General features: G+C 51.9%; 16 protein-coding genes, 2 long non-coding RNA genes and 1 other non-coding gene across 32 annotated transcripts; 9 read left to right on the forward strand and 10 right to left on the reverse strand.

The window, feature by feature from the left end:
* The first annotated feature begins 1677 nt into the window (after positions 1 to 1677).
* Positions 1678 to 3024, forward strand: LOC126953231 (steroid 21-hydroxylase-like). Of its 3 annotated transcripts, XM_050788629.1 has the most exons (6): positions 1678 to 1879; positions 1977 to 2066; positions 2346 to 2500; positions 2608 to 2709; positions 2797 to 2844; positions 2927 to 3024. In XM_050788629.1, exons 1-6 carry the CDS (start codon positions 1678 to 1680, stop codon positions 2939 to 2941), a joined length of 612 nt encoding a protein of 203 aa, XP_050644586.1. In that variant the 3' UTR covers positions 2942 to 3024. The 3 variants fall into 3 exon arrangements, with proteins under 3 accessions (XP_050644586.1, XP_050644585.1, XP_050644587.1); XM_050788628.1 differs by having other exon boundaries at positions 2797 to 2981; XM_050788630.1 differs by having other exon boundaries at positions 2836 to 2981.
* Positions 3025 to 3422: 398 nt separating this feature from the next.
* LOC126953234 (tenascin-X-like) lies at positions 3423 to 7633 on the reverse strand. Its single transcript, XM_050788634.1, is given in 13 exon segments — positions 3423 to 3706; positions 4027 to 4190; positions 4268 to 4429; positions 4521 to 4617; positions 4710 to 4861; positions 4954 to 5086; positions 5205 to 5335; positions 5430 to 5601; positions 5691 to 5809; positions 6002 to 6145; positions 6260 to 6382; positions 6624 to 6959; positions 7249 to 7633. Coding segments are annotated over 13 exon segments (2049 nt in total). The 5' UTR covers positions 7463 to 7633; the 3' UTR covers positions 3423 to 3604.
* A 2550-nt stretch (positions 7634 to 10183) lies between these two features.
* C4B (complement C4B (Chido blood group)) lies at positions 10184 to 24391 on the forward strand. Its single transcript, XM_050788584.1, has 41 exons — positions 10184 to 10317; positions 10449 to 10647; positions 10854 to 11055; positions 11265 to 11335; positions 11414 to 11502; positions 11721 to 11803; positions 11974 to 12070; positions 12209 to 12314; positions 12406 to 12538; positions 12953 to 13068; positions 13168 to 13347; positions 13493 to 13675; positions 13807 to 13992; positions 14149 to 14307; positions 14561 to 14687; positions 14855 to 14929; positions 15191 to 15388; positions 15480 to 15591; positions 15683 to 15753; positions 15986 to 16125; positions 16239 to 16448; positions 16693 to 16744; positions 16846 to 16935; positions 17070 to 17279; positions 17459 to 17534; positions 17692 to 17848; positions 17946 to 18062; positions 18168 to 18339; positions 18568 to 18800; positions 18876 to 19043; positions 19437 to 19496; positions 20526 to 20619; positions 20717 to 20903; positions 21018 to 21108; positions 21204 to 21278; positions 22779 to 22881; positions 23048 to 23137; positions 23222 to 23320; positions 23503 to 23586; positions 23848 to 23980; positions 24124 to 24391. The coding sequence occupies exons 1-41, from the start codon at positions 10253 to 10255 to the stop codon at positions 24263 to 24265; spliced, it is 5235 nt and encodes a 1744-aa protein (XP_050644541.1). The 5' UTR covers positions 10184 to 10252; the 3' UTR covers positions 24266 to 24391.
* Positions 24392 to 26161: 1770 nt separating this feature from the next.
* On the forward strand, positions 26162 to 30588 carry LOC126953219 (steroid 21-hydroxylase-like). Its single transcript, XM_050788604.1, is given in 11 exon segments — positions 26162 to 27559; positions 27657 to 27746; positions 28030 to 28184; positions 28292 to 28393; positions 28481 to 28582; positions 28683 to 28769; positions 28939 to 29068; positions 29071 to 29138; positions 29354 to 29532; positions 29615 to 29718; positions 29816 to 30588. Coding segments are annotated over 11 exon segments (1485 nt in total). The 5' UTR covers positions 26162 to 27357; the 3' UTR covers positions 30082 to 30588.
* LOC126953208 (tenascin-X-like) lies at positions 30109 to 99120 on the reverse strand. The gene is given in 48 exon segments (XM_050788581.1): positions 30109 to 30394; positions 30714 to 30877; positions 30955 to 31116; positions 31208 to 31304; positions 31397 to 31548; positions 31641 to 31773; positions 31892 to 31971; positions 31974 to 32021; positions 32116 to 32259; positions 32377 to 32496; positions 32689 to 32832; positions 32947 to 33069; positions 33314 to 33649; positions 33939 to 34259; positions 35103 to 35384; positions 36629 to 36907; positions 37260 to 37547; positions 38158 to 38481; positions 38885 to 39107; positions 39110 to 39210; positions 41559 to 41882; positions 42276 to 42324; positions 42326 to 42600; positions 44749 to 45072; positions 45490 to 45813; positions 46954 to 47286; positions 50559 to 50882; positions 51299 to 51625; positions 53961 to 54257; positions 56797 to 57120; positions 57534 to 57851; positions 57965 to 58279; positions 58695 to 59003; positions 59269 to 59556; positions 61150 to 61458; positions 62821 to 63126; positions 68428 to 68760; positions 70753 to 71058; positions 71423 to 71713; positions 73807 to 74103; positions 75134 to 75502; positions 76636 to 77376; positions 78170 to 78433; positions 78611 to 78767; positions 84499 to 84614; positions 85023 to 86861; positions 87210 to 87620; positions 98919 to 99120. Coding segments are annotated over 47 exon segments (13485 nt in total). The 5' UTR covers positions 87613 to 87620; positions 98919 to 99120; the 3' UTR covers positions 30109 to 30292.
* On the forward strand, positions 78170 to 79573 carry LOC126953236 (uncharacterized). Its single transcript, XR_007725156.1, has 2 exons — positions 78170 to 78257; positions 78850 to 79573. It is a non-coding gene; the product is annotated as an uncharacterized LOC126953236 (long non-coding RNA).
* Positions 99121 to 104999: 5879 nt separating the features above from the next.
* ATF6B (activating transcription factor 6 beta) lies at positions 105000 to 117652 on the reverse strand. Of its 3 annotated transcripts, none has more exons than XM_050788600.1 (18): positions 117514 to 117652; positions 117068 to 117147; positions 116839 to 116917; positions 116501 to 116592; positions 115193 to 115328; positions 110666 to 110751; positions 110408 to 110543; positions 110190 to 110321; positions 109557 to 109681; positions 108690 to 108875; positions 108509 to 108600; positions 107589 to 107768; positions 107316 to 107423; positions 107054 to 107135; positions 106768 to 106838; positions 106435 to 106546; positions 106211 to 106295; positions 105000 to 105694 (listed from the first exon to the last, which is right to left on the reverse strand). In XM_050788600.1, the coding sequence occupies exons 1-18, from the start codon at positions 117626 to 117628 to the stop codon at positions 105465 to 105467; spliced, it is 2127 nt and encodes a 708-aa protein (XP_050644557.1). In that variant the 5' UTR covers positions 117629 to 117652; the 3' UTR covers positions 105000 to 105464. The 3 variants fall into 3 exon arrangements, with proteins under 3 accessions (XP_050644557.1, XP_050644556.1, XP_050644554.1); XM_050788599.1 differs by having other exon boundaries at positions 109557 to 109690; positions 117523 to 117651; XM_050788597.1 differs by having other exon boundaries at positions 109557 to 109690; positions 117514 to 117651.
* A 448-nt stretch (positions 117653 to 118100) lies between these two features.
* FKBPL (FKBP prolyl isomerase like) lies at positions 118101 to 119747 on the reverse strand. 2 transcript variants are annotated; one of them, XM_050788614.1, is made up of 2 exons: positions 119663 to 119747; positions 118101 to 119248 (listed from the first exon to the last, which is right to left on the reverse strand). In XM_050788614.1, exon 2 carries the CDS (start codon positions 119172 to 119174, stop codon positions 118125 to 118127), a length of 1050 nt encoding a protein of 349 aa, XP_050644571.1. In that variant the 5' UTR covers positions 119175 to 119248; positions 119663 to 119747; the 3' UTR covers positions 118101 to 118124. The 2 variants fall into 2 exon arrangements, with proteins under 2 accessions (XP_050644571.1, XP_050644570.1); XM_050788613.1 differs by having other exon boundaries at positions 119489 to 119711.
* Positions 119748 to 119758: 11 nt separating this feature from the next.
* On the forward strand, positions 119759 to 126993 carry LOC126953237 (uncharacterized). Its single transcript, XR_007725157.1, has 3 exons — positions 119759 to 119893; positions 125325 to 125442; positions 126797 to 126993. It is a non-coding gene; the product is annotated as an uncharacterized LOC126953237 (long non-coding RNA).
* An 8287-nt stretch (positions 126994 to 135280) lies between these two features.
* PRRT1 (proline rich transmembrane protein 1) lies at positions 135281 to 179729 on the reverse strand. The gene is made up of 5 exons (XM_050788618.1): positions 179726 to 179729; positions 138713 to 138827; positions 137272 to 137810; positions 136455 to 136640; positions 135281 to 136317 (listed from the first exon to the last, which is right to left on the reverse strand). The coding sequence occupies exons 2-5, from the start codon at positions 138729 to 138731 to the stop codon at positions 136141 to 136143; spliced, it is 921 nt and encodes a 306-aa protein (XP_050644575.1). The 5' UTR covers positions 138732 to 138827; positions 179726 to 179729; the 3' UTR covers positions 135281 to 136140.
* PPT2 (palmitoyl-protein thioesterase 2) lies at positions 138877 to 151328 on the forward strand. Of its 3 annotated transcripts, XM_050788617.1 has the most exons (10): positions 138877 to 140549; positions 140879 to 141159; positions 141506 to 141696; positions 141948 to 142101; positions 142603 to 142698; positions 142784 to 142891; positions 144869 to 144952; positions 145072 to 145156; positions 149029 to 149083; positions 151006 to 151327. In XM_050788617.1, the coding sequence occupies exons 3-10, from the start codon at positions 141514 to 141516 to the stop codon at positions 151162 to 151164; spliced, it is 924 nt and encodes a 307-aa protein (XP_050644574.1). In that variant the 5' UTR covers positions 138877 to 140549; positions 140879 to 141159; positions 141506 to 141513; the 3' UTR covers positions 151165 to 151327. The 3 variants fall into 3 exon arrangements, with proteins under 3 accessions (XP_050644574.1, XP_050644572.1, XP_050644573.1); XM_050788615.1 differs by lacking the exon at positions 140879 to 141159 and having other exon boundaries at positions 151006 to 151328; XM_050788616.1 differs by lacking the exons at positions 140879 to 141159; positions 151006 to 151327 and adding an exon at positions 149267 to 150105.
* Positions 151006 to 154771, forward strand: EGFL8 (EGF like domain multiple 8). Of its 4 annotated transcripts, none has more exons than XM_050788619.1 (9): positions 151006 to 151087; positions 152633 to 152761; positions 152990 to 153112; positions 153193 to 153302; positions 153402 to 153497; positions 153579 to 153749; positions 153842 to 153921; positions 153995 to 154148; positions 154403 to 154771. In XM_050788619.1, the coding sequence occupies exons 2-9, from the start codon at positions 152661 to 152663 to the stop codon at positions 154447 to 154449; spliced, it is 882 nt and encodes a 293-aa protein (XP_050644576.1). In that variant the 5' UTR covers positions 151006 to 151087; positions 152633 to 152660; the 3' UTR covers positions 154450 to 154771. The 4 variants fall into 4 exon arrangements, with proteins under 4 accessions (XP_050644576.1, XP_050644579.1, XP_050644580.1 ...); XM_050788622.1 differs by having other exon boundaries at positions 151060 to 151115; XM_050788623.1 differs by lacking the exon at positions 151006 to 151087 and having other exon boundaries at positions 152138 to 152761; positions 153639 to 153749.
* On the reverse strand, positions 154701 to 163824 carry AGPAT1 (1-acylglycerol-3-phosphate O-acyltransferase 1). 3 transcript variants are annotated; one of them, XM_050788625.1, is made up of 7 exons: positions 163010 to 163824; positions 157782 to 157990; positions 157421 to 157554; positions 156912 to 157087; positions 156652 to 156747; positions 156453 to 156525; positions 154701 to 155941 (listed from the first exon to the last, which is right to left on the reverse strand). In XM_050788625.1, the coding sequence occupies exons 1-7, from the start codon at positions 163010 to 163012 to the stop codon at positions 155769 to 155771; spliced, it is 864 nt and encodes a 287-aa protein (XP_050644582.1). In that variant the 5' UTR covers positions 163013 to 163824; the 3' UTR covers positions 154701 to 155768. The 3 variants fall into 3 exon arrangements, with proteins under 3 accessions (XP_050644582.1, XP_050644584.1, XP_050644583.1); XM_050788627.1 differs by having other exon boundaries at positions 163006 to 163024; XM_050788626.1 differs by lacking the exon at positions 163010 to 163824 and adding an exon at positions 162300 to 162605.
* On the forward strand, positions 164558 to 167286 carry RNF5 (ring finger protein 5). The gene is made up of 6 exons (XM_050788632.1): positions 164558 to 165140; positions 166040 to 166058; positions 166150 to 166262; positions 166376 to 166430; positions 166508 to 166625; positions 166728 to 167286. The coding sequence occupies exons 1-6, from the start codon at positions 165001 to 165003 to the stop codon at positions 166823 to 166825; spliced, it is 543 nt and encodes a 180-aa protein (XP_050644589.1). The 5' UTR covers positions 164558 to 165000; the 3' UTR covers positions 166826 to 167286.
* AGER (advanced glycosylation end-product specific receptor) lies at positions 167484 to 171475 on the reverse strand. 2 transcript variants are annotated; one of them, XM_050788606.1, is made up of 11 exons: positions 170961 to 171475; positions 170671 to 170777; positions 170348 to 170540; positions 170116 to 170180; positions 169915 to 170002; positions 169642 to 169824; positions 169369 to 169499; positions 169048 to 169189; positions 168420 to 168446; positions 167849 to 167975; positions 167484 to 167738 (listed from the first exon to the last, which is right to left on the reverse strand). In XM_050788606.1, exons 1-11 carry the CDS (start codon positions 171103 to 171105, stop codon positions 167642 to 167644), a joined length of 1305 nt encoding a protein of 434 aa, XP_050644563.1. In that variant the 5' UTR covers positions 171106 to 171475; the 3' UTR covers positions 167484 to 167641. The 2 variants fall into 2 exon arrangements, with proteins under 2 accessions (XP_050644563.1, XP_050644564.1); XM_050788607.1 differs by lacking the exon at positions 167484 to 167738 and having other exon boundaries at positions 167943 to 167975; positions 169048 to 169137.
* PBX2 (PBX homeobox 2) lies at positions 171525 to 176986 on the reverse strand. The gene is made up of 9 exons (XM_050788608.1): positions 176456 to 176986; positions 175493 to 175566; positions 175028 to 175275; positions 174746 to 174936; positions 174428 to 174563; positions 174030 to 174183; positions 173586 to 173674; positions 173379 to 173465; positions 171525 to 173245 (listed from the first exon to the last, which is right to left on the reverse strand). Exons 1-9 carry the CDS (start codon positions 176674 to 176676, stop codon positions 173153 to 173155), a joined length of 1293 nt encoding a protein of 430 aa, XP_050644565.1. The 5' UTR covers positions 176677 to 176986; the 3' UTR covers positions 171525 to 173152.
* Positions 177528 to 179686, reverse strand: GPSM3 (G protein signaling modulator 3). The gene is made up of 4 exons (XM_050788633.1): positions 179234 to 179686; positions 178911 to 179013; positions 178472 to 178671; positions 177528 to 178267 (listed from the first exon to the last, which is right to left on the reverse strand). Exons 1-4 carry the CDS (start codon positions 179273 to 179275, stop codon positions 178130 to 178132), a joined length of 483 nt encoding a protein of 160 aa, XP_050644590.1. The 5' UTR covers positions 179276 to 179686; the 3' UTR covers positions 177528 to 178129.
* A 1892-nt stretch (positions 179730 to 181621) lies between the features above and the next one.
* Positions 181622 to 211234, reverse strand: NOTCH4 (notch receptor 4). The gene is made up of 30 exons (XM_050788582.1): positions 211042 to 211234; positions 210194 to 210275; positions 209699 to 209994; positions 208188 to 208535; positions 207965 to 208087; positions 207614 to 207850; positions 207338 to 207493; positions 206496 to 206690; positions 204907 to 205020; positions 204081 to 204194; positions 203874 to 203996; positions 202159 to 202318; positions 200842 to 200987; positions 200420 to 200572; positions 199552 to 199669; positions 199239 to 199326; positions 198889 to 199042; positions 196942 to 197126; positions 190620 to 190872; positions 190253 to 190365; positions 188569 to 189092; positions 187610 to 187993; positions 187324 to 187499; positions 185396 to 185615; positions 185133 to 185205; positions 184896 to 185034; positions 184088 to 184383; positions 183714 to 183861; positions 183108 to 183205; positions 181622 to 182929 (listed from the first exon to the last, which is right to left on the reverse strand). The coding sequence occupies exons 1-30, from the start codon at positions 211103 to 211105 to the stop codon at positions 182216 to 182218; spliced, it is 5994 nt and encodes a 1997-aa protein (XP_050644539.1). The 5' UTR covers positions 211106 to 211234; the 3' UTR covers positions 181622 to 182215.
* A 27483-nt stretch (positions 211235 to 238717) lies between these two features.
* Positions 238718 to 238857, forward strand: LOC126953948 (U4 spliceosomal RNA). The gene has a single exon (XR_007725419.1). It is a non-coding gene; the product is annotated as a U4 spliceosomal RNA (small nuclear RNA).
* The last annotated feature ends 34666 nt before the right edge of the window (positions 238858 to 273523 follow it).

A 273523-nucleotide genomic window follows, 5' to 3' on the forward strand; every position in this document is an offset into this window, starting at 1 on the left:
CAAATAGGGCTGGACCCCTGATCCTGATCCAGCTGTGGCTATCCAGCCCCTTCCTGGGGACTTTGGACTTTGAGGGGGGCATGCCCAGGTGTGCTGGGAATCCACACTCTCCCTGGCTGGACCTAGAACCTGTGGACTCTAGTCCCGAGGGCAGTCGTGTTCTGCCTGTGCCTGGAAAAACACAAGAAACTTGACTGCAGAGAGAAGATCAAGAGATCGAGACGGTGAAACACCGTCACTACTAAAAAATACAAAAAAACTAGCCGGGCGAGGTGGAAGGCTGAGGCAGGAGAATGGCGTGAACCCGGGAGGCGGAGCTTGCAGTGCTGAGATCCGGCCACTGCACTTCAGCCTGGGTGACAGAGCAAGACTCCGTCTCAAAAAAAAAAAAAAAAAAAAAAAAAAAAAAAAAAAAAAAAAAAGAGGAGAGAGAAACATTGTGAGGAAACTGCCCGTCTCCAGGGCTTTTTCTGTTCCTTGGCTTTCTAAGGCCAGTGGGGTCCCCTCCCCTGCTTTCTTATTCCCGAGTTCTGTGAAATTCCCCAATCCAGCCGGGCGTGGTGGCTCACGCCTGTAATCCCAGCACTTTGGGAGGCCGAGGCAGGCGGATCACGAGGTCAGGAGATCGAGACCATCCTGGCTAACACGGTGAAACCCCGTCTCTACTAAAAAATGCAAAAAATTAGCCGGGTGTGGCGGCGGGCTCCTGTAGTCCCAGCTACTCGGGAGGCTGAGGCAGGAGAATGGCGTGAACCCGGGAGGTGGAGCTTGCAGTGAGCCGAGATCGCGCCACTGCACTCCAGCCTGGGCGACAGAGCGAGACTCCGTCTCAAAAAAAAAAAAAAAAGAAAAAGAAATTCCCCAATCCTTACTTTTTATCTCAAACCAGCTCAAGGTGGTCTGTTTTCCTTTCAACCAAAGAAAGGTGCTCCTGGTGGCTAAAGGTACATATTCTACAGCTAGATTTCCAGGCCGGAATCCTGCCCTCCACAACATGCGAACGACACCCGTGTTGCATATAGAGCATGTCTGTGAAGAATTGAGTTAGTGCCCGCAAAGTGCTTAGAGCAGTGTCTGGTACATGCGAGTACCCCGCAGCGGGAAACCACCTCCTTCTTGGTCTTCTGGGCACTTTTGAGAGTGAAAGGAGGCACTAATAGCGAACATACTGTGTACACTGGAATGCCGCAGGCAAACCAGGCTTTAGCAGTATTCCTCTATCTGTAGGTTAAACTAACAAAAAACCCACACAAATCACATTTCGTTCTTCAGGAAGGCATATTAGGCAGGGATTGCCATTTTCTTGCTGAGATAAACATCATGCCAGTAAACTGGCCCACGGTGGGGCGGCAGAGGGAGAGGGCCCAGGTGGGGGCGGACACCGTTGCCTGCACAGTTGATGTGGAGCCTGAAAGCTGACTCTGGCTGCAGGAGAAAGCTCAGGGTTGCATTTCCCTTCCTTGCTTCTTGATAGATGATCCATTTTTTGAAATACGGATGTCCCAAGGCCAATGAGACTGGTGCCATTCCAGTAAAGGGCCACTCTGTGGGAGGGACGGTGGGAAGGGACCCGAAGGTGGGGTCAAGGGAGGCCCCAAAACAGCCTACACAGCAGGAGGGATGGCCGGGGCTCTAGAGCTATAAGTGGCCCCTCGGGGCCCTGACGGGCGTCTCGCCATGCTCTTCCTGGGGCTGCTGCTGCTGCTGCCCCTGCTGGCTGGCGCCCGCCTGCTGTGGAACTGCTGGAAGCTCAGGAGCCTCCACCTCCCGCCTCTTGTCCCGGGCTTCCTGCACCTGCTGCAGCCCGACCTCCCCATCTATCTGCTTGGCCTGACTCAGAAATTCGGGCCCATCTATAGGCTCCACCTTGGGCTGCAAGGTGAGAGCCTGTTCTCGCTCTGGCCCTCACCATAGGAGGGCGGAGGGGGCGGGGAGGGTCCTCTCCCTCCGCTGACGCTGCTTTGGCTGTCCCCCAGATGTGGTGGTGCTGAACTCCAAGAGGACCATTGAGGAAGCCATGGTCAAAAAGTGGGCAGACTTTGCTGGCAGACCTGAGCCACTTACCTGTAAGGGCTGGGGGAATTTTTCTTTCTTAATTTTTTTTTTTTTAGAAATGGGGTCTTGCTATGTTGCCCAGGCTGGTCTTGAATTCCTGGTCTCAAGTGATCCTCCTACCTCAGCCTCAAGTGGGAGCCACCTTTGGGGGCTCCTGCAGTCCAGGTCCCTGGAGGCTGTTGGGGGGCATATCTTGGGGGGAGGAAGCAGGGGTTGGGGAGGCAGAAGAAGGTCAGGCCCTTGGCCTCCTTGGCCGGTTCCCACCCTCCAGCCCCCAACTCCTCCTGCAGACAAGCTGGTGTCTAAGAACTACCCGGGTCTGTCCTTGGGAGACTACTCTCTGCTCTGGAAAGCCCACAAGAAGCTCACCCGCTCAGCCCTGTTGCTGGGCATGCGTGACTCCATGGAGCCCGTGGTGGAGGAGCTGACCCAGGAGTTCTGCGAGGTAAGGCTGGGCTCCCGAGGCCACCTCGGGTCAGCCTCACCTCTCGAAGTAGCTCCCGCCCTGCCCGCTGCACACCGGCCTGCTGAACTCCCGTTCCTTCTCCACAGCGCATGAGAGCCCAGGCCGGCACCCCTGTGGCCATTGAGGAGGAATTCTCTCTCCTCACCTGCAGCATCATCTGTCACCTCACCTTCGGAGACAAGATCAAGGTGCCTCACAGCCCCTCCGGCCACCCCCAGCCCCTCCCTGAGCCTCTCCTTGTCCTGAACTGAAAGCACGCCCTCCTTTTCTGGCAGGAGGACAACTTAGTGCCTGCCTATTACAAATGTATCCAGGCCCAGCAGGTGACTCCCGAGGGTTGGGATGAGTGAGGAAAGCCCGATCCCAGTGAGGTCCTGGCCAGCCGCTAACTCCAGCCCCCTTCAGCATCTCCGGCTATGACATCCCTGAGGGCACAGTCATCATCCCGAACCTCCAGGGCGCCCACCTGAATGAGATGGTCTGGGAGAGGCCACATGAGTTCTGGCCTGGTATGTGGGGGGCCAGGGGCCTGCTGTGAAAAGGTGGTGGAGGCTGGTCCCCGCAGCCGCTGAGCGCCTCCCCACCCACCTGTCCACCCGCCCGCAGATCGCTTCCTGGAGCCAGGCAAGAACTCCAGAGCGCTGGCCTTCGGCTGCGGGGCGCGTGTGTGCCTGGGAGAGCCCTTGGCACGACTGGAGCTCTTTGTGGTGCTGACCCGACTGCTGCAGGCCTTCATGCTGCTGCCCCCGGGGGACGCCCTGCCCTCCCTGCAGCCCCTGCCCCACTGCAGTGTCATCCTCAAGATGCAGCCTTTCCAAGTGTGGCTGCAGCCCCGGGGGTTGGGGGTCCACAGCCTGGGCCAGAGCCAGTGACGGAGCAGGACGGACGCCAGCCGCATGCCTCAGTTTCTCCTTTATTGCTCCTGTACGAACCCCTCCCCCCACTGTAAACATAGTGCTGCGAGATCGCTGGCGGAGAAGGCTTCCTCCAGTGGCTGGGTGGTGAGGGGCCCTGGCTCTTCTCTCGGGGCGACCCCTCAGTGCTCGGCAGTCATACTGGGGTGCAAGAGAGGTGGGCAGCAGCTCAGCCTCCCCCGGCTGGGGAGCGAAAGTTTCTTGGTCTCAGCTTCATTTCCGTGAAGGGCACCGAGAACTCGAAGCCCTTCCAGTAGTACCAGCTCACTCCCTGGGAAAGGGGTTGTCAAGATAGAGTCAAAGCCGGATGTCCCATCTGCTCCTCCCATTTCCCTTAAGGAGGCGGCTCCGAGCACTCAACCAGCCTCCCCACATAGCTCCCCTCCTGACCCTCCGCCACAGAGGACTGAGGCTTAATCCTGAGCTGGCCCTTTCCACCCAATAAATCACCTCCAGCTCCCTCTGTGAGGCTGGCACGATTGTTCCGTTTCACCCAGCCGCTCAGTCCCTTGCCTGTTACACTGTGGGGCTGAAACCTAGGCAGGCCGAGCCCCAGCCACCCCGGCTCTGTGCCCCCTCCACACCCCTCACCTGATGGTCCACTGTGCTCCCGTAGAGCCCGTTGAGGTTGGCGTAGTGGCAGTTCCTGTACCACCAGGCCCCTCGGTAGGAGACGGCGCAGGAGATGAGCAAGTTGTTGGGGTCCCGATCACGGGCAGAGAAGACACTGCCGCTGTGGTAGCTCATGGAGTCCCCTGGGCAGGGTGGAGGAAGGAGCCATGAGGGCCTCCCCTCCCAGCCTCACCCTCCCAGCCTCGCAGCCTGTGCTTACCTGCGGTGCCGTGGTAGCCCTCCAGGTGGTGGCGGTAGTACTCCGCAGCCGAGTCTACGCGGAAGGAGTCGTACTGGGCGAACACAGCCTCGTCCCCAGCCCGCAGGTCCACGCGCATGGAGTAGTCACCTGCCTGCGTCAGGCTGTGCAGGGCCTCGTTGCCTGGGGGTGGGAGACATGACCTCATCAGGGTCCTGGTGTCCACAGGGCCCCCATCCCATCCGTAGTTCCCCAACCCCTGTGAGGTACTGACCCAGCCAGAACTCCCCAGAGATGTTCCCAAAACCATGGGCATAGTCCTCCCAGTCCCTCCAGAAGTCTGTCTGTCCATCCATGCGGCGCTGGAACACCTGGGAAGCAAGTGGGGGCACCATCAGCCTCTGGCTCCCGGGGCAACAGCCCCTGCCCTGCACGGACCCCTGGGTTTCCCAATGCCACCCACCAGCCAGCCGCCCCCGTCAGTCTCCATGTCACAAAACACGTTCAGGGGCCGCTCGCGGTTGCCGTTGAGGAAGATGGTGGTGGTCCTGGAGGCACCGGCTCCGTTCTGCATCTCCTCCCCGCAGTCCCTGGGGAAGGGGATCCGCAGCCCACCTGGGGAGAGGAGAGCAGGGGCCAGTCCTTTTCCAAGCCTTGGACCGTGGCTGCCCACCCAGTCCCCGGCCCCGGCCGGTGCGTCCAGGTACCGGTGGTGAAAGAGGTGGACACGGGTGGCAGGAGGCTCTCGCCCCACATGGCCTGGAGCCGTGCATTGTAGAGGGTGGAGGGAAAGAGGCCGAGGAGCTGGTGAGATGTGACCCCTCCCGGAAGCAGGATCTCCTGTGGGACAGACAAGGCGGGGTCAGGGGAGAGGGAGGTGGAGTCCCTCAGGGAGGGCCAGAGGCAGCACCTCCTGGAGTCACCCAAGGAGGGGAGTTGGTCAGTGGGGCCGGGGCACCTGGGTCCGGCCACCAGGGGTGTCGAAGCTGAGCAGGTAGCCTGTGGGCCGGACTTGGGGCTCAGTCCAAGTGAGCAGGGCGGTGCGGGGGGTCACTTCCTTGGCCTCCAAGTCCCGAGGGGCCTCTAGCCCTAGGAGGGAAAGCAGGAAGAGGAGATGGGGATGAGGCCCATCCTGGCTCCCTCTACCTCCTCTCCTCCATCCCACACACCCCACAGACCCTACCTGTGGTGAAGGTGATGCTGGCTGGGGAAGTGAGGTTGGGGCCCCGCAGGCCGCGCACGGTGGCGGTGTAGTTGGTGTGCAGGACGAGGTCATGCAGGGGGTAGTCCACCGCGCTGCCCGGGGCCTCGGCCTGCAGAGGCGGGGCTGGGAGTGCGAAGAGGGGCGTCAACGCCTCCCCCTCCATCCCCGGCCAGAGTCCAGTCTCCCCCCTGCAATCCCCACCCGGAACAAGTTCTCTCCAGAGGCCTCAGCCCTGCTCACCCCAGGGGCTGTGACCTGGACGTCATAGGTGTCCACGGGATTCTGGGGGGGCTTCCAGTGCAGCACGGCGAACCCCTCGGTCAAGTTCAGTGCACGCAACTGGGTGGGGCCGTCAGGAACTGGGGGAAGGGGAGGGGCTCAGAGGGGTCACCGCTGGTCTGTCTAGTCCCTGCCTCCCCAGACTCCACCGGCCTCCTGTCCGCAATTGGAGCCTCCACCACCTCCCTTTCACCCTCCTCCTTCTCTCTCAACTCCCACCCACGCCATTTTCTTGGCTCCCGCCTCTTGCCCCAGGTCCCAGTCCATCTCACCCGTGTTGAGGAAGCCTGTGAGAGGCTCACTCTCCTCAAAGCCTCGGACGGAGACCACGGTCACCTCGTAGCGAGCGCCTGGGATCAGCCCCTGGAGTTTCTGGGTCCGGGCCCGGCCGTCCACCTGCACGTTCTGTGGCTCCCCTGAAAACATTGGGGATCAAGGGTTACCCAGCGAACCCCAGGACGGCTGGAGGGTGGGCAGAGTGCAGGGGGGAGGGGAAACGCGAGGCAATGAGCCCATGGCAAAGGCACCACCTCCGTCCGCCAGCTGGTAGGAGACTTTGAAGCTGTCCGCCCGGGACGGCGGGGGCATCCAGTTGACCTTGGCTGAGGTCTCCCTGATTTCACTGAATTGGAGGTCACGGGGGCTCTCCAGAACTGCAGAGGGGGCAAGGAACAATGATGCAGGGGCAGGGAGGCTCCTCCCTACGAGTCCCACCCCTCGCCTCTGCTCCAGCACAGGCTCAGCACCCCTTTTCCTCTAGTCTCCAGGAATGGAAGTCGCTCTGCAGATTCCTCCAGGCCCACCACCAACTCGCCCACTCCACTGCTGGCTGAGGCACCAGGTCCCCCCCGTTAGTACAAAGACCCCCACTTTGGGGCAGATGTGGATCCTTACCTGAGCTGAGGGTGCGAGCAGTGCCCTGGATGCTATCGGCCTTGTGGGGTCCTCACAGCCCATACAGTGTCAGGCTGTACAGCGTCCCCGGTCGCAGGTCCCGAAGCACGGCTGAGTGCCGCGTCCCCGGCACCATCAGCTCGCGCTGCAGCAGAGGACGGGGATGCGGCTCCAGAGTGCTTGGTGATGGAACCCCAAAGCGGAGCAGGAAGGAGTCGAAGGCCCCAGGTGGGGCCTCCCAGTTGAGCCTCAGTGAACTGGTGGTCACATCAGTCACAGACAGCTGGGACAGGTGGGGTCCTGGCTCCCCTGAGGTCTGACCAGCAGGGGCCGGCCCTGCATGGAGTGGGTGGGAGAGAAGGGATTGGAGACAGAAGCACACCAGCTTGGTGACCCAGAGCACATCCCTTCCACCCCCCTCCCTGCTCCTGTTTCTCTATCTGTAACCAGGGACTTGCAGCCACAGGGGGGCCCTATGGGGCAGAGCTAAAGGCCACTCGCGTCCAGCCCACCCGTCCTCTCTCCCTGGTACCCGCTTCACGCTCTTTCCCTGCGACCACCACTTCTGAGCCCCCCTTTCCCCCTTCCGAGTCCCAGACTAGAGGTCAGAGATGCCTGGTGGTACCTGTGGTGCCCTCAGCTGAGAGGGGCCCCAGGCGCTTCCCTTCATGGAGGCCATAGAGGAGGAACCTGTAGGGGGTGCTGGGCTCCAGGCCTGAGATGAGGATCTTGCTCTGGTCACCGTCCACGAGCAAGGCCTGGGGCTGCCCGTTCGTGTCCTCATACTGGACCACGAAGGAATCAAAGGGGCCCTGGGCCACGCTCCACGAGAGGCGCATGGAGTCTGGGGCTGTGTCGGTCACGGCCAGCACCCCTAGGCGGGGCTCTTCAGGAGGCTCAGGGGCCTCTGGGGCTAACTCTGGGGCTGGCGTGTCCTCTTCTGGGGTTGCGTGGGAAAAGCCCAGGGCAGAATCTGAGTGAGGGGTGCCGTGGGGCCCTCCGTTTTTATCTTTCAGGCTTGGCCCAAGGCTGTGGTGGGAAGTTTAGAGGTCCAGGCCCAGTCAGACCATGAAGTCGCTGTGGCCTCGTGACTCCCGCGAGCTCCCCGGCTGTCGGAGTCAGGTGCTCGCTTCCCCCTTCCACACCCCAGTGTCCTCCCGAGCCCACCCTGAGCTATCACAGGCTCCGCCCCCACCCACGCCGGGACACATTCACTGAGCTTGAGGAGTGTGGTGCTCCCTTCTGAGAGAAGCTGAGGGTGGAACTGGCTGGTAAAGGTGACTGGCAAATCCCGCCAGCCGTGCCTTGGTCAGGCCTGTCTGAGGTGGGCATCAGTGAGCACTGGAAGCGGAGCCTGTAGCACAAATGCAGCCACTTCTGTTGGTTTCTGTGTCCCCGCTCATTTTGTTTTCCAGTGATTTTCCTCTTGAGAAAATGCTCCTGACTCATCCATGGCAGGGAGGTTTGCCGCTCTCTGGACAAGGCCACCTTCGGGGAGGCGACAGCTGCCCCAGTGAGTAATGAGGAGCAGCGGCAGTGATGGGGCAGAGTTGGGGCTGGGAGATGAGGGAGCCCCTGCCAGGGCCTTTCCCTCCCACCTGGCCTGGCTCCTGCTCTGGACTCCTTGATGGATGTTGAAGCCCACAAGGCTGCAGACTCCTCCTCCTTCCTGGGGACAGGCCAGGGTGCCCCACTCCCACCTGCCCACTCCTGCAGTCATCTTTGTCTTCGGACCAAATGCACAAGTACTTTGTTAAAAGTATCCCATCTGCAGCTCAGGCCTGCAGCCCCTCACCTTTTGGTGGCTCCTCAGGCGTCTACACCTTATTCACCTTTCCCCTCTCCTATGCCACTTCTCCTCCAGGGCGCGAGGCTGTCCTTGGTATGGTCCGGAAGGCCAAATACCAGGAGCTGCTCCTATCAGAGCTCCTGGGCCGGCGGGCTCCTGCCGTTGTACGGCTTGGTCTCACCTACCATGTGCACGACCTCATTGGGGCCCAGCTAGTGGACTGGTGAGTCTTGCCCGGGCCTCTGGCAGATGACGGAGCAATGACCCAAGGTCGGATTTCCTCCCAGCTCATGCTTAGTTCCCTAGTGAAGGCCAGTGGATCTCATTCTTCTCTGGAACCCGGGAACACCCCTTCCCAAGTTCTAAGTTCTCCTCACAACTTGAGTCTAGGCGTCTGGCTCCAGCCTTGTCTTTCTCCTCCTGCACAGCATCTCTACCACTTCTGGAACCCTCCTCCGCCTGCCAGAGACATGAAGATTCTGCTCATCATTGCTCAGCTCCCCAGAGTGGGCCTGGAGGGGACTGGAATTGCTGCATGATGGTGGCTGAAACAGGGTCACCTTGGGAAGGCTTGGGAGCCAGGAAGAGTGTTGGGCTCTCGTGTATGCAAAGGGTCAGATGTGGCTGCTGCTGTTTGCCTGGGCTCTGACCCGGTGGTGGGGTTTGAGCAGTGCTTCTCTGCCCTTCCACGGAAAGTGGAACCAGAAATGGTGCCAAGGCTGTGGCTGTTCCCTTTCGTGTAAAATGGTGCTGTTATTACTCTGTCTTGAAATAGGAAGGTGGGGCCGGGCCCGGTGGCTCAAGCCTGTAATTCCAGCACTTTGGGAGGCCGAGACGGGTGGATCATGAGGTCAGGAGATCGAGACCATCCTGGCTAAAACGGTGAAACCCCGTCTCTACTAAAAAATACAAAAAACTAGCCGGGGCGGTGGCGGGCGCCTGTAGTCCCAGCTACTCGGGAGGCTGAGGCAGGAGAATGGCGTGAACCGGGAGGCGGAGCTTGCAGTGAGCTGAGATCCGGCCACTGCACTCCAGCCTGGGCGACAGAGCGAGACTCCGTCTCAAAAAAAAAAAAAAAAAAAAAAAAAGAAATAGGAAGGTGGGATTTCTGGGGAGGCTGGTGAAGGAGGGCAGGGTTCTTTTCCCTACGTGTCATGTTAAAATTGCCAAATAAAGTACTTCTGCCTGTGGTATTTTCTGGATGTCCTTTATTTACTGAGACGTGTGTTTGGGTGCCTTGTTTAGGGGTAGAGGTGAAGTCTGAGCTTTGCCTCGTTCAGAGAGGAAAGGGGTTAGGGGTTCACCAGACCACTCTCCCTGTGGAGTGTTACGGGTGTACCTCATCTCCTAAACCATGGAATTTCTGTTAGGGCTTAAAAAAGTAAAAGCCTAGTATTGTTCAATTTGTGTTGGAATGAAAGTAAGAGACAAGTGTCTTAGAAACCTGTCGCTGTTTTGTGAGGGCCTTTAAATATCCTGCACTCGTGGGCCATGTTGGGCCTTTGGACGCCCATGTACACAGGAGCTTGTGTGCACCTGTACCCTGATACAGATATACCCGGTAGGGGAGGTGCTCAGGCACTGGAATGAGGGGTTAACAGGGAAGGACAAGGTTATTTCTGGGCCAAGATTCAGAGATTCCCCTGGAGACCCAGGTGTCCGGGGCGCCCCCACAACACTGGGCCTGAGGCCAGTTGCAGTTCTTGGCTGTCACGTGGTTTCCCAGCTTAGCTGGGCTGGGGGAGGAGCAAGGTCCAGAGTCAACTCTGCCCCAAGCCCTAGCTTGGCCAGAAGGTAGCAGACAGACAGACGGATCTAACCCCTCTTGCATCCTCCAGCCATGAGGCTCCTCTGGGGGCTGATCTGGGCATCCAGCTTCTTCACCTTGTCTCTGCAGAAGCCCAGGTCCTGGAGGCGGGATGCTGGGTGCTTGGATTGGGGCAGGGCTGGCAACAGGACCCGATTCAGGAGTGAGGGAGAGCAGGGTTGGAGGGTCAGAGCCAAGTCTGACTGCTGATCCTGTCTGTTCTCCCCAGGTTGCTCTTGTTCTCTCCTTCTGTGGTTCATCTGGGGGTCCCCCTATCGGTGGGGGTGCAGCTCCAGGATGTGCCCCGAGGACAGGTAGTGAAAGGATCAGTGTTCCTGCGAAACCCATCTCATAATAATGTCCCCTGCTCCCCAAAGGTGGACTTCACCCTTAGCTCAGACAGAAACTTCGCACTCCTCAGTCTCCAGGTAACTAGACCCCACGCCCTCCTGCTGCTTGTGGGGCTCCCGCCCTGTTCCCCTCTGTCCTGTAAGTGTCTTCATCTTCCCACCGGCCTCCTCTCCTCCTGTCTTCCCAGCCTCGCGTTCTCCTTCTGTGTTTCTCCCTTGGTCTCTGTCCTTTTTGGCCAGCTCTCTCTTGCTCTGTGACCCGCTCCGTCTCCCTCTCCTGACAGGTGCCCTTAAAAGATGTGAAGAGCTGTGGCCTCCATCAACTTCTCAGAGGCCCTGAGGTCCAGCTGGTGGCCCAGTCGCCATGGCTAAAGGACTCTCTGTCCAGAAAGACGAACATCCAGGGCGTCAACCTGCTCTTCTCCTCTCGCCGGGGGCACCTCTTTTTGCAGACGGACCAGCCCATTTACAACCCTGGCCAGCGGGGTGAGTCTCAGCCCCAGGGCCTCAACATTGAACCCCCTCCAAGCCCTGTCAGGATGAGTTTGGTGCCCCCTAAGTGAGATAACCGGAAAGAAAGTGCCACATGGGAGGGCTGCTTAGGAAATATTTGTCCCCCACTCCCTCTGTGGAGTTGGACCCACTCTCCCCTTGCACATGGATCCCTGCTCACCTCTCTCCCCCTCCTCTCCCAGTTCGGTACCGGGTCTTTGCTCTGGATCAAAAGATGCGCCCGAGCACTGACACCATCACAGTCACGGTGGAGGTGAGTCCCCGACCTCTGGCCTTCCTGATCCTGGCCACTGATGCGACCTCCTGCCTGTGACCACTTCTCCCCTTGCAGAACTCTCACGGCCTCCGCGTGCGGAAGAAGGACGTGTACCTGCCCTCGTCCATCTTCCAGGATGGCTTTGTGATCCCAGACATCTCAGAGTGAGCTCTCCCAATGTGGGGGCTGTCCCCAAGCTACACCATCCCAATTCCTGTTAGGCTCTCCACCTCCCACACAGAGGGACGTCCCGGGATGCCCTGGCCCTCAGCCTCCTGAGCCTCTGGTTAACCCCCACAGTCCTCTGCCCAGGGAAGCAGGCCTCTGGCTCTCCGTGCCCCACTGCACAGATGGGCTGAGTCCCTTCCTTGTCCATTCTCAGGCCAGGGACCTGGAAGATCTCAGCCCGATTCTCAGATGGCCTGGAATCCAATAGCAGCACCCAGTTTGAGGTGAAGAAATATGGTGAGAGCTGGAAACTGGAGGGACAGGCAACTGCTTTCCTGAAGGAAATAAGGGTGGGAGGAAACATAGTGGGTGCAGCTCAGGGCAGGGAGAGATGGGTGCCACAGCCCTGGGTGGAGGGGATTCTTTGAACTAGAGTCTGACCTGCCTATCCCTTCACCCTGGGTCAGTCCTTCCCAACTTTGAGGTGAAGATCACCCCTGGAAAGCCCTACATCCTGACGGTGCCAGGCCATCTTGATGAAATCCAGTTAGACATCCAGGCCAGGTAATACCTCCCTCCCCACCTCTGCCCGCCAGCACTGTGTCCTGCTCCCTACTCAGTATGAATGGGCTCCTGCTTCCCTGCCCTCAGGCCATTATTCCCCCCAGCCCTTGGCCCACCCTCTTCTCTCTGTCACGACAGGTACATCTATGGGAAGCCAGTGCAGGGGGTGGCGTATGTGCGCTTTGGGCTTCTAGATGAGGATGGTAAGAAGACTTTCCTTCGGGGGCTGGAGAGTCAGACCAAGGTAGGAAGGAGGATAGGGGCTGGGGAGGGGAAGGGGCAAGGGAGGTGAGATTCAGTCACCATCATATGTCCTGTTTCTTTCTATGCCCCAGCTGGTGAATGGACAGAGCCACATTTCCCTCTCAAAGGCAGAGTTCCAGGATGCCCTGGGGAAGCTGAATATGGGCATGACTGACCTCCTGGGGCTGCGCCTCTACGTTGCTGCAGCCATCATTGAGTCTCCAGGTGGGTGACTTTCCCTTATTGTAACCCCAGACCTTGCCTCTGACCTCTGAGCTAACCCTCTGTCCTCCAGCACCAACAGCACGCCACTTCTCCCACCTCGTCTCAGACTCAAAACCAGGAAACACCCAGGAGACCTCGTCTCTCTCCAACCCTGTCTCTGTGACTCGGCCCTTTTCTCTGGCTCAGTTTATTTATTTATTTGCTTGTTCTGCTCATTCATTCACTCCTCCAGTGGACATGTGTTGTTCAATGTCCTGTGCTGGGCCTCAGCATGCACAGACAGGAATACGGCGGCCTGTGCCCTGGGAGCTCACTGTTTTGTGGGAGGGAACCACTCAAGCCACTCACCATTTATCCTCCTGTCCCTCTCTTCTTGGCTCTGTCCCCCACCTCTCTCTGTCCTTTGTTTTGCAGGTGGGGAGATGGAGGAGGCAGAGCTCACATCCTGGTCTTTTGTGTCATCTCCCTTCTCCTTGGATCTTAGCAAGACCAAGCGACACCTTGTGCCTGGGGCCCCCTTCCTGCTGCAGGTTTCTTCCAGAGGGGAAGGATGAGTAGGGAGGGGGTGGTACTTAGGAGGGCTCAGGGTCTGACAACTCTCTTTTGCCTGCCCTCTTTTACCTGCCTAGGCCTTGGTCCGTGAGATGTCAGGCTCCCCAGCTTCTGGCATTCCTGTCAAAGTTTCTGCCACAGTGTCTTCTCCAGGGTCTGTTCCTGAAGTCCGTGACATTCAACAGAACACAGATGGCAGCGGCCAAGTCAGCATTCCAATCATTATCCCTCAGACCATCTCAGAGCTGCAGCTCTCGGTAGGACTCCTCGGACCCCTGGGAGATGGTGGGGGAAGGGGAGGAGGGTGAGCTGGGGTCCCGAGGATCCATGGCTTGATTTGGGGGGAAAGTGGGGTGCCTGGCTCTGAGCTACTACCCTATTTGTACCTGCCCCTCTCTCCAGGTATCTGCAGGCTCCCCCTATCCAGCCATAGCCAGGCTCACTGTGGCAGCCCCACCTTCAGGAGGCCCCGGGTTTCTGTCTATTGAGCGGCCGGATTCTCGACCTCCTCGTGTTGGGGACACTCTGAACCTGAACTTGCGAGCCGTGGGCAGTGGGGCCACCTTTTCTCATTACTACTACATGGTGTGCATGAGCTGGGGAGTGGAGGAGGACTGGGGTGCAGGGAAGAGCCCTCTGTGTGGGGCTGGGGGGTTCAAGGCTGGGGCTGTCCCATGAAGAGGCAACCACTCTTGTCCCTCCCCTTCCTGCCCCAGATCCTATCCCGAGGGCAGATCGTGTTCATGAATCGAGAGCCCAAGAGGACCGTGACCTCGGTCTCCGTGTTTGTGGACCATCACCTGGCACCCTCCTTCTACTTTGTGGCCTTCTACTACCATGGAGACCGCCCAGTGGCCAACTCCCTGCGAGTGGATGTCCAGGCTGGGGCCTGCGAGGGCAAGGTGACTGGGATCAGGCGAGATGGCACTTGTGCTGAGGGGGTTGAGGACAGGGTGATTGCCAACAGGGCATGGATTTAGCTTGGGGGGCAGTGACGATACTGGGACTGAAGGAAGCTCTCTCTCTCTCTGACCACGCCCACCTTCGGCCCCTGCCAGCTGGAGCTCAGCGTGGACGGTGCCAAGGAATACCGGAACGGGGAGTCCGTGAAGCTCCACTTAGAAACTGACTCCCCAGCCCTGGTGGCGCTGGGAGCCTTGGACACAGCTCTGTATGCTGCAGGCAGCAAGTCCCACAAGCCCCTCAACATGGGCAAGGTTTGTCCAGACCCTCTCCCCAGCCCTCCCACCCCTCCGTGGCTCATCCCCCTGCTGCCCTGAGCCCTGGGCGCAGCCCCTGGATCCCACTGGGGCTCCCCACAGACTCTTCTCCACTTGGCCCTGTGGTCTCCATCTCCTCGCTCTGTATCCTTTCCTATCCCTCCATGCGCTGCCCTCTCACCTGTGCCAAGTGCTCGGTCCTGCCCCATCAGCCATGCTTGGCTCCTAGCATTCCTGCCTCTTCTTGCAGGTCTTTGAAGTTATGAACAGCTATGATCTCGGCTGTGGTCCTGGGGGTGGGGACAGTGCCCTTCAGGTGTTCCAGGCAGCGGGCCTGGCCTTTTCTGATGGAGAACAATGGACCTTCTCCAGAAAGAGTGAGAACAGAGAAGGAAGGGGAGTGGGTGGCAGGAAGATAAGGAAGGAGGAAGGGCCTGAGGGAGCCAGGTAGGAAGAGTCGGGCGGGAAGGGCTGGGCAGGGGAAGGCGGGGAGGGGAGGAGGCCGAGTGCCTGACGGCTGGACTGCAGCCTTGCTCTCTACCAGGACTGGGCTGTCCCAAGGAGAAGACAACCCGGAGAAAGAGAAACGTAAACTTCCAAAAGGCGATTAATGAGAAATGTGAGTTGTGGGTGCCTAGGCAGCAGCTTGGGTTCTCCACGTGGGATCAAGGTTGGGGGTCTGCCTCTCTGCCCCTCGCCTCCTTGCTGAACCAATGTGTGGTATTTGGGGCCAGAGATCCGAATTCCGGGATTACAAGTGGAAAGGTGGGCAGCTCTCTCCACCAGCCTCTCTTATGTTGCTGGTCTCAAGGGGTCTGGGCGGGGGCTGAGGTGTATGTCCTTTTTGTCCTCTCATGCTCACCCCTACCTGGCCCTGCAGTGGGTCAGTATGCTTCCCCAACAGCCAAGCGCTGCTGCCAGGATGGGGTGACACGTCTGCCCATGAGGCGTTCCTGCGAGCAGCGGGCAGCCCGAGTGCAGCAGCCGGACTGCCGGGAGCCCTTCCTGTCCTGCTGCCAATTTGCTGAGAGTCTGCGCAAGAAGAACAGGACCAGGGGCCAGGTGGGCCTCCAACGAGGTGAGGGGCTGGGTGGGGCTAGGGCACAGGTGGCGCTGCTTGGAAAGGCAGAACGGCCCCCTCCTCACTCCCATCCACCGTGGTCCCCCAGCCCTGGAGATCCTGCAGGAGGAGGACCTGATTGATGAGGATGACATTCCCGTGCGCAGCTTCTTCCCAGAGAACTGGCTCTGGAGAGTGGAAACAGTGGACCGCTTTCAAATGTGAGAGTGTTTGCCGCCCCAGCCTTGTCTCTGGCTGTGTCTGGGGACCAGCCCAGGGTGTGACGGAGCTTCTCTGCCTTTCCCTACACAGATTGACACTGTGGCTCCCCGACTCTCTGACCACGTGGGAGATCCACGGCCTGAGCCTGTCCAAAACCAAAGGTGAGGTGACCCTGTCTGGGCCTCAGGTGACCCCCTTTCCATTTCCCTCTACCCCAGCTCCCTGTTCCCTTTGCTCTTAGTGTAGGAAGAGGGTCCGGTGCAGCTGGCGTGGGCCAGAGGGCAGAGGCAGACTGAGACAGAGCTGGGTCACCCCGCCCCGCCCTCCTGCGGCCCTGAAGCTTTGATGGCCCCTCTGATCTCTGCCCTTCCACCCACACTTCCCTTCCCTCAGGCCTATGTGTGGCCGCCCCAGTCCAGCTGCGGGTGTTCCGCGAGTTCCACCTGCACCTCCGCCTGCCCATGTCTGTCCGCCGCTTTGAGCAGCTGGAGCTGCGGCCTGTCCTCTATAACTACCTGGCTAGAAACCTGACTGTGAGGTCCCGAGGGAGCCTGAGCATACAGGGGTTGGGGGAGCCAGGGTCCAGTGAGGGGTGGGGAGCCTAACCAGGCCGGGACTCTGGCCGTCCTCATTTTCCTGCCCTCAGGTGAGCGTCCACGTGTCCCCAGTGGAGGGGCTGTGCCTGGCTGGGGGCGGAGGGCTGGCCCAGCAGGTGTTGGTGCCTGCGGGCTCTGCCCGGCCTGTCGCCTTCTCTGTGGTGCCCACAGCAGCCGCCGCTGTGTCCCTGAAGGTGGTGGCTCGAGGGTCCTTCGACTTCCCTGTGGGAGATGCCGTGTCTAAGGTTCTGCAGATTGAGGTGAATGGAGCACCCCTGAATACAAGTCCCCGGCCCCCCAGCTTTGTCCTCCACCCTCAGCACTGTCTCTGCTGGCCAGGCCAGGGGCCCAACACCCAAATCAATGCCTTGGTCTACTCACGTCTTCTACAATTCTGATCCAACTCTGTCCCTGGAGTTGAAACTCAAAGTCCTGGGGGAGTCTGCACTGGCAGGGCAGGCTGTAGTCCTGTGTGACCCCACAACCATGTTTTCCCTGAGACAGAAGGAAGGGGCCATCCATACAGAGGAGCTGGTCTATGAACTCAATCCCCTGGGTGAGTGGCCCTCTACCTCCAGCCATCGGTTTCCTAAGTGGGTACAGGTGGTGGGGGATATGGACAGCAGGACAGGCTGCCAACTTCCCCCATTTCCCCAGACCACCGAGGCCGGACCTTGGAAATTCCTGGCAACTCTGATCCCAATATGATCCCTGATGGGGACTTTAACAGCTACGTGAGGGTTACAGGTGGGAGTGCCCTTTAGACCCTTCCCAGTGGCCACCTTCAGATTCATGTGAGACCTGTGGATCCCTGCTTGGTCCCACTCCCCGTGAGCCTCTGACGCAGAGCCTCAGACGTCCACCCTCTCCCTCCCATGTAGCCTCAGATCCATTGGACACTTTGGGCTCTGAGGGGGCCTTGTCCCCAGGAGGCGTGGCCTCCCTCTTGAGGCTTCCTCAAGGCTGTGGGGAGCAAACCATGATCTACTTGGCTCCGACACTGGCTGCTTCCCGCTACCTGGACAAGACAGAGCAGTGGAGCGCACTGCCCCCCGAGACCAAGGACCACGCTGTGGATCTGATCCAGAAAGGTTCTGGGTGTGGGGGCAAGCAGGAGGGGGGCCAGGAAAGGACAGTTACTGGAAGATGGACAGCCCAGGAGGCTACAGGGGGAAAGAAAAGGGGCCCCTGATGGGGATGGGGAGCATGGCCTTGGGTTCAAACAGCAGAAGGGTGAGTGTCACCTGAGCGGCCACCTCTCCTCTCCAAGGCTACATGCGGATCCAGCAGTTTCGGAAGGCGGATGGTTCCTATGCGGCTTGGTTGTCACGGGGCAGCAGCACCTGGTGAGGTTGGGAGAGGGGTTCCAGGGCTATGAGGGGTCAGGTCCTGGGCAGGGGCGGGACAGAGCTGGTACAATGGGAGGGTGAATGACCAGGCACCTGGGGCGTGGGCGTAGCCATAAGCAAGTCCTTACCCCCAACCCTCCTTCCTCCCCTCCAGGCTCACAGCCTTTGTGCTGAAGGTCCTGAGTTTGGCCCAGGAGCAGGTAGGAGGCTCTCCTGAGAAACTGCAGGAGACGTCTAAGTGGCTTCTGTCCCAGCAGCAGGCTGATGGCTCGTTCCAAGACCCCTGTCCAGTGATACACAGGAACATGCAGGTGCGGGCATGCTGGGGTGGCCTGAGGGGCACCTGTAGGAGGAGTCTCTTTGCTTCTTCCCCCTCCTGTTTGACATCTTCTTTTCTCCCCTCACTAGGGGGGTTTGGTGGGCAGTGATGAGACTGTGGCACTCACAGCCTTTGTGACCATCGCCCTTCATCATGGGCTGGCCGTCTTCCAGGACGAGGGTGCAGAGGAATTGAAGCAGAGAGTGGTAAGGACAGTGGTGTTTCTGCTGTCCGCTGGCCCCCAGCTCTCCCCCTTTTTCTGCAGGAACCCAGGGGTCCAGGCCCCAGACCTTCATCCTGTTTTCTTCCAGGAAGCCTCCATCTCAAAGGCAAACTCATTTTTGGGGGAGAAAGCGAGTGCCGGGCTCCTGGGTGCCCACGCAGCTGCCATCACGGCCTATGCCCTGACACTGACCAAGGCTTCCGGGGACCTGCGGGGTGTTGCCCACAACAACCTCATGGCAATGGCCCAGGAGACTGGAGGTGAGGGACGAGGGGCTCCTGGCAGTGAATCTGAGGCCCAGGGGACCTTAGGATCCCTGAGTGTGCCCAGAGGGAGAGGCTGGATGAAGACTCAGAGGACGAATGAAGGTGTAAGCAGGGGTGTGTTGGGGGAGAAACAGGAGAACCCAGCAGGGAGTGACTAAGGGCCAAGGGACCAGGCTCTTCTCCCTACCCTCCTGTTTACTTGTGGTTTCCCTTCACTTCCAGATAACCTGTACTGGGGCTCAGTCACTAGTTCTCAGAGCAATGCCGTGTCGCCCACGCCAGCCCCTCGCAACCCAGCCGACCCCATGCCCCAGGCCCCAGCCCTGTGGATTGAAACCACAGCCTACGCCCTGCTGCACCTCCTGCTTCACGAGGGCAAAGCGGAGATGGCAGACCAGACTGCAGCCTGGCTCACCCGTCAGGGCAGCTTCCAAGGGGGATTCCGCAGTACCCAAGTAGGGGCCGCCCCCGGGCTCTGGGGGTGGGTAGTCCTGAGAACAAGCGCTTGAGTCCTGACCCAACCTCCCTAGGACACGGTGATTGCCCTGGATGCCCTGTCTGCCTACTGGATTGCCTCCCACACCACCGAGGAGAGGGGACTCAATGTGACTCTCAGCTCCACAGGCCGCAGTGGGTTCACGTCCCACGCGCTACAGCTGAACAACCGCCAGATTCGCGGCCTGGAGGAGGAGCTGCAGGTGAACCACTCCCCGGTGAACCTCTCCCTCGCGGGGTAGCCAGGACACCTGGGCCTCGTGGCCAGGTCAGAAGCCGTCCCCACCCTCCCATCCGGGGATTCCCCGCAGCACTTCTTCCTGGGGTCCCTGGGGGAAGACTGACTTCCTGCCTGTGTGACCTGGAGCTCTGAGCTTCAGTTTTCTCACTTGGAGAGTAACATATGCAGAGTTTACCCTACAGGGTTGTTAGAAGGCTGAAGTGAGATAATTCACGTGCTGGTGTAGACTTTGTGGAAATGTGAGGTGGGGAGAGGAGGTGGGGCTGTTTTGAGGAAGGAGACAAGTTATTGGAGCCGCAAAAATAGGTTTGCTTATGCCCTTCTAACATCGCCTTCCCTTTCCTGTTGCTGAAAGTTTTCCTTGGGCAGCAAGATCAATGTGAAGGTGGGAGGAAACAGCAAAGGAACCCTGAAGGTGAGGGCCCGGGAAGGGGCAGGGCCGGGCACTGGCGGAGGAGACGGGTGTGAAGTGAGAGGCCTGTGGGCAGAGGCGCATGGTCCGGGGAAGGAGGCAGACACCTCAGGGTTGGCGTCCCGTGCTTCCGTCCTGGGTGTTTTTCCCCCTGCTTGCTCTCCCCATCTCTGGGTACCTGTTGTTTCCTTTACCTGCCTCAGTGCTGATGGCCCCGGATCCCACTCCTCAGCCCAGGCCTCTTCCCTCGACCACGGGCCCCACTCATCCCACTCCCGCAGCACCTCAGACGAGGCGTGTCCCAAAGCCCTTCTTCACTGTGTGTCTCTTGTCTGGCTGATGGGAACCCCTGCCAGCCAGGAGCCCGGCCACTACTCCAGAGGCCGTGTTAGTGGCCCCTCTCCCAAGCCTGTCCTTATGTTCCTAGTGACTCCTCCTCTGCTCCCCTGCTGCCTGTGGCCCTTGCTGCTTGCATCCGAGATTCTGTGCTAAGACGACCTTCTCCCTACCTGGAACTTCTCTTTAACTCCCCTGTCTGATCCACTGTCCACACGGCAGTGACACTGACCTTCCACAAGCCCCAGCCAGATCAGCCTTGGGGAAAAGTCACACCCCCTGCCCATGGCTCACATGGCTGGGCCTCTGCCCACCTCTCGGGCCAGACAGATCCTGCCTACACAGATCCCCGTGCCTTTCCCGTCCTTCCCTGCTTCTTGGCCCACAGGACAAACTCTTTCTCCTCCTTCAAGCCTTGGCCAGAAGCCTTTCCTGAGCTTTTCGGTCCAGCCTCTTCCCAGCACAGTCTGGAGTGTTGGCCTCTGGGGGCAGGGCCTGCTTCTTTACCTTTCTGTCTCACCAGGCGCCTGTGGCAAATCTGGTGCCACTCGTGTGTGTGGCCTGTGCAGTGATGGGGATGAAAACGGGCTGAAGGCCTCAAATCCCGTAGCCCGGGGAGACGCCCTTAGGTATGGCACCAGAGAGGTCTGTGGCCTCAAATGTCCTGCGTCCTCTCCCTGCCCCTTGCTGAGCCAGGTCCTTCGTATCTACAATGTCCTGGACATGAAGAACACGACCTGCCAGGACCTGCAGATAGAAGTGACAGTCAAAGGCCACGTCGAGTACACGAGTGAGTGTGGGGGTTGGGAGGCCTCGGGGCCTGGCAGGGGCTGGTGCAGGGAGCCAGGTGGCCATCCCAGCCCTCCTCACAATGCTTCCCTGTGCAGTGGAAGCAAACGAGGACTATGAGGACTATGAGTACGATGAGTTTCCAGCCAGGGACGACCCAGGTGTCCCTCTGCAGCCCGTGACACCCCTGCAGCTGTTTGAGGGTCGGAGGAACCGCCGCAGGAGGGAGGCGCCCAAGGTGGTGGAGGAGCAGGAGTCCAGGGTGCACTACACCGTGTGCATCTGGTGGGCGCCGGGAGCTGTCCTGGGCCAGGGGAGGGAGGGCAGGACCCAGGCTGGGGCTGGGCTTCTGGAGCCCGCGCAGGCAGAACCTGGACGACAGGTCACATCTCTCCACAGGCGGAACGGCAAGGTGGGGCTGTCTGGCATGGCCATCGCGGACATCACCCTCCTGAGTGGATTCCACGCCCTGCGTGCTGACCTAGAGAAGGTGTGGTCAGACCCCAGGGCAACCCCCTCTGCCCCGGTGCTGAGCCCTGTCATGTGCAGGGCCTGTGACCTGTGACCACCTCCCCTTTTCCACAGCTGACCTCCCTCTCTGACCGTTACGTGAGTCACTTTGAGACCGAGGGGCCCCACGTCCTGCTGTATTTTGACTCGGTGAGTGGGGAGAGGTGACGCAGGAAGGGACTCGATGGCACTGGGTGTACTGAGTGTGCGTTAGGAGGTTTCTCAGGAGACAGCTGTGTCAGCCGCCGGTGCTCTTGGGGACTTGATGTCATCAGCGAGAAGGATGAGGATGTGAGCCTGTGAGACACAGCAGAGTAAGGGGCAGACCTGCAGGTGGCAGGGGCCGGTGCCAGTCAGCGGGGACCCTCGGGGCTTGAGAGGGATGCTTCGTAAAGCCGGTTTTATTCAGCTTGAGGGGCTGCCTTTGTTTTTTTGTTGAACTTCCTTTTTTTTTTTTTTTTTAATATTAAAGCGTTTTTTCTTTTATAAAGTGATGGTGGCCATAGATGACAGCTGTATTTGTCTTTTCACGGCCTTATTTGACTAAAATAGTTATCAACCCTCTTATGGCCTTCAAAACATTTTTATTTAGTTAGTTATTAAAGACAGGGTCTCGCTCTGTCGCCCAGGCTGGACTTGAACTCCTGGCCACAAGCAATTCTCTGGCGTAGGCCTTTCAAAGTACCGGGTTTACAGGCCAGAGCCACCAAACATTTTGAGCCCGACCTTCAAAATGTTTTTTGAACATTTACTGTAACCTCTGGGAGAAAATGTGAGAAAGGTGTGGTGGCTTTCATTAGCCAGCTGTTTGTCGGTCAGGGAGACCCCTACCCAGTGTGTGCAGAGGGGCCCGCCCCCATCAGCTGGGGAAGCCTGGCTGACACATCTGGGCTGAACACAATGGAAAACACAGCCAGCAAGATTCCCGGAGAGGGAGCTGACGGCGCGGCAGCCCAGCTCAGGAGAGACACTGGCATGGCACCGTGTGGACTGGGCGCGCGTGGGCGTGAGGAGGGGTCGGGCCTGGGACCTGAGTCGGGGGGGTCAGGCAGGATGACAGAACCTGCAGTTAGGTTATGGCCAATAAAGGAGGACCCAGTTGTATCCATGACAAAGTTGAGGCTGTCAGGAGGGTGAGTGGGTTTGGGGGCAGGCAGAGTGCCTTGGAGAACTCACAGGTCCTGCCAAAACCCTAATGCAGAGATGGAGCTGCAAGTGCAGTTTGAGAATCATCAGCCTGGAGCGGTTTAGTGGAAGGCAGGGAGTGGTTGAGGCCCCCACAGGGGAGCACTGAGGAAGCAAGTTCCGAAGGAGGGAACGTAAGAAATGACCAGCTCAGAACCAAGGGTGTTCCAGAAGCTAAGCCTTAGCTTAGGGACAGTGTCACAGAGAACATGTCCATGATGCAAGACTCTGCTGAGGGCCTGGGACAGTGAAGACTGGCGCAAGGTCACCCTCTGGGAAGTGAAGTCACCAGAGACCTTGCGGAGCAGCTTGGAGAGTTCTCTGAGTAGGAGGGTGACAGAATGTGAAGGACACTGGAGAGAAGGCCAACAGGAACCAAACAAAACCAGGCCAAGGAAATCCAGTATAGGGGGCTGCAGGGCCCAGGGAGTGGGTCCCTCATCTCTCCTCCCCACGCTGGGCCAGGTCCCCACCTCCCGGGAGTGCGTGGGCTTTGAGGCTGTGCAGGAAGTTCCCGTGGGGCTGGTGCAGCCGGCCAGCGCAGCCCTGTACGACTACTACAACCCGGGTGAGTACTGCGGGGCACCCTGGAGTTCGGGAGAGTTGTGGCATAGGTGCCCTCTTGTGGGACAGTGGACACTGGGGTAGTGTGGGGGGCAGAAAGTGCTGGGGCTCCCTGGGACTGAGGAGGCAGAACAGAGGGACCCGTGCCCTGACTCCTCTGTGTTCTCCAGAGCGCAGATGTTCTGTGTTTTACGGGGCACCAAGTAAGAGCAGACTCCTGGCCACCTTGTGTTCTGCTGAAGTCTGCCAGTGTGCTGAGGGTGAGACTGAGGGCCTGGGGCGGGGCAGTGGAGGCGAGATGGCCGGGGACCCCCCACACTGTCTGATGGGGCCCCCGACTTCAGGGAAGTGCCCTCGCCAGCGTCGCGCCCTGGAGCGGGGTCTGCAGGACGAGGATGGCTACAGGATGAAGTTTGCCTGCTACTACCCCCGTGTGGAGTACGGTCAGTCTTCCCACCGAGGCCCTGGCCTGACCCTCCCTCGGGGACTGGCTGTTTTGGTCTCTCTGGGTGTAGCCTGCCCCTCTTACAGGTCATGCATGCAGCCTCTTTGCTCTGACACCAACTTCCTGCCCTCTCAGCCTGAAAGTAACTCACCTTTCTCCCTTCTCCTAACCCCCTCTTAGGCTTCCAGGTGAAGGTTCTCCGAGAAGACAGCAGAGCGGCTTTCCGCCTCTTTGAGACCAAGATCACCCAAGTCCTGCACTTCAGTATGAAGCGAATCGAGAGGCGGGCAGGGCTGTGGGGAGACAGGGAGGCTGAGGTCTGGCTGAGGACCTGACCATCTGGAAGTGTGAAAATCCCCTCAGCGTGTCAGAAGCCCTGGGCTCGGCCATGAATAGGGAGGCAGTGGCACCTCTCCGTGGGGGTGGCGAAGGTGGAATGAGAGGAGCTACACAGAGCTGCTGGCCTGGGCTCGCCCTGCACCTTCTCTTCCCCTCTGACCACTTTTGTCCACGTCATCCCCGCAGCCAAGGATGTCAAGGCCACTGTTAATCAGACGCGCAACTTCCTGGTTCGAGTGTCTTGCCGCCTTCGCTTGGAACCTGGGAGAGAATATTTGATCATGGGTCTGGATGGGGCCACCTATGACCTCGAGGGACAGTGAGTCATCTGATCCCCTCAGTCTCTTGTGCTCCCCATGCCTCGCCACCTAGGCCTTGCCCTTCAGAAGCCAGATGCCTGTGCTCTCTGTTCCCAACTGCCATCCTCCCGAGCCCTGCTGACTGCCCCTTTGCCCCCTGCAGCCCCCAGTACCTGCTGGACTCGAATAGCTGGATCGAGGAGATGCCTTCTGAACGCCTGTGCCGGAGCACCCGCCAGCGGGCAGCCTGCACACAGCTCCACGACTTCCTCCAGGAGTATGGCACTCAGGGGTGCCAGGTGTGAGGGCTGCCCTCCCGCCTCCCCTGGGAGGAACCTGAGCCTGGGAACCATGAAACTGGAAGCACTGCTGTCTCCGCTTTCCTGAACACAGCCTGGGACCAGGGCATATTAAAGGTTTTTGGCAGCAAAGTGTCAGTGTGTCGCTAGGGCCAAGAGCAGTGCCCCTCCGCATTGCAGTTCTGGGGCAGGCCAGGTTGACATAACCTCAGACCCTCTGAGCCCTGATGACCCTTGGGCTGTCTAGCTCTGTCAGACCCTCCCTAATGACCACCCGCTAGGAGTCTAGTGCTTCACAGGACCACCCCAAGCAGAACTGGGACCCAAGAGCCTGCCCCCCAAGGACCAGAGTCCATGCCAAGGCCACCCTTCAGCTTCCAAGGCCCTCCACTGCCTGGCTGTCGCCAGTCACCACGGCCTCAGACAGGGCTTGTGCTCAGCTGACACCTCTGACACAGCTCTTCTGCCTCATGAGCTGTTGTCCAGCCACACCTCCCCGACTCTGTCCTCATGGTGCTGGTGGTTCAGAGGTCTGTGGATTTTTGCTGAGTTCTGGGCTGTTGAAAGCCTCGTGACGCTTCGTTCTATTATCAGTGGCGTGAGGTGACGTTCCCGGAGTTGTGCAATCCTCAGGTCCGGTAGTGTCTTCTTCCAGTTACTGGTTTCAAACAAGCCAAAAGTCTGACTGTGCTGTTTGTGAATCCTCTGAGGAAGCGGCTGTTCTCCTGGGGTCTCCCTTCCCATGCTGCCTGCCTAGCTTTCCCCCATTTAGTGGCACACCTGGGGTCTTCAGAGATGGCTCCGAAATGTGTCCAAAGAAGATTGCTGAGTCAGTTTCCGTAGAGGTCACAACAGTTCAGCAGCCTGCCATCCAGTCATTCAACAGAAATTTGGGAAACTTTCACTTCACGCCCTGTGCCAGGTGCCACAGAGACAGCTACTTACTCACTGCAGGGCTCGTTGCTGGGGAGACAGATAAGAGGACGGGCAGTCCCCAACCTCTGTGAAAGATGTGATGTCAGGGAGCAGTGCGGGCCTGTGCGGCATCTAACCAAGTCAGGGGCATTGCCGGGCAGGGACAGGGAAGGCTTCCTGGAGCAGGTGGCCTCCAAATGGGGCTCTGAAGACTGAGAAGGAGCCAGGCAAAAGAGCAGGGGTAGGTGAGGGCATGTGGCGCAGAAGGAGAATGTACAAAGGCCCGGAGGCCGGGGGCAGAACAGGGTACCTTTGGGGACATTGCATGTAATTGACCACATTTGGAGTTTGGATTTGAAAGTGGTGGAAGAGATGGAGATGGTGAGACAAGTAGTAAGCACGCCAGCCTTCCAGGTGAGCTCCTTTCCGATGAGCGCTCTCTTATCCCATGGAACGTTGAGAAGTTTGGACCTTTCCCACTGTGGCAGAGGTTTCCTGAGGCTCTCGCATACGTGGCCCTATGGTTGCCCATTGAATCTTTCTGCCAATAGCTGGTCAGCATGGTGGTGGCATAAGCGCATTTTCCAGAGCCAGGGATTCAGTTGCAGCACGACATGGCCCTGTCTGGGAGGCCAACATGAAGAAGGCAGTGGCTGTCATTGTCCAACCCCAGAAATCCCAATCCTGTTTCCCGTCTCCGTCTTGATCGTGGATTTAGCAGCAGTGAGCTCACCAATGTAGTGGGTGGCACAGCCAGGATCTTGACTCCGGCTCTGCAGCAGCACAGTCTGGAAAAGCTCTGAGGGGACAGAGATCCCCACTGTTCCCTGGGTCTGGCTACAGAGCCAGAAATGGGGGGGAAGGCATGGGCCTGGGTCGCCTCTGACCGCTCACGTACCATCCAGGAGGCCCTGGCCTCTCACTGAACCCTGCCACTCCTCTTTGGCATGGCCTCTTCCCAAACCCCCAAACTGCCTCCTTACCCACAAAAGTGGTCTCTGAGTGTCACAGTTCAGTGTGACCCCCACCCCTTATGGCTTCAGTTCCCCAAATAGGGCTGGACCCCTGATCCTGATCCAGCTGTGGCTATGTAGCCCCTTCCTGGGGACTTTGGACTTTGAGGGGGGCATGCCCAGGTGTGCTGGGAATCCACACTCTCCCTGGCTGGACCTAGAACCTGTGGACTCTAGTCCCGAGGGCAGTCGTGTTCTGCCTGTGCCTGGAAACACAAGAAACTTGACTGCAGAGAGAAGAAAGAGGAGAGAGAAACAGTGTGAGGAAACTGCCCGTCTCCGGGGCTTTTTCTGTTCCTTGGCTTTCTAAGGCCAGTGGGGTCCCCTCCCCTGCTTTCTTATTCCCGAGTTCTGTGAAATTCCCCAGTCCTTACTTTTGATCTCAAACCAGCTCAAGGTGGTCTGTTTTCCTTTCAACCAAAGAAAGGTGCTCCTGGTGGCTAAAGGTACATATTCTACAGCTAGATTTCCAGGCCGGAATCCTGCCCTCCACAACATGCGAACGACACCCGTGTTGCATATAGAGCATGTCTGTGAGAATTGAGTTAGTGCCCGCAAAGTGCTTAGAACAGCGTCTGGTACATGCGAGTACCCCGCAGCGGGAAACCACCTCCTTCTTGGTCTTCTGGGCACTTTTGAGAGTGAAACGAGGCACTAATAGCAATCACACTGTATACACTGGAATGCCCCAGGCAAACCAGGCTTTAGCGGTATTCCTCTATCTGTAGGTTAAACTAACAAAAAACCCACACAAATCACATTTCGTTCTTCAGGAAGGCATATTAGGCAGGGATTGCCATTTTCTCGCTGAGACAAACATCATGCCAGTAAACTGGCCCACAGTGGGGAGGCAGAGGGAGAGGGCCCAGGTGGGGGCGGACACCCACAGTTGATGTGGAGCCAGAAAGCTGACTCTGGCTGCAGGAAAAAGGTCAGGGTTGCATTTCCCTTCCTTGCTTCTTGATGGATGATCCATTTTTTGAAATACGGATGTCCCAAGGCCAATGAGACTGGTGCCATTCCAGTAAAGGGCCACTCTGTGGGCGGGACGGTGGGAAGGGACCCGAAGGTGGGGTCAAGGGAGGCCCCAAAACAGTCTACACAGCAGGAGGGATGGCCGGGGCTCTAGAGCTATAAGTGGCCCCTCGGGGCCCTGACGGGCGTCTCGCCATGCTGTTCCTGGGGCTGCTGCTGCTGCTGCCCCTGCTGGCTGGCGCCCGCCTGCTGTGGAACCGCTGGAAGCTCAGGAGCCTCCACCTCCCGCCTCTTGTCCCGGGCTTCCTGCACCTGCTGCAGCCCGACCTCCCCATCTATCTGCTTGGCCTGACTCAGAAATTCGGGCCCATCTATAGGCTCCACCTTGGGCTGCAAGGTGAGAGCCTGTTCTCGCTCTGGCCCTCACCATAGGAGGGCGGAGGGGGCGGGGAGGGTCCTCTCCCTCCGCTGACGCTGCTTTGGCTGTCCCGCAGATGTGGTGGTGCTGAACTCCAAGAGGACCATTGAGGAAGCCATGGTCAAAAAGTGGGCAGACTTTGCTGGCAGACCTGAGCCACTTACCTGTAAGGGCTGGGGGAATTTATCTTTCTTTAATTTTTTTTTTTTTTTTAGAAATGGGGTCTTGCTATGTTGCCCAGGCTGGTCTTGAATTCCTGGTCTCAAGTGATCCTCCTACCTCAGCCTCAAGTGGGAGCCACCTTTGGGGGCTCCCCCAATCCAGGTCCCTGGAGGCTGTTGGGGGGCATATCTTGGGGGGAGGAAGCAGGGGTTGGGGAGGCAGAAGAAGGTCAGGCCCTTGGCCTCCTTGGCCGGTTCCCACCCTCCAGCCCCCAACTCCTCCTGCAGACAAGCTGGTGTCTAAGAACTACCCAGATCTGTCCTTGGGAGACTACTCTCTGCTCTGGAAAGCCCACAAGAAGCTCACCCGCTCAGCCCTGCTGCTGGGCATGCGTGACTCCATGGAGCCCGTGGTGGAGCAGCTGACCCAGGAGTTCTGCGAGGTAAGGCTGGGCTCCTGAGGCCACCTCAGGTCAACCTCGCCTCTCGAAGTAGCTCCCGCCCTGCCCGCTGCACACCGGCCTGCTGAGCTCCCGTTCCTTCTCCACAGCGCATGAGAGCCCAGGCCGGCACCCCTGTGGCCATTGAGGAGGAATTCTCTCTCCTCACCTGCAGCATCATCTGTCACCTCACCTTCGGAGACAAGATCAAGGTGCCTCACAGCCCCTCCGGCCACCCCCAGCCCCTCCCTGAGCCTCTCCTTGTCCTGAACTGAAAGCACGCCCTCCTTTTCTGGCAGGAGGACAACTTAGTGCCTGCCTATTACAAATGTATCCAGGAGGTGTTAAAAACCTGGAGCCACTGGTCCATCCAAATTGTGGACGTGATTCCCTTTCTCAGGGTAAGGACCTGGAGCCTAGACACCCCTGGGTTGTTGGGAGAGGCTGGGGTGGAGGGAGAAGCTTCTTCCCATAGCTGCATTCTCATGCTTCCCGCCACAGTTCTTCCCCAATCCAGGTCTCCGGAGACTGAAGCAGGCCATTGAGAAGAGGGACCACATCGTGGAGAAGCAGCTGAGGCAGCACAAGGTGGGGACTGTGCGTGGACGGCCTCCCCTCGGCCCACAGCCAGTGATGCTACCAGACTCAGCACTGCTACTAGGAGGGTTCTTTTGCATGCCCCAGTTATGGGCCTGTCGTCACTCTGTACTCCTCTCCCCAGGCCAGCCGCTCAGCCTGCTCCTTTCACCCTCTGCAGGAGAGCTTGGTGGCAGGCCAGTGGAGGGACATGATGGACTACATGCTCCAGGTGGTGGCACAGCCGAGCATGGAAGAGGGCTCTGGACAGCTCCTGGAAGGGCACGTGCACATGGCTGCAGTGGACCTCCTCATGGTGGCACTGAGACCACCGCAAACACTCTCTCCTGGGCCGTGGTTTTTTTACTTCACCACCCTGAGGTGCGCCCTGGTGACAAGAAAAGGCTCCTTCCCAGCAGCCTGGCCAGGGTGGTGGGCACCCTCACTCAGCTCTGCTGAGAACTGTGCGGCTGGGGCTGTGCTTGCCCAGAGGGGCCGCAGTCTCCTCACTCAGGCTCACTGGGTCGCTGAGGGAATGGCTGGAGGCTGGGCAGCTGTGGGCTGCTGTGACAGGACTCCACCCGATCATTCCCCAGATTCAGCAGCGACTGCAGGAGGAGCTAGACCACGAACTGGGCCCCGGTGCCTCCAGCTCCCAGGTCCCCTACAAGGACCGTGCACGGCTGCCCTTGTTCAATGCCACCATCGCCGAGGTGCTGCGCCTGCGGCCCGTTGTGCCCCTGGCCCTGCCCCACCGCACCACACGGCCCAGCAGGTGACTCCCAAGGGTTGGGATAAGTGAGGAAAGCCCGATCCCAGCGAGGTCCTGGCCAGCCGCTAACTCCAGCCCCCTTCAGCATCTCCGGCTATGACATCCCTGAGGGCACAGTCATCATCCCGAACCTCCAAGGCGCCCACCTGGATGAGATGGTCTGGGAGAGGCCACATGAGTTCTGGCCTGGTATGTGGGGGGCCAGGGGCCTGCTGTGAAAAGGTGGCGGAGGCTGGTCCCCGCAGCCGCTGAGCGCCTCCCCACCCACCTGTCCACCCGCCCGCAGATCGCTTCCTGGAGCCAGGCAAGAACTCCAGAGCGCTGGCCTTCGGCTGCGGGGCGCGTGTGTGCCTGGGAGAGCCCTTGGCGCGCCTGGAGCTCTTCGTGGTGCTGACCCGACTGCTGCAGGCCTTCACGCTGCTGCCCCCGGGGGACGCCCTGCCCTCCCTGCAGCCCCTGCCCCACTGCAGTGTCATCCTCAAGATGCAGCCTTTCCAAGTGCGGCTGCAACCCCGGGGGTTGGGGGCCCACAGCCCGAGCCAAAGCCAGTGACGGGGCAGGACGGATGCCAGCCGGGTGCCTCAGTTTCTCCTTTATTGCTCCCGTACGATCCCCTCCCCCCACTGTAAACATAGTGCTGCGAGATCGCTGGCGGAGAAGGCTTCCTCCAGTGGCTGGGTGGTGAGGGGCCCTGGCTCTTCTCTCGGGGCGACCCCTCAGTGCTCGGCAGTCATACTGGGGTGCGAGAGAGGTGGGCAGCAGCTCAGCCTCCCCCGGCTGGGGAGCGAAAGTTTCTTGGTCTCAGCTTCATTTCCGTGAAGGGCACCGAGAACTCGAAGCCCTTCCAGTAGTACCAGCTCACTCCCTGGGAAAGGGGTTGTCAAGATAGAGTCAAAGCCGGATGTCCCATCTGCTCCTCCCATTTCCCTTAAGGAGGCGGCTCCGAGCACTCAACCAACCTCCCCACACAGCTCCCCTCCTGACCCTCCGCCACAGAGGACTGAGGCTTAATCCTGAGCTGGCCCTTTCCACCCAATAAATCACCTCCAGCTCCCTCTGTGAGGCTGGCACGATTGTTCCGTTTCACCCAGCCGCTCAGTCCCTTGCTGTTACACTGTGGGGCTGAAACCTAGGCAGGCCGAGCCCCAGCCACCCCGGCTCTGTGCCCCCTCCACACCCCTCACCTGATGGTCCACTGTGCTCCCGTAGAGCCCGTTGAGGTTGGCGTAGTGGCAGTTCCTGTACCACCAGGCCCCTCGGTAGGAGACGGCGCAGGAGATGAGCAAGTTGTTGGGGTCCCGATCACGGGCAGAGAAGACACTGCCGCTGTGGTAGCTCATGGAGTCCCCTGGGCAGGGTGGAGGAAGGAGCCATGAGGGCCTCCCCTCCCAGCCTCACCCTCCCAGCCTCGCAGCCTGTGCTTACCTGCGGTGCCGTGGTAGCCCTCCAGGTGGAGGCGGTAGTACTCCGCAGCCGAGTCTACGCGGAAGGAGTCGTACTGGGCGAACACAGCCTCGTCCCCAGCCCGCAGGTCCACGCGCATGGAGTAGTCACCTGCCTGCGTCAGGCTGTGCAGGGCCTCGTTGCCTGGGGGTGGGAGACATGACCTCATCAGGGTCCTGGTGTCCACAGGGCCCCCATCCCATCCGTAGTTCCCCAACCCCTGTGAGGTACTGACCCAGCCAGAACTCCCCAGAGATGTTCCCAAAACCATGGGCATAGTCCTCCCAGTCCCTCCAGAAGTCTGTCTGTCCATCCATGCGGCGCTGGAACACCTGGGAAGCAAGTGTGGGTACCATCAGCCTCTGGCTCCCGGGGCAACAGCCCCTGCCTTGCACGGACCCCTGGGTTTCCCAATGCCACCCACCAGCCAGCCGCCCCCGTCAGTCTCCATGTCACAAAACACGTTCAGGGGCCGCTCGCGGTTGCCGTTGAGGAAGATGGTGGTGGTCCTGGAGGCACCGGCTCCGTTCTGCATCTCCTCCCCGCAGTCCCTGGGGAAGGGGATCCGCAGCCCACCTGGGGAGAGGAGAGCAGGGGCCAGTCCTTTTCCAAGCCTTGGACCGTGGCTGCCCACCCAGTCCCCGGCCCCGGCCCGTGTGTCCAGGTACCGGTGGTGAAAGAGGTGGACACGGGCGGCAGGAGGCTCTCGCCCCACATGGCCTGGAGCCGTGCATTGTAGTGGGTGGAGGGAAAGAGGCCGAGGAGCTGGTGAGATGTGACCCCTCCCGGGAGCAGGATCTCCTGTGGAACAGACAAGGGGAGGTCAGGGGAGAGGGAGGTGGAGTCCCTCAGGGAGGGCCAGAGGCAGCACCTCCTGGAATCACCCAGGGAGGGGAGTTGGTCAGTGGGGCCGGGGCACCTGGGTCCGGCCACCAGGGGTGTCGAAGCTGAGCAGGTAGCCTGTGGGCCGGACTTGGGGCTCAGTCCAAGTGAGCAGGGCGTGCGGGGGGTCACTTCCTTGGCCTCCAAGTCCCGAGGGGCCTCTAGCCCTAGGAGGGAAAGCAGGAAGAGGAGATGGGGATGAGGCCCATCCTGGCTCCCTCTACCTCCTCTCCCCCATCCCACACACCCCACAGACCCTACCTGTGGTGAAGGTGATGCTGGCTGGGGAAGTGAGGTTGGGGCCCCGCAGGCCGCGCACGGTGGCGGTGTAGTTGGTGTGCAGGACGAGGTCATGCAGGGGGTAGTCCACCGCGCTGCCCGGGGCCTCGGCCTGCAGAGGCGGGGCTGGGAGTGCGAAGAGGGGCGTCAACGCCTCCCCCTCCATCCCCGGCCAGAGTCCAGTCTCCCCCCTGCAATCCCCACCCGGAACAAGTCCCCTCCAGAGGCCTCAGCCCTGCTCACCCCCAGGGGCTGTGACCTGGACGTCATAGGTGTCCACGGGATTCTGGGGGGGCTTCCAGTGCAGCACGGCGAACCCCTCGGTCAAGTTCAGTGCACGCAACTGGGTGGGGCCGTCAGGAACTGGGGGAAGGGGAGGGGCTCAGAGGGGTCCCCGCTGGTCTCTCTAGTCCCTGACTCCCCAGACTCCACCGGCCTCCTGTCCGCAATCGGAGCCTCCACCACCTCCCTTTCACCCTCCTCCTTCTCTCTCAACTCCCACCCACGCCATTTTCTTGGCTCCTGCCTCTTGCCCCAGGTCCCAGTCCATCTCACCTGTGGTGAGGAAGCCTGTGAGAGGCTCACTCTCCTCAAAGCCTCGGACGGAGACCACGGTCACCTCGTAGCGAGCGCCTGGGATCAGCCCCTGGAGTTTCTGGGTCCGGGCCCGGCCGTCCACCTGCACGCTCTGTGGCTCCCCTGAAAACATTGGGGATCGAGGGTTACCCAGCGAACCCCAGGAGGGCTGGAGGGTGGGCAGAGTGCAGGGGGGAGGGGAAACGCGAGGCAATGAGCCCATGGCAAAGGCACCACCTCCGTCCGCCAGCTGGTAGGAGACTTTGAAGCTGTCCGCCCGGGACGGCGGGGGCATCCAGTTGACCTTGGCTGAGGTCTCCCTGATTTCACTGAATTGGAGGTCACGGGGGCTCTCCAGAACTGCAGAGGGGGCAAGGAACAATGATGCGGGCAGGGGCAGGGACGCTCCTCCCTACGAGTCCCACCCCTCGCCTCTGCTCCAGCACAGGCTCAGCACCCCTTTTCCTCTAGTCCCCGGAATGGAAGTCGCTCTGCAGATTCCTCCAGGCCCACCATCAACTTGTCCACTCCACTGCTGGCTGAGGCACCAGGTCCCCCCCGTTAGTACAAAGACCCCCACTTTGGGGCAGATGTGGATCCTTACCTGGGCTGAGGGTGCGAGCAGTGCCCTGGATGCTATCGGCCTTGTGGGGTCCTCGCAGCCCATACAGTGTCAGGCTGTACAGCGTCCCCGGACGCAGGTCCCGAAGCACGGCTGAGTGCCGCGTCCCCGGCACCATCAGCTCGCGCTGCAGCAGAGGACGGGGATGCGGCTCCAGAGTGCTTGGTGATGGAACCCCAAAGCGGAGCAGGAAGGAGTCGAAGGCCCCAGGTGGGGCCTCCCAGTTGAGCCTCAGTGAACTGGTGGTCACATCAGTCACAGACAGCTGGGACAGGCGGGGTCCTGGCTCCCCTGAGGTCTGACCAGCAGGGGCCGGCCCTGCATGGAGTGGGTGGGAGAGAAGGGATTGGAGACAGAAGCACACCAGCTTGGTGACCCAGAGCACATCCCTTCCACCCCCCTCCCTGCCCCTGTTTCTCTATCTGTAACCAGGGACTTGCAGCCACAGGGGGGCCCTATGGGGCAGAGCTAAAGGCCACTCGCGTCCAGCCCACCCGTCCTCTCTCCCTGGTACCTGCTTCACGCTCTTTCCCTGCGACCACCACTTCTGAGCCCCCCTTTCCCCCTTCCGAGTCCCAGACTAGAGGTCAGAGATGCCTGGTGGTACCTGTGGTGCCCTCAGCTGAGAGGGGCCCCAGGCGCTTCCCTTCATGGAGGCCATAGAGGAGGAACCTGTAGGGGGTGCTGGGCTCCAGGCCTGAGATGAGGATCTTGCTCTGGTCACCGTCCACGAGCAAGGCCTGGGGCTGCCCGTTCGTGTCCTCATACTGGACCACGAAGGAATCAAAGGGGCCCTGGGCCACGCTCCACGAGAGGCGCATGGAGTCTGGGGCTGTGTCGGTCACGGCCAGCACCCCCAGGCGGGGCTCTTCAGGAGGCTCAGGGGCCTCTGGGGCTAACTCTGGGGCTGGCGTGTCCTCTTCTGGGGCTGCGTGGGAAAAGCCCAGGGCAGAATCTGAGTGAGGGGTGCCGTGGGGCCCTCCGTTTTTATCTTTCAGGCTTGGCCCAAGGCTGCGGTGGGAAGTTTAGAGGTCCAGGCCCAGTCAGACCATGAAGTCGCTGTGGCCTCGTGACTCCCGCGAGCTCCCCGGCTGTCGGAGTCAGGTGCTCGCTTCCCCCTTCCACACCCCAGTGTCCTCCCGAGCCCACCCTGAGCTATCACAGGCTCCGCCCCCACCCACGCCGGGACACATTCACTGAGCTTGGGGAGTGTGGTGCTCCCTTCTGAGAGAAGCTGAGGGTGGATCTGGCTGGTAAAGGTGACTGGCAAATCCCGCCAGCCGTGCCTTGGTCAGGCCTGAGGTGGGCATCAGTGAGCACTGGAAGCGGAGCCTGTAGCACAAATGCAGCCACTTCTGTTGGTTTCTGTGTCCCCGCTCATTTTGTTTTCCAGTGATTTTCCTCTTGAGAAAATGCTCCTGACTCATCCATGGCAGGGAGGTTTGCCGCTCTCTGGACAAGGCCACCTTCGGGGAGGTGACAGCTGCCCCAGTGAGTAACGAGGACCAGTGGCAGTGATGGGGCAGAGTTGGAGCTGGGAGATGAGGGAGCCCCTGCCAGGGCCTTTCCCTCTCACCTGGCCTGGCTCCTGCTCTGGACTCCTTGATGGATATTGAAGCCCACAAGCCTGCAGACTCCTCCTCCTTCCTGGGGACAGGCCAGGGTGCCCCACTCCCACCTGCCCACTCCTGCAGTCATCTTTGTCTTCCGCCCAAATGCACAAGGAAACCCACACAAGGTGGCTTGCTATAGCCAAGCACAGCAGCCTCACCTGTCATTCCCAGGGCGGAGACCGGGCCCAGGCGCTTTCCCCCAACGAGCCCGTAGAGCAGAAACTTGTACTTCTTGCCAGGCTCCAGGTCCTCTATGGTGACCGTGTGCTGGTCTGCGGCCACAGGCACTGCCCTGGGCTGCCCGTCCGTGTCCCTGTACTGGACCACGAAGGATTCAAAGGGGCCCTGGGCTACCGTCCAGGACAGGTGCAGGGAGCTGGAGGTCTCCTCGGTCACGGTCAGTTCCCCCAGGCGGGGAGGTGGCTCCTTCTCCAGGGAAGCTGTGCAGAGGGAGGAGGGAAAGCTCTTAGTCACATGCTGCCTGTGCCTAAGCCCTGGCAGCTTCCTGCAGGTGTGAGGTTCTGGGACAGCGTCCCTCCAGTGTAGCCCCAGGGACAGCTCCTTGAGGAGACACACAGGCTTGCTCCCGCCATGCCCCACAGCAATGAGGGAGAACAGCCCCCTCCTCCTCTGGAGGCCGCTGCCCAAACTCCATCCTGCCCTGCTCCTTCCCTACTGTGATCGAGGGTGCGGTAAATACATTAAAGATCATCTCCCGAGGGAGGGGTGGCTGGGGGTGCAGAGAGGGCCTGTGTTTACCGTGACCCCCGCCCCTGAGCAGGAATGAGGCCAGAGCTGAGAGAGACTCCCGGGAGGTCTTGGGTTGTCAGGGAAACATCCCAAACATCGAGAGCTGGTCTGGGCAGCTGGCCAACGCATGGCTCCCATCAGTGCCAGGCTGTGACCTCTCCCTTGTCCCCTTGTGGTCATCAGCCTGAACATCCGTGCCTCCTGCTTCCCCAGCCCCACACTGACCCCCCCATGGGGCCGAACAGAGGGTGGAGCAGAGGCTTGCCCGGGGCGGGGCTGGCGCCGATGGGTGGGGGTGGAGAGAGAGTCTGTACCCCGTCCCCGCAGTGAGAGTTTGGGAAGAGAATTCTGGAGTCCCAGGGACCAGGCCCCGACTGGCCGGCTGCTCTGTCCTCCTCTGGGCATAGTGACTCATGGTCCTGGGAGTAGGGCGAGGGTCCGTGACCCACCACACCCCTTCCTCGGGGGGCTGAGTCACGGGCACAGTGACACCAGGTTTTTCCATTGTCTTTCCGTAGCCAAGCTCTCCCTTTTTTCCACCGCTCGCCTCCGAGTTAGGGAGGAGGGAGGAGGATGGGAACCACTACTGAGTCCAGCGCCATTCCCGGCCATTATGCAGGTGAGGACACCGAGGTTCCGGGGATGAAGCGGATTGTCCATGGTCACCCTGGCAAGGGCTGGGACTGCAACTGGAACACAGATCTGCTGGCCCCAAAGCCCGTGTCCCTTTTATTTCCTCGGCAGTCAGCGAATGAAGGAAGTAATGCATCTTCTTCAGAACGCTGTGCCTGACACACACAGAGACTCACTTTCGGAGTTAAGATGGTTGTGTCAGGGCTGATAGAGGGAATCTCACGGGAAGGCCGTAGGGCCAGCGCTGAGGGCCTGAAGGAGAGGCAGCTCTGGAAAAGCTGGAGGCTGGACTGGGACTCACCTGTGGTGCCGTCAGCAGAGATGGGGCCCATTCGCTTCCTGCCTGCCAGACCATACAGCAGGAACTTGTATTTCCTACTGGGCTCCAGGCCTGGGACTGTGACCTCCCGCTGGTCGGCTGCCACTGGCACAACCTGGAGCCGACCATCCTTATCTTTGTACTGGACCACGAAGGAGTCGAATTCCCCCTCAGGGACCGTCCACGAGAGGCCCACGGAGTCAGGGGTCGCATCTGTCACAGTCAGCTCCCCCAGGCGGGGAGACAGTTTCGTGTCTGGGGCTGGAAAAGACAGTGAGGTGCATGGAGAGCGGGATGGACGCAAAGGGGCCACGGAGCTTCCTGGGCTGCTATGGCTCTGTGAGCCGGTCCCAGGAACGGGAGGGTGACTGGGCCAGGAGTAGCGATAAAAGAGGAGCCAGACAAGAAAGCAAGTGTCCCCTGGGGTGCAGGGAAAGTAGGGAGAAGGATGAGGGTCAGAGGGAGAGGAGAGCTCAGGGCCTGGGTTTTCCCCCGACCCAATAAATCATTGGGTGCTGAGGACTGGAGTGTGGGGCACAGAAACGTGAAATTCCAACTGGTGCCACAAGGGGGCGAACGCTCTGGCCGCGGGAGGCCTCCAGCCCTCACTCACCGGTCCTGGCCTCCACAGGGACTGGGCCGTGGCGTTTCCCATTCTGGAGTCCAAAGAGCAGGAACTTGTACTTGCGGGCCGGGTCCAGCCCTGAGACGGTGACTGCTCGGAGGTCTCCGCTCACAGGCACTGCCTGGGGCTGCCCCTGCGTGTCCCTGTACTGCACCAGGAAGGAGTCAAAGGGCCCCTGGGCTACGGTCCACGAGAGGCCCACTGAGTCCGAGGTCACGGCTGCCACCGTCAACTCCCCCAGGCGGGGCTCCACGGGCGGCGGTGTGGGCAGGGGCACTGAAAAGAGCAGAGCAGGCCCATGGGTGAGAAGGCAGCACCCTGCCCGAGGGAGGCAGTGCTCTCCCGGGACTGGAGTGAGCACAGCGGCCTTCTCTAAAGCGCGCTTGCTTTAGAATCTGTGCCCTGCATTGCTGTAAGCAGCTCACAAACAGCGGTGCACTTAACCCTTTGCAAAACATATGAAGTAGATGCCATTATTATCATCACCCCAACTCTGCAGGGATCTGAAGGTTAGGAAACGCCTGCAAAGTCGCACAATCACTACATTCGAAGGCACATGCAGATCTGGGCAACTGAATCTGAAGCACTTTCTGAGCCACTGAAATACTCCTTAAGGGAGCCTGAAGACTAACAAATGAGCACGAGCAACCTGGAGGTTCCAGATCACGATGGGAGGAAGGAAGCTACAACAAAGAGGGCATGGACTACCTGCCCATCTGACTCCACACAGTCTCCATGAATCCAAGGATGAGGCAGGATCATTAGCAACATGGGAGAAAAGACAGAAACCTAGAGGCCCAGTCATAAGAGGTGCCAAGATCCAAAGGAGAAACACAAGGGGGCTACAGAGGTAAACCTGGGGACGAGGGCCTGTCCCCCAACTCACCCGTGACGCCCACAGCGGACACCGGGCCCACGCGCCTCCCCTCATAGAGGCCGTACAGGTGCATCTTGTACTTGCGCCCAGGCTCCAGGCCCCTCACAGTGACCTCGCTTTCCTCGCCCCCGACACGCACCGCCTGGGGTTGCCCGTCCCTGTCCTTGTACTGCACGGTGAAGGAGTCGAAGCGCCCCTGGGGGACGGTCCAAGAGAGGCTCAGCGAGTCAGGGGAGGATCCTGTCACTGTCAGCTCCCCCAGGAGCGGCTCCTCGGGGGGCTCCGGGGCCTCCGTGCTGGGTTCTGTGGGGCTGGGGGTCTCTTCCTCTGCAACTGAAAAGGGGAGAGAGAGAGTGAGGGGAATGTCCTTGGGTCCTGGGGAAAATGAGGGAGACGCCAAGGCTATGACTGGGGGACCTGAGGTCAGTTCAGAGAGGCCCATTCTTGGGGCTGGGGGGTCCTGCTCAGCTGACAGCTAACACCATGACAAGTACCAGGGTCAGCTGTGGGGGACCTGGGACAGCCACCGCACAGCAAAGCTCCCGACGGCGCCTCCCTGCTCAGGAGGAGCCAGGGGTCAACCTCACAGGAAGGCCCAAGGGGAGCCCCAGCCCCAGCCACAAGCAGGTCTGTGGTGCTGACCAGACCCCTGTCACATTCCCCACCAGTCATCACCAAAGAGCAAGAGGGTGGCCCTCCCACAGCACCCACCCTGTGGCTCCCACTGTTCACTCACCCGTCACCCCGATGACAGACATGGGACCCACGCGCTGGCCACCGTGGAAGCCGTACAGGTTCATCTTGTACTTGTGGTCTGGCTCCAGGCCTGAGATGGTGACCCCGTCCTCGTGCCCCGGCACCCTCACCGCCTTGGGCTGCCCGTCCCCATTCCTGTACTGGACCAGGAAGTGGTCAAACTGGCCCTCGGGGACCGTCCAGGACAGGCTGAGGGAATCGGGGGGGTGGCGTCAGTCACGGTCAGCTCCCCCAGGCGAGGCTTGATGGGGGGCTCAGGGGTCGTGGTGGGTGCTGCTTGGGTGGTCTCGGCTTCATCCTCTGCAGCTGGACAGACAGGTATGGGGACAGTGAGGTCCCTGGGTCCTCAGTTCAGCATAGAAAGGATGTGTCACAAAACACAAAGTGCCCGAGAGCAGGACGATGCTGCCCACAGTGCCTCTAGCAAAGCTCTTCTTGCTCTCCTCTCCTGTGGCCTTTCCTATCCCTCACCCTGAACCCCTGCCCTCAGCCCCCCCACCTCACCCCCACCTCCCAACACCCAGGCCACCTCTCCCTGTCCCTCCAGCACCGCCTCTCTTCTGAGCACAGCCCCACTCGGCCTCTGCACCCTCGGCCTCCCTGCACTGGGGTCTCCTCGCCATCTTTTGTTCACTGGGCTTCTGTCTTTGCTCCTCAACAAGCTCAGCACACCCCTCCCGAGGCCAGAGCTTGGGGCGTGTTCCTTGACCTGGCCCCTCACCAGCTGCCAGCAGCCTCAGAGCATCTTTACCCTGAATTCCCCTGGATACCTTTTTCCCCCACCTCCAGTCCCCGGTCCTGGTTTGGGCCACTGTCACCTCTCACCAAGGCCACCAACTGCCTACTGGCCTCCCTGCCTCCAGGCTCCCTGTCACCTCATCCCCATCTTCAGCCCCCATGGATGAGCTTCACACAGGCACAGCTGCTGGGGCCATCTCAGCACAGACCTGAGCAACCTCATCCCTGAGAGACCCCAAGCCTGGTGAGCTGCCCTCTCCTCTGCTCCCACACTTCAGGATGATCTACTCACCGCAAAGGACACCCCACTCAATCCTCAGTGCTTCTCACACACCATGCTCTTTCTAGCCTCCCGGCCTTTGCACCAGCTGTGATGATCTGGCACGCTTCACCTCCTCTCTAAAGCTGTCACCAGGCTAAGGCCTGCCTGGCCTCAGGTCCTGGCTGTCCCCTGAGTATCCACAGGCAGGGTGGCTTAGATATTCCTGCCTGACCCTGGGTTTCCTGTCACATGCTCACCCACGTTTGCTTTCTTACTGGTCCACAGCCTGTCCCCCACGACGTCAGTCCCATTAGGACAGGAACTTATCCCATTAGGATATGAACCCTAATTCTGAGCCTAACCTCTGTGAGGATTCATGAATGCAAGAAAAATTTGCTTCAACAAATTCTAAGAGAGTTTCCAAATCTGTTATTGGGTGGAGCTTTACTACAAAGGTGTTCTGTGATTTGCACATAAATATTCATAGCAGCATTATTCATGATAGCTAAGAGGTGGAGGCAACCCAGATGTCCATCAATGGATGAAAGGATGAGTATGTATAAAATGAAACATTATTCAGCCTGAAAAGGAAGGAAGTTCTGGCCAGGTGCAGTGGCGCTTGCCTGTAATCCCAACACTTTGGGAGGTCGAGGTGGGAGAATCGCTTGAGGCCAGGAGTTTGAGACTAGCCTGGGCAACGTAACAGGACCCCATCACCACAAAAAATAAAAATGAAAATAAAATATAAAAGAAATTCTGACGGATGCTACGACATAGATGAACCTTAAAGACATTGTATTTAACAAAATGAACCATTCGAAAAAGACAAATATTTTATGATTGCACTTATATGAGGTATCTGAAGTCAAATTGATAGAGACAGGGAATAGAATGGTGTTGCCAGGGGCTGGGGCAAGGGGAGAATGGGGTTCGTGTCTAGTGGGCAGGAAGTTCTAGTGTGGGAAGAGGAGCTCTGGAAGTGGAGGGTGGTGGTCCATAGCAATGTGAGTGGACTTCATGCTGGACTGTATACTGGAAAGTGATTAGAATGGCGAATTATATCATGAGTACTTTACTACAATAAAAAAACAACAAAAAAAGTGTGTTCCTTGGACCAGTGGCATCAAGATCAAGGAGAATCTTATTAAAAATGGATGGCCGGCCGGGCACGGTGGCTCACGCCTGTAATCCCAGCACTTTGGGAGGCCGAGGTGGACAGATCACGAGGTCAGGAGATCGAGACCATCCTGGCCAACCTGCTGAAACCCATCTCTACTAAAAATACAAAAAATTAGCTGGGCGTGGTGGCGCACGCTGGTAGTCCCAGTTACTCAGGAGGCTGAGGCAGGAGAATCACTTGAGCCTGGGAGGCGGAGGTTGCAGTGAACCAAGATTGAGACACTGTACTCCAGCCTGGGTGACAAAGTGAGACTCCAAAAAAAAAAAAAAAAGGGAAAGAAAAGAAGAGAAAAGGAGAGTCTCTGACCCTACGCCAAACCTGCTGAATCCAAATCTGCCTTTTAACAAAAATCAGCAGGCATTTGGATACTCAGAGGAAGGAATACTCTTGAGAGTATGTTTTCACGAAGACTGGAGAAACAGCAGTGTCTTCCAGGGCCATCTTCCCCAGCCTGCCTCACTCACACTCACTCACCTGTCACACCCACGGCAGACACCGGGCCCACGCGCCGCCCCTCGTGGAGGCCGTACAGGTGCATCTTGTATTTGCGTCCGGGCTCCAGACCCCCCACGGTGACCTCGCTCTCCTCGCCCCCAACGCGCACCACCTGGGGCCGCCCGTCCCTGTCCTTGTACTGCACGGTGAAGGAGTCGAAGCGGCCCTGGGGGACGGTCCAGGAGAGGCTCAGCGAGTCAGGGGAGGATCCTGTCACCGTCAGCTCCCCCAGGAGCGGCTCCTCAGGGGGCTCTGGGGCCTCCGTGCTGGGTTCTGTGGGGGCGGGAGTTTCTTCCTCTGCAGCTGAGAAGAGGGGACAGAGAAAGTGAGCCAGCTTCCCGGGGGGATGTCCTTGAGGCTTGCAGGGAAGGAGAGCGAAGTTGTGGCCATGAATGGGGGTCCGGAGGTCAGCTTGGAGAGGCCCATCTTTGGAGCTGGGCGGTCTTGCTCAGCTTGCAGTCAACACACATGACAAGCTCTGAGGTCAGTGCTGGGGAACTTGGGACAGCCACCAACAGAGCTCACAGGGCCCTTCTCCACCCAGGAAGACCTGTCAGTCCTCAGGGAAGTGGGGAAAAGCACAAAGGTACCAAGGCTCAGCCAAGAGCAGAGGGGCTTCCTGGGCTAGTTCACCCATCACCAGAGAAAGGGGGACCCTCCCACAGGACCCACCCTGGGCTCCCACCGTCCACTCACCCGTCACCCCGATGACAGACATGGGACCCACGCGCTGGCCACCGTGGAAAGCCGTACAGGTTCATCTTGTACTTGTGGTCTGGCTCCAGGCCTGAGATGGTGACCCCGTCCTCGTGCCCCGGCACCCTCACCGCCTTGGGCTGCCCGTCCCCATTCCTGTACTGGACCAGGAAGTGGTCAAACTGGCCCTCGGGGACCGTCCAGGACAGGCTGAGGGAATCGGGGGTGGCGTCAGTCACGGTCAGCTCCCCCAGGCGAGGCTTGATGGGGGGCTCAGGGGTCGTGGTGGGCGCTGCTTGGGTGGTCTCGGCTTCATCCTCTGGAGCTGGACAGACAGGTATGGGGACAGTGAGGTCCCTGGGTCCTCAGTTCAGCATAGAAAGGATGTGTCACAAAACACAAAGTGCCCGAGAGCAGGACGATGCTGCCCACAGTGCCTCTAGCAAAGCTCTTCTTGCTCTCCTCTCCTGTGGCCTTTCCTATCCCTCACCCTGAACCCCTGCCCTCAGCCCCCACCTCACCCCCACCTCCCAACACCCAGGCCACCTCTCCCTGTCCCTCCAGCACCGCCTCTCTTCTGAGCACAGCCCCACTCGGCCTCTGCACCCTCGGCCTCCCTGCACTGGGGTCTCCTCGCCATCTTTTGTTCACTGGGCTTCTGTCTTTGCTCCTCAACAAGCTCAGCACACCCCTCCCGAGGCCAGAGCTCGGGGCATGTTCCTGGACCTGGCCCCTCACCAGCTGCCAGCAGCCTCAGAGCATCTTTACCCTGAATTCCCCTGGATACCTTCCTCCCCCACCTCCAGTCCCCGGTCCTGGTTTGGGCCACTGTCACCTCTCACCAAGGCCACCAACTGCCTACTGGCCTCCCTGCCTCCAGGCTCCCTGTCACCTCATCCCCATCTTCAGCCCCCATGGATGAGCTTCACACAGGCACAGCTGCTGGGGCCATCTCAGCACAGACCTGAGCAACCACCTCCTCATCCCTGAGAGACCCCAGGCGTGGTGAGCGGTCCCCTCCTCTGCTCCCACACTTCAGGACGATCCACCCACTGCAAAGGACACCCCACTCAATCCTCAGTGCCTCTCACGTGCCGTGCTTTCTAGCCTCCCGGCCTTTGCACCAGCTGTGATGATCCGACACAGTTCACCTCCTCTCTAAAGCTGTCACCAAGCTAAGGCCTGCCTGGCCTCAGGTCCTGGCTGTCCCCCGGGTACTTGTGGTCAGGGTGACCTCATTGTCCCTTCCCAATCCTGGCTTGGCCCCTGGGCTCCACATGCTCATCCTTCTTTGCTTACTTTCTGGTTTTCCGCTTGTGCCCACAACTGTGAGGCCCATGAAAACATGAACTTGTGTGTGTCACTTTCCAGCTTCTGCCTATGAAAGAAAAAAGCAGCCCTGACACCCGTGAGCTGCCCTTTCCCTCAGCCAGGCCGCGATTGCTTGGGACTGGCCTGGCACAGTCTGATCTTGGCGTGGTCCAGTTGAACACAGACAATTTCATGGAACATCAACATCAGACTAGGCCATTAGTCAGTAGGATGGATCAAGGCAAGAACAAGGCCAGTCTGTGATCATGTCTCAGTATAGACAAACTCTAACACTTTCCAAAGCACAAAAATAACCAAACATCACCCATCCAGCTAATCTGAGTGACAGTTGCTTCTTTACCAATGGCAGCTTTGGCCTTGCTCTAGGTTGACCCCCGCAAAGATAAGACTTAGTGAGACGCCTGGTAACAGGGCTATCCCTTCTTCCTGACAGCGTCTAATACAGAGCAAAACCTTGCTTCCTTAAACGCTTTCCCAAAATACCACCACAAGCCCAGTTCCTTAACAATCTCTTTCTAAAGCCTCTTCCTGAGTCACCCCACAGTCGTCCTGCACTGCACGGAGCATAACTCCATCCGTTCAATTTTTGGTGAGTTTCTGGAGGTCGTTGGCCAGAGGACATTGATACCCTAAAATTACAGTGCCTGGATCAGGGCATGGAATTCTTTGTTGAATGAACAAATTGGCCCATTGGAGGGAAAGGTCTGTTCCTATTCCTCTTCCAATGGTGGGCTTTCAGAGTGCACAGTCAACACGCTGCCCCTCACTGCCTTCTGTCTTCCTTCACGGCCCCCAGTCAACTCCACAGAGAAAGCACCCTACCAGGAATCAGGGACGCAGAAAAATTCTCTTCAACAGATTTCAAAAGAGGGTCCAATTCCTTGGTCGTGAGGAACTTTGCTACTCAAGGGGCGTGATCACGGGCCAGCAGCATCTGCATCATTTCTTGTTGGAAACGCAGAATCTCTGGCCCTAGCCTAAACCTGTTGAATCCCAATCTGCCTCTTAGCAAGATCCCCAAGCATAGAAACGTGCAAAAGAAGCCCGACTGGTGAGAATATTTTTGTTTTCATGAAGTTGCAGAGAAAGCAACATCTTCTAAGGCCATATTCCCCACCCTGCCTCACTCACAAACACTCACCTGTCACACCCACAGCAGACACCGGGCCCACGCGCCGCCCCTCGTGGAGGCCGTACAGGTGCATCTTGTACTTGCGCCCGGGCTCCAGGCCCCCCACGGTGACCTCGCTCTCCTCGCCCCCGACACGCACCACCTGGGGCCGCCCGTCCCTGTCCTTGTACTGCACGGTGAAGGAGTCGAAGTGGCCCTGGGGGACGGTCCAGGAGAGGCTCAGCGAGTCAGGGGAGGATCCTGTCACTGTCAGCTCCCCCAGGAGCGGCTCCTCAGGGGGCTCTGGGGCCTCTGTGCTGGGTTCTGTGGGGCTGGGGGTCTCTTCCTCTGCAGCTGAGAAAAGGAAATATAGAGAGGATGCCAGGTCCTTGGGTGATATGCTCAGGTCTTCAGGGGAAGGAGGGAGAAACCACGGCCACTACTGGGTACGTGAGGTCATTTCAGAACAGGCCATTCTTGGGGCTGGGGGGTCCTGCTCAGCTGACAGCTAACACACATGACAAGTTCCAGGGTCAGCTGTGGGGGACCTGGGACAGCCACCAGCACAGCAAAACTCCCGATGGCTCCTCCCTGCTCAGGAGGAGCCAGGGGTCAACCTCACAGGAAGGCCCAAGGGGAGCCCCAGCCCCAGCCACAAGCAGGTCTGTGGTGCTGACCAGACCCCTGTCACATTCCCCACCAGTCATCACCAAAGAGCAAGAGGGTGGCCCTCCCACAGCACCCACCCTGTGGCTCCCACCGTCCACTCACCCGTCACCCCGATGACAGACATGGGACCCACGCGCTGGCCACCGTGGAAGCCGTACAGGTTCATCTTGTACTTGTGGTCTGGCTCCAGGCCTGAGATGGTGACCCCGTCCTCGTGCCCCGGCACCCTCACCGCCTTGGGCTGCCCGTCCCCATTCCTGTACTGGACCAGGAAGTGGTCAAACTGGCCCTCGGGGACCGTCCAGGACAGGCTGAGGGAATCGGGGGTGGCGTCAGTCACGGTCAGCTCCCCCAGGCGAGGCTTGATGGGGGGCTCAGGGGTCGCGGTGGGCGCTGCTTGGGTGGCCTCGGCTTCATCCTCTGGAGCTGGACAGACAGGTATGGGGACAGTGAGGTCCCTGGGTCCTCAGTTCAGCATAGAAAGGATGTGTCACAAAACACAAAGTGCCCGAGAGCAGGACGATGCTGCCCACAGTGCCTCTAGCAAAGCTCTTCTTGCTCTCCTCTCCTGTGGCCTTTCCTATCCCTCACCCTGAACCCCTGCCCTCAGCCCCCACCTCACCCCCACCTCCCAACACCCAGGCCACCTCTCCCTGTCCCTCCAGCACCGCCTCTCTTCTGAGCACAGCCCCACTCGGCCTCTGCACCCTCGGCCTCCCTGCACTGGGGTCTCCTCGCCATCTTTTGTTCACTGGGCTTCTGTCTTTGCTCCCCAACAAACTCAGTACATCCCTCCCGAGGCCAGAGCTCGGGGCATGTTCCTGGACCTGGCCCCTCACCAGCTGCCAGCAGCCTCAGGGCATCTTTACCCTGAATTCCCCTGGATACCTTCTTCCCCCACCTCCAGTCCCCGGTCCTGGTTTGGGCCACTATCACCTCTCACCAAGGCCACCAACTGCCTACTGGCCTCCCTGCCTCCAGGTTCCCTGTCACCTCATCCCCATCTTCAGCCCCCATGGATGAGCTTCACACAGGCACAGCTGCTGGGGCCATCTCAGCACAGACCTGAGCAACCTCATCCCTGAGAGACCCCAAGCCTGGTGAGCTGCCCTCTCCTCTGCTCCCACATTTCAGGATGATCTACTCACCGCAAAGGACACCCCACTCAATCCTCAGTGCTTCTCACACACCATGCTCTTTCTAGCCTCCCGGCCTTTGCACCAGCTGTGATGATCTGGCACACTTCACCTCCTCTCTAAAGCTGTCACCAAGCTAAGGCCTGCCTGGCCTCAGGTCATGGCTGTCCCCTGGGTACCCATGGACAGGGTGGCTTAGGCGTCCCTCTCTGGTCCTGACCTGAGCCCTGGGCCTCCCTATCACATGCTCACCGGCCTTTGCTCATTTGCTGGATCGCAGCCTCTCTCTCCATGGCATGCCTTTCCATAATGTTGATATATTCCTTTCAATGTGAGCCCCATCAAGACAGAAATATGTATAGGAAAATAGTAGAGAAGGGCACATTTTCTAGGTCTGTCTTCCGACCCTGCCCCACCCACACTCACTCACCTGTGACGCCCACGGCAGACACCGGGCCCAGGCGCTGCCCCTCGTGGAGGCCGTACAGGTGCATCTTGTACTTGCGTCCGGGCTCCAGGCCCCCCACGGTGACCTCACTCTCCTTGCCCCCGACACGCACCACCTGGGGCCGCCCGTCCCTGTCCTTGTACTGCACGGTGAAGGAGTCGAAGTGGCCCTGGGGGACGGTCCAGGAGAGGCTCAGCGAGTCAGGGGAGGATCCTGTCACTGTCAGCTCCCCCAGGAGCGGCTCCTCGGGGGGCTCTGGGGCCTCTGTGCCTGGTTCTGTGGGGCTGGAGGTCTCATCCACATCCTCTCGTGGGGCTGAAAGATAATATAGGGGGATACAGGGTTTAAGGGTTTAAGGGTTTAAGGGCGACTTGCTTTGCCAGTGCTGTCAACAGAGGTCATACATCAAATGCACCCCTCCAGAGCAGGCTGAGGGCTGGGGCAGCTTTGTGTTGGTCATTTAGCGCCTCTTGGAACAAGAGCCGGTGAGGTATCCCCAAGCCCCGGGCCTGTACTGCTGGCAGAGCTGCACTGTTACAAACCTCCAGAAGGCAACTGAGACATAGTGTCAGGAGCCAAAGTAATTCTCATTTCCTTTGACCCAATAATCCCAGTTCTGGGCATCTATCCTAAGAAAATTATTAAAGCAGGAAAAAGTTATAGCATGGAAGAATTCATGATGGGATTATTCATGACCGCAAATGTGTCAGGAACACAAATGACCCATAGAAGAGGATTAATTCTGTTAGAGTTTTCACCACCACACATCAAACAACCATTGAAACGATGATTAATGCTGGTTGTGTCGCCGCAAGGTGAATGATTACAATGTACTTGTGTACAAAAAAGGAAGAGCCAAGAGTTTTATGAACACTGATGGCAACTTTAAAACACGCTCTGCATGCAAAATGCAGAAAGGAAATGTGCACTACACACATTGTTATTAATGCCGCCAGCTGGGGGAGAAAGCAGGACTATGAGATTCTGTTTTTCTGTTTTTCAGGCTTTCCACATAGTGTTGCTATATTATTTTCACTAGAAAAATGTGGGCCAAAAAAGAAATTCTGGGCCAGGAGCGGTGGTTCATGCTTGTAATCCTAGCATTTTGGGAGGCCGAGGCGGGTGGATCACCTGAGGTCGGGAATTCGAGCCCAGTCTGGCCAACGTCATGAAACCCTGTCTCTACTAAACATACAAAAATTAGCCAGGCGTGGTGGCATGCACCTGTAGTCCCAGCTACTCAGGAGGCTGAGGCAGGAGAATCGCTTGAACCCGGGAGGCAGAGGTTGCAGTGAGCTGAGATCACACCACTGCACTCCAGCCTGGGCAATACAGTGAGACTTGGTCTCGAAAGAAAGAAAGAAAGAAAAAGAAAGAAAGAAAGAAAGAAAGAAAGAAAGAAAGAAAGAAAGAAAGAAAGAAAGAAAGAAAGAAAGAAAGAAAGGAAGGAAGGAAGGAAGGAAGGAAGGAAGGAAGGAAGGAAGGAAGGAAGGAAGGAAGGAAGGAAGGGAGGGAAGGAAGGGAAGGAAGGAAGGAAGAAAGGAAGAAAGGAAGAAAGACAGACAGAAAGACAGAAAGACAGAAAGACAGAAAGAAAGAAAGAGAGAAAGAAAGAAATTCTGGGCTACAACAATTAATAATCGAGTGTGGGGTGGGGGTGGGGTAGCAATACAGATGGAGCAGGAGGGGCAGGGGTGGGTCCCTCAGCCTGTCCTCGGTCAGTTCTGTGGTTCCCCACGGTGGGGGTAGGAACATAAAACTGAACGTGGACCAGAACGGCTCACCCCTAGAGTGTGAATTTTTCTAACGTTCATTTTCCAATAATTTCCCTATTCCCCGTTTCCCAAAACTCAGATGGTCCTCTGAACACGCATATGGAAATGAGGCTTCTCCCCCGGGAATCGGGGATGCTGAGTGAGGCTGCTTCCTTTGTCTGGATGGTCTTTGGGAGATGAGCTCGCTCCTCACTTGGTATCACAGAGGTGGCGACCTGCCCTGCAAGAGACCGCTTCTCAGCAGGGCTGATTCTTCCCCATCAGTAGGAATTCTCGAAAAATACTCTAAACCAGGCGTAACATCCTGGCTGAGGATGACTTAGACAAGGCAGCCTGACTGCACCTTTGGAATTCAATTCACTTCATGATCCCCACCCCTCCAATTTCTTATGGACTAGACATTTTGAACTTTCTCAGAATTAGAAATGAAATAAGTCTGGCCAGGTGTGGTGGCTCACGCCTGTAATCCCAGCACTTTGGGAGACCAAGGCGGGCAGATCACCTGAGGTTAGGAGTTTGAGACCAGCCTGAACAACATGGAGAAACGCCGTCTCTACTGAAAATCCAAAATTAGACGGACGTGGGGGCACATGCCTGTAATCCCAGCTACTCGGGAGGCTGAGACAGGAGAATCGCTTGAACCCAGGAGGCAGAGGTTGCAGTGAGCCGAGATCGAGCCATTGCACTCCAGCCTGGGTGACAAGAGCGAAACTTCATCTCAAAGAAAAAAAACGAAGGAAAGAAATGAAATAAGCCGCGAGAGTGATAGGGGAGTAGGACAGATGGAGTGTAAAGAAGAAGACATTATATACTTTCTCTTTTCCCTTCCCCTGATTATACAAGAAATGTTTGCCATTTAAGAAAAGTTGGACTATGCAGAATAGAATAATACAGGAAAAAAATGTGCTGGAACATTCTATTCTATCTAACAAATCATGCAACCAGTGGGATGTATTTCTTTCCAGTCTTCTTGCCACACCTGTTACTTTCAAATGGTTGTGATCAGCATCTTACAAACATTTGGGCTCCTTTTTCTTCTTTTTTGAGACTGAGTTTGGCTCTATCAGCCAGGCTGGAGTGCAGTGGTGATCTCGGCTCACTACAACCTCTGCCTCCCAGGTTCAAGTGATTCTCGTGCCTCCAACTCCCAAGCAACTGGGATTACAGGCATGTGCCACCATGCTTGGCTGATTTTTGTAGTTTTAGTAGAGATGGGGTTTCACCATGTTGGCTAGGCTGGTCTGGAACTCCTGACCGCAGGCGATCAGCCCGCCTCGGCCTCCCAAAGTGCTGGGATAACAGGCGTGAGCCACCGTGCCCAGCCTAGGCTCTCTTTTTTCAATGTAACATTATAAAGTAAGGGTCTTATGTTAAAACATTTCAGTGGTGGCATAATAACTCTTTTTATAGATGTTGCCTAAATTATTTAGTCATCCCAACGTGGTTTGACATTGGATTGTTTCTCTTGTGTGCATTTGTGTATGTGGTTATAAGAATGCTGTGATTAAGATGGAAAGAAAGGAAAATTCTTGTAAGTCAGGCTTGGTGTGCGCCTGACATATTTCACCTTTGGAGGTTATCAGTGTTTGACCATTAGAGGGAGGCCACGCCAAAGTGAACAAGCAAACCACTAGCATGGGCCACAGCCACGGGGCACAGAGCGAGGGCAGGACACAGCCACGGGGCACAGAGCGAGGGCAGGACACAGGAGACAAATCCTGGACCCCCAGGGCTTGGTGAAAGGGCACAGCAGTAAATGAGGTACCTATCAGGGAAAGGTAGTTCTCCCCTGAGACCCCAAGCACCACTCACCAGTCACGCCGACGGCGGACACTGGGCCCACGCGCCGCCCCTCGTGGAGGCCGTACAGGTGCATCTTGTACTTGTGCCCGGGCTCCAGGCTCCCCACGGTGACCTCGCTCTCCTCGCCCCCAACACGCACCACCTGGGGCCGCCCGTCCCTGTCCTTGTACTGCACGGTGAAGGAGTCGAAGCGGCCCTGGGGGACGGTCCAGGAGAGGCTCAGCGAGTCAAGGGAGGATCCTGTCACTGTCAGCTCCCCCAGGAGTGGCTCCTCAGAGGGCTCCGGGGCCTCCGTGCCCAGTTCTGTGGGGCTGGGGGTCTCTTCCTCTGCAGCTGAGAAAAAGGGACACAGAGAGGATGGCAAGGTCTCTGGGGGATGTGCTCACATCGTGGGGAAAAGGAGGGAGAAGCCAGGGCTATGACTGGGGGGCATGAGGTCAGTTCAGGGAGGCCCATTCTTGGGGCTGGTGGTCCTGCTCAGCTGACAGCTAACACACATGACAAATTCCAGGGTCAGCTGTGAGGGACCTGGCACAGCCACCAGCACAGCAAAACTCCCGACGGCTCCTCCCTGCTCAGGAGCCAGGGGTCAACCTCACAAAAAGGTACAACGGGAGCCCCAGCCCCAGCGACAAGCAGGTCTGTGGTACTGACCAGACCCCTGCCACCATTCCCCACCAGTCGTCACCAAAGAGCAAGAGGGTGACCCTCCCACGGCTCCCACCCTGGGGCTCCCATTGTTCACTCACCCGTCACCCCGATGGCAGACACGGGGCCCACACGCTGGCCACCGTGGAACCCATACAGGTTCATTTTGTATTTATGGTCTGGCTCCAGGCCGGAGATGGTGACCCTGTCCTCATGTCCTGGCACCCGCGTTGTCTTGGGCTGCCCGTCCCCATTCTTGTACTGGACCAGGAAGTGGTCAAACTGTCCCTCAGGAACCGTCCAGGAGAGGCTGAGGGAGTCAGGGGTGGCATCTGTCATGGTCAGCTCCCCCAGGCGAGGCTTGATGGGGGGTTCGGGGGTGGGAGGTTCTGTCGGGGCTGGGGCCATTTCTTCATCCTTTCCTGGGGCTGCATCAGAAAATAGAGAGAATGGGTGGACATGCCTGGTGGGCCTCCTTTTAGCCAAGAGACTCTGGGATTCTCTTAGACACACCAGGGGCCCACAGCCTGGATGCTGGTGCCCCCAGCTTAGGATATCATTCTTCTGCTTTGAATGCTCAGTTAACACCACACCTCTGGTGAAGTCATGATGCTCAGGTGGCATCCCCGTGACACTCAGTGTGGATGCCTGGAACCCTCAGGAGCTGCCAAGCAAATTTGTTTTGCAGGACAGAATTGATGTTTTATAAGAATACCAACCAGGGCTGGGCGCGGTAGCTCAGGCCTGTAATCCCAGCATTTTGGGAGGCCAAGACGGGCGGATCACGAGGTCAGGAGATCGAGACCATTCTGGCTAACACGGTGAAACCCCGTCTCTACTAAAAATACAAAAAATTAGCCAGGCGTGGTGGCGGGCACCTGTAGTCTCAGCTACTTGAGAGGCTGAGGCGGGAGAATGGTGTGAACCTGGGAGGCGGAGCTTACAGTGAGCCGAGATCGCGCCACTGCACTCCAGCCTGGAGATAGCAAGACTCCGTCTCAAAAAATAATAATTAAAAAAAAAAAAAGAAAACATAACAGCAACCAGGGCTGGGCGAGGTGGCTCAGGCCCATAATCCCAGCACTTTGGGAGGCCGAGGCGGGCGGATCACCTGAGGTCAGGAGCTAGAGACCAGCCTGGCCAACATGGCGAAATCCTGTCTCTACTAAAAATACAAAAATTAGCCAGGTGTGCTGGCACATGCCTGTAATCCCAGCTACTCGGAAGGCTGAGGCAGGAGAATTGCTTGGATCCGGGAGGCAGAGATTGCAATGAGCTGAGATCACACCACTGCACTCCAGCCTGAGAGCCTGGGTGAGAGTGAGACTCCATCTCAAAAAAAAAGAAAAAGAAAGAAAGAAAGAAAACAAAGAACACCAACCAAGCATAACAGGCAAGTTGTATCAGGAGGTTCATCCACTTGGGCTTGGATATTCCACCTAATTCTGAGCATTTTTAGAAACCAACTTAGATTTTATAGCTGAGGGTAGAGAGATGAGACCACATGAGGGCATCTTTGCAGCTGAGTTGTCTCTGGACCTGGCAGTAGCTCTGCTAACTTATGGCAGAGAGTGCACCTCCAGTTTTGCCAGCTCTTTTGGCCCGTATGAAATCAATTGCTTTGTTTTCATTGATTTCTTTAATCTTTTCTGCTCTTCATAGGGTTTTATTCTGCCTTCATAGTGGAATTACAAAATCATCACATTTCATTGGTCTGTTCTTTTTGAGAACTGAATCTTAAGCATCTAGGGGGTAACAGCTATAAAAGAGCTTCCAAAAGCATCAAAGAGCCGAGTTACAGGGTAATGAAGGGAAAATGCCTTGTTAAGTTGTGCACACGGCCAATATTTGTAATTAAAGTAATAGTATCCATGTTAACAGGATTCAGTGTTGTTTTAAAAGTAAATGGGTATTAATCTGGGGGCTTAGAGAACACATACAATTTTTCCCACGGAAATCAGTGATAATTATGAGAATTTGCCCTAAGGGATTTTCAGGAACTTCCTACTTTCCTCAGAAGGGAAAGACTGCAGTTATCTCTCGTTGAGTGTGAGAGCCAAACCACACTCCCACCCATCCTTCAGGACAGGTATGGTTATTCCTTCTTTACAGATGAGGAAAAGGAGGTACAGAGAGGTTGTGTGTGTGTTTTTTGTTTGTTTGTTTGTTTTGTTTTTTTGAGATAGAGTCTCGCTCTGTCACCCAGGCTGGAGTGCAGTGGCTCGATCTCAGCTCACTGCAACCTCTGCCTCCTGGGTTCAAGCCATTCTCCTGCCTTAGCCTCCCAAGTAGATGGGACTACAGGCATGTGTCACCACACCCAGCTAATTTTTGTATTTTTAGTAGAGATGGGGGTTTCACGATGTTGGCCAGGCTGGTCTCAAACTCCTGACCTCAGGTGATCTGCCCCCTTCAGCCTCCCAAAGTGCTGGGATTACAGGCGTGAGTCACCGTGCCCAGACAGGTTATGTGATTCTCTTGAGGTCACACAGCTCAAATGGGCTGAGGCTATGGTCAACCCCAGGTGTACCTCAGTCTGTGTTATTTTCCTGGTCCCCCACCTCTTTGAGAACCCAAAAAGCCCATGTGTAAAGGGTAGAAGACCTGGGGCAATACCAAAGGCTTGGAGTGAAGGCACTAGCAGAACCATTCCCAGGAGCTTGGGAGGCTCAGGGAAAGTAAAATAAAGCCACCAGATACTGACAATAAAGGGGAAACTGAGTCTAGTTCAGGGCAGGGCCCAGTGCCCTACTGCACACTCACCAGTTAAACCAACAGCAGACACAGGGCCCATGCGCTGGCCACCATGGAAGCCATACAGGTTCATCTTATACTTGTGGTCTGGCTCCAGGCCCGAGATGGTGACCCCGTCCTCGTGTCCCGGCACCCGCACCGCCTTGGGCTGCCCGTCCCCATTCTTGTACTGGACCAAGAAATGGTCAAACTGGCCCTCGGGGACTGTCCAGGACAGGCTGAGGGAGTCGGGGGTGGCGTCTCTCACCGTCATCTCCCCTAGGCGCGGCTTCACAAGAGGAGCATCAGGGGACTCCTCTTTGGGGGCTGGGAAGAGATAGAAACAGAACCTTTTCTGTTGCTGGAAGGAGCTGTTGAGGCCCCAGCTGCTCGAACTCAGGTCAGAAGGTGGGCCCAGTCTGGGCCTAACTGAAGATCGATTTCTGATTATAATCGTTACAGTCTTTTGTGGCTTCCTTATGGTCCCTCAAACATGCCAGGCGGCCTCCTACCTCAGCACTTTTGCAGTGACTGTTCCCTCCACCTAAATGTTCTTTCCCCAGATATCTTCATGGCTCATCCCCACCCTTCCTTTAAGTCTTTGTTCAAAAGCCACCTTCTTCTGGGCCTTCCTTGACTGCTCTACTTAACATTTCAGTTTTCTCAACTGCAATGTATCCTCCTTCTATAGACCTAATTTCAGCAACGAATTGGAAAACAATAGTTATGAGACACTCGGGAGACTGTAGCACTACCTGGATACATGATATCAAGGCATGATTGTTCATTTATCAAGGTATGCTAATTGTATTGTGGAATTTTATTATTTATTTATTTATTGACAAAGAGTCTCGCTCTGTCACCCAGGCCGGAGTGCAGTGGCACGATCTTGGCTCACTGCAACCTCCACCTCCTGGGTTCAAGCAATTTCTTGTGCCTCAACCCCCCCAAGTAGCTGGGACTATAGGCACATGCCACCACGCTCTCCTTTTTTTTTTTTTTTCTTTTTTAGTAGAGATGGGGTTTCACCATGTTGGTCAGGCTGGTCTCAAACTCTTTACCTCAAGTGATCCACCTGCCTTGGCCACCCAAAGTGCTGGGATCAGGTGTGAACCACCTCACCTGGCTGTATTGTGGGTTTTTTAAAAATAATTTTTCAAAAAAGAGATATACCTTTAAATATTTAGTGATGAAAGGATAGGGTGTCTGTGGTTCGTTTTAAAATATTGCAGTAGTATAACCATACAATGCAATACTGTTTGGCAATAAAAAGCAATGTAGTGACTGAGAGCAGGTGGCTCATGCCTGTTATCCCAGCACTTTGTAAGGCCCAGGCAGGAGGATTCCTTGAAGCCAGGAGTTTGGTATCAGCCTGGGTAACACTGTGAGACCTCATCTCTACAAAATTTTTAAAAATTAGCTGAGTGTGGTGGCAAGCACCTGTGGTCCCAGCTACTTGGGGGGCTGAGATGGCTTGAGCCCAGGATTTTGGGGCTGCAGTGAGCTATGATCATGCCACTGCACTGTAGCCTTGGCAATAGAGTGAGAATTTGTCTAAAAAAAAATCAATCAATCAATCAATCAATAGCAATGTAGTAAATGTAGTACTTCTACATACTACATCGATGAACCTCAAAAACATCATGCTCAGTGAAAGAAGCCAGACACAAAACGATACATATTGTGTGATTCCATTTATACGAAATGTCCTGAAAAAGCAATCTACAGAGAAAAAATTAGATTGGTTATAAACTAGGGCTGAGATAGGAATGGGTCTGGACCCAAGATTTCTTTTGGGGGTGATGGAAAAGTTCTAAAATTAGATTGTGGTGATGGCTGCACAAGTAGGTAAAGATACTAAAATCAGTAAGCTGTACACTTAAAACAAGTGTATTTTATGCCACATGAATTATATCTCAATGAAGGTGTTAATAAAGAAAACATTCAGGCCGGGTGTGGCGGCTCACGCCTGGAATCCCATCACTTTGGCTGAGGTGGGAGGATCACTTGAGCCCAGGAGTTCAAGACTGGCCTGGGCAACATGGCTAAACCCTGTCTCTACAAAAAACACAAAAAATTAGCTGGGCATGATGGAGTGCGCTTGTAGTCTCAGCTATTTGGGAGGCTGAAGTGGGAGGATCCCTTAAGCCCAGGAGGTTGAGGCTGCAGTGCAGTGAATTGTCATTGTGCCAGTAGACTCCAGCCTGGGTGACAGAGTGAGACCTTGTCAAAAGAAAGGAAGAAAGAAAGAAAGAAGGAGAGGGAGAGAGGGAGAGAGAGGGAGAGGGAGAGGGGGAGAGAGAGAGAGAGAGAGAGAGAGAGAGAGAGAGAGAGAAAAAAAACATTCTAGTGATTCTAGTGGAGGACATGAGTGGGGCAGAGATGAGTCAGACTGGCCAGAAGTTGATATTTGATTGAAGGAGGGTGGCAGGGTGATGGGTACCTGAGGTCTTTGTACTATTCTTTCTATTTACACATTTGAAATTTTATTTAACAAATACTTTTAATTTAATTAATTTGTATTTCAAAAATGTGTTCCAATCCCACAAAAAGAGTTCTCTATAGAGCTCCAAGGAAAAGCAGAGCCACAAACCAGCCAGTGAATCACCTCCTGCGGGCGCCTGAGGCCTCAGCAGGAGAATGGCGTGAACCCGGGAGGCCCAGTGAGCTGGAGCCACTCTCCACATGGCTGGCACTTCTCCTGGATTTGCTCTCTTAGTCCCCAGATCACACCCATCCTGAGGCTTTAGCGAACAGGGTGCATTATAGGTTTGAGGTCTTGGGATCCTGGGTCCCTAGTGGAAGAGATGCTGGAGGCTGCACTTTCCTAAGACCCAACCCAGAGGGCTCTGCAGCGCACACTCACCCGTGACGCCCACAGCGGACACCGGGCCCACACGCCGCCCCTCGTGGAGGCCGTACAGGTGCATCTTGTACTTGTTCCCGGGCTCCAGGCCCCCTACAGTGACCTCGCTCTCCTCGCCCCCGACACGCACCACCTGGGGCCGCCCGTCCCTGTCCTTGTACTGCACGGTGAAGGAGTCGAAGCGGCCCTGGGGGACGGTCCAGGAGAGGCTCAGCGAGTCAGGGGAGGATCCTGTCACTGTCAGCTCCCCCAGGAGCGGCTCCTCGGGGGGCTCCGGGGCCTCCGTGCTGGGTTCTGTGGGGCTGGGGGTCTCTTCCTCTGCAGCTGAGAAAAAAAGGACACAGAGAGAGTGAGGCAGGGTCCCTGGGGGATGTCCTTGGGACTTGGGGAAAAGGAGGGAGAACCCAAGGTTATGACTGGGGGACCTGAGGTCATTTCAGAGAAGCCCATTCTTGGGGCTGGGTGGTCCTGATCAGCTAACACATGACAAGTTCCAGGGTCAACTGTGGGGGACCTGGGACAGCCACCAGCACAGCAAAACTCCCGATGGCCCCTCCCTGCTCAGGAGGAGCCAGGGGTCAACCTCACAGGAAGGTCCAAGGGGAGCCCCAGCCCCAGCCACAAGCAGGTCTGTGGTGCTGACCAGACCCCTGTCACATTCCCCACCAGTCATCACCAAAGAGCAAGAGGGTGGCCCTCCCACAGCACCCACCCTGTGGCTCCCACTGTTCACTCACCCGTCACCCCGATTGCAGACACAGGGCCCACGCGCTGGCCACCGTGGAAGCCGTACAGGTTCATCTTGTACTTGTGGTCTGGCTCCAGGCCCGAGATGGTGACCCCGTCCTCATGCCCTGGCACCCGCACAGCCTTGGGCCGCCCGTCTCCGTTCCTGTACTGGACCAGGAAGTGGTCAAACTGGCCCTCAGGAACTGTCCAGGACAGGCTGAGGGAGTCGGGGGTGGCGTCTGTCACGGTCAGCTCCCCCAGGTGAGGCGTGATGGGGGGCTCGGGGGTTGCGGTGGGAGGTTCCGAAGGCTCCTCCTCCTCCGGGACTGGACAGAGACATGGAAAGAGAGGACTGAGGTGGGCAGGGTATCTGCGGGGCTCTGCTCTCCTCTGGACTCTCCCACCATCTGAAAGGAGGCACAGAGGGCAGAGTTCTCACCTGTCAGGGCCTCGACATGGACAGGACCCACATGCTTCCCATCGCGGAAACCATACAGGGTCACCAGGTATCTGTGGTCGGATTCCAGGCCAGAGAGGGTGATGTCATTCCGGTCACCTCCTGTACGGACCGTTTGGAGTTGCCCTTCTCTATCTGTGTGCTGGATTTCGAAGGAGTCAAATTCTCCCTCAGTCACCATCCAGGAGAGATGCAGGGTGTGCGGCGTGGCCTCCTCCACTGTCAGCTCCCCGAGGCGGGGCTCAGGCGCTGGAGGGGTCGGGGCCGTGGTCTCAGTTTCCGTGTCTTCCCTGCGGGCTGGTTCACAGAGACAGGTGGAGACAGATGGCCGGTCTGTTGCTGCACCCAGACTCTCAGGAGAAGTGAGGGAGGAGAGGGAGCGAGGGCAAGCATCAACAATCGAAAGACCAGCTTTTGCTGCACGTGGGTGAATTTCAAAAGCATTGTGCTACGTGCAATAAACGAAACACAAGAGACTGCGTATTGTGATTCCATTACACAGAAAGCCAAAATGCTGTCTCCAGAATGACTGAAAGCAGACAGTGGTTGCTGGAGGCTGGGGCTGGGGCAGTGGACTCTAAAGCGGCACAAGGAAACTTTCTGGATCAATGGAAATGATATAAAATGGGAAGTTCAGAGATCTTATGGCTCAGTCAGACTTGGAGAGCCAGGCGGGAAGGAGGCACAGGTGTTCCAGCTGCCGCACACTCACCAGTTATGACGACGGCTGAGATGGGGCCCACACGCTTGCCGCTGTGCAGGCCGTAGAGCAGCAGCTTGTACCTGTGGGCGGGGTCCAGGCCCGGCACGCTGACCTCCCTGAGGCTGCCCTCCACGGGCACCACCTGGGGCTGCCCGTCCCTGTCCTTGTACTGGACCACAAAGGAGTCAAATTGGCCCTCAGGGACTGTCCAGGAGAGGCCCACGGAGTTCTGGGTCACGCTGGTCACCTGCAGCTCCTCCCCCAGACGGGGTTTTGGGGGACGCTTTGTTCCAGTATCGTCCATAGCACTCCGGGCCTCTGAGATGGAGACACGGAGAGGAAACGGCTGAGCTGTTTCTGGAAGCCTGGGTGACCTCGAAGGGCAGGATCGAGAGGTCTGGAGACAGGGCTTTGCGTGGTTGAGTCCTGCTGGGCTGTGCTAGGGGCTTGTGCAGGGACGTGGGGAGCTGGATCTGAGCCGAGTGGCTGGGGCCAAATAATGGTAATGGCAGCCACCACAAGTGATCATCTGCTGCTTGGCCTGAGGGGAGCAGAGCAGGGACCTGCAGGGAATGCCCCTCACCCGTGGTGCCGTCGGCAGTGAGGGGGCCATGGCGCTTCTTGCCCAGGAGGCCATAGAGGAGGAATCTGTACTTGCGGCCGGCGTCCAGAGGGGCGATGGTGACAGAGCGCTCGTGGCCCTCCACGGGCACCACCTGGGGCCCGTCTTTGTCTTTGAACTGGACCACAAAAGAGTCGAACTGGCCCTCAGGGACTGTCCAGGAGAGGTGCAGTGAGTCTGGGGTGGGGTCTGTCACCCACAGCTCCCCAAGGCGAGGTGGGGCCCCTGGGCTGGCGTCACCTCGGGCAGCTGATGGAGAGGAAAGGTTCTTGTGTTTATTTTTTCCAGAACGACTCCGTGACTGCCTCCCTCTGGGGCTGGAAAAACCCAGAACTGCCCAAATGCTCAGTGCTTCCCCAAAATATTTCCATCACCTCCCATCCTCACCACCATCTCCATCTGGTCCACGCCTCTTTCCCCTTGACCCAAATTGGGAGGGTCACCTGTCCTGAGTCACCTCCGGGAAAAGAGATTCCCTAGCTCCCTGCCTCGTCTTACTCCCCTTTCTGTCCAGCCTCTTTCCACCTCTCACAGACTGCTTCCCCAGCACCCAGCAGGGTGCAGCTGCTTGCAGACTGGGTCTCTATCTCCTCTTACCCAGGAGCACATGACTTGGCTGGCCCCTGAGGAAAGGAGTGATTTGGCCAGCCCCGAGGAGCACAGGATCCCTGATGGGGGCAGACAGCAGGTTGGGGAGGCAGGATGATATGACACAGGTAGCTCTCACTCCTTCTCCTTTCCCTTTCTTATTCTCACTGGCTGGCCCGGGAGAACTAAGGCTCCCATGGGACCTGGTGAAGAAGCGTGGGCTGCCTGTGAGAATGTTGAGGGGGATGAAGCTGGGGAGCTCAGGCAGGGAAGGGATCTAGTGTCTGCCCGAGGAGCCATCCCAGGGCTTGAGAAGGAGCTGGCCTGCTGCCTTCCTGGACGGTGAGGATGCTGACGACATTGTTATTGCAAGTTTTCTGGCAACAGGGAGCCCCCAGGGGCAGGGGAGGGCCTGGACTGAACCCTCGGAAAGGGGCACAACTGGGCTGGGCTCCTCTGGTTCCCAATTTCTGAGGCTCCAGAAGGAGGGCAGAGAAGGAAGGACAGCCTCTGTAGGAGGCACATATGGGCCCAGACAGGCCTGAACTAGGAGGTTGAGAACCTGGGTGAGAGTCGTAGGGGAGACAGCAAAGACTCTCAGGAGGTGATGGATTCGCAAGGCAGGAAGGGCTCCTGGCTCTCCTCGCCCCTTCTCCCAGCACCCCCAGGCTCCCTCATCCACCCTGCAGGAAGAGGCCTGCAGGGGCTTCCCTCATCCAACAACAGTGGAAATTACAAGAAGAGAGGCAGAGTCAGCAGCGGAGAGCAGACCCAGGAACTGGACCCAGTCTCCTGGTCCTCATCTGCTTTGTGGCTTTTCTTTCTTTTTTTTTTTTTTTTTCTTGGTCTTTTTGGAGACAGAGTCTCGCTCTATCACCTAGGCTGGAGTGCAGTGGCACGATCTTGGTTCACTGTAGCCTCCATCTCCCGGGTTCAAGTGATTCTTGTGTCTCAGACTCCCGAGTAGCTGGAATTACTAGCACCCGTCACCACACCCAGCTAATTTTTGTCTTTTTAGTAGAGACAGGGTTTTGCCATGTTGGCCAGGCTGGTCTCGAACTCCTGACCTCAAGTGATCCACCTCCCTCGACCTCCCAAAGTGCTGGGATTACAGGCGTGAGTCACCATACTAGCACCATGTGGCTTTTCAAATGAGACAGAGCAGGTGGACAAAGGCAAGACTCAGTAGAGGGAGGGAAGAGAAGGGTGGGAAGGCTGTGGCCTCAGGCTCAGCTGTGTGGGGGCCCCTCTCACCCGTCTTTGCCTCCACAGAGACTGGGCTGCGTCGTTTCCCGTCCTGGATCCCAAAGAGCAGGAACTTGTACTTGCGGGAGGGTTCCAAGCCAGGGATGGTGACCTCCCGCTGGTCTGCAGCCACAGGCACCACCTGCGGCTGCCCGTCCCTGTCCTTGTACTGAACCACAAAGGAGTCGAATTCACCCTCAGGGACTGTCCACGAGAGGCCCACAGAGTCAGGGGTTACATCCGTCACTGTCAGCTCCCCTAGGCGTGGCTCCAGGGGAGGCTCGGAGGCCTCCGTGGCTGGGGCTGGTGGGAGGGGAGCTGGGATTTGGGAAGACAAAGAACATGGTTGAGATCTCTGAGGGGAGAACCCATGGGTTTTGAGGGCCTCAAGGGGGCTGTGAACTGAGATGGGGAATAGTTACACGTTTATTTCCAGACCTCTAACTGAAATGCAGCATTTCTTTCAAAAACTAATATAGAAAACCAACCAGAGTAGAATTATTGTGACTTTGTTACCAATAGAAACCACGGATGTTTTCACGTCACCTTAGAGTTATTGCAGAAACTTTAAAATACCTTTTATATCCATCACTGCTTCTAAATTTTGTAGTTTAGTAAACACATCACCAAGTCCTGTTATTTAATGAGCTAGTCAATAAGTTCAAGTATTACTAAATCATAAATTTGGATTTTTAGGAAATATTTTGGGCCAGGTGCAGTGGCTCACGCCTGGCACTTTTGGATGCCGAGGTGGGCGGATCACCTGAGGTCAGGAATTTGAGACCAGCCTGGCCGACATGGTGAAATCCTGTCTCTACTAAAAATACAAAAAATTAGCTGGGTGTGGTGGTGCGTGCCTGTAATCCCAGTTACTCTGGAGGCTGAGGCAGGAGAATTGCTTGAACCCGGGAAGTGGAGGTTGCAATGAGTTGAGATCGCGCCATTGCACTCCAGCCTGGGTGACAAGAGCGAAACTCCGTCTCAAAAATAAAAAAGAAATATTTTGATAACTGTCTATGAATATAATTTGTTTCCTTTGTAATCCTATACATTTTATTTTACAGATTTAAAAACATTGCCTTGAGGCGGGGTAGGGGTTTCACCAGATGCCACAGCACAAAAGTTGTGGAGAACCTGTGCCCAGGAAACCATGAGGGGCAGGAAGGAGCCTGGAGCAAGAGCAAGGGCGGCCTCCTGGAGAGACGAAAACTCGCGTGGGCCAGGATGGAACGCAGTGCAGGCAGGTGGCAGAGGACTCCTGAGAAGGGACTCAGGATATGCAGCACTTCGCCTCAACAAAAAAGGCCAGAAGCGGGAGGTGGCAGCTGTGTCCAAGTCACAGCAAGGTTGTAAAGAGAAGGGGTGGAAACAGCTATGGGCAGTTGGAGAGGGGGAGAGAAAGTCTGTGGCTGGATTTAGGCCAAATGGGAAGAAGACATTCCCCTAGGCGGGGGGCAGAGTGGAGATGGGGAAGGAGCTGGAGGGCTGAGAAGGTTCCAGCCCTGGGAGGAGTAAAGGGGTCAGGGAACAGAAAGACTGGCAGGGTCACTGAGTCAGGGCCTGAGGGGATCCAGCCCCTCAGTGAGGGTGTGGTGGTACCAAGGCAGGGCTGGGAGAAGGGCCATGGAGTGGGGAGCTCTGGATAACCAGAGATGGGGACTGAGTCCCCCCATTACTCACCCGTCATGATGACCACAGACAGGGGGCCCACGCGTTGCCCATCATGTAGTCCATACATGTTCATCTTGTATTTTCTCTCAGGCTCCAGGTTGTAGATTGTGACCTCCTGCTGGTCTGCAGCCACCGGCACCGCCTGAGGCTGCCCGTCCTTGTCTTTGTACTGGACCATGAAGGAGTCAAACTGGCCCTCAGGGACTGTCCAGGAGAGGCCCACAGAGTTGGGGGTCACGTCTGTCACTGTCAGCTCTCCTAGGCGTGGCTCCAGAGGGGGCTTGGTGGCTGGAGGGGTCTCTTCTTGTTGTGGGGCTGGGACAGAGATGGTAGGGGGCTGTTAGTAAAGAACCCCCCTTTTCTTATAGTAATGATGTCTAGTTATTTTTTGCTATTTTTTTTGAGATGGAGTCTTACTGTCACCCAGAGCAGTGGGAAACCTCAGCTCACTGCAGCCTCTGCCTCCCCGGTTCAAGCGATCCTCCTGCCTCAGCCTCCCAAGTAGCTGGGGCTACAGGTGTGCGCCACCCTGCCTGGTTAATTTTGTGTGTATGTGTGTATTTTTAGTGGAGACAGGGTTTTGCCATGTTGGTCAGGCTGGTCTCAAACTCCTGACCTCAGGTGATCCACCTGCCTCAGCCCCTAAAGTGCCGGGATTACAGGTGTGAGTCACCACACCCAGCGATGTCTGTTGCATTTGTGGAAACTGCAAGATGGTTTTGATGTAAAAGTGTATTGATCTGAACACCTGTCTGGTCAACAATCCTTCACTAGGTCCCTGCCTGGTGTCTGAGGCTGCACTTGTTGGGGGAGAAGAGTGTCAGCTGTCATTGACACCCTAGGAAAGTGCTGAAATTCCATCTATATGCCAGTGACTCCAGATTTATACTCTCTGTCCAGACCTCCCCTGAATCCCAGACTAGTGTTTGTGCAGTGTCTTCCTTGGAGGCCTACTTGTGTGTCAAACTCAACAAGTGCAAAACTGAGCCTCCAAGCTTCCCGACACCTGCTCCAGCCACAGCCTCCCCACCTCAGTAAGATTACAACCTTTTTTTTTTTTTTTGAGACGGAGTTTCACTCTTGTTGCTCAGGCTGGAGTGCAATGGCGTGCTTGTAGGTCACCATAACCTCCGCCTCCCGGACTCAAGTGATTCTCCTGCCTCAGCCTCCCGAGTAGCTGGGATTACAGGCATGCGCCACCATGTCCAGCTAGTTTTATATTTTCAGTAGAGATGGGGTTTCTCCATGTTAGTCAGGTTGGTCTCGAACTCCCGACCTCAGATGATCCGCCCGCCTTGGCCTCCCAAAGTGCTGGGATTACAGGCGTGAGCCTCCACACCCAGCCAAGATTACAACTTCATTCTTCCAGCTGCTCAGATCAAAACCCCCGGAGTCATCCCCGAATCCTCTTACACTCCACATCCGCCCTGTGGGTACGTCCTGTTGTCACTACCTTCAGAGTCTGACCCCTCCTTGCCACCTCCAAGCACCACCGTCTCCTCCTGGATTATCACAACATTCTCCCAGGTCACCGCCTTCTGCCCTCACCCCCCTTTGGTCTGTTGGGTCTGCAGCCAGAAGAATCCTGTTAACACATTAGCCAGAGCTGGTTCCTGCAGTGGCTTCTATCTCACTCAGGGTGAAATCCAAGTCCTGCAGTGGCCTCTAAGGTCCCGTATTCATCTCTTAGATCATTCTTATTGCCTGCCCTCCTCCAACTCCACCCCAAAACACACTGCATTCCTCACTGTCTGCAGACGCTTGGGGCTGCTTTCCACCTGCCAGTCTCTGCATTTGCTCTTCCTTCTGTCTGGGACGCTCTTTCCCCAAATACCTAGGTGGCCGTCCTCTCACCTCCTTCAGGGCTTTCCTCACACACTGCCCTCTCTGCGAGGCCCTCGTTGTCCCCCTACTAGGCTCTGCTTTTCTCCACTACTGATCACTGTCACATCCGGTGCCACCGACATATTTGTGCAATTTGTTGCCTGTCCCCCTCCACTAGAATGTGAGCCCCTCAGGCAGGAGCTTTGCTTAATTCACTGCTGTGTCCCAGTGCCTGGCACACTGTAGGTACTCCACAAATGTCTGTAAAATAATGAGTGGTCTGCAGGTCTGGGCTCAGGACCTGCAGATCCCCACCACTCCCGCATGAGGAAGCACTCATTAGCCAGTGAACTAGAGGGTAGTCCCAAGAGGCAAAATGGCAGAGAAGGTGACTGGATGGGTGGGGCTCCTAAGAACTTGTTTCTCTGGCTTCCTTGGGAGGACAAGACAAGGCTCCAGGCAAGTGACACCCGCTTGAAACAGGCTGGTGACCAGGCCTCAGGAAGACAGAAAAGAGTCAGGCAGGGGAGGGCTGGTGTGGAGGCAGCTGAGGTGGTGGGAGGGAGCAGAGTGACCACCATGTATTGAACATCTGCTATTTACAGGTACCAGGCTGGGTATTTTCTCTCATTTCATTTGCCTTCTAACCTTACTTGTTCTCGCAGCACCCATTCCCTGCTCCTTTTTGCCCTCTTTGCACTTCTTTCCATGAGGGAATGAAAATGTCCTTCACCATCAAGTTTTATTGCTGGTGGTTTGGACTAATTGGAAAGGTGCAATTATAACGATTCATGACTCTGGCAGTCCCCATGCTGCATGTGGGACAGTCCTTTTCCAATTTAGAAGTGTGTCTAATGAGCTCCACGCACCTCTCCCCCTGACAACTGCATTGTGTGTGCTGCCAGGCACAGCCTCCAGCTTGGCGGACTCCAGCTGCTTCGTCCCTTTGCTGCTCTGATAATGTGCATTGACGCCCATTTCTTTCCTAAAGGGCCTCATCTATTTTATCCAGGATGTGTAAAATACACGTTTCAAAATATCCAGCATTAGAACATGGATATACAGGGATTCCCTCGCGGGAAGGTCTGAGCAAAAGACGAATGAGCTGAGAAGATGCCAGACATGTTACATCACCACCTCTAACCGTGACAACAAGCTGGGCGGTGCTTACTCCCTCCTGAACATGAGGAAGCTGAGGTTCCAGGAGAGGAGGTAAGTTTTTCAAGATCACACAGCTGGCCGGGCACGGTGCCTCACACCTGTAATCCCAGCACTTTGGGAGGCCGAGGTGGGTGGATCACCTGAGGTCAGAAGATCGAGACCAGCCTGGCTAACACGGTGAAACCCTGTCTCTACTAAAAATACAAAAATTAGCCGGGTGTGGTGGCGCATGCCTGTAAGCCCAGCTACTCGGGGGGCTGAGGCAGGAGGACTGCTTGAATCTGGGAACCAGAGGTTGCAGTGAGCCGAGATCACACCACTGCACTCCAGCCTGGGTGATAAAGCAAGACTCTGTCTTTAAAAAAAAAAAAAAAAAAAAATCATTCAGCTGAGAACAGAGGAAGACAGGAAGGACTCAGTTTGTCAGATTCCCAAACTCCATTTATCTCCACTGCACCGCGTCAGTAGTCAGTGCCTGGCGGAGCCCATCCTTACTCCAGGGACCAGGTACAGGGCCTCACAGAGCCCAGTGTGGGTCCCTGGGACAGAGGGGCAGAGGGAGGGTCACTCCAGGAGCAGCCGTGGCAGCATGTCTGGGTCTGGCACCAGCCTCCACCCTACAACCTCAGGCCCCAAGGAGAGTCACTCAGGGTGGTTTTGCCCTCTCCCTCTTCTCAGGGCTGACTGAGGCAAAGAAAATAAATTGAGGGTGGAAGGTTCTGGAAATGAAATCAACCAAGTCATGATGAGGCTGAGCTTGGTGGAATTACAGAAACCATGTCCTGGAAAACTATCTATTTCTCTGCTTTTAATTTTTTAATCATTCCCCTTATAGTAAAAGTTATTTTTGAGAAAGGTGTGTCTTCGTTTCTGTGAGCAAAGGGAAAAAAAAAGAGATTCCCCTCACTGTTACCAAACCGGGCAGGTCAGCCCGAGGGTCCCAGAGGCACTGCTGCCCACTCAGCCTCTTGGGCTGAGGCCCTGGAGAGGAGGTGCCCAGGCTGGTCCCGTGTGGCGGTGGCTGTGGCCCTGTAACCAGGCCTGAGAGAGAGGGTGGAAGGGATGTTCTTCTCTGCTGTAAAGTCACTCACTGGATGAGTAGTAAAGAAAGACTTGTGGCCGGGTGCGGTGGCTCACGCCTATAATCCCAACACTTCGGGAGGCCAAGGCGGGTGGATCACTTGAGGTCAGGAGTTTGAGATGAGCCCGGCTGACATGGTAAAACCCCATCTCTATTAAAAATACAAAAATTAACCAGGCATGGTGGTGCGTGCCTGTAATCCCAGCTACTCGGGAGGCTGAGGCAGGAGAATCACTTGAACCTGGGAGGCAGAGGTTGCAGTGAGCCAAGACTGCATCACTGCATTCCAACCTGGGCAACAGAGCAAGACTCAGTCTCAAAAAAAAAAAAAAAAAAAAAGAAAGAAAGAAGAAAGAGAAAGCTTTGTGGTCAGGTGTGGTGGCTCACCCCTGTAATACCAGAACTTTAGGAGGCTGAGGTGGGTGGATCACTTGAGGATCTGGAGTTTGAGACCAGTCTGGTCAACATGGTGAACCCCGTCTCTACTAAAAATACAAAAAAGTAATGGGGTGTGGTGGCACACATCTGTAGTCCCAGCTACTTGGGAGGCCAAGGCAGGAGAAACGCTTGAACCTGGGATGCAGAGGTTGCAGTGGGCTGAGATCATGCCACTGCATTCCAGGCTGGGCAACAGAGTGAGACTCTGTCTCAAAAAAAAAAAAAAAAAAAAAAAAAAAGGAAAAGACTAGAAAGAAGAGAAAGCTTGCTTCAAGCTGCACTGATGAAGAGGCCAATGTCTCATGCACATTCTCCCATCTAAGTACTAACCAGACCTGACCCTGCTTAGCTTCTGAGATCAGAGGAGATGACGGGCTACCTTCAGGGTGGTATGGCCTTACAGTCATGTGCATTCTGACCGAGTAACTGAACCAGCCAAAGGGGACAAAGCAGACCCCAGAGTAAGAATATTTATAACAATTTTCACAGCAGACACTGGCAGCATATTTACTTTTGCCAGGTCCATTCTTGATGCTTTACATCTGTTAATTCACTTAACCCTCACAATAGCTCTGTGAAGTAGATGTCTCCATTTTACGGACAAGAAAACAGGGGCGCAGAAAATTTTTTTTTTTTTTGAGACGGAGTCTCGCTCTGTCGCCCAAGCTAGAGTGCAGTGGCCGGATCTCAGCTCACTGCAAGCTCCGCCGCCCGAGTTTACGCCATTCTCCTGCCTCAGCCTCCCGAGTAGCTGGGACTACAGGCGCCTGCCACCTCGCCCGGCTAGTTTTTTGTATTTTTTAGTAGAGACGGGGTTTCACCGTGTTAGCCAGGATGGTCTTGATCTCTTGACCTCGTGATCCGCCCGTCTCGGCCTCCCAAAGTGCTGGGATTACAGGCTTGAGCCACCGCGCCCGGCCCGCAGAAAATTTAAAACTTGCTCAGGGCCATGAAAGCTGGTGGTACCCCAGTCCCCAGTGATATACTCTTTCTAGGTCTTCCCCTGGCAGGTGGCCTCAAGGTTCCACTGGAGCAAGGAGAGCAACTGGGTATAGGGAAGCTGGAAGCCAGCAGTGGGAGGGAACCAAAGCAGGCCCCTGCCCCTTACTCACCTGTCACGCCCACGGCAGACACCGGGCCCACGCGCTGTCCCTCGTGGAGGCCGTACAGGTGCATCTTGTACTTGTGCCCGGGCTCCAGGCCCCCCACGGTGACCTCACTCTCCTCACCCCCAACACGCACCGCCTGGGGCCGCCCATCCCTGTCTTTGTACTGCACGGTGAAGGAGTCGAAGCGGCCCTGGGGGACGGTCCAGGAGAGGCTCAGCGAGTCAGGGGAGGATCCTGTCACTGTCAGCTCCCCCAGGAGCGGCTCCTCAGAGGACTCTGGGGCCTCCGTGCCCAGTTCTGTGGGGCTGGGGGTCTCGTCCACATCCTCCTGAGGAGCTGAGAGAAGAGGCAGAGGCATGAAGAGCTGCTGGCTTTGCAGCTGCCCACAGAGGACAGCCATGGAAACGCCCTCACGCTGTGGGCTCAGGGGCTCTGTAGCCTTTGTATTCGCCATTGGGTCACTCACAGATGGAAAGGGCTGAGGCAGCCCTTGCCCCATCCTGCTCTGGTGGGTTCTGTGGGGGTGAGGGGTCTCCCTTCGTGTCTGAGAAAGGAGCTGAGATGGGAAGAGAGGAAGCCGCTGAGGGTTCTTCCAAACCACGTTCACTGACAGTGCTGACCTCAGACAGTGAGGAGGGCAGTGAGGCCTCTTCCTACCTGCACCCTCCCCAGGGCACTGTGGCTGCCCCACCCCTCATATGAGGATCTGACTATGGAATGTGCTCCTGCTGTGGCCTCCCCAGGCAGCCCTGCCCCTCCCTCCCCTTTAACCCCAAGGAATGAATTGCTAAGGCAGGGCTCCAGGCATGAGTGGGAGAAAAATTCTGGGTGAGTGGGATCCAGGGAGGGCCGTGCCCTTCCCTGGCTGGCTCTGGAATCACAGCCCTGTGGGCACCTACCCGCCCCCTGCAGTTAGGTCTCTGCTGAGGCTCCATGGCGTGGGGAGACTGTGGCACAAGGGAAGCCAGCCCTTCTGTGACCCGCTACATGGGGGACTACTTTGGGATAGCAGATTCAGGAAAGAATTGGCAAGAATGACAACCCAGAGGAAGGGAGGGAAGTGGGGAGGAAAAAAGATGACTGGGAAGTGAGAGAGTCAGGGAGAAATTGCAGCTCGCTCTGAAAATGCTTTGCTGCTCCAAGCACTATTCTAAGTGTGTGAGGGTGGTTTGTTTTTGTTTTTGTTTTTTGAGATGAAGTCGCTCTGTTGCCCAGGCTGGAGTGCAGTGGTGCCATCTCGGCTCACTGCAAGCTCCGCCTCCCGGGTTCACGCCATTCTCCTGCCTCATCCTCCTGAGTAGCTGGGACTACAGGTGCCCGCCACCATGCTTGGCTAATTTTTTATATTTTTAGTGGAGACAGGGTTTCACCATGTTAGCCAGGATGGTCTCGATCTCCTGATCTCGTGATCCACCTGCCTCGGCCTCCCAAAGTGCTGGGATTACAGGCATGAGCCACCGTGCCCCGTGCCTAGCCTAAGTGTTATGTGTATATTAACTCATGTAATTCCAACAGCTCTGTGCAGTGGTAACCATTATCCCCACTTGACAGAAGGGAAAGCTGAGGCACAGAGAGGTTAAGCAATTTGCACAAGGTCCTCCAGGAAGCAAGTTGCAAGGCTGGTAGTGAGACTCAGGCAGTTGGCTCTGGAGTCTTTGCTCCTAACCACTATCCACACTATCTCTCATCAAATAATTCACAGGCTAGGGGAATGGCACCAGACAGGGAAAGACTGGGGACATGGAGGAACAGGCTGGGATGCTGGGCTGAATGCAATCCCTTTGCCCTGTTCCAAGCGGGTTGGGAGTCAAGGAGTCGGGAGCTGGGAGGAGTCCTCTTCATGCTGAGAAAGGCTAGAGAAATGTGGTGCTCTTGTCACTTGGATCTGCCACCTCTGAATACAGCAGAAATGGCAGGAGGGTGTGGGCAGCAGGTGACAGAAGCCCAGAAGTGACCATGGCCCAAACCAGACCATGAAGGAGCCCAGTAAAAACTGAGGGGTGAGAACACAGTGACCGAATGGTGAGGACATCTGTGGGGAGGACAGCCCCAGGTGGAAGGATGAGTCCAGGTGCTTGGAACGGGGGAAAATAGGACCTGCCCTTGGAGATGAAGAAGTGAGGCTGAGAAAGAGATGAGGATCTGGAGGCTGGATGACAGGGACCTGGCATGCAGAGGACAGGAGAGCAGTGGGGGAGGAAGTGGGTGGAGGCTTTGGCAAAATGAGCTGAGAAGGCGAAGGTGGAGGGAGGCTGGAAGGAGCCCCAGCCAAGTCCTGCTCACAGGATGGGGCTAGCAGGGGAGGGAGGCCTGGCAGCCATGACTCACCAGTCTTGGCCACCACAGACTCGGGCCCCACACGCTGCCTGCCACGAAGCCCGTAGAGGTTCATCTTATACTTCCGGTCGGGATCCAGGCCGGGGACGGTAACCTCATTCTCATCCCCCGCAACAGGCACTGCCTGGGGCTGCCCCTGTGCATCTTTGTACTGGACCATGAACGAGTCGAAGGGGCCCTGGGCCACCGTCCATGAGAGGCGCAAAGAGTCTGGGGTCACACCGGTCACTGTCAGTTCCCCCAGGAGGGGCTGCTCCAGGGACTCGGGGCGGGGGGGCTCCTCTTTCCTCTCTGGAGCTGTAAACAAGAAGATCCAGCCAGGTGCTGAACTGGCAGCCTGGGAGACTGGGGCTTGGGGTTTGGACGGGCTGTCACACCTACGGGGGGTGGAGGGTCACTAGTCCATTAATTTGAGTGCTAAACTTCTGGGAAGCCTGACACAGCCAGGGTATGACACACCTTCTGGGCCTCGGGGAGCTGCTGCTTGGGATGGAAGGGGCCCAGCAGTGCGGGGGAGTCTGGCTGCTCCTCAGGCCAGGAGTGGGGCCAGGAAGCTGGAGTCAGCCGTCTTCCTGGGGGACCCCAGCTGGTTTCGGGCTGAAGGCAAGTGTGCAGAGGGCTAAAAAGGGGTCACGTGGGGGCTGAGGTGGCTGTTACTCACCAGTGGTGCCATCGGCCGTGAGGGGGCCATACCGCTTCTTATTCGCGATTCCAAACAGAGTGAATCTGTACTTGTGGTCAGGGTCCAGTGAGGAGACAACAAATGAACGCTCAGGCCCTTCCACAGGTACCACCTGGGGCCGTCCATCCTTGTCCCTGTACTGGACCATGAAGGTGTCGAACTGGCCCTCAGGGACAGTCCAGGAGAGGTGCAGTGAGTCTGGGGTAGGGTCTGTCACCCACAGGTTTCCCAGACGGGGTGGAGTCCCTGGACGTGGGTCACTCTGAGGCACTAGGAACAGCGGGTAGAGAGAAGGGAGGGGCTTAGGTCCAAGGAGAACGAGGAAGCCAAATCCCACATGGGAATGCTGTGTGAGGCTGTGCAGGTTGTTCACTGTACAAAAGTGCATTTGCTGAGGGAGTACAAAGGGACTGAAATCCAGCCAGCACTCTGCTTGCTGAGCTGTGTGCCCTGGTGAGGAGTGGTGTCCACTTAAAGGAACGGGTGCCTTCTTCCAAACGGCATGGAAGCACTGTGTGGACTAGTGTGGCTCTGCCTCCAACCACAAACTGGAGCAGCAGGGACCTTCAGAAAGAGGGGAGCCCGGCCAGGCCCCTTCACATCTCCATAGCCAGGGAAATCTTCCCAGTACAACCTCCACTGCTTCCAAGCCTAACTACTAGCTGGCTTCTTCTCCAAGAGAGGAGAGCACAATCCTTGAAGTATTTTAATGTGGGACAGCCTCCCTCATCTATGCTGCAGGCCTCTCCTCTTCCTCCTTTGGAACTTTGATCCATGGATGGACTCCCTCACCTGCAGCACTGACCCTTCACTCCCCAGCAGCTGTGCCATCAGCATTTCAACAAGCTACTGTCACACCCCTCCCCACCCCCATTCTGTGTGCATCTCTCTCCAGCCTCCATCTTCCCTCTTTGCTCTCATTCCCAGCCCAGATTCCAGAAAGTGATGTCTACACTGATTGTAGCCACGTCCTCACCTCCACCACCCTCACGATCCAGCTTCACCCCTCCACCAGGCAGTAGCTCTCACAGAGGCCAGTGGTGGCCTTGCCAATGCTAAATCCTGTGGACACTCCGTAGCCCTTGATTCACTGTTCTGGAATCTGACAAGTCCAACCACGCCCTCCTTCCTGGAGCCCAGGACAGCACCCTCCCTGGTTCTGCGCCTCCCTGCAAGTCACTCCTCAAGCTACCCTGTGGGCCCTTCTTCCTCCGCCTCCGCTGTGAGTATAGGCTGTCCCCGGGGTTCCAGTGGCCCTGTCTCTTCCCCAACCCCACACTGCTACTCTGGCGCCTCAATTCTCCTGACCTATAAAGTAGGTATGCCTCCCAGGTGTGCTTTATGGAGTGCGATGATCCACTTTGAACATCTTGATCACAATCGACTCTCAATAAATGCACAAAAGGTATTTATGTAAGTGTCCCTTAGATGTTGATCTAAGTTTATCTAAGGCATTATTCCCCACCTCTGCTGCTCCCTGCCTCAGGGAATGGGACTGTCTCATCCAGAACCCTGGGGGCTGCCTGGTACGCCTTGCTTTCCGCCTCCCACATCCAGCCCCAGTGCCACCATCCCAACTGACCCATCGTCTTTTTTGTTGTTGTTGTTGTTGAGACAGGGTGTTGCTCTGTGCAGAGTGTGGATAGCACCCAGGCTGGAGTACAGTAGCACAATCATGGCTCACTGCAGCCTCGGTCTACTGGGCTCAAGCGATCCTCCCACCTCAGTCTCTCAAGGAGCTGGGACTACAGGCACGCACCACCACACCTGGCTAATATATTTTGTCGTAGTAGAGATGGGGGGTCTCACTATGTTGCCAGGTTGGTCTCAAACTCCTAGCCTCAAGCTATCCTCCTGCCTTGGCCTCCCAAGGTGCTGGGATTATAGGCAGGATCAACCCTGCCAACCCTTACCAGCTCTTAACTCACTTCTCCAGCTAGTCTCAGCAGCCACCGTGCTATTTGCAAGATAAATATCTAGTCATGTCACTCTCCCACTTTACCCTCAGAGGCCCTCTAGGGGCCTTCAAATGAGGCCCAAGCCCCTCAGTACAGCATAGGAAGCCCTGAGACCAGGCCCTTTGGTACCCCCACATGCCCTGTTCTCTAGCCAGAGGAAACTGTGACAGTGATTCTCTTACTGGCCATGCTCTCCCCACCTCGATCATCATGACTCTCTCAGGCTGCACTGAGCTTCTCAAACTCTGTGCCTGCCCCACCACTACTTTCCCTTCAGAATTCAGCTCATGCATCACTGCCTCCAGGAAGCCTTCCTGGAGCTCCCTCCCAAAGCAGGTTCCCAAAGCACTGAGGAAACCTCCTTCAGGGCAGTACAGAGGGCAGGGTGTTGCTGCTATCACTCACAGATCTTGGCTTCAGTCACCAGGGGACCATGCCTCTTCTTGCCAACGAACCCATACAGGACAAATTTGTACTTGCGGCCAGGATCCAGGGAGGTGATGACGGCTGAGCGCTGGGGCCCCTCCACGGGCACCACCTGGGCCTGCCCGTCCCTGTCTTTGTACTGGATCACGAAGGAGTCAAACTCGCCCTCGGGGACTGTCCAGCGCAAGAGCAAGGAGTCGGAGGTCCTGTCTGTCACCGTCAGCTCACCCAGGCGTGGTGGGCCTGAGGACTTCCCAGGCTTCTCCTCATCCTTGTCTGGAGTTTGGGAGGCAAAAGCAAAGCATAGTGGACTCAACTGCTCTCTTTTCTGTGTCTCCTTCCCTCTCCCCTGCCCACCTCACTCCATCCTTGATAGCTCCCTCCCTGGAAGACGCTATCTCCCCACTCAGTGACCAGCTCTCCTGGAAGACAGGCATTTCCCTCTCAATCTCTGCTCCTTCCCTTGTGACAGTTTATCCATTCCTCACAGGGTCTTGATCCCTCTGCACCCCAGGATCTTTGGGGGGGTTTCAGGTCCCCTCTGGGTTCTGTAGGAGAGTTTCAAGCCTCCCCACTGCAGCTTCAGAGCATTCTGAAGGCTCCTCTGCCCACCTGTGCTGCTTTCTCTCTTACCACCCTCTCTGAGCTTGACCTGGAGCTGGGGGATGAGTCAGCCACCCTGGTCCCACAGAGAGGAACAAAGAGGGGGTGTGAAAGCCAGGTACTCCAGGACCTGTCTTTCGCTGGTCCTGCAAACCTCATCCGTGTCTGAAGTCCTGATGGCTGTGGAGCCCTCTGCCCCAAGGAGCCTTCACCCCCAGCAGAAACTGGCTGATGGGACCACGGACTGCTGTCCACTGCAAACCAGGCTCTCAGGGATGAGGTGTTGGGAGCTAAGAGTCAGTGTCCAGAGGCCTTACCATGCCCACCCTGAAAGATCTACAGGGCAGGGCAGGGCAGAGGAGCAACCGAAGAGTAGGGGCAGGGGAAAGGGCAAGGAAAGCTGCAGGTGGAGGGCCAGGGACCTTCAGCCTCTCTTCTGGAATCTCTGTCCCACTCTTGGCCTTTTTACCTCTGCCTCTTTCCCCTCTCCCCACCTATCCTCATCATTGTTCTGAGATCCTCCTCGATCCATCTTCCTGCTGAACCTGCAATTCCTTTTCTCTCCTTTTCTCCTCTATCCAGCCCCAAACACCAGCTCTGCCCTTCACTGGCCCCTCAATATCCATCCTACCTCTGAAGTCCCAATAGCCCCAGTTCCTCCCCCAATCTCAGGATATTGATCTGAGCAGAGTCAAATATGTACCCATAATGCCTTGGTAGATGACAGGGTCAGAGGGCTTGCCCCCAGGAGGGACTCCACGAAGTGACAGCTCGTACGGGGCTCCAGGAGCGGGTGGAGGCACCAGAGCCTGGCGGACGTCCCCTGGCAGCACTTCCTCATGTGCCCCCGGCCCCTCGGGCACCCGCAGGCGCAGTTGGAAGTGGGCAAAGGTGTCGGGCTGGGCGGTCCAGACCACACGGAGGCGCCCTGTCTCATCTCTGCCCAGCACCCTCAACTCTCCCAGCTCCTGGGGGCGCTGCTGCAAGAGAGGAGCCTGGGCCCCTTGGGTCGTTGAGGGGCCTGAGGGAGGAGGCTCATCGGTAGTCCCCAAGAGGCCCGAGGGTGAGGACCCTGGGAAGGGGCAGGGTGAGAAAAAGAGGAGAGTCCAGTATGAGAATTAGAAAGGAATCCCCAGTCCCCAGGTTCTGCCCTCTAGCCTTTAAGAGCCGTGGGGCCCTACCCTCTTCTACTTCTGGTTCCATCACCTGGGCCTCTCCCTCCTCCCAAAGGTCAGCCAGTCCTCCAAACACCCCCATCTACCACATTCCTGAGCAGATGGGCCTGCGCTTCAGGCAGGTGATAAATAAAATAAAGCCTGCTGTCCCTCACCCCACAAGGCTTCCATGACCTCCAGCCCCTGGAGACTTCCATGTCCCTCCCCACATACATCCCCCCCACTGGGTGGTGGTCAGGTGGCTTCCATTAGTGCTGCAGTGAGAAGCCTGGAAGAAAGACAGTGGTGTTAGAGAGGGAGGATGCAAGAGGAGAGTGGGCAGTGGGAAGAGAAAGAGGGCGTGGGGGTGGACATCCAGGTCAGGTGGCATCTGGGCCCTATGGGGGAAGAAGAGGTCCACCACCCACCCCACAGCAGCCACAGGGTGCCCTTTCCCCAAGCCCAGACATCGTTCCTGTGGGAGAGACCAGCATAAAGTGAGCCAGAGGGTCTGAAAAGCCAGATCAAGAAGCAGTGGTTTCACCTCCCCGACATACAGTTGCTGCCTGATGGCACCCAGGCCACCCCCACGCAGTTCTGATGTTTCCCTTCAAGGTCAAGGCCCAATTGTGGAAAACAGTAACCACTGACCACAGTCTTGAGCCACTCTCACCACAGTGAGTCAGAACGGGAATCACTGTTTTCAATTCCCAGCCCACTCAAACTGCTCCAGTGAACCTTTGCAGGCGCCCCAACCACATCCCCTTCTATTGCCTAAAATAGCAATCCTGGAAGTGTCCCAGGAACCCCAAAGAAGGGGCTGCCTTGACCTTAGGCATCCACAGGATGGATGCCAGGACCCTGGGGGTGGGGACGTCTTCTAGGGACACTAGACTCGTGCTTTGTCCTGGGGCCCCCTGGAGCCTCGGCCAGGTAGCGCCCGAAGGTAGAAGGGTGCCAGTGGCAGCAGGAGGAACTCATGAATGCAGGCTCCAACGGCAGGTGTGGCTGGACAAGGCATGGGGTGTCCCGTGGCCCCAGCCCACGCTACCTGTGGTGGTGATGAAGGCGTAGGACTTGGAGGTCTGCCCCGCCCGCACCCCGTGGACCTCCACGTGGTAGGTGGTGCCGGGCCTGAGGTCGGGCAGGCTGACGGTGCGCGTGGTGCCCGGCACGGTCAGCTCACCGCCGGGGCCCTCTGCAGGCGGTTGAGGCCGCCAGCGCAGCACCACGCGCTCGAACTGGCCGCGGAGCCCGTCGAGAGACACGAGAAGCGCGCCATCGGCGGAACTGCCCAGCACCTCTGGCTTGGGGTGGCGGGGCGCAGCCACCCGGTCGACACCTTCAGGCGAGAGGCCGTAGATTCCCTGGTTGGAGTCCCGTTTCCTGGTGCCGGGGTCAGGGCTGGCGGTGGGGCGGGGGTGGCGGGTCAGGGGTGCGGGGGAGCCGGCGGGGGCGGCGGCCAACAGACGCCGCTGCAAGTATTCATGGATGTGGCGCGCCACCGACGTGTAAGTCTGGTTGGCCCGCAGTGGGTAGCCGTGAACCCGCAGGTGGCGCTCCAGGTCCTGCACCGTGCCGCGGAAACGGCTCAGCTCGGCCGTCAGGTTGCCCCAAGGCCGCCGTGGGGGCTGGGACAGGCTTGGCCTGGGCGAGGACTCCTCCTCCCCTTCCTCTGCGGGCCTCGAGGGCCGAGGGGGCCGTGGGGGCCGCGGGGCTGGGGCTGGCCGGGGCCGGGGCTTGGGGGGCGGGGCTGGGGGGCGCACCTCCGGGTAACTGTAGTGGCCTGGTGCTGCCAGGGGCGAAAAAGGGGAGGAGAACAGGTCAGTGGCAGCTCCCTCCGGCACTCCTCCCCGGCAGCCCCTCCCTCGATCCCTCCCACCAGAGCCAGAGGCCTCTTCCCTGTGCCCCAGCCCCACCTGGAAAGAGAACGGAGGGAAATCGGTCAGTGTCCCGGAGCCCCCCCCCCATTCCCCTCCAAGCCCACTACTGTTGGTGCCCTAGAAAGAAGAGAGAAGCCCGTGGGTGGGGCCCTGTAGCTGAAGGAGAGAAAGGGGAGTCCGGGAAGAGAACGTGAGCTACAGCGAGGTGGGTGTCCCCCTGTCACAGGAAAAGAAAAATATCCAGGTATCTGTTAAGAAACCTCGAGGTTTAGTGGAAAATCACTGCTGTGAGACCCACCTCCCAGCAATTCCAATCCTAAAGTCAACAGGACTGATGATCTCTAATCTGCCTAATTCCAGTCCCACAAGATCTATCAGCAAAAGGCTTGTCCCTGTAACTAAATTTAAATAAGAACCTCCCTTAACTGACTGGATCAGGCAGCATCTCCTATTCACTTCTCTCCCTGGGGCGGTTCCTTTCACAGGCTAACCTGCAACCTTCTTACAGGACTCCCGGCATCTGAGGGCTCTGTCTCTCCAGTGGCCTCAGGACAGAGCAAGGCCCCCAGCAGGTGCCTCGAGACTGCCACACACCTGCCAGATGCATTCAGAGGAGCCTGTGAGCCCTGAGCCTGGGCTCCTGAGGAGGAGGATCCAAGGCTGGGAAACCAGGGCCCTTCCCTAATCTCTGGCCAGCCATACCTGTGTTGGCCCTGACGGAAGCTGGGTAGCTGACTGCCCGGCCCCGCTCCGCTGTGACAGTCACCACATATTCCACGCCTGGCATCAGGTCAGTCAGCAGCGTCCCGTCTGCTTCAGGGGGCACTTCCAGCCGCACCCTCTGGTTGCCGGCACTGACGTAGGACACCACAAATCGGTCTACCTCGGCCTGGGGACGCAGCCAGCCAAGCTCCAGTGTTGTCGGCGTCACAGCCACCACTCGGAGGTCCTGGGGCCCATCGATCACTAGCCAGGTTAAAGAGAAGGAGGGCTCAGGCGGATGTCTGGTTCTTCAGTCATCATCTTTCCTTCCAAGAGCCTAGACCCCATCCAGTCCCTTCCCTCTGCCCTCCCGGGGGGCAGATTCCCTCTCCAGTCAAGATCTCTACTCAGGATACCCCTCCCCACAGCCCCAGCGCTCACTGGTGGTGATGGTCTTGGAGGCAGGAGGGCCCCAGCTGGTCCCTCGAAGGGCTCGGACAGTGACCTGGTACTCCTGTCCAGGGGCCAGTCCTCTCTGGTCATAGGCTGAGGCAGAGCTTGGAACCCGTGCTGTGAATGGGGGGCTCGCCCCCTCTGTCTGTGAGAGACAGCACCAGGTGGCTTAGGGGCTGGCATTCTCGCCTCTGCTGCTCAATCCCCCTTATCTCTTCTTTCTCCAGTTCTCAGTGTCAACATGGGACTGTGTGGAACTTGACCCTGTACAAGCTGGGGAGCAAACATGCCGAGTGCGCTAACTCCTTGTGAGCCACTGTTCTAGGTGATGTACATACATGAACTCACTTACAACCCTACAAAACAGGTCCTATTAGTCCCATTTTACAGATAAGGAAACTGAGACACAGAAGGACAAGTATCTTGCCAAGGTCACCAACACCAAGAAAACAGCAAGGATTTAGGCCCTGGCAGTGTGATCCCAGAGACCCCTCTCGTGGGCACCCCCTGCTCATCTGCCAGAGTCCCCTCTCATGGGCACCACGTGTTCATCTGCCAGAATTCCACCCAACATGCACTAGGACTCTCCCTCCGGCTTTGCCCTGGCAACTCTGACTACCTGGGCATGAGAGGCTTCTCCTAAGCTCAGTCCTGTCAGAACAAATGCAGTCGATCAAGGATGCCCTTCAAGCTGCACTTTCTCCTTAAGGGGGCTGCCTCACCCTCTGAACCTGCCGGCAGATGCCTGCTCATGGCTATGTAATAGGAGTGGGACTCACATCACCACCTTTCCCTTGAGGGACTTTTCTTGTCTCTTCACCCGGGTTGTAGGCTCCTCAAAACAAGACCCACCCGCTCAAAGTTCCACAAATATGTTTCCTGATTGTTGATTTTGTACCTGGCATCATGCTGGGCATTGGAGACACAAAAATAAAATATATGGTCCCTGTCCTCAGGTAGCTCAGACTCTAGTAGCTAAACGTATGGCCACATCTTGACTATATGAAATACTAAAACAATCTCTATGCTTAGGAAATGCTTGTGAGAAAACAACACTCCTACAAGGGTACATTTAAGGAATTATGATTATGTGTGGTGGCCCCAAAGGAAATCTACTGGACCCTGCTCCAGGCAGGGTCTCCTGGAGTGCCCACCGCTGGGAAACAGGAGGAACTGGACATCTGTGAGCATTCTAACAGCCCCACATTTTGCCGTGCTGTCCAGCTAGGACAGCCGCTAAGGACGCTCTGTTCTGCCTAGCTATGTTGGCCGTGATGGGGACACCTCCATTCAGCCAAGTAGGATTGGAAATTTCAAAAGGTACTCTCCTAAACCAAGAGAGCTGTGGGGAAATCAACATAGTAAATACCAAAGTATAAAACCAGATGAGAAGGCCACGTAGAGATTTCTGGGTTGAGGATGAAGTAAAGCTCTGTCAGTTTTCTGGGCTGAAAAGGTTTCCTGGGCACACAGGACCTCCAGCCCTCTCCTATTCATCCTGCCCTAGAATACCCCAGCTAGGAAGCCTTGGGTTGGCCTCAACTCAAGACCCATGAAATCCTTACCGTTCCCAGAATTTATTTGTTCATTTTCTCTCTGTGTGTGTGTCTCTTTCTCTTTATCCACACCCACCCCATCCCTGCCGCTGCAACACACACACACCTTGGATGCTCCCTGATGATATCTGGTTCTTTCAGTGAGGCAAGCCTATCCCCAGAGTTCTTCTCTCACAAGAGCAACATATATATATATCTCCTTTAGATACTTCTTGGTTCCTCCTGAGATCCATCTGGGAACAGTCCCCTAAAAGCCCATCAACCTAACCCATGTCTCCCACATCTCCTAGCACCATCTTGCTGGTCTGAAGCAGGCTTTCTTTTTTCTTTTTTTTTTTTTTTTTTTTTTTTTTTTTTTTTTGACAGGGAGTTTCACTCCTGTTGCCCAGGCTGGAGTGCAATGGTGTGATCTCAGCTCATTGCGAGTTCTGCCTCCCGGGTTCAAGCGATTCTCTTGCCTCAGCCTCCCGAGTAGTGGGATTACAGGCATGCACCACCACATCTAGCTAATTTTGTATTTTTAGTAGAGATGGGGTTTCTCCATGTTGGTCAGGCTGGTCTCGAACTCCTGACCTCAGGCAATCCACCCACCTTGGCCTCCCAAAGTGCTGGGATTATAGGCATGAGTCACCACACCTGGCCCTGAAGCAGCATCAAACAGATGCTGGCAGCTGGCTCTGCCCCTTGGTGAAGCTTGGATGCCTCACTGATTTTTTTTTTTTTTTTTTTTTGAGATGGAGTTTCGCTCTTGTTGCCCAGACTGGAGTGCAATGGCGCGAGCTCAGCTCACTGCAACCTCTGCCTCCCAGATTCAAGGGATTCTCTTGCCTCAGCCTCCCAAGTAGCTGGATTACAGGCATGTACCACCATGCCCGGCTAATTTTGTATTTTTAGTAGAGATGGGGTTTCATTGTGTTGGTCAGGCTGTTCTCAAACTCTTGACCTCAGGTGATCCACCCACCTTGGCCTCCCAAAGTGCTGGGATTACAGGCATGAGCCACTGCACCTGGCCTGCTTCACTGATTTTGTTCTTGGGACGTCTTAGACCTTATCCCAATATTAACCTCGTGGCTCCAGATGAAGAACTCTACCTTGGCTGGTCCTTGGAGCTTATCTCACCCTCATCGCTGTTTTTAGACTAGACCCAAGCAAAAACTTCTCTGAGGCTGCAAGGTTTTGAGTCCCAGTGAACACTCAGCCTAGCCTTGGTTTCCAGGCTGCAGGACACACCCAGACAAGGAATATCTGAACCTTTCTCTCATTCAGGAACTCATCTCCCTCGGTTTCCCCATGCTTTCTCTCACATTCATAGTGGGGCTAGCACTTTGCGAAATAGCAACATTCCTTCACTTAGTGGGCCTCAGGCTGGAGGGGCATCAGAATCACCTGGAGGGCTTGTTGCAATACAGGTTACTGGGCTCTGTGCCCAGACTTTTTGACTCAGTAGATCTGGGGAGGGGAGTCTGACAATCTGCCTGCCTAACATACTCCCAGGTGATGCTGATGCTGCAGGTCCAGGGAACCCACTTTGAGAACCACTGAGTCACAGTAACAATGCCACATATGCAGGGAGAGGAGAAACCTCCTCCTTCTGCATTCTGAAAAATAATTTCAATAACTAGGTGTGTCCCTTGATCTGGAATAGCAGAGTTTGGGCTTTGAGAGAGAAGTACTTCTGGGAAGAGAGAAGGGAAGAGGTAGAGATAGGCTTCTAGGATGACAGCAGCAGCCAGAGGACAGACAACTACTGAATATACTCTGTGCCCACAGAAATGGACAGAGGGTAGCTGGGCGTTGTGGCAGGTGTCTGTAATCCCAGCTACTCAGGAGGCTGAGGCAGGAGAATCGTTTGAACCTGGGAAGCGGAGGCTGCAGTGAGCCGAGATTGCTCCACAGCACTCCAGCCTGAGCAATAAGAGCGAAACTCCATCTCAAAAAAAGAAAAGAAAAGAAAAGAAATAGACAGATGGCACTTGCCAAGGCAGAAGGTACGATACCAGGGGCCAGCTACAGAGAGCAGAAAGCATGGTCTGAGGGCCGGTAGCCCAGGCCCAAGAGGAGTGTCTGGGGACCAATTTTACAGGAGTGCCTTCCACACCCAGGCTCAGAGAAGACCCAGAATGTGACAGACGCCCATACCGAGAGCAGAATGGATGAACTAAGAACATGGCCGAGCCTGGCACAGGCCAACTTGGCACCGCCACCCTGGCTCTGAGTGAGGGAGAAAGCCTAGGGCTTCAACTGGAAAGCGGCACCCTTGACAACATCAAGGATGGGTTTGTGTTTATTTACTCAGAGCAGGAGACAACTGCTGCCCTAAAAGCTCCTCTTATCTCAAGTGTTTATTTTAATTCTTCTTTCCCTGAAGTTTCTTAGGAAACTTCCTTTTCAAAGTCCCACCCTTTCAAGATTAGAGCTATGTAAATAATATACACAGAGAAGAAGAGAGTGGGAGAAACACTTGAAAATGTTAGCAGTGCTTGTTTTAGTGAGGAGCAGCCAGGAATTGTTTTTCTTTTCTCTAGTTGCCAAATTCTTGTCTCGTGATTAAAGTATTTTTATAATAACAACAACAAAAAAAAGATGTTTAAACAGAAGAAAAAATTCAAGCTATCTTGGTTGCGCCACAAACTTGAGATTTCTGCTTCCGCTTTGGCTGGAGAGTGAGGACAGGCAGAACGTGGTAGGGGGCTGGCCCGAGGAGCATAATGACAAGACAAAGCAAAGTGGAGTGAGGATGACAGTTCCTCTGAGCTGTCCCCTTCTGTCCTAGTGCCTTCTGAGGCCTTAGGCCCCGGGAGTTGTTTATTTTTACAGAGTCCTGGCTAAGCTGATGAAGATGAGGGTGACATGGCCCACACCCCATGGCATTTGTGGGATGATGCAGGAAAACATGAGTTGGATGGTAGAAATGTCAGAAGATTTGGAGCTAGGGAAATGACCATATCTTAAAAGCCCAATCTGCATAAACAGAGGTCCCAAATGAGTGACTACAAGGCTTTGTCCTTAGGGTATTCCCTCTAATGTTTTAAGAGCAAGATGGATGGCTGGGTGTGGTGGCTCATGCCTGTAATCCCAGCACTTTGGGAGGCTGAGGCGGGCAGATCACTTGAGCTCAGGAGTTCAGGACCAGCCTGGGCATGCAACATGGAGAAACCCCGTCTCTACTAAAAATACAAACATTAGTAAGCTAAGGTGGTGCACACGTGTAGTCCCAGCTACTTGGGAGGCTGAGGTAAGAGGATGACCTAAGCCTGGGATGCAGAGGTTGCAGTGAGCTGAGATGGCACCACTGCACTCGAGCCTGGGCCACAAAGCGAGACTCTGTCTCAAGGAAAAAAAAAAAAAAAAAAAAAAAAAGAGCAAGTTGGAGGGAGACAGAGAAAAAACTGGTTTGCATGTGCTGATGACAAGGAGGTGGGAGATGAAGTTCACAGACTCAAAATTGTTGCAACAGCCTAGACAGCTTGGCCCAAACCAAAAAAGATAACATTGAACAGGGCCAAATGCAAAGGCCTATATTTAGGTGAAAAAAAAGAAGTGTATATAGTTGAATGTTGTCTTCTTTCCTTCCATCTTTTTTCCCTGCTTTTTCTAAGTTTTTTCTAAGTTTTCTGCACTGGGCCTGTATTACTTTTATAATTAAAAGTTACTTTAAAAACCATATATGACCAAAACAGCTACCCGCTTGTGTGACTACAAGTTAATATATGCCAACTCTGAGAAAAGTGTCCGTAAATCCAGAGTAAGCCAGTGGGCCCCTCTCTGCCCCCAAAGGGGGCACATGAAAAAAGCAAGAGTCACAGGAAGGTAAAGTATTCAGAGAACAAAGACTTAGGGAAAAGGGGTGAAGAAACTGGGGGGTTTTGCCTGAGGAATGGAGACACCAGGCTGGTGTCTGCAAATACCTGAAGGCCTGTGGTGTAGGACACAGGGAAAGCAAAAAACATTCCAGCTGCTGATGACTACCCAGCTAGGGCCAACGGACAGGTGCTAGAATGGGGGCAGACGGATTCCGCAACAACCACAACAACTAACAGTGATGACCAACAATGGACTGGGCAGCCTCAGGAAGTATTGAGCTCTCTGTTACCAAGTGTTCCAACTGTGTGGAACCAATGCTTGCTGGAGATGCTGCAGAGGCCTCAGTGCCCAGTGTCAAGCAGGCTGAGAAAGCCTTTACAGCAGCTTCAGGAACCCAGCCATCTGGACTCAACCAATGATTACCTGGAACTTCCTCCAGGAGGTGAGCCCTGCCCGCCCCCCACCCCGCCCATCCTGCTCACTCAGTCCCCTCCTGGAGCTTGGCATCTTTCTCACCGTGGGGATGAATTGAATTTCATAGGCATCCACAGGGCCAGGAGCCGGGGTCCACTCTGTCCGAACTGTTGTCTCCTCCAAGAGATGCATCCTCATGCCCTCAATGGCTGGCACCTCTGCCCAAGAGAATGGGGTAGGAAAAGCTGGTTAGCACAAGGCAACCACCCCCACCCACAGCCCCTTTTACTCAGGGACATCCAAGAGGCCCATCCCAACTCCCACTCCTCTCTGCTAGTGGAGAATAGCTGACAGAGGGCTGAACGGGGCTTGGCCGTCTTCACCTTCTCTTCATCAGGAGCACAGAATCTCCCTAAATCCAACTAAATGGGCCCCAACCTGCTCCTCAGAGATCTGAAAGCCAGTCCTGCCCACTGGTGAGCCCCGCCCCTGTGGTTCTGCTGCCCCTGGTGGACACTGGCTCCTCGGAATGACATGCCCTCCCTCCACTCTTCCTCAGGCTCAGATCTTCCCCATGGCTTCTGTTCACAGAATCACAGTCCCAGAGCACACTGGGGAAGGCTCACCTTCCCCGCAGTCTTCGCCAGCATACCCATCTTTGCAGATACAGCTGCCATCGTGACACTCTCCTCGGCCACGGCAGTCCCCTGGGCATGTCTGGATGGCACAGTCAGGGCCTCGGAAGCCCTCTACACACACACACTGGCCTGCCTGGCACAGTTCCCGGGGCCCGCAGCCTCCAGGGCAGGCGCTGGCTGGAGGCTCTTCCTGCCCACAGTCCTCACCGCCATAGCCCACGTGGCACATGCACACTCCCTGCACACAGCGCCCACGTCCCCGGCAGTCAGCTGGGCACATGCGGGTGGCACAGGTGGGGCCAGTGTAGCCTGGGTCGCACAGGCAGCGCCCCTCCTCACAGCGGCCCCGCCCATGGCAGTTGGAGGGGCAGGTGCGGATGCTGCAGTCCTCACCCACGTAGGCTTCCCAACAGATGCACACACCGTCCTGGCACACGCCGTGCTGGCTGCAGTCATTCGGGCACCGCCTCACACTGCAATCCTCACCAGAGTAGCCGTCCTCGCACACACAGCGCCCATCTATGCACTGGCCGCGGCCTCGGCAGCCCCCGGGGCAGCTGCGCGTGCTGCAGTCTTCCCCTGAGTAGCCTGCGTCACACACGCACACGCCATCCTCGCAACTGCCGTGCCCACGGCAGTCCCCGGGACAGCGACGGCTCCCACAGTCCTCACCGGTGAAGCCCGGGTTACACACGCAGCGGCCATCCACGCAGCGCCCGCGCCCGCGACAGTCGCCAGGACAGGCGCGCGTGCCACAGTCCCGGCCTGTGTAGCCTGGCCAACACACGCAGCGGCCACTCTCACAGCGGCCCCGGCCACGACAGTCTCCAGGACAGCTGCGCACACCGCAGTCCTCGCCGCTGTAGCCCGCGTTGCAAACACATACGCCGTTCTCGCAGCGCCCGCGACCTCTACAGTCGCGTGGGCAGGCGCGCGAGCCGCAGTCGAGTCCAGTGTACCCTGGCCAGCACACGCAGCGGCCGTCCTCACAGCGGCCCCTTTGGTTGCAGTCGCCAGGGCAGCTGCGCACGCCGCAATCGTCCCCGCTGTAGCCCGTGTCGCAAATGCATTCGCCGTCCTCGCAGCGCCCGCGGCCCCGGCAGTCCCTCGGACATGTCCGCGTGCTGCAGTCCTCGCCTGTGTACCCGGGCCAGCACACGCAGCGGCCGTCCACGCAGCGCCCGCCCTCACCACAGTCCCAGCGGCAGCTCCGCGTACCACAGTCCTCGCCAGTGTAGCCGGGGTCACACACGCAGCGCCCGTCCTCGCAGCGTCCCCTCTGGCTGCAGCCTCGAGGGCAGCTCCTCACCCCACAGTCCTCGCCAGTGTAGCCAGGGTTGCACACGCAGCGCCCATTCTCACAGCGCCCCCTCTGACTGCAACCGCGAGGGCAGCTCCTCATGCCACAGTCCTCACCAGTGTAGCCTGGATCACACACGCAGCGCCCATCCTCACATCGTCCCCTCTGGCTGCAACCCCGAGGGCAGGAGCGCTGGCTGCAGTCGGGGCCTGAGAAACCTGCCCGGCACACGCACACGCCCTGCACGCAGCGCCCACGGCCTTGGCAGTCCCCGGGACAGGATGGCCAGCCACAGCTGGGGCCAGTGTAGCCGGGAAAGCACACGCAACGACCGCGGACACAGCGACCCTGATCATTGCAGTCATCTGGGCAGGACCCCGAGGTTGAGGGTGGGGAGGAGGGAGGAATCTCAGCATCTGTGGGGTCTGAGCAGGTGGGCCCACCCCAGCCTGGCTCACAGGAACAGGTGCAGCGGCTCAGATCAAACACACCATGGAGACTGCAGAGGGTCCGCACATCTGTCTGACCTGGAGTATGAGGGAGAGGCAGGTCTCAGTCTCTCTCCTGGGAGAGAGGCTGAACCTATATAGTGCTCCTATGTGCAGGTCCCCTAGCCAGGCCAGCCTCATCTCATGAGGCCATGTCTGCTTCCAGTTGCTAATACGTGTAATGTATGCAGCCTCTCAGGGCCCTCGCATATGCTTTAGGTGACATGTAGTCCAGCTCTGCTCTCCAAGTTGTGTTCTGGGCTGCATCCACACCCCTAAGGGTGCGGCAGGAGTGCCTTCTTCTAATTCATACGGATCTTTATGGACTAGCAATGCCCACCCCACCCTAACACACCTCTCCACCCTCTTCTGTGATGACCTGCTCACCTGTGCCAGCCTGGGCAGCAGTAGGACAACATCCCCCAGTGCACTGTTCCTTGAGCCCCTTCACCAACTCCTCCAGGATCTCTAGCCGGACCCTTAGGGCCTGCACCTCTGAAGCAGGGACTGGGGGCTCAGTGCCTGGGGGACAACCACAGCCAGTGGAAGGGGGCAGGTTAATGCGGTGGGTGAATACCACCTGCTTCTCCCCTCCTTCCACTGTGTGCTCATAAAGCTGAGAAGAGGGCCTTCCCCCTCCTGCCCCCACCGTGCGGCCCCCTGGCTGGGGAGGGGGCCGGGGGGCTGGCAGTGTCACATTGGACCGCGAAGAGAAGGGGCCTGCTCTGACTGTGCCCAGTAGCACCAGGAGAGCCAGGCTGGAGGTTAGAGCATACTGGGCTGGCATCATTCAGGAGGCTGCAGGGAGAAAGGGCAGGTATGAGAGCAGCTTCAAAAAGAAGGAGACAAAATGAATCCTCCAGCACATACCCACAGTCCCACCACCCACAAGTAATCTACCCAACTCACATGCATGTAAAAATTCACATTCAGCCCAACCCTAAAGGATACCCTCCCTGGGCAAGTCTGTTCTCTACCTCTCTGATATCATTTAGTTACCCTGCTCCTCACCCCCTTTTCTACTGTGTTCCCCTACGCTGGTTTTTTTTTGTTGTTGTTTGTTGTTTTTTTGTTTGTTTTGTTTTGTTTTTGAGATGGAGTTTCACTCTTGTGCCCAGGCTGGAGTGCAATGGTGCAATCTCAGCTCACCGCAACCTCCGCCTCCCAGGTCTGAGTGATTCTCCTGCCTCAGCCTCCTGAGTAGCTGGGATTACAGAGATGCCCCACCATGTCCGGCTAATTTTGTACTTTTAGTAGAGAGGGGGTTTCTTCATGTTGGTCAGGTTGGTCTCGAACTCCTAACCTCAGGTGATCTGCTCACCTCAGCCTCCCAAAGTGCTGGGATTACAGGCGTGAGCCACCGTGCCTGGCCCTATACTGGTCTTTTGTTTTTCCCACAAGCACTACAAGCTCTCACCACTCCAAGGGCCTTTGCATCGTGTGTTCCCTATGTCTGGGATGCTCTTCACTCTGCTCTTAAAGTCTGGCTCCATCTTCAAATCTTAACTCCCAATTAGGACATTCTTCCATTACTCTCTATCACAATATCCTGTTCCTGCTCTTCATGGCATTTACTGCTGCCTGAGTTATCTGTTTACTTATTTATTACCTTTCTCTCAATACTAGAATGGGAGCTCCATGAGAACAAGGACCTCATCTATCCCAGAACTGCTGTATACTTGTGTCTGGCACATAAATGTTCTGACACATTAATGTTGAATGAATTAGCGGATGAGTACCTAGGGCCAATCCTTCCCCAAACACCTGGATCCCAGCTCCTACTGTCTTCTAAGAAACCTTAAAATGTAGATTATCTTCTCTCTCTCTCACTTTTTTTTTTTTTTTTTTTTTTTAGACAGAATCTTACTCTGTTGCCTAGGCTGGAATGCAGTGGTATGATCTTGGCTCACTGCAACCTCTGCCTCCTAGCTCAAGTGATTTTCCTGCCTCGGCCTCCCAAGTAGCTGGGATTATAGGTGCCTGCCACCATGCCCCACTAATTTTTGTATTTTTAGTAGAAATGAGGTTTCATTATGTGGGCAGGCTGGTCTCAAACTCCCGACCACAAGTGATCTGCCCGCCTCGACATCCCAAAGTGCTGGGATTACAGGCATAAGCCACCACGTGACCTCGTTCTCTTTTTAATATTGAGACAGGATCTTGCTCAACCCCCCTGGTTAAGGCTGGACTTGAACTCCTGGGCTCAAGCATCCTCCCACCTCAGCCTCCCAGGTAGCTGGGATTAAAAGCATGAGCCACCACGCCTGACTTCTCTCTCTTTTTTATTCAACTCCTCACTCTCAACTGGATCCTTGCTCAAATATCTCTGATTGAAAACAAAACAAACAAACCAAAAAAACCCTCTTCCTCAGGACTTACATGATCAAATATCAAGACTTATTTTAAAGGTGCAAGGATAGACAGATGAAACAGAAGAGGGCCCAGAAACAGGCCCACACATATGTGGTCACCTAATTAATGGCAAAAGTGCCCCTGCAGTTAAGAGGAGAAAGGATGGTCTTTTTAGTTACTGGTGCTGGATCAATCCAATACCCCTAAGTAAAAAAAAAAAAAAAAAAACAAAAAAAACAGTCATTCTCCACCTTATGTCTGATATACCGAAATAATTTGAGATGAACCCAGGACCTAAATATGAAAAGTAAGGCAATATCTTTCATAGCAATATCTTACAGAAGAAAGAATTTCTGACCTTGGAGTAAGCAAGATTTCTTTCTTTTTTTTTTTTTTTTAAGACTGAGTCTCGCTCTGTTGCCCAGAGTAGAGTGCACTGGTGCTATCTCAGCTCGCTGCAACCTCTGTCTCCCAGGTTTAAGTGATTCTCCTACCTCAGACTCCTTAGTAGCGGGGATTACAGGCATCTGCCCCCACACCCGGCTATTTTTTGTATTTTTAGTAGAGACGGGGTTTCACCATGTTGGCCCAGCTGGTCTCAAACTCCTGAACTCAGGCAATCTGCCTGCCTCGGCTTCCCAAGTGCTAGGATTACAGGCTTGAGTCACTGCACCCAGCCGCAAGATTTCTTAAGTAAAACACACACAAAACTAACCATAGGCCAGGTGCAGTGGCTCATATCTGTAATCCCAGCACTTTGGGAGGCTTAAGTGGGAGGATTGCATGACCCCAGGAGTTGGAAGACCAGGCTAGGCAAGACAGTGAGACTCTGTCTCTACAAAAAACAAAAAGAATTCGCTGGGTGTGGTGGTACATCTGTAGTCCCAGCTACTCAGGGGCTGAGGAGGGAGGATCACTTGAGTCTGGGAGGTCGAGGCTATGGTGAGCTGTGAGCATGCCACTGCACTCCAGTCTGGGCAACAGAGCTGACACCCTGTTTCAAAAAATAAAAAACAAAAAGAAGAAAACAAAACAAAACAAAATTTCAGGTCATCAAATTACATCATTAAGAGACTAAGAAAGCGGCTGAGTGCGGTGGTTCACACCTGTAATCCCAGCACTTTGGGAGGCCAAAGCAGGTGGATCACGAGGTCAAGAGTTCGAGACCAGCCTGGCCAACATGGTGAAACTCCATCTCCACTAAAAATCCAAAAATTAGCCAGGTGTGGTAGTGGGCGCCTATAATCCCAGCTACTCAGGAGGCTGAGGAGGAGAATCGCTTGAAACCGGAGGCAGAGGTTGCAGTGAGCCGAGATCATCACACTGCACTCCAGCCTGAGCAGAAGAGTGAAACTCCGTCTCAAAAAACAAACTCTGAAAAACAAAACAACAAGCCAAAATCAGGAAACCCAGTTTTTTGTTTTGTTTTGTTTTTTTGTTTTTTGAGACGGAGTCTCGCTCTGTCGCCCAGGCTGGAGTGCAGTAGCCGGATCTCAGCTCACTGCGAGCTCCGCCTCCCGGGTTTACGCCATTCTCCTGCCTCAGCCTCTCGAGTAGCTGGGACTACAGGCGCCCGCCACCTCGCCCGGCTAGTTTTTTGTATTTTTAGTAGAGACGGGGTTTCACCGTGTTAGCCAGATGGTCTCGATCTCCTGACCTCGTGATCCGCCCGTCTCGGCCTCCCAAAGTGCTGGGATTATAGGCTTGAGCCACCGCGCCCGGCCAAAAACCCAGTTTTTTAAATTGGCAAAAGACAATGGGTACTCCAGAAAAGAATACACCCAAAGTGTCAATAAACATTTTATTTGTTTTACCTGGGCTCAAGTGAGTCTCCTGCCTCAGCCACTGGAGTAGCTAGGATTACAGGCATGCACCACCATGCCCAGCTCATTTTTGTGGAGATGGAGTCTTGCGCTTTCACCCAGGCTGCAGTGCAGTGGCGCAATCTCGGCTCACTGTAAGCTCCACCTGCCAGGTTCAAGCCATTCTTCTGCCTCAGCCTCCTGAGTAGCTGGGACTACAGGCGCCCGCCACCACACCTGGCTCACTTTTTTGTATTTTTAGTAGAGATGAGGTTTCACCATGTTGGCCAGGATGGTCTCTATCTCCTGACCTTGTGATCCACCCGCCTGGGCCTCCCAAAGTTACTGGGATTACAGGAGTGGGCCACCACACCCAGTCTATTTCATTTTATTTTAAGATAAACTCTACCTCAGTCACCCAGGCTGGCACACAGTGGCACAATCACAGCTCACTGCAGCCTCAAACTCCTGGGCTCAAGTGATCCTCCTGCCTCAGCCTCCAGAGTAGCTGGAACTACAGATGGGCATCACCATGCGTGGCTCATTTTTAAATTTTTTGTAGAGATGGGATCTTGCTATGTTGCCAAGCCTGGCCTTGAACTCTTGGCCTCAAGCAATCCTCCTGCCTCACCCTCCAGAGTAGCTGGGCTTACAGGTGTGCACCACTGCACCCAGCTCCAAGAAGCATTTTAAAAGATGCACAAAAATCAGTAGTCATCGGGTAAATGTACATTAAAACCACAATGAGATGCCACTAAATATCCTCCAGAATGCTTGTCCCTCTTCAAAGAGGCTGTCGTTGCTCAATATTGGCAAGAATGTGAAGCAACTGGAATTCTCATCTGTTGCAAGTGGGAGCATATATTAGTGCAAACACTGGAAAGTTGTTTAGTAGTATCTGCTAAAACATATAGTCTATAACCCAGATATCTATAACTAAATATCCAATGGGAATGACTGCATAGTTCTTCCAAAAGATGTAGACAATAATGTTCATGAGTTTTATTCCTATATTAGCCAAAACTGAAAGCAACTCAAGTGTCCATTCATAAAGTGGATAAATAAATTGTGCCAGAGTCATACAATGGAATACTATACAGAAAAAACAAAAACAAACAAAAAAACACCCTATTGCTACATGCAACACGGGTGAATTTCACATACATAGTGCTGAGCAAAAAATACCACACACAGAAACGGAACACTCTTTTATATACCATTCCTGAGCTACAAAAAAAAAAAAAAAAAAAACAAAAAAACAAACAAACAAAAAAAAAAAAACAAAGAAAAGAAAAAGAAAGAAAGAAAAGAAAAGAAAAAAGAAAACATTCTGAATGACGTCATTTATATGAGGTTCAAAAACAGGCAGAGGCTGGGTGCGGTGGCTCAAGCCTGTAATCCCAGCACTTTGGGAGTCCGAGGCAGGGGGATCACAAAGTCAAGAGATGGAGACCATCCTGGCCAACATGGTGAAACCGTGTCTCTACTGAAAATACAAAAATTAGCTGGGCATGGTGGCATGCACCTGTAGTCCCAGCTACTTGGGAGGCTGAGGCAGAAGAATTGCTTGAATCCCAGAGGCGGAGGTTGCAGTGAACCAAGATCATGCCACTGCACTCCAGCCTGGCAACAAAGCGAGACTCTATCTCAAAAAACAAACAAACAAACGAACAAAAACAGGCAGAGTTAATCTTTACTTTTAGAAGATAGGATAGCATTACTTGTAGGGATTATTGACCGGAAGGAGTCATATTTCTGGAAATATTTTGTATCTTAATCTGGGTGGTTACATAGATGTATACATATTCAGAAATTCATTGAGCTGCACACTTAAGACTTTTGAATTTTGCTGTATAAAAATTGAACCATGGCTGGGTGTGGTGGCTCATGCCTGTAATCCCAGCACTTTGGGAGGCCAAGGTGGGCGGATCACTTGAGGTCAGGGGTTCAAAACCAGCCTGGCAAACATGGTGAAATCCCATCTCTACTAAAAATACAAAAAAAATTAGCTGGGCATGGTGGCAGGTGCCTGTAATCCCAGCTACTTGGGAGGCTGAGGCAGGAGAATCTCTTGAACCTGGGAGGCAAAGGTTGCAGTGGACTGAGATCGTGCCGCTGCACTCCAGCCTGGGCAACAAGAGCGAGACTCCATTTCAAAAAAAAATTAAACCTTAAAAAACCTTTCCCCAATCTCACACTCCCTCCAGCCACCACATATTTCTCTCCTCTACTTCATGGCCACAATTGTCAAGATTTATCTGTATTTGGTGTTTCCATTTCCCTATAGCCCATGCATGCCTCAATCCACTCTACTCCCTCCAACCCACCAAACAGCTCCCTCTAAGGCTTCCCAATGACTTTGGTGCTACAAAATCTAAGGGACATTTGTCTTCATCTTGCTTGACCTTTGACTTCTCTCAAAATCACTGGACACAGTTCACTGCATCTTCTTCTTCTTCTTCTTTTTTTTTTTTTTTTGAGATGGAGTCTCACTTTGTCGCCCAGGCTAGAGTGCGGTTACACGATCTCTGCTCACTGCCACCTCTGCCTCCGAGTTCAAGCGATTCTCCTGCCTCAGCCTCCCGAGTAGCTGGGACTACAGGCGCCCGCCACCATGCCTGGCTAATTTTTTATTTTTAGTAGAGATGGGGTTTCACCATGTTGGCCAGGCTGGTCTTGAACTCCTGACTTCAGATGATCTGCCCGCCTCGGTCTCCCAAAGTGCTGGGGTTACAGGCATGAGCCACTGCGCCTGGGCCTTCTCTTTTAAAACATTCTGTATCCATGCTGACCAATATGGTAGCCAGGAGGGATATGAGGCTCTGCAACACTTGAGATGTGACTAGAATGACCAAGTAACTGAATTTTATTCAGTATTTTTAAAAGCTCCCCAGATGATTGTAATGTGCAACAAATTTCTACTAAATTAATAGACCTGCTGCTCTAGTCATCCACGTGGTACCTTCATCCAGATTCATGACTTCAGTTTCCAAACTATACACCAACTTATAAAACACTCCCGTCATCTTCCTCTCACTCCACAGCAATATATCCACCTGCCTACTTGGCATCTCCACTTGGGCACCTCAAATTCACCATGCCTGTAACTGAATTCATGGTCACTTTCCTGTATCCCATTCCCTCCCAGAATTCCCCATTGAAACTCAGGGCCCCGCCATTCATCCAGCTTTACAAGCCAGAAACCTAACAGCCCATTCAGTGCCACCATATTTCCTTGTATCTACCTGTATTTTCTCATAAACATCTCTTTAATTCATTTCCTTCTCTCTCACTTACCTTCGTTCTAATCCAAACTTCCATCCGCCTCTTGCCTGACAACTGCAACTGCTTCCTGGCTGCATCTTTTTTTTTTTTTTTTTTTTTTTTGAGGCAGGGTCTCACTCTGTCACCTAGGCTGGAGTGCAGTGGCGCAATCATAGCTCACTGCAGCATTGACCTATGCTCAAGCAATCCTCCCACCTCTGCCTCCTGAGTAGTTGGGACTACAGGTGTGTGCCATCACACTCAGCTAATTTTTAAATTTTTTTTTTTTTTTTTTGGTAGAGACAGGATCTTTCTATGTTGCCCGGGCTGGCCTTGAACTCTTGGGCTCAAGCAATCCTCCCACCCCAGCCTCCCAATGTGCTGGGATTAGAGGTGTGAGCCACTGTGTCCAGCCCTGACTCTTCCCTTTGCTTCCACCCTTGTCCTCTACAGTCTCACAAACGCAATCAGGATGTCCCTCTCCTCAAAATGCTTCAGTGCCTCCCTTCCAAATTCTCTTAGAACACTGACAAACAGCCCTACCATCATGTGTCCCCTGCCCCCACTTCACCTCCCATAACATTTCCCTCCCTCCCTTCATTCCAGCCCCACTGACCTTCAAGTCCCTCACATTCTCTGTGCCCATCCCCAACCCCAGACCTTTGTATACGCTGTTCCATCCGTGTGGAACACTGTTCCCTTCTCTCTTGGCCTTCTCATCCTTCAGGTCTCAGCCCGCCATTTTTTTCACATGGAAGTTTTCCTGACTAGGTCAGGTCCTCCTACCATGTGGTATCACAGCATCACACCATTCTCACTTGTAGCATTTATAACAATTTGTAATCACATATAAATAAATATTTTTTATTTTTGAAGTCCAAAATAATATATAAATATACTGTGAGATTATTTTATTACTTTCTTGCCCACTAGACTATAAAGTCCATGAGGGCAGGCATGGCACCTATTTTTCTTTCTTGGCTGCCGTATCCTTGCATCTGGCACATAAGTGGTGCTCCATAAATGTTTACCAACTATATGAATGAATGAAAAGTTCAATATAAACGCAGGACTAGCATTAAGGCTGGAACCAAGGGCAGGACCAAGGTCAGAGCTAGGACCACGGACAGTGTCTGGGACTGGAAGTTGGTTAGACACAGTCACCAGGGCAGAGGCAGAATCAGAGGCCAGGCCAGGGGAGATCCTGGCAGGACCAGATGGTACAAGCACTTTGGAAAACTCTTTGACAGAATCTACTGAATGTACTAAAGCTGAACACATGCAAACCCTATGACCCGGCAATTCCACTCCTAGGAATATACCCAACATAGCAGGACCGCTCATAATAGTCCCAAACTGGGACTATTTCACATTAGTAGAATAGATTAAACCATTTCACATTAGTAGAATAGATTGAATAAATTGTGGTTGATTCACACCGTGGAATAAAATAAAGCAGGAATGAACTATAGTTATATGTAGTAGTGTGATGGATCTTACTGAGGTTGAACAAAAGCCAGACACAGGAAAGAGCATGCTGCATAGTGCTATTTATGTGAAGTTTGAGGAGAGGCAACATTAATCTGTAGTGCTCCAAGTCAGAAGTGTGATACTCTTGAGGGGGCAGTGACTAGTAGCGGCATGGTGGGGGGCTTCTGGGGGGCTAAAGGTGTCTTATTTCTTGATCTACATGATGGTTACCCAGTTGTGTGTGTTTGTGGAGTTTACTGAGGCAGGGATTGGGGAGCACACAGAGACAAGAGGTGGGAGGAAAGGTAGTAGGGGGGTCCCAGGATGAGACAGGAGAGAGGGCTATGGCGAACAGCAGTGTGAGGGGCCAGGCAGGATTCAGCTCAGGTGAAGAGTTGAGATGCTGAAAGGTGCCCAGTTCTTCCAGACCAGCGGCTGGGGAAAGGAGGAGGGTAGGGTGGGTGTGGAAATGCTGACCAGTGAGGAGTGGGGGATATGTCACTGGTAGGCGGAGGTGACTGTGACACACACACACCTCCGCCCAACACGCACACATCTTCTGGCTTTCAACTCTTACACTTTTCTCCTGGATCAGAGAAAAAGGAGTTTTCAGGGCTACCAGCCATCACATTCTACTACCAGCCAGCAAGAGTCGGAAAGGGAGCTGAACAGGGACAGAGTGTTTCCACACCAAGAGGTTCCCCACCCAAGAAAGCCCAGGCCAAGAGGCCTGGCATACAGAGAGCTGCCCTTTCCTGTCCCCCCAGCCCTTCTCTCAGCCTGGAGTGTACCCTTGGGTAAGAGATGGGCTCTGGCTGACCCTCAAATCCTGTCACTTTGTGTCTAAGGCCATGCAAATCACTCCCACACCATGGGAGCGCTTGCACAAATATGTGTACACATGTACACTTACAAATATGTTAATGTGTGCTCATCCACAAATACAAATACAAACATACCTGCACAGACACACAAATCCACCCACAAAACCTGCATCCTTGCAGGTACACATATGGGTGCCCAGGCACACGTGCACACACACCCAATCTCCCCTTCAGGTTTCCTCCACACCTAGTCATTGGCTGATGCCTAAGAAGGCTGATTTCTTGTTGGCTCCGAGGGCAGCTCTGTGAGTGAAAGAACCTGGATGGTGTGAGAGGAACCGAATAGGAGGCCCTTCCCCAGTGGGGAGCAGTGGACACATGGCCTCCACCATCCTTCCCTGTACCCCTGGAGGCCTCTGTGAGATGTCCAGTGCCCCTCCCCAAATAACTAGATTCCTCACCTTTCCCTGCACAGTGGGGAAAGCAGAGAGGGTCTTTGCAGCAGGAAGGAGTGAAGAGAGCTCAGCAGCTTTTCCAGAAAGCTGGTGAGATTGGTCTAGAAGAGCACAGCAGCCTCCATTGACCACACACCCAGAGGCTCCTTCCCGATCTCCCTCCCTGCCCTGTTGCCACCACCCACCCCTCCAGCTCCCCATTCCAGCTCCTGCAAGAATTCTGCTCTTCTCTCAGTACTGGGCAAGCAAAGAATTGGGTGTCTCTTGTGTCTCCCCTTCACCACTCCCCCTGCCACTATGTCTGGAGTGGTTCTCTGCAGTGCGTGTTTGAGGGGAGATATGGCCTCACCCTCTTGGCACCCTCCCCACAGTTGGAGGGCTGGCAGGGATGGGGGCATCATCCCAAACTGTGACTCAGCTTCCTGGGTATTCAGTGTTGTAGCCAACTTTGACACTTTGCTCATTAGGGACTGCACAGGTCCCAAGGGGTGGCGAGAGGGGCTGGCTTCCATAAGAGATGTTCCAGAGATGGGGGTTATGGTCCCACCCCCATGTCTCCCTCTGACCCTCCTGCTACACCCCCAGTTGAATCTGGCAATGAGAGGTGAAGACAGAAGGATTCCAGGAGTGAGACTTAAAAGGGAATGTGGGGGTCCCAGACATTGGGCTGGAACCAGGTGGGAAGGAGGTGTCAGGGAGGGGTGGGTTGGGGAACCCAGATGCCCCTTATTCTGGGGAGCTAATGGGCCTAGGAATGGAAAAATTAAGAGAGAGGATTTCCAGACTCCAGTTGAAAATGGTTAGGGGTGCAATGAGAGACAGGAAGGCAGTTTCTGGTCCTGCACCTAGTGGCCAGGTCTGGAGTGAGCAGAAGGAAGTTTGAAGAATTGAGGTGCTGGGTCCCCAGGGACTTGGAGGCAGGATCAGGGAAAAGAGGAGGGGCTGGAGATGCGGGAAGCAGGGGCGGGGCAGGCAGCAGCTGTGGTGTTTCCGAGTTCCTTCCCAGTAGTTCCTCTCAGTTCCACTTCCAGTTGTTTCTATGCCATTAAATTCTTTCCAGGCGAGATAAGGGGCCCGCCCGCCCCACCCGGGGCGTGTCACGTGTACTGGTGGGGAGGGCGGGGTGAGGGAGAGCTCGGGTTCAGACAGACAGAGGCAAGGGGAGCTTGGAAGGGGCACAGAGTGAAGACGGAGCCCCTGTGCCCCCAGAGGCATCTCTCAGTCATCCCAGCCCTGCTGAACCGTGAGTCATGAGTGCAGAGCTCTGGCCAAGAACAAGTTTTAGGATCCTCTCTGCAGGCTCTGTGCACTTCCCAGACCCGAGAGTCCTGACTGTCCCATTTCCGTATTTCCTCAAGAGATCTCCCAGACCTCCCTCCCTGCAACTCTCACGCTGCCACCTAGGGAGTCCCTATTTGGATGCCCAAAGCAGCACCCTCTGGCACCTCCTGGAGCCTGGAGCCCAGAGCCTGGGCTCAGTTGCTCCAGCCCGACACTTGGGATTCCGCAAGCACTTTCCTTCCGAGGTTCAGCTGGTCACCAGTTCAGCCTAGTCCTATCTTCCCGCTAGCCCCAGCACCTCCAGGGCTCAGGGGCTCACCTCACCAATAACCACCTCTACCCTGCTTCCACCATCTGACTCTCGGAGTCCCTCGGTTTGTTCCCAGCCCCTCTCAGTTGTCTGCATCCCATCCAAACCCTGACATACACCGCCCACCCCAACACACACATACAACCCTCTCCTCCCAGACACTCCTTCACAGGGAGCCTGGTTCCAGTGAATGCTCCTATGTCCTCTGTCCTGAACAGAAGTCCTTGCTCTGGAAGCACCGCTGAGAGCTCACCTGCCACACCTTCACCTGGGGTGTGGGGATAGGCGAGAAATCCTTTGCCTCTCCTTCTGGGTCTCCCCAGAACTCTGTTCCTTACCTGGGCAACCGGGCAGCTGCAGTGCCTCTGCACCTGCTCTGTCCCCAACCCCGGGAGGGCGGCGTCTCAGGGCAGGACAGGGAAGTCGCCCTCACTTGTCCCCTGCAACAGGGGCTGAGCCACAACCGCCTGTGGATCTCGGCAGCGACAGTGAGGAGAGAGTCTGCAGCGAGCAGGGGAGGAGAAGGGGAGGACCAGGATGAGGTCAGGGAGGGGAGCGGAGATAGGGCAGGTCCTCCCACCCCTCCCAGGCCCTCCCACATGCCACCCCTCCTCTTGTCCTGCCCCACCCCAGCCCCCACTCCCTGTCTAGCATCACTGTCTCACTATACCCTCATCTCAACCCCCAGCCCTGGTCTTACCTCCCATGTCCTTTCCCTATCCCATTTTTAACGCTCACCCTAATTTTTGCCCAACTTGACATCCCCCACCCTTCCTGCCATTTCTTTTTTCCCCACCATTTCCCCACCTGCTGACCCCCTCTCTGACCCCAGTGGTTTCCTCTCAGCCTATATCCTTCCTCGTGGCCAGCCCCCTTCCCCTCCCTTCCCCATGCTCCCCTCCCATCTCTTCCCAGCTACTGCTCTAGCTTAGATCTCTGGATCGCACCCCAAGTCTATCAGCCAGCGCTGGCGCCCTCATCCTCTCACCAGTTCTCCCTTGGCAGTCCGGAGCAGGGAGCAGGGGCAGGGGGCCGGAGGCAGGAGGCAACCTCTTTCTCCAACTGGGACCGTCTCTGGGACCCCAAGTCCCCGCCCTGACCTAGTCCCATTTCTTTCTATCTTCTCTGCTTATCCCGTCCCTGAGCCACCCCTGTCTGCCTGCTCAGTCCCTCTCCTGTCATTGCCTCCTTTGCATTCTCCTACCTCAGCAAGTCCCTAGAGAAAGAGCAGGTGAGGCTTAAGCACTGGCAGGGCAAGGGCCTGGGTGAACACTGGGACAAAGAAGCCTTGGGAGGAAGCTGGGGTTGAGGGGAGACAAGGAAGGAAAGCCTGAAGGTTAGGTAGAAGGTTTAGGGTTGAAGAAAGGGCTAGAGGCAGGAGGCAAATATTAGGTTGGGTCACCTGAATAGAGGGTGAAGTGGTGGAAAGCAGGGTGGGGGGCTGGTGCCTGGGTGTTGCAGGGGAGCAGCAGCAGAGGCGGGGAGAGGTAGGGGCTGGAGGAAACGGGCACTCTGTCTCCGGTCCCAGGCAGAAAACTGACAGCCAGAGGACATGGGGAACAGGGAGACAGACATACCCAATATAAGTCTGTTGGGTGTTTCCCTGGCTTCATCTCCCCATGTGCTGCCCTGACAAGGAGCTGAAAAAGAGACTTTTGCTACAGAGGAGAAATATCCCAGCTGAGTGGGAACCCACTACCCCCAGCTTCACGGTGAGGACTGAGTCTCTCCATCCCGCTGCAAACCTCACCACTGAGGTGTAACTTGGCCAAGTCACAGGTGATAGTGAAAGGGACGTGAAGGAACCTATATGTGCTTGATTCTGCCACATGGGTGGCAGCCCAGGTGTCTGCACACCAGGTCAGATCCCCACGGTGGCAGGTGTGTGGTGTTCCTGGGTCAGGGCGTGCCTGCATTGCATGTGGCTGTGGCCAGATGCCTGGTAAGCTCCATGTGGCCAAGGGCAAAGGCACACATGGGCTTTCGCGTGGGTGTCCCCGTGTGTGTCCGTGTGTCTGGGTGTGTGTGGCTGTTTTTTTCCTGGCTTTGATGGGGAGGATGAAGTCAGCATCTTGGACAGAGCCAGGCTCAGCTTCCTTCCTCTGCCTTGGCCTGAAGCCCCCAGAGCCAGGAGTAGGTAGCAGCTTCCCAAGGATCTCCTGGCAGGAGGTGGGGAGCACAGCAGTGAAAGGATGAGGAAGGGTCTGGAGACAGCATCGCACACACAGGGCAGAACAGAGTATGAATTTCCTCTGACCCCTTCAGATTTCTGCTTCATGGTCGTATCTTTTTTTTTTTTTTTTTTTTTTTTTTTTTGTGCCTATGCCCTATATCCTGGCTTTATTGGAAGAATGGTCAACATAAGTACATTTGGCACAGAGGGTGGCCAGGGACCCCAGAGACAACAGCCAGAAGGATGGGGCTGGGATGTTCTGGAAGCCCACTGTTGGGGTCTCAGAGAGAAATGTGGGATTCCAGATGTACACAAGCTTATAAGGCATCTGGGGAAGCCCTGGACGCTTAGCAGATATAGCTTCAGGTTCTGGAATTATCATTGTTTACCATTTGGTTCACCCTTTGGTTTCCAGGCTCATGGAGAAGCTCACGTCTTACATGTTCACATTTTGTAAGAAAAGCACCAAGCCTTGCATAGTGTAGGTGACCAATAAATGCAAGTCAACACTGAAATATGAAAGGACTGGGAGAGAGGAGGGGGAAAGAGTAATGAGCCCAGGCGTGAAGGCAGGGAAGCCCAGTGGTCAGAGCTGGGGTTGGCTTCACTGAGGTGTTCTGGGTGGTGGGTAGAAAGGTCAGTGTTGTTGAAAACCGTCCACAAGCTCCGGTTGTTCTCTGTATCCTCAGTCCCTGTGTCTTCAGCTCTGAGCCTCCTTCCTTGAATGATCCTCCAAGTTTCTGTCCTGACCTCAGGAGGAAAAGAGATGAAAGACAGAGAAAAGGAAAGGAAAGATAGAGAGGAGAGAAGGCAGACACAGAAGAGTAAGGGCAATTGAGGGCAAGGACCTGAAGGATGAAGACAGGGGAACAAGAGATGCCAGGGGCGGTAGTCCAAGAAAGCAGTCCCAGAGAGGGGAAAGATAGAAAACACTTGTGCCGGGCTTCCGTTTACAAAACAGTTTCCTACACAGTGCGGGCATTAATCCCACTTTGTGGCTGAGGAAACAGAGGCTCATAGACATTAAGGGTCTTGTTCAAGGGACTAAGTTAGTAGTGGTGAAGGTGGGCCTCACCCAGGTGTTCTGATTCCTAAGCCTGTATTCCCTCTCCTCCCCAAACAACTCCAGGAAAGGAAAGGATTGAAGACTTAGGGAACAAACAAACAAAGTGGCTTCTTTGAAGCACTTGTACAAAGAAGGGTGGAGAATCCAGATTTCTGAAACTTCTTTCTGCATCCAGGTATTGTGTAGATTCAGTTAGAAGAAATGGCATCAGATGGGGAAGGGGGTGGTCAACACTCCATTATTGAGAACTGGGGGTGGGGTGAGGATGGGGAACACAGAATGAAAAGACAGAGCCCAGGATGAAAGATGGGAGAGAACTAAGAGGCTACAGCTGAAAAGGGGGCAAGGGAGTCTCAGAAAGAAGGGTTTGGACCCTTAAAATTTCCTTTGCCTGGAGACATGGGTGTGGGGAGAAGGGAGGAGGAAGGACATTTCTATCTCGTGACAAAAGAAAGTCACACAATTGTTTTGTTCTCTGCTCTGAGGCGGGTGGGCGCCTGTATTTACCACAGGGACCCAGGTCGCTGTGGCAACCACACATCTGGGCCCCGGAATCCAGATGTGCTGTATCCAGAAGCCATAGCAGAACGATGAGACAAACATCAGGCTCCCCAGTGCTGGCCCCCACAGCTGGGAAGAGAACGGAGAACTGGTGTGGGAAGTGAAGGGAGTGGGGGAAGGAAGGAGGAGGAGAGGACCAAAGTGGGGGAAAAGAGAGGAAGTAATGGAAAGGGGCAAGAAATGTGGACAAGGGAGCAGAATGGGAAATAGAAAGGGGCCGGTATGAAAAAGGGAGGTGACAAGCACAGGGTCAGCGGCAGCAGCAGATGAAAAGACCAAGAAGAACAAAGGAAAAAGACAGTGAATTAAAAAAAAATTTTTTTTAAATAAGGCCGGCACGGTGACTCATGCCTGCAATCCTAGCACTTTGGGAGGCCGAGATGGGAGGATTGCTTGAGGCCAGGAGTTTAAGACCAGTCTGGGCAACATAGTGAGATCCCACCTCTATTTTTAAATTAAAAAAAAAAAAATTAAGACAGTGAAGCAGTGGATGGGGTGGGGAAGATACACAAGAAGAAAAAAACAACGATGAATAATGGGTCAAAAAGAGGTCGTGATAACTGCTAATGAGGTAGAGAGCAAAGAAAGGCAGGAAAGAAGTCTAGAAAGAGGAAGGGAGGGATGATGAGGTCAGGGATGAGAGAGAACAAAAGGTGGGATCCTGAGGAAGAAAAGCAGGAGATGGTGGCATAAGGAAAGCAGAACAGAAAGACAAAGCAGGCATAGGGCAGGAAGGGCCAAAGAGGTGCAGGAGTGACAGCAGCCTGGCATGCTGAGTGGCCAGAGGAATAGAGATCCACATGGGCCTAGAGGGCAGCAGCCCAGAGCCTGCCCAGCTTTCACCCCACATCAGGTACCCACCCACCATCCTTCTCAATCCCTCCCACCACCGCACTCCCTCAGCCAAGAGAGGTCTGATGTCTCATCCACACCAAAGTGCCAGCTGTCCCTTGCCACTTAGCAGAGGAGCAGGATGCCCTACCCCAGGGTCCCCCACTGAGATGCCAGCACTTCAAGTACTTTCCCGAACTGGGGGCAAGAAGGAGGAAGAGCAACTGGACAATGAAACAGTGGAACACAGATTGGATAAAAGTGGAAGAGAGAAGCACAACAGAGATGGAGACAGAAAGGGGCAAGGGATGAGGAAAAGGTGTCTCTATTGTGGACCAGGCACTGAGGATGCCATCTTTCATCCTGTCATCAACCCTGATTAGGAGGTAGGAACATCCCATCTTACAGAAAAGGAAACTAAGGCTCAGAATGTTTAAGGACACCTACTAATGAAAGACAGGGCAGGGAATCCAGCTCAGGTGATGTGCTTCCAAAATCCTTGTTCTCACTGCACGCCCTCCAGAGATAGGGTGGATAAGGCTCAAGGACTCTGGGATAGAAAGCACAGCTGAGAAGCTGGGCTGCCCTCTGGAGGGAGGAAAGGTCTAGTTCCTGGGAGCCCTGGTTCCAGGTTGCCATAGTTACTTGGTCTGTTTTCACCCCAAACACAGTAATGGGTGACGGCAGCGGGAGGGGTGTGAGGGTTGCCTGGCTGGACACATGAGGTTCTTCCTCCCTCCTTCAGGCCTGGGCTATGGGCCAGGCAGCCCCTGTCCAGTCATCTGGGCATTGAGCCCAGTCCCAGCTCACACCCTCCAGCTGACCCAGGACACTCCTGCAGGGTCAGGCCTGAGGCACTGCTGGACAGGAGCAGCTGGAGGGGGATTCTCCCAGGTTGGCCTCAGACTCAACCCCTCACTTTGTCCTGCTCCCCTTCTTCCTAATTAGAATGCACAGCCTAGCCGGGCACTTTGCGATGCCGAAGCAGGCAGATCATGAGGTCAGCCTGGCCAATATGGTGAAACCCCATCTCTACTAAAAATACGAAAATTAGCTGGGCGTGGTGGTGGGCGCCTGTAATCCCAGCTACTTGAGAGGCTGGGGCAGAAGAATTGCTTGAACCCGGGAGGCGGAGGTTGCAGTGAGCCGAGATCATGCCACTGCACTCCAGCCTGGGCGAGAGAGTGAGACTCCATCTCAAAAAACAAAAACAAACAAACAAACAAACATACAAAAATTTAAAAAATAAGAATGCACAGCTTTTTCTGCCTGCCCCACTCTTTTCAGTCTTTCATCTGGACTCTCAAGTCTCAGTCCCCTCCAGTTTAGGGCTTAGAGGATATCCTGCCACATCCCCCTTCCCTTCCAAATATCACCCCTTCTTCACCAAGGGTCCCGCTTTCTGGGCTCTGAGCCTCTGGCCCCAGCTCCCATTGTTTGTTTGAGCTGCTCATCCTGGACAGCAAGAGGAGGGGGAGAACCTGCTTGAGAGCAGGAGACCCAGAGGCTGCTCACCCTGAAAGGTGTGGGGGCCCATCTTTCCTGTTGACTCTCATTCCAGGGATGCGTATCCTCTAGTCTGTCCCACCATAGGACATCATTGCTAGACACAGATATACCCCAGACTTGCGGGGGTGGGGCAAGGGGATGACATGCGGTCTGTGATCCTGCACCCACCCCACCTCAGAGCCAGCTATGTCTTCAGTGCTTGATCCTTTGATGCTGGCTCTGGAGAAGCCACTTTTCCCCAGACTCCCCATCACGAGCCAGGAAGGCAGCCACCACTCCTTCAACTCCCTCCAAGTTGTTTATTTAATAATAATAAAAAAGAAATGCACACACATAAACCTGTACTCCCCCCGCCACCCTCCCTTACTCCCAGTAACTAGCTCCAAAATGCAAAAACTTCCCTTGTCCCACCTGGGGACTAAATTCCCACCTCCACTGCCATAACAGAGAAACAAAATAAAGAATATGCAGCAGCCCACCACCCACCCCACAACTGAACCTCACGCAATCCCCTCAAAGAAAGAAGCCGGGACTGGGGGTTCATAGGAATGAGAGGAGCTCTATATTCCGAAAAGGGATGAGAAGAGAGGTGAACACCCCCACCTCAAATAAGTGCTTAACCCCCACACCTGGTCTTTCCTTTACCGATTGCCCCAAGCCTGGGGATCAGAGAAATTTGAAACAGTCCCACCTGGCCACCCGGTACCCCCTCCTCCCGTTCTAAGTCCGTGTGAATGGCAGAGGTCAGGGATGATTGAGGTAGAGGGGCCGGTGGGAGGCCTGATGGGCCTGGCTGGCTGCAGAAGCTGGCAAGGGGCCACCTGTGGCATTGCCTGGGGTTGGGGATGGCTGTTTTCGGAGCGAGGGGGGCACCGTGGAGGTCTTGATGTGAATCACCCTGGTGTCCATGACCTCACACTCGATCTGCATCATCTCCTCATAGTCCCCCGGGGCCCCACGGCCTGACAGGGTCTCTGTGAGAAGGGGAGAGTTAAGGAAGAGGAGACGGGGAGGCAAACAGGGATTGGAGGGAGGAGGGGAGGAGGTCGGAAAAGTAGAGGTGTGCAGAGAGGAAAGGAAAGGGCAATAGTGAGGAGGCAGATCCATAGTGGGAGTTAAACAGGATGGCAGGGACACAGTTTGGTGCAGGGACAAGGAGAGGGGTAGGAAAAGAAAAGGGCATTGATGAGTGTGGGGTTACACAGGAGAGGACATCAAGAGAAAAAAGGAAGTGAGAGTCTAGCAGGTTCCCCGCCCACCTGCCTCTGCCCAGTCATCTACCCAAGCACCTTCACCAGGGAAGGACCCTCACCCTCATCTCCCTCCCAAAGTCTCCTGCATGGTGCTCTTCCCTCCACCCACTTCCTGCTGCTTCTCACCTGTGGATCCACGGCTCTCTGGATGCCCTGCTCCTCTCCCCCTTCCCCCTCAGCTCCCAGGCGGGATCTCCCTGTTGGAACTGCCCCCATACCCAGCAGGGAAAGAGTTACCATTGGGGGCCATGGCCGGCATCACCAGGGACATCTTGGGCCGGGAGGTCTTGTTGTGGCTGATGGCTGGGAGCAGCAGGTGGTCCTGGAGAACAGAGGGGCCAGGCCGGAAGGGTGGAGGCAAAGATGCCAACAGGCTCCCCAGCTCTACTCTACATCCCCCCACTGAAGAGAGACTGCTGGGAACCTGGGGTGACAGAGATGTGAGGGCAAGAGAAACTCACTCTTCGGAAAGAGACAACATAAAACGTGTCTTCCCGTCGGTCAATTGCATCCAAGAACGCTGGCTGCGAACGGTCTGGGTGGCGATATAGCTGCAGCTGGCCCACAGAATCCCTAGGCAGGTGGGGAAATAGGATTTGAGGGGAACTAAGCCCAATGCTCAGTTTCTACCAGGGAAGGGGGCAGGATGAGAGAAAAAGACAGGAGACCCTGAGTGGAGGAGGGAGGTATAATTCCACTGGTGACAGTAATGACAGGCACAGGACAGCTACTGGGGGTACAGTTCTTGAGAGTGGAATTTCACTTAATAAGTAAGCACCCCACCCCACACTCACCTTTCCGGGGGTCCAGGGGGTTGGATGGGGACTGCCTTAACTGGAAGTGACTTCTTCCGTGGCTGAGACTTCTGGAAGGAGAAGTATCTAAGGATTTGGAGAGGGTAAAGGGAAAAGGGAAAGAGACAAACGGCCCCTGGAAGCTAATGCCACCTCCCACTCAATCCTCCACTTCCTTCAAACGATCCCTCAAACTTCCACAGCGAGATGCCCACTAGGAATCCCCAGACGAGGCCTTCAGCCCTTGTCTTCAAGTGGCCTTCCTTGAACCAGCCACCTGCCCTACCTGTCTCTCCTGGGCCCTCTGAGGGATCTTCCGCCGGCCTCTCTGGTGGCGCTGGACCCAGCCACTCAGCTCATCAGCAAGCCTGGGCAAATGGAGGAGGCTCAGGACCTCCATGCCAGGCCAAGATTCCCACCCTCCTTGCCCACCCACAGGAGTGAGGAGAGGGCAGGGAGCGCTGGCGCTTTAGTACACAGGCCAGTCAGGCTGATTGCACAGGGCCTTGGGAGGCCGGGGGAGGATGCCCCAGCAATGAATCCCACACCTCAGGGACTCGGTGCGGTTGAAGTGCCGGCAATCAGAGGAGAGGAAGAGCTGGTCTAGGTCTCTTAGTAGTAGCTCCTTGGCGCTCCCAGGGAAGGTTGTCAGGTTCCTGGAGTGAAGTAGGAAGGAGACCACACTTGGAGACTGCCCAGCACTCCCACAACAAAGAAGGCGATGATGGCAAGAGAAAGTTTTGGGTTCCCCTCACTGAAAGCGGGGAGAAGACCAACTCATACCCTCAAAGGAGAGGGGGGTTCTCTCGCTCTCTCCTCACCTGAAACTGGGCTGGTCTGTGGGGCTGGGCTGGGGCTCTTCAGGGCCCTGGGAGGACCCCTGGAGAGGTTCAACTCCATGAACTGGCTCTTGCTCTGAGAACCCCAGCAAGTGTCTCCGGGGTCGAGGCTCCCCCTTGTTCATCCGAGGAGAGACAGGAGCTGAAGGAGGCTCACTGATGCTGTGGATAAAGAGGGATGGAGCACAATGAAGAATTTCAGCTGTATCAAGTGTCTAGTTAAGAATAAGGGCTCCGCAGATGGACTGCTTGAGTTGCAATCTGTTACACAGGCCTCAGTCTGCCTCTGTAAGATGGGAATAAGGATGGTCCCTACATACGAAAAAGAAAGTGCATCACCTAGAGCCTAGAACTCAGTAAGCATTTAATAGTCACTATTTCTACCAACATTATCACCATCATCTACTCTCCACTGGAAAAATAATGGAGCAGGAGGCTGGGCAAGGTGGCTCACGCCTATAATCCTAGCACTTTGGGAGGCCAAGGCGGGTGGATTGCCTGAGCTCAGAAGTTCGAGACCAGCCTAGGTAACAACGGTGAAACCCTGTCTCTACTAAAAAGATACAAAAAATTAGCTGGGCATGGTGGTGTGCATCTGTAGTCCCAGCTACTCGGGAGGCTGAGGCAGGAGAATCGCTAGAACCCAGGAAGCGGAGGTTGCAGTGAGCCGAGATCGCACCACTGCACTCCAGCCTGGGCAACAGAGCGAGGCTCCGTCTCCAAAAAAAAGAAAAGAAAAGTAATGGAGCAGGAAGGGGCTGACCAGACACATCATCGGTGCCAAGGACACCAGAACCATTTGTGTATAAGCATAAGGAAATGGCCTGGGCCAAAGCAGGCAGCTAGGAGGCTGTAAGGTGGGCTCCACATGGAAGGTTCTAGTGAAGCAAGGAAGGTCTTACCTGACGGGTCCAAAGTTGAAGGCAATGAAGAGAAGGAAGACCATGATGCAGACCACCTTCCTGTTTCCAGACCCTAACTTGAGCTCGCTGTTCTAAGGCACAAAGAAAGAGACAACAAAAAGGGGACTCATTCCAAGGAGGCTGTATTCCTGTTGGTCTCCCAGGGACAGACTGGTCTTACTTCAGCCAGCAGGGCCTCCAGCCGCCGCCGGAGGGCAGCATTCTCCCGGCGGAGCTGCTGGTTGTCAGCCAGCACTGCCTGCAGCCGAGCCTCCAGCCCCTGCAGATACTCTTTTTTCTTTCTCCGGGACTGGCAGGCTGACTCCCGGTTCTTGATCATTCGCTGCTGCCGCTTCAGCAGCTTTGCCTAGGCACCCGAAAGGTCAAAAAAGAATGACAGATGAGTTGGCAGAGGGGGACTATGCTCCCAAACCCCAGGGAATGATTTACCCAAAGCTCACACGGCCACTCCCCTGCCTTCCTGACCCACCTACACAGCCAGAGAGGTTTTTCCTCTCTACTCAAACATTCTAGGGAAGGGGCCCTTCTCTCAAACATGCCCTGCTACTGCTTCTTAGAGGTGGGAAAGGTTACAGTGCAGGAAGAACTTTCTCCATGCTGGTGGAAACTCTTTCCTTGGTAAGTCTTTCTTCCTGTCAACCCACATTTGTAGGGTTCAAAGTTTAACCTTGTTATACCACTTATACAGTCCACCTGATTTTCCCCCAGGAGGCAGCCTCCCTCCCCAACTATGGCCACGACCGTAGTCGTATAGTACAGTATGACTTCCTTGCCTTTAATTTATGGAGACCAACCCCATTTCTCCATCTGCAGTGACAGCAAACCTAAAGGACCCTAAAACTACCTGGAGTTGATATTCATATAGAAACAGGAGTCCACTCGGACCCCCAGAATGATCTAATGGGTCTGCTTCCTCACTTTTTGCTCCTAGGTCTCAACTCCCTCCTCATCCCACAGTTCTCTCCATGACAGACTTCCCTCTTCCCTTCCCATCACTCGCCCTACTCCTCTCCTCCCCAACACTTACATCCACTTCAGGCGGGCAGGAGTTTCCAGGCATAGGAGCAGGAACGATGCTCTTCCTCTCAGGCCGTGGTAGAGAGGCAGCCGGCCCTTCAGGCTGGACTCGAATAGCACCCTGGATGAGGACAACTGGGGATACTGGGGCAAGTGAGCAGAGGAGGTCAGAGGGTTGTGCGCTAGGTGGGGTCCTTGTGTCCACACCTACACCAGAGCACCCAAGGATTGGGAGCCTCAATGGTTGCAAGCTCTCTGACAAGGTCAATGCAGCCCGCCTCCTTTTCTCCTTCTTTAATTATTTTATTTTCTTTTATCTTTTTTTTTTTTTTTTTTTTTTTGAGATGAAGTCTCGCTTTGTCTCCCAGGCTGGAGTGCAGTGGCATGATCTTGGCTCACTGCAACCTCCACCTCCTGGGTTCAAGTGATTCTCCTGCCTCAACCTCCTGAGTAGCTGAGATTACAGGTGACTGCTACCACTCCCCACTAATTTTTGTATTTTTAGTAGAGGCAAGGTTTCACCATGTTGGCCAGGCTGGTCTTAAACTTCTGACCTCAGGTGATCCGCCTGCCTCAGCCTCCCAAAGTGCTGGGATTACCAGCGTGAGCTACCGCGCCCAGCCCTTTTCTTCTTTTTCAGTACCTGGGGGTGGCTGGACGAGGGGCTGCAGAAGGACGGTGGTGCTGGGAGGCACAGCTCTGGGTGGCATTGGGACAGTGGTTAGCACCACAGGTTTGGGCTGCAGTGGCGGCTTCCGGATGGGCAGGGCTTTCCCTGAAGGAAGGTGAGAGAAAAAAACAAGAAATGTCAGGACCACAGGCCTCTCACTAGGGATTCCAAGTGTCAGGAGACCCCATTACCTGAGGAGCCATCAGGGGATGGGCCCATGCTGATCTGGACAGCTCCAAGTGAGGGGGCTGGGACATCCCATAGGAGGCACCCTGAAGGGGATAGGGACTCTGTCTTCACTTCCAGGACCTCCTCTCCTATAAAAGCCTATGTGGGGCATTCCAGAGATACATTAGTCAGAAGGAGCTGAAGAAGAGAAAGCTCTCATACCTCTAGGTCAGGAGGAACTCACTGGAGCACCTGGAGGGAGGAAGGAAGTTGGTGCTCACCTGGCTGGAGGAGTCGGCTGAGAGCAGGGAGGCCTCAGAGTTGATGGAAGAACATGGAGAGACAGGTTCTATCTTGGTCTGGACATCTGTGGGAGGCAGGATGAGGCAAAAGCTGGATATCATGTAAACACTGAAGGGTTAAGAGGGTTAAGATGAGAAGCTGGGCGCAGTGGCTCACACCTGTAATCCCAGCACTTTGGGAGGCCAAGGCGGGCAGATCACCTGAGGTCGGGAGTTCGAGACCAGCCTGACCAACATGGAGAAACCCCGTCTCTACTAAAAATACAAAATTAGTCAGGCATGGTGGCGCATCCCTGTCATCCCAGATACTCAGGAGACTGAGGCAGGAGAATCGCTTGAACCTGGGAGGTAGAGGTTGTGGTGGGCTGAGATCGCGCCATTGCACTCCAGCCTGGGCAAGAAGAGCAAAACTCCGTCTCAAAAAAATAAAAAAGAAGGTTAAGATGGGGAAATGGGTCCTTTCTCTTTGAACCTGAAAATAAAACTCTTCTGGCCCTAGACTGCAGGCAATCCAGGAGGGGAAGTCACAGACCTGCTCACCCGCTGGCTCTCCACACCACTTCGCCTAGTGCTTCCCTTTCTCCTTCAGGGGCTCCTCTAATTCTTCTCATCCTGGCTCCGTGTTCCTCAAGGCTGTTCTTGCCCTTCTGCTTTTCCCTCTTTCTTGTTCACAGAACTTGTCTATTCACATAGAATAGGCCTGAGCAGGGGAAGGTGCAGGGGGTCTCCAGCATTTACATGGCCCAAATTCTGATCTTGGTGGATTTCCACCTTATCCTGGCCCAATGCATCTCCATGCTGACAACTGCCAAGTCTGCATCTCCCCCTGGCTACTCACCTGCACCAGATTCTGACTTCCAAGCTGCCTGCTGGTCCCTTCCATTCTCATGCCTCAACAGTCAACCAAATCTAACCGGCCATAAACGAGGCTTCCTGATTGCCCTGTCACACAAGTTTTCCTCCTAGGCACCAAACAGCAAAGCCTCAGTCATCTCTGAGCCTTCATGGCCTCCATTAAATCTGCCTTTACGACTTGTTGATCACTCCATGAAAGAAAATGCTAGGCCCCATGTTGGTGAAATAAAATCCTTCTGAGGGCCAGATTCAGCCCACAGGTCAACAGTCCACCACTACCTCTGGTCCATACTGTTCACTTTGGTACTTAATTATATAACCACTAAGATTGCTTTTTAAAACTTCAATGTACATTTTTGAATAGATAATATGGTCATGATACAAATCCAAAGGAATAAAGGAAAATTAAGTGGAAAAAAAAAATCTTCCCTTCCATGTCCTCCAGCCACTCAGATTCCCTGCACAGAAGTAACCATTATCAGAACTATCTAACCATGGTTGGGCAAGGTGGCTCACGCCTATAATCCCAGCACTTTGGGAGGCTGACAGCCAACGCAAGTGGATCGCTTGAAGCCAGGAATTTGACACCAGCCTGAACAACATGGCAAAACCGTCTCTACCAAAAATACAAAAAAAAATAGCCAGGCCTGGTGGCGCGTGCCTGTAGTCCTAGCTACTAGGGGAGCTGAGGCAGGAAAATCACTTAAACCCAGAAAACGGAGGTTGCAGTGAGTGGAGATCATACCACTACACTCCGGCCTGGGTGACAGGGCAAGACTCTGTCTCAAGAAAAAAATAAAAAGGGTAACTATTTAACCATGATGTATTATAACCCTTACAAAACTCCCCAAAAGTAAGAACTATATCTCATGTCCATTGAGGGTAAAGTACAGGCCCTCAAAAAATACCTAAGTATGGAGGAGAATCTGACTCTAATAACACTATGTGATGCAAAGCCACCAACAATCTTTTTGCTGCTAACGGCAGTGGGTGATCTCGGCTCACTGCAAGCTCTGTCTCCCAGGTTTACGCCATTCTCCTGCCTCACCCTCCCAAGTAGCTGAGACTACAGGTGCCCGCCACCACGCCCGGCTAATTTTTTATATTTTTAGTAGAGACGGGGCTTCACTGTGTTAGCCAGGATGATCTCAATATCCTGATCTCGTGATCCACCCACCTCGGCCTCCCAAAGTGCTGGGATTACAGGCATAAGCCACTGCACCCGGCCTGCTAACAGTATTTCAATCCTTATTTTGTGTGTCTTCTTTATGACATTTATTAATCTGCTGGATATAATCTGCTCTCCATCTCTCCCTGCTGTGCTCTGAGATCCAGGAAGAACCTGAATGGACTGCATAAGTGGGCTCCCTGGTTGGAGTTCAGCCGGTGAGAGATGGTGCCAGGAGATCCAGAAGGTACTTTGAAATCAACAATCAACATGTCTACTGGGCATGGTGGCTTATGCCTGTAATCCCAGCACTTTGGGAGGCCAAGGTGGGCGGATCACTTGAAGTCGGGAATTCAAGACCAGTCTAACATGGAGAAACCCTGTCTCTACTAAAAATACAAAATTAGCTGGGCATAGTGGAGTATGCCTGTAATCCCAGCTACTCAGGAGGCTAAGGCAGGAGAATCACTTGAACCTGGGAGGCAGAGGTTATGGTGAGCCGAGATCACACTATTGCACTCCAGCCTGGGCAACAAGAGTGAAGCTCCGTATCAAAAAAAAAAAAAAAAAAATCAACATGTCCAACGCTGAATTCATCATCTTCCCTGACCAGAAAGCCCCTGCTTTTGCAGTCTTCATCCAGTGAACAGTAACATCACCCACCCACAGCCATCCTAGCTACAAATCTCTTTGACTCCTCTCCCCAATGTCCAGGGGGTCACCACAACTCATCTGTTCCACTTCATTCTTTCTCAAGTCTGCTTTCTTCACAACATCCGAATATCTTACTTGATTAACTGCATAAGCCTCTTCCTTGGTTCTCTTGCCTCCGGCCCTGCCTCTCTGCAACCCATTCTGTACTTTGCCACTAGAATCATCTTCCTAATCATATTGCTTCCCTGCTTAATTCTTCAAAGGCCCCCACGTATCCATAGGATAAAAGCTAAGAGCCCCTTAGCAGGGGCCCCACCTGGCCCTGTAGCCTCTGCAGTTCCACATCACTCCCCAAATCCTTCTTACGCCCACTCTGAAGAAATGTAGGCTCCTCACACACAAGTCAACCTCCACACTGTCCTCCTGGCTAACTTCCATGTGTCCTTCAAAACTCTCAAGAAACCCTTCTTCCAGGAGCATGCCCCAGATTCAGCCCCAATGTGGATGAAATGTCCCCTTATGAGCTTTCATGGTACCCTCTAATGATTTCTTTTTTTCTTTTTTTGAGACAGAGTCTTGCTCTTTTGCCCAGGCTGGAGTGCAGTGGTGCGATCTCAGCTCACTGCAAGCTCCGCCTCCCATGTTCACGCCATTCTCCTGCCTCAGCCTCCCAAGTAGCTGGGACTACAGGTGTCCACCACCACACCCGGCTAAATTTTTGTATTTTTAGTAGAGATGGGGTTTCACCGTGTTAGCCAGGATGGTCTCGATCTCCTGACCTCACGATCCGCCCGCCTCGGCCTCCCAAAGTGCTGGGATCACAGGCGTGAGCTACTGCGCCGGCCCCACCTCTACTGATTTCTATCCTAGAATGACCACACCTGTATTGACTGGTACTTGTCTTTCTCCCATTACTAAATCACAGGGTTTGAAAGTCAGCATGGTGGTCAGGTCTTGTTCATCTTTGCATGCCCAGGACTCTGCTCAGTATCTGGCATGGAGTAGGTACTTAATAAATATTTCTTTTTTAAAATGATTATACCTCAGATATGATCACATCAATAAACATTTACTAAAGAAACAGCTATGAGTAAATAAACTTGAGAACACTTTAAAAACAGAACAAATAATGTTAATTGTAGAATCTAGTTTAGTATATGGTGTTCTAGCCTTTCTGTATGTTTAAAAATGTTTATGGGCTGGGCGCGATGGCTCATGCCTGTAATGCCAGAACTTTGGGAGGCTGAGGTGGGCGAATCGTGAGTTCAGGAGTTCAAGACCAGCCTGGCCAACATGGTGAAACCCCATCTCTACTAAAAATACAAAAAATTAGCGGGCGCCTATAATCCCAGGTACTTGGGAGGCTGAGACAGGAGAATCACTTGAACCTGGGAGGTGGAGGTTGCAGTGAGCCTAGATCACGCCACTGTACTTCAGCCTAGGCGACAGTGTGAGACCCTGTCTCAACAACAACAAAAATGTTTATAATAAAATGTTGGGTGGAGGGGAATCACACAGATAGATATGCCCTAAACTGCTCATGTTTTTTAAAAAGCAAGTTGAATGGCATGACAGAATACTAGAACAAGAAAAAGAGAGAAAAATGATCTCCATCTCCTCAGCACTGCCCTTGCTGCGGTTCCCTGAAATGTTTCCTTTCCTTCCTGCCTTCCCTCCTGGTTTTCTGCCATTTCCCCTCCCGACCTTTTTCTCCCTGTCCTGCTGCCTGCACTTCCCCTCTATCTACACACACACACACACACACACACACACACACACCCCACATTCTCCTGTAGTAAAGCCGAGGATTTGGGCCAGGCTGTTATTACCTGAGCAATCATCAGAAGTGGGGACTACGTTGATCTGGACAGTTTCAAATGAGGATGTTGGGTCATCTCCCAGGAGACACAGTGGGGGTGCCAAGGACTCTGTCTTCACATGGAGCACCTCCCCTACCCCAAGAGCCTGGGTGAGAGTTGGTGTAGGGCAGGAGGCAGAAAGAAGGGCAAAAAACACGGGAGATGTTGACAGTAAGAGCCAGAACAAAAAGCTTTAGAAGTTTAGGGCTTACAAGCCATCAATTATTTGACATTCTGGTCTGAATGGTACTGAGCATCTTTCTATCCTGTTCATTCTTTCTACTTTATTTCTGGGAGAATTGATGAAGTCTCATGATTTCAAATATGGCCTTAGAGTGGACAACTTGGGCAAGAACAGTTCCAGAATTCTCAGCAGTTAATAACTCTCTTCTTCCCAGCCCCACATAACTCTTTATATTAAAAAGACCCCAGATCAGGCGTGGTGGCTTATACCTGTAATCCAAGCACTTTGGGATGCCAAGGTGGGAGGATCACTTGAGCCTAGGAGTTTAAGACCACTCTGGGCAACATAGGAAGACCCCTTTTTTTTTTTTTTTTTTTTTTTTTTTTTTTTTTTTTTGAGACAGAGTCTCGCTCTGTCACCCAGGCTGGAGTGCAGTGGCCGGATCTCGGCTCACTGCAAGCTCCGCCTCCCAGGTTCACGCCATTCTCCTGCCTCAGCCTCCCGAGTAGCTGGGACTACAGGCGCCTGCCACCTCGCCCGGCTAAGTTTTTGTATTTTTAGTAGAGACGGGGTTTCACTGTGTTAGCCAGGATGGTCTCGATCTCCTGACCTCGTGATCCGCCCGTCTCGGCCTCCCAAAGTGCTGGGATTACAGGCTTGAGCCACCGTGCCCGGCCTTGGAAGACCCCATTTTTACAAACAATAATAAAAAAAATTAGCCAGGCATGGTGGCATGTGTCTATGGTCCCAGCTACTCAAGAGGCTGAGGCAGGAGGATCATCTGAGCTCAGGAGGTCAAGGCTACAGTAAGCCGTGACCATGTCACTACACTGTAGTTTGGGTGACAGAGGGAGGCCCTATCTCAAAAAAAAAAAGAAAAAACAAAAAACATCTTCACTGCTAGATAACCAAAAGGGATGTGGAAAATGAGGATATTAAGGAAATGGCAAAGTTAGTGGAGAAGGACCCCCCACACCTCACACACCTCATGACTCACAGTACACAAATCATTTAAATCACTTCTTTGTCACCCACGGGTGAAGGGAATGAAATAGAGTCCCTGCCACAGAGAGTAGGCGGGATATGGCTCTCACCTCGCTGGAGGGCTCTGTGGAGAGATGTGATGACTCGGAGCTGCGGGAGGAGGAAGAGCAGGGGGAAGACGGCTCAGACTTCACCTGAAGATCTGGAGGAAAGGGAGTTAGAAATTATCAGGAAGCAGAGTTTGAGAAGAGTCCAAAAAGTACCCAAGGACATGTCTGTGGGGATTCCCGCACCACAGCGAGGGAGAAGAAACAAAAATTGGGGATTGAAGGAGAGAGGATAGGCACTTACGTAGAGGTGTGAGAATATAGGAAGCTACGTAGTTTCTGGGAAACAGTGGGAAATGAGGGTTTCTGGAAAGCTGAGGGAACCACAAAGTCTACCTTACCTGGCAAGATCGGCAGGAGTTCCCATGGGGGCTCAGGGGGGCTGACATCCATCCCCACGTCCAGGGAGCTGCCGTCAAACTAAATAACGGAGGATATAAGAGGACAGGAGTGTGAGAAAGGGTGAGAAAGTAGGGGTGACTCCAGATGAGCTCTGGCCTGTGAATGAGTCCAGGTTCTGGGCTCACTTTCCACCCACTAAGGGTTAGAGAAAGGCTGGGAACACAATACCGGGACATCCTGCTCGGGGCAACGGAAGAGCTGCGTCTGCTCCTCGGCCACTTCATCTAGGCCAGAATACAAGGTGCTGTCTGCAAAGAATACCGAATGTCAGGGGGGTCGTTTAGTGGGCCCAGCCTACAGATCGCACACAAGCCCCCGCCCCATCCCTCATTGGCTCCGCTCGGCCAGACCCACCGCCCGCCCACTTGAAAAGTGATACAACCAGAGGACTTCAGCCCCTCCTTCTCCGACCCCGGAACAACTCGACGTTCCAGCAGGGAGCAGTTCTTCCCCGACTTTTGTATCCCCTTAATGCACAACGATCCCCCTGTTCCGCCCTCCTTCAGATGGCGGATTCCGTATTTGCCCAGACTTCCTCTTTAGGCCTCTGCTTCTTTCCCACGTGCCTCAGGGACACAGTTTGCCATAGCCCCCTCCCCTCCCCGGGGCCTCACTCTGCAGACCCCAGTCCTCCGGGCTCAGCAGGTTGTCGGCGAAGAAACGCGTCGGGTCGGCAATCTCGCTGAGGAGCATCAGCTCCGCCATCTTTCCCCCCCACCCCCCAACCATGAGACGGTTCCCAAGGCCCGCCTCTCCCCATTACCAACTAATCAGTTGACTCTTTTAAAAAAGGGGGCGTCCCGGAAGCCCTACCGACCAGTAAGAGACCTGGATGCTGAGCACGTGAATCAACAGACGCGGATGGCTGTGTAGGCGGGCCCAATGGGAGCACTGCAGCAGGAAGTAACTTCCAGACAGTGCCAGACCGCCAAGCGCATGCGCCAAACAGGCTCCAGTGATAAAGAGCCTGGGAGATGTAGTACCCAGTATTAAGGTCCACCATCTCCCCCAGCCACTAAGTTTAGTTTAGACAGCTTCTGTGTGTCTTCGGAGATAGCTAAGTCCCTCAAAAGGGGCGCAGTGGGACCACTGCTACCTCCTCTAGGAAGCCAAAAGCTGAGAATGGGATATGGGCTGAAACCTTCCCTCTGGCCCCCTAACCCCAAATCTCACAGCACAGACGACAATTCACAAGTTCCTGTCTCTTTTAAGGTTTAACTTTTAATCAGCCAAACATCTTGCGCAGACCCTGAGCCAGCCCAGCATCCTGCTTCTTCCCCTGAATGACCACCTTCCCCAGTTCCTCTTGGGCTGCCCGGTTTTTGGGATCTATCGCCAGCACCTTCTTGAGGTCAGCAGTTGCTTTTTCCAGGTTCCCAAGGGCAGCCTGGGCAACCCCCCTTCGGTATAAGGCCTTTAAATGGCCAGGCTCTCGCTCCAACACCCGGTCACAGCTCTGGGCTGCCAACTGAGGCTGCCCTAGCAACAACTGACAGGCAGCCAGATTGGCATGAAGGACAGTTCGTTCTGGAGGGCCAGGTGGGGGTAAAGTCAGCAGCAGCCGAAGAGCCCGTCCATAGCATCGGGCAGCTCCTTCAGCGTTCCCAGCTCGAAATAGTTCTGTGCCCCTTGCACGTTCTTCCCTGGCCAGCGCTTCCTTCTCGCTAGTCTCCAGCTCCCAGGAGTCCCGGCCTTGAGTGAAGGACGCCAGTGTGAGCCTGACAGGAGGTCCAGAGTGCCCAGGCAGCTGAAGCTCTGCTTCTTCACCTTGACACATGGACTCCAAGCATTTCTCTATGAGCTCCCCCCAAGTTTCCTCTCTCCATGGCCCTACGCCCATTGTTAGCTCTGTCCAGCCCTCTGGCGGCCCTGATCCGAAAGGAAACCCCAAAGCCAGTACCCGGCAGCAGGAGCCTAGTTTGGGTTTGTCCAAGCCATGGCCACGGATTATGATCTTCTTGACAAAGCTCCCGTCGGGACAGTACCAGAGATCAGAAGCTTGAAGGGCCTCTGACATCTGACTGGTTGATCCATGAGACTTATGAGAGTCTCCTTCAAGTTCAGCAACCAGTTTTTCAGTTCCTTGAGTATTCTCTAGAATTTGGCTGGCTGGATCTGGGCTTACTCCCAGCTCAAGTGTTTCGGTAGGAGGGTCTCGGGGCTGCTGCCTAATCTGAGTAATTGAATCAAAGTTCTCCCGAAGGTTCTTTTCCCACTGTTGTTGCGGCTGAGAGGTGTCCTTTTCTCCAGTTGTACTGACTGCTGGCGTCTCCATTTGAATGCTTGGTCCCTTCCACCATGAGTGAACAGTTTTGGTCAGAAAGGGATGAATCAGGTTCAGGTCAGCACCTGTAAAGAAAACCAAACAATGCTAATAGCAGGGTTCTTATTTAGACTCCTTTCTCGTTCTTTCCTATTCTTCTGAGACCCAGGCCCCCAGTCCTCAAAGTCCCCAATATTACTTTCCTCCAAAAATCTGCTCGAGCTTCCCCGTTCCACCCATATATAACTTAGAACTATATATTCCACAATTCCCTGCGGTTAAGGTAGCCGCGCCAACTACGGACACCCGGTCGGGTCAATAAGTACCTCCGCGGCCAAAGTGGCTAGCATGGTGGCAGGAGGAGCCGGGCCACGGGAATCACCTCTCCTTCCAAAGCTAAATGGTTACTGAATACTGCCCTCGGAGCCTTGCCCCACGCGGAGAGGGCAGCCGGAGAGGGGAGGGGGGCGGAACAACTGGGAAAGATACTGACGACTAACCCTGGAGTTCGCGAGACTCCGAATCTAGTCAAATTCCTGGCAGCCAATCGGGAGGAGGGAGGAACTGTTTAGCCCGCCTATTGAACGTGACATCATTTCCTCCGCAACCATGAAGCTCTAGGCCTTAGCAACTGAGCAACTGAACTAGGCCAGAGCAACAGAACTAGGCAGAATCGAACAGAATTTGGCGAGGTCGGGCTGGCCAGGCCAGAATCAAAGTGAGCCAACATGGTGAGACCCTGTCTCTACTAAAAATACAAAAATTAGTAGGTCATGGTGGCGCGCGCCTGTAATCCCAACTACTCAGGAGGCTGAGACAGGAGCATAGCTTGAACTCGGGAGGCAGAAGTTGCAGTGAGCCGAGATCACACCGTTGCACTCCAGCCTGGGCGACAGAGGGAGACTCCAGACTGCGTCTCAAAAAAAAAAAAAAAAAAAAAAAAAAAAAAAAAGTGGGCCGGGCGTGGTGGCTCACGCCTGTAATCCCAGCAGTTTGGGAGGCCGAGGCGGGCGGATCACTTGAGGTCAGGAGTTCAAGAACAGCCTGGACAAAATGGTGAAACCCCGTCTCTACTAAAAATACAAAAATTAGCCGGGCATGGTGGCGGGCGCCTGTATGCGAGCTACCCGGGTGACTGAGGCAGGAGAATGGCTTACCTGGGAGGCAGAGGTTGCAGTGAGCTGAGATCGCGCCATTGCACTCCAGCCTGGGCGACTGAGACTCTGGGAGGCCGAGGTGGGCGGATTACTAGGTCAGGAGATCGAGACCATCCTGGCCAACATGGTGAAATCTTGTCTCAACTAAAAACACAAAAAATTACCTGGGCGTGGTGGCTTTCACTTGCGTCCGTGTGAAGAGACCACCAAACAGGCTTCGTGGGACCAATAAAGCTTTTTAATCACCTGGGTGCAGGCGGACTGAGTCCGAAAAGAGAGTCAGCGAAGGGAGATGGGGTGGGGCCATTTTATAGGATTTGAGTAGGTAAAGGAAAATTACCGTCAAAGGGGATTGTTCTCTGGCGGGCAGGGGTGGGGGTCACAAGGTGCTCAGTGGGGGAGCTTTTGAGCCAGGAGAAGGAATTTCACAAGGTAATGTCATCGGTTAAGGCAGAAACAGGCCATTTTCACTTCTTTTGTGATTTTCCAGTTACTTCAGGCCATCTGGGTATACGTGTAGTCACAGGGGGTATGATGGCTTAGCTTGGGCTCAGAGGCCTGACAGTGAAGTGTGCCTGTAACCTCAGCTATGCTGGGGTGGGAGAATTGCTTGAACCAGGGAGTGGGAGGTTGCAGTGAGCCAAGATCCTGCCACTGCAATCCAGCCTGGCGACAGAGCAAGACTCCCTCTCAAAAAAAAAAAAAAAAAAAAAAAGAGCCGGGCATTGTGGCGCACGGCGGTAATCCCAGGCGGCGGGGGGTGGGGAGCGGATCACTTGAGGTCAGGAGTTGGAGACCAGCCTGGACAACATGGTGAAATCCAGCCTCTACTAAAATTACAAAAAAAAAAAAAAAAAAAAAAAATTTGCCTGGCATAAGGCACATCTGTAATCTCAGCTACTCGGAGGCTGAGGCAGGAGAATCGCATGAACCCAGGAAGCGGAGGTTGCGGTGAGCCCAGATCGCGCCAGGGCAACTCCAGCCTGGGCGACAGAGTGAGATTCCGTCTCAAAAAAAAATTAAAAAAAAAAAAAAAAAAAAAAAAAGGCCAGGCGCGGTGGCTCACGCCTGTAATCCCAGCACTTTGGGAGGCCGAGGCGGGCGGATCACGAGGTCAGGAGATCGACACCATCCTGGCTAACACGGTGAAAACCCGTCTCTATTAAAAATACAAAAAATTAGCGGGGCGTGGTGGCAGGCGCCTATAGTCCCAGCTACTCGGGAGGCTGAGGCAGGAGAATGGCGGGAACCCAGAAGGCGGAGCTTGCAGTGAGCCAAGATCATGCCACTGCACTCCAGCCTGGGCAACAGCGCGAGACTCCGTCTCAAAAAAAAAAAAAAAGTCAAAGTGTAGAGAAGTCCTGGAATGGAGACTGGGGCAGATGATGATAGAGTGGAGAATGGCAGAGGTGGTGGTAAGTGATAGTGGCAGCAGCCTTTTATCTGGAGACTTCAGGCCCTCCTATGTTAACTATCTTTATGTTTCGGAGCTCATTCAGTACAGGGTATTCAAAGATAAACCCTCGGGACTCTCTCTCCAACCGACCTTGTTCCTTGACTGCCTGAGGCTTCTCTTCACCTTTCCTTTCACATCCATCATTGCCTTTCAAGCCCTCCTTCATCAAGAAATCTTAGTGCTTTTCAAACATAAGTGTGCATACATATCACCTAGGAAACTTGTTAAATTGCAGATTATGATTTAGGAAGTCTGGCGTGGGGCATGTGATTCTGCATTTCAATAAGTTGGTTAATGCAGATGCTGCTGGTTCATGAACCACACTTTTTTAATTTTTATTTTTAGAGAGATGGGGTCTCCCCATGTTTACCAGGCTGGTCTCAAACTCCTGGCCTCAGGCTATCCTCCCATCTCAGCCTCCCAAAGTGCTGGGATTATAGGTGTGAGCTACCACACCCAGCAATGAACCAATGGGATGAGATTCTAGAATGGTCTCATCCCATTGTTTCTCCCCTGGCTCTGTGCCCTTTTAGTTTATCCTACATTTTGCATATATAACTGGTGTAACCTGCTCCACTGGGTGTAGCAGCTCCTCCTCCTAATAGAAGATCTAGAGACCTATTGTGATTCAGTCTTGCTTGTCCAGCTACCTACACAGCCTGGGCTACCACAGTTCTCCAGGAAAGAAGGATCCTACTCTGAGTACCTCACTTTGGCTCCCTCTTCAGTTTGCTCTCACCATTGTGCCTCAGACTATAACGACCATGCCAGGACAGCCAGGAAGGGAGACAGTTTCATCATTAGCCAAAGACTGGTGTCAAAACAATTCCCTCCCTGGTTTTTTTGTTTTTGTTTTTGTTTTTGTTTTGTTTTGAGACGGAGTACCACTCTGTCGCCCAGGCTGGAGTGTAATGGCAAGATCTCAGCCCACTACAACCTCTGCCTCCCGGGTTCAAGCGATTCTCCTGCCTCAGCTTCCCAAGTAGCTGGGATGACAGGCACCTGCCACCATGCCTGGCTAATTTTTGTATTTTTAGTGAAGATGGGGTTTTACCGTGTCGACCAGGCTGGTCTCAAACTCCCAACCAGAAGTGATCCGCCCACCTCAGCTTCCCAAAGTGTTGAGATTACAGGCGTGAGCCACGGCACCAAGACAGGCAGATCACTTTAGGTCAGGAGTTCGAGACCAGCCTGGCCAACATGGTGAAACCCCATCTCTACTAAAAATACAAAAATTATCTGGGCATGGTGGCGGGCACCTGTAGTCCCAGCTACTCGGGAGGCCGAGGCAGGAGAATCGCTTGAACCCAGGAGGCGGAGGTTACCGTGAGCTGAGATGGTGCCACTGCACTCCAACCTGGCGCCAGAGCGAGACTCCTCAAAACAAACAAACAAACAAACAAACAAACCAGAAAAATAAAAAGAAAAAAGAAAAATAAATGGAAGAGATTAATTGCAGGTGGAGGAAGCAGCACAAGGCGGGAGAAGTAAGGAAAGCCACTTAACACCCAGGATTATTCCTCTCCAGTTTGTGAGTCTCAGTTTTCCCAGGCTACTCCAATACTCCTTTGTGCTGCCCTGTCACCAGGCATTGAGCTGGTTGGAAGTTTTTACACTCTCACATTCCCCTGCATTCCATACTCACCACATGGAACCATATGCTGTACTTACTCTCTTCCATTTATTATCTGCACAAGAGACAAAAATTCTAGCTTTCCAAAAGCTAAATAAATTTCCCCTTCTGTTTAGCTTTGGTGGTTTCTGTGGCTTCTAGTTTTGTTGGGATTTGTGTCAAAATCGTTCCTCCCTCCTTTTTGGCCCCAAAGCATTTTACTGTGCTTCCCTTATAGGCAGGGTTTTCAAGCAGGAGGGAGGCAGCCTTTTCGGCAGTGAAGTGTTTAATGATAACAGCTTCACTTTACCAAACGCTGGCCATGCATTATGATCATAATACCCAGCATTGTTCTAAATGTCTTGTATATATTAGCTTATTTTCCTCTCACACAACTCTATGAACTGCTTATCCATTCAGTCATTCAAGGAATTTGTTTGTTTGGTTGGTTTTTGTTCTTGTTGTTGTTTTGAGATGGCATCTTGCTCTGTCACCCAGGCTGGAGTACAGTAGCGCGATCTCGGCTCACTGCAACCTCCACCTCCCGGGTTCAAGCGATTCTCCTGCCTCAGTCTCCTGAGTATCTGGGACTACAGGTGCGCACCACCATGCCTGGCTAACTTTTGTATTTTTTTTTTTTTTAGTAGAGACAGGGTTTCACCATGTTGGTCAGGCTGGTCTCGAATTTGTGACCTCGTTATCCGCCCACCTCGGCCTCCCAAAGTGCTGGGATTACAGGCGTAAACCACTGCGCCCAGCCAAGGAATCTTTACTGAGGACCTCCTTTGTACCAAGCACGGAGCTACATGCTGGGAATAAGGCAGTGGAAAAAGTCTTGGATCTGTGGTAACTTACATTGAATTGAAGATGACAGACAAAAAAATCAATAAAATATAATACAATGTCAGGCACTAATAAGTGCTGTGAACACCATGAAGCAGGGTAAGGGGTAAGGGAATGGGATAGAAAGTGCTCCCAGGGGTGCATGATGCTGTATTAATTTATTATTATTATTATTATTTATAGAGTCTTGCTCTGTTGCCCAGGCTGGAGTGCAGTAGTGTGATCATGGCTCACTGCAGCCTTGACCTCCTGGGCTTAAGTGATCCTCCCACCGCAGCCTCATGAGTAGCTGGGACTGCAGGTTCATGCCACCATGTCTGGCTAATTTTTTTTTTTTTTGTAGAGACGAGGTTTCACTGTGTTATCTGGGCTGGTCTCAATCTCCAGGCCTCAAGCAATCCTCCTGCCTCTGCCTCCCAAAGTGCTGGGATTATAGGCAAGAGCCACTGTGCCTGGCTGTGGTACTATATTTAATCCAGTGATGAGGAAAAGCCTCCTTGTGGCGGTGATGTTTGTGCAGATATAAATGATGTAAAGGAGCAGTCATACAAATATCGGGAGGGAGAGTGTCCAGGAAAAGAAAAGAGAGTGCAAAGGCCCTGAGGTAGAAAGGAATTGGGTTTTTATATCAAATTCAGAAAGGAGGTCAGAGTGGGTGGAGCAGAGTGAGCAAGGGAAGGAGTGGTAAGGGATGAAGACAGAGAGGCGGGGAGAAACAAGGCCAGGTAGGCTTCATAGGCCGTGGGAAGGTCTTTGTATTTTGTTCCACATGTGATCAGGAGCCATCAGAGGGTTTTGAGCAGGTAAATGATATCATCTGGTAATTTTAAAGATCACTCTGGTTTCTGCATAGAGGGCAGACCACATCAGTAAAAAATAGAAGCAGAAAATTCAATTAAGGGACAAACGAAGGGACAATGGAATCGTGGGAGCTTGGATTAGGGTAGAGGAGAGGGCCAAGAATAGAGTCCAGAGGCTCTCTAATATTTAAGGGTCTGGAAAAGGAATAGGAGCTGTCAGTGAAGACTGAGAAGGAGCAGCAATTAAGGAACTAGGGAATGCTTTCTTTCTTTTCTTTTTTGTTTTTGAGACAGGGTCTCCCTCTGTTGCCTAGGCTGGAGTGCAGCGGGGTTATCACGGCTCACTGCAGCCTCGACTTTCCAGGTTCAAGTGATCCTCCTACCTCATCCTCCCAAATAGCTGGGACCACAGGTGAGTGCCATTATGCCCAGATAATTTTTCAATTTTTTGTAGAGACGGGGACTCCTTATGTTGCCCAGGCTGATCTCAAACTCTTGGACTCAAGTGATCCTTCTGCCTCAGCCTCCCAAAGTGCTGGGATTACAGATGTGAACCACTGCACCTGGCAGGATAATTTTTTTTCTTCTTCTTTTTTTTCCCGACAATTTTAAATCCAAGCAGTACACCTGGTTGGTTGTTACATGATTACATTGCATACTGGTGGGGATTGGGCTTCTAGTGGTGTACCTATTACCTAAATAGTGAACATGGTACCCAATAGGTAATTTATTATTATTATTATTTGAGACGGAGCCTTGCTCTATTGCCCAGGCTGGAGTGCAGTGGCTCTATCTCTGCTCACCACAACCTCCTCCTCACCCCAGGTTAAAGTGATTCTCCTGCCTCAGCCTCCTGAGTAGCTGCAACTACAGGTGCACGCCACCATGTCAGGCTAATTTTCGTGTTTTTAGTAGAGACGGGGGTTTTGCCATGTTGGCCAGGCTGGTCTCGAACTCCTGACCTCAGGTGATCTGCCCGCCTCTGCCTCCCAAAGTGCTGGGATTACAGGCATGAGTCACTGTGCCAGGCCTTTTTTTTTTTTTTTTTTTTTTTTTTTCCATGACGGGGTCTCACTCTGTAACCCGGGCTGGAGTGCAGTGGTGTGACCCCAGCTCACTGCAACCTCTGCCTCCCTGGTTCAAGTGATCCTTCCACTTCAGATTCTCAAGTAGCTGGAACCACAGGTACATAACACCATGCCCAGCTAATTTTTTGTATCTTTGGTAGAGACCAGGCTTGTCTCGAACTGCTGAGCTCTAGTGATCCGCCTGCCTCGGCCTCCCAAAATGCTGGGATGGCATGAGCCATCACACCCAGCCAAGTATTTGGTTTTCTGTGTTTGAGTTAGTTTACTTAGGATAATGACCTCCAGCTTCATCCACGTTGGTGCAAGGGACATGATTTTTTTTTTTTTTTTTTTTTTTGAGATGAAGTTTTGCTCTTGTGGCTCAGGCTGGAGTGCAATGGCACGATCTTGGCTCACTGCAACCTCCGCCTCCTGGGTTCAAGTGATTCTCCTGCCTCAACCTCCCGAGTAGTTGGGATTACAGGCATGTGCCACCACGCCTGGCTAATTTTTGTGTTTTTAGTAGAGATGGGTTTTCACCACATTGGCCAGACTGGTCTCAAACTCCTAACCTCAGGTGATCTGCCCACCTCGGCCTCCCAAAGTGGTGGGATAACAGGCGTGAGCTACCGCGACTGGCCAATTTCATTCTTTTCTATGACTGTGAAATAATTCTTTCTTGTGTCCTCCAATTGCAAGGAGTTTAACAGCACGTCTGACCGCTACTCACTAGACACTAGGAGCACCTCCTCAGTCTTGTTGACCAAAACAACTCTAGACATTGCCAGATGTTCCTGGGAGTGGGATGGGAGGATCACCCACTCTTGAAAACCACTGGTCAAGATGTCCCACGGGAGATACTTGGCAAGACAATGCACAGGTCAGACCCCCATGACAGAGAACTATCTGACCCAAAATGTCAATAATCCCCGAAACTGAGAAACCCTAGTTTAGACTCTAGTTGAGAACTTGTTCCTGGAACCAAGCCAGGTTCGGCTGCATTTTCTCGTGGCCCAATAATGAGAAGCAGACAAACTAGAAGAGAAGGGAATTTATTGCTGGGAGAAGATACAGAGAAGGTCGGAGATAATTCCACCAGACCAATTAAAAGTGTTAGAATTTTCTTTTTTTCTTCTTTTTTTTTTTTTTTTTTTTTTTGAGACGGAGTCTCGCTCTGTCACCCAGGCTGGAGTGCAGTGGCCAGATCTCAGCTCACTGCAAGCTCCGCCTCCCGGGTTCACGCCATTCTCCTGCCTCAGCCTCCCGAGTAGCTGGGACTACAGGCGCCTGCCACCTCGCCCGGCTAAGTTTTTGTATTTTTAGTAGAGACGGGGTTTCACTGTGTTAGCCAGGATGGTCTCGATCTCCTGACCTCGTGATCCGCCCGTCTCGGCCTCCCAAAGTGCTGGGATTACAGGCTTGAGCCACCGCGCCCGGCCCTTTTTTTTTTTTTTTTTTTTTTGAGATGGAGTCTTGCTCTGTCACCAGGCTAGAGGGTAGTGGCACGATCTCAGCTCACCACAACCTCCGCCTCCCAGGTTTAAATGATTCTCCTGCCGCAGGCTCCCGAGTAGCTGGGACTACAGGCACCCGCCACCATACCCAGCTAATTTTTGTATTTTTATTAGAGACAGGGTTTCACCATGTTGGCCAGGATGGTCTCGATCTCTTGACTTTGTGATCCACCCGCCTCGGACTCCCAAAGTACTGGAATTACAGGTGTGAGCCACTGCACCCGGCCAGTGTTACTATTTTCTTAGTGCTTATATAGGTTTAGGTTATGTGCCTACATGCAGTATGGCATTCACCTAAGTCTAATGGTAACTAATTGTGTTTCAACTAGAAGATCAGAGGCAAAAAAGTTCTTGCTAAGTCTGATTAACGTGTGAGGGTCCCAATACCTTCAAGGCCTGTCTACTGTGGTACTGGAGTGATTATTTCTATCTTATCTCCTTTACAGCTTGGTGCGGAGAGCTGCCTTAGATTCTCCAATGAATCTATTCAAACAGCTGCCTCTGTTACCTTGACTTGTCTCAGATATCATCGACCCGAGACAGGTCCTGGCACTAGGAATGTAAGACTGTCTCTACTATTTTGACTTGCTCTAACAAGGGAAAAGCCCATAGCAAGCCTCCTACTGACCATGTGTTTCATTTCTAGCTTTGATGTTTGGGCACTGATTTCCCTAGGTTTAACTATTTGCTCAATGTTAAGGCAATGCTGTGGAAATTTATCTGTGTAACTGGGGTGCTATGCAGGCCTGTCTGTGTGACTGTCAGGGAGAATTGTGCCTGCCACAAACTGACCCTCAACCATTGGGTTTAGAAACTTGGAGGTCATTTGTGACTCTGACATGTGGTTTAAGTAGAGTGGTGGGGATGAGAGCCTGATTGAGGGAAATTCAAGAGTGAATGAGATGTGAGAAAGTGGAGGCAGTGAGAAGTTTTGTTAAGTGGAGAGAGAAGCGGAACACTGAGGGAGTGAGCTGGGTCAGGGGAGAGTTTTTAAATTTAAAAATGAATGCATTATTTTATACATGTAAAATTATAATTTATATGCACAAATATATATGTATTACAAAGCATAATTATGTGAACAGCAGGCAGCTTAAGAAGTAAAATCTTCCCAGCAGGGCGAGGTGGCTCACACCTGTAATCCCAGCACTTTGGGAGGCCCAGTTGGGTGGATCACCTAAGGTCAGGAGTTGGAGACCAGCCTGTCTAACATGGCGAAATCCTGTCTCTACTAAAACATTAGCCAGGTGTGGTGGTGCATGCCTATAATCCCAGCTACTTGGGAGGCTGAGGCAGGAGAATCGCTTGAACTTGGAGGTTGCAGTGAGCTGAGACTGTGCCACTACACTCCAGCCTGGGCGACAAAGCGAGACTCTATCTCAAAAAAAAAAAAAAAAAAAAAAAAGCAAAAAACAAGAAGTAAAATCTTCCCCAGTATAGTTGAGGCTCCCTGAATTTCCCTTTCCAGATTTCTTTTCTGCCAAAGGGTAAGCACTATTCTCTGAATATTGTGCTTTTACTACATAGGTGAGTAGCGAAAGAGTTTTTTTCTTTCTTTTCAGAGATGAAGTATATTATAGCATGTTTGTATAATGATGGGAGTGTTGCAGTAAAGAGGGGTAAACTGATTAAGCAAGAGAGAGAGATAGGGGATAATTTCAGAGTAACATCTCTGAGCAGGTGAGAGGGAACAGGATCCTGGGGTACAGATGAGGTGGCAGGTGGGAGCACAGCTTCTCTGCAGTAGAGTTGCATGTAGACTGGTGAATTTGGGATGGGACCGTGAGGAAGTTCCTTTCTGAAAGTTTCTGTTTTCTCACTGAAATAGGAAGAAAGGTCATCATCTTGTGAAGTTGTGGTCTCAGATTTGGGGAATATGAACCGAGTAGGGAAAGGCGAGCTGATATGCCACACTGAGGGCCCGCAGGAAGCAAGACCAGTCAGTATAACAGTGTGTTTCTCCCCAGCTGCTGAATGCAGGTGTGGAGCAGGCAGAGTGGGATTTGACCAGGGATAAAATGTGTCAGAGGAAGGGAGGCCAAGAGTGCAGGGTGAGGGCTGAGAGGCGATTACCGTGTTGAACCTTGGAATCTAAACTGGGTAATGAGGAAGTGAAAAATTGAGATCAAACAACAATAAAAAGTAATAGAGTCAGTGGATGGGAGGCCCAGAGCGGGTTGAAGAATTTTTGGGATAGGGGTACGGGGGAGCAACATGAAAAGACTGAGGATGAGATTTTAGAAGGGCAGCAGGTATTGGTGGCAACCAAGTTGAAGGTATGGCATGGGGAGAGAGGGAAGCAGGGAGAAATAAATCACTGCAAGAGAAGGGCAGGGTACTAGAGAATCTGTATGAACATTGAAAACATAAAAATAATAAAACGGGGCCAGGCACTGTAGCTCACGCCTATAATCCCAGCACTTTACGAGGCTGAAGCAGGTCGATTGTGTGAATTCAGGAGTTTGAGACCGGCCTGGGCAACATAGTGGGACCTCGTCTCTATTAAAAATCAAAGGCCAGAGGCCAGGCCCAGTGGCTCATGCCTGTAATTCCAGCACTTTGGGAGGCCGAGGCAGGTGGATCATGAGGTCAGGAGTTCGAGACCAGCCTGGCCAACGTGGTGAAACCCAATTTCTACTAAAAATACAAAAAATTAGCTGGGCATGGTGGCACACGCCTGTAATCCCAGCTACTAAGGAGGCTGAGGCAGGAGAATTGCTTGAACCTGGGAGGTTCAAGGTTGAACCTAGGTTGCAGTGAGCTGAGATGGCACCATTGCACTCCAGCTTGGGCAACAAGAGCAAAATTCCGTCTCAAAAAAAAAACAAAAACAAATAAACAAAAAAAACAGGCCAGGGCGGTGGCTCACACCTATAATCCCAGCACTTTGGGAGGCTGAGGCAGGCGGATCACCAGGTCAGGATATTGAGACCATCCTGGCTAACACGGTGAAACCCCGTCTCTACTAAAAATACAAAAACAAAATTAGCTGGGCGTGGTGGCGGGCGCTTGTAGTCCTAGCTACTTGGGAGGCTGAGGCCGGAGGTGGGAGAATGGCATGAACCCAGGAGGCAGAGCTTGCAGTCAGCCGAGATCGCACCACTGCACTCCAGCCTAGGCGACAGAGCAACGCTCTGTCTCAAAAAAAAAAAAAATTTATCTGGGCATGGTGGCAGGCACCTGTAATCCCAGCTGCTTGGAGGCTGAGGCAGAGAATTGCTTGAATCCAGGAGGCAGAGGTTGCAGTGAGCTGAGATTGTGCCACTGCACTCCAGTCTGGGTGACAGAGAGAAACACCGTCTCAAAAAAATACAAAATAAAAATCAAAAAAATTAGCCGGGAGGATCACTTGAGCCTGGGAGATCGAAGCTCAGTGAGCTATGATCTTGCCGCTGCACTCCAGCCTGGGTGACAGAGCGAGACCCTGCCTCAGAAGAAAAAAGAAAAAAAGAAAAAGAGGCTGGGCTCGATGGCTCACGCGTGTAATCCCAGCACTTTGGGAGGCCAAAGATCAGGAGTTCATAACCCGCCTGGCCAACGTGGTGAAACCATGTCTCTCCTCAAAATACAGAAATGAGCTGGGTGTGGTGGCGGGCGCCTGTAATCCTAGCTACTAAGGCTGAGGCAGGAGAATCAATTGAACCCAGGAGGCGGAGCTTGCAGTGAGCCGAGATTGCGCCACTGCACTCCAGCCTGGGCAACAAGAACAAAAATTCTGTCTCAAAAATAAATAAATAAATAAATAATAAAAATAAGAAAATGAAATGAGGTGGAAGTAGAGTGATCAGGTGCTGAATCTTCCATTGTTGAGGGGAATGATGACCCAGAATCTAATCATGGGGGAATGAGAGCATCCATACAGATGTTATAGGAAGGCAGAGCCTCTCCTAGAGGATGGAGTCTCTGTCAATAGAGCTGCCAGAGCCAAGGGTATCACCTGCAGAGGGAGGTGAGTCAGTAGGAAGAGGATCACACTGTAACATTTTATTTCCTCTTGAGGGAAGAGTTGGGTGAGGTTGAGAGATCTGAGATTAAGAAACAAACATTCCTAAGGAAAAGCAAAAGAAAGCTAAGTCATTTTTTATTCATCTCTCTCTCTGCCTAATTCCTTTCAATTCAATTGAGTTCAAAGATTGGTAGAAGAGGTTTTATCTGATGAGGATGGGAAAAACAGAGATAAGCCAGATTTGACTCCTGCCTTCAAGTAGCTCACAAGGTAAACTGTATAGGTCCAGATATCAGGTGGGAAGAGATGAGAAAATATGCAGATAACATGAATCTTAGATCTAGATACTTTTCTCCTAAAGAAAATTGCTTGGATTGAAGTCATTTTTTGGCCTTTCCACTCTCCCTGGGTGGTCCTTAAAGTGCCTGTAAACCTGTGATTCCCAACCTTGGCTGCCCTTTGGAATCACCTGGTCATGTCTTAAATACTGATGCCTGAGTTCCACCCCCAGAGATTCTTTTTTGTTTGTTTTTGAGATAGGATCTCACTCTGTTGCCCGGGCTAGACACAGTGGTGTGATCACTGCAGCCTCTGCCCCGCAGGCCCAAGCAATCCTCCTGCCTCACCCTCCCAAGTAGCTAAGACTACAGGCGAGCCATGGGACTTGGATAATTTTTTTTTTTTTTTTTTTTTGAGATCGAGTGCCTCTCTGTCACGCAGGCTGGAGTGCAGTGGTGCGATCTGGGCTCACTGCAACCTCTGCCTCATAGGTTCAAGTGATTCTCCTGCCTCAGCCTCCTGAATAGCTGGGATTACAGGCACATGCCACCACACCTGGCTGATTTTTGTAGTTTTAGTGGAGACAGGGTTTCACCATGTTGGCCAGGCTGGTCTTGAACGCCTGACCTCAGTTGATCCACTCACCTCAGCCTCCCAAAGTGCTGAGATTATACGTGTGAGCCACCGCGCCCGGCCTAGGCTAATTTTTAAACTTTTTTGTAGAGATGGGGTCTCACCATATTGTCCAGGCTAGTCTCGAACTCCTGGGCTCAAACGATCCTCCTGCCTCGACTTCCCAGAGTGCTGAGATTACAGGTGTGAGCCACTTGCACTGGGCCCAGAGATTCTGATTTAATTGTTTTAGGATGCGACATGGGCTTTCAGATATTTCAGTGCTGCCCAGTGGATTCTAATGTGTAACCTGGGGTAAGAACCATTGCTCCAAGGAATGCATGAAGCTCTGTTTGGAAACCCACTACTTTAATCTAGCCAAGAGGAAAGAGAGACGCCTTTTTGCTACAGTGAGGGATGAATTGATCCGGGCCTTGAAATATATTATAGATAAAATTTGACCAAGTAGACAGGCAGATGTGAGGAGGTGGAGAACATCATGAGCAAGAGCCTAGATGTGGTCTAAAGCCTCTGAAACTTGTGACAAGCTGCAAACAATTTGGTTTATAATAGGCAGAGTTTTGGGAAGGAGGTCTAAGATTTGGGAACAGCTGGGCAAATACCTGGAGGTGGGAATGATGAGTAATTCAGTATGGTTAGAAATTAGAATGAGCAGAGAAGCTGGACAATTTTAAATTATGGAAGCTGTTAAAGGCCAGATTAAAATTTTGTAAATAATTGAGTAGGCAATAGGGAACCCTGAAGGGCTTTTGAGCAGTGGAGTTACATAAGTGTGTTTAGGGAGGCTGATCTGACAATAGTGTGGAGGGAGACTTGAGGTAGGGAGAGGTAGGAAGTAGGGAGAACTGTTGGGAAAGCTGATGCAATAATCCTAACGAGGTAATTTTTCCAGCAAGGGCTGGGGAAAAATTACAGATTCAAAAGACATTGTGGTGGCAGAACTGACTGGGCTTGAGAGCACACCAAAAATAAGGCAGGAGGGAGAGGGAGGAGGCAGCAAATTTCCAGATAAGGAAGAGTGATTGGGAAAACGGTCTACTAAGAGAGACAGGGAAGCAGGTTTTCTGTGGCATTTCATCAGTTCGTTTTGGAATGTGTTGATTTTAGAGGACCAACAAGCATCGTCCATGTAGCTATGATCTGCAGGCACTGGAAAGAACGTCTGCATGTAAAATACAGGTTGGAAAAGCATTTGATCAGCTGAGTCGAGTGAATGAGCTTTTCAAAGGAAAGTCTCAGAGAAGGGAAAAAAATCAGAGATGGACACTTAGCTGAAGGGAGGAGAAAAAGCAGGGAGGGAAGGTAGAGGCGGAATGGTTAGAGGTCTGTGTGGAGGTGGGGTGAAGGGAGGTCATATGTTTCTGAACCTGGGTGTGTGGGGAATTCAGGGTCAAGGGACAAACGGGAGGGTTTAGAGAGGCAGAGTACTGTGAAAATGCCATTGATTTGGGATCTGGGTAATTGGTTGCCATTTGAGAGAGAGATTTCAAGAGAATAGGGTGTGGATGCATATTTCAGTAAGTCAAGAAATAGTGGATATGAAAAAGAGACATATACAGACATATCTCTGATAGCAATATTCCCGGCCCCCCCCCGCCCCCAGCTTTTTGGGATGGAATTTCACTCTTGTTGCCCAGACTGGAGTGCAATGGCGTAATCTCGGCTCACTGCAACCTCTGCCTCCCGAATTCAAACGATTCTCCTGCCTCAGCCTTCCAAGTAGCTGGGACTGCAGGCGCCCGTCACCACGCCCGGCTAATTTTTTATTTTTAGTAGAGACAGGGTTTCACCATGTTGGCCAGGCTGGTCTCGAACTCCTGACCTCAAGTGATCCACCTGCCTCGGCCTCCCAAAGTGCTGGGATTACAGGTGTTAGCCACCGCACCCAGCCACGAATTCTGTTTTTCAAGAAGTTTGGTAAGGTACACACATTAAATCCAAAACATCCAAGGGAGAACCCATGATATTCATGCCTCACCCTACCCTCCTCCCACATCTCCTATCACGTCTCCTATCTCAGTGCATAGCTAACCTTCTAGATTGTAAGCTCCATGAGGTCAGGGGTCACACCTGCTGTCTGGATGGACATCTCAATCAGCATCCAGCATGGAGTCTGCATGTTGCATACATGCATAAATTCAGGATAGGACCCTGTCCTGTGGGTGTACAACCAAAGACCCAAGCCCACTGCTGGCGCCATACCTTAATCACCACTCCCCTCACAAAAGAGGCCTCTTGGTTGATCTCAGGGTAGGAGAAGGCAACTAGTCCCAGGGAGACTTGAGAGGCCATTGACCTCCTCCCTGTGCTCCCACAGCAATCTGCTCTCTTTGCCTTTCCTATACCCCCTACAGTCCAGCATGTGGGGCTCTAATCCAAGTTGTCTGCCACCCTCCAGCCCACAGTCAGGAACAGCTTGGGCAGCTGGCATCTTTTCCTGGCCCCCATCACTCTATCCTTGACCATCTTCTTCACCATGGTCTGCCCTCTCTGTCATCTTGCCTTCCTGGAGTTCTGGGGATAGCAGGGAATGGAAAAGGGGTACTGGGGAAATAAAGCCTCACTGAGAAAATAAAGCCTTACTGAGAATGGACCCTAAGGTCTTCCCTGGTGGGTTCCCAGGGAGCTCCCCTCCATCCCCCATATTCATATGTCTCTCTGGCGATCTGGGAATCTGTCTCCCTCACGTTAGTCTCTGTCGGGTTTTCTTTTTTTTTCCCCTGGAAGAGGAGAGGAAGGGAAGTGAAAGGGGGAACCAAAAGCGGGGAGGGTCTTTGCGGGGCCGCAGTCTTTGGAATTGCGGGCAATAAATCAACTAAGTCTCTTTAATATTGTCTTTCAGAAGTTCACACACACTCACACACAGATCAGAACAAGGCGGGGGCCGCCGAGGGGAGCAGGGAGCGGGGACTTGGGAGGTCCCATAGCCTGGATTCCCTTCTGCCCGGCTGCCCAGGGGCTGGGATGGGTGGAAGGGAGTATTTACAGAGCGTTTACAGGCAGGTTTCTTATCCCAGGGAGAAGGATCCTACACCAGGAACTTCCCAAATGTCCTTAAAAAAAAAACAAAAGGAAAGGTTCTGGGATTAGCAAGAAAATAGGCAGAGACCTGGGTGGAGGGACGAAAATGTACTTGGAAAAAACCGGAGTGTGGGGGCGCTACTACCCCAGGGCTCGGTCCTTTTGCAGTAAGAAAGGGAGGAGTCTGTCCGTCTGTGAGCGAGGCCTGGAGCCACAAACCCAATCACTGGACTGAATCACCCCGCGGAGAAGAAAAGAAGGCGGAGCCTGCCGACCTGGAGGCGGGGTTTTGTCTGAGTTGGGGCGGAGCTTATAGAGGAGGCTGGGTTTTAGGGACAAAACCGAGGTTGCTCGGCTGGGGGCGCTACACTTTGAGGGTGAGGGGACCTGGAGCGACTGAGGGTCCGGCGTTTGGCCGGAATCCCGGAAAGCGGCGTCCCTGGGACTGTGGGTTTTGGAGGGGTTCCTGAGGAACTGGATTCGGAGCTTGCTCGCAAGGCGAGACGTTCCGTGGAGGCGGAGTTTACGATGTATCCAAGTCTGACGGCCCCAGAAGCAGGTGTGCAGGGCGCCCATTGGGTCCGCGGTATGACTGCAGAAAGAGCCTGGGAGGTCGAGGGGCGCAGAGTGGGGCCGGACCGGGGGCGTTTTTAGGGATCCCAGTAGTTCTCGTGGTGCTGCGCGGCGATGATGATGACTACGGTGAGGATGGTACAGAGCACCATAGCCGCGATGCCCACGGCCAGGGAGATGAAGGAGAAGTTCCGGGCCTCGCGTGAAGCGATCTCGGCCGACACCATGTCTCCGCGGGCCAAGGCCGTGCGCACCTACGGGGGAGGGTTGGGGGAAGGAGGTCAAAGAGCTGCAGCCTCGTTCGAACGTCTCAGCCTTTCTCTGAGATGGCCCCAGAACGCCCAGAACTCCCTGCCCCCGTCCCCAAACCGAGTATGCCCCTGCCCCTTACCTGCACTGCCTTGAAGATGGCAATGATGCCAGTAGGCCAGAAGCAACAGATGGTGGTCAGCACCGCGATGGGCATGTAGTCGTGTGGCGGGCGCCTCGGCTCCAGCAGGGCCAGCCCTGGGCCCTGGGGCGGCGGGGGGAGAGTGGAGGTCACGCCTGTCCCCCCTGGGGTCCCGCCTGCATATGGCTGTGGAAGGAAAGTTGGGGGTAAGGGGCATCACTCCGACCCTCTCCCAGCCTACCAGCGTTGGGCGGCTGGCAAAGTGGCTTTAAAAGCACAATTTTTCCTATGGCTTCTCAAAGCACCCACTACCCTTCCAGAACACCCATAAATTCCACCTAAGCCCCTCTCCTCCCTTCCTTGCTTCATTAATCACCATATTCTTGGGCTTTCTACATTCTCTCCCGCAAGGTATGGTCCCACTGGGGCTGTCCTGGCCTCACATCAGACCTTGTTTCTTCCCTCCAGACACCTACCAGGCGTCCCCTACCCACTTAGTCCCACGCTTCTCCCACATCCCTCTTGGTTCCCAGCTTCCATTTTACCCCCGCCAGGCGGTTTCCTACTTTCAGACCTCCTCTGAACCTCTAGGCTCCGATCCCCCTCCCAGGCCCTGACTTTGGGCCCCAGTAGACTCCTACTCCCGGATGTCTCCCTAGTTCCTCCTGTCTCAGGCTCCCTTCTTTTTAGGGCTTGTGCCGGGAACATTACCTATTTCCTGCCCTTGTTCCTCTATCCTACCAGCCCCCTGCGTACCCCCAATTTCAAGTCCTGCGCGCCCCCCTCTTTCCCATGTCCCTGTCTGCCCGGCACTCACCGTGCCCACCGGGTAGACCGGCACGTAAGCAGTGCAGGGCTGCAGCTGCAGGGGGTATCCGGGTGCTACGTAGCCCCCCAGCGGCAGCGTGCCCACAGTTCCCGCGTGCGTGGGCACCACGAAGCCAGGGGCCTGGGCAGTCTGGGCTGGCGCCGGCGGGGGCGGGGCGGCGGCAGCGGGCGGCGGCGGGGGAAGTGGGCCCTCGAAGCGAGTCTCCTGCAGGTAAGGGTCGGGTGGCATGCGGGGCAAGGTAGCGCAGCCGGGTGGGGGTGCCCCGGCAGCAGGGCCGGGAGGGGCGTGGTGGGGGGGTCTCGGCAGCGTGGCGGAGGAGGAGGGACCGCGCTGAGCGGTGGCCGCGGAAGATGCCAGGCCCCCTGCCCCTAAGCGCGGGAGGGTGGCGGTGCCAGACTGATGGTAGTGGTGGTGGTGGTGATGGTGCGAGGAAGGGGCTGCCTGTGGCGGTGGGGCTGGGGGTTCGGCTGGAGGCTGAGGGGCATTGTAGGGCGGTGGAGAAGTGTGAGGGACTGAGTCTGGGAGTCCTGGGGGAGGTGAGTGGAGGAGAGGATAAGGGGAAAGATGACACAGTGATGAGTTGAGAAGGGGTAAGGGGAAACACAGCCGGTCAGGGATGGAGAAAGATAATGGGAGATACACATAGAGAGAGACAGGTGAGAAACCATCTCTAATTTGAGGGGCAAGAGAGGGGCTGTATCTAGGCCATCTGCCCCCGCTCCTTCTTCCTTCCAATCTAGTTTTGAGGTCACAACTCTCGTCTGCTTCTTTTGTGTCTTTTTCATCACCATGCACCCAGCTCTCACCTGCAAGACCCAATCCCCTCTCCTTTGCTATAGCTGCCTTTGGGCTGGCCTATCCGAGCTAGTTCTGTGTGTGCGTATGTGTAGACATGCAACCCTGTGTTAATATGTGCTCAATTCAACAGTTGTATAAACACATGTGGGATGACATGTGTTCCCCTCTGCTATTCCTTCAGTGGGGGGAGGAGTGCCCCAACCTCTATGAGAATCTCAGGACCTCTTTTAGGAAGGATTAAGAAAAGCCCTCTGGATTTTGCTCCCTTGACAACCCCCATCTGGTCATGTCTCCATATTTCTTCACAGGATGTCTCCATGCCAGCCAGTGACTGTCCATCTGTCACTCCCAACGATGCCATCCCTGCAGAACCTGGCTGTACCTCCTTCACCCTCTCAACCTACCCCCCTGCCCATGTTGTTGGCAAGGGTCAGAGGCTGCGACTGGAAAGAGGAAAGGAAGAGAAAGGGGGAGACAGAAAGAGGAGGGGGACTGGGGGAGTGTTGAGAGCTGGAGAGAAGGGAAATGAAATAGAACTACAGCTAAGGAGGGTAAGGGAGGGGGTTGGGGCAAGGGGGAAGGAGAGTCTGGAGACAGTGGAGGGGGTGGGAGGTTTTGTTATTGTTTTTACCTGACTTTTCGGATGACATGCCTGCGGTCTCGCTGGGACAGGGTCCCTGCAGCCGGAGTGGGGGTCCCTGGCCGGTGCTGGAGTCTGGGTGCTGGATGGCGCAGCCGGCAGCAGCGCAGAGATGGAGAGATGAAGGCAGCGGCGGGGGGGTGGGGGGGGGCGGGCGGAGGGAGAGCGGGGAGGGGGGGAGCTTAAAGGGACCGAGGCGAGGGAGGGGGAGCGCTTCAGACGTTTCCCACTTGGTCTCTCTGCTCTCGGACCACCTCTCTTCTCCTCTCACCCTGGCATTCAAGCCCCCAGTTTGGGCTCCTTTGGAGTTGTCATGGAAACACGGAGGCTAGACCAGGCGAGGCGGGTGGGACTAAGGAAAGGAAGGAGGGAGAGAGAACTCTCTGGAGTCTCCCCCTCCAAGACTCACTTAGTGATTATATTGTGGGAGGAAGTGAACAGGTTCTCAGTGGAGTTAATGACCCAGGTGCCTCCAGGGGCACGTTGTCTCCCCGTCTTAGCTCCCTGCAAGGTGCCAGGGTCTTCTCTCAAATCCTTGGCCCCAGTTTCCCCCTATTTAGAAGAGATAAATACTTGTGTGTGAGAGAGAATTGTGCAGAGTTCAGAACTGCGATGGTCTGAAAAGTTCCCAGGATATGGTGAACTTGCCAACCTAGCAGTAAAGAGGGAGGCCCAGGTCTGTAATTCGGGGGGAGCTGGGCCTTGGGGGGAAAAGGGAGAGAGAGTTTGGGCGGTGTGCATACATACCTTCTTCATCCAGGACTAAGGAGCTGAAGCTCTTTTGGAGGGGGTAGGGAGTATGACTTAACTGCTCATTTCTGGCAGCTCTGTTGGTAATGTGTGCTGGTTTCCCCACTTTCCCTTTGCTTTTAAAGAGGCTGCTTAGAGTCTCTGGGCCGGTCAATGTTCAGATCCATTCCCTAAACCCCCCTACTCCCACCAACCACCTCCCACCAAGACGCATCTCCACCTCCTGAGTCGACCTGCGGTACAGCGTTATTAGTCTTTTTATTTGCTTATTGCATCTTGGGAACGCGTGGGTGGGTGAAGGGAGCAAGGATAGGAAGTCTATGGAGATTTACACCATTTTTTTTTTCTTTTTTTTTTTAAACAAAAACACAGCCAGATAATCATTATTCTTCCTTTACACCCCCCCAGCCCCCACCTGGGGCAGTCGCTCTCCCGGCTGCGTCCCTTTTCGTCCGTGTCCTAGCGGAGACTACAGAGCAGTACAGAGGCTCTCGCTGAAACCAGTCTCAGGCTCCAGAGAGTCAGATCACGGCTTCACACCAGTCGTTCTGGTCACTAGGCGTTCGCGTGAGCCCTCAACCCCTTACCGCTACCCCATCGTCACTCTACACCACTCCGAGAGCAAAATGGTTTGACTGAGACAAATTTAGACCAAGCAATGACCTTGTCAACAGAGAGAGGGGTTCAGACATGCTGAGAAATCCTTCTCTCTAGAGAAACGTCTTTAAATGCTAAGTAAAAACCCTAACAAGTAAAAGCCCTGAGGCACTAGGGTGCCGGGTAGGGATTATAGGCGGAGAGGTGGGACGCCTGAGGGTCTCGGTAGGGAGCCACCCAGAGATAACTCAGAGAACCACATTGTGGGGGTCGCTCAGGTTGAAAGACTGGTCGAAATTACAAGGGCATGAGTCAGCGCATCCCTATGCGCCCTCCGCCCCTTGGGGGTGGGTCGCTTATAGGGAGGGGAGTAGAGTAGGGCAGGAGAAATTGGGCCAGGCTGCACTTAGCTCAAGGGGCCTCGAGGACTCTCCGCGTCTCTGGAGACAAGGGCACTACACGCACTTCAGAATGAAGAGTTGTAAGTCGCTGACCTGGGGCGGACTGGAGGGTGGGGTGGGGGTGGGTATTGAGGGGCAAGCCCGGGCTGGCATCAGCCCTCCAGGCCACCCTGCCACTCACCCAGCACACGGCAAAATGCAGAGGACTACCTTTCCCTGGTCCACCCCCCGGCCGCCCCTTGGGGAATGAAAACTTCGTGTTCCGCTGCGAGCCAGACGCCTGTATTGGGAAGTGGGGAGAATCAAGGCGGGGGAAATCGGACCTTTGGGTCGCTGGGGGCAACGAAGCCTGGAGAGGCCTTCTTTCCATTCCCAGAATATGTTTGCTGCTTTTTCCTCTCCCCACCAGCCTAAATGGATCGCTCCGCCTAGTTCCTCCCCAGCACCAAGAGCGCAATGGAATATTCCATTGCCCCTCCGGTACTGGGTCTGTGTAGCCGGGAACGCTCGCGCGGTTGCCAGAGAAAGCCCCGGACGTGACGGATTTGCGCGACCCCAAGCAGCCCGTCCTTCCCCCTCCCATCCGTCATTCCCCTGCGCTGTCTTTCCTCACCCTTCCCCCTCCCCCGTGGGTTCCAGTCTTGGGAGAAGTAAACAGCGGGTGGAGCGAGGCCTACGGACCCAGGCCAGGTGGGAGTTTGCACGCTTCAAGGGGCCTGGGCTGCTGCTCGGGTATTACAGAACTCCGCGTTGTTCATGGCTGGGAAGATGCTTTCATCCCTGAACCTAGGGAACAAGTCCCCCGAACGCTGAGTTGGGGGCGGGACTTCGGGTGCGCGTTGGTGCGTCAACGTGGTAGGGGGGTGTGTTTGTAGGGAGAGGGCTGGAGTAAGTTAAAAGTAGGCTATTTTGTGACAGGGACCTGGTGAGGGACCTGGTGTGGGACCGAGAGGAGGTGGCTTGATTGCCAGGCGTCTGTTCCGAGGGAGGAGGGTGTTGCCATCTCCCTCACAGGCCTTTATCACCCTTTTCTCAGGCGGGAGCATGCTGGGGCTCTGGGGGCAGCGGCTCCCCGCGGCGTGGGTCCTACTCCTGTTACCTTTCCTGCCGCTGCTGCTGCTTGCAGTCCCCGCGCCCCACCGCGCGTCCTACAAGCCGGTCATCGTGGTGCATGGGCTCTTCGACAGCTCGTACAGCTTCCGCCACCTGCTGGAATACATCAATGAGGTCTGGCAGGGGACACCTGGGTGCAGGGCGTTAGAGGCGTCTACTGTGGCAGGGGAGGGAGAGCGGGGAACTGAAAGCCACCCCTCTGGGCCTGCCCAGTTCCTCAGGGAGCTGGTGCTGGCGTGGGGGAGAGTTGGGGGACGGGATCCCTGGTTCTAGCAGGGTACAATAGACCTGTGGATGCGGGCCAGGGGTGGCGTGTGGGAGCTTCTTAGCCTATCCCCGGTGGCTGCATTGCCCCCTTCCCACAGACACACCCCGGGACTGTGGTGACAGTGCTCGATCTCTTCGATGGGAGAGAGAGCTTGCGACCCCTGTGGGAACAGGTGCAAGGGTTCCGAGAGGCTGTGGTCCCCATCATGGCAAAGGCCCCTCAAGGGGTGCATCTCATCTGCTACTCGCAGGGTAGGCGACTCCCCTGCCCCTAACTCCTAAGCCCTATCTGAGGCTTGATCCTTATCTGAGGGACACTTCCTAGTGTCCCTTTTTCTGAACCACATTGCTCCAGGCACAACCCTGGTACCTGAGCCCTTCCTTTCTGACTTCCCTCAGCACCTGGGTCTCATCTCTGTCTTGAATGGGAGGGAGACTCCCTACACTGCTACCCCTTTGTTTCCTATTACCCATGGTTCTTGGACATAAGGGCAAATGGGGCAGGTAAAAACATCTTAGAATTAGAGGCAGGAGGCCCAGCATCTAATTCGGGCTCAGTCACTTATATGATGTGTGACATTTTGGCACAGGGTGTGCCTGCCTTCTGTAAGCCTCAGTCTCCTTTATGTACAGTATGTGTGTGTGTGTGTGTGTGTGTGTGTATGTATGTGTGTGTGTGTGGCAGTGGGGGTGGGGGGTGCTTCTGGCTTTGCTGTCCTTAAGTGTCTGCCCAATGTGGTGTTCTGCCTACAGGGGGCCTTGTGTGCCGGGCTCTGCTTTCTGTCATGGATGATCACAATGTGGATTCTTTCATCTCCCTCTCCTCTCCACAGATGGGACAGTATGGAGGTGAGTGGGCACTAGACCCCACAGAATGCCCTGAGTTTTGGGGGAACAGAGGTTTATGGTCACTTAACTGCCATTCTCTTGCCAGACACGGACTACTTGAAGTGGCTGTTCCCCACCTCCATGCGGTCTAACCTCTATCGGATCTGCTATAGCCCCTGGGGCCAGGAATTCTCCATCTGCAACTACTGGCATGGTGAGTGGGGATGCTGAACTGGGGCTTCCATGGATCAGGTCAGTTGCTTCCACCTCTGCTACAACCAATAGCAGTGATAACAATAAAGATAACATTTATTGAGCTATTTGAACAGGATCTGTTCAGAATTTCTTTTTTCTTTTTTTTTTTTGAGAAGGAGTCTTGCTGTGTTGCCCAGGCTGAAGTGCAGTGCTGATCTCGGCGCACTGCAACCTCCGCCTCCCAGGTTCAAGCGATCCTCCTGCCTCAGTTCCCCTAGTAGCAACTTGCTATTGCTGGGATTACAGGCAGGCGCCACCACGCCCGGCTAAGTTGTGTATTTTAAGTAGAGATGGGGTTTTGCCGTATTGGCCAGGCTGGTCTCAAACTCCTGACCTCAGGTGATCCACTCGCCTCGGCCTCCCAGAGTGCTGGGATTACAGGTGTGAACCATCGCACCCGGCCCAGAATGTTTTAAGTGTGTCACCTTATTGCCTTAGAAGGTTTAGTCTGTTGTGGGAGTCAGCAAACCTTGTCTATAAAGGGCCAGAGAGTAAATATTTTTGACTTTGTAGGACATAGAGTCTGTTTCACAACTCCTCAATTCTGCTGTTGTAGTGTGAAAGCAGCCATGTACCATATGTGAATGAATGTTCCTGTGTTCCAATAAAACTTCATTTACAAAAACAAGTAGCGGGCTGGATTTGGCCCATTGGTCACAGTTTGCCAACCTCTAGACCAGACCATGGGACCAGAATACTTGGGTTTGAATCTTGACCCTATTGGGTGACTTTGGGCAAGTTACTTAACCATTCTGTTACTTACTCAATTTTCCTTATCTGTAAAATATTATAGCATGTACTTCACCAGGTGGTTGTAAGGATTAAATCAATAAATGAATGCAATGTACTTTGAATAGCACCTGGCTCATATAGTAGATGCTAGATAAAAGTACTTGCTATTGCCAGGTGTGGTGGCTCACACCTGTAATCCCAGCACCTTGGGAGGCGGAGGTGGGCAGATCACCTGAGGTCAGGAGCTCAAGACTAGCCTGGCCAACACGGTGAAACCCCATCTCTACTAAAAATACAAAAAAATTAGCTGGGTGAGGGCACACGCTTGTAATCCCAGCTGCTTGGGATGCTGAGTTAGGAGAATTGCTTGAACCTGGAAGGCAGAGGTTGCAGTGAGCGGAGATTGTGCCACTGCACTTCAGCCTGGGTGACAGAGATTTCGTCTCAAAAAAAGAAAAGTGAGACCGGGCGCGGTGGCTCACGCCTGTAATCCCAGCACTTCGGGAGGCCAAGGCGGGCAGATCACGAGGTCAGGAGATCGAGACCATCCTGGCTAACAAAATACAAAAAATTAGCTGGGCGTGGTGGTGGGCGCCTGTAGTCACAGCTACCTGGGTGGCTGAGGCAGGAGAATGGCATGAACCCAGGAGGCAGAGCTTGTAGTGAGCTGAGACCGTGCCACTACACTCCAGCCTGGGCGACAGAGCAAGACTCTGTCTCAAAAAAAAAAAAAAAAAAAAAAAAAGTACTTGTTACTATGTTTAGAGTTATTATCACTACTGTTATTATTATTTTGAGACGGAGTCTCACTGTGTTGCCCAGGATGGAGTGCAGTGGTGCAATCTCAGCTCATTGTAACCTCCACCTCCTGGGTTCAAGTGATTCTTGTGCCTCAGCCTCCTGAGTAGCTTGGATTACAGGCATGGACCACCATGCCTGGCTAACTTTTGTATTTTTAGTAGAGACAGGGTTTTGCCATGTTGGGCAGGCTGGTCTCGAACTCCTGACTTCAAGAAGTGATCCACCTGCCTCGACCTCCCAAAGTGCTGGGATTATAGGCGTGAGCCACTGCACCTGGCCCATATTATCACTACTATTTTATTACTATCCACCTTGACTATTGCTGCAGCTTCCTTATTGGGCTTTTCACCACCAGTCTTGCTTCCTTTTTGTACTTCTTTTTCTAACTGCCCTTTGTACCCAGATCCCCACCACGATGACTTGTACCTCAATGCCAGCAGCTTCCTGGCCCTGATCAATGGGGAAAGAGACCATCCCAATGCCACAGGTGAGAATTCGGGCTCCTACCTGTGTTGCTTTTTCTGCTTCTTTGACTCCCTATGTCTCCCTCTCCAACCTATCCTGACCCCTGTGGCTGATTCAGCCTCTCTTCTTCCCATCCTACAGTATGGCGGAAGAACTTTCTTCGTGTGGGCCACCTGGTGCTGATTGGGGGCCCTGATGATGGTGTTATTACTCCCTGGCAGTCCAGGTAATAAGGGATTGTGTGGCCTGAAGATTGGCTAAAGACATCCCCCAACCCCAGTCAGTCTTTATCTCATGCCTAAAACTGGCCTGCTCCTTCCACCGTTCAGTTAGTGCGCCTCCCCCCATTTCATCATGTCACCCAAGACCAAAACCTGGGAGTCATATCCCAACCCCTTGTATCAAACCAGTCACTAAGTCCTGCTGACACTTCTCTCCATCCCTATCACCCCCTTCCTCATTTTATAAAAACTTTTAATTTTGAAATTCTTATAGATTCATAGGAAATTGCAAAGATAGTATAGAGAGGCCCTTCACCCAGCTTCCCCCAGTGGTTGCATCCTATGTAATTATAGCACAATATCAAAACCAGGAAATTCACATTGGTTCAATGTGTGTGTATAGTTCTATGCCATTTTATCACATTTCCTACCACCTCTTTATTTACCTGGACTATTATTATAACAGCCTCCAGCTTTGTCCCCTCCATCCTATTCCTTAGAAAAAAACCCATGACTCCATGGTACTATGTGCTTTCCTGTGTTATAGGTCACCATGAGTGATCTGTAATGTCACCTGAGCTACTTGAATCACTCAAGAAATATTTATTCAACATTATGGGCTCAGGCTTGTTCTGGGCCCTGGGGATGCAGTGGTAAATAAAAGAGAAGTCCCTAATGTTACCTAGCTTATATTCTAGTTTGCAAGACAGCTGATACATATATACAAATATATATGTCAGGTAATAAGGCAGGGGAAAGGATTAGAGGATGACTGGGGCCTAGTTTCAATAGTGGCCGAAGTCCTCCTGGAAGAGTTGCCATTCAATTAGAGACTGAAGGAAGTGAAGGAGAGAGTTGTGCTCTGGGTGGAAGAACCCCCCAGGGAGAAAGTATGGCCCCCATGCCCGGCCTTGCCCGGCCAATATTTTTTTTTTTTTTTTTTTTTGAGACGGAGTCTCGCTGTGTCCCCCAGGCTGGAGTGCAGTGGCACCATCTCGGCTCACTGCAAGCTCCGCCTCCCGGATTCACGCCATTCTCCTGCCTCAGCCTCCTGAGTAGCTGGGACTACAGGCGCCCACTACCGCGCCCGGCTAATTTTTTGTATTTTTAGTAGAGACGGTGTTTCACCGTGGTCTCGATCTCCTGACCTTGTGATCCGCCCGCCTCGGCCTCCCAAAGTGCTAGGATTACAGGCGTGAGCCACCGCGCCCGGCCAATATTTTTTAATTAAAAGATTTTAACTCCATCTGGCTGGGCGCGGTGGCTCACGCCTGTAATCCCAGCACTTTGGGAAGCCGAGGCGGGTGGATCACCTGAGGTCAGGAGTTTGAGAACAGCTGGGCAATGTGGAGAAGCCCCGTCTCTACTAAAAATACAAAAAGTAGCTGGGCATGGTGGCGCATGCCCGTAGTTCCAGCTACTCAGGAGGCTGAGGCAGGAGAATTGCTTGAAACTGGGAGGTGAAGGTTACAATGAGCCGAAAGGGTGCCACTGCACTCCAGCCTGGGGGACAAAGCAAGACTCCATCTCAAAAAAAAAAAAAAGAGAGATTTTAAGACCTTTTTGTTTTGAAATAATTTCATACTTGAGAAGTTTGCGCCTGTAATCCTAGCACTTTGGGAGGCCAAGGTGTGAGCCCAGGGGTTTGAGACCAGCCTGGGCAACATGGCAAAACCCTGTCTTTACCTAAAATACAAAAATTAGCTGGGCGTGGTGGTGTGCCTTTGTAGTCCCAGCTACTCAGGAGCCTGAGGTGCGAGAATCGCTTGAGCCTGGGAGGTCAAGGCTGCAGTGAGCCGAGATCTTGCCATTGCACTCCAGCCTGGGTGACAAGAATAAGACCCTGTCTCAAAAAAAAAAAAAAAAGTTACCAAAATAGCAAAAAGCAGACATGTATACTCCTCACCTACATTTCTCAAATGTTAACATTTTGTCATGTTTACATTAGTATCTTTTTTTCTCAATATATATACATTTATATATTTATTTTAATGTTGTGTTTAAAAATAAACATAGATTCAAATTGCCTGAATATGCGCTCACAGATTATTCAAAATTTTCCAACTGTCCTTATAGAAAAAAAAAATATCCAGTGGAAGATCCTAATCAGGATCTTGAGTTGCATGATCCTGTCATGTCTCTTTAGTATCTTTTTTTTTTTTTTTTATTGAGTCTGAGTTTTGCTCTTGTTGCCCAGGCTGGAGTGCAATGGCACAATCTCGGGCCACTGCAACCTCCACCTCCCAGGTTCAAGTGATTCTCCTGCCTGAGCCTCCCGAGTAGCTGGGATTACAGGTGCCCGCCACCATGCCCAACTAATTTTATATTTTTAGTAGAGACAGGATTTCTCCATGTTGGCCAGGCTGGTCTCAAACTCCTGACCTCAGGTGATCCACCCTCCTCGGCCTCCCAAAGTGCTGGGATTACAGGCATGAGCCACCACACCCGGCCTTTTTTTTTTTTGTCTTGAGACAAAGTCTCACTCTGTCTCCCAGGCTGGAGTGCAGTGGCGCGATCTCAGCTCACTGCAACCTCTGTCTCCCAAGTTCAAGTGTGCCTCAGCCTCCCGAGTAGCTGGGATCACAGGCATACGCCACCACACCCAGCTAATTTTTGTATTTTTAGTAGAGATGGGGTTTTACCATGTTGGCCAGGCTGGTCTCGAACTGCTGACCTCAGGTGATCTGCCCACCTCGGTCTCCCAAAGTGCTGGGATTATAGGCATGAGCCACTGTACCAGGCCTCTTTAGTATCTTTTAATCTGGAATGGTTTTTAGTCTTTGTCCATGACATTAATATGACATTGATATTTTTGAAGCATACTGATCAGCTGTTGTGTAGAATTTCCCTCAGTGTGGGTTGGATATTTCCTCATGCTTAGGTAATCTTTTTTTTTTTTTTTTGAGATGGAGTCTCACTCTGTCATCCAGGCAGGAGTGCAGTGGCGCGATCCCGGCTCACTGCAACCTCTGCCTCCCAGAATCAAGCAATTCTCCTGCCTCTGCCTCCCGAGTGACTGGGATTACAGGCGCCCGCCACCAGGCTCAGCTAATTCTGTATTTTTAGTAGAGACAGGGTTTCTCCACGTTGGCCAGGCTGGTCTCGAATTCCTGACCTCAGGTGATCCACCCTCCTCGGCCTCCCTAAGTGATGGGATTACAGGCTTGAACCACCACACCCAACTAATTTTGTATTTTTAGTAGAGATGGGGTTTCGCCATGTTGGCCAGGCTGGTCTTGAACTCCCGACCTCAGGTGATCCGCCGGCCTTGACCTCCCAAAGTGCTAGGATTACAGGTGTGAGCCATCTCGCCTGGCCAGTGATGCATTTTTGATGGGGTTTCTACAGAAGTGAGGTCGTATCTTCAGTGTATCACCTCATGAGGTACCTATATCCAGTGAGATATTTTTGAGTGTCCTCCCTTGCTGCCTGTCTCCCCAGTAGGCCTTGGGTTCCTTTGGGACCTTGGCCCACCTTGATTTCTTCCTTTTTTTTTTTCCTTTTTCCTTTCCTTTTTCTTTTCCTTTTTCCTTTCCTTTCCTTTTTGAGACGGGGGTCCCACTCTGTCACCCAGGCTGGAGTGCAGTGGCTTGATCTCAACTTACTGAGATCTCTACCTCCTGGGTTCAAGTAATTATCCTGCCTCAGCCTCTTGGGTAGCTGGGACTACAGGCACCTGCCACCATGCCCAGCTAATTTTTGTATTTTTAGTAGAGATGGGGTTTCACCATGTTGGACAGGCTGGTCTCGAACTCCTGGCCTCAGGTGATTTGCCTGCCTTGGCCTCCCAAAGTACTGCAATTACAGGCATGTGCCACTGCACCTAGCCAGATTTTCTACAGCTCTTCTGATAACTTCCCCACAAATCTCTTTGTAGCTTCTTTGGTTTCTATGATGCAAATGAGACGGTCCTGGAGATGGAGGAGCAACTGGTGAGCCCCCTGGGATTACTTCCCTTCCATCCACTGTCCCACCTTATTCCAGAGCCCTCTGTGTGACTCCCAAGCTGAAGGGTTCACCCTGTGGGGAGGAGGTCCAGGATCCCAGCAGTAACTCACTTTGTCTCTCCTTATGTCTCTCTTCCATGCTTCCATGCCCCTTCGACCACTTTGAAGGTTTATCTGCGGGATTCTTTTGGGTTGAAGACTCTATTGGCCCGGGGGGCCATAGTGAGGTGTCCGATGGCCGGGATCTCCCACACAGCCTGGCACTCCAACCGTACCCTTTATGAGACCTGCATTGAACCTTGGCTCTCCTGAGGATATATTCAGGGGTCCCCAGGAACTCCTCAGTCCAGAGACCAAGTGGTGGCCTTGGAAAGCAGATGTCAGGCTTTGGTGTGCCTGTGACCACCTCATTGCTCCCATATTATCCCCCACCAACCTGGCCTCCCAGAACCCCCTTCCTCTGCTCCGTGAATGACAAGTCCAGGCCTCCCCTACCTCATGTCTTCTCATTTGGGGGATTGCTCCGTGCTCTCCCTTTCTCTCAAGGCCGAAGTTGGGAATTGAGAAACCATGTTTTTAACTTGTGGCTGCTTTTGCTGCTGCTGCTCCTCCGTATCTGGCTGTATGGGAGGAGAACCCACGCCTGCCCACCACAGGGGTCTCCTTCCAGGCCACTCAGGACATTTTTAGCTTCTCTTCTCCCCATGTTCCCTTTTTTCTCTGAAGTCCCCTGTCATCAGCCCTCCTGACCCCTAAGAGAGACGACCCATGAGAGTGGGGTTCTGAGGCTCCCCTATGGGGACAGTTCCATTTTTGAAGTGTCAGTGTTGGGGAATATCTGTGGCCTATGAGGCCCATCTCAGGTTTGGGGATCCCCCAGTCCCTATGATCAGTGTTGGAGTACCCCCCTGGGAGAGCCCAGTTTCTTTGAGGCCCCAGGCCCTCTTTTAACTACCCTTGAATGGGTGTAACCCCTGTATTTATGGAAATAAAGTTCCATTTCCTCAGTGTGATGTGGCTCATTTCCAGGTGGAGGGGACCTGGCTCCGCAAGGAGGGTGGGGACGGAGCCTGAGGCCTGGGTGCCCAGATGCCTGGTCTAGGGTGGGGACCCCCTTGGTGTTTCCGCTCTCTCTCAATGCCCATTCTTTGTGGGTTCCTGATTCTCTGTGGGTTCTTTCCTGCTGAAGACAATTATTTTCCTCTCCCAGTCCCCAAGACTGGGGGGTTAAGCTCAGGGCTCCAGTGGTTTGGGCCTCAGCCTCATGGGTGGAATGCGCCTGCCACCCCCAGGCTAGACGAGGGGGCAGAGGGTCAGGGTGGGCATTTTTTGTGCCCCTTTTGAGCTTTGTGGGCCAGAGCTGGGTGTAGGGCTGGACAATGAGCCTCCTCTTCCTTGAAAGAAGGAATTTTGGCTGAGACAATAGGGCCCTGTCTGCTCTGGCATGGGAGGTGGTGGCTGACTCAATTCTGCTCCCCCTAAGCCCTAACAAATGTCCTCAAGAGAGGGGGGCAGTTTTCCCCTTGGTGCCCTGGGCTGCCCCCCTGCCCCTTTGTGACGACTTGCCCTTCTAGCTTTCCTCAGCTGATCTTGCTTTTTCTCCCATAACCTGACCTGCTTTGTTCCCTGCAGCTGTTTCTCTGCCCCCTAACTCTCCCCTAGCCTGTGTCGGGTTGAAGGGGGTACCTGGTGGTGTTACAGAGCTCGTAGCTTCTGATCTGGGGAGTCCAGAAATAGGGGCCTCAGAGGGTTGGAAAGATACTTCTAGGGAGCCCTTTGCTGGGGCGGGGATGAGGGTGGTGGGACTTGACCCTACTGAGCTGACCCTGCTGGAGCTAAGGAGGAGGCTTGTGGGAGGGGGCAGGAATGGGAGGACTCTCTGGCCCAGCCCCTCCTCTCCTTCTTAGCCTGCCAGGCCCACCCACCAGTCTGAGCTGCTTCTGCTGAGGCTGGTCTGCCTGAAGCCTCCCAGGAGAAAGGAGAAGCCAGGTGGGAATGGAGAGAGCGAGGAAGGCAGGTGGGGAGAGAATTTCAGTGGGGAGAGTGGGGTTTACTCAGAGACTTAGGGTGGGCGTGAGTTGAGGGGTGTTTTGTTGGAGCAAGGGATGTGCATTTAGGGCATACGTGATGGTGTGGGTGTGTGAGGGGAGTAGCAGTGTGTGAAAGGTGTGGAGTTTCCAGGTGCTTGGTTTATGTGTATGGTGTGAGGGTATATAGCTAGGGTTTTTTTTTTTTTTTTTTGAGACAGAGTTTTGCTCTGTCACCCAGGCTAGAGTGCAGTGGCACGATCTTGGTTCACTGCAACCTCTGCCTCCCCGGTTCAAGTGATTCTCCTGCCTCAGCCTCCCAAGTAGCTGGGATTACAGGCACCCAACACCACGCCCAGCTAATTTTTTGTATTTTTAGTAGAGATGGGGTTTCACCATTTTGGCCAGGCTGATCTCGAACTCCTGACCTTGTGATCCACCCGTCTCTGCCTCCCAAAGTGCTGGGATTACAGGCATGAGCCACCATGCCCGGTCAGCGAGGGTTTTGAAGGTATGAAGTTATAAGAGGGCATGTTAAAGACAGAAGGGTCGGCTGTGCATGGTGGCTCACACCTGTAATCCCAGCACTTTGGGAGGCTGAGGCGGGCAGATCACCTGAGGTCGGGAGTTCAAGACCAGCATGACCAACATGGAGAAACCCTGTCTCTACTAAAGAAAACAACAACAACAACAAAAAAACAAAATAAAACAGGCCGGGCATGGTGGCTCACGCCTGTAATCCCAGCACTTTGGGAGGCTGAAGTGGGCGGATCACAAGGTCAGGAGATTGAAACCATCCTGGCTAACATGGTGAAACCCTGTCTCTACTAAAAATAATAATAATAAAAAAAGCCGGGTGCGGTGGCAGGCACCTGTAGTCCCAGCTACTCGGGAGGCTGAGGCAGGAGAGTGGCATAAACGCAGGAGGTGGAGCTTGCAGTGAGCCTAGATCATGCCACTGCCCTCCAGCCTGGGCGACAGAGCAAGACCTGTCTCAAAAAACAAAACAAAACAAAACAAAACAAAAAATTAGCCAGGCGTGGTGTTGGGTGCCTGTAAACCCAGATACTTGGGAGGCTGAGGCAGGTGAATCACTTGAACCTGGGAGGCAGAGGTTGCGGTGAGCCGAGATCGTGCCATTGCACTCCAGCCTGGGCACTAAGAGTGAAACTCCTTAAAAAAAAAAAAAAAAAAAGGAGGGTCATAAGGGGAGGGTTGACTGTGTGTCCCTCCAGGTTGTGCAGAGGGGATGAGAAGTAGGTTAGAGGGGAGGTGGAGGGAGTGTGCTGGGATGTGAGCTTTTATGATGCTGAATGGATCATGATATGCTAAGGATAGGATAGCGCTGGGTTGTACACACAGGTGTAAGCAATTCTGGTGGCTAATATGTAACAGTGAATGTCCTGACTCCCTTAGAGGGCACCTGCAGAGTGCCCTTGGAGGGACTAGTGCTGGAGAAATTAATAGGAGAGAGGACAGACATCCATTAACCTTTTCTTGCCTGCAGCCTGTAGGGTCCAGCGTCAAAGAGAATCATGGGGTCCAGGGCTGAGCTGTGGACTCTCTTAGGCGGATTCTCCTTCCTCCTGCTACTGATATCAGGCGAGGGGGCCAAGGGTGGATTCCTCAGAGAGAGGTGACAACAGAGGGGGTGGGACCCGGGTGAGCTCTTCTCGGGAGCCTTCTGTTGGGGATGGGGCTTGACAGGAGGCAAAACTTAACTGAAAGTTTAGAATGGGGGTGAGAGGCTGTCATCTGGAGGGGGAGCGGGGCCTCAGTAGCCTCTTGAGGGAAGTGGGACTCCTGGCTCCCCAGGGCCTGGCCTACTCAATCTCTCCCACCTCATCCTCTGGCATGGAGGCAGTCAGGGAGTCTGCTCCAAGCAGACACTGGTGGTCCCGCTCCGCTATAACGAGTCGTACAGCCAACCAGTGTACAAGCCCTACCTGACCTTGTGCGCTGGGAGGCGCATCTGCAGCACTTACAGGTGAGGGATGGGGAGATGGGACCCCAAGAACCCCGACCAGGACCCGTACTCAGGGTCCTGAGCCAGGCGCTGTGTTCCAGGACCACGTACCGCGTTACGTGGCGGGAGGTGAGGCGGGAGGTGCAGCAGACCCATGCAGTGTGCTGCCAGGGCTGGAAGAAGCGGCACCCGGGGGCACTCACCTGTGAAGGTGAGGCTGAGTCTTCCAGGCCTTGCGGGGAGGCGCGCCCCACGGAGCTGGGGAGCTGGGTCATCGGTTAGAGACTGAACCCCACTTCTCTGTCTGCAGCCATCTGCGCCAAGCCGTGCCAGAACGGAGGCGTCTGCGTTAGGCCTGACCAGTGCGAGTGCGCCCCCGGCTGGGGAGGGAAGCACTGTCATGTGGGTGAGTCAGCTTGTCCTCCCCACCTACCCTGGCGCTTCCCCCCGCCCCCTCTCTCAGCCCCTTCCTCTTTTCGGTAACTAGACGTGGATGAATGTAGGACCGGCATCACCCTCTGCTCGCACCGTTGTCTTAACACCGCAGGCAGCTTCACCTGCGGCTGCCCGCACGACCTAGTGCTAGGCCCGGACGGGCGCACCTGCACGGAGGGGTCCCCAGAACCCCCAACCAGTGCCAGCATACTCAGCGTGGCCGGTGAGCGGGCAGGAATACAGGCCACCGGGGGAACCCGGGACAGGCGTCCAGGCTTGGGCAGTGGTTATGTTCTTGGTCTTCTTTGTCCCTAGTTCGGGAGGCGGAAAAAGACGAGCGCGCTCTGAAGCGGGAGATTCGCGAGCTGCGAGGGCGCCTGGAGCGGCTGGAGCAGGTAAGCTAAGCCTGCTGGGTGGGGCGAGGCCAGACGTCACTATCCATACCCTGAGGCATCTCTTCCTTTGTAGTGGGCCAGTCAGGCTGGGGCCTGGGTCCGAGCGGTGCTGCCCATGCCGCCTGAAGAGCTGCAGCCAGAACAGGTGGCTGAGCTGTGGGGCCGGGGTGACCGGATCGAATCTCTCAGCGACCAGGTGCTGCTGCTGGAGGAGAGGCTAGGTGCCTGTGAGTCCTCACGCTCCTCCCGCCTTGACTTCTATTCCCCGACCTTCCCCAAGACCCCTCCCCATTCAAGCACACCCTCTTTTCTCCAAGCCCCCTCTCCAACATTCACTGTCCTCATGCTTCTCCACTTCACCATCGTTCTCTTCTGAAATCCTGTCCCCAGCCCAATAGTTTCACTTACTGTTTGGTGAGAGTGGCAGTGTAGTCCACTCCAGGCTGACCACAGCCACTGTGTCTGCCATGTCATTAACCAGGCTCCTGTGAGGACAACAGCCTGGGCCCTGGCCTCAGTCATCGATAAGAAGCCTCTACAGCACCCCTAATTTATACAGAAGCCAGACCCACTAATCCTCTGGGATTGGCCGACTGTGAGCTGCAGATAAGGCTATCAACCACCAAAGAGCAATGAACAATGGAAACTTCAGAGAGCTGAAGAAAGGGGGAGGCCTGTGTTCTGGGCCCACCCCTGAGTCTTCTGGCTGGGGGCAGGTTGCCTGGGCAAGAACTGCTTCTTCGATTCCTTAACAAATGCAACCACCAAGCACCCAGATCTTTCTCTCTCTCTCTTTATTTTCAGTTTTTTGCTGTTATCCAGATAATTAATAAAAACCAACCACGCAAAACTGGGTCCCACCCTCTCCTTTTGCTCCCAGCCTACCTCCCCAGTTGTGGGAACAGGTCTGGAGCGAGAGGCAGGGAATGGCTAATGCCACCGGGAAGAAATGAAAACTGGCTCAGAGAGGGGGAAACCTCAACAGAAAAAGAAATAAATTAAAAGCCCTCCTATCCCCTCCAGCCAGGGTTTGTTCCTTTCCCCAACTCCCCAGGGGGCAGAAGTGAGCGCAGCACCCGATGTCTGCTTCTTCCCCTTGTGTCTGGTGAAATGGTGCAGCAGGGCTGCAGGGGGCTGAGTGGGGTCAGGTCCACTGAAGAACTGTACCATGGGGACAAAGAAAACCAGAAATGTGGAGACTGAACTGGTATCCCAGAGAGTACACAACCCTGGGCATCTGGGCAAGGGCAGGCATGAGACCTCTGAATTAGAAGGGTCCAGCCCCCACTGACGGGAGGCTACACTGGGAGGGAAGGTGAAGGTGCTGAGGAAAGCTCCCAGGATGAGCCTGGGAGGACTGCTCCAGGTATCAGCTTCCAGCCACAGGGCGAGAAGTCCTCCTCACATGGATGAGTCCATTGAATCCATGGACTTTGGGGTGGGGGAGAATTGTTCCACAGAATGGATGAGTCCACTGGCCAATGTGGAGTAGAGGGGGAGAGAAGACCACACAGGAAGAGACTCCACTGGGGATGGAATGTTCCCCACCCTTGTGTAGGGGGAGTCACTGGAGATGAGGGGGAGGCAACTGTCCCACAGACAAAACAGTAGGAGGTGGGAGTCAAGAGTGGAGACTGCACGGAGGCAGGAGTCCATGGATGGGGCCAAGAGGGGGCAGGAGTGGCGCTGTATCCACATTCACTTCAGAAGTTGAAGATTCCAAAGAGGAGAATAAGTGGGGAGAGGGGAGACAAGGAAGAAGGTTTGGCCCTGCTTCAGGGCCCACTGGGTGGGTAGGTGTGGGGAAGAAGATGGGGACAGATGGGAGGAGAGCTCAGAGCCAGGGTTCACCCACCCCCGCCAGGCTTCTTCAGATAGTCACCACCACCCCGGCCATCGGTGGAGATTTCCCGGAAAACAGTGAGCATGGAGTGCCGGACTCTGTCAGCCAGAGCTGGGACGTCATCTGGTGTCAGCCCTTCTGTGGGCACTGGGGGCAGCACCCGCACCTGACATTGTCCTGGGGCAAGGGGAGCACCATCATGGCCTGTCCACCCAGGTCTTTGCCCACAGGTGGGGCCCAGCTTCTGAGGGATACTCTTCCTCAACCTTTCAGTTCTCTTCCCCCAACCCTGGACAACCATCCCTGGGCTTGCCAGCTGCCACTTCTGAGGCCCTTCTATACAAAGCCTTCTCCAATTCCCAGTCCAGACATCTCCTCAGCACTCCTCCAGCCCCCCTCCTCTGGGTTTGGCATTTACTGCTGAATGAGTGTTATTCATTACAGCTTTGTGCACACAGGCCTTATCTTTCCTGCTAGATTAGTAACAGCCTCTCTTGGTGGGACCAAGTGCTACCCACCTGGCAGGGTATGGTGGTGCTTGGTAAAGACTTATTGGCTACTGTGGGTTAAACTAGATGACCGTGTGGACATCTCATGGCTCTGACACTGAATGATCCCCCTGCCTCACAGGGATGTCCTCCCAGCCTCTCTGGACACACCCGACCCCAGAACTGCTCAAAGCCCTCACCCGAGGTGAAGCGGCGCTCCTTCTTGCAGTAGAAGTCTTGGTAGGAGGACATGACTATGGGGACAATGGGAACCTGGGGAAGGGGTAAAGCAGGTCAGTCCACAGCTCTCTTCTGAGACTCCTACAATAAGCCCCTGCCCAGAGATGAGGGAATGGTGGGGGTGGGCAGCTGAGTAGCAGAACAGGGAGCAGTAGTCACCTGGGCCTGCACTGCAAGATGGAAGGCGCCACGTTTGAAGGGCAGCATGGAGCCGTTGTGGTTTCTCGTTCCCTCAGGAAACACCCAGACCCTCACCTGGGGGAGAAAGAAGGTCAAGGAAGACAAACACATATGGAGGAGTCAGAGTAGGTGTGATGTTATAATGGGACCTCTGAGGCCCATTGGCCCTGCATATCAGTTTATTTACAACTATTCTACTTTCTATCCCTCCAATCCCCCATTTCCCCAGGATGACTCACGTCCTGGGTGAGCAGGGTCTGGGCGACCTCAGACATGACACTGATGGCATCCCCCGTGCGCTTCCGGTCGATGAAGATGACTCCTGCCAGCCAGCAGGCCAGCCCGGCAGAGCCAGCCCACAGTAGCTCACGCTTGGCAATGGGCACACAGCGGCCTGGCAGCACTTCCATCATCCCTTGGGCAGGGTGGGGGTGGGTGAGGATTGGGGTGGAGGCAGTGTCACAGAAAGCAACCCACCTCACCCAGATCATCACCCACTCTGGTAGGGACTGGAGGTGAAGGAGGAGACTAGGCAGGGGGAGCCCCAAGTGAAGGAAAGGGTGACCAAAGGTGTATGTACCCTGCTTATGAGGGCAGTTCTACCCAGGGAATGAAGGCCTGAGCGGGAGACAAGGGGGCAATGTCCCAGAGGAAGGAGAATTAAGGATCTCAAGGAGAAGATATTCTAGGGAAGGTTCCAGGAGGGGAGGCATGACTGGGGGAGGTGTGCCCTGTGGTGGGGTCTCACCAAGCAGATCGAGGGAGCTCTGGTGGTTGGAGACAACAACATAGGGCTGTGAGGGAGGGAAGTGGTGAGCCCCTCGCACCTCCACTCGGATCCCGTACAGGTATTTGATGTGGAGCAGCATTAGACGCAAGATCCTGTGGGGTCACGGCAAGGGGTCCCAGTGGGATCCATTGATGTCCATCTGCATGCCTCAGCTCCCCCCAACCCTATTGTCTTTCTGACCACCTTTGCAGTCCTCTCCCCATTCCCTGTCTCTGGTCTCTCTCAGTCTTTTCTACACACACCATGCCCCCTTCCCCCAATCCACTACTCGCTTTGTACCCTTAGGTTCCCTCATTGCCCAAGACCCCTTGCCCCTCACTTCATGTTCTCAACGTTGCGTCCTCGCACGGCACACACAGGGATGGCGAGCACAGCCAGGAAGAGGATCCAGCCATTGTAGAAGGCCATCTTGAAGAAGTACTTGGCACTGGGGCTGCAGAACCACAGGGTGGGCAGCAGGAAGAGCAGCAGCAGGAAGAGCAGCAGCAGCAGCATCCATGCCCCTGGCCACAACTCCATTCTGGCCACCTGCAGGGGATGGGGCAAGGGACAATCAGCCTGGTTTCTGGAGGCCAGTGGGGTAGGCAAGGCACAGAAGGCAGGGTTGGGGACTGGTGCTATGAGGACAAGGGCCAGAGAAACAAGCTGGGGCAGGGTTCCCATTGAAACCTTCCCAGGAAGCCTCTCTAGGATGAGGGTGGTGGAGATAGAGCTCAAGACTGCTCTCCCATTCCTCTTCCCGAAGGCTCCAGATATATTCAGACAAGAGACACAAGACATGGACATCTACACCTCACAGATACCTGACAATAAATGACAATAAGAATGATAGTAACACTTGTAGCTGGTAAGGGTCTTATAATGGTCTATACTTGTGCCGTCCAAGAAAGTAGCCACCACCTACATGTGGCTACTGAGCACTTGAAATGCAGCTAGTCTGAACTGAGGTGTGCTGGAAATGTAAAATACACATCATATTTCAAAGACTGAATAAAAAACAAAATGTAACATATCCCATTATTAATCTTTTATACTGACTACATTTTGAAATTATAATCTTGGGCCAGGCGCAGTGGCTCACGCCTGTAATCCCAGCACTTTGGGAGGCCGAGGCGGGTGGATCACAAGGTCAGGAGTTCAGGACCAGCCTGAACAACATGGTGAAACCCCGTCTCTACTAAAAATACAAAAATTAGCCGGGCCTGTTGGCACATGCCTGTAATCCCAGCTACTTGGGAGGCTGAGGCAGGAGAATTGCTTGAACCCAGGAGGTGGAGGTTGCAGTGAGCCCAGATCACACCACTGCACTCCAGCCTGGGCAACAGAGTAAGACTCTGTCTTTAAAAAAAAAAAAAAAAAAAAAAGAGAGAGAGAAAAGAAATTATAATCTTTTAGATGTATCAGATTCAAGAAAATATATTACTAAAATTAATTTCACTTTTTGCCTTGTAAAAATGTGGCTACCATAAAAAAATTACGTATGTGGCTTGCATTATATTTCTGTAGAACAGCACTGGTCTACATATTAAGTTAAACTCTTAAAATGACCCATACAATAGTCTAGAAAGTACTATTATTATTTACATTTTATAGGAAATAGGCCCAGAAAGGCTAAATAACTTACCTGAGATCATACAGCTCCTGAGTTAAATCTAAGCCGCCTGTGTTCCTAACCACTCGGTTATGCTGACACTGGTATGTACTGCATATACATATACGAACACAGCACACAGCATATATGGTGACTGTGACAGAACACCCACAGCCATATACCCAGGGGCCAAATGGCAAGATTAAAAGTTCATGTCACTAATGCCAACACACAGTCATACAAAGACTAACACGTTCACACACAGACACAAATTTATAATTACACCCAGTGACAGATAAAATAATGTGAATGCGTAACTAGTAACTAGAAAAATCCCTCTCCACCCAGGCAGCTCCCCCATTCCTAGGTAGACTTATGGACATACCTGGAATAGTTACAAAGACCAATCCTACCTCCACACAGGCAAATGAATCCAACCACCCTTTCCCTTCCTTCTAGTGACACTGTGTGGGCAGGTACAGTGTGTAAGGCCTCACCAAGTGAAAAATGGAGGGCAGGGAGTAAAGGGGACATAACAGCACTTGCCCTGGGAGAGGAAAGGGCTCAAGAGGAAGAGGGGCAGGACACAGAACCTGTGTTCTAGGTTCTTCCTCCTTCCTCCACTCTGCCCCACTGTTGGGGGCAGGGTAACAATTCACAAAAAGGGTGTACAGGCAAATACCTGTCATTCCTACTGAGGCCACAGGCACTGTCTTCCCATGACGGGAAGGGCTATGCTCAAAGGTAAGCCTATTGCCAAGCAAGAAGGTAACAGGCAATAGAGGAAACAGGAGACCCTGTCAGTTGGAATACTGTAGGCTTTCTGAGCTGCTCCATCCCACTGCCCCTACAAGTTCAGAACAGCATCATTTCTCCCCTGAACTATGTGGAGTAGGCTCCTAACCCCCTCCAATCCATCTTCCACGTAGCAACCACAGAGATTTTTCTGTTAATACAAATTTTTTTGAAACGCAGAGCATTTCCCTGTCTTGCCTAAAGGTTCTTCTTGACAAGTTGACTTCTGCTTACATCTTCGACCACATCCTCACAAAACTCTTTTTGTTCCAGTCAAACTGATTCACTTCAGTTCCTCAGACACCATGATCTTTCACGCTTCCGCACCTTGAACATGCTGTTCCCTTTGGCTGGAATGCCCGGATCTTTTCCTGCCTCACACAGCTCAGTGTCACCTTTCGGAGGGCTGCCTGAACCCCTCCAGGCCTGTGCTTTCATTACACTTTTATCTTGACCAGTGGGTCTTGAAGTGTAGAAATGCAAATTATTAGACTTCACCCCAGATCTACTGAATCAGAAATTCTGGGCATTAGGTCCAGCAATCTATTTTTCTTTTTCTCACTCAGACTGGTTTTGAACTTCTGGGCTCAGGTGATCCTCCTGCCTCAGCCTTCCAAACTGTTGGGATTACAGGTGTGAGCTATCATGGCTGGTTAGCAATCTGTATTTTAACAAGCCCTCTGGTGAGTCTGATGTGCGCTTGAATTTAAGAACCACTGATCTTGACAACACACTATGTGTTGACTGGCATTTTTGTTTCCCTCCTTAGGCTGTAAGCAGCTTAAGGACAGGGACTCTGTCTTATCTCCAATACCAGGACAATAGGAGATGGAGTAGGTGCTCAACAAACACTTGCTGAACAGATTCTAAGGCTATATACACACCCACAGAGCCACAACTAATGACAGAGATGGCAGTTCTGATCACAAGTTAGATAGTTACCCTCTTGAGTAGTACTGACTACTAAAAGAAAAGTCACTGAGAAAGTAACGAACACATGAAGCCTAATGGTAACCGACTCTGAATAGATACATGCAATACATGGCCATAATGAAGGCAGAGTAACAATAATCAAGAAGAGGTCATGTCACAAGAGAAATGCACAGAATGGGATTAACATGCCACAGGGAAAGATGCTGCTCTCATCAAATGTGTGCCAACAGTGAAAAGAATGGAAGATAACGTCCATAAATACCAACGATGGGGTTCACAGCAGGATTGACCCTGTGACATGCATTGATCTCATGGACACAGACTGTACACAGTCACTGGAAAGATAATGTTTGTGTAGAGAGGTATGGGCCAGGGAGGTCACCAAGGTAAGGCATGCAGGGATGGTTCTTTGCAGACCTGGAGACCCAGTTACCTTCTTCTCTAACACTTGATATTAAGTGACCCTCTTCAGAGAACAAAAGTCCAAGGATTTAGAAATGCAATGGAGGGCCAAATTTAATGAGCGTACGGTTCATAAAATACACTGATGATAAATTTATAACACACATTCTATGGTCCTGTTACATCAGTGTATTGTGCAAAGGGGCATACACATGTGTTCTGTGAACTGTGACTGGGAAAACACAGCAAACGGGCCAACTGAGTCAGACATGAGTGTGTAGGCTATTCAGCCAAGCCATGGGATCCCACACATGAAGACTACTGCAAATGGTAGGACCACAGACATGTCAGCCAAAGTAAAATAAGGTATATAACCTTCACATGCTGAAATAAACATGCCAAAACATAAAACGTGCGAGTAACAGGAAACTATAAAACAGGTGCAATATAAGAAAACTCACACACATGCGGTACTTGAACATGTCAAAATTGGATGTGAGACGTGGACACAAGAACGGAGAATGGGCAATTCTGATGGAAAATAACACACCATTTCTACACAGCCTATGGAGAGCATTGGGACAACCTAGTTGCACACAAGCCATTAAACATGTCAAAGGCACACAGACTCAATGTAGAAAACATGGCTCCCATAAGGCATTTGTGTGTAAGGGTCCAGCAGTGTGGAAGGCCACTGAGAAACAAGAGGTCCTGTGCCTAGATGGAAACAGAGGGGCCTAAGGGTATATTCCTAAGAGGCAAATTCTGCTGGCCGCCTCCCCTCATGACCCCCGCAAGAGTCATGTGGGGTCAAAGGGCAAGAAAAGGAATTGGGGAAGGTGTAGGGAATTCCCTCTCCAGGATTCCCTGTGCACACTCCCAGTCCCAAATTCACAAGGGTTTCCATTTCTCCCCCTCCCGTGTCTCTTCCATCCTTCCTCCCTCTCAGGTCCCCTCTCCTATCCCCAGCAACCCTCTTCCCAGTCAGCCCCTCTCCTTTCCCCAGCAACCATCTCCCCCAGTCGGCCCTCCCAGACCCAATCTCTCCCCTTCCCCTCATCCTAGTCGCTTTCAGCACCCTCTTCCCTCCTCCTCCCATCCCTTTCCCGCCCACACCTCAGTGGGGTGGGGGGCCTGGGGGGCTGGCCCCCTCCCCAGCCAGGCTGCGGCAGCGGTGGTGGCGGATGGCTGTGTCTCTGCCTCTGTCGGGGTGTCGGTGCCAAGGGGGCGACGGGATTTGGGGGTGTCCTAGCCCCGGCCGATGGAGGGGAGGTGGGAGTGGGAGGTTGGGCCCATAGCGGTAGGAATAGTGGGGGGTTGTCCCCCCAGCACCCTCCCTCCCTCCCTTTCTGCTGTCTTTCTGAGGGCTGGGGCTTCTGCTGCCGCTATTCCCCCCCCACCCCTCCCCAACGCCTGCTGGTTTCCGGGGCCGGCCAGGAAGTGGAGGGCGGTGATGGGCAGCCTGTTTTGCCAATCGTCTCCCAGAAACTCAGGCATCTCCTCCCCACGTCTACCAGTGTACTCTTGGGAGCCCCGCCCCAGGAGGGCTCAGGCGGGCCCTCCCTCTGCCTTTGCTCCCGTCTCTGGCTCCAGCTGCATCTTTTTATTCTCTAACTCCCTTTGAGTTCTGGATCCCCTGGTGCTATATTTCTCCTTCGGCACATTCCTTCCTTTATTCTCCATCAGCTCTCTTTTAACTGCCACTTTTACTTGGTCTCTTTTTTTCTCAACTCCGGTTATCTGCTGCTTATTCCCCGCAACTATTCTTAAGGACCCCTCTTCCCGTTCCCCTTTCAATTCTAAGCATTTATCAAACACCTACCTACCATATGACAAGCATTAAGTTCACCTCTCTTATTTTTCTCTCCAGGACTCCATCTCACCCCATCTCACTCTCCAGTCCTCTGGTCTGGTTTCCTTTGCCCTTTGTCCCTCACTATCTCCCAGCTGTCCAGCTCCCCCCTCCACCTGCCTTCTCTGACCTTTAAAGAGATCTCTTTGGCCTCATCCCTGACCCTTTCCTTTTCCATGCTCTTTTCCTTCTGTACTTTTTCTTTCCTACTTCCTTCCTATCAGTCTCCTTACTTCCCCAAGCTGAGACAACCCCTTCTCACAACATACAATATGGGTACATCTTTTCTTCCAATGGAAATTGGGCGTCAGGAGTGCTTTCTAGAAAAAGACAAAGTGAGGAAGAATGCCGATTCCTCTGGATGAGGATGCCTCCTTAATTTGGTAGCCATGTATCTAGTTTTCCACCCCCTCTTCTCTTCCTCCACTCCCATTATCACTTTACTAGGACCATTCCATCACTTCACTCTCCTTCATTTCCACCTTTCCCTCTCAATATCTTAAACCTCCAGTTTCCTGAATCCTCATCTGCCCCAGTCCTTCTTTACGCAACTGCTAACTTCTCATCTTTCCTTACTTTTGAGTCACATGGGATCTTTTATCAAGGTCCCGCCTCTAGCCACACCTTTACCCTGCATGAGTTTACATGCCCTCGGGAAGAGGATTGGTAGTGGGAAGACTGTTACCTAGTTCTGCTCCTTTGGACACAGTGAGGGTCAATGATTGTAGGAAAGGCCCAAACTCTCCGGGGTCCAACCCTGGAGGAAGACCCTATTTCTGATGGGCAAATTATAAGGAGGAAAGGGCGGGTCTTAAGGAGACCCCCCGTGGGTCTCCTTAAAAGGGGCGGGCCGTGCCCCTTCTGCACCAGTCACAAAGAGGGTGAGCCCAGAGCTTTTCTGCTCTGAAGGTTTAAAACGGAGTTTAAGTCAATCCTGTTCTACTCTGTGTACAACATTAAGAAAGGAGTGGGCCTTTAGTTCAGTTTTGCTCTGTAAATCACCTAAAGTGGGGAGGGCTGAGTCGTCCAGCCGAATGAGTTAACACCAGCTCCGCAGATCGATGTTCGTACTATCCAAACGTCGGGCTAATCCCAGTTCTGCTCCCTTAACTAAAAGCGAGGGGCAGACCCAAGTTCTGCTCTCTACGTCACCACAGGAGGTTGGAGCCATTTTGAACCCTGCGACCCTAGTGTTTTCCCTCTTTCCCTAGCTCTTCGCCGTCTTTCCCGATGTCGGCCAATCAGGGGAAAAGGAAAAGGCCCAATCAGCAGAAAGTCCACAGCTGAAGGACCCGGATGAAGCGAGCCGAGGACTTTGAAGTGCAAGCCTCGCCAATTGTAGAGCAGTCACCATAGCGACAAGATAGGGGTGAAGAGGTGGAACAAGATAAGGTTCAACCCTCACGCGATTGGCCCACCCCCGTCCCGCCGCGTGCTGCGCAGGCGCGTTTTACCTAACCACCATTTTCCGTCAAGTTCTAGCCAATGAGTTGCTTTGGAACCATACGCTCCAAAGTCCAATAGCAATCCGGACATTCTCAGAAAGAGGAAGCGAAGGAAAGAAAGGGGCTTATAGTGGGCGAGGTCTATAGGTAGTCCCGAGCAAATTGCTTCTGGCTTTGGTTATGACTGACAACTACTCAGACGAATAAAGCCCTCCGCGGCCAGGCGACAGGGTGTAGCGAGTTATTACCAATCCCTTGGCATTGCACATTGACTTAGGCCGTATCAGCCAATAGCCATTGTGCGAAGGCAGGACCACACGAACCTTTTCCCGCCCCTACTCTTTGGGCCAATCCTTTCTTTTGAATTCTTTGTGATTGGCAGGCATTCAGACCAATAGTGATTAGGAAACCTTCACGCCTGCCCAACGATCCTGGGCAGGAGGTGGTTTCTGGTTTGTTGGGGCGTGTGTATGTGTATTTGGGGGGACTGAAGGGTACGTGGGGCGAAACAAAACCGGCCATGGCAGCAGCGGAGGAGGAGGACGGGGGCCCCGAAGGGCCAAATCGCGAGCGGGGCGGGGCGGGCGCGACCTTCGAATGTAATATATGTTTGGAGACTGCTCGGGAAGCTGTGGTCAGTGTGTGTGGCCACCTGTACTGGTGAGAATCGAGGAGAGGGGCGGAAGGCGGTGGGTCTCGCTTATATACTGGGGAGGCTAGGAGCGAATAATCATACAGTCATACAGATAATCGGAGGGCACGTTCCCATAGGTGAGGCCCGACAGGAGATATACGACTTTGCTGGTATGTGTGGGTGGGAGTATAATGTCTCTACGGTAGAGATCTGTGGAAAGAAAGGTCTTAGGAACCAGGAGCGGGGGCATGTGATGTGCTGAGAAGAGGAGGTGGGGCGGGGAGTGGCGGGACAATGTGAGACCCGAGCCACCTTACCCCAGAGAAGCGACGGGTCTTAGCTGTGCAGGTGGAAACAGATGAGACACAAAGGTTAAGGGGAGGCACGCATCAGTTGAGTCGGGGAGAACCAGGAAATATGGATCACATTCAGATGAGATCTGGGAGGGGGCTGGTACGAAGGCACTGTGGAGAGGCAGACTTGAAAGGTTAAAGGGTCGTAAAGACAGGGACATTATTGAGCTTGAAAGTGAGGAAAAGGAGTAATGGGAGAATGTGCTAGTAAAGGGGTTTGGTTTGGAGTGATGGGGTTGGGGTTGAAAAGCGGAAACCCGGAAAGAGGTGGCTAAAGGGAATTAGAAATTAACTTGAAAGGCAGAAAAGAGAGGGCACGAAAATTTGTACGTGTTTGTTGGGGAGAGGAGAAAGGAGAGGGTTGAGTGTGTTGAGGATGGACAGAGCTTTAGATGTTGGAAGATCAGACAAGCAGGAAGGCCAAGTTGGCTGGCATGGTAGAGGTTGCAGAAAATCTGAAAAGCAACAGCAGGTTGCCTGGAAAGAGGAGTGAGATGGGATTCTGTGAAGTCTGGGGGTCTGTGTCTGTTTTCTGTAGCTAGTTTGACTTTTTTTTTTCCTCCCCCATCCAGTTGGCCATGTCTTCATCAGGTGCGTACTCGGGAGATGAAGAGGGAAATGGGGAGGTCTGAGGAGCTGGAAGACCCGCTTGTATACTGGAAACCACTTTTTTTCTCCCCAGTGGCTGGAGACAAGGCCAGAGCGGCAAGAGTGTCCAGTATGTAAAGCTGGGATCAGCAGAGAGAAGGTTGTCCCGCTTTATGGGCGAGGGAGCCAAAAGCCCCAGGATCCCAGGTGAGAGACTGGAGGTGTTGCTCAGGGAAGATTGAAGGCTTCTGCCCTTGGAAAACGGTGTGGAAGATGACAGGAGAAAATTCTCTGTTAACTTTCTCTCTCCTCTTCCTCAGATTAAAAACTCCACCCCGCCCCCAGGGCCAGAGACCAGCTCCAGAGAGCAGAGGGGTGAGTCTTCCTGTCCAGTTGTGTCCCTTCCTTGACAGGTTTTCCGGCTTCCCATCTGACTTTTTCTACCTCCCTAGGCATTCCAGCCATTTGGTGATACTGGGGGCTTCCACTTCTCATTTGGTGTTGGTGCTTTTCCCTTTGGCTTTTTCACCACCGTCTTCAATGCCCATGAGCCTTTCCGCCGGGGTACAGGTAAGAGTCACATTCAGCTCCCATCAGGGAGCCCTGTGAATCCCCTCAGGCCCCCTCCCAGCCTAGAAGCATACGCTTCCACAGCTTTCCTCTCTCCCACAGGTGTGGATCTGGGACAGGGTCACCCGGCCTCCAGCTGGCAGGATTCCCTCTTCCTGTTTCTCGCCATCTTCTTCTTTTTTTGGCTGCTCAGTATTTGAGCTATGTCTCCTTCCTGCCCACCTCCAGCCAGAGGAGAATCAGTATTGGGGGTCCCTGCTGACCCTTCCTTACTCATGGATCCCCTTGACCTCTCTATTTCTGTTGGCTAAGGCCAGCCCTGGACATTCTCCAGGAAAGCTTGGGGAGGAGGAGTGAAGTCTGTGCATAGATGGGAGAGCCTTCTGCTCAGAAGCTCACTCAGTAACATTATAATTCTCTGCCCTGGGGAAGGAGGATGGATTGAGAGAATGTCTTTCTTCTCTTCTAAGTCTTTGCTTTCCCTGATTTCTTGATTTGATCTTGAAAGGGGGGCAAAGCTCCCTCTGACTCTTCCCCCACTCCCATCTTATTGATTTAATTTAATTTTTCACTCCCCAGAGTCTAATATGGGTTCTGACTCTTAAGTGCTTCCTCCCCCTTACTACCTCCTTTAATACAAATTCAATAAAAAAGGTGAAATGTGTTGATGGGATCTCTTCCCAAGTTTGCCCCCCACCTTCCTCCCTCCCTCTCTTGACAGAAGCATCTTCTCCCCAACTTGAGTAGATGTTTGGTGCAGTGTGGGGGAAGTGTGGGGGTGAGTCCCTTTCCTTCAGGGCCCTCAAGGGTGTAGGGGTGAGGTTGTGTCTCACACACATATACACAGACACACGAGAGCAAGATGTGTCAGGTGTTTACTCATCATTGTGGGGGGCTCTGGTTGTAGAAGAAAGTTTGGCAAGGTGGGGTTATACAGGAGAGAGTTGGTCTGGGGCCAGAACAGTTCAAGGGAAAAAGAAAAGGGAGCTGGTGGATGGGATCTCTCTGTGGGCCCCTCAAGGCCCTCCAGTACCACTCTCGCCTGCCTCAGGTTCCTCCGACTGATTCAGCTCTGCACGCTCCTCCTCTTCCTCCTGGTTTTCTGAGGCCTTCCTGAGGAGGAAGATTGTGGAGAATGCTGCACATTGTCGTTCCACCCCCCACCCCTCTTCACTTGCTGCCTGGAAGCCCTAGGTCTGAGGAGTCTGGCTTTCTCCACTCACCTCTCCTCTCCTTGGCGTCGCCGCCTTTGCCACAAGATGACCCCAATGAGCAGAGCGGCTGTCCCCAGGCCTCCCAGGATCCCCAGGGCCAGGGCTAGAGTTCCTGGCCCTGATCCTCCCACAGAGCCTGTAGGGAGACAGGGAAAATTGAGAGCACAGCCCCCACCACTCACCATTCCTTTCTTTTTTTTTTTTTTTTTTTGAGATGGAGTCTGGCTCTGTTGCCCAGGCTGGAGTGCAGTGGCCGGATCTCAGCTCACTGCAAGCTCCGCCTCCCGGGTTTACACCATTCTCCTGCCTCAGCCTCCCGAGTAGCTGGGACTACAGGCGCCCGCCACGTCGCCCGGCTAGTTTTTTGTATTTTTTTTTGGTAGAGATGGGGTTTCACTGTGTTAGCCAGGATGGTCTCGATCTCCTGACCTCGTGATCCACCCATCTCGGCCTCCCAAAGTGCTGGGATTACAGGCTTGAGCCACCGCGCCCGGCCACCATTCCTTTCTTGTTGACCATCCCCGCAGTCACATGTGTTGGGGGCTATCTTCTGCTTCCCTGACTTTATCGAACCCCTCACCTGCAGTTGGCCCCTCCTCGCCTGGTTCTGGAAGACAAAGTTGGATCCAGTCAGAAAGGAAGACTTCGGGTTGAGAGAGGGTTATTTAGTGGGAGCTCCAGTGGAGTCTTTCCGTTCCTTTTTTTTTTTTTTGAGATGGAGTTTCGCTCTTGTTGCCCAGGCTGGCATGCAATGGCAGGATCTTGGCTCACCGCAACTTAACGCCTCCCGGGTTCAAGTGATTTTCCTGTCTCAGCCTCCCGAGTAGCTGGGATTACAGGCGCGTGCCACCACAACTGGCTAATTTTGTATTTTTAGTAGAAATGGGGTTCCTCCATGTTGGTCAGACTGGTCTCGAACTCCCAACCTCAGGTGATCCACCGGCCTCAGCCTCCCAAAGTGTTGGGATTACAGGCGTGAGCCACTGTGCCCAGCCGTCTTTCCCTTTTTTAGTTCAGAGGGAAGAAGGGAGAGGCTTGGCTGCTCTCTTGGCAGAATTTGGGTGGGGCAGGGGAGGTTTGGGTGTGGGTGCACGGAGGGAGAGGTGGGCTGGCTCTTGGGGGTAAGGCCAGAATAGGGCAGGAAATTAGAGCCTGTGCTATCCTGCACCCTAGCCCCAGGGTCTGTAGGGCTTGGAGAGAGGTCTCACCGATGATGCTGATGCTGACAGCACGGCTTTCCTGGGGCCTGTGGCTGGGATGGGTGGCCACACACCTGTAGGTTCCCTGGTCCTGAGGCCCTATCTCAGGGAGGATCAGCACAGGGCTGGGGGAAAGGGGTAAGGGCACACCCTGGTGGGGGAAGGGGAGAGAAGACTATTTCAAAACCCTTGTCTTTTTGTCTCCACATCTTCAAATACCCTCTCTTCCTCCTCAGCTCCTAGCCTGCCTTTCCCTCGTTAGCCCTCTGCCCTCCCTGTTGCTAGTTATGGTTCACCCTACCTCCCAGCCCCTCTCTCCAGGTCACTCACATCCTTCATCCAGTGGATTTGAGGAGAGGGCTGGGCAGGGACTTCACAGGTCAGGGTTACGGTTCCACCAGGAGCTACTGCTCCACCTTCTGGCTCTACCACCAATTGGACCTCCTCCAGAGGCACAGGCTCTGGGAGTTGGAAGGGTTATGAGGTGGAGAGTTACACTTGTGAGTGATCCCAGTGGCTATGGGCTTGACTCCCTCTTTCCCTAAGGGTCCGACTTTCAGAATGCACTCACATGAGCTTGGAGCCCTCCCCACCTCTGCTCACCCCAGACACGGGGCTGGATAGGGGCTGTGTGCAAGGCCCGGCGTCGGGGAAGGCCTGGGCTGAAGCTACAGGAGAAGGTGGGATGGGGATTTCCTCCCCGGGCTGGGGTCACCATTAGCTCCGACTGCAGTGTGAAGAGCCCCGTCTCAGGGTGTCTCCTGGTCTCTTCCTTCACAGATACTCCTATGGTAGGAGGATAAGACAAATTATCCCAGGGTGGGTGTGGGAGTGAGGTCAGGGAGAAGGCAGCTTGGGGGGCACCTTTGGACTCACCCTTCTCATTAGGCACCAGGGGCTTCCCATTCAAGTGCCAGCTAAGAGTCCCTGCAGGGTAGCTTCCCTCTGACACACATGTCCCCACCTGGGGAAAGAGTGGTGACCTCAGAATCCTTTGAAAATGAGAGATGCCACACACCCACACACACTCGCCTCCTGTTCACAGGACCATTTTCTACTTCTCCTTTCTTTCACTACCTTATTGGGAACACCAGCCGTGAGTTCAGAGGCAGAATCTATAATTTCCGGCTTCCCAGGAATCTCTGAAGGAGGAAAAATCCAATCAGAGGCTGTAATTGTGAAGGTTCTCAAACTCTGTGTGTGGAAATGGGGCCAGTGGAAGTCAGAGGCCCTCATGGGCCAAGGCTAGGGTTGAAGGCTTTTTCTGAGATAAGAGAGGGGGCCTTGGAGAAGGCCCTGGAATTCTTACGGTAGACACGGACTCGGTAGTTGGACTTGGTCTCCTTTCCATTCCTGTTCATTGCCTGGCACCGGAAAATCCCCTCATCCTGGATCCCGACAGCCGGAAGGAAGAGGGAGCCGTTGGGAAGGACACGAGCCACACTATCCCAGGGGCCTCCCTGGGGAGATAGGACCTTCCAAGCTTCTGTCCGGCCTGTATTCTAGAAGCAGAGAAGCAGGGCCTAAACAGTGCAAGGCCTTTGGGAAAGTACTGTGAGGCAGAGTGACAGGGATCCGAATCATTGCTGGTCTCCCTGGAAGTTGGGAAGCTGCAACAGGATCCCCACTTACCAGTTTCCATTCCAGCTGCTGGGGTGGTTTCTTGGGGGCCCCCTTACACTTCAGCACCAGTGGCTCACCGATCCGGGCTGTGATGTTTTGAGCACCTACTACTGCCCCTGGGAGACAGCACCGTGGTAGAGGGGCAGGAAGGTAATGAGGGCTAACAAAATTTGAACAGGGTGCGTGAGGGACCTTGAAAAGCAGTTCCCTGGGTTCTGGGAAAAGTTCTAGGGCAATTGGGGTATGGGGTTCAAGTGCTTTCTGCAGGAAGGGTCAGTGGGGTGGAGGGAGTGGCTCACCCCACAGACTGAGGACCAGCACCCAGGCTCCAACTGCTGCTCCGGCTGCCATCCTGCTTCCTTCCAGGCTCATAGCTCTGTCTGCCCCTCTCTGCGCTGTGGCCTCCGCCCTAGGTGGGGCCTGTACCTTCTCTCCAGCCCCCATCTTTCAGTCATCTTGTCACAGGGAATGCTAGGAATTCATGCTTTTGGGACAAGAGTCCTTCAGGTACTAGAGAAATAATTATCACCCCACCCCTGGGCACTACCAGTCTCTGGGCACAGTCACTTCCCTGGGGGATGGGGAGTGTACCCTCTAGGGTCTCATTCCCTCAGAGCCCCCTATCCTATTTATTACATCAGTCCATCAGGGCTGCCTGGTGACCCACTGGAGCCCCATGTTGACTGGGCAAGGTTGCATCAATAGGGTTCAGGCCAGACTGTTGTTTGCAAGGGTGCAATTGGGACTGCATCGTGAAGGCAAGGCTGGGGGACAGGAGAGAAACCTGTTTGGAGCTTCGTGAAAGAAAACATTTTTTTTTTTCTGGGGTTTCTCATGTTTTTTGAAAAAAATTCTCAACTAAACCCAGGAAAAAAAGAAACTTCTTTATTTAAAACTGCATTTTGTTTTTTTTCTGTGAAACTACACAAGTTTACAAGTGAGGAGAGAACTGCCCCCAGCCCATGCCTCCCACCCCCCCACCCATCACACTTCCAACCTGTCCCCAGTCCTGCCCAGATCTTTAATGGGAGGGGTTCCCCACTCTGACAGTCTTGCAAAATCCTGAGAATGTCTGAGGGGATCAGATGGTAGGGTTTAGGGCTGAGGATGGGACAGTGTTGATTTTACTTTTCCCCCACACCTGGCTTTTTGCAACCTCCTCCCTCTCCCTACCACTTGATTTTGGTGTGACAAAAAGATACCTCATTTCTGGGGAAATTGAGGAAGATACAGATACAAGCACCCCAACCCATATTTAACATATTTGGCAATAACTCCCTTCCCATTCTTCCCCCTCCAATTTTCAAATAGTAGTTTTTTAAAAAATTAAAGACATGTCACTCACAGGGGAAGATGGTATCTTCGATTTCCTCAAAATTACTGAGTCCAGCCCTGCCCAAGGTTTGTGGGAAGAAGGGGGATGAGAGGCCAGCAGGGCAAGCCCTTCACTGCCTCCACACCAAATGCGGCAGAAACTGCCTGCATGAGCAAAGAACACGTAAGTGATTTTAGGGGGCAAAGCTTGGTGCCCTGTAAAATTTACTTCCTGATGGACAGGCCTGGAGCCAGGGGGGCCTCTTCACCAGTTCTGTTTGTCCCCCCTTTCTCTTACCAGGATCCCTTTGGCTATCACCCCTAATATAGGAAAGTAAGAAATTAAAAAAAAAAAAAAGACAAGAAATCAACATATTTATAAAAAAAAAGCTACTTCCCCAAACTAAATTAAAAATTAAGAACCACCACCACCACCAAAAACAACAACAACAACAAAAAAACAGATGGATTCCAGGGTTTCTTTTTCTTTAAAAAAAAAAAAAAGTTCAACCCCAAAGCCCAGTCAATAATTCCCTAAAGTAGCAGAAACTCCCTCCGAGGTAGATATCTGAGTCAGACACTCTCGTCCACCGAGCGATTCTATTGGTTTAAGATGAGCTGCGTATGAGGTAAGTAAGCCGTCTGGAGGGGCGGGGGTGGGGATGCATGGGGGCGTGGCCCATGTCCTCTGTCCAGAAGTCATGTCCCCATTTTTGGCATCTCTGGTTGGGCAGGGCTGGCGTCTCCACAGATTCCAGAACATATAAGTGGGGTGGGGAAGGGAAAGTGGGGGAGCCCAGAGACAGAAACAGAATAGTTGCAAGTGGGAGTATGTGTGTGAGGTGTGGGAGAGGGAGAGAGGGGAAGACAGGAGAAAAAGGGGTCTGAGAGATAGGTTTCTGGGTATATGTATGTTTCTGTGTAAGAATGAAAGCGAGAGAGGAAAAAGATGGAAAAAAGGGGGAGACAGACCCCACATTCCCCTTAGAGGCCCCATTCTTCCTGCCATGTAATTAGCACCCCCAGCACAGAGAGTCTAGTTAGGGAGGGGATGACCCCATTGGCCCTTCTCTGTCTTGTGCTTCTCCTGTATTTGGGGTTTGTCCTCTGGAAGCCTGTGTCCTCTTCAAGAGTCGCCTTGTGAGAGCCCCCACCCCTGTGACCCTGAGGGGCAAGATCAGTTGGAGGTGTCAGAGTGAACGCTCCCTGGTCCCTCCGTTGGGGATGTCACTGAAGAGGGGGTCACAGCCTCCTGCCAGCTGCCATTTGCCTGGAAGAAGAGAAAGACAGAGTATAGAAAACAGACAAGGCCCCGGGAGTCCTGTGTGGGCACAACATTACTAGGGAGAATGCCCCTCTGTCCTGCGAGAACTGGACGGAGAGGGGCTTCAGGATCCACTCACCCTCATTTCCCGTGGGCTGTACATCTGGCCTCCCCCGAGGTTCTCCCCATAGCCCCCTGGCCCCATCGAGTGTCGGAGTGACTCCACCTGCAGGCAGCGGAGGAAGGTGTGACAGTGAAGAGAACTCAGAGGAAAGAGGTCTTGGATCCTCAAGTAGGGGAAATGGAGTTGGGGAAAGCCCTACTGGAGAGGAGATGGGCATCTGACCTGGGAAGCAGAATAGGAATCTCCGTTGAGCCCAGGCATCCCCAGAAACATGTCTCCAGATCCTGAGAGATTGAAAGAGCCGCCAGAGCCTTGTGGGGGGCAGAGAGGGAAGAGTGTAATAGAGCCCGTGATGGTAGAAAGGGGATGAACCACAACTCTCAGCTCTTGTGGGGACGTGCTACTATACTCCAATTATCCACAAAACAACACTGCAACACGCAGAAAGAGCAGGCTGTTCCTTAGCCTCCCATGGCCACCCGTGGGAAGAAAGGCAGAACTAAGTTCACTGGAGTGGCCTCTGTCCCTTGACATCACCAGCCTATCTCAGCTTGGTCCCTGTCACCCCAAAAGGCCCCCTCTCTGCTATGATCTTGCCTAGGTAGGAAGTGGGAACAAAAGCAGGAAGTGTGCAAAACAGTCAGCCGGGGTGACAGTAGGATCCACCTGCAGAGGAAGGGGGTGTCGGGGAGCTGGTGCGGCTGTGGCCCCCCTGGGTGACTGACACGGCGGTCTTGACAGCATAGATGTTTGCCTCCTCTTGGAACTTTCCGATGTTTTTCTTATAACGAATCCTCTTGTTGCCAAACCAGTTGGAGACCTGTGGGGCAGAAAGGAGGGTCGGGTAGAAACACTTGCCTCTGAAGCCCTTCACTGAATAAGATGTGAGTGACAGCATTTTTTTTTCTTCTGGTCTCACTATGCTGTTGCCCAGGCTGGTCTCCAACTCAAGTGATCCTCCCACTTCAGCTTCCCTAGTAGCTGGGATTACAGGAACACACCACTGCGCCTAGCTGAGATGCGTGCATTTTGCCTGACAACTCCTCCCGAAACCTCCATAATACCTGAGACACGGTGATGCCACACTTCTTGGCAAGCTCCTCCTTGGCCTCCTCACTGGGATATGGGTTACTCAGGTGGGAGTAGAAATACTCATTGAGGACCTCAGTGGCCTGTTTGCTGAAGTTACGGCGCTTTCGTCTACAGAGAAGGGAGAAGAGCGGTGAGGAGGGTGTTGGTGTCCTGGCAGGGCTGTTACATGGCATGACCCCAGAGTCACCATTGTCATGGAGTACCACGTTGTGCAGCATGGCAGCTCAGGGTCTTGGAGAGGAATGGGAAGGAGCCCAGTGCTGGGGGCCAGCTCGGGTCCCTGGGCCCACCTGGCATCCAGGAAACGGGAACGCAGGATCATGACAGCCTCACAGGTGCTCTGCTTGAGCTGCATCTGGATGGCGCTGAACTTTCGATGGATGATGCTCACCATGCGTTCCATCTCTTTGGGGGCCACGGGCCTGGTGCGGCTCTGCTCCCTCAGCAGGTTCATGACATGGGTCGTGAACTCATTACATGCCTGTAGTGGGGGCCAGTGGGCTGCTGAGAAGGAGCCCTTTGGCCATGGGATTCCCCTGCAAGAGCCCTTCCCTCCACCCTCCTCTCCTTACCTGCTCATACTTCTCCAGCTCCGAGTGGTATATGTGACGGATCTGGGCAAGTTTGCTGCGATAGTCCGAGTGTTCGATGGAGTTGTCAGGGGACACGCCGCCCCCAGAGGCTGCAGCGGCTGCAGCTGCTGCTGCTGAGCCGCCCCCTTTCTCGGGCCCAGCCACACCCTCTGCCAGAAGCATGTTGTCCAAGCGCATCAGCTGTGGGTCCACCGGCTCCTCCTCCTGGGAGCTCCGAATGCTGAGGCCTAGCATGCAGGCGAGTGGACTTAAGGACCCAGGGACCCCATACCCAGTGCTCAGTCCTCCTGGTGCTTCCTGGAGAGCCAAGTTCCCAGGCTTTGGTTCCTTCCCCAGTGCCCCTGACTCCTCACTTTCCTCAGGCCCCCAAGCTGTCACACTCTAGCCCTATAATGAACAGATTTGTGTCCCCAGAGTTGAGCAACCAGAGGAGGGCCCACATACCGGTTTTCTCCTTGATTTCACACAGGACGCTAAAGAGAGCAGGCTTCATTCGGTGGCAGTTTAGGGCGTGTTTCCTTGGGAGGAGTGGGAGTGGGGAAAGAGAAAAGTTGAGGAGCTAGAGAAACAGAGCAGGGGGCCTGAGAACAAGGAGGGAGGAGGGTCAATCTGCAGAGGGAGGAAGCGGATTGGGGATGGAATGGAGTTGGGGAGGGGAGTTCTTGGGAAAAGATCAGCTCCCAGAGCATGGGGAAGCTGCTCGGCTTCAGGGTGACACAGGGAAGATGCAGGCAGCAGGCTAAAGGCCGGGGGCTTTGGGAGATGGTCTAGAAAAGTATGAGGAGGAATTTGGGAGTGGATGGAGAAAGGAAAGTGACTTGGTAGGTTTCAGAGGTAGAGAGACTGAGGCTGGGGTTGAGAAGAGTCGGAGTTTGAGGTGGCAGAGCGGGGCTGGGGGTGCCGAGCTAACTGGGGACATCAGTGTTGTGTGTGTGAAGGGGTCCTGGGGCTGAGCAGGTGGGAGGCTTTGATGCACCTAGTGTCTGGCTGAGCCGTGGAGAGGAGCTTTAGGGGCTCTGGAGAGGGTGTGGAGGTCTCCACATCTGGACAGAATGAAGGGGCTGGGTGGAGAGTTAGGGAAGAAGATAACATAGCCCAAGAACAGTTTCTGAGTCTGGGAGCCAGAGGGGGCTCCCGGAGATGGGGCTGTTCCAGGGGAGTGTGGGGGTCAGCAAAAGGTTAGGAGTGGGGAGCGGGGCCACCTGGGGTTCCCTCTGTGAAGGTTTCAAGGCCTGGGGGTGAAGGGAGGTTTGAGAGGGATCACTTTTCTAGGGGCTCCCAGGAATGAGAGAAGAGAGCTGTTGGATCCTGGAAGAGGGCCCTGGAGTTGGGGGGCTCCCAGAAGATTCAAAGCATGTGAACGGGGTTTGCTGGGTCTGTGTGGGGTCCCGGGGTGGGGGCACTCACTTGGCCTGGGCCTCGTCCAGGCTCTGGTCGGTGATGGTCATTATCTGCTGCAGAATGTCCCCGATGTCTTGCTTCCCTCGGCCTCCCGGGACCCCCCCGCTACCCCCACCGGGGTCTCCGCCACCGGGAGGCTCGCCAGGGCCCCCAGGCTCCCCACCCACCAATCCCAGGCCCCCCCGGCCCCCGCCTGGAGGGGGCGGCCCCAGTAGCCGCTCGTCCATAGCTGGGGGGGGGCCCTGAGGCCCCCTCCCTGCTCCGCCCCTCCCCCCCGCCTGGTTACTTCTCCCCCCAAACTCGCTGGGGCCGCTGCTCCCTCCGCCCCAACCCCCGCCCGTCTGCCCCCGGCTCCCGGCTCCCCCGGGGGTTCACCCCGGCACTGAAGGGAGACCTGGGGTACCGGCTGGGCCCCCCACAGGAGACCCCGGCCCCCGGCGGCGGAGAAAATGGAGCCGGAGAGAGAGAGGAGGCCCAAGCGGGGGTGTGTGTGAGAGAGAGGGAGGAGGGAGGAGGGAGAAGGGGGGGAGCGAGGGAGGGAGGCTGGGGGAGGGGAGCCGGGGAGGAAGAGGAGGGGAGAAGAGAGGAGGAACAGGGAGGAGCTGGGGGCGGAGAGAGAGACACAGAAACAGAGGAACTGAGACCGAGTGGAGGAGGGGAGAGGGAAGAGGGGCTGAGGGGAGGAGACGGGCCATCTGAAAAATATGGGAAAGCCCCCTGGCTGGACTTCCGCGGCCTGGGAGTGGGGGCGTGTTGGCGGCTGCGGGGGTCTGCCACCTGGGTCCTGAATCAGGGATCTAGGCGATGTGGACTCACGCCGCTGGAATGCCTGGGTTCACCGACAGCTCAGTTCATATTTCTTGTTCTAATGACTCCCCTCCCTGTTCTACTTAATTAAAACCAGGAGAGGGGGGCTGGGGGAGATAATTAGGGAGGTCTCCAGCCGCTGCTTAATGAGCCAGTAATTAACCAGCCAGGGAGGGGAGCTGGCCTCTGGCCAGACTGGGGAGAGAGGCGGCCTCTGGCCTCACCTTCCTACCCTTCACCCCGCCCTGGTCCCCCAGACACCAGTCTTCAGTCCAGAGGGGTATTACATTTATTCACACAACCAAAACATTGGACAGACTCAGCAGCAGTGGGGAGGGAGGGTGGGCAGGGCTGAAGGTCCATTCACAGCCTCTAAACCCCTCAGTCTCAGGGATGGGGGGTGCTGGTAGTGGGACTGGGAGAATAGTCTTAATCTCTCAGGTGCCCACCCACCTTCCCTTCTTACTGGGAGGAAGGGTAGAGCTGTCTCTCAGGTTATAACCTCTCAGGAGGAGGCCTGAGCCCTCAGACCCTAGTGCCTAGTAGCTCGACAATTGGTGGTGTCCCCACAAGTTAGGGAAAAGACTCCCAGCCACTCATTGAGATGGGTGCCTGGGATCCCCCTTACTGCCTCAAGCTCCCACGGACCTGTGCAGGGGGGAGTTAAATCCACGTTCCACCTCGCCTGTTCCCAGAGTTTGAGGCCTTTCACCCCGTCCAGTTCCCAAGGAAGGTGATGTGGGCGATGAATATTGAGATTTGCGCTGCGTCTTTCAGTCTCTGTTACCCCCGCCAAGCAAGAGTTGAGGGCATGCAATAGGCTGCCCAGCTTTCAGACCAGGGGCGAGGAAGGGCTGGCTGGGGGCTCAAGTCTCAGCAGGTGTGTGTGGGGGGCCGGGACCTTTGCTCCTCCATTCGACCCCCACCCTGAACTCTCAGCAGCAACTCCAGGAGCTCCTGCCCCCCTGGAGGGAGGGGAGGCTCTGACCGCTGGGCTTCCATCCGCTGGCACTGGAGGAGTGGAGGCAGAGGAAGAGCTTTGGTGAGGGTCGGAGGGGAGGAGGTTCTTGAGAGGATCAAGGGTTGGTATGGGGAGGCATATAGGAAACCTGTGAAGGTGATGGGGTGCCTAGGGAGAAGCAAGAGTAGAACCCAAAAGAGAACAGGGCCAAGAGACCAGGAGGCCTGGGTTTGCCTCCTGGGGGGATGTCTTACCTGGTGACTGAGGATGGTGCTGTAAAGCTGTTCTCTGTCCTCAAGAGGACGGAGTGGGGCAGGGGCTTGGCTTGGGGGGTTTTGTGGGGTGAAGAAGGTGGCCCTCTGCTCCTCTAGGCGGCGGGACTGGGCTTCAGCCACCAGGTCCAGAAGGAGCTCAGTCTGCAGGGAGAGCAGGGAGGCCGAGCGGGGTCCTAGTGCTGGGGAGAGGGGTGTGGAGGGCTCAGACACCCAGAGAGGTTGGCAGACAGGAGCCGTGGGGGAGTGTGGATAGGGTGATGTGATTAGGGACTTTGGGTCAGAGGAGAGGCGGTGCAATGGGTAATCCCAAGGGGAGTCTGGAGGAGGTGGGGAGAGGGCCCACAATGGACTGGGCCTTGGTAATGGGATCAGGATGTGGGCACCAGGGTCAGGGCTCTCCCTGGGTGGGTAGGGGTACCTGTGTGGCGGGTCCCTGGAGGAGGAGGGGACGGAGGAGCAGATCGCCAAGGCCGAGTGGTGGAGTTTGGAGGGGGCCAGCCTTGCTCATCCTGAGGGGGGCCCTGATGCCAAAATATGTCCATTCCAGTCAAGCAGTGGTGGTTGAAGTGGGTGGAGTGGACAGGGGCTAGGTCAGTGGCCCGTTTCCTCTCTGTGTGTCTCTGTTCCTGCCTCAGTTTGCCCAAGCCTTTCAAGGCCCCTGTGTCCCTACATTTCTGCCCCAGATCCTCTCACCTCCCTTCTTTCCCAGTGTCAGCCTCCCCAACCCCGTGCCCAGCTCACCTGCTCACCATCCTCTTCTTCCTGGGGTCTCTCAGCCTCCATCCCCTGGAGGGGAGAAACTGGTGGGGGAGGGGTGGCTGGGATTTGGGAGGAGGGCCGGAACCTTGGGTTCCTGAGGGGAGTGGGGGCTGGAAGGGGTGGGGGTGAGCTGGGGGCTGGATGCCTGGGTACTGAGCAGGAAGCTGAGTTCCTGGTCAGCCCCCCCACGGGCCCCGCCCATCCCTGTCAACTTCCTCCATTCTCTTTTCCTACCCAAACATCTTGTTCAGTCTCTGTCACCCCAGGGGAGCACAGAGACTGGGAAAAACTCCTCCAGCTGCAGGAGTGGAGGGGGCTGATGGTGGGGAAGGACTCCTGGCAGTCTCATCTCCAGAGCCTCAGTAGCCCCCTAATCCCTGACTCTGCTCCCTCCACCCCACCTCCTCTTCTGCTCTTTCTGTCAACACAGGAACTAGCTACACAGGAAGTGGTTTCACTCCTCAGAATCCCCCTCCCCCCAACCAGGTCCCTTCCCTCCCTGAGATAGACCCTGCTGTAGGATTTGGCCCTCCCGATCTTCCCTCTTACTTACTGGGTCTGGGAGGGGGCATGGTTCCAGTGGGAAGTAGAGGATTCAGACCTAGGGATGTGGAGCTCTCAAATATATACATAAAACCCTAGCAATGGGTCCAACACGTATTAAGTATTCAATATATATGTATTGAATAATCCCTGACCTTCAGGTATTTATAGTCTATTCAGGAGATGGCTGGCAGCTGTGGCTCACACCTGTAATCCTAGCACTTTGGGAGGCCGAGGAGGGTGGATTGCCTGAGCTCAGAAGTTCGAGACCAGCTGGGCAACATGGTGAAACCCCGTCTCTACTAAAATACAAAAAATTAGCCGGGCGTGGCCACATGCGCCTGTAGTCCCAGCTACTCAGGAGGTTGAGGCAGGAGAATTGCTGGAACCCGGGAGGCAGAGGTTGCAGTAAGCCAAGATTGTGCCACTGCACTCCAGCCTGGGTGACAGAGCGAGACTCCGTCTCCAAAAATAAAATAAAATAAAATAAAATATACACTCTATTCAGGAGACAAGATGTGTACCAAATGTGAGAGTACAGGAAGGCTTCATTTTGGAAACTTATAGTTTAGTGCAGATGAGGGGCAAGGGAAAACCTATTTTGGGTATAAGAGATGTAGATATGGAAAAATGAGAGGCTGAGGTGGGAAGACTGCTTGAGCCCAGGAGGTTGTGGCTGCAGTGAGCCATTTGTGCCACTGCACTCCAGCCTGGGCAACAGAGCAAGACCCTGTTTCAGAAAAAGAAAGAAATGAAATGAAATCGAAAAGGGAGAGGACTACCTCTCTGGCTTGGTCTTTGATCAATGCTAATCAGGTTGGTTGGCATCAAGGAAGGAGCAGGGCAGACAACCATTTGGTACCTCTAAATGGCAGCCTGTCATGTTAGGGAGTTTATAGCTGAGTGATTTGGAATGTGAAATGTGATGAAGAAGAGATCTGGTCCTGCCACTTATTCCTTTGCAATCTTGGGCAGATCTCTGTGCCTCAATTTCTGAAAGAGTGAAATAGGGTTTTAATAGCACCTACTTCATAGAGTTGATGTATTAAATGTAATAAAGCACTTGATGCATAGTGGATACTCAATAAACTGTAGATATTATTGGCTTTCAAAATGCCTCATGACTCCATGTTTCAAACCTAGCAACATGTTGCTGCAAGGTGGACAGTTTCTTTAAGCCACTCTCTCCATCTACTTGACTTGTGGCCTTAGGAATCTCCTAAGTGGCCATAACTAAAAGCCCTAGGATGAGGGACAAAGTGTGTGCATCATCTAGTGCAGTGGTCTCCTATCTTTTTGGCACCAGGGAAGAGTTTCATGGAAGACAATTATTCCATGGTCAGTGGGGATGGGGGGCTGGTTTCAGTATGAAACTGTTCCACCCCAGATCATTAGGCATTAGATTCTCATAAGAAGCAAGAAACTTAGATCCCTTGCATGCGCAGTTCACAATAGGGTTCGAGCTCCTATGAGAATCTAATGCTTATGCTTATCTGACAGGAGGTGGAGCTTGGGCAGTAATGCTTGCTCACCTCCTGCTGTGTGGCCCAGCTCCTAAGAGGCCATGGACCAGTACCAGTCTGCGGCCCAGGGGTTGGGGACCCCTGACCTAGTGTGTGTGTGGGTTCTCCCTTGGCTACTAGACTCTTGCTTTCAGATAATACCCTAAATTATCATAGGGCCCCTAAATATACTTATTCTTGCTTTTAAACTATACTTACATCCTCCATTCAATGCAAATGCTGAGCCGAAAGCACAAAATGCTGACACTATGAAGTCACTCCCATCTTTTTTCCCATTCGTCTCCCCAACTCCTCCAAAAAAAGGTAACACTTCAAATCAGCTTTATTATGGGTGACAGATTTAGGGTTCTTAAATAGTGATAGCAGTGGCTAGAAGAAGCGCTTCATCCCCGCAGTGGAGTTTCTTTGTTGTGAGGGGAGGGAATGCAAGGAGTCATCAGCTGGGGCGGCCCTTGGCCACTTTTCAGCATCTACACAGTGCCTGGCACATAGTTGGTGTCCAATAAATATTTGTTAGCCATTTGTGGGCAGTGGGGACAATGGATGAAGGGAGCTCCCTTTGGAAACCATATATAGGAAAGAACATCTTACATCCCATATGCCTGTAGTTCTTGGTTCCAATTTAGGGGTATTTCCACTCCACTCTGCCCTCCTGTGGCCTGTCTTATTTTCTGGAGGAAGACTGGGCCTGCCTCATCCTAACATCGTAAACCCTCTTTCCAGAGCTGCGGCTTCTCCATGTGGAAGATGCCTGCTCTGGTGGGCATACATTCATTTTAGGAGAGAAACTAAACTCACAGCCCTTCACTTTTGGGGCTCCATCTTAAAACCAGGAAGGCCTTCCAGCCTGCCTTTTAACGGGTAATCATTTTGGAATTCCTCCCTACCATGTATTCTCCTATTTTTTGCCCTCTCCTCCTTGGTTTATGGGCATTTCTTGGTGGGCTGGGGGACCCCAGTCAAGTTGAGGGGATCCCCGCTCCGGGGACGGAGTAAGGCAAGAAGGCGGGTTTGGAATGTTAGAGGCAGGACCGCAAGCTCCCAGGGCCACCCAATCACAGGGCCAGTCATCCGTTGGGCCCCTGCCTCCGCGCCCGGCAGCCACTCCGTAGCTTCCTCGCATTATCGCAGGGTTGGGCCGAGGCCCGCGCATGCCTGCAGAAAACCTACGGCCGCGAGGGGGCGGGCCTCCTCCTGCTCCTCCTCCCGAGAAGCTCCGGCAATGAGAATAGGCCCTGCCCCCCCGCACAGCCAAGTCTACGGACCAAGTCCGAGCCTGCCGACAAGCTCCGCCCCCACGAGGGCCTGCTCCGGCTGACAGCGTCCGGCAGCGCGGCAGAGCCCCGCCCCCATGCGGGGGCACGCTTACAGACGTCGTGCGTGCGCGCGGGAAGGGCCCGGACTCGCGGCCCGGCGTGGCTTTGTGACGGGCTTCTAGTGGCCCCGCCCCTTCCAGCAGCGTCAGCAGATCCCAGTGGTTTCGTTGGCGAGCAACGTCCGCGGGCGCTAGCCCAGCCTGGTCCCGCAGCTCTCGGGCTGCCCCCAGCCCCAGCAGCAGCTGGGCTACTTCCACCGCTCCTTCCCGTGCCGCCAGGAACAGCGGCGTCTGCTCCTGCACAGGAGGAAAGAGCCAGGGGCGATATCAGGGCAGGCCACGCCCACAGGACTGGGCCTTTCTACCTTCACTTACGGGACCACTGGCCCCTCTCCCTTCAGGCTTTGCGAGTTACCGCACTTTCCATCTCTCCTGCGCCCGACTGTTTTGTGGGAAGCCCTCTGTCCCATCTAACCCTGCTGTCCTGGGCGTCTTTATCGGCTCCGGCCTGGAGAAGCGAGCGGGCGGCTCGGGCGTTGTTCACCGCAGCAGCCCAGTGCAGCGCAGTTTTCCCTAGGGGACGACGTGGGAGGTTGTTACCGCTGTTGGGGGCCAGACGCCTGGGTTCCTGTTTCCCACGGGTTCTGTCCTTGGGGGAAGGGCTATTTGGGCCGGTTGGTCCCTCAAAGGCGGGAAGCGTTGCCCAGGAGACTACCGGCCTGCAGGAAGTGTTGCCCTGGTGACGTTACCAGTGCGCGGGAGGGACAATGGGGCATTGTTCTGGGGTCGGTGAGACTGGGAAACCGTCTCCCCCGACGAGATCCCGCCCACTTTCCACAGACACTCTCTTCCATGCCAGTTCCCCAGTAAGCTGGAGCAGAGGGCCAGTGTGGTGTTGACGGTAGAAGTTGGGGGGCGGGGGGGAACTCACACGGCCCGTATTTCCACCACATCGCAGATTGACAGCCTTAACAGCAGGATGAGAGGGAATGCCCCTCCACTGCACCTATATTTTGCACTCCATCTCCCACCCCATCTGCTCAACTTCTCTACAGCACACATCACCCCTTCCTCTACATACCCCATTTATCTCTGGCCCCCACGTCTGCTTGGGCTGCAATCAGTTCTTCAACCAGGTCTTCCACTGCCAGTCTGGCAGCCAGCATCAAGGGTGTGGTCCCGTCCTCTGTGCGAGCGTCCACTGCAGTTTGTCTGCTACGGAGCAGAAGCTGGGGAGACAGAGGGCCAGTGACCCCTGGGGTACCCTGGACTGCCAACTCAAGTTCCTTACAGTTTTAACCCCACTCGCAATCCATATTCAGCCATCCTCCGCAGTTTCCCTGTCAGGTTCCCAATCACACCAGTTTCCTCTTTGTCAAACTCTAGGGGATGCTTCTGTCCAGCTTTACTTGTAAGCTCGCCCCATTCCCTGTAGGGACCTCAGTGTGTGCCAACCTGGCAGACCTCGCGAGCATCAGCAGCCACAGCAGCATGAAGGGGTGTGCGCCCTGCGCGGTCTGGCTGGTTGGGGTTGGCTCCAGCCTCAAGGAGGCGGCGGGCAGCGGTTGGCCGGGAGAATCGGGCAGCCAGGTGCAGGGGGGTCTCCCCAGTGCCCACGGTGTGAGCCTGGGGACAGGCCCCTCCATCCAGCAGAGGTTCCCAGGGCCCAGGACATCCCAACCATGCCCCTTGGAAGGTCCTGGACTCTGCTTCCCCACAGCAAACCGCGGACATCAGGGGTGTCACCCCATCTGTTGGTAAGACATGAGTAATGGGTCAATCTAAATGACACAACAAGGGGGAAGGGACAACATGTAAGCTCGGAGAGAATCAAAACATAAGGTGTTGGGAAGCTAAGTTCCGGTTCTGTGTGGCTTTAGTCAAGTGACTTTTCTACTTTTCTCTGACTTCAGTTTCTTCCTCTGTAAAAGGAACCTGCAGCTTAATTCTCTGACATTCCAGGGCAGTGGTTTTCTCAAACGAGTCTGGATCAGATTCACCTGAAGGGCTTATTAAAACAGATTGCCTAACATCTTCAATTCCTGAGTCAGTAGCTCTGTAGTGGAGCCCAATAATTTGCATTTCTAACAAATTCCCAGGTGATGCTGATTCTGCTGTCTGAGGACCACACTTGGAGAATCATTTTTCTAAGGCACTAGTCTAAAATTAGTTCCTCTAGTTCTGATATTAAAGGACTCTCTGATTCTAATAGGGTCTAAAGACTTTTTTTTTTTTTTTTCTTGGTCTGGGTTGACTCACATACCAGGTCCACGGGTGTCCAGGTCAGGGGCTTCCATCTCGGATTCCTGGGGAGGAGTTAGCATGGCAGCCTGAGGGAGCTCCCCACAGCCACCACTCAGAGACCAGAACTGGCACTTGGAGGGTGGGCCTGTTTCTTCAGCCTTTGGGTAAAAGCAAGGATCAGTGAAGGTTGATTTGCTCTTTCAACCCTTCCGTCACTTCCAGATCATACTTGCCCCAGCCCGTTCACCTGGCCCACCTCCTCTCCCTCCTCAGGGCCTGAGCACATCACAACTCCGTCCTCATCAACTTCTGCCTCTGGCTTCAGTGCCCTGGAAGGAAATGGGTGGGTAGAGGTTACACGGAATTATGACCATCAGGGTCTCCAAGATTTCCAGTAGGGTTCCCCCCCCCCTTCCCCTATCTTTGACTTCTGCAATAGTATTTCTTATCTTTTCTAATTGTAAATATCACCATAGGAGAGACTTCCCTTCCTGAGCCTGGGTTTCTCCTCATTCTCACTTGAGGCCAATGCTGTCCTCGCCCAGTGGGGGCCGGCGTCGGTGGGGAGCTGACTGAGTCCTAGGCCGTCGAGTGAAACCAGGGGGCAGCCAGAGAGCTCCATGCTCTCGGCGTCGACGCCGGATGAGCTGGAGGACGAGAAGAGCCCCTAGGGCCAGGAGAATCACCCCAGCCACTGGGGAGCACAGCACAGGCCAGGGAAGCTGGTTGGCAGGGGGTGCTGGTGGGAGAGACAGTCACAAAGAGGCCACTCCTGGTGAGACTGATTACTATTGGGAGACCTTTGGACAAGTTTAATAGCCTGTCTTTGCCTTGGTTTCTTTATCTGCGAAATGGGGATGATAATATAGGTTGAGGTTGGGCACAGTGGCTCATGCCTGTAATCCCAGCACTTTGGGAGGCTGAGGCAGGTGGATCATATGAGGCCAGAAGTTTGAGACCAGCCTGGCCAACATGGCAAAATCCCCTCTCTACTGAAAATACAAAAATTAGCGGCCAAGTGCAGTGGCTCACGCCTGTAATCTCAGCACTTTGGGAGGCTGAGGCGGGCGGATCGCGAGGTCAGGAGATCGAGACCATCCTGTTTAACGTGGTGAAACCCCGTCTCTACTAAAAATACAAAAAATTAGCTGGGTGTGGTGGCGGGTGCCTATAGTCCCAGCTACTTGGGAGGCTGAGGCAGGAGAATGGTGTGAACCTGGGAGGTGGAGCTTGCAGTTAGCTGAGATCGCGCCACTGCACACCAGCCTGGGTGACAAGGCGAGACTCTGTCTCAAAACAAAACAAAACACAAAACCCAAAAACCAAAAAAATTAGCAGGGCGTGGTGGCATGCCATTGTAATTCCAGCTACTCGGGAGTCTGAGGCAAGAGAATTGCTTAAACCCGAGAGGCAGAGGTTGCAGTGAGCCAAGATGGTGTCACTGTACTCCAGTCTGGGTGACAGAGTGAGATTCTGTCTCAGAAAACAAACGCATAAAAAAACAGGTCGAGTATCCATGATCCCAATCCCAAATCTGAAATGTTCCAAAGTCCGAAACTTTCAGAGTACCAACATGACGCTTAAAGGAAATGCTCATTGTAGCATTTGGACATTGTATTAGGAATGCTGAACCGGTATAATGCAAATATTCCAAAATAAAAAAATCCGAAATCTGAAACACTTTTGTTCCCAAGCATTTCAGATGAGGGATACTCAACCAGCAGTATGTGCCTCATGGGGTTGTGGGGGAGGATTAAATGAGGTAACAATGTAAAATGCTTGGAGTAAGGCACAGAGTGAGTATGATATAGCAGTTCTTTTTTTTTTTTTTTTTTTTTTTTTGAGATGGACTCTCACTCTGTCGCCCAGGCTGGATGGAGTGCAGTGGCGCGATCTCGGCTCACTGCAAGCTCCATCTCCCGGGTTCAGGCCATTCTCCTGCCTCAGCCTCCCGACTAGCTGGGACTACAGGCGCCCGCCACCACACCCAGCTAATTTTTTTTAGTTTTAGTAGAGACGGGGTTTCACCGCGTTAGCCAGGATGATCTCGATCTCCTGACCTCGTGATCCGCCTGCCTTGGTCTCCCAAAGTGCTTGGATTACAGGCGTGAGCCACTGCGCCCGGCCTATTATTCTTTCATGTACTGAGTTGTCTGATACGAAGACAATTAGATATTCTCAGTCTGGTAGAGAAGATAAACCATCCCTTTGTTGGAGGGCTATGACAGAGGTTAGGATAATGTGCTTAGGGAAATAAGGAAGGAGACTGTAGAACAAATGGGCCAGTGGGAGATTCAATTAGAGAAAGCGGGGTTAGGGAAAGTAAGTCCCCACAAAGAACATTTTCAGTCTCAGTTGTCCTGTTTGATGCAGCCTCCATTGCCTGTTGCTAGCATGAGAGCTGGCCTGGGAACAAAGGTCAGAGAAAGTGGCAAGGGGTCACCTACCAGTGCCTGCATGAGGGTGGACAGCCAGCAGTGGTCCAGGCAGCAGGGGCTCCAGGGCTCCCACTGCAGCCATCGCAGCAAGGAAGCGGAGTAGAAGCCCAGGGTCCCAGGGACAGCGGGATGCCGGGTGGTCAGGGCCACAGCGGGACAAATCCACACCCATTACCACCACAAACCTGTAGGGGAGGCACCTCAGAGACCTCTGTGTTGGTCCTTGGCTCCCTTCCCTCCCTCTGCCCTCTTAAAAAAACTGGTGTCTGGCCCTTCCCTCCACCTAACTTCTTACCCAGCACTGAGGGAGTCGGTCTCCTTGCCCAGGGGCTGCGTTTGAGGGGCTGATCTCTCCTGATAGGAGGGGTCCCGAGTTCCTCCTAGCTTTTCTTCAGCCCGGGCCCCAGGATAGGGGTACACCATGTCCCTGCCGTCACGATCCTTCCTTACCCAGAGTCCCACCCTCAGAGTCAGGGACAACACCCGGGCCAGGGCAAACAGCTGCTGGTCTAGGGCTGGGGGGCTCAGTACCACCAGCAGGGCCAGGGAGGGCCCCCACTCTGGGTCCCCATCTTCAGGCCTGCAGTCACCTCCATCCCAGCCACACTCTGCAGTGTTGCAGCCTTTCTCACAGTGCCCGTTGTGGAAGTGATCGTGGCAGTACTGGTCATAGGCTGGACTGTGGGGTGAGGAGAGGGGGACTCAGGACCTCCCTAAAACCTGACTCTTCTCTTCACCCTAGAGAGAATTCCCCATATTTTGTGCCCTCCAGGGCTTTGGTTGCTAAGTGAGGGCAGCTGCGGAGCAATGAGCTTAGTCAAGTCCTGGATGGTAGTCCAGACACCCCAATGTTTGCTAACACCCCTGTCTCCCTAGACTGTCCCCTCTCTGTACCCTCCCAAGCTGTCCTCTGTTTCTGAAGGAGAGTCCAAGGCCCTTTTCCCTCTGTGAGGTGCTTACTGCTAGGGGAGATACTCCATGGCAGCAAGGCTTAGGGAGGGAGGTTTGAGGCCTGAGTTCCCACAACTCTCAGAGAGGAGCCCAAAGGCCACGCCCCACATTAAGTATTGATGCCACCCCATTACCCTAGGTTGGAGTCCAGAGTCTTCGACCCTTATTTAGTAATAGTTATTAGGGTGGAAACTCCCTGGAGCCCGCGGCTGTGGCCACGCTGTAACTCAGAGCCATCTACGTCCTTCCTCCTCCTCTCACCCACCCCTCTCCTTCCCTGGTTCCAGGGGGTTTCAGGCTCACGTGCAGGCTGGAGGGGTCTCACAGTCGTAGCCATCAAACAGACACTCTTCAGAGTCACACTGTGGGTGGCACTGCCCGTCCCGGAAGAGAAGCCAGCACCGAGAGTGGGAGGGGCAGCCCTTCCAGGGGTCTGGGACTCCCAGAGAGCAGTCCCCTCCATCCCAATTTCCTCCTGGGCCACTGCAGCCAGCGTCGCACGCCCCATCTCCACTTCTGCCCTCACACCCCTTGGCTCCGGGCTTCTGACACCGGGGCCCTGGAGAGCTGTGAGGGCAGGAGCATCGAAAGCCTGGGCCCCCCAAGCCCGTGGTCTCTGAGCAGCTGCCATTGTATAGGCATGGGGAGGGAGGGCCACAGCCTTTAGGAGCTGGTGGGGTCAGGCAGTCAGGACCCCCATAGCCATTGAGGCAGGCACAGCGTGGTGGGAAGCCTGGCTTAGGGGAGGGCAGACACAAGCCTCCGTGGTGGCAGTGATGGAGGCCGCAGGAAGGGGCCCTGTGGCTGCAGGTGGGGCCATCAAAACCCTGTGGAGGGGAGGGGAGATATTGGAGATGGAACTTGCATTATTCTTCCCACTCCCCATCGAGCAAACTGTTGGGTTAAGATGGTGCAGAGGGTCCTAGAGTCTCATATCTAAAAGGTGCCTCAGAGAGCATCAAGTTAATCATTTTGTGGATGTTGAAACCATGTCCCATGGTAATTACACACAATGACATATTACATTATTTTGAAAATGGATGAAGCACAGTTGAGTGCAACAACCTGATGGACTGTGGCATTATAGTGCAAGTTCTAGAAGACTAAACAGTTAATAGAATGCTATTATTATTATTATTTTTTTTTTTTTTTTGAGACAGAGTTTCACTCTTGTTGTCCAGGCTGGAGTGCAAAATAGTGCGATCTCGGCTCACTACAACCTCTGCCAGGTTCAAGCGATTCTCCTGCCTCAGCCTCCCCAATAGCTGGGATTACAGGCATGCACCACCACGCCCAGCTAATTTTATGTTTTTGTAAAGACAGGGTTTCACCATGTTTGTCAGGCTGGTCTTGAACTCCTGACCTCAGGTGATCCGCCTGCCTCGGCCTCCCAAAGTACTGGGATTACAGGTGTGAGCCACCATGCCCGGCCGGTTATTATATTATTATCTTACTCCTTAGAAATAGGATCATATGTCTTCCTCTTCCTCTAGAGAGGGAACAGGATACAGGAGGAGGACATAAGTAGATGTAAGTTATTATTAATACTGAAATTATTGGGTTAGGTTTATGGGTGTTACATTGTTAGAATAATAAAAGAAGACCAGGCATAAACCAATGTCAGTATATCAGGAACCAAAGCTTAAGATTAGTCTAATTCCATGCATCTGAGACCCATAAATACATACACATACACACACAGTTAAAATAACCTGTCTGAGGCCACCCACCACGCAGCTTGAGCTTGGGGAACTCCTGACCTTCCCTTAGGCAACGCCTGTGATTTCTGAAAATTCCATTCATGCTATCAGCTGCCTGCTTTTCCTTTGCTTCTGAGAGACACTTGCCACTGTGAACTTGGCATGGCTTTTTCCAATAATTTCCACATCTGTGCTCCCCGACAGTCCCTTCTGGGATTCCAACTGAGGTATTCTTGCCTTTTGTCAGTATAGGGGGCAACAGAGAAGGCAGATTTGTGGTCACTTGCCTTGGGGCAGTGGCAGATGAAACCCAGGGGTGATCCTGCTGTGGCCTCACAGGTCCCTCCATGAAAGCAGGGTTGGCTGTGGCAGGGGTCTATCTCCACCTCACACCATTGGCCTGTAATTGTGGGGGAGATTAGACGTCACACACTACATCAGTCACTGCCTCCGTCTTAGCCCATTCCTGGATGTTGGCCCAGTGCTAGATGTGCAGGTGAAGGGCTCCTGGGGCATCTTTTCTGGGTGGGGGTGGGCGTGGTGGCAGGGGATGGACCAGGTGATGGCTGCCACATGGGTGGAGACTATCTGGCTCTCCATGGTCTGCTCGGCTGTGCTCCAGACATGCTTGTGCCCCTTGTCCTGGGGCCTCACCTGTGTGTCCAGGAAGACACTGGCAGTAGAAGGCATTGGCCAGAGAGTGGCAGGCTGCAGTGCCTGTGGGGTGGCAGGGCTGGTCCAGACACTCGTCCACGTCTCCCTCACAGCGTAGCCCCACAAAGCCTGGAGGGCAGGCACAGTGGAAGCCTCCAGGTTTGGGGGTACAGGTTCCATGGTTGTGACAGGGTTGGGACTGACAAGCATCAAGTTCCTTTGAGCAGTTCTGTCCATTGTAGCCTGGGGCGCACTGCAGACAAAGAGGGTTAGACAGGGAACCAGTGGATGAGCCCAACCTAATACTACAAGGGACCCAGCTCAAGACATTTTGTCCAGTCCCCCACCTTCCAGCTCAACAGCATCACTCAACTCACCATCCATCATGGCCATGCGTCACAACCCTTCTACCTCAACTGCCCATGAGACACAGTTGTACGGTGACACACAACTCAACCTTCCCCAGTCCCAAACAATCTCTATGACACACTGCCACCAAACACAGCACCATTTTTGGTAAAACCTTCCTCTCCTACTAAATACCCACCAGGCTCTCTCATACTTTATTAATTCATAAGCATCTACTGAATGCCTACTTTGTGTCAGGCACCGTTTTAGGCACTAGGAATACGAAGAAAGTTAGAACTCATTCCTATTTCCTGGGAGCTCTCAGTCAACCAGAGGAAAGAAATGGCTAGCATTTATTGCATGATTTATATACGTAACCTAAAAATCCCCCGAATGACATTTTATTTGGGTTATCTCATTCGATTTTTACTTTGCAAGTAAGGAAGCTGAGTCTCTGAAAGGTTAAGTGACGTGCAAGTCAAAAAGCTATAGGTGGCAGAGCTGGGAATCAATGAAGGTCTGTGACTCCATAACCAATGCTCTCAACCATTTTCTGCTTCTTCATGCCACTCAGCTAGTGAAAGAAGGGTCATTGGCAAGATCTGCACCACATGCTGGCTTCCTTGCAAGAGGAAGGAGAGTGTGCAAGAGTAGAGTACCAGGAAGGCAGGCTTCAAAGAGGGAGAAGGGAATTCACTAAGAATCCAAGGAGTGGTCAGAGAGCTGGAAGGAACAGGTGATGGGGGTGTTTTGGAGGAGGGAACTTCATAAAAGAAGTAAAACTGAGTAATGGGTGCCCAGAGGTTTACTACTGATCAGTATACTGCTTTTGTTTATGTTTGAAAATGTTCATAATAAAAGGTTAAAAAATAAAATAAAAAAGTGAGAAAAGAGGGTAGGTTAGGGGATCTGTCTTGAGCCTTCTCTCAAAAGTTATGGTTCTGGCCGGGCATGGTGGCTCACGCCTGTAATCCCAGCAGTTTGGGAGGTCAAGGCGAGTGGATCACTTGAGGTCAGGAGTTTGAGACCAACATGGTGAAATCCCATCTCTACTAAAAATACAAAGAAAAAAAATTAGCTAGGTATGGTGGCAGATACCTGTAATCCCAGCTACTGGGGAAGCTGAGGCAGGAGAATTGCTTGAACCAGGGAGGTAGAGGTTGCAGTGACCCGAGATTGTACCATTACACTCCAGCCTGAGCGACAGAACAAGACTCTGTCTCAAAAAAAAAAAAAAAAAAAGTTGTGGTTCTATATCTCAAAATAATAAAGGCCATATATGACAAACCCACAGGTAACATCATATTGAATGGGGAAAAGTTGAAAGCCTTTCCTCTAAGATCTGGAACAAGACAAGGATGCTCACTTTCACTATTTTTATTCAAGGTAATACTGGAAGTCCCAGCCAGAGCAATTAGGCAGGAGAAAGAAAGAAAGGGCATCAAAATTGCAAAGGAAGAAATCAAATTATCCATGTTCACAGGTGACATAATCCTATATTTAGAAAAACCTAAAGAAAACAGTTTAGAAACAAATTCAGTAAAGCTGTAAGATACAAAATCAATGTAGAAAAAGTAGTAGCATTTCTATACACTAACAGCAAACAATCTGAAAAAGAAATCAAGAAAGCAATCCCATTTATAATAGTTACAAAAAATAAAAACAAACAAATACATTTAACCAAAGAAGTGAAAGAGTACTGCAATGACAGCTATAAAACACTGATGAAATAAATTGAAGGGGACACAAAAAAATGGAAAGATATCCTGTGTTCATGGATTGGAAGAATGAATACTGTTAAAATGTCTGTGCTTACCAAAGTGATCTACAGAGTCATGCAACCCCTATGAAAATACCAATGATATTCTTTACAGAAATAGAAAAAACAACCCTAAAATTTATCTGAGCTGTAAAAGACCCAAATAGCCAAAGCAGTCTTGAGCAAAAAGAACAAAGCTAGAGGCACCACACTTCCTGTCTTCAAAATATACTATAAAGCGATAGTAACCAAAACAGCATGGTGCTGGCATAAAAAACAGACACATAGATCAATGGAATGGAATAGAGAGCCCAGAAAAACAAGTCCAAACATTTACAGCCAACTTACTTTCTTTTTTCTTTCTTTTTTTTTTTTGAGATGGGAGTCTCGCTCTGTTGCCCAGGCTGGAGTGCAATGGCATGATCTCAGCTCACAGCAACCTCCACCTCCTTGGTTCAAGCGATTCTCCTGCCTCAGCCTCCTGAGAAGCTGGGATTACAGGTGCACGCCACCACGCCCAGCTAATTTTTGTATTTTTAGTAGAGACGAGGGTTTCACCATGTTGGTCAGGCTGGTCTTGAACTCATGACCTTGTGATCTGCCTGTCTCACCTTCCCAAAGTGCTGGGATTATAGGCATAAGCCACCACTCCTGGCCAGCCAACTTACTTTCAACAAAGGCACCAAGTACACACATTGGGGAAAGGACACTCTCTTCAATAAATGGTGCTGGGAAAACTGGATATCCATATGCAGAAGAAACTAAACCTAGGCCGGGTGTGGTGGCTCATGCCTGTAATCCCAGCACTTTGGGAGGCAGAGGTGGGTGGGTCACCTGAGGTCAGGAGTTTGAGACCAGCCTGACCAATATGGTGAAACCCCATCTCTACTAAAATTACAAAAATTAGCTGGGCGTAGTAGCATGCGCCTGTAGTCCCAGCTACTCAGCAGGCTGAGGCAGGAGAATCGCTTGAACCTGGGAGGCGGAGGTTGCAGTGAGCTGAGATCATACCACTGCACTCCAGACTGGGCAACAGAGTGAGACTCCATCTCAAAAAAAAAAAAAAAAATCACAAAAAACGAAACCTCTATCTGTCATCATATACAAAATAGATTAAAGCCGTACATGTACAACTGGAAACTATGAAGCCACTAAAAAAAGAAAATTCGTCCGGGCATGGTGGGTCACACCTGTAATCCCAGTACTTTGGGAGGCTGAAGCGGGCAGATTACAAGGTCAGGAGTTTGAGACCAGCCTGGCCAACATGGTGAAACCCTGTCTCTACTAAAAATACAAAAAAAAAAAAAAAAAAAAGCTGGGCGTGGTGGTGGGCGCCTGTAATTTCAACTACTTGGGAGGCTGAGGCAGGAGAATCGCTGGAATCCAGGAGGCAGAGGTTGCAGTAAGCCCAGTTCGTGCCACTGCACTCCAGCCCAGGCAAAGGTGCGAGACTTGGTCTCAAAAAAAAAAAAAGTCATTTGGAAAATGCTTCAAGACATTGGTCTGGGCAAAAGGTTTTTGGGTAAGACCTCAACCCTCAACAGCACAGACAACAAAAGCAAAAATAGACAAATGTGATTACATCAAGCTAAAAAGTGTCTGTGCAGCAGAGGAAACAATCAACAGAGTGAAGGGGAACCTACAGAATAGAAGAAAATATTTGCAAACTATCTATCTGACAAGGGATTAATAATCAGAATATATAAGGAACTCAACAGCAAACACCACCACTACCACCACTGACAAATAATATGGTTTAAAAAATGGGCAATTGATCTGAACAGACATTTCTCAAAAGAAGAGATACAAATGGCCAACAGGTATATGGATGGAAATCAGGGAAATGTAAATCAAAACCACAATGAGATATCATCTCACACCAGTTAAAGTGGCTATTATTGAAAAGACAAGGGCCAAGTGTGGTGGCTCACGCCTGTAATCCCAGCACTTTCAGAGGTTGAGGCGGGAGGATCACTTGAGGTCAGGAGTTCGAGACCATCCTGGCCAACATGGTGAAATCCCATCTCTACTAAAAATATAAAAAATTAGCCAAGCGTGGTGGTCCACACCTGTGATCCCAGCTACTCGGGAGGCTGAGGCACAAGAATTGCTTGAATCTGGGAGGCAGAGGTTGCAGTGAGCTGAGATCAAGTCACTGTGCTCCAGCCTGGGCAACAGAGCAAGACTCTGTCGAAAAACAGGAAAAAAAAAAAAAACCCAAAAAATAGCAGATGCTGGCAAGGATGCAGAGAAAGGGCAACTCTCATATGCTGTTGGTGGGAATGTAAACTAACATAGCCAGTATGGAGAAAAGCATGGAAGTTTCCCAAAAATTAAAAAAAGATCTACCATATGATCAATCTACTGTTGATTACATATCCAAAGGAAATCGGTATCTTGAAGAGATATCTGCACCCCCATGTTTATTGCAGCACTGTTCCCAATAGCTAACATATGGAATTAACCTAAGTGCCATCAACAAATGAATGGAAAAAAGAAACTGTGGCATATATACACAGTGGAATATTATTCAACCAGAAAAAGAATGAAATCCTATCATTTTCAGCCACATGGATGAGACTGAAGGACATTATGTTAAGTGAAATAAGCCAAGCATGGAAAGACAAATATTGCACGTCTCTCACTTTCACCTTTGTGCCACTGCCTTAGTTAGTCCTGACCTTTCTTGCATTCCAGATAGAAACTTGCATCAGCCTCCTATTGCATGTCTAATATTGCTCCTCGCTCACATGTGGGAGCTAAAAAAGTTAGTCTCATGGAAGTAGAGTAGAATTATGGCTACCAGAGGTTAGAAAGGGTGGCAGGGAGGGGGAGATGAAGAGAGGTTGGTTAACGGATACAAAATTATGGTCATATAGAAGGAATAAGTTCTAATGTTAGATAGCAGAGAAGGATGATGATAGTTAACAATTTGTATTTCAAAATAACTAGAAGAGAGGATTTGGAATGTTCTCGACACAAAGAAATGATAAATGTTTGAGATGATAGATATCCCAATTACCCTGATCTGATCCTGACACATTGTATGCATGTATCAAAATATCACATGTGGCCAGGTGTGGTGGCTTATGCCTGTAATCCTATCACTTTGGCAGGCTGAGCGGGTGGATTGCCTGAGGTCAGGAGTTCTGAGACCAGCCTGCCCAACATGATGAAAACCCCATCTCTACTAAAAATACAAAAATTAGCCTGGCGTGGTGGTGCGTGCCTGTAATCCCAGCTACTCGGGAGGTTGAGACATGAGAATTGCTTGAACCTGGAAGGCAGGGGTTGCAGTGAGCCAAGATCGTGTCACTGCACTTCAGCCTGGGGGATAGAGCGACTCTGTCTCCAAAAACAAAAAGACAAAACAAAACAAAAAAACCTCACATGTACCCCATAGATATGTACGACTATTGTGTGTCAATAACAAAAGAAAATAAAATGGCAACCACACACACACAAAAGGTTGTGGTTCTAAGCATATGAATCAGGCTGCTTAGACTTGAATGCCAGTTTTGCCTCTCCCAGCTGAGTGACCTGGACCACGAAGAAGAGACTCTAATCAGCCTGGGGAGAAGTTAGGGACATCTTCCTGAGGAAGGTGCCCCTGAACACCAGCCCGTGGAAGAGGGGTTGGGAAGGCCATTCCAGGTAGTGTCAATAGCAGGGATAAAGGCTGAGAGGCAAGAATCAGTATGGGGTATGTGGGAAAGTCAGCAGCAGTTTTGTGTTGCTGGAGCAGAGAGTAGGAGGGTGAGATGGGGAGAGCTGAGGCCTGAGAGGCAGGCAGGGCTGGGTCATGCAGGCCTTGGACTTTATTCTGAATGAGGCAGGCAGCCACTGAAGGTTCAGCAGGGGACAGACAGGTCAGCTGGACATTTTCAGTAGAGTACCCTGGTCATGGGGTAAAAGCTGAACCTGTAGAAGGACAAGTGTGGAGGCAGGGACCATAGTTAGGAGACTGATGCAAGTATCTACCTGGAATGCAACAAAGGTCAGGACTCAGGCAGTGGGACAAAGGGCGAAAGTGAAAGCACAGACTTGAGAAAACTTCAGGAGATAAAGTGGCATGACTTTGTGGTTAGTTGGGTGTGTGGGGTTTAAAAAAAAGGGAGGAGAAATGGATACACTGGGTCTTCCCTCAGTCACTACTGTCTCTCCCATCCAGACCACCCTTGTCTTTCCTCCCCCTTCTCCTGCAGACCCTCTCACCTGGCAGAGATACCCACTGGGCTGGGCCATGCAGGTGGCCCCGTGCTGGCAAGGCCTGGACTCACATGGGTTCACATGATCTTGGCACAGGCTGCCTTGGAATCCAGGGGGGCAGTGGCAGAAATAGGAGGGGCCACTGTCGACACAGAGGCCTCCATTCTGGCAAAGGGAAGAGACGTCTATGCCTAGGGAGAGAGACAAACAGGGATATATAAAGACCACTGGGGGGCCGGGCGCGGTGGCTCACGCCTGTAATCCCAGCACTTTGGGAGGCTGAGGCGGGTGGATCACGAGGTCAGGAGTTTCAGACCAGCCTGGCAAACATGGTGAAACCCCATCTCTACTAAAAATACAAAAAATTAGTCGGGCATTGTGGCGGGCGCCTGTAATCCCAGCTACTTGGGAGGCTGAGGCAAGAGAATCACTTGAACCTGGGAGATGGAGTTTGTAATAAGCCGAAATGGTGCCATTGCACTCCAGCCTGGGCTATAGAGCAAGACTCCATCTCAAAAAAAAAAAAAAAAAAAAAAAAAAAAGGTAAGTGGGGATGTGGCCAGGTGCTGTGGCTCACACCTGTAATCTCAGCACTTTGGGAGGCTGAGACAGGTGTATCACTGAGGTCAGGAGTTTGAGACCAGTCTGGCCAACATGATGAAACCCCGTCTCTTTTAAAAATACAAAAAAATAAAAATAAAAAAATTAGCTGGGCATGGTGGCACATGAATCCCGGCTACTTGGGAAGCTGAGGCAGGAGAATCACTTGAACCTAGGAGGCGGAGGTTGCAGTGAGCCGAGAACGTGCCACTGCACTCCAGCCTGGGTGGCAGAGTGGGACTCCATTTCAAAAAGAAAAAGATAAATTGGGAGGATGAAGGGTATATTCAGGGCCCAAACTCTGGGTGTAGAGGCCTTTACCTTGGGGACCATCTAACATTCCTGGGTGGAGGCCACTCTGGGCCCAAGGAGTTAATAACTCCTGGCACTGAAGAAATTAGAACATCGAGTTTTACCTCTCTCCTCACCCTTTCTGCCAGAATGTTGGAGACATACCTCTAAAGCTTATCGTAGTGTTAAAGTAACTGTGTTCTTGGCTTAAAATAAGGCTTGAGCAAGAAAGAATTCAAGGGATGCCTCAGGTGAGGACATGTGGCTTAAGTCTGTCCCCTGAGTTCTGCATTCCTTTGATGTTCTCTCCCTGTGATTCCCATCAGCTCTCCCTTAACTCCATCATAGTCTCTTTCCCGAGGTCTTCTCATATCAAACCTTATTCTCAGTATTATAGTTGCCTATAGGGCAGGTGCAGTTGTAGCCAGAGGGCTGGGGGTAGCAGGTCCCCCCATGGGCACAGGGTGCAGAGACGCAGCCCCCTAGCTCTGCCTCACACTCTGGCCCTGTCCAACCCATGTCACACACACATGAGGATCTGGTTGTAAAGAGAAAGGGGAGGGTTTTTCTCTTCTCCTACTGCATCTGCTCCCCTCCCTGCTGCCTGGACCCCATGACTTCCTCCTCTTCTTATTTTAGTGTTCTTTGTCAAAGAGGTTGGCGTGACATTGAAGTGAATGGGGTGGGGTGAAATGCGTTGAGTGTAGCTGGATTAAGTGTGGTCCACTCTGCCTGGGTTATGATGATCAGGACAGAGTTGAGTTGTTCTATGCTGAGTTATGTCCCTCATGGTTGGGCTAAACTGGAATCCTGTGGAATGGGCTGGTTGGTGTTGCTTGATTTGTGTTAAATGAGGTAACAGGAATTGCGTTAGGCTTCTCTGATTGCACAGTTCAACACCTGTGCAATCAAGAACTGATTTGTGTATGTGGTTTTGATTCTCAGGTGGTTGTTTTGGCCAAAGGCTGTGTGGATGCCCGCAGGAATGGGGCAGGTGAGAACACCCATGTTTTCTTCATCTGCTCTCCAGTCAGTGCTGGGGTTGGTTGGTTGGTTGGTTACCTTGGTTCAGTGCAGCCTTCTGGCAGGAGGACAGTGGAAGGTTGCAGAGAGGCCCGGTCCATCCCTGGAGGCACAAGCAGTGGAAGGAGGGCCCAGTCTGGAGGCAGTGGGAATTGCGTGGACAGGGCTTCTGGGCACATAAGTCCATCAGCGTCTGAGGGGTGGGAGGGAGTGTGAGGCAGGACACAGCATTAGATTCCCAGCCCAGAGATGGTCCTCTGCTCACTCCAGCTCCTCGAAATCCCTTCCTTCAAAAACTGTCTCCTGAATGGCCTGGGACCAGGTGACCCTCCCTGGTTTCCCTCCCAGCCACTTCCCTCCTCAGCACACCTGGCTTCAATGGCCCTCACCTGGCAGCTACCTCCGGTGTAGCCAGTGGGGCAGAGGCAGCGGGGACCCTGAGGGCTGTCCTGGCAGGTTGCCCTATTCCTACAGGGGCTGAACAACACAGAGACAGGGCATGATAGGAAGAAGTTCGGGAAACAAGGGGAACGTAGTGTGTGATGTTGTTGGGAGGCAACCACTGGGAGGTGGCAAGCCAGGAGGGAAGGCGGAACGAGGGGTGTGGGGTGGGAGGCAGCCTGGAGCCCAAGGGGAGATGAGAGGAGGGGTGGGAAGGATGAGGGGCTTTCTCCCTTCTAGGGGTCTTTGTGCCTTGCTCACCTGTCTGCACAACTGGGGCGGATCTTTCCCTCACAGCGCCGGCCCTGGAAGCCCATGGCACAGAGGCAGGAGAAGGTGCTGGGTCTGTTCACGCAGGTACCCCCATTGAAGCACGGGGCTGGAGAGAGGAGGCTGTGAGGGTTTGGGTTCCTTGCCTGTAACCTGACCTGTGACCTCAGTCACACTGTACATAGGACATACACCCCCCCCCCCAAAATGACAGCTCACTGCCATCCAATTAAATTTTTTTTTTTTTTTTTTTTTTGAGACGGAGTCTCGATCTGTCGCCCAGGCTGGAGTGCAGTGGCGCGATCTCGGCTCACTGCAAGCTCCGCCTCCCAGGCCGACGCCATTCTCCTGCCTCAGCCTCCCGAGTAGCTGGGACCACAGGCGCCCGCCTCCGCGCCCGGCTAATTTTTTGTATTTTTAGTAGAGACGGGGTTTCACCGTTTTAGCCAGGATGGTCTCGATCTCCTGACCTTGTGATCCACCCGCCTCAGCCTCCCAAAGTGCTGGGATTACAGACGTGAGCCACTGCGCCCGGCCATCCAATTAATTTTTATTTATTTATATAATACTTTATTTTTTTTTAGATAGGGTCTTGCTCTGTTACCCAGGCAGTGGTGCCATCACAGCTCACTGTAGCCTCAACCTCTTGGGCTCAAGTCATTCTCCCACCTCAGCTTCCCGAGTATCTGGGACTACAGGCCTCAGCCACTGTGTGCCCAGCTAATTTAGAGATGGAGTTTCATTATGTTTCTCAGGTTGGTCTGTCCAATTAAATTTTAAAAAATATGACACAAGCATACCCTCCCCAGTTCCTCCATTCTCCTGTGGCCCCCAGCCCCATGACACAGTGGGCACTCACCAGACACACAGTAGTCAGTGATGGTTTGGCACTGGGGACCTGTGTGGCTTGGAGGGCAAGTGCAGTAGTAGCCTCCAGGGCTAGGGTTGCAGGAGCCACCATTGAGACATGGCCCTGAGTGACAAGCTGTCATCTCCTCACTACAGGTAGGCCCTGAAGGAAACAGGTGGGGGCTGAGAAAAGGTGTCCTCCTTCCCTCCCTCCACTCTCCTCCTCTTTCCTTTTCCTTCCCTTCCTCATCCCAAACCCTATTATTCTCTCCCATCAACCTCCTTTCTCACCACCTCCCACACATCACCTGTGTCCCCTGCAGCCCAGTTCTCCTTAGTGGTGACTGAGACACAGGGCCCATGGTCACCTGCCTTACCCTTGACTTAGGAGGTGACCAGCACAGGGTGTATATGGTTTAGGGAGGGTCTCACCTGTGTAGCCTATAGGGCAGGTGCAGTTGTAGCCAGAGGGCTGGGGGTAGCAGGTCCCCCCATGGGCACAGGGTGCAGAGACGCAGCCCCCTAGCTCTGCCTCACACTCTGGTCCCGTCCAACCCACGTCACACACACATGAGGATCTGGTTGTAAAGAGAAAGGGGAGGGTTTTTCTCTTCTCCTACTGCATCTGCTCCCCTCCCTGCTGCCTGGACCCCATGACTTCCTCTTCTTTTGGCCCTGAGATTCTGGCCTCTTTCCCAGTGACTTCCTCTTCTTTTGGCCCTGAGATTACATATGTGGTATATATATATATTCTTTTTTTTTTTTTTTTTTTTTTCTTCAGTGAGTCTTCGCGCTGTCACTCTCTGGAGTGCACCGATCTCAGCTCCTGCGTCCTCCCCAACTGCCTCTGCTCATAGCTTTCTCCACCTCGGCCGGCTAGTTTTTAGATTTTTATGTAGAGCGGGGTTTCACTGTGTCAACCGATGGTCCTCGATCTCCTGACCTCGCGATCCGCCCTTCTCTCGGCCTCCCAAAGTGCTGGGATTACAGGCTTGAGTACCGCGCCCGGCCTGTATATATATATATTCTTTCTGTAACTTGCTTATTTTCTGTCTGTCTTCATTAGAATGAAAGCTGCACGAGAGCAGTGGCTTTGTCTCTTTTGCTTTGTGCTGTTCCCCCAAGGCCTGGAACAGTAGCCACACAAAGTAGGTGCTCAGCAGATTTTTTTTTTTTTTTAAGACAGAGTCTTGCGCTGTCGCCCAGGCTGGAGTGCAGTGGCATGATCTTGGCTCACTGCAACCTCTGCCTCTTGGGTTCAAGCAATCCTTCCGCTTCAGCCTCCCAAGTGGCTGGGATTACAGGTGCGCCACCATGCCCAGCTAATTTTTGTATTTTTAGTAGCTACGGGGTTTCACCATGTTGGCCAGGCTGGTGTTGAACTGCTGATCTCAGTTGATCCGCCCACCTCGGCCTCCCAAAGTGCTAGGATTACTGGCGTGAGACCGTAATCAGCACTGTGCCAGATATTTTTCTAATGAATGATTAATTTGCCCTGGGATTTAATGCTCTTCTTTCTGCTCTGATCCCCTGGTCCTCTGTTTCCACCAGTTTTTGGGGACTGTCTTCTCCTTGGATGACACTTACCAGTTGAGCCCTCCCACTGCCTCACCCTAAGAACTTTGCCATCTCCTTCCTTTTCCCCATTGGTCATTTCTCACAGACCTACACCTCACTGGCTGTCTTCTCCCGTCCTAGTGAAGGGAGCCCAAAGGAGGGGGCAGATGGGGAGGGCCTGGAAGATGTTACCTCTGGCAGTGCCCATGGTGGCAGGTGCAGTTGTCCTCAGGTGGGGCACAGCCAGGGCTTCCATCAGGACACAGACAGTTGGCCTTGTCTTTCTGGTCCTTACATATCTGCTTGGGCTGGCACAGGTTGGGAGCACACAGGGGAACCTCACAGAGCTGGCCTGGGGTGGGAAGATGGGTCAAAAAGAAAACAGCTCCTCCACATCCTTCATTGGGCCAAAGGCTACTTCTTATGCGTGCCTTAATCCCCATGAACCCATGAACCTGTCCTTCAATGGCTCCCTATTGCCTTTAAGATATTGTTTAACTTTCTCAGAATGATACACAGAGTCCTGCAGGACATGACATTTGTGCAACAGCTGCATTTCTCATCTTTGCCTTGCTGCACCCTTAACTCTGGCTTTCTTACAGTTCCTTAAATGGGGTGTGCTTTTCTTCCATCTGTGTCTTTGCACATGCAGTTATCTCCAGCTAAAACACGCTATCTGGCACTCTATTTAGACAAACTCCTTTCTTTCTTTCTTTCCTTCCTTTCTTTTCTTTTCTTTTCCCTTCCTTCCTTCCTTCCTTCCTTCCTTCCTTCCTTCCTTCCTTCCTTCCTTCCTTCCTTCCTTCCTTCCTTCCTTTCTTTCTTTCTTTCTTTCTTTCTTTCTTTCTTTCTTTCTTTCTTTCTTTCTTTCTTTCTTTCTTTGCCTCCCTCCCTCCCTCCCTTCCCTTCCCCTTCCTTCCTTCCTTCCTCCTTCCTTCCTTCCTTCCTTCCTTCCTTCCTTCCTTCCTTCCTTCCTTCCTTCCTTCCTTCTCTTTCTCCCTTTCTTTCCCTCCCCTTCCATCCCCTCCCCTCCTCCCCTCCCTCCCTGCCTGCCTTCCGTTCTTCCTTCCTTCCTTCCTTCCTTCGTTTCTTTTTTTTTTTGAGACAGAATCTTCCTCTGTCGCCCAGGCTAGAGTGTAGTGGTTCGATCTCAGCTCACTGCAACCCCTGCCTCCTGGGTTCAAGTGATTCTCCTGCCTCAGCCTCCCCAGTAGCTGGGATTACAGGCGCCTGCCACCACGCCTGGCTAATTTTTGTATTTTTAATAGAGGTGAGGTTTCACCATGTTGGCCAGGCTGGTCTTGAACTCCTGATCTCAGGTGATCCACCTGCCTTGGCCTCTCAAAGTGCTGAGACTACAGGCGTGAGCCACCACACCTAGTCTCTGCTTATCTTTCAAGACTCATCTCAGCCATCACCTCCTCCATTTTTAGTCTGGGTTGGCTGGTCCTCTGTGCTCCTGTAGCATCCTGCACATTTTTCTCTTAGAGCACCTCTGTGGGCTATAATCAACAGGAGACTTGTTGGTCTCTCTGTATTAGACTTAAAGTCACGTGAGGATGGCAACTGTCTTACTCAGATTTGCCTCGTGTCTGGCATAGTAGGCACTTAGTAAGTGCTTACTAAATAAGCAAGTGAATGCCTTTTCTTTGAGCCCAGTCCTCTTCTCCTGAGCCCCAATCACACCATTTACATTGGGCCCATGTGGGCCCTACGGTAACCCCTGCCCTTGTCCCCATGGTTGTATGGTTGTACAATTGTGCAGGTTTTACACTAAATACTTTTAAAGGATACCATTCTCATTCTATTCTCACATCCCAACCATCAAACACCCGCCAATGAACTCTGCCCCAACCCAAATGGAATAAGATACTCTGCCAGTTCTTTCCAATGCCTCCCCTGCTAACCTGTGAAACCAGAGGGGCAGAGGCAAAAGAAGGCTCCTGGAAGATCAAGGCAGCTGGCTCCAACGGGACATGGGTCACTCAGGCACTCATCCACCTCTGTTTGACAGCGTGGCCCTTCAAAGCCTGTGGCACAGCAGGAAGGTCAGGGACCTGCACGGACATCTGCCTCCTGCCCCGCTGTCCCCCACAGTGTGTGCCCCAGTTTACCTGGGAGACACTTGCAGTGGAAGGCTCCAGGCTGGTCCTGGCACTGCCCACCATTGGCACAGGGAGAGCTGCTGCACTCATCAATATCCTCCTCACATCGGGTGCCGGCGAATCCTAGTGGGGTGGAATTGGGTGGGGAGAGGAGGCCAAGGTCATCGAGGGAGGCACAGCATGGAAAGGTGAACTTGCAGAGCTTCCCAGAGAAGACACCTGGGGCAGGTGGGTGTGGGGTAACAGGAGAGTGATGCGGAAAAGGTGAAGCTCAGCCTCCTGCCAGCTGTGTGACTTTGGGAAAGCTGGTCCACCCTCTCGGCCCCAGTTTCCTGTTCTGTGTAAAAGGGGAATAATAATGGAACCTACGTCATGGTATTGTTAAAAAGATTAAATGACATAACGCCTGAAAAGTACACAGCCAAATGGCTAGTCTGGAGTAAGTGGTGAATGAATGTAGTTATTATAGTAGCAGGGGACAGAAGGGCGTCAGGTGAGGCTGGAGAAGAAAGGCTTGGGACAGCTTTCCCTGGGGTTATGATGAGAGTGCCAAGACCAGCCTGGGACCTCAACATGCATACACAGAGCCTGTGCAGGAGGGCTGGAAAGGAGGGATCATTGGATGATTTGGCAGGGCAGAGATGAGAATGGGCAAGTAAGCAAGGGAAGATTTGGGGATGTAACAGTAGAGATTTTGGGGAGCAAAGACAGATTTGGAGGACTCTTTGGCTAGTCTAGAGAGAACTTCAAGGGGCCTTGGGTGATTGCTGGGCCTGAACTCTGCAGGTTCAGAGGCCTGGGGTCTGAGGGTGGCCAGAGTGGCATCTGTACTCACCAGGCAGGCAGATGCACTGGAAGCCATTGAGCAGGTCATGGCAATCCGCATGGTTCAGGCAGGGATCTGAGGCACACTCATTGGTTTCCACCTCACAGAGCTGCCCCTCTAAGCCTGGGGACATGGGGATCATGAGGGCTGTGGCTCAGCCAGGTCTGCCTGGGAGACCTGTACTCTAGAATCAGCCCTGCTCCCGACGCGCTCAGGCGGTCCTCCCCTGAGGTGCTGTCTGCATGGGGTTGAACAAGATGAACCCTGAGGCCCTGCTGCTCCTCAGTGTGTGGCCCTGCTCCTTGAGGTGTGAAAGGCTAAGAAACAGGGTGCTTGCTGGGGACCTGGGGGAGGACTGCAAGGCTTTTTTGTGGTCATTCCTGTGTATACAGAGGGCGGGGCTCACCAGGGCAGGCTGATCAGCCTGGAGGACCTCGAGGTACAAATAGGACAAATTGGCTTGGAGAACGAGTCCCGCCTCTTTTTCTGCCTGGGCGGGCCTCCATGCCAGGGAGAACGGAGATCCCAAAGTGGAGGAATTTGAAGTGCATCTGGGAAGCTTGTTGCTCCCATATTTGTCCCGTTGCTTTGAGTGCATCCTAGTCTCCACTGTCTCATCCTGAATTGAGGCAGGATCAACCTCCGGACCTTGTCTTCCTGTCTTTTCTGGCCTGAGGAGTCTGCTTCTGAAGCTCCTTGATATCTACAACGTTGTCCCTTGGGTTACCGACCCGTTTTCTCTTATTTTTCTATGATTGTCTGTGGGATGACCTGAGCCAGTATCTTTGGGTGCCGCTCAGTTTAGAAAGGCGATATGGGGTAGTGGTTATAATTGTTGAAGCCCTTGGTTTGAATCTCAGCTCTGCCAGTTGCTAGCTGGGTGACCTTGGACAAGTCACTTAACCTCTCTGTGCCTCAGTTTCTTCAGTTATAAAATGGGCATTGTAGCAGTGCTGACCTCATAGGGTTATTGTAATAAGTAGACGAGACAATGCCTGTAAGATGCTCAGACGGTACCTGGCATAAGGTCGGCTGTTATTTTTCTGATTTCATTCAACTCCTTGATGTTGCTCTCTCCCGGGGGTGACTTTTCCCCATTAAAACTAACCTGGAGGTGGGTGCAGTCTTGCAGCAATTTTTTTCTTGTTGTACCACATTTTCCTGTTGTATCACAGGGCTTTTGGGATTTTAAGGGATTACCTTTCATCTCTACATGGGAGAGTTTCTATGATTAGAGGGAGCATTCTGGGGTGACCTGAGTAAAGGCTGCAGCACGGAAAGTTTATGAACTGCTTTTCTACCCTCTCTTGCTGGGCTGCTCTGTACAGGGGACCAGGTTTTGCAGCCTCTATGATGACTATGAAATGAATGGCAGCTCCCTCCAGAGTTGAGGAATGCATAACCTTGCTACCATCTGTGGTAACCTTTATCCTAGGGGTCATGGGTGTCCGTGAGTTTTTATCTGGGGGTAGAGAGAGAAGCATCTGTGGTAACTTACCCAACTGGCCTGAGGCTGTCCTTACTTTGGAGGGGACATTCCTAGTGGGTTCAGGACTATTTCCCTGTTTTCCCCACCCAAGGTCCCATCCAGCTGGTACCTGGTGGGCAGAGGCAGTGGAAGGTGGCAAGTAGGTCCAGACAGGTGCTCCCTGGGTGGCAGGGCTGGGAGAGGCACTCATTGTGATCAGCCTCACAGCGGGAGCCCGTGTAGCCAGGTGGACAGAGGCAGTTGAAGGAGCCAGGAGTGTTGAGGCAGGAACCGCCATGTTCACAGGGACTTGGGCCTTGCTGGGCTGGGAGGAGAGAAAAGCTGGGAGTCCACAGGGGTCAGGGCGGGAAGGGCAAGGAGGTCAGACTGTCAGGGAAGGTGTGGGGGCCTGCATGTGGCAGAAGAGACCAAATTGGTGAAGGGGCTTGTGTCTTTAAGATGGAGAGGAAATAAGGGACCAAATTTATGGGAACTGAGGGGCTGAGCATTGGAGAGAGGGTCATGCAGGCAAGAGATGCCAAATCTGGGCAAATTCAAGGAAAAAGATGTTTGGTTTTTTTTTTTTTTTTTTTTTTTTTTGAGACGGAGTCCGCTCTGTCGCCCAGGCTGGAGTACATTGGCGCAATCTCGGCTCACTGCAATCTCCGTCTCCCGGGTTCATGCCATTCTCCTGCCTCAGCCTCCTGAGTAGCTGGGACTACAGGCACCCACCACATCGCCCAGCTAATTTTTTGTATTTTTTTAATAGAGACGGGGTATCAATGTGGTCTCGATCTCCTGACCTTGTGATCCGCCCGCCTCGGCCTCCCAAAGTGCTGGGATTACAGGCGTGAGCCACCATGCCCAGCTGATGTTTGGTTTTTTAATTGGAAAAGCAATCTGCCCTTTTCTGTCTTCAGTGCAGAGGCCTGTCTGAGGCTCAGAGAGGCTCTGAAGTGGGAGTGGCCTCACCCATTAGACACTCATCCAGGTCCTGGTGGCAGGTGGGCCCTGAATAGCCGGGCTGACACAGGCAGAGTGTGGAGCCTGTGAGGGGGTTGGTGCTGCACTGGGCATCCCCATGGCACGGCTGGCTCAGACACATGTCTTCCAAGTGGCACAGGAGCCCTAGAGGGATAAGAGCAGGTGAGGCTCTCAGAGGCCACTTGAGGCTCCTAGCAGCCATCCTGGTGCTTCTCTCGCCCTCCTTCTCTACCTCCCACCTCCTGATACCCTCTACCCCCATACCTGTGCGTCCAGGTGGGCAGAGGCAGGAGAAAGAGCCCACCCGGTCAATGCAGGTGGATCCTGGGGCACAGGTGGCAGCAATACAGTCATCCAGGTTCTCCTCACAGCTTGTGCCCCCCCAGCCACTCACACACACGCAGTGAAAGCTGCCCGCAGAGTTCTGGCAGGTGCCACCGTTTCTGCAGCGAGGGGGACCCTGGGCCTCACACTCATCCACATCTTCGGAGCAGTCCCAGCCTGCAGGGGGTTGGGGAGGGGACAGGGGCTGAAGCTGGGAGCCCTATGAGTAGGGGAGGCCAGGGGCCAACTCTCTGGGCTACGCGTGCCATGAATGTGGCTTAAACAACTCACCTGTCCAGGTTTCTGGGCAGAGGCAGGTGTAGGTGTCCAGCCCATCCTGGCAAGTGCCCCCATTCTGACATTGGTGGTTGACACAGTTGTCTGGATTCACCTCACAGTCTGGGCCTATGAAACCTGACAGGGTCATGGGATCAACTGGGGGAGGAGGCTCCAAGGGAGACATCCTGCCCTGCCCAGAGAGAGGGGCTGCAGGAGAGCCCCTGTGAGGACACACCTGGGGGACAGAGGCAGAGGTGAAAGGTGGAGTCTTTCCCTGGCATCAGCTGGCAGGTGCCCCCATTCGAACAGCCCCTAGGAGGGCAGGGTCCTGCCCGGAGCTCACAACGTGGGCCCTCCCGCCCCACAGGGCAGAGGCACTGGAAGGAGCCCAGGGTGTTATGGCAGGAGGTGCCTTTGGGGCAGGGTCCTGGGTCCTGGAAGCACTCGTTGACATCACGTTCACAGGCATGGCCCTCGAAGCCCGGTGGGCAGCGGCACTGGATCTGGGGGTACGTGGCCAGACACACCCCTCCATTAACACATGGGTTGGCTGAGCAGAAGTCCCGAAGCTGGCACTGCTCACCTGAGGCAGAGGACAGAGGGAGCCGTTTCTAGCACTGTGTGAATTCTAGCCCATTTGAGGTTACCCAGTGCTCACTCTGGATTATCTCTGGGTCTCATTTTCATATTTCCTTCGCTTTATTACCATACTCTCTTTGCTCTGTTCCATCACCCCTGATCTCAGTGTTGCCATGGTTTGGGAGGGTTTATCTGGAGCGACCATATCTTCTAAAGTGATGATGAGAGTATTGGAAATTGTCCTTGCCTGAGAAAATCTGGCACATGGGTGATCTGGGGGGAGGTGAAAAGCACCCCACGTCTGCAGACAGGAGACTCAGGTGGCACCTTGCTGTGCCACAACTGGTTGTATACCCTTGGGTGAGCCACTTTGCCTTTCTGATCCTGGTTTCCTCATCTTTAAGTGGGTTTAGGCACCTGGAGACTCACTTCACAGTCCATGCGCACCAGTGGTAATGGCGGCCGCCGTGGAGGTGCCAGGTGCTGAGCTGAGCAAGCACTTCTGAGCATTGGCCCCTTGTATCCTCTCAGCAACCTTATGAAGTGTGACCATTACTCTCCCTGTTTGTCAGCTGACAACTGAACACCAGAAAGCTAAAATATCTTATACGAGGTCATGTAGCTGGTCAGTGGCAGAGCTGGCATTTGGATCCAGGGGCTGTCGCAGAGCCCCTAGTCTGAAGCACTAAACTTGCCCCAGGGTTACACTCCTCCTCCTGGGGTGGCCCCACTCCTCTCTCTGGGTCACATCCCTCCCTTCCCGGTGCCTCTCCCACCACTGCAGTCTTCCCAGGTGATATTATGGCTCCCTCCACTCAGAATGGGAGCCATTCAGATGCTCAGAATGCAAAAGCCTGGAAGACCCCTGGTATGCCGAGCAATGACCCTCTAGCTGCTAGGCAGCAGGGAGATTAAGGGGGCTAGGATAGGCATCAGGATGGTGCACAAAGGGGGCTCATGGCACCCTTAATTTGGAAATATTTTAACATTTTAGCAATCAGTACAACCCTGCTGGTGAATGTGGGTCGTGGAGAATTGGCATGTTGATTCTCATGGCTTGTCTTCAAAGGGCTTGCAGTTTCTCAGGCTCTAGTTCCATCTTCCCCACCCACAGCCTAGCCCATTGCTCCTGCCTGTCCCCTCCTGGCTGCCCCCAGCAGCGCTTACCTGTCCATCCAGGCATGCAGGAGCACTGTGGGCGGCCTGAGGCCTGGATGTGGCAGTGGCCCCTTTTGGAACAGAAGGAGGGAGGACAAGGATCTTCAAGCTGGGCCTGGCATCTCTCGCCAGTGAAGCCAGGGAGGCAAGTGCACGAGAAGCTGGGTGCCAGTGGAGAGGGAGAGCTGGGGGGCCCTAGGGGAGCGGGAAGCAGGGCTTGGCAGCTGCCTCCATTCTGGCAGAGCTGGGCATTCTGGCAGGGGTCAGGAAACTGGCACGTCTCACCCAGGAAGCCAGGGGCACACCTGGGCAGGGGAGGAGAGGAAAACTCACATCACTGGTCCCTCTTCCCATTCTCGCCCACCTCCCTCCTCTGCCTTCATTTGTTTCCCTTCATCTCCTTCACTTCCTCCCTTTCTTCTTTGGTCTCACTTCCTCACCTCTCCCCCCGCACTCTCCCTCCCCCTCTCTCTCCAGTCTCCCACTCCTGCAAGGCACACTTACTGGCAGGTCCCTTGTCCCAGAGACAGGCTCAGGCAGGTGCCTCCATTGGCACAGGGTTCTGGGAAAGTCCCACACAGCAGCCCTGAGGGTGGAGAGGCAGGCGCGATGGAAGCCCTGGGTGCTGTGCCTCCACCTTTCCTCTTCCGGGTGCTCCTGAGAGACCTGCCCGCAGCAGCTCCCACAGGTGCTCTAAACCACCTCTTCTTCACACCTGTCCCCACTCTCCACATGGTACCCAGCCCCAGCCCCAGTGCCCTCCATCCCAGTTACTAATCCCCACCCCCCTTTCCTGTTTATTCTCTGGCCTCCTGAGTCCAGCCTCGGACTCCATCTCTCGGAAGCAAGACAACAGGGGTCAGAAGGGGGGGCGGAGGTGGCTCCCGGGAGGTGAATGGCTGAGACTTCGAAGAGATTTCCTCCCGGAAAGGCCCAGCATTGAGCCATCCGGGGGGTGGGGACAGCTGGACTCAGAAAGGGACTTAGTAGGCCTGACCTTTCATGTCCTCATCTGCTTCCCTCTCATCTCTTCCCCAAGCAGGTGGTCAGTGTGTTCCCTCTTCCCCTCTTCCCTATGGCTGCAAGAGTCCTCCAGTGCTAGTGCTGATGAGGTTCTTCCTGGAGGTGGGCACCCTCTCACCCATCCCCCGGCAGTCACTACCCCTGGCACCAGGCCCAAAGCAGGTCCACGGGAACAGCCGTTTTTCCCTGCAGGCCGTTTCTATTTGGGCAGTGAGAATCTCTTCCACCCAGTGTCCCTCACACAACCGGGGCTTGGCCCTCTTCCCCCACCCCACTGGACATCCTCCTATGGGAAATGGGTCCCCCACCTCACCCACACCATGCCTCACCTCTGGTTATGACCACTGAGACACATAACAGCAGCAGCAGCAGCAGCAGTGAAGGGGGCTGCATTCCAGAGCCCCTTCTCCAAGCCCAGGTCCCTGTCCCTCTTCAGGCGGGGACCCTCAGAGCCCTCACTGAGGTAGGAGCCACCTCCTCTGCTCCCACTGCCCCTCTTCCTCCTCCTCGGCCTGCTGCAAGCCTCACGTCTGAGCTGTTTCCTGAGTCACACAATGTCCTGGACACCCTAGTAATGGGGGGCGGGGGAAGAGTGGAGGAACACTAGGGGGGATGAAGGAGGGGCCTTCTGTCCCTGACAACCCCTGGGGAAGTAGGGGGAAGTAGGACAGTGTGCCTGGAGGGCAGGTGATAGGAGGGGAGAAGGACTCTCGGAACCCCCGGGGCAGTCCCAGCCCTGCTGTTTGTTGATCTGGTCTCTCCTTTCTAGGGATGAGAATTGCAAGGTGGCTGCCCCTGTGCCCCAGGAGGGGCAGGATCTGGAAACAGGTATTGGGTGGTTAGAGAGTTCTGTATTCCCCTTCCCAGGAGAGGATGCTTAATTTGTCAGGTTATTACAGATGCTTATCAGAGAACCTGCAACTTGTCATAGTTTGAAACCACTCACCTTGGCAAAAGGAACCCAGGGGGCTTCTGGGCCTTATCTTGGCTCTTGCCAGGACTTATTTTTCTCCTTCTGGGGAACGGGCAAGATGCTGGCTGGTTTGGGGAAATCTTGGTCTTCCTGTATAGGGGAATGTTAAGACCGTCGTTATCAGTGATAAATGAACATAGTGCACCCTAAATTTTGCAGTCTGGATTATCTGTAACTTATCACTGAATTTGGGTAGTTTTCACTTCCTCCATCTCTGCCTCCCTCCACTGCAGAAGTCTTTGGGATGTAGGGAATGTCAGTCAGAATGCAAAACTGGAGTAAATAAAATCACAAAAGCGAATTCTTTGCCTCCAAATGCTCATCCTATCTTCTTGAGTCAACCCAGGACAACTTTGGGGTCAACCACACACTGAGTTCCTCTAGTAGCACAGGGAACTGAGAGTCCAGGGTGGCAGAAGGTGTCACTGGCAGCTGTGCTCTCCCTGGTGTTGAGGCACTCACGGTTGCTGCTGGTGTACCTGAGAACTTTCCCCTACCGGGGAACATACTTCACCAGCACCGCTTTCTTCCTTTTTTTTAAGTTTTTTATTTTGAAATACTTTAAATCTCATGGGAAACGGGCAAGAATACTAAAAAGAATTCCAGGATACCCTTCACTCAGATTCATCCACTAACATCATTTGACCACATTTACTTTATCATTATTTCTCTATAAATACACATTTGTATTTTTTTCTGAACCATTTGAGAGTAAGTTGCATACAAGATACCCCTTTACCCTTAAATCCATCAGTGCGAATTTTCTAAGAACAAAACATTCTTTTACATAATACAGTACAATTATCCAAATCAGGAAACTTAGACTGATGTGATACTAATTGACGGTCCAAATTCAGGTCTTGCCAATTGCCCCATAATGTCCTTCATGACAATTTTTTTCCTTTGGTCCAGGATCTCATTTGGCATCCTGCATTGCATTTAGTTGTCGAGTCCTTTCAGTTTCCTTTAATATGAGTACAATAACTTAAATATACTTTGCCTTTCATTACATTGACTTTTTTTTTTTTGAGACAGTTTTGCTTTGTCCTCCAGGCTGGACTGCAGTGGCATGATCTCAGCTCACTGCAACCTCCACTTCCCCGGTTCAAGCAATTCTCATGCCTCAACCTCTGGAGTAGCTGGGATTACAGGTGCCCACCACCACACCCGGCTGACTTTTTGTATTTTAGTGGAGACGGGGTTTCATCATGGTACCCAGGCTGGTCTCAAACTCCTGAGCTCAGGCAATCCACCCATCTTGGCCTCCCAAAGTGCTGGATTATAGGCGTGAGCCACCGCACCTGGCCGATATTGGCATTTTTAAGCATACGGGTCAGTTGTTTTGTAGACTGTTCCTAAATTTGAGTATGTCTGGTGTTTATGCATTTTTGGGCACGAGTACTGTACCAGTGCCTCACTCATGGAAGCCCATGAGCCAGCATCATTTATAATGGTCGCCCAGTATTCTACTAGTTCATTTAAACCAATTTCCTATTATAGCATGTTTAGGTAGGTCTCAATTTGCTTTTTGTTTCTTTAGAGACAGGGTCTTGCTCTGTCACTCAGCTTGGAGTGCAGTGGCACGCACATAGCTCACTATAACCTTGAACTCCTGGGCTCACAGTATCCTGCTGCCTCGGCCTCCCAAAGCTCTGAGATTACAGGTGTGCACCACCACACCCAGCCTTCAACTTTTAAACATATAATAAACTGAGCTGCGGTAAATATTCTTTTTTTTTTTTTTTTTTTTTTTTTTTTTTTGAGATGGAGTCTCCCTCTGTTGCCCAGGATGGAATGCAGTGGTGTGATCTCGGTTCACGGCAACCTCTGCCTCCCAGGTTCAAGCTAATCCTGCCTCAGCCTCCTGAGTAACTGGGATTACAGGCATGTGCCTGGCTGATTTTTGTATTTTTAGTAGAGACGGGGTTTCACCATGTTATCCAGGCTGGTCTTGAACTCCTGACCTCAGGTAATCTGCCCGCCTCTTTCGGCCTCCCAAAGTGCTGGGATGACAGGTGTGAGCCACTGTGCCTGGACCTTTGGTAAATATCCTTGAACTTACATATTTGCATGGCTGTCTAATTATTTCCTTAGGCTAAATTCTAGAAGTGAAACCACTGAGTGAAAGAGTGAAGGCATAGACTTGTTTTAAAGCTCTTGGTCTCTAAGTGTTGCCAAGCCATTCTCCAGAAAGCAGTGCAGGCCTTTCTCCTCCAGTTAGTAGTGTCTGCCTGTGTCCTTACGCTCGCCAACCCTCCGCATTAGAATCCTCACCACTTTGATAGATGAAATGGTCTCTTACTGCTGCTTTAAATTGCACATTTGTTGTTAAGTGTCAACATTCTTTTTAACTGTTTAATGGCTATTCGTGTTTCCTGTCCACGCTTTTGTGAGTTTCCTGTCCATGCTTTTGTCCCATTGTGCTATTGGTGTCATTGTCATTTTCCCATCACCTTCCTTAGTTGAGGAGGCAACTGTGGGTGTGGGGAAGAGTAATCCTAGCGTAAAAGTCCCTGCTTTTGTACTCTCTGGTTTGCTGACTGGGGATTTGGTGTTGGTGAGTAGTAAAAGGAAAATAGGAAGAGACAACAGGTTTCTCGTGGAACCATGAAGACCTTGGTGGAAAGAACTGAACTCACCATTTCTGCAATGTTGACAATCTAACCCCATTTGTGGAAAAGGAGGCTGGGGCACTAGGCTGGAGCTTGAGAAAAAGAAGAAATTGCAACGGAGACAGATAAGAAGTGGTTGGTGGAAGGGGAACCAGAAGTGTGGTGGGGCAGAAGCTGAGTTTAAAGACAGTGTCAGGAAGCTGCCTTCCCACTTCTTGCTTTATCCTGCTTAAGTAAGGCAGTGTGCACCTGCTCAGGCATTATGAGCTATGCTTGGGTCCCAGATACCTTTCCTGGCCCCTAAGACCTCATAGCCCAAAGCAGTATTGATGCTCCCCCAAGAGCTTGTTTCTCCTTCCCAATGGCTTCCCAAGGGTTGATACTGACCAGGGTGAACTGCAGCATACCAGGGACACAGATAGTTCCCTCTGGGAAATGACCCTTTTTCCTACAGTATTTCATCAAGTAGAGATTCTTTTTGTTAAAGGGATTTTCTTTCTTTTTTTTTTTTTTTTTTTTTTTGAGACCGAGTCTGGCTCTGTGGCCCAGGCTGGAGTGCAGTGGCGCGATCTCAGCTCACTGCAAGCTCCAGCTCCCGGGTTCACGCCATTCTCCTGCCTCAGCCTCCTGAGTAGCTGGGACTACAGGCGCCCGCCACCACGCCCGGCTAATTTTTTGTATTTTTAGTAGAGATGGGGTTTCACCTTGTTAGCCAGGATGGTCTCGATCTCCTGACCTCATGATCCGCCCGTCTCGGCCTCCCAAAGTGCTGGGATTACAGGCTTGAGCCACCGCGCCCGGCCGGGATTTTCTTTCATTGTATACCCCCTGAGAAGGATAAACCTGTCAGTCATTCACACTTCAGTCGTAGGGACTTGTGACCTTAAAAGGTTAAATCCGAGGTTGGCCCTGATAATGTGTCCAAACACAAAGAAGGCAACAGGTCACTGTAGCCATAGAGATAAGCAAGAGTGTCGGGTGCAGCGGTGGCTCATGCCTGTACTCCCAGCACTTTGGGAGACCAAGGTAGGAGAATTACTTGATCTCAGGAGTTCAAGACCAGCCTGGGAAACATAGGGAAACCCCATCCCTGTGAAAAAAATACAAAAATTAGCAGGCTGTGGTGATGCACACCTGTTGCCCCAGCTACTCAGGAGGCTGATGTGGGAGGATCACTTGAGCCCAGGAGGTTGAGGCTGCAATGAGCCATAATCATGCCACTGCACTCCAGCCAGAGTGACAGGGTGAGACCAGAGTGAGACGAAAAAAAAAAAAGAGAGAAATCGGCAAGAGTAATCCACTCTTGGAGATTATTTGTAAATATATGGTTCAGGAGATGTGGAGCCCCTCGTTGCCCCAGGCCCCTCCCTCTCTGCCTCCCTGTTAGTTACTCTTCATCTCCCCAACCTCTTACCATTGTAGTGTCCATGGTTATTCCCTGGGCCTCTTCTATTTTTCTGTCTCCCTAGGTGATCTCATCCAGTCTCCTGGCTCCCTACCAGATTCAGATACCATCTATGAAGACCACCTTTGTGCTGATGACTCTCAAGATCATACACTTCCTGGAACTCCAGACTTGTACTTCCAATACAAGTACCACGAACTTAATATGTCCAGAGCTGACCTGATCTTCTCCCTGAACCTTCTCTTTCTTCCTGATACAATTGAGTTTTGCAGTTCTATTATTTCCATTGTTTAGGCCCAAATCCTTGAAGATATTGCTGACTCCTCTCTTTTTCTCATACTCCACATCCAAACTGTCTTAAATCCTATGGACTCTACCTTCAAAATATGTATATCTGGAATCTGAGCACTTCTCATCTCTTCTCATCTCCACTGCCAATACCCTAGTCCAAGCCAGTGTCATCTCTTGCATCTCCTAACTTGTCTTCCTGCTGCTGTCCTTGCTCTCCTTGTCCATATCTCTACACAGCAGCCAAAGTGAGTAAGTTGAAATACAAGTTAGACCACCTCATTCCTCTGCTCAAAACTCTCCAATCACTTCTCCACTCACTCAGAGTAAAGCGAACTTCCTTACAGGGCCTGCAAGGCTCTACACAAGGCCCTTCCCTCTCTCTCTCTCTCTCTCTCTCTCTCTTTTTTTTTTTTTTGTTGTTGAGATGGAGTCTTGCTCTGTGGCCCAGGCTGGAGTGCAGTGGTGCAATCTCGGCTCACTGTAACCTTCACCTCCCGGGTTCAAGCGATTCTCCTGCCTCAGCCTCCTGAGTAGCTGGGACTACAGGTGCGTGCCACCACGCCAGGCTAATTTTTTGTATTTTTAGTAGACACGGGGTTTCACTATGTTAGCCAGGATGGTCTCAATCTCCTGACCTGCCTGCCTCGGCCTCCCAAAGCGCTGGGATTATAGGTGTGAGCCACTGCCCCTGGCCAAGGCCCTTCCCTGTCTAACCTCATCTTTGATTACTTCTTCTCACCATCCAGCCCCATTGGCTTCCTGCTGTTCTTGAAACAGGCACATTCACACCTTAGGGCCTTGTACTTGCCCTTCTCCCTGCCTGAACTGCTTCCTTCCCCAGCTATCTTTGTGGCTCTGTCCCTCATCTCAAAAGGCACCTAATCAAGGCCTTCCTTGGCTACCCCATTTCAAAATTGGAAGCCTTCTCCCATGTTCCCCATCCCCATTGGCTTTTCTCCTCATTATTTCTCAACATCTAACACACACATATTTCATTCATATTTCTTATTTACCGACTGCCAATTCCACAAAGGCAAGGAGTTTTGTCTTTTTCATTTACTTGTTTTTGGACTTGATCATGCCTCAGTTTGTGGAGCAGGAGCTCAACTCAGCATGCACTGTCTCATTTAAAATACCCCCAGGAGGAGGATACCATTACCTCCACCCACAGTGAGATGTGGAGCTCAGAGAAGTTGAGTCACTCGTGCAAGGTCATATAGCTACTAAGTGTGTTTCAGATGTGAGTTATTCACGTCCAAACCCATGTTCTTTCTACCCTGAGGCACCATCTGTCTTAGTAGGGTTTATTTTTTGTCATTTTAAAAAATAATGTGGGCATAGCTGGGCAACAAGTTTCTGCTTCAATTACATCAGAAACTACAGATCCAGACATTCTCTTATGCCTTTGCTGACATTCAGTGCAGCATTCAGTAAGTACTGATACATGTCATTTGCTTATTTACTTATCAATTCATTTACACAGTATTTATTGAACACAGTGTTTATACCCCGCAATGTTTTAGGCCCTGAATTTATGGTCTTGAACAAAATAGATACCAAGTAAATATGAAATATAATATCAGATAGTGATAAGGAGTATGAGATGATATAAGGCAGGGTGAGGAGAGAGAGGAGAACTTGGGAGCTATTTTAGATTGGGAGGTTGGCAGGGTGCGGTGGCTCACGCCTGTAATCCCAGCACTTTGGGAGGTGGAGGCGGGATCATCTGAGGTCAGGAGTTCGAGACTAGCCTAGCCGATATAGTGAAACCCTGTCTCTACCAAAAATGCAAAAATCAGCCAGGCATAGTGGCACACGCCTGCAGTCCCAGCTACTCCGGAGGCTGAGGCAGGAGAATCACTTGAACCTGGGAGGTGGAGGTTGCAGTGAGCTGAGATTGTACCATTGCACTCCAGCCTGGGTGACAGAGCAAGACTCCACCTCAGGCCAGGTGTGGTGGCTCACACCTGTAATCCCAGCACTTTGGAAGACCGAGGTGGGTGGATCACCTGAGGTCAGGAGTTTGAGACCAGCCTGACCAATATGGTGAAACCCTGTCTCTACTAAAAATACAAAAATTAGCTGGGCATAGTGGCACGCACCTGTAGTCCCAGCTACTCGGGAGATTGAGACAGGAGAATCACTTGAACCTGGGAAGTGGAGGTTGCAGTGAGCCGAGATCATGCCACTGCACTCCAACCTGGGTGACAGAGTGAGACTCTGTCTCAAAAAAAAAAAAAAAAAAAAAAAAAAAAAAAAAAAAAAAAAAAAAAAAAGACTGAGAGGTCAGTAAGAGATGGCAACTGTAGTTTCAAAATAAGTACCAAATTAAACTGCTCATCACACACCCCCACCATCTCTAATTAGGAATATTGCAATAGCATCCTACCTGGCTCCCTTGCTTCCAGCTTGCCCCCAACTCCTGGCCCAGGCCATTCTTGATGTGGTGACCAGTGAGAGATGATTGGGGCATGGTGAATCTGATTTGGAATATATTTTAAAACTAGAGTGGCTATAGTTTGATTGAATAAGAGGTACACAGGTTGGGTCTCCAGGAAGCAGACTTTGAGATTTAACGTGGAGCTGGGATGGCCCTTCAGAGCCATCCCTAACTGGGGCAAGGGAGCTGGGTTTTTGCCCCCCACATTAATCAGTCATGGAAGGTGGGTTGCCCCTAGAAAGAGTGTGACCTTGGGGAAGCAGTTATCTTCAGTCTACAAAGAGGGCTGACAGGTGAGGGCTGTCCTTGAGCAGAAGACTTGGGTAACATTGTCAACTAACTAAACCTAATGGACATCTATAAAACACTCTACTAAACAATAGCAGGATATACCATTTTTCTCAAGTGTACATGGAACATTCTTCAGGATAGGCCATATGCTAGGCCATAAAACGCGTCTCAATAATTTTAAAAGGACTGAAATCATACAAAGATGTTCTCTGATCACAATAGAATTAAATTAGAAATCAACAACAACAGGAAATTTGAGGAAATTACAAGTGTGTGAAAATTAAACAGCATGCTTCTGAACAACCAGTGGGTGGAAGAAGAAATCACTAGGAAAATTAGAAAATATTTCAAGCTGAATGAAAATTGAAACAGAACATAACAGAATTTTTGACATGTAGCTAAAGCTATGCTTAGAGGGGATTTGTAGCTTGTAATTTCTATATTCCCTCACACATACACAAAAAATCAACTCAAAATTGATCATAGACCTAAATGTAAGTGCAAAACTACAAAACTACTAGAAAAAGGCCTAAAAGTAGATATTCATGATGTTGGGTTAGTCGGTGATTTCTTATATATGACACTTTCTTACATATACACAAGCAATAAAATAGTATTTTCTTTTTGGAGACAGGGTCCTGGTATGTTACCTAGTCTGGAGTGCAATCATGGTGCAATCATAGCTCACTGCAGCCTCAACTCCCGGGCTCAAGTGATCCTCCTCCCTCAGCCTCCTGGATAGCTGGGACTACAGGTGCACACAACCACACTTGGTTAATTGTTAATTTTTTTATTTTTATTTTTTGGTGTGGAGACAGGGTCTCACTAAATTGCCCGTGCTTCAGATAAAATATTGTTAATTGGATTTCATCAAAATTGAAAACTTTTGTACTCCAAAAGGCACCATTAGAAAGTGAAGGTTGGGTGTGGTGGCTCACACCTGTAATCCTAGCACTTCGAGAGGCCAAGGCAGGTGGATCATTTGGGGCCAAGAGTTTGAGACCAGCCTGGCCAACATGGTGAAACCCCGTCTCTAAAAAATACAAAAGTTAGCCAGGCATGGTGGTGCATGCATGTAGTCCCAGCTACTTGGGAGGCTGAGGCAGGAGAATTTCTTAAACCTGGGAGTTGGAGGTTGTGGAGAGCCGAGATTGTGCCACTGCATTCCCGCCTGGGTGACAGAGCAAGGCTCTGTCTTAAAAAAAAAAAAAAAAAAAAAGTGAAAAGATCTGGAAATTGCCTTCATTAAGGAAAAAACAAACATAAAAACAACAGCAACAATAAGAAAGTGAAAAGATAAACAAAAGCAATAGGACAAGATCAAATATTTGCAAATCATTTATCAGATAAGGGACTTGTATCTAGAATATAAAAAGAACTCTTATAACTCAATAATAATAATAAAAAATGGGCAGGAGATTTGAATAGACATTTCACCAAAGAAGATATATAAATGGCCATCAAATACATGAAAACATACTGTTTGGGGTTCACTTAATTTCTTGCATCAATAAGTTAATATCTTTTGCCAAATTTGGGAGTTTTTCAGGCATTATTTCTTTGAGTACATTTTCCTGCTCCATTCTCTTTTTTTTTTTTTTTTTTCCTGCTCTGTCCATTCTCTCTCTCTTCTTCTTAAACACTGATGACATGAATGGTAGTTAGCTCTTTTGTTACAGTCCCATAAATGAACCTCTGTTCATTTTTTTCAGTCTATTTTTCTCCATTGTCCAGATTGAGTAATTTCTCTTCTACCTTTAAGTTCGCTGAATCTTTCATCTGTCCTCTCCAATCTGCTAAGCCAATCTATTGAGTTTTCAATTTTCATGATTATATTTCTAAGTTCTAAAATTTCTATTTGATTCTTCTTTTTTTTTTTTGGAGATGGAGTTTCTCTCTTTTTGCCCAAACTGGAGTGCAATCATACGATCTCAGCTCACTGCAACCTCTGCCTCCGGGGTTCAAGTGATTCTCCTGCCTCAGCCTCCCAAGTAGCTGGGATTACAGGCACCTGCCACCATGCCTGGCAAATTTTTTTGTATTTTTAGTAGAGACAGGGTTTCACCATGTTGGCCAGGATGCTCTTGATCTCATGACCTTGTGATCCACCCGCCTTGGTCTCCCAAAGTGCTGGGATTACAGGTGTGAGCCACCACGCCTAGCCTGCTTCTTCTTTATATCTTCCATTTCTTTGCCAAAACATCTGGTTTTCATTTGTTTCAAGAGAGTTTGTAATTGCTTGTTAAACCTTTTTTTTCTTTTCTTTTCTTTTTGAGACAAGGTCTTGCTCTGTTGCCCAGGCTGAAGTGTAGTGGGGCAATCATGGCTCACTGCAGCCTCGACTTCCCAGGCTCAAGTGATCCTCCCACCTCAGCCTTCAAGTAGCTGGGACCACAAGTACACACCACCATGTCTGGCTAATCAAAAACATTTTTTTTTTTTTTTTCCCAAGGAACTGGGACCACAAGTACACATATCATGCCTGGGTAATTATTATTATTATTATTATTATTATTATTATTATTATTATTATTATTGTTGTTGTTGTTGTTTTTAATAGAGACAGCATTTCCCTATGTTGCTGGTCATGTACTCCTGGGCTCAAGTGATCCTCCCACCTTGGCTGCTGAAATGCTGAGATTACAGGCATGAGCCACTGCACTTGGCTGTAAAGCAAGTTTTTTGTGTTTTTTTTTTTTTTCGGTTGCCCAGGCCCAAGCTGGAGTGAGTGCAGTATTGCATTCTTGGCTCACTGCAACCTCTGCCTCCATCTGGTTCAAGTGATTCTTCTGCTCCTGACCAGCGTCCTGTCTCCCAAAGCTGGGATTATGTGAGCCTGGCCTATAAAGGATGGATTACAGGTTCAAGTGATTCTCCTGCCTCAGCGTCCCGAGTAGCATGCACCACCACTCCCAGCTAATTTTTGTATGTTTAGTAGAGACAGGGTTTCGCCATGTTGGTCAGGCTGGTCTCGAACTCCTGACCTTGAGTGATCCACCCGCCTTGGCCTCCCAAAGTGCTGGGATTACAGATGTGAGCCAACGCGCCCGGCCTGTAAAGCATTTTTAATACTTGTTTTAAAATACTTGCTTGCTTTAAATATGCATCAGGTGATTTTAACATTTAAGTCATCTTGGGTGTTGATGTCTGTTAATTGTCTTTTCTTATTCAAGATTTTCCTGATTCTTGGTATGACAAGTGATTTTCACTTGCATCCTGCACATTTTGGATAGTGTGTTATGAGGCTCTGGACCTTATTTAAGTCTGTTTTAGTGATCGTCCTTTGACACCGCACTAGTTGAGCAAAGAAGGTGCTGCCTCTCTGCTGTCAGGTTGCGGGAGAGGCCCAGGTTCCTCAGTTGGCCTCTGAACACTTGAGGGAGCCGTGCTCCTTGTGATTACTAGGTGCGGATGGGGTTTCAGGCTTCCCACTAGGTCTCTGCTGACACACACTGGCTGAGAGAGTAAGAAGCACCTCATTCCTGTTCCCCATGTGGTCTCCAGGGATATTGGTTGTGATGGAGGGGGATTTCATACCACCAGGCGCCGCCGAAAGTCCCAGCTTCCTACTTGCTGGGGAGGGGTACCTCAGCTGGGTGCGAGTTGATGGCTAAACTCCCCACACAGCCTTTGTTGGCAGATACGGGGGTGAGAGTGTTTTTTATTTTTTATTTTTTTTTCCTGAAATAGAGTAGTCATTGTCTAGAAGTTTTGTCTTTCCAGGATGTTCCTTTCTTGGTCCGTTGGCCAGAGACTTTCCGGGATTTTTTTCATCTTCCTGTTGGAGTTTCCTGGTTGCTGGCTTTTCCAGCACCCAGTCTTATATAAATGAGGCAAAAGCCAAACCCAGGGAACTCACCACTATATTGTTTTTTTGGGTCTTGAGATTCCTAGCCAGTCTGCCTTCTCTCCATCTTTCAGGATCTTCTTATGTTTGTTTTATATATACCATCCAGGATTGTAGCTGTATTTAGCAGGAGGAATCAGAAGTGCATCTATGTCATCTTGTCTTGGAGCTTGAAGGCAGCTGGATAAGTCCTTAAAACATTCAACATAGATTTTCCATATGACTCAGCAATTCCGTTCCTAGGTATCTACCTAAGAAAAATGAAAGCAGGCCGAGTGTGATGGCTCACGCCTGTAATCCCAGGACTTTGGGAGGCTGAGGTGGGTGGATCACCTGAGGTCAGGAGTTCAAGACCAGCCTGACCAACACGGAGAAACCCTGTCTCTACTAAAAATACAAAAATTAGCTGGGCGTGGTGGCGCATGCCTGTAATCCCAGCTACTTGGGAGGCTGAGGCAGGAGAATCATTTGAACCCAGGAGGCTCAGGTTTCGGTGAGCAGAGATGGCGCCATTGCACTCCAGCCTGGGTGACAAGAGCAAAACTCCATCTCAAAAAAAAAAAAAAAAAAAAGAAAAATGAAAGTGTGTGTCCACACAAATACTTGTATAAGAATTCATAGCAGTGTTATTCACAATAGCTATGAAGTAAAAACAACCAAATATCCACTGATCAGTGAATTGATGAACAAAATATGGTGTGTCCCTTTGGGAGGCTGAGGCGGGTGGATCACTGGAGGTCAGGAGTTTGAAACCAGGCTGGCCAACATGGTGAAACTCCGTCTCTACTAAAAATACAAAAAAATTAGCCGGGCATGGTGACACACGCCTGTAATCCCAGCTACTTAGGAGGCTGAGGCAGGACAATTGCTGGAACCCGGGAGGCAGAGGTTGCAGTGAGCCAAGATAACATCACTGCACTCCAGTCTGGGCGACAGAATGAGACTTTATCTCAAAAAAAAAAAAAAAAAAAGATGTGTCCATATAATGGAATACTATTCAGCAATAAAAAGGAATGAAATATGGATACATGCTGCAAAATGAATGAACCTCAAAAACATTATGCTAAGTGAAAGAAGCTAGACTCAAAAGGCTGTAGGAATCCATTCACATGAAATGTCCGTAATAGACAAATCTAGAGACGGAAAGATTAGTGATTGCCTAGGGCTCAGGTTTGGAATGGGGGCTAAGTGCAAAGAAAAATGAAGTTTCTTTTCGGTGTGATGGAAACATTCTAAAATTAGATTGTGGTGATAGTTTTACAACTCTATAAATACACTAAAATCACTGAATTGTGCACTTAAAATGGGTGAATTTTTTTTTTTTTTTGAGATGGAGTCTTGATCTGTTGCCCAGGCTAGAGTGTAGTAATGCCATCTTGGCTCACTGTAATCTCCATCTCCCAGGTTCAAGCAATTCTCTTGCCTCAGCCTCTCGAGTAGCTGGGATTACAGGGGGCCACCACCACACCTGGCTAATTTTTGTAGTTGTAGTTGAGACGGGGTTTCACCATGTTGGCCGGGCTGGTCTTGAACTCCTGACCTCAAGTGATCCGTCCACCTCGGCCTCCCAAAGTCCTGGGATTACAGCTGTGAGCCACCGCGCCCTGCCAAAGTGAGTGAATTTTATGGTATGTAAATTATGCCTCAATAAATCTGTGAGAGGAGAGGAGGTAGAGACATTTTCTGTTGTAGAATTTCTTAAGGAATTTTGCTGTTAAGAGTTGCAGAGAAAATACGTCTAACAAGACAGCATATGAGGTCATGAGAAATTTTTAAAACCTCATTATTCCAGAAAATTCATACACATAAACAGAGATAATGAAAAAGAACTCCCATATACCTGTGACCCAGATGCAATCATCATTAATTCAGGACCACTGATGCCTGTAATCCCAGCACTTTGGGAAGCTGAGGCAGGTGAATCACCTGAGGTCAGGAGTTTAAGATCAGCCTGTCCAACATGGTGAAACCCCGTCTCTACTAAAAAACACAAAAATTAGCCGGACATGGTGGTGCATGCCTGTAATTCCAGCTACTAGGGTGGCCGAGGCAGGAGAATTGCTTGAACCCAAAAGGCGGAGGGTGCAGTGAGTCAAAATGGCGTCATTGCACTCTGGCCTGGGCAACAGAGCGAGACACTGTCTCAAGAAAAAAAAAATTCAGGACCACTCTAGTTCCATCTCTACTCCCAACCTCCACACCAGATTATTTTAGAACAAACCCTTCTATCGTAAATATTTCAGTATCCTAAAACATAAGGACTCTTAAATAACATAACCATTATGTCAGTATTGTTTCTGAAAAGTTTACGCAATTTCTCAATATTATCAAATATGCAATGTTTAGTTTCCCCAAATTTCCGTTAAATATATATACAGTTTGAATCAATATCAAAACAATATCCGTGCATTGCATTCAGCTGATATGTGTCTTAAGTCTCTTTCTCTTCTTTGAAGTGGAATTCACATTTTAGAACAGTTTTAGATTTATAGAGAAACTGACAGGATAGTACAGAGTATTGCCATGTGCCCTCCCTGGATTCAGTGTCCTTATTAATAACATCTTACATGAGTGTGGTATATGTGTCATACTTAATGAATCAATATTGATAAATTGGTTGGGTGCGGTAGCTCACGCCTGTAATCCCAGCTCTTCGGGAAGCTGAGGCGGGCGGATCACCTGAGGCCAGGAGTTTGAGACCAGCCTGGCCAACATGGCGAAGCCCTGTCTCTACTAAAAATATAAAAATTAGCCGGGTGTGGTTGAGCGTGGTGTAATCCCAGCTACTTGGAAGGCTGAGGCAGGAGACTCACTTGAACCCGAGAAGTGGAGGCTGCAGAAAGCCGAGATCATGCCACTGCATTCCAGCCTGGGCAACAGAGCGAGACTTCATCTCAAAAAAAAAAAAAAAAAAAAAAAAGATAAATTATTATTAAAGACCATACTTTATTCATTCAGAATGTCTTAGTTTTCACCTGATGTCTTTTTGTCTGTTACAAAATTCCATATTTCTTTTCTTTCTTTTTTTTTTTGAGACAAAATTTCACTCTTGTTGCCCAGGCTGGATTGCAATGGCGTGATCTCGGCTCACTGCAAACTCCGCCTCCTGGTTTCATGCGATTTTTCTGCTTCAGCCTCCTGAGTACCTGGGATTACAGGTGCCGGCCACCATGCCCGGCTGATTTTTTAATATTTTGAGTAGAGACGGAGTTTCCCCATGTTGGCCAGGCTGGTCTCGAACTCCTGGCCTCAAGTGATCCACCGGCCTCGGCCTCCCAAAGTGCTGGGATTACAAGCATGAACCACCTCGCCTGGCCTTCCAGGATACCATATTTCATGTATTTGTCACGTCTTTTTGTGCTCCTCTTGGTTGTGACAGTTTTGCCAGTGTTCCTTGTTTTTGGTGACCTTGATAGTTTTGAGGTGTACTAGTCAGGTGTTATGCAGGCTGCCCCTCTTTTGGAATTTGTTTGGTGATTTTCTCATGGTTAGACTTGGAGCTTAAGTCTGTTTAAATCTTTTTTTACCCCTTGACATTTATTTGTTGAAGAAATGGCTTGTTTCCTATAGAACTTTCCACATTCTGAATTTTGCTAATTGAATCACTGTACCATTTACCATATTGCTCTGCCTCCCCCATTTTTTTCTTAAACTGGTAGTTAGATTTAAAGACTTGATATGATTCATGATCTATTTTCTGGCAAGGCTACGTCATAGGTGGTATCGTGCTGTGTTTCTATCAGGAGGCATAGAATTCTAGTTGGCAACCATGATGAGCATTGCTAGATCCATTGTTTTCTTAGGGATTGTAAAATGCAAATATTCTAATTCTATTATTCTGTCTAAACTGATTTCATTTATACAGATTATGTCCCATCTACTGTTTTGACACGATTTATTTAGGAAAGGCAGATTGATGCCATTCTTTCCCCTTTATTTAGCAGCTTTCAGAATGAGTTTGTTCTCTAGCATCTGCCAAAGGTAACCAATGACTCTTTATTTAGTATCACTATGAGTCAATTGATTTCCATGTGTTTTAATCCCTTGCCATTATTATTTTTACTGAGGCTCCATTTATGCCATATTTAGGCTGTGTGAGCCTCAAGTTGATACAATACTAATATCTTTGATGCCTTTCTTGTTTTCTGGTGATAAGATGTTCATGCTCATCTTGTACATAGGCTGCTATATGTTTCTTTTTAGAGGAAATGGTACTAGGAGACCTCAGTTTGGGTGCTGAGGAAGGTTTGTATTTATTCATTTTTTATTTTCTTAGATAGGAGGAATAACATGTTTGCTTGCTGATAGGAGTGATCCACTGCAGAGGGAAAGGGGGTGTGCAGGAGAGGGGGTATTGCTGGAGGAGTGTCCCTGAGTAGGTGAGAGGCAGTGGGGTCTAGTGCCCAAGTGGAGGGGTTGGTTGTTAGTTCAAAGCGAGGAAGATGGGCTGAGCACATTGGCTCACGCCTGTAATTCCAACGTTTTGGGAGGCTGAGGAGGGTGGATCACCTGAGATCGGGAGTTCAAGACCAGCCTGGGCAACATGGTGAAACCCCGTCTCTACTAAAAATACAAAATTAGACAGGCATGGTGGTGCATGCCTGTAATCCCAGCTAATTGGGAGGCTGAAGCAGGAGACTCACTTGAACCCAGGAGGCAGAGGTTGCCGTGAGCCGAGATTGCGCCACTGCGCTCCACCCTGGGCCATAGAGTGAGACTGTCTCCAAAAAAAAAAAAAAAAAAAAAAAAAAAGTGAGGAGGATGGAGGCTGTGTAATGAAATACAAGAAAGTGTGAAATAGTTGCTTTGAAATTCTGTGAGTGAGTGGCCAGGAAAATGCTGTATACTTCTTTTTCTTTTCTTTAATTCCATGACAGGTTAACTGCTGGGTACTTCTAATGGCCAACTTGAAGTTTGTTTTTTTTTTTTTTTTTTTGAGACGGAATCTTGCTCTGTCACCCAGGCTGGAGTGCAGTGGCGCGATCTCGGCTCACTGCAAGCTCCGCCTCCCGGGTTCACGCCATTCTCCTGCCTCAGCCTCCCGAGTAGCTGGGACTACAGGCGCCCGCCACCACGCCTGGCTAATTTTTTGTATTTTTAGTAGAGACCGGGTTTCACTGTAGCCAGGATGGTCTCGATCTCCCGACCTCGTGATCCGCCCGCCTTGGCCTCCCAAAGTTCTGGGATTACAGGTGTGAGCCACCACACCCGGCCATGGTTGAGTATTTTTATCCAACCACTTCAGCTGCTTGGATGCAGGCATGGAGTAGGTGGGAAGTTAGATGTAGCCAGAGCTAGACTTTTAACAGGTAGGTATGATGGAGGGAATGAAGGAAATAGGAGTTGAGACGCAAGATAGCTCTTACAACAATGGGTCATGAAACCTAAGCGGGATAAGGTTGGAAGGGCACAGGATCTCATAATGTCAGGCTCAAAGGGGTTGGAGGTCTGGAGAGTAAAAACATTGATCTCTGGAGCTGGACACTAGAGGGAGTGATCTGCAAGGACAGTAAGGGGGATACTTAAACCTGAGATTATGCAGAGGTTGCATGTACAGGTATAGGTAATGACAAGGTCTAGGTATCACTGTGGAGTGAGTGGCTGCAGTAGGGGGAGGACAAGATCATTGGAGGTGAGAAGGTCAAAAGGTCAAGGTGAGAGGCCAGGGTGTTGGGTGGAGTGGCTTGGTTGATAGAGAAGCCACAAAGAGTGGTAGCAGGAGTGGGATGAAGAGAAAGACAGTGACCCGGGGACTGAAAATGGTAATGAATTGTGAAGAGTGAGGAGTGACTGGAAGGCTGTTAAATGCTGGCAGCAGGAGCAGCTAAGGGTGACGTCGGAGGCCACATGTACTGCATGCCAGCTAAGGCCCTGCATTACTCTCGACCACCAGAGAAAAAGTTCATGTATTCATTCATTTATTCAAGCAGTAAGTCAACCAAACTTGACTGTCTACCCTGTGCTTAGCAAAACCCTCCCTCCCCTCACAGAATGGACATGTATTCATTAGAAAATCGTCCTTATGAAGTCAGGACATCTTCAGGACACTTCCAGTTAATCAGATACCCATCAATCCTTCTAGTTAACTGACTTTTTGTTTGTTTGTTTGTTTAGCAGTGAATTTTAATGAATAAAACCTCTGGGATTAAAAACTTTTTTTTTTTTTTTTCATTTTTTGAGACAGAGTCTTGCTGTGTTGCCCGGGCTGGAGTGCAGTGGTGCGATCTTGGCTCACTGCAACCTCTACCTCCCAGGTTCAAGCGATTCTCCTGCCCTAGCCTCCCAAGTAGCTGGGACTATAGGTGCACACCACCACATCTGACTAATTTTTGTATTTTTAGTAGAGACAGGGTTTTGCTATGACAGTCAGGCTAGTCTCGAACTCCTGACCTCAAGTGATCCACCCGCCTCGGCCTCCCAAAGTGCTGGGATTACAGGCATGAGCCACTGCGCCCAGCCAGATTAAAACTCTTGTGTAATAAATTAGCAGATATGGAAATCCTTCATTTTCCACAAAAAATCCCCATCCTGAGTGGATACCAGTGACCTCATCACAAGAGGTCAACATGAAAGTGCTGTCAGCGTGGTGAGAGAGGTGGTGATGTCAGATCACCTGTGGAAGTGGAAGGACCTTGGAGTTGAAAGGAATCTTCGGGATGGTCTTGCCTCTAGCTTTCAAACTTTTTCTTTTCATCACATCAAATGTAGAGGAATTTTGTCCATCAAACTCACACCTAGAATCCCAAAAGAGAGAAGAGGTATAGGATCAGTGCTCTGACTGAGTCTTTCCCCTCCTGAGACCCCACCCCTACCCAGAGTGCCCCTGCAAGGTTGCCATGGGATGTAGGATGCTGGGGAACACAGCCTGGAACCATTCACTCGGTCCCATTTCTTCTTTTACGAGGCCCAGAGGGAGAAGCCACCTGCCTAAGGTGACACGGGTCTGGGGCCCATGCCCAGTGTCGTGCCTGTTGGTCAGGAGCGGCTGAGGAAAGCAGAGCAGGGGTGAGGTGGGAGGAAAGGGCAGGGCCGCGCTGCCTCGGGTCTGGAGCCCTCGCTGACAGCGTGGGGCCTTTTTCACTTGTTCTAACTTTGGGGACAAAAGGTTTTCTTTCTTTCTCTCTTTCTCTCTCTCTCTCTCTCTCTCTCTCTCTCTCCTTCTCCCTTCTTCCTTCCTTCCTTCCTTCCTTCTTTCCTTTCTTCTCCTTCTTTTTCTTCCTTCCTTCCTTCCTTCCTTCTTTCTCAACAAAGGCATGATAAGAAATTTTTTGGTGGGCAGAGAAGAAGAGTATATAATAGTGGAAAAAACACTTAGCTTAGAAGTTTGACACAGTGTGATGTTGGTCAGGCTAGCTGACCTCTCTGAGCCTCACTCAGTTCCTTCATCTGTAGAGAAAGAGGTTGGGGCCGGCGTGGGTGAGTGAGTGGGTGCTGGATGAAGAGGGAAGGAGATGGACAGGAGGCACCTGGCGGACTTGGCCAGTGTCAGCCGCTGTCCTAGGAGACTCTGGGCTGGGGCGGCATTACCGGTTATCCCTTTCCTGGGGAGATTGACAATTAACCCTGGAAGCAGTCTTTAAAATTTTTACTGGACACATATAATCATGGATTGACAATCTTCCATTTTAAATTTAGAAACTACAGGCGAAAGTTAAAGATACACAACAAATGAGTTTTTTATTTTCTTTTTTTCCTGACAAGGAAAGCAGTTGTGTGCTGGGGTCTAGTATGCGGAAGAAATCTATTAAAATATATTTAAAAAGGTAAATCCAAAAATTTATAATTACAAGAGTGAATGACAAGATGATTGTCAATAAAATTAAATAAGCAAAACAACTGCTTGCCCTTTAGAAAATATCTCCAAGCCCCAGGGATCCAAAGTGTTTGTGAATCTGTGGATGTGTGTGTGTCTGTGTGTGTGTGTATTTTTTTTGTTGTTGTTTCTCTGCCTTTCTTGCCAAACTATATGGAGCCCCGTCTAAGGACAGAGGACTGTCGGATGTGTTTTCAGTGGAATCGCTGTTTTCTTCACATCAGGGGGACGTTCTTAGGCAGCTGAAAGCGGGGGCTCAGGTGGGCATGGGGTTGGGAGGGCTGAGGTTTAGGATGGGAGGGTGGGTGAGAGCTAGTAAGGCTGGGTGTGGCACTGGGGGCGGGCAGCAGGTACTTGGCTGGGGCTTCAGGACCTTCTAGGGGCTGCTGTCCAGGGGGGTGGATGAAGGGGTAGTGAAGGGGTCAGAGCACTCAAGACGTGCAGTGTGGGCAGGGGACAGGCTGCGGTGTGTGACGAGGGTAGCCTGAGGTGGTGAGACTTGCTGATCACCCGGCTGGGCTGCCCTGGTCTACTCACAACTGGTCTTCCCTGTGTGTCTGGTAAACACCAAAGGAGGTGAAATCTCCAATCCCTGGCCTGTGCTGACGGTGAGGCGGGAGAAGGCTTCCCTGGGTCCCAGGTCCCCAACCTGGCACAGTCATGGGTCAGGGGCTGCCTGTTCCTCACCTACCTTCCTCACGGGGCTTCTGAGCCTGGCATTAGAAGAGTCTGTCTGCCCGCAAGGCTCTCTGGCCCCCAGTGCCCTGCCCTCCAAGGCTCCCAGTCTAGGTGGGAGAGACATACAGAACAAACAGCACCATGAGGGTGGTGGGAAGTGGTGTGAACATGTCTCCTGGAAGCTCTGGGAAGAAGCTGTGGCCACACAATGGATGTCTCCAGCCTTGACCTCTCCTTGGAACTCAGACCTTTCTGCCTCTCACGCCAAACTATATGGAGCACCTGGTAAGGACAGAGGACTGTCTGATGTGTTTTCAGCGGAATCACTGTTTTCTTCACATCAGCCACCTCCTCCACTCCCCACCAGGATGTCAACTGAAACGTGTCTCAGTCCAAATTCTTTATTCCCTGCTTCTGCAGCTACTCCCTCCCTCCCCGCAATCCTGGCACAATGCATTGCTTAGGCTGGACTATGGTGTGAATGTGTCTGCCAAAATTCATGTGTTGGAAATTTAATTCCCATGCAACTGTTGGGAGGTGGGGCCTTTTGGCAGAGCCTGCATGAATGGATTAATGTCATAAAAGGACTTGATGGAAAGAGTTCATCCCTTTTGCCCTTCCACCCCCTGCTATGTGAGGACACCGTGTTCCTCCCCTCCAGAGGATGAAGCAACAGATGCCATCTTGGAAGCAGAGAACAGCCCTCACCAGACAGCAGTGCCTTGATCTCAGGTTTCTTGGCCTCTAGAACTGTGAGAAAAGAAATTTCTTTTCTTTTTTCTTTTCTTCTTCTTTTTTTTTTAGACAGAGTCTTGCTCTGTTGCCCAGGCTGGAGTGCAGTGGCATGATCTCGGCTCACTGCAACCTCCGCCTCCTAGGTTCAAGCGATTTCCAGCTAATTTTTGTATTTTTAGTAGAGACGGGGTTTCATCATGCTGGCCAGGCTGGTCTCGAACTCGTGATCTCAAGTGATCCACCCGCTTCAGCCCCCCAAAGTGCTAGGATCACAGGCGTGAGCCACCGCGCCAGGCCTCGTTTTGCTATTCTTCAACTTCGCATGTTTGGAATGCTACAGCGTGAGGTCTTTCGTGTCTGGTTTCCTTCGCTCCCTTCCACCGTTCTAAGATTGTTTTCTGCATCCTCCGTACCCCTCCCTCGGCATCTTCCTGCTGGGAACTGCTCTTTCTGTCTGCCACCTCGTGGCCACAAGGGGGCAGCAGAGGCTGAGGAAAATCTGGTGAGATCAGCTTGGGGGTCTTTTCCCGGGCCCACGAGTTACTCCCCCTGCCCACGGAGCACCCTCTGTCTGGGCGCCTCCCATGCAGCTGCTGCTTCTCGGTCCTGCTTCTTTCTCTGAGACCCGCTGCTTTAGAGAAGATTTCTGGAACAGAGATTTGGAGCAAGGATCTCCAAACTCTTTTGATCACACGCTCCATTCAGTAATATATTTTGAACGTGCAGCTAACAAACATGTGCAAACATTATGCAGGTTGAAAGAACAAACGCAAATCACATTAAAAGGGGATGAGATTAAAGATTTTATAATAGTTGTAATATGTTCTCTACCTTCTTTCCTATCTCCCCACATCCCTGGAGGGCCCTTAGGGCTGGTGCACGTAATCTGGTGGCCGCCTGTTTAGAGCTCGACTGAGCTTTGATGTAGACCTAGTCCCAGTCAGGGTTTGGCCACACGACCTGTGACCCTGGGCAGGTTTCCTCGATCGTCGAGCCTCTGCCTCTCAGCTGTGAAGTGAGGACAGTAAGGACCATATCACGGTATTACGCTAAAACATTCACGGAAATAAACATGTAATGTTCGGAGTAAGATGCCGCCTACTGAACAGTCGGCCTGAGTATTTGGCGGTGGTCATTAGAGAGCAGAGGCGCCGGCCTCAGGGTTAAGCCCACAGCTCTGCCTGTGGAGAGGAGACTCAGTGACAAGAGAGAAGAAAGTGTCCGGCATCCTGGGGACTGAGAATCTGCCTCTCAGGGCTGGACAGGGCAGGGCCTCTTCTGCCTCCAGCACCCCAGGCCTCTCTCCTCTGATTCTGTCAGGGACAGAGGCCAAGGTTGGAGACCTCTAGGCCTTTTTCCATAACTTGGTTCCCAAATTCCTCCCACTAGGACTTGCGTGTTTCAGCCTTAACCATGGATGGACCTGACCTGCATGGGATTGAGAGGGTCAGTAAATTCGTCCCCACCACTGACCGGGTCACCTACCTGGGCAGTACATGTGCTGCTCTCGGCAACTCAGCCACTGACACTGCAGTGCTGGGGAATGTGCTTGAGACACCCTGGGAGACATGTCCACTCCGGCGGCCCACCCCAGCTAGATCAGGGGGACCTGATCAGTTATTTTTTTCCTTCTCTCTCCCTCCCCTATACTCCTCCTCCCTTCCTTCCTCCCTGTCTCTCTGCCTCTCTCTTTCCTTCCTTTTTGCTCTTTCCTTTCTTATGACATCTTTCTCTCCTATGCTTTTGTTCCTTTTAATTTATTTTTGCTTATTTATTAGTCTAATAAAATTTATTAAAATTTTTATCATAACGTCTTTTTTTCCCTCTGGCCTCACTCCTTTATCTTTGTATATCTCAGGGGATGGGTGGCAGGGATGCTCCCTCCCCTCCCCAGGAATCTCGGGTTTGGAAGCAGGGTGGGTTGCCCATTCAGAGGGTGGTAGGAATGGTGCTGTAGGCTGGGAAGGCTGGGGCAGACCCTGACTCTTCAGAGAGGGCGGGTGGCAGAAGGACATCTCGGAGCCATCTTTGGGTGGATATTTCTATTATGGAGAGACATCCTCTCCTGGGATGGGCTCTCCCTGCCAGAGGGGCAGATGGGCAGGCCCAGGGGAAGGGGATGGCACAGCCAGGCCACCGGAGCCCTGCTCAACAGGCAATCAGCTAAGAGTTCTGCCCACCAGTCAGGTTATGGTGGTTAGTGATTGGAGGGAAAGATTTTAAAGTTGAAACAAAAACACCACTGTGTGTGTGTGTGTGTGTGTGTGTGTATGTGTGTGTGTGTGTGTGTGTATGTGTGTGTGTATATGTGTGTGTGTGTGTATGTGTGTGTGTTTCTTTTTCTTTTCCAGAGAAGTCAGAACATTCTTCTTTAAACTTTTTTCTGCAATAGAAGATAACCCAGTACACTGCTCATCTTAAAAGTGTGAAGGCAAATGAAGTTTACCAGATTGTACCCAGAAGGAAAGGGGTTGAATCCTTTTTACTGTCATATTTTCAATTCACAATATATTTAATGTAGTTTACATTCACTGTTCTTTTATGACTGGGGCATTTATCTGAAACTATTTTGAAAGCACTTGAAAAAACTAAAATATAAGAGTTATTACATATCTTTTAAAAAGGAAAGTGTTAACTCCATTAGCACAGGATAATTTATATTTTGAGCATGAAAGATCATTCTTAGCCTAGTGAGTGGTGCTTATGGTTAAAGCAGCTGGAATGTGATCTTGAGGAGCTGGGGAGGGAGTGAGGTCTGCTGTTTGAGCTCCTTCTGCCGTGCTCACCAAGTGCTCTGCCCCTGTTCTTGAAGAAAATCCAACCTCCGGATAGGGGGCTGGGATTCAGGGTGGGAGAAGCGTCCTGGCCATGTCATCATCAGAGCATCTGAGAGTCCAAGGTCCCTTCTCGCTCCTTTCTCACTTTGAGTCTTCTGGAGCTGGGCGCCAGGCCGGTTTGAGGGCTGGGGGCATGTGTGTGTGTTGGGGGGACAGTCTCCTCTCCAGGCAGCTGTAGCTGCTCCCTCACCTAGGAGGTTACCGGATTAGTATTACTAAACAGCAGGACTCACAGCTCTGTCTGTTTGCAGTCGTGACAATGAAGTGGCACAAATATAATCTGCGTAGTCCAGTTCCTTACACTTAATACTATTCAATACTATTTTATTTTCTTCTTTCTGCCCTTTCATAACATTTCCTGAATGACTCTAGGCCTTGGGAAGGCTCCCCGTGGGGCAGCGGTTGGCGGTGGCAGTGGGGCGGTGTGGGCCGCTCAGCTGTCAGTGGGGTTTCTCCGCAGGGTGTTTTGGAGTGACTGGGGATACCCTCTTTTGGCTGCTCTTTTTGTTTCCTTTCTGATAACAGGGATCCAGAGGGCAGGGCAGACCCTGCCAGGCTGCTTTGTGCAATCTTTCACTTTCAGACGGTGGAAGGAGTCATTGATTCTTCTGGGCTGGGAGTGATTAGTGGGGGCCCCAGGGCCGGGGTCTCTGTAACCTGTGCCAGACTCGACTTCTTCTCTGCTTTCCTGGGAATGCTCTGCCCCTCAGAGATCAGGAATCCTGGGTCCCCAGCATTGGACCCAGAAGCAAGGCTTGGGGCTCTGAGAGCAGCTAGGAGCCTGTGCAGACTCTGAGGGAAGATTCGGGGTCTGCTGAAGCCTTGTGGCTCTGAACTTTCTCAAGTGCTGAGTTTAGAGACACTTCAGGAAGTCACAGCCATTCAACCTGGGAACAAAGCAAACAAGTAAGTTGCCTTTGAAGACACCTGTGGGCCAAGAAGAGAAGGCCAGGGAGCAGCTGGCTATACGAGGAGGCTGAGAAGGTGGGGTTTGGAGTGAGGGGAAGGCAGCAGCTGGATGGCAGTCTTGTTCTAAGAAGACTCAGACAACCTTAGTGAGGGCTACACCTTTATTCATTGATTTTAATGATATTTCTGTAGGATTTACTAGGACTAAGTCCTGTTCTAACTCTATTCATTACAACCTTGGGAGGGAGATGCCATTCCTATCCCCATTTTGTAGGTGATGAAACTGAGGCAGAGAAGGTCAAGAAACTTGCCCATGGTGGCCACAGAGTGGCCACGCCTGGAGGGGACCCCGGCAGGCAGCCCTGGGGGTCTGTCCTTTCCAGGACCACAGGCTGCCTCCTCCCCCTTCTCCAAACGGAGGTGGTTCTGGCATCTTCACTCTGACCAGGGCTCACTTCGTCTCCTCTGCTGCTGTCTCTCACTGATCCTTTACCTCTTGGGTAGAATCTTCCTCGAAGATAGAGAAGGCGAAGATTAAACTGTCAGTGTGGAGTTGTCTGGGCACCTGCTGAATGCAAGCCCGTGTCCTGGGCCCACAGAAGGAGGCGGCTGGGGTAGGATTCAAATTTAGATGAAATAAATAAGCAAAAAAGCAGGACAGGGTGCTGGACCCCTGGGATGGGCACTGCGGCCTCCTTGAGGATGGAGCCTATCTCTGCTTTGTCTTGGGTGATGCCCTGGTCACGAGGAGGGGGCAGCAGAACCACAAGCAGGAGCTGGCGTGTCCTTCATGGCTCGGGGCCCTGAGTCTGGGCGCTGTTGGGAGGGGTGTGGGGGAGTGACCACCGGGTGTGTGAATGATAAAGAGATGAAGGAATGGTTTCCACCATGGAGCCCCAGGTGCTGAGAGAGAAGGGCCTGGTTTTCTAAGAGCAGGCTTTGCCGTGGTTGCAGCTGGGGCGGGAAGGGAAGAAGTGGTTCTTCTTAGGCAGACCTACTGGTTCCCTGACACCTCAGAGTCTCCCAAGAAAGGCTGGGAGGAGCCCGGGTCAGCTGTTTGTTGGTATCAGAGATGTGTGGGACCCACCACACCCTTGGTATGATGAACCAGAGGAGATGCTTTGCTCTCAGGACACCAGCTCTGAGCCACTTTCCCCCCCGTGAGGCTGCAGGGCTCTCTGTTGGTCTGTCTCCCTGACTCCCTGAGATAGCTAGGTCTCCCTGTCTCTGGTCCTGAGAAAGACAGGTCTCCCTGTCTGTCTCCCCGGCTCTGAAGAAATGGATACTTGCTTTGACCACCCTTGGCTCTGCCGTCTCACCTCCCTGCTTCTCCCTGTCCAGCTGCACACCTGGGTGTCTGTGGGTGAGTGTGTCCCACCCTCACTCCCCATCCTGTGTTCCCACCGCGTGCACGGGACTCACCATGCGCTCTGTTCATTCTCTGTCTGGACTGGATGGGGATTTTTGGAGGCCCCAACTCTAGAAAGATTCTGGTGGTTCCCCCGACCACTAATTGTAATTTAAAATTCAAGAAGCATCACTAAACCATAAAATACATTTAAAAAAATTTTAATTTCTTTTTCTTGAAAGCTCAGATAGAGAGGGAAAATAAGGAATCTTGACAATTCCACAATGATGACTTTTTTGATTTTTTTTTTTTTTTTTTTTTTTGAGGCGGAGTCTCACTCTGTCACCCAGGCTGGAGTGTGGTGGTGCAATCTTGGCTCACTGCAACCTCCACCTCCTGGGTTCAAGTGATTCTTCTGCTTCAACCTCCTGAGTAACTGGGATTATAGGCACCCGCCACCACGCCCGGCTAATTTTTGTATTTTTAGTAGAGACAGGTTTTGCCATTTGGCCAGGCTGGTCCCAAACTTCTGACCTCTGGTGATCTGCCCGCTTTGGCCTCCCAAAGTGCTGAGATTACATACCCAAGCCACCATGCCTGGCCGACTTTTTTTGATGTTTTAAAGCCAAATATCAAAACTTTGAAAATACCCTTTCCTTTCAGTTTTAGTTTTTTTGCTTTACTGGTATCCTAAGCAATCATTCATTCACTCATTTTATTCCCCCAACAATTATGGGGTGGCAACTACATGTTAGGCGCTGTTCTAATAACAAAACAGACAGAGACTCCCTGTCTTCACAGAGCTTACATTCTAGCAGGAGACAGTGAGCAACAAATGTGATAAACTAGTAAGGCCATGTCTGTCATAGGTGATGAGTGTGATGGGACAGTGAAGTCGGGTGGGGCACAGCAGTCAGGGGTGCGGGAGGTGGGGTGAGGGCAGGCAGAGTGCGCAGTGAGGTGGTCAGTTTAGATGGTAAGATGGCAACAAAGACTTGGAGGAGTGGGGCTGAGCTGTGAGGATCTCGGGAAAGATGGTTTAGCGGGAGCAGCCGGTGCAAAGCTGGCTCTGTGTCTGGGGTGTTCGGGAACAGCGGAGGCAAGCATCGGCTGGAGCAGAGCAAGCCACGGGGAGAGAAGCGGGAGTTGGGGTCAGAGAGTTACTGGTGGGGTCAACCCTGTCAGGCTTGTGGATCACTGGGGACTAAGGGGAGCCATGGAAGGGCTTTGAGCAGAGTGGGGATATGGTTTAGCTCACGAGGTAACAGGATCAAGACATGGGCGTGGGGAGAGGGCAGACAGGAGAGGCTAGCCCCCCATGTCCTCAAAGGTAGAGACGACGGTGGCTTGGGCCAGGGTTGAGCAGCACAGGAGGTGAGAATTTGCCCTTCGGAGGCCCACTGCTGCCCCCATCCTGCAGGAGAGTCATGTTGTGGTCCATCTGCCAGGCCTCACCTCAGAGGGCCAGGGCGTGGAGTGGGTAGAGGGTGAGGTGAACTTTCCTCCTTTTTTTTGAGATGGAGTCTTGCTCTGTCGCCAGGCTGGAGCACAGAGGCGTGATCTCGGCTCACTGCAACCTCCGCCTCCCAGCTTCAAGCGATTCCCCTGCCTCAGCCTCCCGAGTAGCTGGGACTACAGGCGGGCGCCACCACGCCCAGCTAATTTTTTGTATTTTAGTAGAGACAGGGTTTCACCATGTTGGCCAGGATAGTCTCGATCTCCCGACCTCGTGATCCGCCCGCCTTGGCCTCCCAAAGTGCTGGGATTGCAGGCATGAGCCACCACGCCTGGCCGAACTTTCCTCTTTAATGTGCGGTGATTGGACCAGCTTTGTGCAGTGGCAGTGTCATAGCCAACGAGGTTGATCTGAGGTACAATTATTGCTAATTGAAAATTTTTCCCAATACCCCACCATCAAGACTTGAAATATAGTTGCATTGACAATTTTTGCTGGTATCTGTGGAGACTGAAAACAAACAAACAAAAAACCAACAACCCTGCCGTGACTGGGGTTTCCTGTGAGTGATGAGGGCAGGTTTTTTAAATGAAGAAGCATTTGGCTCTAGGTTTTAAGTGCACATGTAATTCAGTGGAGGAGAAAAATATGGTATAAAAACTAATAAACTTAGGAGTGGGAGTGGGAGATTTCCTGGAAGTGGTTGAATGATTAGAGTTCTGATTCAGGCCACATGTTGGTTTTCTCTTTGGTCAGTTTTCAGGCTTGTCCCGAGACAGGCCAGGTTAGAGCTGCGGTTCTCAATGTGTGGTCCCTGGGCCAACAGCATCAGCATCCTTGGGAACTCCTTAGAAGTTGCTAAGCCAGAAGCTCTGGGGTGGGGCCCAGCAATTTGTTTTACAAGCCCTCCTGGTGTCTCAGGCGCATGCTGGAGACTGAGAATCACAGAGGTGGAGAGTCTTTCATAGAAGGGCCTGGGGCCAGGAACACAGGCCAGTGAGGGAGTCTCTTTGACATCATTTCTGGGTCACATCATGTGGTCAGAAGATCTCACCCAGATTCAGAGTTGTTACTGCTCAACTCATCAGGCTGTGGAGGCCATCTGACTGGACACCTGAGCCGGCACATGAGCTCACCAATGAGGTTCTGAGAGTCCTTTAGCTGGATGGACTAGAACATGAAAGGGCAGGGAGAGCACACAGCCTGGTGATTGGGGCTGTTAGCAGTTACCCAGATAGTCCTTGGGGTGGAGACTGTGGGCCCGAAGGGCACAGATGGTGGAGTTGGTGGGGTGGGGCAGGTAGAGAGAGATGGGTTGGAGAGGAGGGCGGTCTCTGGATCAGTGGAGGCTTTGTGTACTGTGGAATGGAGTTTGGATGCAGGGCTGAGGAACTTGCAAAGAGAGCAGTGCTGGGAACGCTCTCTTGGCAGCTATGAGAAAGATGAATGTAAGGCCAATGAGACTGGAGGCATGGGGTGCAGTTCTGAGGTGGAGAGGATGACTGCCTGACCTCAGGCAGCGGCCAGGGGCAGTGGGCTGGGAGAGGAGGGTCAGATATCAGAGAGGTTACAAACTAGACTTAACCTAGTAAATAAATCTAGGGATACAGAGAGCTTGGAGGAGCAAGAGGGGATTGCAGAGACTCCTAGGAGTTTGCTTTGGCTTCTTGTTTAGTGTAGGAGGATTGCTAATTGTGCATCCATTACCTGTTGCTGTAATGATGCTGTGTAATGAACAGTTATAAAATCTCAGTGGCATATGGCAATAAATATGTATTTAATTTGGGCATTTAAGGGAGTTCAACTAATCTGGAGTAGATTTGGCTAATTTCTTTCTTTCTTTTTTTTTTTTTTTTGAGATGGAGTCTTGCTCTGTCGCTCAGGCTGGAGTGCAGTGGGGCAATCTTGGCTCACTGCAACCTCCGCCTCCCAGGTTCAAGCCATTCTCGTGCCTCAGCCTCCCGAGTAACTGGGATTACAAGTGTGTACCACCACATTTGCCTAATTTTTGTATTTTTAGTAGAGGCAGAGTTTCACCATGTTGGCCAGGCTGGTCTCAAACTCCTGACCTCAGGTGATCCACTCACCTTGGCCTCCCAAAGTGCTGGGATTACAGGTATGAGCCACCTCGCCCAGCCGACTTGGCTAATTTCAACTGGGTTCACTTATACATCTTCGGTCAGCTGAAAAGATCCCACGTGGACTTTGGCTGGGTTCATTCACACTTCTGGTGATCAACTGGCTGTTGGCTGACCTAGGACAACTTCAGCTGGAAAGGCTGGGGTGACCAGTGACCAGTGATGCTTCTTGGGCCTCACGCTCCAGTGGCTCGCCCAGGAACAGGCTTCCCGTGGACTGGACAGAGGGCAAAAGCAATGCTGCACGTGCCTTTCAAACCTCTGCTCAGTCACATTCACTTTCATCTGCCAAATCAAGTCACATGACTGAGCCTGGAGGCAGAGTGTGAAGTCACAAAAACATATGCAGCAAAGGGTGAGCTAGACATAAAGAATAGTGAAGAACTGCGGATATTATTATAATCAGTTTACCACAGCTGGAGCAAAATTATGACTTCAGGTCTATTTTGGGTTGGAAGCGTATGTGAGAAATCGTGGTGGAGAGATAGCTCACAGAGATGTGGTTGTAAGGAAGGGAAGTTTGGGAGACAGGGATGTCAATCAATATAATTTTGGAAGTGGTTTACTAAGACAGGCAGAGGGCATGAGAAAAGATGCCCAGGAGGGTGTGTGAGGCAAGAAGGGTGGAGGTGCTAGGTGGAAGGCTGGGACAAAATTCCTCCTGTTTCTTCTGGGCCTCAGATTTCCGTGTTAGTGGTTGGGGAGAAGAGCCCCGACCTCTGTGCCCCTGTGTGGGTCCCTGTGCTTCTTTCTTCTGTGCCCGTGGCAGGGCTACTGCCTTGCCCCCTCCAGGGGCTGGCGTTCCCATAGGACCCCCAGAATTCATGTGAATGGCTCCCCTGGGAGTTGCGCAACACGCAGGCACTGCTGGGGTCCCAGGGCCCGAGGGGGCCTTCCTGGGCTCCACAGCTTCCCTCCTGCAGAGATGGGCTCTGTGCCTCAAGTGCGCATTGAAGGGCCAGAAGAGAATGGGATCCATGTGGTGTGTACGGCCTTGAGGTGGTTCCCGGAGCCCCAGGCGCGGTAGAGTAATGTCAGTGGAGACACAGCAGCGGAGGGAAGTTCCTGGTATTCTCTGAGGCCCGTGCCCAAGATGCTGAAGGGCTGTTCAGTGTGGCGGCCGCTCTGTTGGTGAGAGACAGCTCTGTGAGGAAAGTCACCTGCTCCATCCTCAACCCTATCCTGGGCCTGGAGAAGGAAATGGCCATTTTCGTCCTAGGTCAGCACTGCTCCTCCCTCCCAGCAGGGCCAGAGGGAGGGGCTGGTATCCCTGGGGGTGCTGGGCTGGCTGTCCTGGGGTGTTCCTCTCCCTGCTGACTGGGTGTCTGCCTGGGCCACAGAGCTGTGCTGCCCTCAGGCCTCTCCCTGGAAGCCAGCTTTCACTGCGAGTCTGATCATACTGGGGCTCCTCCTCTTTGGGGCTGGCTATTTTATCATGAGAGAACGTTCCACAAAGGAGCAGCAGGAACAGGAGAACTCTGCACTGGACTAAGGAGGAGGAGCGATGGACAAAGGAGGGGGCTCTGAAGGCTGGCGGCAAGGCAGGGCCAAGGCTGGCAAGTACAGCAGCTGGGACTGAGAGTCTGTGGGGCAAGCTGGCTGGGGAGAACCAGGGCCTGGGGCCCAGAGCAGGTGACTGAGGGGATCCGGAGAGGACTGCTGGAGCTGTGGAGGCTCTGCTGGGTCTGGGATTAGAACTTCCTCTTAGATACAGAAAAGTACTTTTTTGTGGGTTTTCTAGGCACAGTCTTTCCTTTTCTTAGGGATGGGAGTTCATGCCTTTTTCACTCTCTTTCAGATGAACTCAAGGCAGATCTTGTAAGTAAGTTCTGCTTTCCCTGTTGGGCTCTCCGTGTCCCCTTTGTAGGAGATGTTCTGGTTCTTAGCTCACCTGTTTCCTGTGTGTTGCCTTTCAGACTGGAGGAAGGCAGCTCACCTGGCTAGTGAGTAATTCTCCAGATGTCCCTTGGTCTCTTGTCCCACCTATGCCCAGATGTCTGTCTAGGTTCAGATATGTGGACCCCCTTCTCTGGGGACAGAAATGGAAGCTGGTGGGAGGTAGACCCCACTCCATGGGCTTTCCCACATCTGGGCAGCTGTTTCCCACCCAGTGCCTGGGACCTGGGTGTGATGGTGACCCCTGGAGCCTGTTATGCATCATGGGTCTTGGTCCAACCCTGGCCTGTCCACTATATTGTTCATTTTTTAGCTTTCAATGCATCTGACTCTTGGTCTGCTTCTGGTAGCTATAAGTCAGATGCTCTGATGTTTTATTAAATGAGCTATATAAATAAATTGAGCTATATATAAATAAACGAGTTATATAAACACGTAAGTTCTGGAGTGTGACCTCCCCTCCCGACCCCACAATGCTATCCGGGGAGTCTTTTTTCTCCCGCTCCTGAAGGTGCTGAACAGAAAGTGATGGGGAAAGGACTGGACTGCTGACCTCACGTGGGAATGCGGTGGGATGAGCTGATGCTCCCCAGGATAGCGGTGCTTATCTTTAGAAAGGTTTCATCTGGGCTGGGTGCAGGGGCTCACGCCTGTAATCCCAGGACTTTGGGAGGCCCAGATGGGCAGCTCACCTGAGGTCAGGAGTTCAAGACCAGCCTGGCCAACATGGTGAAACCCTGTCTCTACTAAAAATATAAAAAAATTAGCCGGGCGTGGTGGTGGGCGCCTGTAATCCCAGCTACTCGGGAGGCTGAGGCGGGAGAATTGCTTGAACTCAGGAGACAGAGGTTACAGTGAGCCGATATGGTGCCACCGCACTCCAGCCTGGGCGACAGAGTGAGACTCCATTTCTCAAAAAAAAAAAAAAAAAAAAAAAAAAAAAGAAATGTTTTATCTGCTAAAGGCTGGGGCCACTTTCACCCCAGAACTCACCTCGCATCCATGTCCTTAAATCACTCCTCCTTTCCAGGAATTTCCCAAATATATCTTTGCTAGAAAAAGCCATAATACTGCTTTCTTACAATCATGGAATAATTAAAATTTTATTCCCTAAAGTATTTTCACATATAGTATAAGTTTAATTCTTAGAAGCAAAACTGAATGAAGATAGATTATGAAGTTTTGAGGTTTCTGAGGCACAGACAGCTATTCGACAGTCAAAGGTCATTGAGTAGCCGGACAGTAGTGGAACTCAGTCCCTAATGCAGGCTTCCTGCCCTGTGCCAGGGAATTTCCCACAGCGGCCTGCTGCCCAGCCTGTCTCCTCCTACGGACAGTCTCATCTTTCAAACAGACAGGAGGCAAGGGCTGGCAGAACCACGCTCAGTAGGCTCGCTCTGGCTAAGGTCTCACCAGGCCGTGTTCCCTTTCAGCCTGGAGGAAGGCCCAGCTGTACGTGGGTAAGTGACTAATGTTTCTTTTGGTCTTACCTCCAGCCTCTGTCCTGTCCTCTTCTCTGTCAGTGATCCCCACCCTAGAATGGGGTTGGTGTCCCTGCTCTCTTTGTCAGTCTTGTGGCCTCTGTTGGAAGACTGCAGGGACTCCTCCTTGGGAACACAGGTCAGCCACAATTTTGGCCCTTCCTCTACTGCAGGTCACTGTTACGGTTACCGAAACCCTCTGAGAACACCTGTTCCGCTGATGCTTCTCACTGGTGTAGTGACAACGGAGAGTTCAGCTGTGAGGAAATCAGGAGCAGCGTAATGACTGTGTAGATCAGGAATTAATGGTCTCAAGATTTTAGAAATTATGCTTGCACTTTCAGGGATCAGATTTTCCTTTGGGAGTCCTTGGTTCTGTACCTCTCTTGCCCCAGAGTTCCAGCACTTTCTGGTCCAGTTTTGGTTTCCTGTTTTCCCCCGTCTTCTGCCTCTAGGATACTGGTTTTCTCTCTGCTTCCTCATGCTCTAACTCACGCTCCAAGCTGGGTTTCTTCCTCTAAACTTCCTTGGTTGCTGACAAATTAGTTGCTTTAGAACAAATGTTCTGAATCTGGGGTCTAGAACCTCCAGGATGTTTACGGTCCTGGGGTGGGGTCTGTGAACCACCTGACATTACATGCGAAATTCTGTGTATACGTTTGTATTATAGAAATAAAAATGCAACTTATAATTATTAACAACCATTTGGGTGCAGTGCTCACGCCTGTAATCCCAGCACTGTGGGAGGCTGAGGCAGGCAGATCACTTGAGGTCAGAAGTTCAAGATCAGCCTGGTTAACATGGCGAAATCCTGTCTCTACCAAAAATACAAAGATTAGCTGGGCATGGTGGCATGCACCTGTAATCCCAGCTACTTGGGAGGCTGAGGCAGGAGAATCACTTGAACCCAGGAGGTGGACTTTGCAGTGAGCTGAGATGGAGCCATAGCACTCCAGCCTGGGTGACAGAGTGAGACTCCGTCGCAAAAAAAAAAAAAAAAAAAAAAAAAAAATTTATTCACAACCATTGCCTCTGCTTATAAGAGAATTCTGTTTTGCCCGGTGGGCTTGGTTCTTGGTTGGGATTTTTAGGAGTAATGTGTGAAGACTGTAAAAGGAGAAACCTAGAGTGGTTAAAAACTGTTTACCTGAGAAAGGGTGGGGGGCAAATCAGGGAGGAGAAGATTAGGTGGGGAAGAGAGAGGAGACATGCAGGACACTTGTAGAGATTCTGGATGGCCTGGGGTGGGGGAAGAGTGGCTGAAAATCATAGCCGAGGTGCTTTGAGCTGGGAAGTGTGAAGAGAATTTGCAGGTTATCTGGGTGCATGAAATGTAACCACCTCCATGATACCTCTTTAAGAGATTTCAGTAAAGACATATCTATTTTTTTTTTTTTTTTTTTTTTTTTTTTGAGACGGAGTCTTGCTCTGCCGCCCAGGCTGGAGTGCAGTGGCCGGATCTCAGCTCACTGCAAGCTCTGCCTCCCGGGTTCACGCCATTCTCCTGCCTCAGCCTCCCGAGTAGCTGGGACTACAGGCGCCCGCCACCGCGCCCGGCTAGTTTTTTGTATTTTTGTAGTAGAGACGGGGTTTCACCGTGTTAGCCAGGATGGTCTCGATCTCCCGACCTCGTGATCCGCCCGTCTCGGCCTCCCAAAGTGCTGGGATTACAGGCTTGAGCCACCGCGCCCGGCCAAAGACATATCTATTTTTAAGTAATTTTGAAGTAAACATTTAATTGAGTTTGTCTTGATAGTGAGACCATCTCACCCTTCCAGCAGTGGTCAGAGCAGGGGTATTGGAGGAGGGGGTCCTAATGCAATGAAGGGTTACCTGGAGGACTCTTTAACACAGGGTGAGTTTAGGATCTGTGCCTGGGATCCTGTGTGACATGACCTTCCCCCTGCCCTGGATGATTCTGCCTATGGTCAGGGACAGAGACTGAGAGACAGAGAGGGGTGAGCCATGGGATGAAGGAGGCTGCGGACCAGATGCATGAGAAACACACCTAAGGAGTTGGACTGGTTCTCTCATAAGAAAATGAGGATCAGATAGTTTCCTTTTACCATCTCCCCTTCATGCTGAATAAAAGTCTATGTGTTTTAATGTATATATTGCATATGTTTATTATTATATCTTATTTTTTTGAGACAGAGTCTCACTCTGTCACCCAGGCCAGAGTGCAGTAGTGCGGTCTCAGCTCACTGCAACCTGCACCTCCTGGGTTCAAACAATTCTCCTGCCTCAGCCTCCCGAGTAGCTGGAATTACAGGTGCCCACCACTACACCTGGCTAGTTTTTTATGTTTTTAATAGAAATGGGGTTTCGCCATGTTGGCGAGCCTGATCTCAAACTCCTGAGCGCAGGCAATCCACCCGCCTCTGCCTCTCAAAGTGCTTGGATTACAGGCGTGAGCCATCGCACCCCATCTAGATTGCATATATATATATATATATATATGTATTTTGAGACCGAGTCTTGCCCTGTCGCCTAGGCTGTAGTGCATGCATATGTTTTAATTTTACTATGTTTACCATTACACTGGAGTTAACATTTTCATACTGACAGATTCACAGTGTGAGGTAGATAAATGTCGGATCTCACCTTATTCATTAAATTAGAACAATAATTTGTAGCCTAAAGATGTGCTGTGGAAATTAAGTGAAGAACGCATTAGAGTGTGCAGCATAGCACTTTATACACTGGAGTCTGAAAATTAAATCCCAGTTCTCTTTTCTCCTCTCCTCCTTCTTTTTTCTTCTTCTACCTCCTTCTCCTCCTCTTCCTTCTTCTTCTTTGGTAATCTCTAAAGTTATGCTATATAAATTTACAGTTCAGTACCAACTTATGTCTTGGTGAGAAACAAGTAAATTAAAGTTCACTTTTCTCAAAGGGTCACCTGGGTCATGCAACCATTTTATGTGATTCTGTTTCCATCAAGCAAATAAGCAAAGGTATAAATGCCGATTGATCTGACTGAACCTGTGTAAGTGGCAATGGTAGTCACAAAAATACACCCAAATGTGCAAGGTAAATGTTGTTTACTTATTTCTTTAATTGTTCTAATCTTGTTCCTGAGGCTTCACCCTATTGGAGGCAAAAGCTCTGCAACTAAAGACATTTTGGGGTCTTGTGACATACATAGGCTTTGCTTTGGTCAGTGATCTTCCTTTCTTCTTCCCAAAAGGGAGTATAGAGGTTGGAGGAGATTATATGTACTTAGGACAGTTGGGGAGAAGGGACCCTGTGCTTCACTCTTAGTCATTGTAGATCTTCACCCTGGGGAGGCTGGCATGATCTGGTCCTTAAGGTCCTTGGCTCAGTGTCTGCTGAGAATGGGCAGGTTCCATCTGGCTGTTTGGGGATATTGTTAGTTCTTCCTCCCTGGACCCAAAGTTCCTGGTCTGGGCAACTTGTCTCTGGATATGAGATTGATATGGCTTCTTCCACCGACCCCAGGCCTTCCCTGGTCCACCGGCTCTCGGGGCACCCCTCTGCCTCTCCACTTTCCAGCAGAACATGTGAGATTTTCTGGGTCCTCAGCTTTCCATGTGCAGATGATGGGGAACTTCCTCCTCTCTCCTGACACCTTCCTCTGTCGGTGCCTTGTTCCTTGTTGGAGATGGCACCTGCCCTATGTGGGTTTATTTGTTTTCTGTTTGCTGCCATAACAAGTTACCACAAACTTAGTGGCTTAAACCATCAGATTTATTATCTTACAGCTCTGTAGGTCAGAAGGCCGATAAGATGTAGACAAGGCTGAGTTCCTTTCTGGAGCTCGGGTCTTTCCCAGCTTCCAGAGGCCATCTGCATTCTTTGATTTGTGGGTCTCTTTCAAAACTGGCAACACAGCATGTCTGCAGCCCTGCTTCTGTGAATACATCTATTTCTCCGACCACAGCCTAGAAAAGTCTTTACTTTCTAGGGTTCATGTGATTAGGCTGGACCCACCTGGATAATCCAGGATAATCTCTCCATCTCAGGGTTCTTAACCTTTATCACATTTATAAAGTCCCCATTGCCATGTATGTAACATATTCACACATTCTGGGGCTGGGACCTGGACATTTTTGGAGGCCTATCACAGTGAGATTTCTTCTGGAAGCTTTCTACCTCTTTGAGCAATTCTTGGAGGGGGAGGTGACTATATCTAATGTTTTTGAGTTCTCCTGTATCTGTAGGAATGTTTTTGCTCCCACCAGTCTGTGAAAAGGGAGAGAAATATCACTACCATATGACCTCTCACTGGATGAGTTCTCTGCTGCTCTCTCTCTCCCATCATAGAAACCTCTCCATTGCTTTCTAATCGGGCAAGATTTCTCTTATTCTGTATCCTGTGTTCTCTCCATTCATGGTTTACAGTCATGCTCCAAGTTCAGCTCAGCCAGATGTAATTCTCTCTCTGCCCATGGCTTAGAGGCCACCTACAAGTTCAAGTTCACCTCAGTCACTTCTTCATAAGTAAATGAAGGTCTTAGAAATTTCAATCTCCCCACTTCTTTCAAAAAAAAAAAAAAAACAAAACCCAAACAACTTAGCTTTCAGGATGATTGCATGGCTAGGGATTTGAAAAGCATAATTTTACAGTTGACTCTGGACAGTGAATTTTCTGTCCAGGTCGGTATCCAGACTCTTAATCACTGAGTGTTAAGCTTTATGGCTTAGCCATCATGGGAAGGCCGCAGCACAATCGATTTGTGTGTGTGTGTGTGTGTGTGTGTGCAAGTGTGTGTGAGAAAGAAAAAAATACATCACTGGAATATTTTCAAACACATTTTCCCCTATAACTCCTGCATCACTGCTTCAAAAGATTAGGTGTTGACTGTAGTGTGTACGGTCTCTGCAAATCCCTGATATGAAATGCGTGGTTCTCATGTAGACTGGCGGAAAGAACAGTTCCAGGCCTGTGAGTGACTTTGTGTTCTTTCTGGGTGCTCCTCCTGCTGCCCCCTTGGCTTCCGGCTCCTCCTTCAGTTCTCTGTGATGACACAGATGCTGGCACTATCAGTAATGATTGGGTGGGTGGTGGAGGTGACAATCATAAAACTGGGGCTGGTCTTCAAGGAGCCTGTGACATATCTAATCCCCAAATCAGCCTTTTGGTTTCTTCTTCTGCGTGGAAAGCATGGGCTTGAGTCACAAAGCTCTTATCTCAGGGGGCTATACCTCCCCCAGGCAGCTAAGTGGCTTGGCAGTGGGGTGGGGGGGGTGAGGGGGGAGGTGTTGCGCACCCTTGTTATGGGGCAGGGGAGGGCCTCGTGTGATTGGTAACTCTCTACAGGGTCTGTCACTCTGGATCCAGGCTCTGCCCATCCCAGCCTTGCCACCTCTCATGAAAAGAAGAGTGTGACTTGGAAGGACACCCATAGGGGCTCAGATGGCACCTACAGCATGTGGGCCTTGAAGGCATCACATCAGGACGATGTTACTAGGAGGTGGAGGTCAAGCATGGAGACAGCAGTGAGTGGACTCTGGGGATCTGTAGGGAAGATGTGAAAAGGACAGATTGGTACAAAGAGTCCCCAGATAAGGGCGTTCTGGGTTGTGGGGTGATATGACAATGGATATTGTGCCAGGAACTGAACCTGATACTTTGCTATATTGTAGGCAGATTTCCTATAAGGTGGGAGTTTTCCTGGACTCCAGTGAAGGGGATGTCTCCTTCCATAACATGATTGATTGGCCCCACATTTTCTTCTCCCCTCCGACTTCCTTCTCTGAAACCCTCTTTCCGTACTTCATATTAAGGTCAGGAAATGTATCCCTGACCATCTGCTCCATGGTAAGTGGGCCTGAGGGGCTCCCTGTGCCCCCTAACAATTCTTCTTTGGAGGAGCCAGAAAACTCCCCAGGGGAGGGGATCAGCTCAAGCTCAGGTGTTGATGGTGCTCCCCCAGGGGTCAAATGTCCATTACTCCTCTGGAAACCTGAGGCTGTGCCCCCACAGGGCCTTATCACTGCCCCGACTCTTCACTGTGGCCCTTCTAGGAGCTACAGACTTCTTGTGGCAAAAGCCTCTGAGGTAAGTCTTAGCTGGCCGTAGGAGCCTTGTCCTCCTGTTCAGGATACAGACTCCCGGGGTGTGTGGTTATGAGAATAGTCAGCTCATGCCTTGTGTTCAGAAAGCAGAAGACAAAAGTTGAATGTTGTTCGAATTGATCTGGGGTAGGCTGAAGTTAACTACGAAACTCATTTTTCTTTTGGTATTAAAAAATATTTAATAGGGCTGGGTGTGGTGGCTCGTGCCTATAATCCCAGCACTTTGGGAGGCCAAGGTGGGTGGATCACTTGAGGCCAGGAGTTTGAGACCAGCCTGGCCAACATGGTGAAACCCCATCTCTACTAAAATTAAAAAAAAAAAAAATTAGCCAGATATGGTGCTGCACATTTCTGCCGAGATTGCCTCACTGCACACCAGCCTTGGCGACAGAGACACTGTCTCAAAAAAAATTTCATGAGATTTTTATAGTGTTTGGATAGGAAAAGGGCCTGAGGGCTGAATTATTCTTCAGAACAAAGAGGAGTTTGCTTTATCCAATTTGAGTTTGCTCAGGGGGATCCATAGATTGAGGATGGTCTCCAGCTCTATTCTGTGGGGTCTGGACTATCTGACCAGAAAAGTTGGTCATCCAAAAATATCTGGGGAAATGGTGGCTTATGGACTTGTAAGATGAGAGGAATCTAAATCTAATATTGCACTTTTTTTTTTTTTGCTTTTTCTTTGTTTTGGAGACAAGGTCTCACTTTGTCACTTAGGCCAGAGTGCAGTGGTGGAATGCAGGGCTCAAACAATCCTCCTGCCTCAACTTCCCAACTAGCTGGGACTACAGGCACTGTCAGTGGCCATCTCAGCTCACTGCAAGCCGCCTCCCAGGTTCACGCCATTTTTTTAAAAAAAATTTTTTAGTTTCAGAGATGGTCTCGAAGGTATCACTATGTTGCCCTGGCTGGTCTTGAACCCCTGGGCTCATGTGATCCTCCCATCTTGGCTTCCCACAGTCCTGGGATTATGGGTGTGAGCCACCATGCCCAGCCTAATATTGTACTTTATACGTTTCTTCTTCTGGGACGAAGTAAACACATCTTCTTTCCAAGCCTCAGTAAGTTTCTGCTACCTGTGATAAAGCTGAGGTGCGTTAACTCAGGGAATTAAGGATAAGGGACTGAGTTCCCTTTTTATGTCATCACTACAACCGTGAAAAGAAGAGAACTGCTACCAGAGTAAGACATAAATGAAGTAGAGACTTTTCATAAACAGGTGAATTGCAGAAAGCTTTGACCACAAGCATGCTTTCTGTTAATCAATGTACTAGTACTTCCAAGTCCAATGGTAAGGGTTAATGGAAACCACAGCAAACGAAAAGAGGCAGGACTATTGAGGACCTGGACCCTTCAGAAATGAAGGAGTGTTCTCTCTAACAGGTAAGGAACTCTGACCAGCTGTGGTTCTGGCTGAACTGAAGGTGAGAAGGGATGGAATGGGAACTGCAAGAAGGAAGGCATAAATATCAATTCTAGTCTTGTGACCAACTGCAGAAAAAGGATGTAATAGCTTTCCATATTTTCTCTTTGCTTCTCATGTGTATGTTTTTATTTGTATGTATTAACAATTTTCTTTCTCTTCTCCTTACACTTACGATTTTATATACAAATGGTTGGGAGTTATGTTGTAATATAGTCCTTTTGGTAAGAGTATATATAGTCAAGGATACTGTGACTGAATTTGAAGAGTAAATAATATAGTTCTATATTGAGCTATATAATGACTAGGGCGCTGTCCTTATTTTGGGGACAGAGTGAGAACTTCTACACTTATAAGGTAGCTTTGTCTTGATTGGTGAAAATAGAGAATTATTTCATTGTTGTATAAAAGTTCAGGCTGGGCATGGTGGCTTATGCCTGTAATCCCAGAACCTTGGGAGGCCAAGGCAGGCAGATCACCTGAGGTCAGGAGTTCCAGACCAGCCTGGCCAACATGGCAAAACCCCATTTCTACTAAAAATACAAAAAATTAGCTGGGGTGATGGTGGGCGCCTGTAATCCCAGCTACTTGGGAGGCTGAGGCAGGAGAATCGCTTGAACCTGGGAGGCAGAAGTTGCAGTGAGCCGAGATCTTGCCACTCTGACCTGAGTGACAGGGCAAGACTCTGTCTAAAAAAAAAAAAAAAAAAAAAAAAATTCAAATATGTGTAATATGAAAACTGTGCAGCCAAAGGTGTGAATGGTACCCAATATTATTGTATTGCATCTTTGTTCCAAATGCACTCCATCTTTCTCCTGCCTTGTGGTTCTGGAGCTGGACCCTATAAACATTTCTTCTTTGCCATTGGGCACAATGTTAGACTTTGACAGTAAATTACACTGGAAGGAACACTGTAAGACATAGCAGAGAAAACAGCTTCATTCTAGTTCTGGCACTTTTTTTGGGGGGAATGGAGTCTCACTCTGTCACCCAGGCTGGAGTGTAGTGGTGCGATCTTGGCTCACTGCAACCTCTGCCTCCTAGGTTCAAACGATTCTCCTGCCTCAGCCCCTGAGCAGCTGGGATTACAGGCACATGCCACCACATCTGGCTAATTTTGTATTTTTAGTAGAGACAGAGTTTCACCATGTTGGCCAGGTTGGTTTGAACTCCTGACCTCAGGTGATCTGCCCACCTCAGCCTCCCAAAGTGCTAGGATTACAGGTGTGAGCCACTGCACATGGCCTGCCAGGCTTTCTTAATATGCCTACCACCATGAATCTTATATTCGAGAGGAGACTCAGATAGGGGCCAATGGGGGCAAGTTTGAGCCTTGCCAGGTTGATACTTGGGCACTGAGCAGTGACTAATGTCTGTGTTTTGACATGTGTGTATAACTCTGGTGGAATGGGGAATGTTAATTTAGCTCCCCCATACAACCTGTTGGGCTGCCTCTTGCAAAACTGGGAGCCTTTTGCCTGTGGTTCATGAAAAGAAAAGGAATGATTTTTCTTTTGTAATGTGGCTTGGCCCCCACAGCTATGGTGCAGCAAGCAGGGTCATCAAAAGCCGCTCTGCTCTTCTGGAAGCAGCTGAGAAAGGGAAGCCAGAAACCTGACAAGCTGGTAAAAATCTAATTTCTTACCAGTTAGCCTCTGGCCTTTCTCTCTCTGTGCAAATAAGTTGAGTAAATAATAAAAACCTCGGTTTGCCTCCTCTGCAAAGTTTTGATTAATAGGGAAGAAGATTTGTGTGACTAGTCTTAGGTTGTAGTGAGTCTTGTGTACTTTTGGTACTTTGAACTATAAATATTCGTATTGTTGGCCCCTTCTCAGAAATCACCTTTTTTGCCATCTTCCTTTGTCTTTGCCTTTTTGTGTTGTTCTGTCACGGAGAAGGATCCATAGGATAGAACACAGGTCTAGGATCCCTGTAAGCTTGCTGTTCAAGCCAGCCCTGCAGACTGGTCGGTTACAAACTTTGCTGCAGGTCCTTGAAACAACTGGATGAGATTTCCCTCATGTTTTATGTGGTTGAGAGCTTGACTTTGTAACCATGTAGGGGTACTTCTCTCTCTTGATCTCTGCCATCTAGAGGGTGGGAATTCTTGGGTTCAAGTCAGGTGGCTGGTCTGAGAGGCCTGGGAGTCTCAGACACATTAGTACACTCTTCGTCCTGAATGTGTCCAGCCCTTAGGTGAGTTTTGTCTTAAAAGGTCCCATCTCTGCTGGTTGGATTTATTAGGACAAAAAAATAGTCCTATCTCTATAGGACTTTTGTTGTATTTTGCTATCTTAAACCCATTGCTGAGAGGGAATACTTGGGGAATGCCTCCTCTAGGAATACCTCTTGCTTATATGGCAAAAACCTGGAAAATTACCATCTGCAATTTAACAAAGGTGTTTGAGTCTCTACTGGAACTAAGTACACCATTGAAAGAAAAAGGATTTTAGAGATCTCTTATCTAAAACAATTGAAGGAAGGTTAAATAATATGTCATGGGTAGCCTTAAAAATTCTCTTGAGCAGTTAAAATCATTTGCAAGCTTGGAAATGACTGCTCTAGATTCTTTCTGGGAAGAGCACTGGCAACCACCCTATGCTGTAGCTCAGTAGCTAAGTCTCTGCCCTTTTACCATGGTGGCCTGGGATCACTTCGCAGCTTAGGGAATGAGTCCTTTCTGGTTCTGTATTTGTGGGACTTTTTTTTTTTTTGCCATTAATTGATGAACAGCTTCTGGTTTCCTGTCTTGAATTTTCCTTTCTCTGAGATACCTTTGGGGTGATTCTAGATCTTGTAAAAACTGCTTGGCACCTCTTTGGAGATACCTTGTGCATCTGTGGTTAAGTCATAACGCTAGTGAAGGCTCATTGGTTTCAGGTGGGAAGTTATGCTTGGTAGAGTTCAAAAGCCAGAAATATTGGCTGTTTGTCCCAGCTAAAAACTGGTAATAAGAGATCGAAAGAATTTTCTTCAAGAGCTCTATAGTTAAAAGTCAAGTTAATTAAAATTGATTTAGGATGTATGTGTACATATATTGTTTTAAAGCCTCTGCTCTCTCTCTGTAAAAACTTCTTAATCAACTGAATTCTGTCTGCTTAAATTTTAACCTTGGTATGTAAAAGCTAGGAAAGAAATATATTTTTAGAGATGGCTATTGGCAGTTGTTTACAGTGAGTAGTTATTACTACAGGGTGGTACTGCTTTTTTTTGCACATTTAGATAAGAAAAGCATGCTTTGGGGCACCTAGAAGGTATGGAATGAGGCCTAAGACTCCCATGGAGCATTAGGTGATTACAGAATAGGTTGATTGCTATTGGGTTGCCCACCAGCCTCAGGGGAATGTCCTTACAGTGAAGTGTACTGTAAAAGCATTGCACTGTCTTGTTCTGTGGTGTTCTCCTCTTTTCAGGACCCAGGATTCAGTGTAAAAGTTGGATCCTTAACTTTGGAGATCTGGTTTGCCTTCCAGCTGTGCCTGCTTATTAGGCCCTAGAAACTTACATACTTTCCTGGCCCTGTTCCTTAAAGGGCTCCACCCTAAAGCTAGTAATTCAATTAAGAAAGTAACATCTTTAAAAAATTTCAGTGGGCAAGTGTGTCTGTTTTCCTAACCATCTTTTTCTTTTTCTTTTTGAGATAGGGTCTTGCTCTGTCACCCAGGCTGGAATGCAGTGGCAAGAACATAGCTTACTGCAGCCTTGACCTCCTGGGCTCAAGCAATCCTCCCATCTCAGCCTCCCAAGCAGCTGAGACCACAGGCTATGCCACTATGTCCAGCTAATTTTTGTATGTTTTTGTAGAGATGGGGTCTTGCCATGTTGCCCAGGCTGGTTTTGAGCTCTTGGGCTCAAGTAATCCTCCTGCCTTGACCTCTCTAAGTGCTGGGATTACAGGCATGAGCCACCATACACAGCTTCCTGGCCATCTTAACTGAACTTTTACTCATAACATTTTTCCTTGGTTTAAGTAAAGTATGAACTTTCTATTTCATTTCACCTAAAAATTGTTCTTTTAGAAATACAGATTTGGAATGGCATAGCTGACAGTTATTTAGGGCAGGGAACAGGTAGTCAAGAGAATGTCCAAAATGAGGAAGAGAAACTTTAAAAACTGGCACATGAAGACTCTTACAAATCTAGAAAATCTGCTTCTGTGTGTGTGTATGTCTGTGTGTTTATACTAGGTGTCATGTGTTTGTGATATTTTCACTACCAAAATATATGAAAAAGCTGTAATTAATGACTTTTAGAAAAATAAGCACTTAAACATTTTATCAGAGAAATAGTTTTGTTGTTTTTTTTTAAAATACAGAGTCTCGCTCTGTCATCAGGCTGGAGTGCAGTGGTGTGATCTCGACTCACCGCAACCTCCACCTCCCGGGTTCAAACGATTCTCCTGCCTCAGCCTCCTGAGTAGCTGAGACTACAGAGGCACACCACCATGCCCAGCTAATTTTTGTATTTTTAGTAGAGCCGGGGTTTCACCATGTTGGCCAGGATGGTCTTGATCTCTTGACCTTGTGATCCGCCTACCTCGACCTCCCAAAGTGCTGGGATTATAGGTGTAAGCCACTGTGCCAGGCTGATAAATTGAAATTTTAAGGCCTTTTAGTTCATGTGACTTCAGTGATCTTTGGTAAATAAAGATAGTTTTAAAGATTATTAATAAAATCAAATAACATCTTCAAAATGTATGCATTTGGTCTAAATTAGTCAAAGGTTTTGCAAGGCTAGACATCAAGGATGCAGTTATATTTTTGGGCCTAAGCCATGGGTGAAATATATGGCCCAGGTAGAGAGTGAGAGTGGAAGGACGATGGGTCAGAACCTTGGGGATGTCATCACTTAAGGAAGAGGAGGTTCCCAGGGACAATGAGGACCACTACACGGAGAGGCAGGAGGCTTCAAGACACAGGATAATTTGAATCATAAAAGGCTTCCTACCTCCGGGAAAAGGCAAGAGCAGTGCAGTTAATATTTAGATTTACTTTGCACTGCATTTAATGGAAAATAAAGGAGTCTTTATTTTCCTTTATTTTCCATTTAATACAAAATTGTATCTTATTAGTCCTGTATCATCTGTGCTGGGGTTAGAAAGATTAAAATAAAAATGTCTTTTCAAGAAGTGGGGGGATAGTCCTAATTTCGGCAGGCCATAAGACATGTAGCTCTTCTAGAACCAGGGAAAGAATTAAGGCCAACCAGAATCAAGAAAAATAAGCACCTTGTTTACTGGGTTTAGTACCCAAGTCATTTTGATGTTTTAGTTGGAATAGAAATCAAATTGCAAAGTGCAATGGATGGTGAGGAAGTAAAGAGTATGGACATGATTCCTCTGAAAAGCTTGGTTATAAAGAAAAGGTACAGGCCGGGTGTGGTGGCTCATGTCTGTAATCCCAGCACTTTGGGAGGCCGAGGCGGGTGGATTAATGAGGTCAGGAGTTCGAGACCAGCCTGACCAACATGGCGAAATCCTGTATCTACTAAAAATACAAAAAATTAGCCAGGCGTGGTGGCGTGTGCCTATAATCCCAGCTACTCAGTAGGCTGAGGCAGAAGAATTGCTTGAATCCAAGAGGCGGAGGTTGCAGTGAGCTGAGCTGCGATCATGCAACTGCACTTTAGCCTGGGTGACAGAGTGAGACTCTGTCTCAAACAAAAAAAAGGTGGGAATAATAGGATGATATATTCTGGAAGGGTTTTTTTTTTCTTTTTCTTTTTTTAAGATTGGAGAGTCTTGACTGCATTCATATGTGTTTGAGGAGTAAGGTATGGGCATGGGAAATAGGAAAGAGGTTGAAGATGAAGCAAGGGCTTCTGGGAGACAGGAGATGATGGAATCTAGAGCAGGATACTCAAAGGATGGTCCACAAATGGACGGCACTGGCATTACCTGGAAGCTTGTCAGTAATACAAAATTGTTAGACTTCATCCCAGATAGTGAATTAAAATCTATGGGAGTGGGGCTTTAGCAATCACCAGGTGATTTGCATGCATGCTCAAGTTTGAAAAAAACTTGGCCAGAGCACAGGTGAAGGGAGAAACTTTGTATGGAAGCAGGAATGCCACTTCCACTGAGATACGAGAGAAGGATGTGAGGATAGATCTCTGGGGCAACTAATAGAGTTGTGAGTTGATTAGTTTAATTTTCTGTGTGCGTGTGAGAAATATTCAAAATAATAATGTCTTTTCAAGAGGTGGGGGGATGGCCCTAATTTCAGCAGGTCATAAGACATGTAGTGTCTTCTAGAACTAGGGAAAGAATTAAGGCCAACAGCATCAAGAAAAATAAGCACCTTGTTTGCTGGGTTTAGCACTTGAGTCATACTACAAAATTGTTAGACTTTATCCCAGAGACAGTGAATCAGTATCTGTGAGAGTGGGGCTTTAGGAATGTACCGGGTGATTTTGATGCATGCTCAAGTTTGAGAATCGCTTGGCTAGAGCACAGGTGAAGAGAGAAAATTTGTATGGAAAATTTGTATGGAAGCAGGACTGCCACTTACACTGAGATATGAGATAAGGATGTAAGGCATGATCCTCTGCTGAAGGTCTGCAAAAGCTGCCTTGGTCAACAGAAGAAGGACATGCTTAAGTAAGCATGTTAGAGGCTCAGAGGAACATGGAGACGAAGAATTGGGAGTCCAACATGAAGACATTTTAATCTTCTGACAACTGAGAGGGCAGAGTTAATTTGATCCAGTAAGGGGATGTTTGACTTGTGGGTACAACTGAATTGACTGATCATGGTTTAGGCCAGAAAGTTTCAGGTAATGCAGTCAGTAAGGGAAGGAAGCTGACTGACTGGAAACAAAAGGGTGAAGTGCCCGAAGGTACTAGGGAGGTCAAAGAAGAAAGGCAGTGGGAACTCTAGAGCACTACAGCTGCAAAGATGTTGGGTTTTGGTTGGAGAGTGAGATGCTGGTGTGTAAGGTTTCAGAAGGGACCTCTAAGTCTGATTAAAATGCAAAGAAAGTATCCAATAACAAAGGCAGAGTTCAAAACAAGGAAGAACTTGGAAGAACAGAGACAATTCAGAAAAGACTTTAAAACACAACTATAATCAATGTCTTCAAAGAAATAAAAGCAGGTATCACATCTATGAAAGAACAAGATACTTAAATAAGGGAAGGATTAAAAAATAAGTAAACAGCTCCTGAAAACTTAAAATATGAGAACTCAGAATAAATACTTAATAAAGGTTTGGGAAGGTAAAGGAGAAGAAACATCCTAGCAAGTATAACAAAAAGATAAAAACATAGGCAATAGGAAAAGAAAAGATGTGAAAATAGAGGACTGAGTTTATATCAGTTACTTCATTAAACTGTCGTATTATTTATAGTAATTTGTCTTTAGATTCATTTGTCTTTAGATTCTATGGTGTAATCATGTCCTCTGTAAATGTTGACAGTTTTATGTCTTCCTTTCCAATCTTTTGGTTTCTTCTTCTTATCTCATTATGCTGGTAATGACCAAAATACAATGTTGAACAAAAGTGATGACAGTAGTCTCCTTGTCTTCATAATTTTAATGAGAATGCATCCCAACTTTCTCTTTTTGGAAGATGTGTTTTCGAATAAAAAAAAGTAGATACCCTTTATCAGGTTAAAGAAGTTCCATTCTATTCCTGGTTTGTTTGTTTGTTTGATTTATTTATTTATTTATTTTTTGAGATGGAGTTTTTGCCCAGGCTGGAGTGCAATGGCACGATCTTGGCTCACTGCAACCTCCGCCTCCCAGGTTCAAGAGAACCTGGCGTCGCAAATAGCTGGGATTACAGGTGGGCACCACCACACCCAGCTAATTTTGTATTTTTAGTAGAGATGGGGTTTCACCATGTCAGGCTAATCTGGAACTCCTGACCTCAGGTGATCTGCCCACCCCAGCCTCTCAAAGTGCTGGGATTGCAGGTGTGAGCCACCACGCCCAGCCTTATTTCTGGTTTATTAATTGTTTTTTTCTTTAAGCCAGGGATGGGCAAACTACCACCCAATGAGCCAAATCCAGTCTGCCACTTTTTTTTTTCTATGGCTCATGATCTAAGAATGATTTTTACATTTCATGTAAAACGTCACATAATATTTTGTGACATGTGAAAATTATATGAAATTCAAATTTAAGTGTCCATAAATCAAGCTTTATTGGGACATAGCCATGTTCTTCATTCCTTTATGTGTTGTCTCTGACTGCTTTTGTGCTATAAAGGCAGAGCTGAGTAGTTGTGATGGAGCCCACAGGGACCTACAAAGTCAAAGTAAATATTTGGCCCTTTATAGAAAAAGTTTACTGATTCTTTTTTTTTTTTTAATGGATTCTTTGTTTTCTTCTTCTTCTTCTTCTTCTTCTTCTTCTTCTTCTTCTTCTTCTTCTTCTTCTTCTTCTTCTTCTTCTTCGTTCTAGGGTACATGTGCATAACGACTGATTCTTGTTTTAATTCAAGAATGGTATTGGGGGGAAGTTAGGTTCATTGATGTGCAGACCAAGAATAAGGGAAAGATCTCAGCCCTAACTCCTTCTTTCTTTTTTTTTTTTTAAGATGGAGTTTTGCTCTTGTTGCCCAGGCTGGAGTGCAATGGCGCGATCTCTGCTCACCACAATCTCTGCCTCCTGGGTTCAAGCCGTTCTCCTGCCTCAGCCTCCTGAGTAGCTGGGATTACAGGCATGCGCCACTATGCCCGGCTAATGTTGTATTTTTAGTAGAGACAGGATTTCTCCATGTTGGTCAGGCTAGTCTCGAACTCCACCCTCAGGTGATCTGCCCGTTTCGGCCTCCCAAAGTGCTGGGATTACAGGCGTGAGCCACCACGCCTGGCCACCTAACTCCTTCTTATACAGATTTTCAATAGGTCCACCTTTTTCAGGTTTAACCTCTTACCCTAGACTTTCTTAGTTTTTAGCTTTCCATTTCTAGAGATTTAGGGCTCTCTCTCAACAGTGGTTTTCCTTCTCTGGGTGCACAATAGGTTCCACTTTCATCAGCTCTGCTTTTCACCAATTTGCCAGAAAAGCATTACAGTCTATTGCTGTTCCCTGTTCCCCTTGTCTGGCTGATTATTTCTTTTTAGAGTCATTTTAGCAGTGTTTGGGGCGGGGGTTATACCTTTTATTCCTCGGGTATAACCACTCTTCTCCCAGAGCACAGTGAAAGGGAGGAGACCGAGGGCAGGGAGAGGGAGGGGGGTGTGACGGGGTGGGGAAGTCAGGAAGAAGAGGGGGAAGAGCTACTGGGGAGGTGGAAGATGGGGGAGGAAGAGGACGATGGGGTGGGGTGGTTCAGGGAGTGAATAAGCCGGGATGGGTGAGATGAGGCTGGGTTGTACGTGCTTGAGAAGTCGGGGAGTGCAGAGGGGCAGAAAGGTAGACGGTGCGTGCGGGAAGAGGGGATGAGGGGTCGGGGCGCGGGGCGGTCAGTGGGTTGAGGGGAGTGGGGAGGATTTAGGGTGAGAGAGGTGCCATCGTGCTGGGGAAGGCGGGACTAGGAGAGGTAGAAGAATGGGGAGAGAAATGGGAGGGAGAGAAGGAACCTGGGGGAGATCTGAGGGGAGAAGGCGCTTGATGGGGAACGAGGAGGGTAGAAGGCTTGTGAGAGGGAAGTGTGAGAGGAGAAGGGGCGCGAGGGGGAACGACGAGGGGAGAAGTGGCGCAGGGGGAACCGCGAGGAGAGAAGAGGTCCCGCCTCCCGGCCGCGCTGCCCTCGGTGTCGCCGCCTGGCGGTTACAAGGAGGCCGCCTCCCGGTTACCGGCCTGGCGGTCCTACTCGCCACCGAAATATTTCAAAAGGGAAATTAAATTCCTCCAGGGCTGAGTTACAAGGAAGAAAGCGATTTCCTCCGCCTCTTCCAAAGCGGTAGGTTTCCTTTCTCCGCCCGCCTCTTAAATTACGTGGTATCTCGCAGTTTGGCTGAAACCTGAACTAAATGCAATGCTGTTTTGACTTTACTTTCTCCCAGAGCAACAGGTGTGATATAATCTGTTTTGAGGCCCTTCCTGTGCTCCTCCCTGGGCCAGAGTATGGAAAGCTCGTGGGTCTCTGTGTGTGCCGGAGCAGCTGCTCTGCTTGGGTCTGTGTGTCGGACCCAAGGCCTTGGTGGCATGGGCTCATGAGGGAATCTCCTGATCCACCAGTCGCAAAGATCCATGGGAGAAGCATGGTTTCCTGAGGTCGCACAATCACTCACTGCTTCCCTTGGCTGGAACTCTGTGTCGCTCCTGGGGGGCTATCGCCCCATCCTGCTTTTCTTTGTTCTCTGTGGGTCGAGTTGTTTTCCTGATCAGTCCCAATGCAAGTACTTGGATATTTCAGTTGAAGGTGCTATATTCACTTGCCTCTTTTCTGCGAGCGCTGTGGACTACAGCTGTTTCTAATCAGCCATCTTGGCCTGGCAATCTACAGTAGTAAATCTTAACATTGGGTAGTGTGATTCTTCCTACTTTACTATTCTTTTTTAATATTGTTTTAGCAATGTTTGTTCTTTTGACTTTCCATATAGATTTTAGGACCAGCTTGTCTATATCTACAAAAGGAAGCTTTTGATAGGAAATATGTTAAACCTATAGACCGATTTGAAGAGAATTGACATCTTTGTTGTCTTCCAGTTAACTGACACTGCATGTCTCTCCGTCTGTTTAGATCTATTTTTATTTTTTCATCAGCATTTTGTAGTTTTCAGCCTGCTGATTCTGTACATATTTTGTTAGATTTATACTTAAGTATTTAATTTTCTTTGGAGTGGTTGTAAATAGTATTGTGCTTCAATTTTGGCTTCCTATTTTTTATTGCTAGCATAGAGGAATACAATTGATTACTATTCTGTAATATTGCTAAAAATGTTTTTGAAGATTCCTTCGATTATTATCTCTGGATATAAGCTTCTGGGCTGATAGGTCTTATCTTTTAGCACTTGAAAAATGTTGTGCTACTTTCTTCCCGTTTTGTGTTTTTTGGTGAGAAATCCACTGTAATTCTAATTGTTGTTCTCCTATAAATAATGCTTTTTCTTTCTGAATGTTTTCAAGATTTTTTTAAGTTTTCAGAAATTTGATTATGATGTATCTGAGCATGGATTTCTTTGGGTTTATTATATTAGAAGTTGTTTTAGCTTTTTGAATTACACATTTATGTCTTTCATTAAGTTTGAGAAGTCTTCAATCATTATTTTGTTAAGAAGTTTTTTCAGACCAGCCTGGGCAACATGACAAAACACTGCCTCTATAAAAAAATAAAAAAAGTTAGCTGAATATGGTGGCACGTGTCAGTGGTCCCAGCTACTCGGGAGGCTAAGGCAGGAGGATCGCCTAAGCCTGGGAGTTTGAGGCTGCAGTGAGCTGTGATCATTCCACCACACTCCAGCCTGTGTAACAGAGTGAGAGCCTGTCTCTTTTTTTTTTGTTTTTTTAGCATCCTATGCCCTCTCCTTCTGTAATTCCAGTCATAGGAATGTTAGAGACTTTGTTATTGTCCCACAGATATTTGTTGCTCTGTTCATTTTTTCTTTTCTTTCTTTCTTTCTTTTTTTTTTTTTAAGTATACTTTAAGTTCTGGGTTACATGTGCTGAATGTGCAGTTTTGTTACATAGGTATACATGTGCCCTGGTGGTTATCAACCTGTCACCTATATTAGGTATTTCTCCTAATGTTATCCCTCCCCTAACCCCCACCCTCTGACAGGCCCCATGTTCCCCTCCCTGTGTCCATGTGTTCTTAGTGTTCAGCTCTCACTTATGAGCAAGAACATGCGGTGTTTGGTTTTCTGAACTTGTGATAGTTTGCTGAGAATGATGGTTTCCAGGTTTATCCATGTCCCTGCGAAGAACATGAACTCATCCTTTTTTATGGCTGCATAGTATTCCATGATATATATGTGCCACATTTTCTTAATCCAGTCTATCATTGATGGACATTTGGGTTGGTTCCAAAACTTTGCTACTGTAAATAGTGCTGCAATAAACATATGAGTGCCTGTGTCTTTATCATTGCATGATTTATAATCCTTTGGGTATATGCCCAGTAATGGGATTCCTGGGCCAAATGGTATTTCCAGTTCTAGATCCTTGAGGAATCACCACACTGTCTTCCACAATGGTTGAACTAATTTACACTCCCACCAACAGTGTAAAAGCATTCCTATTTTTCCACAACCTCTCCAGCATCTGTTGTTTCCTGACTTTTTAATGATTGCCATTGTAACTGGTGTGAGATGGAATCTCACTGTGGTTTTGATTTGCATTTCTCTAATGACCAGTGATGATGAGCATTTTTTCATGTCTGTTGGCTGCATAAATGTCTTCTTTTGAGAAGTATCTGTTCATATCCTTTGCCCACTTTTTGATGGGGTTGTTTTCTTCTTGTAAATTTGTTTAAGTTCTTTGTAGATTCTGGATATTAGCCCTTTGTCAGATGGATAGATTGCAAAAATTTTCTCCCATTCTGTAGGTTGCCTGTTAACTCTGATGATAGTTTCTTTTGCTGTGCAGAAGCTCTTTAATTAGATTCCATTTGTCAATTTTGGCTTTTGTTGCCATTCCTTTTGGTGTTTTCGACATGAAGTCTTTGCCCATGCCTCTGTCCTGAATGGTCTTGCCCAGGTTTTCTTCTAGGAGTTTTATGGTCTGAAGTCTTATGTTTAAGTTTTTGATCCATTTTGAGTTGATTTTTTGTAAAAGGTGTAAGGAAGGGGTCCAGTTTCAGTTTTCTGCATGTGGCTAGCTAGTTTCCCCAACACCATTTACTAAATCTGGAATCTTTTCCCCATTGCTTCTGTGTGTCATGTTTGTCAAAGATCAGATGGTTGTAGCTGTGTGGTGTTATTTCTGATGCCTCTGTTCTGTTCCATTGGTCTATATATCTTTTTTGGTACCAGTACCATGCTGTTTTGGGTACTGTAGCCTTGTAGTATAGTTTGAAATCAGGTAGCATGATACCTCCAGCTTTGTTCTTCTTGCCCAGGATTGTCTTGGCTATGCAGGCTCTTTTTTGGTTCCATATGAAGTTTAAAGTAGTTTTTTTCTAATTCTGTGAAGAAAGTCAGTGGTAGCTTCATGGGAATAGCATTGTATGTATAAATTACTTTGGGCCCTATGGCCATTTTCATGATATTGATTCTTCCTATCCATGAGCATGGAACGTTTTTCTATTTGTTTGTGTCCTCTCTGATTTCCTTGAGCAGTGGTTTGTAGTTCTCCTTGAGCAGGTCCTTTGTATTCCTAGGTATTTTATTATCTTAGTAGCAATTGTGAATGGGAGTTCACTCATGATTTGGCTCTCTATTATTGGTGTATAGGAATGCTTGTGATTTTTGCACATTGATTTTGTATCCTGAGACTTTGCTGAAGTTGCTTACCAGCTTAAGGAGGTTTTGGGCTGAGATGATGGGGTTTTCTAAATATACAATCATGTCATCTGCAAACAGACAATTTGATTTTCTCTCTTCCTATTCAAATACTCTTTATTGCTTTCTCTTACCTGATTGCCCTGGTCAGAACTTCCAATACTATGCTGAATAGGAGTGGTGATAGAGGGTGTCTTTGTCTTGTGCTGGTTTTCAAAGGGAATGCTTCCAGTTTTTTTGCCCATTCATTATGATACTGGCTGTGGTTTTGCCATAAATAGCTCTTATTGTTTTGAGATACATTCCATCAATACCTAGTTTATTGAGAGTTTTTAGGGGTGTTGAATTTTATCAAAGGCCTTTTCTGTATCTATTGAGATAATCATATGGTTTTTGTCATTGGTTCTGTTTATGGGATGGATTATGTTTATTAATTTGCATATGTTGATTCAGCCTTGCATCCCAAGGATGAAGCCAACTTGATCATGGTGGTTAAGCTTTTTTATGTGCTGCTGGATTCGGTTTGCCAGTATTTTATTGAGGATTTTCGCATTGATATTCATCAGAGATATTGGCCTGAAATTTTTTTGTGTGTGTCTCTGCCAGATTTTGGTATCAGGATGATGCTGGCCTCATAAAACGAGTTAGGGAGGAGTCCCTATTTTTCTATTGTTTGGCATAATTTTAGAAGGAATGGTACCAGCTCCTCTTTGTACCTCTGGTAGAATTCGGCTGTGAATCCGTCTGGTCCTGAACTTTTTTGGTTGGTAGGCTATTAATTCCTGCCTCAATTTCAGAAATTGTTATTGGTCTATTCAGGGATTCAACTTCTTCCTGGCTTAGACTTGGGAGGTGTATGTGTCCACAAATTTATCCATTTCTTCAAGATTTTCTCTTTTATTTGTGTAGAGGTGTTTATAGTATTCTCTGATGGTGGTTTGTATTTCTGTAGGATCAGTGGTGATATCCCCTGTATTATTTTTTATTGCATCTATTTGATTCTTCTCTCTTTTCTTCTTTATTAGTCTGGCTAGTGGTCTATCTATTTTGTTGATTTTTTTCAAAAAACCAGCTCCTGGATTCATTGATTTTTTGAAGAGTTTTTTGTGTCTCTATCTCCTCCAGTTCTTCTCTTTAGTTATTTCATGTCTTCTGCTAGCTTTTGAATTTGTTTGCTGTTGCTTCTCTAGTTCTTTTAATTTCGATGTTAAGGTGTCAATTTTAGAACTTTCCTGCTTTCTCTTGTGGGCATTTAGTGCTATAAATTTCCCTCTAAACACTGCTTTAAATGTGTCCCAGAGATTCTGGTACATTGTGTCTTGTTTCTCATTGACTTCAAAGAACATCTTTATTTCTGCCTTCATTTCATTATTTACCTAGTAGTCACAAGCAGGTTGTTCAGTTTCCATTTATTTGTGTGGTTTTGAGTGAGTTTGTTAATCCTGAATTCTAATTTGGTTGCACTATGTTCTGAGAGACTGTTTGTTATGATTTCCATTCTTTTGCATTTGCTGAGAAGTGTTTTACTTCCAATTATGTGATCAATTTTAGAATAAGTGCAATGAGGTGCTGAGAAGAATGTATATTCTGTTGATTTGGGGTGGAGAGTTCTGTAGATGTCTATTAGATCTGCCTGGTCCAGAGCTGAGTTCAAGTCCTGAATATCTTTGTTTATTTTCTGTCTCATTGATCTGTCTAACATTGACAGTGGGGTGTTGAAGTCTCCCACTATTATTGTTTGGGAGTCTAGGTCTCTAAGAACTTGCTTTATGAATCTGGGTGCTCCTGTATTGGGTGCATATATATTTAGGATAGTTAGCTCTTCCTGCTGCATTGTTCCCTTTACCATTCTGTAAAGCCCCTCTTTGTCTCTTTTGATCTTTATTGATTTAAAGTCTGTTTTATCAGAAATTAGGATTGCAACTCCTGCTTTTTTTTTTTTTTTTGCTTTCCATTTGCTTGGTAAATATTCCTCCATCCCTTTATTTTGAGCCTATGTGTGTCTTTGCACATGAGATGGCTCTCCTGAATACAGCACACTGATGGGTCTTGATTCTTTATCCAATTTGCCAGTCTGTGTCTTTTAATTGGGGCATTTAGCCTGTTTACATTTAAGGTTAATATTGTTATGTGTGAATTTGATCTTGTCATTATGATGCTAGCTGGTTGTTTTGCCCATTAGTTAATGCAATTTCTTCATAGTGTCAAGGTTCTTTACAATTTCATATGTTTTTGCAGTGGCTGGTACTAGTTGTTCCTTTCCAGATTTAGTGCTTCCCTCAGGAGCTCTTGTAAGGCAGGTCTGGTGGTGAAAAAATCCCTCAGCATTTGCTTGTCTGTAAAGGATTTTGTTTCTTCTTCCCTTATGAAGCTTAGCGTGGCTGGATATGAAATTCTGGGTTTAAAATTCTTTTCTTTCAGAACGTTGAATATTGGCCCCCACTCTCTTATGGCTTGTAGGGTTTCTGCAGAGATCCCTTGTTAGTCTGATGGGCTTCCCTTTGTGGGTAACTCGACCTTTCTCTCTGGCTGCCCTTAACATTTTCTCCTTCATTTCAACCTTGGTGAATCTAACAATTATGTGTCTTGGGGTTGCTCTTCTTGAGGATTATCTTTGTGGCATTCTCTGTATTTCCTGAATTTGAATGTTGGCCTGTGTTGCTAGGTTAGAGAAGTTTTCCTGGATAATATCCTGAAGAGTGTTTTCCAACTTGGTTCCATTCTCCCCATCACTGGTTTCAGGTACACCAATCAAACGTAGATTTGGTCTTTTCACATAGTCCCATAGTTCTTGGAGGCTTTGTTCGTTTCTTTTTATTCTTTTTTCTCTAATCTTGTCTTCTCTCTTTATTTCATTAAGTTGATCTTCAATAATTGATATCCTTTCTTCTGCTTCATCAATTTGGCTATTGATACTTGTGTATTCTTCATGAAGTTCTCGTGCTGTGTTTTTCAGCTCCATCAGGTCATTTGTGTTCTTCTCTACATTGGTTATTCTAGTTAACAATTTGACTAACCTTTTTTAAAGGTTTTTAGCTTCCTTGCATTGGGTTAGAACATGCTTCTTGAGCTTGGAGTTGTTTGTTATTACCCACCTTCTGAAGCCTACTTCTGTCAGTTTGTCAAACTCATTCTCTGTCCAGTTTTGTTCCCTCGCTGGCAAGGAGTTGTGATCCTTTGGAGGAGGAGAGGCGTTCTGGTTTTTGGAATTTTCAGCCTTTTCGTACTAGTTTTTCCCCCATCTTTGTGGATTTATTTACCTTTGGTCTTTGATGTTGGTGACCTTCGGATGGGGTCTTTGGGTGGATGTGCTAATCATTACTGTGTGTTTCTTTTCCTTCTAACAGGTTCCTTTGGTGCTAGTCTGCTGGAGTTTGCTGGAGGTCCACTTCCAACCCTGTTTGCCTGGGTATCACCAGGGGAGGCTGCAGAGCAGCAAAGATTGCTGCCTGTTCTTTCCTCTGGAAGCTTGACCCAGCGGAGCACCTGCCAGATGCCAGCCAGAGCTCTCCTGTATCAGGTGTCTGTTAGTCCCTACTAGGAGGTGTCTCCCAGTCAGTATACACAGGGGCCAGGGACCCATTTGAGGAGGCAGACTGATCCTTATCAGGGCTCGAATGCTGTGCTGAGAGGTCCACTGCTCTTTTCAGAGCTGCCAGGCAGGGACGTTTAAGTCTACTATAAGCCCCTGACTGGGGCTGCTGTGTTTTTTGCAGAGATGCCCTGTCTAGAGAGGAGCAATCTGGCAGTCTGGCCACAGAAGCCTTGCTGAGCTGCAGTGGGCTCTGCCCAGTTTGAACTTCCCAGCAAATTTATTTATACCGTGGCCATAAAACAGCCTACTCAAGCCTCAGCAATGGCAGACGCCTCTTCCACCACCAAGCTCAACCGTCCCAGGCAGATCTCAGATTGCTGCTGTGCTGGCAGCGAGAATTTCAAGTCAGTGGATCTTAGTTTCCTGGGCTCTGTGGGGGTGGGACCGGCCAAGCCAGACCACTTGGCTCCCTGGCTTCAGCCCCACTTTCCAAGGGAGTGAACAGTTCTGTCTCGCTGGCATTCCAGGCGCCACTGGGGTATGGAAAAATAAAGAAAAATTTCCTATAATGTAAATCTTAAACTATGAACTTTGGGTGATAATAACACATACACATAGATGAAACTATGAACAAATATTAGGAGAAGAAATGCGAACTTTTAGAAAGAATAAATATTAGTAATTGACTAAAACTCAATAGGCTAATCAGGACATTAGACAATGAAGAGAAAATCAGTGAATTGAAAGGTAGACCTGAGGAAGTTGTCTATACTGCATTGCAGAGAGACTTAAAAATACATAAAAACAAGGTTAACAGAAATAGAGACTAGAATGAGAAGATCCAAAATGCATTTGAATTCCAGAAAGAGAATATAGAAAGCATGGAGGAAAAGTGAAGTTCAAAGAAAGAATGCTTAAGAATTTTTCAAAATTAATGAAAGACATTACTCTAAAAATTTAAGATGCACACTCCTAAAGCAGGAATAATGAAAATGTACTGGACACGTAGTAGTGAAACTGTGCAACACCAAGACAAAACAAAATTCTCAATGTTACCAGACAGAAAAAGACAATATAACCTGCAAACTAGGTATTAAGCAGACTTCTTAAGAGCAAAAACAAAGGCCAAAAGGCAATGGATAACATCTTCCATTAGCTGAGAAAATACATTGAGTTCCTTATTCAGCAAAACTATTATTTTATAATGAAGATGAAGCTAATTTTTCTGGCAAAAATCTAAGAGTTTATTATTCACAGATCCTCATTTAAAAATGAAACCACAGGTGGGGTGCGGTGGCTCATGCTAGTAATCTCAGCACTTTGGGAGGCCAAGGCAGGCAGATCACTTGAGGTCAGGAATTCGAGACCAGCCTGGCCAACATAGTGAAACGCTGTTTCTATTAAAAATACAAAAATTGGCCGGGTGCGGTGGCTCAAGCCTGTAATCCCAGCACTTTGGGAGGCCGAGACGGGCGGATCACGAGGTCAGGAGATCGAGACCATTCTGGCTAACACGATGAAACCCCGTCCCTAAAAAATACAAAAAAAAATAAAAAAAAGCTAGCCGGGTGAGGTGGCGGGTGCCTGTAGTCCCAGCTACTCGGGAGGCTGAGGCAGGAGAATGGCGTGAACCCGGGAGGCGGAGCTTGCAGTGAGCCCGGGCGACAGAGAGAGACTCCATCTCAAAACAACAACAACAACAACAAAAAAAATAAAAATACAAAAATTAGCTGGGCGTGGTGGCACATATCTGTAGTCCCAGATACTTGGGAGGCTGAGGTGGGAGAATTGCTTGAACTCGGGAGGTGGAGGTTGCAGTAAGCCAAGATCGCACTACTGCACTCTTATCTTGGGTGACAGAATGAGACCCTGTCTCACACAAAAAAACTAAAAAACAAACCACAAAGCAAGGATTAAGATACAAAGAGAAATAGCAAGCAATATTGGTAAATACATGCATATATCTGAAAAACATAGATTGTAAAAATAATTTTATCATGACTAATTTTAGGGTGCATAAATGTAGCAGAATGAAAATATCAGACAACAATAGCAAAGACAGTGGCATAGTACTGTAAAAATTATGCACTATGGAAAGCACTAGGTAAGGTGTCATAAACAAAACTGAATAAATCAGTAATTGTCATAAATATAAATGGTTTAAACGTGCCACTTAAAAGACCTATACTCTAAGACAGGGAAAAAGGATCCAGTTATTTTCTATTCACAAGACATATTGGAATCTGAAAAGTAAAACAATAGGGAAAGACAAAGCAGAAGAAAATATTAACCAACAAAAGCTATTATTTAAAATAGAATTTAAATCAGAAATTATTATTTGAAATAAAGAATATCAGAGGTTTCTGGGAAATATGGCCGAATAGGAACAGCTCTGGTCTGCGGCTCCCAGGGAGACCAATGCAGAAGGCGGGTGATTTCTGCATTTCCAACTGAGGTACCGGATTCATCTCATTGGGACTGGTTAGAAAGTAGGTGCAGCTAGGCCGGGTGCAGTGGCTCAAGCCTGTAATCCCAGCACTTTGGGAGGCTGAGACGGGCAGATCATGAGGTCAGGAGATCGAGGCCATCCTGGCTAACACAGTGAAACCCCGTCTCTACTAAAAAATAAAAAAAACTAGCCAGGCGAGGTGGCAGGCACCTGTAGTCCCAGCTACTCGGGAGGCTGAGGCAGGAGAATGGCGTAAACCCGGGAGGCGGAGCTTGCAGTGAGCTGAGATCCGACCACTGCACTCCAGCCTGGGCGACAGAGCGAGACTCCGTCTCAAAAAAAAAGAAAAAGAAAGTAGGTGCAGCTCATGGAGGGTAGGCAGAAGCAGGGTGGGGTGTTGCTTCACCTAGGAAGTGCAAGGGACCCGGGACCTCCCTTGCCTAGGCAAGGGAAGCTGTGAGGGACTGTGCTATCCGGACCAGGAACTATGCTATCTCGACCAGATACTATGCTTTTCCTGTGGTTTTTGCAACCTACAGACCAGGAGATTCCCTTGTGTGCCTACGCCACCAGGGCACTGGGTTTCAAGCACAAAACTGGGCAGCTGTTTGGGCAGACACCGAGCTAGCTGCAGGAGTTTTTGTTTGTTCATTTTGTTTTTTCATACGCCAGTGGCACCTGGAACCCCAGCAAGAACAATTCACTCTCCTGGAAAGGGGGCTGAAGCTAGGGAGCCAAGTGGTCTCTCTCAGCGGGTCCCACTCCCATGGCACCCAGCAAGCTAATAACCACTGGCTTGAAATTCTCGCTGCCAGCACAGCAGTCTGAAGTTGATCTGGGACGATCCAGCTTGGTGGGGGGAGGGGCACCCACCATTACTGAGGCTTGTGTAGGCAGTTTTCCCCTCACGGTGTTAAGGAAGCCACTGGGAAGTTCAGACTGTGTGGAATTCACTGTGGTGCGGCAAAGCAGCTGTGGCCAGACTGCCTCTCTAGATTCCTCCTCACTGGGCAGGGCATCTCTGAAAGAAAGGCAGCCCCAGTCAGGGGCTTGTAGATAAAACTCCCATCTTCCTGGGACAGAACACCTGGGGGAAGGGGCAACTGTGGGAGCAGCTTCAGCAGACTTAAATATTCCTGTCTGCCAGCTCTGAAGAGAGCAGCAGATCTCCTAGCACAGTTCTCAAGCTCTGCTAAGGGATAGACTGCCTCCTCAGGTGGGTCCCTAACTCCCATGCCACCTGACTTAGAGACACCTCCCAGCAGTGGTCAACAGACACCTCATACAGGAGAGCTTTGGCTGGCATTAGACTGGTGCCCTCTGGGATGAAGCTTCCAGAGGAAGGAGCAGGCAGCAATCTTTGCTGTTCTGCAGCCTCCACTAGTGATATCCTGGCAAATAGGGTGTGTAGTGGACCTCCAGCAAACTCCAGCAGATCTGCAGAAGAGGGGCCCAACTGTTAGAAGGAAAACCAACAAACAGAAAGCAATAACATTGGCTGGGCATGGTGGTTCATGCCTGTAATCCCAGAATTTTGGGAGGCTGAGGCGGGCAAATCACAAGGTCAGGAGTTTGAGACCAGCCTGGCTAATATGGTGAAACCCCGTTTCTACTAAAAATATGAAAAGTAGCTGGACATGGTGGTGTGCACCTGTAGTCCCAGCTACTTGGGAGGCTGAGGTGGGAAAATCACTTGAACCTGGAAGGTGGAGGTTGCAGTGAGCTGAGATCATGTGCCACTGCACTCCAGCCTGGGCAACAGAGCAAGACTGTCTCAAAAAAAAAAAAAAAAAAAAAGAAAACAATAACATCAACATCAACAAAAAGGACGCCCACACAAAAACCGCATCCAAGGTCATCAACATCAAAGATCAAAGGTAGATAAATTTACAAAGATGAGGAAAAACCAACATAAAAATGCGGAAAATTCCAAAAACCAGAATGCCTCTGCTCCTCCAAATGATTGCAACTCCTCTCCAGCAAGGGCACAAAACTGGACAGAGAATGAGTTTGATGAATTGACAGAAGTAGACTTCAGAAAGTGGGTAATAGCAAACTGCTCTGAGCTAATGCAAGGAAACTAAGAACTTTTGATAAAAGGTTACAGGAACTGCTAACTAGAATAACCAGTTCAGAGAAGAATATAAATGACCTGATGGAGCTGAAAAACACAGCACAAGAACTTTGTGAAGCGTACACAAGTATCAATAGCAAGATCAATCAAGCAGAAGAAAGGGTATCAGAAATTGAAGATCAATTTAATGAAATAAAGTGTGAAGACAAGATTAGAGAAAAAAGAATGAAAAGGAATGAACAAAGCCTCCAAGAAGTATGGGACTATGTGAAAAGACCAAACCTACGAGTGATCGGTGTACCTAAAAGTGACAGGAAGAATGGAACCAAGTTGGAAAACAAGCTTCAGGATATTATCCAGGAGAACTTCCCCAGCCTAGCAAGACAGGCCAGCATTCAAATTCAGGAAATATAGAGAACACCACAAAGATATTCCCTGGGAAGTGCAACCCCAAGACACATAATCATCAGATTCTCCAAGGCTGAAATGAAGGAGAAAATGTTAAGGGCAACCAGAGAGAAAGGTCAGGTTACCTACAAAGGGAAGCCCATCAGACTTAACAGTGGCTCTCTCTGCAGAAACCCTACAAGCCAGAAGAGAGTAGGGGCCAATACTTAACATTCTTAAAGAAAAGAATTTTCCACCCAGAATTTCATATCCAGCTACACTAAGCTTCATAAAGGAAGAAGAAATAAAATCCTTTACAGACAAGCAAATGCTGAGGGATTTTGTCACCACCAGACCTATCTTAAAAGAGCTCCTGAAGGAAGCACTACATATGGAAAGGAAAAACCAGTACCAGCCACTGCA

The sequence above is a fragment of the Macaca thibetana genome, chromosome 4, assembly GCF_024542745.1.
Source record: "Macaca thibetana thibetana isolate TM-01 chromosome 4, ASM2454274v1, whole genome shotgun sequence".
In the NCBI taxonomy this organism is placed as follows: Eukaryota; Metazoa; Chordata; class Mammalia; order Primates; family Cercopithecidae; genus Macaca; species Macaca thibetana.

Bases quoted from the DNA above. Each gene is read 5' to 3' on its own strand.
- LOC126953231 (XM_050788628.1), top strand. From the start codon at position 1,678: ATGCTCTTCCTGGGGCTGCTGCTGCTGCTGCCCCTGCTGGCTGGCGCC. The intron at 1,880-1,976 runs GTGAGAGCCTGT...GCTGTCCCCCAG, and splicing joins GCTCCACCTTGGGCTGCAAG to ATGTGGTGGTGCTGAACTCC. The intron at 2,710-2,796 runs GTGCCTCACAGC...CTTTTCTGGCAG, and splicing joins CCTTCGGAGACAAGATCAAG to GAGGACAACTTAGTGCCTGC.
- C4B (XM_050788584.1), top strand. From the start codon at position 10,253: ATGAGGCTCCTCTGGGGGCTGATCTGGGCATCCAGCTTCTTCACCTTG. The intron at 11,503-11,720 runs GTGAGCTCTCCC...GTCCATTCTCAG, and splicing joins GTGATCCCAGACATCTCAGA to GCCAGGGACCTGGAAGATCT. The intron at 13,069-13,167 runs GTTTCTTCCAGA...TTACCTGCCTAG, and splicing joins GGGCCCCCTTCCTGCTGCAG to GCCTTGGTCCGTGAGATGTC.
- ATF6B (XM_050788597.1), bottom strand. From the start codon at position 117,628: ATGGTTGGGGGGTGGGGGGGAAAGATGGCGGAGCTGATGCTCCTCAGC. The intron at 110,752-115,192 runs GTAATAACAGCC...TGCCTCCCACAG, and splicing joins CACTTCTGATGATTGCTCAG to ATGTCCAGACCAAGATAGAA. The intron at 110,322-110,407 runs GTAATGGGGTCT...ACCTTCCTTCAG, and splicing joins ATCCCCTGATGGCTCCTCAG to GGAAAGCCCTGCCCATCCGG.
- FKBPL (XM_050788614.1), bottom strand. From the start codon at position 119,174: ATGGAGACGCCAGCAGTCAGTACAACTGGAGAAAAGGACACCTCTCAG.
- PRRT1 (XM_050788618.1), bottom strand. The intron at 136,641-137,271 runs GTGAGTGCCGGG...TTCCTTCCACAG, and splicing joins CGGTCTACCCGGTGGGCACG to CCATATGCAGGCGGGACCCC. The intron at 136,318-136,454 runs GTAAGGGGCAGG...CCTCCCCCGTAG, and splicing joins CCATCTTCAAGGCAGTGCAG to GTGCGCACGGCCTTGGCCCG.
- PPT2 (XM_050788615.1), top strand. The intron at 142,892-144,868 runs GTGAGTGGGGAT...CTTTGTACCCAG, and splicing joins CATCTGCAACTACTGGCATG to ATCCCCACCACGATGACTTG. The intron at 144,953-145,071 runs GTGAGAATTCGG...CCCATCCTACAG, and splicing joins AGACCATCCCAATGCCACAG to TATGGCGGAAGAACTTTCTT.
- EGFL8 (XM_050788619.1), top strand. From the start codon at position 152,661: ATGGGGTCCAGGGCTGAGCTGTGGACTCTCTTAGGCGGATTCTCCTTC. The intron at 152,762-152,989 runs GTGACAACAGAG...GCATGGAGGCAG, and splicing joins GGTGGATTCCTCAGAGAGAG to TCAGGGAGTCTGCTCCAAGC. The intron at 153,922-153,994 runs GTAAGCTAAGCC...CTTCCTTTGTAG, and splicing joins GCCTGGAGCGGCTGGAGCAG to TGGGCCAGTCAGGCTGGGGC.
- AGPAT1 (XM_050788625.1), bottom strand. The intron at 156,748-156,911 runs GTGAGTCATCCT...TTTCTCCCCCAG, and splicing joins AGACCCTGCTCACCCAGGAC to GTGAGGGTCTGGGTGTTTCC. The intron at 156,526-156,651 runs GTGACTACTGCT...CCCCTTCCCCAG, and splicing joins ATCTTGCAGTGCAGGCCCAG to GTTCCCATTGTCCCCATAGT.
- RNF5 (XM_050788632.1), top strand. From the start codon at position 165,001: ATGGCAGCAGCGGAGGAGGAGGACGGGGGCCCCGAAGGGCCAAATCGC. The intron at 166,263-166,375 runs GTGAGAGACTGG...CCTCTTCCTCAG, and splicing joins CAAAAGCCCCAGGATCCCAG to ATTAAAAACTCCACCCCGCC. The intron at 166,431-166,507 runs GTGAGTCTTCCT...CTACCTCCCTAG, and splicing joins CAGCTCCAGAGAGCAGAGGG to GCATTCCAGCCATTTGGTGA.
- AGER (XM_050788606.1), bottom strand. From the start codon at position 171,105: ATGGGGGCTGGAGAGAAGGTACAGGCCCCACCTAGGGCGGAGGCCACA. The intron at 170,003-170,115 runs GTAGTGAAAGAA...CTCTTTCCCCAG, and splicing joins CGGCTGGTGTTCCCAATAAG to GTGGGGACATGTGTGTCAGA. The intron at 168,447-169,047 runs GTGAGACCTCTC...TTTGTCTTCCAG, and splicing joins TGTCAGCATCAGCATCATCG to AACCAGGCGAGGAGGGGCCA.
- PBX2 (XM_050788608.1), bottom strand. From the start codon at position 176,676: ATGGACGAGCGGCTACTGGGGCCGCCCCCTCCAGGCGGGGGCCGGGGG. The intron at 174,564-174,745 runs GTGGGCCCAGGG...CCTTCTCTGTAG, and splicing joins TCCCGTTTCCTGGATGCCAG to ACGAAAGCGCCGTAACTTCA. The intron at 173,466-173,585 runs GTCAGATGCCCA...CGCTGCCTGCAG, and splicing joins ATTCCTATTCTGCTTCCCAG to GTGGAGTCACTCCGACACTC.
- GPSM3 (XM_050788633.1), bottom strand. From the start codon at position 179,275: ATGGAGGCTGAGAGACCCCAGGAAGAAGAGGATGGTGAGCAG. The intron at 179,014-179,233 runs GTGAGCTGGGCA...TTTTGGCATCAG, and splicing joins AAGAAGAGGATGGTGAGCAG to GGCCCCCCTCAGGATGAGCA. The intron at 178,672-178,910 runs GTACCCCTACCC...CCCTCTCCCCAG, and splicing joins TCCAGGGACCCGCCACACAG to CACTAGGACCCCGCTCGGCC.
- NOTCH4 (XM_050788582.1), bottom strand. From the start codon at position 211,105: ATGCAGCCCCCTTCACTGCTGCTGCTGCTGCTGCTGTTATGTGTCTCA. The intron at 208,536-209,698 runs GTAAGCGCTGCT...CCTCTGCCTCAG, and splicing joins CTGCATGCCTGGATGGACAG to GTGAGCAGTGCCAGCTTCGG. The intron at 203,997-204,080 runs GTAAACTGGGGC...GCTGTGCCACAG, and splicing joins CCACTGCAAGTGTCTCCCAG to GCTTTGAAGGGCCACGCTGT.